This window comes from Sphaerodactylus townsendi, linkage group LG05, assembly GCF_021028975.2.
Source record: "Sphaerodactylus townsendi isolate TG3544 linkage group LG05, MPM_Stown_v2.3, whole genome shotgun sequence".
Classification (NCBI taxonomy): Eukaryota; Metazoa; Chordata; class Lepidosauria; order Squamata; family Sphaerodactylidae; genus Sphaerodactylus; species Sphaerodactylus townsendi.
Genome location: NC_059429.1, coordinates 64,921,417 through 65,209,774, shown reverse-complemented (window position 1 = coordinate 65,209,774; position 288,358 = coordinate 64,921,417). Strand labels below are relative to the sequence as shown.

Here is a 288,358-nt window from a genome sequence, read left to right as displayed (position 1 = left end):
TCTAAGGATGGTCTTTTCAAGAGTGGGTGGACCACCACCTCCTTCAACCCACCCGGAAATACCTCCTTGCTCAAGGGAGCAATTGATGATATTCAAAAGGTGGGGTCGTAGCTCCTCCCGACACGCTTTAATAAGCCAGGAGGGGCACAGATCCAGAGGACAGGTAGTAGGTCTAACAGCAGCCAGGACTCTGTCAACATCGGACCCAGCGAGCAGGGAAAACTGGTCCAAACATGGACCTGAAGACGGCCATGGAGCCTCCAGTTCACTAATTGTACTAACAGTGGATGGAAGGTCTTGGTGGAGCGACGCAACTTTATCCACAAAAAAGCTCATAAATGCCTCACAGCCAGTAGCCAATTGGGAATTTGTAGAACCCTCAGATAACGAGGTAAGAGACCGAATAATCCGAAATAATTGGGCCGGGCGTGAGCTAGCAATGAACATAGGTACAGGCATGGCATGTGGGCTATATTGGCATACACACGTAATTCCATATCCAAAGTAATGAATAATTTGTGTGAATGTTTGTCAGTCCTCCATATCCTACTTCGGGCTGCTCACGGGGACAGGGGTCAAATGACTCCAACCGCACTGGCTTTAGGCATGGGGGAGGCAGCTAAAGACAGAGCTGGCCTGCTGCCCTGGCACCAGTCCAAACCACCTCCTTCCCTTCCCAGGCCCTTGGGGGCAGGGCTCAGGGGCAGCTCAGATGGGTGGCAGGCCGGCTCCTGGGTTGCCCGCCACAGCACCCTGCCCCCGCCTCCCTGCAGGCCAGCTTCTGCACCTCAAGGCCTGGGGAAGGCAAGAGGCAGCCTGCAGGAAGGCGGAGGGAGGCGGCTTGGATGGGCGCCGTGGCATCAGGCTGACCCCGGAGCTGGCCTGCTGCTGCGGTGCCTGTCTGAGCTGCCCCCACTCCCCACCCCCCGAGCGTGGGGATACCCAGAGCAAATGTTGTCCCCAGGCGTCATTTCAGCTTAATATGCCTCTGGACGGCAGAATACTGACAAAATTCAGACACAGGGAAGGTTAATTTGATTTAATTGTGATTTTTTTTTTACTTCTCAGAAATCCCCCCTGCAATGCCTTTCTCCCATAGAAATTACTTTCTGGGAAGGAATCTCTGCAAATATAAGTAAGCAAGCAAGCAAGCAAGCAAGCAAGCAAGGTTATGTGCCATAAAGACATTGAAGCCAGCAGTACCGCAGTAATCTCTCTCACCTCAAGCTTATTTGCATCATTAAAACCTCCAGTCAACCCACAACTGCTGCACGCTTCATGTTGTTGCCTATTTTTGCTACTTCATATTCTTCCGTTTAAGCTCTAAACATTTCCAGTGTTCTATATCAGGGATCCCCAACCTTTCTGAGCCTGTGGGCACACTTGGGAGTTTGGGCATGACTTAGTGGGCACAGCAACAAAATGGCCGCAAAAAATAATTGCGGCAAGAGGTGAAGCCATTCACAAAATAATCCCCTTAGCTTCAGTAACACAGTCAGATCCTTGTGCTGTGGTGACAACTACAGCCAAAGCAACATTTAAATCTGAATAGCCAATCAAATCTCCAATTGTGAATCAGAAGACTTGGTGAACAATAGCCCTACCAGACTGCACCCACTTTCTAACAACACTTGGGGAGCACCAGAAAAGTTGTCAGCGGCCTCGTGGTCTGCACAGGCACCATACTGGGGACCCCTGCTCTATACAGAGTGTGCTCTGAGAAAAATTTTAAAAGTGCTTCATGTCTCAACAGTAACAAATATTTGAACCAAAATATCTGATTTAATTTAATGTGGTAATTGACCAGATTCTATCAAATACATACACTCAACATTCCAGCAAACCAAAGCACAATTTAATTAAGGAACATTTAAAAATATATATATCTATATTTGAACTGTGTGTTTTAGTTGAAACCTGAAAACTCTACCATACCCAAAGAAGACTGCATCATATTGCTGTCAACATGGTTGTCTCCTTATCTTTCAACAAAAAATACACGTATTCACACAATTCCTTGGAAAATCATTTCAACTTTGCAACTGTCAAATTTACCTAGTACTGTATTTACAGTGGCATTCAGTAATTTTATCAATAAATGCATGTGGAAAACATTTCCACTACAAATCTTTGCTACTTCCAAAAGTCATCTAACAATTATACCTTGTCTCAGCAAAAGATAAAAATGTGGCCATGATGGCATGGCAGGAGTTGACAACCATGCCTTTCCACTGTTTAAATAAGTCCCAATTCTATGGCAGGTTTTAAAAAGCTATTTTAAGAGCCACTTGTGCCAGAACCTTTATTCTGAGCACTCTTAAGTTTGTTACCTTGATATTTTTAGTGCCTCTAAAGACTATTAGTAGAACTTGCCTGTTGAACCTGCCATTTTGAGTCACAATCAGACTTTTGAGTCAATGGGGGTAAACTGGGTAGGCACTAGGACCACATAGAGCAAACCACTGCATGAAGATCCAGGCAGTGGCTGCAGATTTGTTCAGCACAGAGGTTCTTTTTTTTTTCAATGAGACAAGGTATAGAACATACTTCAAAATAAGCTACTCACAAATGCTGTGATTTTTACCCAGTACTACAGTACTGAAAGCATCAAGTGTTCTGCACCACTAAAATTATGGAGAAGTTCCTCTAATGTATCAGTAAATGAAATCGATAAATCACTCATTGAGGAAAGCCCGTATTTGAAGAAGTCCCAGAAAATGGGCAGTGATCTTTATGCATAATAAAAGACTGAATTGGATACAATCTTTACAGACACAACAACTTAAGTTAGCATTTACTTTGTAAATACTAAATGCTTCTTAAGAGTATATCTCCACTTTCTCATTCAGGAAGACTCTATTATTGTGCTTTCGCCTCAGCCTGCAGCCCTGTTCACATACAACCTGAATGTACATGTTCACATCAGTTTGTAAGATAGCCAATGTCAGTTCACCTTCAAAATGAAACCAGGGACCAATACCTGGATAAACTGGATTGTAGATTTGGCGAAGTTCTTAGTTCTGGCATTGTCAAAACTTCAGTCATTTTGATCTTGATTTTATTTTGGCTACCCCTATTTTATAATGTTAACCTATGCCTAATAAAGGTGATTGAATTGAATACCTGGATAAACACACAGTTTCAATCATGTGTTCAGATGTATATGTACCGAATGCAATATGAGAATTGTGTGTGTTTGTGCGCCTGCACCATCAAGTTTTATTCAACCTACAATGAAAAATCAAGTATACACTCTACATGGTTTGTGAATGAACTGTAATATGTGAACAGTGCTTGGGTCTATCTCTCTTGCTGCCAGTTTTCCCATTTCACTCTGCAAGTTGTGATGCAGCCACTGCTACAGTTTGTCTCAGTCAAATAGAAGGCTGTGCATGTGCATACTCTTTGAAATTTAAAACAACGGAAACACAGGCAGCCACTGCAGGACCTATTCCATTCTTTGATAAACAGCAGCAGCAGAAGTATACAGAAGCATGCATGGATAAGATGCAAAGTACCTGAGACACACCCTCCATTAATACACAGTATAGTTTGCTTCCAAAATAAGGTTAGCCGGACACTTAACAGTCGTGTCAGTGGCTTGTTGCTTCCTATATGTACTTCCATCCCTCCTCTGCCCTCTGGCTGCTAAACAGGTGCTTAATCTTAGATTCAGGATATATGCTCTTACTTTTATGTCACTGTGGAAGGTTTCAATACATTTTTCAAGACTTTTAATAGGAATCATCATGTCTTGAACCACATGATGCTGTTCATAGAGCTTTCTCATTGCTTCTCCTTGAGTCAGTTTTAAAAGAGAGATTTTAGGAGGTACCATCCAGCCAAATAAGTAGCGGAAAACAGAATTATTTCCAAAAGGAATTATGTCCTATTAAAAAGAAAAACAAGCAGTGAGCAAACTGAACATTATATAACTAGAATTTTAAAATGAACTGTACTCTGCCTTTGAAAAAAAGATTCTTCTGCAGGGCCAGATTTTTCAGGTGGTGATGATGGCAAAATAATCTGCCCCGTGATAGAAATGGAAATAGAGCCCGCACCCCTGGTAAAACAATGCCTCTCTTGCAACATTTTCTCCATTCACCTCCCCAAACCCAGGCAGCTATCTGGAGATGAGCAAACTGGTTATACAAAGACAGAATAAACCTCACCACCAATATTGCAGCCCTACCCTAAAAAGAGGATACTGGGCACAGTGAATGTTGCTCTCTTTTCTCCACAACCAACTTGCTCTCCTCCAGTCTCCTGCTCATCTTGCTCACTGTGTCTTGCAAAACACAAAGTGAAAAAGCAGAGAGGAAAAGTGATACAACCTTTCCTGATATAGGGCCTGCTCAGCCTGCTGGTTGGCTCTGAGTAGGATCCTGCAGTTGGGATTGCACACAGGCTTGCAACAAGCAAATAAATGAATTCATTTGTATGTCACCATAGGCCATTACAAAAGCAACGACAATTATAAAAAATATTATAAGTGCAAATAGTAAAATAGACATTAATTAAAATATAATAACCAATAAAATATAATAACCAATAAAATCAACTGTAAAAAATTGTTATCTTAGCAACTATATTGGACCTTATTTTCTTTGCTGCCAGGACATACAAAGACATTTTATAAGAAGTGCACTCACTGGAATCTGATAACAAAAATATTAATTTTCAGTGTCTGAACAGAGGTTTAGAGCAGAACACAGACTTGGAGAAAACTTTCTTGTCTCTTTTAACAGGTCTTAATACCACTTTCATCTGCAACAAATGAAGAAGAGTCTGAATTTATACCCCACCCTTTTCTCCTGTAAGGAGTCTCAAAATGGCTTATAAACTCCTTCCTTTCCTTTCTCCACAACAGACACCTTGTGAGGTAGGTGAGACAGAGTTCCAAAAAACTGTGATTAGACCCAGGTCACCCAGCAGGTTTCATGTGTAGAAGCAGGGAAGCAAACTCAGTTCACTGGGTTTAAGTCTGCCACTCACGTAGAGAAGTGGGGAATCAAACCTGGTTCTCCAGATTAGAGTCCACCTCTCTTTAACCACTACACCATAGTAGCTCTCAGCAGATGATGTGATTTAATTCCATACCCCATGAATAAATTCACATCTTTATTCCCATACATTACACGTCTATCAAAAGGACAGGATGGTTTTTTTTCTTTCTCCAGGCCAACTGAAACTACAATAGGAAGCCAAAATGCCTTGTACTTTCCTTGCTGCCTTTAAGATTAGCAGCGTTGACTTGGAACCCACCTTTGCGAAACTCTTGCAGTGGGGAAGTCTTAGTGCCACAATGGTTATAGATCAGGGGTAGGGAACCTTTAACACTCAAAGAGCCATTTGGACCCGTTTTCCACGGGAAAAGAAAACACTTGGAGCTGCAAATAATTTTTGACATTTAAAATAAAGATAACACTGTATATATTGGGCTTTTTTACCTTTTACTCCACTCATTCTGAGAAGCGCATGGATGCACCAGCCCTGCTGCCTGCAGGGCGGGCAAGGATGGGGCCAGCGGCTCGGCCTTGCTGGCCACCGGGAAAGCGCCTGCCCCGCTTGAACAAGGTGGGCGAAAGGGGAAGCCCACGGCGCAGCGCAGCCGGCTGTGGGCAATTGGTGCGCCCGCCCTGCTGCCTGCAGGGCGGGCAAGGATGAAGCCGGTGGCTCGGCTTGTGGAGCCGCAGTGCAAGGGCAGAAGAGCTGCATGTGGCTCTCGAGCCGCAGGTTCCCTACCCCTGTTATAGATCAATGTTACAGAGCTGCAGAGGTTCTGTGCTTGATGCTGGGCCAAAATATGGAGCTGAACGAAATGCTTTAGAGGGACAATCATGTATCAAACTAACAGCAAGGTAATTACAATACAATAAACAATTGTATTTCTAACACTAGAATCTCTATCTTTAATATTACTGTATGTCTGAGATTAGTGTGATAGGGTCTAGAGCATGTTATAGTCATGTAGCTCTTCTGATTGATGGGAAATGAAAATGTGGCTCTCCATAAGACATGGGAGTGAATGCCATTGTGAAACACTTTTGTCTATGAGCCAGCAGGAGATGTGAGATTGAGATTTGCCATCAATTTATGACCATCACTTTATATCTCAACAATACTGGAGGATGCTGTATATGCATAAAATGTTCTAGGATGGGTTGTATTGTCCAAGTGGGCACAAGGCATAGTTTAAGAAGAAATTTATTTGGCTGTGATTTCTGGGAAAATCCCATTCTTCGCACGGTGCCATTTATTTTGAGAGAATTAATGTGCTTTCACACAACTAGGTAGGTCATTACTCAAAAGAGGAATAAAACTAAGATGCCATCAAGTTAAAAGAGACAGGGGGTCTGAGTTCAGTTGCCAGCTGCTACATATGTGCACGATAATAAATCTACACAAATGAGATCCTACCTGGAGTTCCCAGAAAATGCTCCGTGTATGCCTGTGATAGTAATGTCTTGTTGGTATATACTCTATTCCTGTCTTGTTAGCCTTCAAATACTTCTCCACATGCTTATAGAACCACGGCTTATAGTAGTTTCCAATGCTATTAATCTTAATGTAAAAAACAGAAGTACAGTAAAAAAATAATGCTGATTTGCTTCATGATTTATTAGAACACTGCAATGTACTGTTTCATAAAGGCTGAAATTATCCATAACAGCAATTAACCAATGCCACTCACCTCAAATAATAGTGTGGCCATTAATTATTCCTCCAGAAATGACCCTACCACATAACTAGAGATAACTAAGGGGTTACAGTCAGTGGTGGCATTTAAATAATTTAACAACCAGTTCTGGTGGTGGGATTCAAATAATTTAACAACTGGTTGGTTCTGGTGGGTTTTCCGGGCTATGTGGCCATGGTCTGGTGGATCTTGTTCCTAACGTTTTGCCTGTATCTGTGACTGGCATCTTCAGTTGTGTATCACAGAGGGAAGTCTGTTACACTTTGCAGGCGAAATGTTAGGAACAAGATCCACCAGACCACAGCCACACAGGCCGGAAAACCCACCAGAACCAGTTGAATCCAGCCATGAAAGCCTTCGACAATAACAACTGGTTGTTTACAAGCACCATTTTAATAATCGGTTCGGCTGAAGTGGTGCAAACCTGCTGAATCCCACCACTGGTTACGGTACTCTCACTCCTCCCCCCCCCCCTTGTCAATGTGAATTAATTTTTACAAAGACATCAAACCTAAAAGATTACACCAAAGAACTAGATCCTTCTGCAGTTAAGCTTGAATCACATAATGGTAGACAAACATGCCACTGAGAGCAGACACAGCCATGAGACTCTTGACAGATCTCTGAAAACTATCTTCTTGTCAAAACAATGTGCAAGTTTCACTCACAGATTGAAGTTAGAAAAGTACTGCCTTGTTAAAAAACATTTATATCCTACCTTTTGCCATGGTTTGGGACAATCTACAATACATAATTGAAACCATAAAAGTCCAAATTCCTCCAACCTAATAAAATACCTATAGTCTACTACTATTAATTCCTTGCATCACCCCCTAAAAGTTTACAAGGACAACCATGTACATATAGCAAGAACAGCCGCCAAAGAGAAAGTATGAGCCCTTGCTGATGGCAAGCTATGACACAATTTTAAACTAGCTTCACTTCCCACTTCTGTCAACCATTCCCACTTAAGCAGTCATGGCAAGTACAGTATTATTCTGTGGGATGGTTAGGACAAGAGATGTACAATTTCTAGGAATGTTGAAGAAGTGAGGGAAAGTATTTTTTTCCAGGAAAATGTACAGAAACTTTGGATAAATTTTAAAGTATCTATAAATTTATATATATCTAAACCTATTTTGCAGATTTAATTATATAAAGTGCAGCAATTAGAACTCAGCAAACCGAACGGTATTTTCATTGATGGGATTGAAAACTATAATTGCCAGAGGCCCTTTCCATACCCGGTTTATGCCAAAAACCCTGGGATGCGCCAAAACGCCGTCCCAGGGGAGCCATTAAGCACGAGAGAGCGCGGCTGCTTCGCTGGCCAGCGCCGCCTTCAGCGATTGCCCGACCGGCGCAAAGCCGGCATTTCCCAACCTTGCTCGGGGAGTAAGGTTGTTGGGAAATGCCGGCTTGGAGACGCTGCCGTTCGCACGGCAGCGGCTCCAAGGCGCCCTCCCCCCACTCCCACCCGTCCCTTACACCTGGTCCCTGGCCCTCCGGCGTGTCGCGGGAATACAGGGGACAGCAGCTCCCCTACCCTCACGATGCTCAAGCGAGTAGCGCGGAGGGCTGGGGGGGGCTTGTCTGGAGCCACCGGCCGGCGTGCTGAAGAACCAGATGGTCAAGCTGAAGTGGGCCGGGTGACAGTGCTCCGCGGCGCCGTCGTCCCAGCCGGTTCTGGGACCGTCCATGTGGACGGTCCCAGCATCGTCGGGTCGGCGTGGATTACGCCGACCCAACCCCTTCCGCCTCCATGCAGAAGGGGCCTTAGTTTTCTACAAGAAGTTACAAATATAGAGAAAACTGCATTCTACACTAATCACATTTTAAAAGTGGGGAAGACATTTCACAGTCCTTTTTTTCAGTGATCCCTAAAAATCTCCATGACAAAAGATTTTTCCAATAAGACCTCAGACTTACATGTTATACATGCTAAGTAAAATCTTGTCTTAAAACAGGCACTACCCAAATTGCAAAGAAAAACTCTATTCACAGGAAGTTTTTTCCCCCTGGTGTATCCCAAAATTTCCCAGTTTTTTCTCAGGCAAACAAACACACAAGAAAACAACAAAACAGTACTTTTGCTTTTCCCCGCAGCTGTCGCTCTGACAGAATTCTCAAGAATTCTACCCTCTCAGAGTCCATGACAATTAAATTGGTACATAACTAAAACTCATCTATCTCACTGCACCCTCCACAAAAGGGAGGTTAATTTATCCCACCTTATTATGATCTTAACATAATTATGTTACCTTGCTCTGATCAGCGTCATCAGTCAGAATTCCTGTCATTATGACAGCTTCTTCAAACGAGTACACCAACCCCTCCACAAAATGGTTTTCTTTCTTTTCAGATTCTTCATTAAATCTTTTGCATATAGCTTTCAACCCTCTCACAGGTTCATAATGCAATTTTACATATTTTTTAACTGGGACAATATTTATTTCAGCTGAAACCAGAAATCCCAGGGTACCACAAGACCAAGGCACTGCGTAAAATAGGTCTGGGTTCTCATCCTGCCAAAAAAAAGTTACAATAAATCCTGCATTAATAGAGGCATAATAAGATACATAATTTATCAAATGTTTGAACAATAAGGATTTATTTACCATGTATATATTTCTATAAACATGTAAAGAAAAAGGCTAATGATGTGCAGGGAAGTCTTATTGAGAGCCAAACACAGAAACCAGATGTTCTGCAGGGTCTGCATCCTTCCTATATTGGAGGCAGTTGCTTATTAGTGCTTAAAGTTCAAATGATAAAGTTTCAACAATTTAACTGAATACTTTTTAAAATTTACATCCTTGGGCATAACATCATAAGTCTCTTACCGGTGTACATCTCACGAGGCTTCCATCAGCAAGTACGATTTCATAGGCCTTACAGGTGTGCTGAAATAGTCCATAGATATGTGAAGATGTCTCTATACCAGTTCCCATGATCAAGCCACCTGAGCAAAAGACCATGCACAGGAATCCGTTAAAGTGTACTTGGCTCTTAGTTGAAAGCTATTTACAAAACTTACTCTTACATACCTCTAAAAAGAACAAGCAACGTGAGCTCTGAAACTTTTTAGGAAAACGGTTGTTGTGGGTTTTCCAGGACCTGCCCTCTGTGATACACCTCTGAAGATGCCAGCCACAGATACAGGCGAAACATTAGGGACAAGATCTACCAGATTACGGCCACACAGCCCGGAAAACCCAGTTGAATCTGGCCATGAAAGCCTTCGACAATACATTTTAGGAAACACTCAACAAGAAATTTTTTTAATAGACTATTATCCTGTGATGTAAACTTGTAGAACTGCATCAAGTTACTTTATGCGCAGGAGTCCTGCTTTGTAAGTTCTCTCACCTACTGTAAGATCATCAAGCTCTGGTACCACTGGAATAGTCCAGCCCAAGGAGTTGAGATGTGCTGTTAACTGACCCATTGTAACCAAGGGTTCCACACGGACAACCTGAGATAGAACACATTTTACATGCCACAGTCTGAATACTGTTAGTCAGCGTAAACAAACATTTGAGTCTACCCAAATTTCAATCTATATCAGAGGTCCTGGGCCTTTTTTGGTGGTGGACTCTCCCCTGTATTCCATTGCTATTTGATACTCATCATTTCTGAATTTTAACCGCAAAGTAAAGATTTTTTGTTCTCTTAGGCATTTAGCAATTTGCATGTGGGAGTGAGTTTTACTGGGTGCAGTTTTGGAATCTTCTTTTCTTTAAACAAGAATGGAATAAACAGCTATGTGAGAATGGAGAATAGGCCTAAAATTGTATTTGATATTAAAGAATAAGGGATTTATATAACCAGAGATTCAGGAGGGTTTTCTCTCTAGGTCAACTGGTTATGCAGACAAGCAAAAGATTATACCACTAAGAAATATATTGTCACTAAGGAGTTTGTAACACTGCAGAACAGATTTAGAGATGTAAGAGAGAGAATATCTAATAGACCATTTAGGCCTACCCAAATAGATCAGATGGCCTACGTGAACAAACACAAAAATGAACAGATCAAAGGTAAAGAAGAGAGATGAATCTGATCAGATAATTGAAAATGTGTTTTTCTATATTTTAATGAACACTGAAATAATAATGATATATATATAAAACATGTATTCTACTAGAATCACATATTTTAATTGTCAAAATCATTTTTAACTTTTTAAAGTGAATAAGTTGTATGTGAAATCCTTACACCTTAAAGATGTATTTCTCTATGGGCAAACCCACCCTTAGGAATGCTGGGAACTGGCTATCTTGATTGAAAACCAGAATTCAGTTTATTGCTGCCCCTTGCAAATGGGCAGAAGGGGACATGGAGCTTTTGTGTAACAAGAAATAGACAGACAAGCCAATTTGATTTTAATGCTAAAGAAGAAAGCATATGAAGGAGAAATACGATTATATGGGCTATGTGTGCTGGTATGATTATAAAATATGACGTATGTATTCTTTGTATCTATAAAAGTTGAAGATCTTTGTCTGGTTAGGTGTGACTCTTATAGAAAGCACCCTGTCAGAGATCTAACTCTGCACAGTAAAAACAAATATTTCTGTTTAAAGCCTGATTCTTTGGTATTATTTCCTTATCAGTCTTTATAAACGTAATTGCGCAGGGCCAGATATGAGGTCTGGTCTGACAGTTATAACTTTTTTTAGTTTCTACAGCCACATTTTAATTATTGTTCATTATGCTTTTAACCATATTGCAGATTGTCCAAAGACCTATAAGTGATGAGTCAGTGTAAGTATTTAGTAAGTATTTAAGTATTTAGTAAGCACTGGCTGAAAGAATTGTAACTTCTATCTAGTTCTGCTAAGGAGGTATTATGCAATGTTTAGGAACATGCCAACATTTCAAAATTTACAAACAGTACACAAGGTCTAGGCATGGTTGGCCAGAAGGGAGATAAAAGAGGGAGTATGGTCACAATAGTAGTCAGTCAGAGTGAAAATGGCCATGGGGGAGCCGAAATGCACAAATGAATACATAAATACATCTGTATGGCTCATTTCTGACATAAATACATCTGTATGGCTCATTTCTGGCCTTCCAACTTGCACATTTTAAGAGCTATTTTGGGGTTGAGTGGGAGTAGTAGTTACTCATAAGAAAAGGCACTTTGCAGAATGAATAGGCACTGTCAGTTACTTCAAGCTCTTCAGTTGAGTACTGCACTGAAAATAGCTTAGGCTGGAGTTAAGAAGCCTTTCTTTAAATTAGCAGGGCAATCTATAAGGGAGATTGAAAATGCTGAGGTGGTATGAACTCATAAATGCCTTTTTTTGCTGGCATAAGAAGCACTTATGTTGGCACTGGGAAGTTGTGCAACTGCCCCACAAATGGTGCCAGAGGAGCCACAGTGGCAATATATGCCAGTGCATCTCCAGTGTAGAAGCTAGGGGGCAGAGTTGGCATTAGTCAGTTACTGAGTCCTTTCAGCATGGGAATGCCTACATTTGCCAGTGCAAACTTATGCTAGCATTCGGTTTGTGATTCCCTTGATGTACGGCAGAAATACCTTCTGCGTGGAGGGCTGTTCTTCCTCAGTTGTATATTTTCTCTCATTTTTATAAAATTCTGATTTTTTGTTTGTTTTTCAGATCACTATGACATCCAGAAACGGCAGTTTCTCCTCTTTTTCTTTCCCCATGATGAACTGACTGTTAGGGTAGTGATGTTAAAGTGGCCCAGAACTTTCATCAATTCCTCCTTGCTATGGGGCCAAACTTGTAAAAGTATCATCCACAAATTGGAACCATACTGTCAGATTTTGGGATGCCAATTCTATGGCATGTTTTTTAAAGTGTTTCATGAAAAAATTAGCTATAACAGGGCTGAGGGGGCTTCTTATGGTCACCTCATCCATCTGTTCATACAAGTCATCCCATTGAAAATAACAGGTTGTCAGCCAATGCTAAAATGAGGGCAAAAAACTAAGAGCTAAAACTACCAGACCACAGCCATATGGCCCAGAAAACCCACCACAGCAAGAATAAGAATTGCTCAAATTTTATTATGAAATTTTATTTTTCATTGTGAGATTCTGTTACACTCAAATAGATGTGTAAGTCTTGTTTTGATTGGTTTAGATATGCCTTAAGAGCCACAGATTACAAGCTTATGCAAATTAGTTTTTAATTGTCCATTAGTTGTTAGGTGGGCTAATACACCAGTGGGTGAAGACTTTCTAAATTGTGTCTTGTGTTCCATCAATGATCCTCCTTCCTGCCTAGTGTTTTAATATGCATTTTAGCTCTTTTTAAATCAGTTATATATTTTATTATGCTGTTTTAATTGTTAGATGCTTTGGTGGCCCTGACTGAGCAGAAAGGCAGTGTATGTATGTCTGTGTGTGGTTAATTACACTGAAAAATAAATAAATGTTGCAGGCCAGAGATTTTGGAGGTTGAATCTGCTTCCAAACAGGACTTTACCACCCCCCCCCCCCCGCCCACAAATGAAAGGAAGTTCCTGCCTTTACAGCAAATGTCCACATGAGGGCATGCTCATTTTGAGAATTACTATTCGGGAGGCGACGTGTCCCCTAGGATTACTGATGTAAATACTTCTTCCACCAGCGCAAGTGGCATTTACACCGGTGCTCGGGTCACATCACCTCTTTGGCAGTTGCCCCCTGCCCCAGATTGCACTGTAAGTTTTAATGAATAGTTTAAAATGAGACAGGACAGATATTAAGAGTAATAACACTGATGTAGAAAGGTTAGTACAGCACCAAAATGCAAATTGGTGAGGCAGCAATAGGAGGGAGTGAAAAGAGAATTCAGAACTGTAATGAAGGAACGGCCAATCTAACAGTTAATTTCCATACTGATTTAAAGTGGCATAAATGTTCTGTCGTTCAGGTGCCATATCTCAGGGAATATAGAAGTCAATGACAAGAGAAATCACTCTCACAGTAAACTGATTTTTCTAACACTATAAAAAATCCTTAATTACAACGAGACAGAAAATAAATTATAAATAAATGCAACTTCACTTTTTCTGCAAAGCATATGGAGGTTCAGATTTGTAAATAGTACAAGGAATACATTTTTGTCTGGGTATGCACAGCATGGTATAGTGTTTAGAATGCCAGACAAAGACAGCCTAGTTCCAATCCCCATTCTGCCATGGAAACTTGCTGGGTGATCAGAGGTTTCTGAGATGGAAAAAGAAATTAGAGAGGCCAACAAAAGCAAAAAATATACCATTGGTGTGGGCGACTTTTAACTATCCCCATATAAACTGGAAAAATGCGTATTTCCAGGTCATAGTAAGGAGAGAACATTCCCTGGATATGCTAAATGACTGTATTTAGAGCAGATGGTTGTAGAACCAACCAGGGGAGATGTGGATCCTAGATCTAATTCTATATGGGACCAGGGACCTGATGCGGGAAGTCCAGTGTTGTTGGAGTCGATAGGGAACAGCGACTCACAATGCTGTCAGATTCAGGTATCTCTGGCATGCAGTAACAAGTGACAACTACTAATGTAGTTACATTAGCCTTCAGAAAGGGAATTTCTCAAAGATGAGGGGGGATAGTGCACTTGGGAAGCTGAAAGGGAAAATCAAAGAGGAGTCAAAAATGTCCAAAGGTGCTTGGAGGGTTATTTAAAAACTACCCGTCTTAAAGCTCAGCTGGAATGTGTTCCATGAGTTAGGAGAAGGCAAGAAGCACAGTCCAAAGGAAAACCACCATGGTTAACAATAGGGAGGTTGAGGAAATTATTAGGAAAAAGATGTCTTTTAGAAAAATGGAAGTCCCAACTTAACTGATGAAGAATACCAGAGAGAACACAAATGGTGGCAAAAGAGAAGAAGCAAGTTAGCTGTAAAGGGAAGGGAGGCAAAAAAAAAGGATTATGAGGAGCGATGGGCTGCTAGAACATCAAGACTAGCAACAAACAGTTCTTCAAGTACATCAAAAGCAGGGATAGCCAATGAGGAAGCGGTAGGGCCCATTAGATGATGAAGGAACAAAAGGTTATTGCTAAAAGATGACAGGGGAGACTGCAGAGAAGCTGAATGAATTTCTTTGCATCTGTCTTCACCCAAGAGGAGGCGGTGAGAAAATTCCTGCACCTGAACCCAAGCTTCTTAGGAGGTGAGATCAGGAGGAACTAAGCCCGAAGATAGTGGTGGCAGACAAGGAAGAAGTCTCTGGCAGCCATGATGATAAACTAAATGCTACCAAATCCCCTAGCTCCAGATTGGGCATCTCATCCAAAGGGGTTCTTAAAGGCTCAAAACTTGTAGAAATTACTGATGTTCTCACTTTAATATGCAGCTTATCCCTGGACAATCAGGGGCTCCATCCCTGAAGACTGGAAGATGTGCCAATGTCACATAATCTTTAAGAAAGTCTAGGGGGACCAAGGAAATTAAGCAGGCCAGTCAGTTTTGACATCTGTTCCTGGTAAATTAGTAGGAATCTATCATTAAAGAAGCTAAAAATTGTAAACATGGTAGAACAGCAATACAGTGATGAGGAAGAGTCAGCATGTAGCTTTTGCAGAGGCAAAGTCCACAATCTTCTAAACTTACTAGAGTTCTTTTGAGGGTGTAAACAGACATGTGGATAAGGGGAACCAGTGGACATTGTCTACTTGGATTTCAAAAAGGCTTTTGACAAAGTTCCTCACCAGAGACTGTTGAGAAAACTCAGCAATGAAGGAATAAGAGGAAGTCCCTCCCTGGATTAAAAACTGGTTGAGGAACAGGAGACGAAAGGGTGAGTGTAAATGGGAAGTTCTCACAATGGAGAGATGTAGGGGGAGTGGTGTCCCCAAGGATCCCGTTTGGGACCAATTACGCTTTAACTTATTCATAAATGACCTGGAAGTAGGGGTGGGTAGTGTGGTGGCCAAGTTTGCAGATGATACCAAATTATGTAGGGTGGTAAGAACCACAAAGGATTGCTTGAAACTCCAAAGCGGACCTTGATAAATTAGGTGGAGTGGGCTAGGAAATGGCAAATGCAGTTCAACAATGTAGCTAAATGTAAAGTGATGCACATAGGGCAAAAAATCCAAAACTTCACATTATTGATGCTACAGGGGTCAGTGCTATCAGTCACAGACCAGGAAAGGGATTTAGGCGTCTTAGTGGATAGTTCCATGGGAATGTCAACTCAAATGGAATGGCAGCTGTGAAAAAGGCAAACTCTATACTGGGGATAATTACAGGAAAGGAGGTTGATAATAAAACTGCAAGGATTGGTTCTTGCCCTTATATAAAGCAGTGGTGCGAATCGCGACTTGGAGTACTGTGTTCAGTTCTAGTGCGCCACATCTCAAAAAAAAGGATATCGAGGAGATAGAAAAGTGCAGAGAGAAGGGCAACGGAGATGATTGAAGGATTGGAGCACCCTTCCTTATGAGGGAAGAGGCTGCAGCGTTTGGGACTCTTTAGTTTGGAGGAGGGAGGCGTCTGAGGGGGGGATATGATTGAAGTCTATAAAAAAATTATGCATGGGGTAGAGAACAAATGATGGACAGAGAGATTTTTCTCTCTTTCTCACAATACACTGTAGAACAGAGGGCATTCATTACTGAAATGCTGGGGAAAGAAGTGGGACTAATAAAAAAAGGAAACACCTTCTTCCATGAGCGTGTGATTGGTGTTTGGAACATGCTACCACAGGAGGTGGTGGATGGGCCACCTCAACCTGGATAGCTTTAAAAGGGCTTCTTGGACAGATTTACGGGAGGAGAAGTCAATCTATGGCTACCAATCTTAGTCCTGTAGATCTCCAGATTGCCAAATGCGCATATAGCAGACCAGGTGCTCAGGGGCAGCAGCAGCAGCAACAGGCCATTGCTTTCACCTCCTGCATGTGAGCTCCCAAAGGCACCTGGTGGGCCACTGCGAGTAGCAGAATGCTGGACTAGATGGACTCTGGTCTGATCCAGCAGGCTAGTTCTTATGTTCTTATGACCTTTGGCCTGTGATGCACTTCCAGTGTAACTTCCCTCAAATGGTTGTTGTAAGGATAAAAGAACAGAAAACTAGGCAAGCTATTTTAGGTTCCCACTGGGAGAAAAGATGGGGTATAAATGAAATATGTAAATCACTAAGCTACCAAATCCATAAGCATCCCAACAAATACACTCTTATTGGAAGGCCAGATAGACTTTGCATAAAATATACTGTTGGGCAAAGCCATGTTTGATGTTGCCTTAATTATTTCAGCCAACAGTCAATGCAGAAAGACATTTAGGAATTTGTACTTTTTTAAAGCAATTTTTTTACTTCAACTTTTTATGGCCACTCCAGTGTTAGGTTTCCATATTTTCATTTCAAAGCTGAAAGGACATGGTAATTTAAGATATGTGTTTAGTATAAAAAATGATTATAAGAAGTTAGTTTTAGATTAGAAGTCCTGTAAGGTTGGCATAACAAGAACCATTCTATTTACAGAACCTTGTTTAACATCTAATAAACAGTGGGTTTCAAGTCCCCAGTAAGTACTACTTTCATTGACATCTAAAAGTCACATGATCTGAAAAACCTGCATTTAAAAGAACCAAACTGCAAATTATCCCAGTATATCAAAGGGACAAGTGAACAATTAATTACTTTAGAAGTCCTGTGTCTAAGTGTAGTTTCTCCTAATGAGCTGAAACCAAATCAATTGGTTTAGGTATATTAAAGAATGGAAATCACAGTGTACAAGAACTGGTGGCTTCAATTATATGTAACTTAAGACCTGAATCCCTTAAAACAAAACTCCAATTTAAATGTAAAGGCAAGTTTCAAACCTACCTGTCTTTCAATATCAACCTCCAAAATATCCATCAAATTGATGGATATATTCTTATGAGTCTTCTTGTATTTTCCAACACGAAGAGATACTGTGAGCCAGCCAGGACGACCAGTGCACATGTATGTTTTTTGGCCTTCTTTTTTCCATTTCCGCACCTCCATGAGAAAAAAAGAGCAATCACACATAAAGATTCAAAGTGTTCTTCTGACTTGAAACTGTTTACAATAAAATTGATGCCGTTTAAACAGAACATAGCAAAATGCACAAGCAATTGTTCCTTATTTATAGATAGTCCTATATTAATGTATTGTCGAGAGAGGAGCTTTCCTGTAAGCCGGAATCCCCACTTGGGTGCTACTGTGTGTGTGGTTTCTGGGCTGTATGGCCGTGTTCTAGCAGCATTCTCTCTCTGGCGGATTGCATACCATCTGTGGCTGGCATCTTCAGAGGATCTAATGTTGGGAAAGCAAGTGGACACTCCAACAGATATATACTCCACTTGCTTTCCCAACATCAGATCCTCTGAAGATGCCAGCCACAAATGCAGGCGAAACGTCAGGAGAGAATGCTGCTAGAACACGGCCATACAGCCCGGAAACCACACAGCACCCAAGTCCTATATTACCTTGACTATCCTTAAAAATTACTGGATGTTGGTTCTCCCTCACATTTATTGAACGCTTTCTTTACAATTCCCCAGTTCTGCAAGATACCTAGAAGTTACATATGTTCAACAAATAAGTAATCCGATCAACACATGAAGTTGCAACACTACATCTGGGACAGGATTTTGCATCCTCCATCCCATTGTTTCTGTACAGGTCACAAGGAAAACACTGTGTTGTCTGAGCCCAATTTCTGGGGAGTTGGAAAATATAAGGCAACACATTATTAATAAACAAATACAACTCCTTTTTCAATGCCACTCTCAAATAGGTTTCATTTTTAGAGTTAGGGACACATGGGCTATCTCACCAGAACTAAACATACTTCCCCATTCTATATCAAAAGTGGTTTTTCCCTCGTTCCCACAACTCTCCAGTCTCACCTGTGCCTGGATGTGGTGAACCCGTTGGCTATGCTGCAAAGGAGCACTGTGAAGCTTCTGTACAGCCCAAGCGCGGAACTGATAGCAAATGTCAAAAAGGACTGAAAGGGGCATCAGGAAGAGGCACACAAAAATCCAACGATGATGGACCAGCACATACTCTATCCCCTTGTACCTAGCCCATAGCAGCAGCAGCAACAGCCCGATCCCTAGAGACAGCAGCGGCGCCATCCTGGGCCGGTCAGCGAATCACACCTTCACTAAAATCAGCCCTCTACTAAATCTGTAAATCTTCTCAACTCCGGATGGCCCTCAACTGCGGCAAACACCTGCCAACTGGGCGCCCCCCGACCGAAGCGAGACCCAACGCCTGTTCCAACAACGGGGGGGGGGGGGCGGGGGCGCAAAACGCACGGACCCCACTCCACTCTCCTGGCTGACGACCCCAACTCCCTCAACGCCCCTTCCCTTGCCACGCTTCAACGGCAGCGGACCCTGACCCAGCGCCTCGTCCCAGCTGCAGACACGCTCGCCCTCCAACGACACTCTACTTCGGAACCAGGGGAGGCAAGGAGGAAGAAGCCGCTTTATACAGATCAAAAGAACCGCGACCCCCTCCCTCCCTCCCTCCCTCCCTCCCTCCACGCAGACCCTTTCTGAACTCTCTGCCCCCTGACCAGAAGCCTGTGGATGTAACCGGCTCCAGGCCTCGCTGACTGAAGCGACGTCCCCAACTGCCCTCCTTTCTCCCCGCCGGTTCCCCTTCCTCTTATTCCTCAAAAGACACACAAGGCACCCAGGACCAGCCTCCCGTTCTAACTGCCGCTGCTCCGCCACGCAGCTCGAGCGCTTGCACGCTCCCCTCCTGATTGGTTGAACTGCTTCCTCAACAGTGTGGAGAGGGATGATGTCCAGCCACTAGAAAGGAGCCGTTGGGATCGGATGAGGCGCCGCGAGGGGCGATTGGCTGGATGGGACGAGGTGCTGATGTGGTGGCCGCCTCTCTTTTTGGGGACCGGCACGCTGCCGCCAACACCTGTAGAGACTCCCTCTGACAGAAACGCCACTCGTCCGTCTGAAAAAGTGCTCTGCCTCCCTGTGCGTTAGTACCTGAGAAGTAATTCATTGTGAAACGACCCTGAGGGTGTTTCCCTCTCTCGCCTAGTTCAGAACAATTCCTGTGTCAAGTCTGTTGTGACAAAAGAATTGTGTAGATAAGCACTAACTGGGGCTTTCTTGCCTCTAAAGGACAGGGCTCGTTTTTTAAAAAGTTTATGCAACAATAAAGTGAAGACACTGTTGTCCTTTCTCCCTACCCCCGCCCTGAATTATTTCATCCATACCCCATATTTACAGGTTTCCCTTTCATGCCCTGTGATGCCTCCATTTAGAAATTAAGCATTAGAAATAAACAATTGGGAAATAGACATTCTGGGACAAAGCAGCCGCTAAGCACTTGGCACAGAGCCAGGAGGGGTGATGGCTTGCAGCACATTTATTGGAACACTGCAATTCTCCTCCTCTCTTGTGACATGTTGTCACAGCATAAAGATGACTGAAGTGGGTCCCACTCAGAGTTCTCAGAGGAAGAATGAAATATAAGATACTAGCAGTAAAGCCTGTTGAACGAACAAATACAACAGGCCCGAGAAAACTGTTGGTAGCTTAATGGTGCCCACCAAGGGGGCCAATTCTTTCTGCGTTTCCTTCCCCCTTGGTCCCAAGTCATCAGCTCCCTCCCTGACCTCCTCCTTTTCCTGGACATCTGCACTGGTTAATCACTAAAGTATCACAAAGCTATTTTGATTTGTCTCAGGCTAGCCAGCTTTCCCCTAAAGAGTAGCTAGAGCAGGAGTAGGGAACCTGCGGCTCGAGAGCCGCATGCGGCTCTTCTGCCCTTGCACTGTGGCTCCACGAGCCGAGCCGCCAGCCCCATCCTTGCCCGCCCTGCAGGCAGCAGGGCGGGCACATCCATGCGCTTCTCAGAATGAGCGGAGTAAAAGGTAAAAAAACCCCTATATATATAGTGTTATCTTTATTTTAAATGTCAAAAATTATTTGCGGCTCCAAGTGTTTTCTTTTCCCGTGGAAAATGGGTCCAAATGGCTCTTTGAGTGTTAAAGGTTCCCTATCCCTGAGCTAGAGCAAGAGTCCCTGGAAAAGGCAATAGTGCTGTGTGTTAACTGTTAAGTCTTGTCAAGTCTCTTCTAGCTTATGGTGACCCTATGAATCAATGTCCTCCAAAACATCCTATCATTAGCAGGTCTTGCAGACTAAGGCTAATGCTAAGAAATGTTGAAAGCAGTAGGAAAAGAGGAAGCCCCAATATGATATAAATCATCTCAGTAAAGGAAGCCACAACCCCAAGTTTGCAAGAGCTGAGCAAGGCTGTTTACAATAGGATGTTCTAGAGATTATTAATTCAAAGGTCACAATAAGTCAGAAACAACTTGTCAGAACTCCCTTGAATAGACAATGAAACACTTAAAAGTTCAAGGGCTTTATTGCTTAAGACAGGTAGAAAGGAGAAGACTGTTCTGAACTCCCAAGCTCAGAACTTGGATAATATGTTGCAAGTCCCGCCCGCCCCCCCCCCCCCCATGTGAACCAAGGCAGTACATAATTCACTTGAACATTTCCCTCGTCCTCCAAGGTCAGACTCCACCGAGACTCCACTGAGATAAGGCACTGTGGAAGAAAAGCATAACAGCACAAAGCAAAGGCAACCTCCCAACACCCATGACACAGCATCTAACATCCAACCTCCCCTAAGACCCTCCGCCCGGGTTTGCTTGGGCAAGCCTGTTGAAATGCCTTGATGAGCTTTGGGGCCCTGACATCTTCAGCATACACCCTCTCATCATGCCGAGGTATTTGACTTCTTTCCAAGAAACCAAATATTGCAAGCGTTGTGAAAGTAGCGAGAGTCCAGAATCTCTTGAATGCTGATCTCCACCAATCATCTGAGGAGGAGGAGGAGGAGGAGGAGGAGAGAGCATAGGATGCCACACATCTGGAGCAGAGGCCTTTTTGAGGAGGCTGCAATGAAACACAGGATGAATTTTACGCAATGCTTTAGGCAGTTCAAGTTCAGCAGTAACAGCATTAATCATTCGAGTTATTTTGAAGGGTCCAATGTATTTATGGCCCAATTTGGTGTACTTATGGATATCTTTCAGACTCCACCGAGACTCCACCGAGATAAGGCAGCTGTGGAAGAAAAGCATAACAGCACAAAGCAAAGGCAGCATCCCAACCCCCATGACACAGAACCTGACACAACTGGTCTTGACCACCCTTAGCATACACACCTAGAGCAAAATATATTCCGCTGGAGAAGGATCTGCATAAATGACTGAATGCCTTTCCACTGGAGGAAAACAAACTTAAGTTGGAGGAAGGTTTCTCAGGTTTAGAGGGAGCTTCATGGAAATCACACCCCGTCCTCTGCAGAGCTCAGTGCTAGGCTACAGCTTGTTATGAGCTTGAAGTTAATCCCCCTTTCCTTGTTTGCATTTTCCAGTTCCTTATTTGTGAATCTATTTGAAAATATTGTCAGTACTTGCACAAACTGGAAACCAACTTTAGCCTCCTCAGCTTGTTATTGTTGTTAACTACCAGTCTACCATCCTTTCCCCAGCTGCACCCTTTGCCCAAGATTTTGGCCAGGCCTCCTTTGGGCTCTCCCCACTGAATCTTATCCTGGCTAGACCTTCCAGGCCACTGTGTTTCCTTGGCAACAGGAGAAGCCTGCAGGCTGTAACCTGTAACCACCACGTCCTTTGGAAGAGGTATAGAGGGTGGAAAAGGGGTCGCCATGGCAGGAGGGAAAGTGATTGCTGGGGCTGACAGGCTCTTTCCTCACTACAGTGAGCCTAGAGGCCCTGGCAGGTAAGTCTCCCCTCTCCTCTTTCCTTTCACTTACCGTGCTTCGTTTCTGAGTGAAAAGGTTCGGGGGTTCATGGCTTTGTGGAAGTTGCACCTGGTGCTCTGAAGTCTCAGCTGTGTAAAAGTCACCTGTGATTTTTTAGCAGTGAGAAACTGTTAAGAAAACTGCTTCATGTATGTTCAGAGGCACTCTTTCTCTACCTCAGTACTCCACTCTTGCAATTAACTTTTTAATTTATTTTACCGAAAAGAGATTTTAGAGTTTAAATGTAGACTACTGGACTCCCTTTCTTCTTTTAGCCCCAGTATTCTCTAAAAGAATGGTAGAATGGCACTTTCTCACCACCCTAGAGTTCAAAATGCCCCCCCCCCCAAGTTATACCTTGGGGTTACCTGGGGTGCCCTGACTGGTATGGTCCAAGCTAGCCCAGTCTCATTAGATCTCAGAAGCTAAGCAGTCTGCTGTGTGTAGAGCAAGTTACCACCAAATTCCAGAGTTTTGTTTGTGTTGGTTTTGACTGGTTCTGTGTAAGCCCCACCCTCACATCATGTGTGCATGGCAATTGCCTGGAAGTGAGTTGTGCACAGAGATTGGCTTGAAGTAAATCATCTCCACCTTCTAGGTTTACTCTTATATATACCAATAAGGACAGTTGAGGCAAGTCAGAGACCTGTGGGGTGGTAACCTCCTACCCCAAAGCCTCTCCTCACTGATCAACATCAAGGACTAGCCAGCCATTTTATGTAGGGACTTTCCTTAAAGATCTTTCTTGATTAATCAGCACCAAAAAGCCAGCCATTTGGGTGAAGTGTGTATGAATGTGAACATGTGAATGCAGGTCATGCTTGTCGTTATTCTGCAATCAATAAAGCCGCCACTGTGTTTTTGAGGCACTTGGGAATTCTGTCTCTTTCCTGATACCTGAGCTTGAAACAAATCCCAGCACAAATTGGTAGGCAGATGGGCAGAACCTCATGGCTTCTCCCCTGCCTACCAGCCTCTGTATAATTTATTTCTAACACTAGCAACGGCCAGAGGTTTGGGAATCAGGGTCATGAGGGATCATTGTCACATGTGTTGTGTCATGACTTTCAGGAAAAATTATAAGAGACACTAGCGAGGCCCGACCCCGCGTTGCTGTGGCAATTGTCCTTCTCATCACAGTCCGCAAGCCACACAGATGTCCATGCAGTTCCAATGATCCCCAGCATAGCCTTTTGGGGTGGTCAAATGGAATCCCTCTTTCCCTTTTCAATTCACATTGTTATATGGTGGTGTCTTGTTTTTTAGTATGAGGTAACCCTTTCCATTCCACAACGGAACTGTCCAGAGTGCGAATCCCGCTATCCATGAGGCTGGTTGACACGCACAGTCCTGGCATGGGTAAGGCAGAACTGGGGCAAGGAGGCTATCCCAGTCAGGCAGCAGAGGCAGGGTGGTGAGGTGTTCAGGTCGAGGCCAGCTCCCTGGGTTCTTAAAGGGCCATGTGCAAAAAAAGCGGAGCCAGTAGTGTTGGTTCGCCTCCACCCTGCGGATTTTCTTAGAAGGAAAAGGCAAACTCCAGCTCGCTTTTAGTAAAAGAAAGCTGTGGCGAATATGGGTGAGGAAGTGGGTAAGTGGTGGTTGGATGTGAGGGAGGGCAGAGTGAGGTGTGTGAGGATGAGCTGGATGTGTATTGTGTGGTAGCAGTGGGTGAGACACAGAGAGTGAAAGTTACCTGCGTGTGAGGGGGGGAACCCCACCTGACGTCTCACATGGCAAAGTGTGTATATGTTTCACTTCCACTCGTATTACATAACAGTATTACCTATTTACTGTTTTCACTGCTCATCTCTGCCCATCTGCACGAACATTCTAAGCCCTCATACCAAGCCCTCAGGCCACAGACATGCTGCACGAACATTCTAAGGGTGACAGTTAAACACAGCCAGCTTCATGGCCTGGTGCGCCAGGAAAAAGATGTTTTACCTGGCTCAGGTATGGACTTTTGGCGATTTGAAGGTCCGATGACCTGCCCAGAACAGGGAGGAACGTCATGTGAAAATTTGGGGGTGATCCGTCCAGCTGTTTCGGCGTTAGGGCATGACTAACGAAGTCACTGTTCGCTTTTTATATATATAGATTATATTACTCTAGGAATCTCAGAAAATTCTATGGTAAAATCCTACAGTTACTGGTAATTTCTAGAGTGACATGTCATCACTTCTGGATTTTTTCTGGAATTGATGATGCACTGTGTGCAACACTAACATTTAACTTTTTCTCCCATTGTCAATTATGAGTTGCAGTGGGCAACAAGGGCTGCCAATGGGAGATCTCCCATCACAGCAGGAAATACGACAACCCATTGTCAGGGCTTTGAATTAAAGAAATGTTGTTTAATTTAAATTGCCTTTCAGGTTCTGGAGAGTTTATAAAAGTGGTGCCCAATGTGGGATTTAGAAGGGAACTTGCAAACAGATTGCTGTGATGGATATGTGCAAAAAAGAAAAGAAAAGGGGGGGGGGGGTTATGTGTGAATTCCAGAGTCCCAGAACTTGAAGCTGCAGATCCCATATGATTTATAAGGCATTGAGGAGGAACATGAGATTTTAGCTCTTTGGTGTCTGGATCAGCACATGAATCAAGAAGCGATAAGATTTTTTGTAGTGCATGATTTAGTCCTTGGCGGAATCTCAAATGATGTACCTTTCAGAGAAAGAACTTGGTGAATTTCTCCTGCGGATTTTGAGATTTATGACTACATTTGTGGGAACTAGCTGCTTTAGGTATTATTGAAGAAACCAGTGGCTCACGTATGTCACCATTAACACTTGTGAGAAAGAAGACTTGAGCTCTTAGGATAGTAGTGAGTTACAGGAAACTAACAATGCAATCCAAAGGATGGGGCGACTGTGGCGTACCTTTACAAAATGGTGCCCAGGGCTTGCCCTAGACGCACCAGCACTAATGAGAGTATTTTGGGGTGCTCCTGGGGTTGGAGCCAACTTTAGGCAGCTTCCTGTGGACCTCTTGCCCAGGAACCCTCCCCCCCCCTTTTGCTGGCATGGATTTAAATTGGCAAAAAGGCAGGCTTGGCCTATTGGGTGCATAGGTTTTCAGGGGGACCAGAGATTTCTGTAATTTTTATTGCTTCCCTAAGTGCCTTCAAAGACTGTGCTGTGGCAATGCTATCCCTGGCTGCTGCAAAACAACCCTTCCTCAGTGAATTGGGCTGTAAAAGTTGTCCAAGGAAGATGCTTACTCTCTACCAAATGTAAAAAAAACCCACTTTTGCACTAGCTTACAAATTCTAAATAGTTTTCTGTTCTGTATCTAAAGAATGGGTACTATCAAGTACTAGTGGCACCAGCAGATAACCAAAAATATTGCAAATTAGTAAAATGAATAAACTATTACTACAAGAAAGCAGCTTCTGGGATTCTCTGATTTTTAATTCTGAATACCTCTGCCAAAAAATTTGCTACCTCCAGTGTGATCCTGAAGTTCTTGTCTTCTAACAGATGGTCAATGCAAGACTGTACTGAACTTCCTCTCAGATTTGTCACTAGGGTGAGAATCCTTTGTTGGTGCTCACAATGGTAAAACTTGCAAAATAAAAGAATTTGCTGCAGGGTTTTAGTTTCTTAGATATTATAGGGAGACAGTCTAAGAGCGTATGGTACACCTGTAAATCTACTACAAAGTGGTTTTTTTTAATGGGAATACATTTAAGCTTGCTTTTGTCATCAGCCTATGATAATGAAAAACAGTCAAGGTCTTCAGATGTTTTGCGCAGCAAAAGGGTGCCATGTAGTTTATTTGAAAAAAGGCCAGAGAGCAAACTGCGTGGGAGCAGGACCAAAGATCCTGCTGATGTAATATCCCATTGACTCTGCTCTGTTTATTTGAGTACTAAATTGTACCTCAGAAGGACAAAAAAACCAAGGGGAAAGCAATTGAGGCAGCTTTTTGTGAAGACATTTTCATCCAACTACTGGAGTAATCATCTTGGGCTAGACAATTAATAAACCTGGGACCTGTGAGTCAAAGGCTCAGTGCTGCAAACCACCCTCTGCTGGTCACCTGTTTCTAGTAAAAGGACTGCATTAGAGACACAATTAGATACTTTTAGGAACACCCTTTAAAAACTAGCCTGGAGTCTATCAAACACTAGTGGTGCTGCACTAATTCACACTGTTATAGCTTCTAACAATTGTGTTGCCACCTTTGTATTATTAAAGCAGGAGGAACATAATGTCCTCCCCAACAGAATAAAAGTGTAAGATGGAGAGTAGGCCAGAATTTGCTTTCTTCACGGCTAGTTGTCTATGAGTGGACCAGGACCCCGAATGACGGCAATTTAAGCCCAGATGAACTTCCTGACTTGCTCTAAAAAATGGCCATAAATGGGCCATTGGCAAGGTAATTTTTTTTTCTTTCAAATACCAGGACTTTATACGTCATGTAAATAATTCATAGGACATTTAAGTTGCAGTAAACAAGACATTTCCTCAGTAAATACAACAACTCTGGTCTAGAATGAGAAAGTATAACGAAATCATTGGTATATAGTAAAGTAGGAATCTCCCTATGGGCATGATGAAAAAGGTGACCATTGTCACCCAGCTGAATTGATTCAAGATTGGTTATAAATATAATAAACTAGCAGGCCCGGCCACGCGTTGCTGTGGCAATTGTCCTTCTCATCACAGTCCGCAACCCACACAGATGTCCATGCAGGTCCAATGATCCCCAGCATAGCCTTTTGGGATGGTCAAATGGAATCCCTCTTTCCCTTTTCAATGCACATCGTTATATGGTGCTGTCTTTTTTTTTTAGTATAAGGTAACCCTTCCCATTCCACAATGGAACTGTCCAGAGTGCGAATCCCGCTGTCCATGAGGCTGGTTGACACGCTGAGTCACGCAAGCTTGGGTAAAGAGGCAGAACTACGGGGCAAGCAGGCTATCTCGATCAGGCAGCAGAGGCAGAATTGGTGAGGTGCTCAGACCAGGGAGGCCAGCTCCCACTAAACTTGCAAAGGGAGCCATATGCAAAAAAAACAGAAGCGGTGGTGTTAGTTATTTACACCCTGGGATTTTCTTAGAAGAAAAAGGCAAGCTTCCATTTCATTTTGAAGTAAAAAAGAAAGCTGTGGCGAATATGGGTGAGGAAGTGGGTAAGTGGTGGTTGGATGTGAGGGAGGGCAGAGTGAGGTGTGTGAGGATGAGCTGAATGTGTATGAGAGTATGTGTGTTGTGTGGTGGTACATGTCACAACTGTGGCCGTTATTGTGAATCTGCCACTAGCTGACGAGATTGGAACCACGAAGTTCTGTTCCGCGAACAGCGCCATCTGCGCGCTGACAAAGCAACACCCTCATTACAAGGGAAGTAAACATGCCTTCTGTTTGAGACTATTCCAGACTATTTCAGCCTTTCGCCAACCAAAAAAGGACTTTCAAATCCCCACAGGCTAATACGGTATATAGCGTACGCCTGGAATGTGCATTAGTACGTGAGAGGAATTCCGCACCATGCAAAGAACTTGCAGCCATAGACCAAAGGTGTTCGCTACTTCCTCGCATCCACATCAGTCAAAAAATGAGAAATAGCCAGGACTGGGACTGAAATTGATTACCTTACCTACAGAAGAAATGGAAGAACGGTACATTGCCAGCCACACAAACAGCAGAGGAATTAAGAGGAGAAACTGCAAGAATATTGTGAAAAGCAAAACTTCCCTTTACTAATATTACATGAAAGGAAAGAAATGCTATTAAGAATCTCGGCTCAGATCCAGAAATCATCATCGGCTTCCAGCGAGACCAAAGGGAATTGCAACAGCAATCATGAAGACTGGACAATATAAAGAAAAAATCAGAGGGAACTCCTGGATCCCACAACATGCAAAAAAACTGAAGTAAAGACCCAGCAAAGAGAGCTCACTCCACCAAACTACATCGCACATTGATTAAGAGCTCACTCCATTCAGCCGGACACATGCGCGACTCTGCGATTCAGAAGCGCTTTACCCCGAACATATGGACTCCCCAAAATCCACAAAGAATCCATTACTCAGACCTGTGTGAGTGTAGTTGGTTCCCCGACGTATGAACTGGCAAAATTCTTGACTTCACAGTTACAAAGGCACATTGGACACTGGCGCATTATGTTAAAAGACTTAAAGCCCACTTCATGTCCGAAAAAATTAGCAATCTCCATCTCAACCCTGGCGACAGACTTATCGGCTTTAATGTTGTCTCACTGTTTCACCAAAGTTCCAGTGAAAGACACGCTTGCACTCATCGGCCAAATGTTTCCAGGGTGACATCCTGCTGCTACATTTTAACACTGCCTAACAACCAGCTACTTCCAAGGGGACAATGATTATTATGAGCAGACCGATGGAGTAATGGGAAGCCCTGTATAGCCCAGTGATAGCCAATTTTTTTACGTGGAACATTTTGAGAAAGAAGCCCCTCAACACAGCACCCAGGAAATCTGCAACTTGGTTCCAATTTGTGGATGACACTTTTACAATCTAGAGCCATGGTGGCGAGGAGGAACTGGGCTGAATTTTCTGAACCACCTTAACAGCATCCACCCAAACATACAATTTACCATAGAAACTGAAAAAGAAGGGAAACTGCCGCACTTTTAGATGTCTTAGTCTTTCGCCGAACCCAACCACCAACTGGACCACACAGTATACAGAAAACCGACACACAGAGACTGGTATCTACATAAAAGCAACCATCATCCACAACAGAAAAAGGGCATAATCAAAACTCTGACAGATTGTGCAAAACAAATCTGTGAACCTCATCTCCTCCCTGATGAAATCAACCATCTAGACTGGGCTCTGCAGGCTAATGGCTACTCCACAACAGAAATCAGAAGAGCTTTAAGACCAAGAGAAACCAAGAGGACTAAGGAGAAACAGTCTACCGCAGGAAAAATATTTCTACCATACATCAAGGGAATCACAGATCAAATAGGGAAAGTGATGAAAAAGCATTACCTACAAAACCTTGAAAACTGCTGCCATCTGGAGTGAAAGGGATGGGGCCCGCAATCTGGACATGGCCCACCCACCCTAGCGGAGGAAGGGGAAGGTGAGGGAGGGTCTGGGGATTTGCTGGACCAAACGCTCTGACAAAATGTAGCTCATGCCTCCCAGTGTGTTTTAAGTTAGGTAATTCGCCTGCAAGGGAAGGGAGTGAAAGGGACAGGGCCAGCTACCTAGACATGGCCCACCCACCCTAGCAGAGGAAGGGGAACGTTAGTATATATATATAGTATATATATATAAAAATCTATCAGTTCGTTTTTCTGCTGACAGGTAATCTCCCAAACTACTGGACCGATTACTTTGAAATTTTCACACAACGTCGCATTCACGTGCAGCCAGGTTTTCATTCTGTTTCCACACCTCCTGTTGTGTACATGTCACAACTGTGCCAGTTATTGTGTACATGCTACACCTGTGACAGTTGGAACCACAGTTCTGTTCCGCAACATCACCATCTGCTGGCCGTCAAAGCAACACCCTCTGATACCAGGGAAACAATCATGCCTTCCTTGAAAACCACTGCCATCTGGAGTAAAAGGGATGGGGTGGGCCACCTGCACATGGCCCACCCACCCTAGTGGAGGAAGGGGAAGGTGAGGGAGGGTCTGGGAGCTTGCTAGACCGAACGCTCTGAAATTTGAACACAACGTAGCTCATGCCTCCCAGCGTGTTTTACGCTAAATAATTTGCCTGCAAGGAAAGGGAGTGAAAGGGACAGGGCCAGCCTCCTGCACATGGCCAACCCACCCTAGCAGAGGAAAGGGAACGTTAGGGAGGGACTGGCCGGGTTGCCATGCAAGGGAACGGGAGAGAGGGAGGGGAGTGAGGGGCCCCTTGCCTCTCCCCTCCCTTGCAATCATTGTGTAATGACACATGTTCAAACCGATCGATTCCCCTTTTCTTCCTTTTCCACTTCACCAGACTCAGCCACAGCAACGCGTGGCCGGGCATGCTAGTAAGATATAGAAGTTTTTTGTCATTTAGGACTGCCTCTAGTTTCTTCCATAACTTGGCCCCAGAAATAGAATCCTTTAGATCAAAAAGCGGCAAATAATTTACTGTACATTGGCCTTGAATATTTCTCAGCCAAATGGGCAAGAATTAGGCACTGATCTATGGTGGCGTGATTTCTTCTAAAAGCAGCCTGGGAATTTGAGATGATCTGGTTTTCATTTAAATAAAGGGACAACCTGTTGGTAAGATAACGGGCATACACTTTGTTGAAGATGGACAGCAGACTAATTGGACTGTAATTGTCTGGACAAGAAATTGGGCCCTTCTTGTAAATATGTACTACTGTTTGTTTCCAACAAGCCAATTGCATTTACTGCTGTAAAAAGAGCAGCAATTAATGGAGCCCACCCGTGCTGGTTGGTCTTAAGTATCTTAAGTAATTCAGCTGGGACATAATTGACTTCTGGAGCCCTACCATGTTTTAATTGGGCAATTAACTCAGCAACTTCCTCTGCTGTGATGGAGTTCCACTGAGGAATTGTAGAAAGAGCATCTTTGATTTGAAATTTATCTTCTAGATCATAGCCATTATTTTCTGTAAACAAAACTTTGAAAACTCTGTCCCACACATCTGATGAATTGTGCAACTGGGAACATCGGTACCATGCTTTAAGGATCCATTTACTAGTAGTTGCCAAAAGATATTTGAATTGTTGTTTAGGAAAGCATTCAAAAGTATACACTGTCATCAGTTGCTGCTTGTTTTCCTTTTTGGGCCAGTAATTATTTATATATATTTTTCAGCTGAAGATAAGATATAAGAGGACTGTTCACCCTTGAATTTCTGAATTCTTGATACAAAGCCCTTAAAACCTTTTTAGAGGAGTGACATTCTTTGTCAAACCAAGGTGCTCCCTTCAGTCCTATATGGGGAGACATCAACCTACTAGGCTCAGTGGCATAGCGCCAATGGGGCAGGGGGCACATGATGCCCCGGTTTGTGCTGTGGCGGGGGTGTGGCTGGGGCATTCCAGGGGCAGGGCGGGGGCATTCTGGGGTGGGGCGGATGGCGCCATGGCAGGGGCACAGGGCAAGCACACACCCCAGGCGCAGTTTCCCCTTGCTCCGCCCATGACTAGGCTTGATGGATTCAGGCAGAGTATGCTGAATTAAACAAAAATAACTCTTCAAAGGCTTCAACTGAAAAACTTGGGTCTCAGTTGGAAACAATTTGGAATTTTAAATTAATGGCTTGTTCAGAATTTAATCTCAGCATAACTGATTTGCCCAGTTCAACGCCATCTATGTCCCTTTATATAAGGAACCAAACAAGGTTGATTTGAAGATGTCCTAAATTTGTTCCCCAAAATATCAATAGCTAAAACTAATGGGAGGTAATCATTCTCTATTCTAGAATCAATATGGAAAGAACAAACCGTTAAAGGTTACCAAGCCATAATCAATTGTACTAGAGCCACAAGCATTGGTAAAAGAAAATCCCCTGGCACTGCATCATTTGCAATAAACAAATCTAAATAAATCTAAATTGTGCCAAACAGTTCCCTGCATAATTTGATACCTGGTCTTTAAAATTTCTGGGTGGGAAAAAATCTGTCCTCCTTTAATTCCATAAACAATGGAAATTTATTTTCCAACTCAAGATCATTTGGACCAAATCTAGCATTTAGGTCCCCCCAAGTGAAAACATGGTAACTGTTATATTTAATGAGCAATTCATGAATAGAGCATTCAGATTTTTCCCAGGTATCTTCAAGTTGAGCCTTGGATTTTAAAGGAGGTAGACAAACAGATAACAGTATAATTTTATCAACATTTGACACTAAAGAAATACCAAAGGCCAGCTGGCCACATTTATCTATGGTGGAAATTTGGACTTTCAGAGATGATGAAATGAAAATAGCAAGACTGCCACTTAGACAGCCTTTGCTTTTGGAACGGACAGCATTTAACAAATATGTGGGAAAACCATTTAAGTCAATGTTCTCAGTAGCCCAAGTTTCCTGGAGTAGCATTACGTCAAAGGCTATGATACATTGCAGAAAATAGCTATCTGCTTCTTTGTTAGCTCAGATAGGAATGTTCCAAGATATTATTTTTAGTGGGTCATTTGCCGTAACGTGGAGCCTCAGTCTGCTAAACTAATCAGGTCCAGTGCACTGTCTTCATCTCTGAAAATACACGCATTATTATTGTTCATAAGCTGTCCAGCGTTTGATTGCTTTCACTTCTGTAACAAAATTATGTTTCAGAGCACTGGAAACATAATTTCCATTACTTGAGAGAAGCAGCGGATCTATTAAAAAAAACAACCCTGAAGTTGAAATGATGTAGGCCCAACAACAGTTCCCGGGTGACCAAAATAAGTTCCCTTGGAGAAAATGGCTGCTTTGGAAGGTGGACTTTACGGCATTATATCCTGCTAACCTAGGTCCCTCCTCACCCTGCCCAGGTTCCATCCCCAAATCTTTAGGTATTTCCCATCCTCAGTGAGTACAAACATAGCCAGCTTAAGGGTGTCTCGTTTTCCAAATACAACCATGAACATTCTCTTTTTGGAATCTAAATGCATATGACAACATTTGGTGTGTGTGAAAAAAAAATCACAAAACCTGAACATAAATTATGACTGAGAAACCAAAGAGAAAAATGTACAGTATTTGTGCCCCCATTCCATTTATCACTGAAAAACCAGAGATAATGCCTGTCACACAAAAGCCCTAAAATAGAGCTCTCTACGGCAAAGGAACTTAAGAGGGAGGATATGACTTTCAGTAGAGCCCTTGACCCTGGTCGTTACCCCACTCACCTGGGTGAGTGGTTGCTGCACGCTACTCCCAGCGCGCGTCATTTCTGACACGAGCCCGGGCTTCGCCACGACCCCGCACTCTGCATGGCGTCATCAATAGGCGCCGTTTCAAAAGGCGCCAGGAATGTCACGTGCTGAGGGGGTGCGACAGCGGCAGCGTCGGGGCGGCTGCGTTGTCGCCGCCCCTGTAATGGGGAGTGTCGGGGGACCTCGCGCTACTTGGGGAGAGTAGCGTGCAGCAGCAGGTAAGTGGGGAAATGCTCTCTGTTGAAACTTTCTTTGAAGTATAATTACAAACCTTTCTCTGCACTCCTACATGCCTGCTGGCACAGTTCTTCAGAACTCTCCACCTACCTCACAAGGTGTCTGTTGTGAGAAGAGGAAGAGAAAGGAGTTTGTAAGCCACCTTGAGTCTCCTTACAGAAGAGAAAGGTGGGGTGTAAATCCAAGCTCCTCCTCCTCCTCCTTCAGGTAGGGGGCAGGGCTGAAAAAGCCCTGGCCCTTGTGGAAGCCAGCCAGACCACCTTCGGGCCAGGATCTCCAGTAAATTTCCCTCTGATGAGTGAGGGATCTAAGGGGACAATACGGGGAGAAGCGGTCCCTTAGGTATGCAGGTCCAAGACTGCTCACAGCCTTAAAGGTTATCACCAAAACTTTGAATATGATCGGGTACTTGATTGGCAGCCAGTGAAGTTGGTATAAGACTATCAAGTCTCTGCTTGATGTTCCAGAAAGAAGCCTGACTGCCACATGTTGGACGCGTTTTAATTTCCAGGTCACAGACAAAGGAAGGCCAGCATATAGTAAGTTACAATAATCCAGTCTGGAGGTGACGGTTGCATGGATTACTGTGGCCAGGATTATTGTGGCCAGAGAGATATGGAGCCAGTTGCCGTGCCTGTCGCAGATGGTAAAAGGCCACTTGGGTGGTCTTGATTACCTGAGCCTCAAGCGACAAAGCTGAGTCCAAGGTCACCCCCAGGCTTCTGATAGATGAGGCGAACTGCAGGACCTTACTGTCCAACGTAGGCAGGCAAAAGTAAACTGGTCTCTCCCCCTGACCCACCCACAGAGCCTCTGTCTTCTGTGGATTCAGCTTCAGTTGGCTCGTTCTCAACCAGTGAGCCACGGCCTCTAAACAATGCTGGAAAGCCCCTGAGGCAGAGGTCAGGTGGCCTGCCATCATGAACACAAGCTGGGTGTCATCTGTATATTAGTGACACCTCAGCCCAAAACTCTGGCCCAGTCCAGCTAGGGGGCACATGTAGATGTTAAAAAGCATTGGAGAGAGGATCACCCCTTGCAGTATCCCACAAATCATGGGGTGATGCTTGAAGTTCTCACCCCCGATGTTACCTGCCAACCTCGATCTCAGAGAAACGAGGACAGCCAATTCAGGACTGTCGCATGAACCCCAATCTCGGCAAGGCAGCAGACCATAAGGTCGTGATCTACTGTATCAAACACTGTAGTGAGATCTAACAACTATAAATATGAAAACACCACCAGTCCTAATGCCACAACAATAGACACACATACAATATTTCTGTGTTTAAGCTACACTGTTTACTAAATGGAGGAAAAAATAATGATAAGAAGAATGCCCAATTATATAAGACAGTGTAAACATAACAACACCAGCAGCATTGAGCTGCCTCAATCTACCTGGTGCTGGAGTTTGTCCACGATGGCTACCAAAACTGTCTCTGTCCCATGGTCAGCATGGATGCCGAACTGGAAGGGATCGAAAGCCTCTGTATCATCCAAGAACTTCTGGAGCTGGTCTGCTACTGCTCGCTCAATTGCCTTATCCAGAAATGAAAGATTCGAAACTGGGCGGTAATTTTTTATTTATTTATTTATTTATTTATTTATTTATTTATTTATTTATTTACTTACTTATTTATTTATTTATTATTTCAATTTCTATGCCGCCCGATCCCCGAAGGGCTCCGGGCAGTGAACAACATAATATAAAACATTAAACAGGAGCAAATCCAATACAACACAATACATAGGCTCCATCAATAAAACATCTTAAATAAAACAGCAGCTAATAATTAACATTTAAACAAAAGGCGTCCAAGCCTCAATTTCAACCCACCCCAAATTGACTAGATCTAATTGATCAAATTGAGTTTTTTCAGTGGCAGGTGAACCACTGCCTCTTTAAGCTGACCAGGAAAACTCCTTGGTCAAGAGAGTTGTTGATAATCTTCAACAGGTGGCCCTGAAGCTCCTCCCTGCTGGCTTTCACCAACCAGGAAGGGCTCAGATTAAAGAACAGGTGGTAGCTGCCAGAGTCCTACCTACATCATCAGGGTCGAGTCAATTGAAGTGGTCTGAACAAGGGCCAGAAGATGGCCAAGGGGCCTCCACTTCCCTTATTGTATCAACTGTGGCCGGAATGGCTCGGCAGAGGGACAAGACTTTCTCTTGGCTTGCAAATGCCTCACAGCTAATTGTCAATTCCTCAGATTTTGGACCTATAGAAGAGGTCGTCAAAGTCCGAATTACCCTAAACAATTGTGCTGGGTGCGAGCTTGCAGTCGCAATGGAGGAAGTGAAACAAACTCTCTTGGCCTTATTCACTGCTTTCTCATAGGCCCTCATAAATGTCCTATATAAGCATTGTAGCCCTTAGTCAAAAACCCGCCACCACACTTGCTCAAGCTATCTCAGCTCCCGCTTCATCCTTCGCAGCTCCTCAGTATACCAAGGAGCTGAACTGGCATGGACACAAAGAGGACATCTTGGGACAGCAAGCTCGATGGCTTCAGAGAATCTGGTCTCCCAGCTGCCTACCAGCACATCAAGGGGGTTGCCAGTGGGTGGGGTCTCCCGCAGGATGTCCTGGAACCACTCAGTGTCCATTAGTCTATGCGGGCGGGCCCAAATATGCCAGTTGCCTAGACGGGGGGGGTGGGGGATGGCAGCATCAATTTGGACCTTTAGAATAGAGGATAAGACCACACGCACTCCTGCCATGAAAATCAGGTCCAGAGTGTAGTCTCCCTGATGGGTAGGATCTCCAGTGTCAACAAGTGAGAGATCTAGCATCGCCATGGATGACACTAGATCTGCGGCTACTGAAGAGGAAGCCAAATCGGTGTGGATGTTGAAATCACCCAATACAATCAAGTTTGGGTGCTGTAACGGCCACTCGGAAACGACCTCCAAGAGCCATGACAGGCTGTCTGCTGGTGTGCTAGGTGACTGGTACACTAGCAGCCGCTCAGGGTGATCCCAGTAAAAACCCAAACACTCTATGCCAATGATTTCCCTAAAGGGAATAGTATCATGAACGAGCATAGCCTCGCCATCCCCGGCCCTGTGTCTGAGACTGCTGGACTGCCATGGTACCTTCTGGGGTGAGATTATTGAGGGAAAACGTCTCCCCCTCACCCAGGTTTCTGTGACACATGCGAGGTTAATACCTTGCTCTCCGAGATAATCTTGGAGAGTGGCGTATTTGTTGTTAATAGATCTTGCAAACCCCTAACACACAACCTGCACCCCTCAGGATAGGCTGCAGGTCAGACAGAGAGCGAGCCTGTCCATATCTCGCTTTGTGTCTCGCATTCGGCCTGGGCCTACCGCTGTATCTCCCATGCCTCAAGAGCACTGTAATCCCCAACCCACCCAAGGCCTCCTCCTGGACACATGCAGTAAAGGTCACCCCTACCTAGGACTAATTACAGCTAATCCACTAATTAACCAGTACATAAAACATACATATGATAAGACCTAGCCTAGCAACTAATACATATACAATAAAATATTAAACTGGAATACTATACTAAGCTTGGATACTATACTAAACTGAACTGAGCCTAAAAACTCTACTGAGCTAGCACTAATACTTAATAACCTATTAAGTAACAGCCTTACAGCAAGCAACGTAACACGTGGGAAAATCAACTATACCTATCTTAATCTAATCTAACCTACATTAACCTAACCTAATTGAATCCTGACTTCCCCCATGATATAATCTAATCTAATCTTATCTAATCTAAAACATTTAAAACAATGCAGTAACTGAGACAAGGAAAACAGCGGAGAGCGAGTACTAGTTAATAAGATGACCCACATTTGTTAGTCTGTTAAGATCTTAACCCTTCGTGGTAATAGTAGCCACTATTACCCTTTTGTGGTAATAGTAGCCAAAAAAATTCTGCACTATGTCCACTGTGCTGGAAGACTTCCCCCAAGATCCTCATCCATGAGGGGATACATACCAGATCTCCTTCTGTCGGCCCATTGGTGCTCACACCACCTCATCACCATCTTTTCCACAGGCATTGCCACTGCCCCTGGGCAGTCATGACTCAGCTGCAAGCACCTGGGAGCTTTCAAGGGAGGCACCAGTCAGAAAGTCTGTCATTTGTCCCCCGCTGCCACCCAGTGGGCTCCAACCATGGCTGCCACTGAAAAATGATGTCATGGGCTGTTAGGCCCGCCCGACCCAACCCCAGTGCTCTCACTGCTTGCAGGTTGCCTTCATCTCCACCATCATTGCCACTTGGGAGCCTCCAGTAAAACCTGGGTGTGGATGACCTCGGTCAGTCGCCGCTCCTCTGCTAGATGCCGCTGGGGGGCCCCTACCACCAACTGCCTTCACTGATATTCCATGCAACGACACCCAAAGGGGTCGTTCCCCACTTCAGTCAGTCGCCGTTCTTCGGCCAGTTGACCAGTCGCCGCTTGGTGCCCCTTCCACCGGCCCCCTTTCATCAATATTTCATGTGTTGTTGCCTAGAGTGGTTGCCCCCTCAGTTGACCACAACGCAAGGCTGCTTCATTGTTCGACTGCTGAATAGTAAGTACCGGTAAGTACAGCTGCTGCTGCTGCCGCCGATTTTCAATCACCAATACCAGGAGGCTGGAAGTTAAATTAAAAGAAGTCCAACCACTCTAATCTGCCGCTCACAACTCAGTCCTAACAGTTCAATAAATAGTAAGGCTGTAAAAATAGTTAAAATAATAATAATATAAACCCCTTCCCTAGATGGTTAAAAACTTCACTGGAGCTCCACAGCTAGCAGGCAGCTCTGGGCACGCTCTTAGGTAATCAGTTTTTCCTTTTTAATGTTTTCGAGGGATGTCTGTAAAGTTATGATGTCATGATTCTGCAGTAGCCTAAATACTAAGAAATACACATGTTGCACTCTGGCTGTATCCAATCTTATATATTGATCTTACATCTGAACCGGTAAGTCTGCCCTGACCACTGTTTGCCTTAAATTTCTTGTTTGACGTAGACCTATTAGCGGGGGTAAATCACATCCGGGTAGATTTCTGGCCATGTGCCAATTCCTTAATATGCTGTTCCTTATCACTTCAGACATGGACGTATAGTCCACCGACCACACCAGTCTAGATTTTTGAGTCTGTGATTTTGGTCTTAGTAATATACCACCGTCTATTTCGGTTATCCTGTTCCATGCACTTTGTAACACTCGAGTGGGATATCCCCTATTATAAAAAATTGTAAGCTGGTGAGTTGCCTCTTCAAAAAACTCCCCATATTCTGTACAGTTCGGTTTTGCCCGTAAAAGGGCATTGAAAGGTAAATTCTTGTGTAGCCGTCGAGGATGGTAAGACCAGAAATGTAAGCTCTTATTGCAGTCAATAGGCTCGTGGTATTGTCTAAAAGCGATTTTTCTATCAGCAGCCACATATATGGTAGTGTCTAATTTTTTGTGGGTCTGCCTGCCCACTGAATTTTAAGTTGTCCTGTTGTACATTTAACCATGACAAAAATTCATCAAAATTAAATGGAGCTTCAAATATAAATATCAAATCGTCAATGTATCGTTTATAGAATTGCATGGTGCTGTAGAACGGATTCAATTGTGCATTTAAAATACATCTGTGATCAAACTTATGCATGTACAAATTTGCGGCTGACGGGGCAAAACTACTTCCCATCGCTAAGCCTGTCGTTTGTAGATAGTATTGGGACAGAAATCTGAAGTAATTATTCTCCAAAATTAATTCTATTAAGTTTATAAGAAAGTGTGTTGGTGGTAGACCATTACCTCTAACAGTATATCAAACAGTACTAGCCTGATCTCATGTGGAATTATGGTATATAAGGAAGTCACATCCAGTGTGACTAACGTAGTTACCACTGTGCAACAGAATCCTTCTAATTTCTGGATCAAATCCGCTGTGTCCCGTAAATATGCAGGCATTTGTTTCACATACGGTTGTAAGAACGTATCAATATACTGGGCCAGCGGTTCTGTTACTGAGCCCACCGCCAATACTATCGACCGTCCCGATGGGGGAATGCCCACCTTATGGATTTTGGGTAGGGTATAAAATACCGGGACCCTTGGGAATTTGTTAATTAAGTACCTTGCCACCTTCGTTGTTATCCAGCCTGCCAATTCAGCCTCTTGAACTGAAGTGGAAATCACTTTCATTACCCGTATTGTTGGATCCTCCTGCAATTTCAAATAATAATGTTCATCATTTAACTGGTGGTTTGCCTCTGAGACGTAATCTGCGCGGTCTTGCAGCACAATCGCCCCTACCTTTATCCGCCTCTTTAATTACAATTGTAGGGTCCGATCCCAGCTCTTGTAGAATGTGTAAATCTCTCTTCCTCACATTCATTACCGAACGTGTTGACTTTTTCAGTTTACTTTCTGCTATTTCAATATTTTGCATTATTATTGTTCAAAAGTACTAATAGAGGGATCAGATACTGGGGAAACGAATGAGGATTTCAACACTACTTGACCTGGTGTCTGCGTCTGCCGTGTTGATTCTTTATCCGCAAAAAACACATGTAATTTCAGTGTCCAAATCAATTTATATATATCTACTTTCGTAAAATAGGGGTCATAATTAGGAGTGAATACAAACCCCAAACCTAAATTTAATACTTTACTTTCAGCCGGGGTTAAGTTTCTGCTGGATAGATTCACTATTAAGTTTTCCTCCGCCCGTGCCATAGTGGGCGAAAAAAAGGTGTCGGGCGTCGATCTCAGGAGCCCCTTCTTCTCTCCCTTCTCTGCCTGGGTTCTTGGGCTTCCCCTCTGCCCTGCCTATCTTCATTCCCTGCCAAAGATACGGGTTTTTCTCGGTCCGTGGTGTCATAGTCCGAGGAGCTATACCCATCGAACCAATGGACCCTGCTGGATGAATGGGGCATGTATGCTGCAAAACAAGCCATCACCTGCGGGCAACTGAGCCCCCCCTCCTACCTTTTGCTACTGTCCCCTCTCTGCCCACCTCCTGGGGCACCTTGCCTCTCCTCACTCCCCTTGTCCATGCCTTTCAAAATCTGCTCCTCTAGCCTAGAGGCTCTAGGTTTCTGCAAGCTTGCACAAGCTTCAGCAGATAATTTCCCTTCCTTCCAGCCAATTCAGCTGCAATCTGCCCAATTCCCCTGCAGTACATTCAGTTCACATCAGGTCATTAGGGGGAAGGGTCTTTTTGTTCATATAATTTACAAAAATCAGATTTTTCCACATACAAGGCCAGGGGCAGTCCCTCCTCGAACTCACTCACACACCTTTGCCTGGAAAAGGTGCTGGATGCATTTGTGAAAACCATTATTTCCTCTTTTTAAGAGCTCTCCCTAGGCCATTAAAGGAACCAGAAAACAACCCAAAAACTGTAGCCAGTCCAGAATGCAGCAGCCCTAGGACTGCCAACTTCCAAGTGGGGGCTGGAGATCTTTTGGAATTACAACTAATCTCCAGATAGCACAGCTGCTTTTGAAGATGGACTGCATGGCATTATACCCTACCAATGTCCATCCACGTCCCAAATCTTACTCTCCAAGGCTCCACTCTCTGATTGTCAGGTATTTCAGAACCTGGGGTTGAAAACCCTACTGAGTATTGTCAGGGCTAACTGCCAGGAACATGCGTTGCTCATTTTGTACAACAGCTGCCAAAATATTTCCACGTCAGTTCAAGGTGTTTGTTTTGACCTTTAAAGACCTTCATGACCTATGACCTGCACCTTCTCTTTCCACATGTCTCCATATGCCAACTACAGTTGTCAAGCAGCCATCTGTTGATTGTCCCATCTCTTGGGGTCAGTGGTGTACCAAGAGGAAATGATGCTACTGAAATGCTGTACCCCCACGTGACCTAGACATGTGGTGTCTGGATTGTGAGACATACACCCCCGCAATCCCCCAAGATATGTCCCTGCTTAGGGTGCCCCCTCTGTCATTGACCAGAGCCTAGGCCTCTTTCGTTATGGCTCCAGCTCCGTGGAATGGACTCCCTGAAGAGCCAAAGGGCACCATCTCCTTGGAGATCTTCATGAGGGTCTGCAAGGCCTGCCAGTTTGCCAGGGCTATTAAGGGGGTCTGGCAGGCATCTTTCAAGGGGGATGCAGGGACAGATGTTTGTTATTTTAATTTTATTATTTTATTTTATTTGTTTGTTATTTTATTTGTTATTTTAATTTTGATTTTAAACTGAAAATGTTTTAACTGTTATTGTAAGCCACCTTGAACCATGAAGAAAGGCAGGATATGAATAAATAAATGTATGTCCAATGTATATTTTAAATTGCTTTGAGTTCTGGAAGACATTGGGGGGGGGGGAAATCCTGAAAAGGAGGAAGGTGAACTCCTGCAGACCACACAGTGGGGCATTCTCCCTCTTTGCGTTGCAGGTCAGGGGCAGGCCATATGGAGAATGAGCAGCAGAGTCTGAGCAGATTCAAAAAGGATGGTCAAGGTTGGAACTACCTGCTGCTAAGTGCTTCTGGCCTTAACTCGGTGTCTTGATCCACGAACCTCAGTATTTACTGAGGAGTAAATCCCACTAGAGACTTTGATCCTTTTATTTCTTACATACGTTTCTCTATATGGGACGGTACACGTACTGGACGTAAGAGGGCGCTGCTTAGTTATGCTTCATAGTCTGGGCTTCAGACGCTATTCAATCTAAAACAGTCTTACTTCAACTACAACCTTGCGCTTTTCCTTTTCCTCCCTGTTTGATGAGTGGGAGGAGTTTGCTATCTTGCAAGGGGAAAAAAAAGAAAAGAAAATTCTCATGCCGATGAAAACCATCATTTTAACCTGTTACTCTGGTGGGTTGCCCAGCCCCCTTCCCTCCACAGTCTCCGGCAGCATCTGAGGGAAAAACCCTTCAGTTCTCCGCTGGGGGGAGCTGCTACTGTTACCAAAGTTAGGTGCCTGGACTGGCTTTTCTAGCTGGGGCTTGTGGTTGCGAGTCTTGCATTCTTGGGAAGCTGTGCTTGCCCTATAGTTTGTCTTGCAGCTGGGGAAGTTTCGCTGCTGGCTTTTTCACGCATCCCCTTGTAAACTGGGTGCACTTGAAGCCGTGGAAGAACAAGTAAGTATCCCTGGATCTTTCAAATCTGAGGTTGTGTTGGCGGGGAGCGAAATGTGCAGCGTTGGGGGTGATTTTGCAGCATTGATGTGACGCTGAGGCGTGCCTGGGAGGCTTTTGATTAGTACCGGTGTGATGCTGCAGGACTGCATGCTGTCCCTTCAAGCTCTTGGAGGTTGCCCGAGCCATTTAAATATTACTGAAAGTTAAGCGTCGATTGTCATGCAACTACCAAATAGCTCAAGAAGGCACAGATCCAGTGGCCACTTTGGCAGATGTTGCTGCCTGGGATTGTTTTATCTGGATGCATTTGCTTTCAGGCGAAGCCGGTTGAGATAATAGCATGTGCCGAAGATTTTCATCTTAGAGTCAGTGCATTTACACAAAAAGCAAAACAGTTGGCCGGGGGCGGGGACGGGGAGATCTCATTTCCATCTAGGCTGGATCAGAAGCGAATTTCTCTGCCTTCTCAGCGATACATTTCAGTGGTTTCTAATAGCGTTGAGCAGAAAGAAGAATGATTGGCAGGGCAAGATGGCATTACACTTGGTTTCCGTGTGGGACGGAGATCCAAAAGTAATTTTCTTTGCTTATGTGTCTGGATTTTGTTCACTAAAGTGTGCAGTGCACAAACCTTTTAATTCGGATACTTTGGAGTAAAATCAGTTTAGACTCAAATGGATTTAATTGTAAGCACTCTGGTTTGTTTGCTGATGAGTCATGAAGATTAGGAGAGCCTTTCAGTCAGGTTTGAGGTAATTTTGTGCACCAGTTCTATTGTTTGGATGGCTTGTTTACATAGAGTAACCCCTCGGAAAATTGACACATGCTAGAAATAGAAAGTTGACAGACTTTAAGGTCTTTCAGGCGATTCTACCCTGGTGCTGATTCTGGATCTGCTATAGCCAGATGTTATTGGTAGATCAACCTCCATGATAAGAGGTAACTGTACAGTATAGCAACTTTTAGAACAGAGGGTGGTTAACTCATACCATGCAGGAGTGTGCTGAAGATTTAGAATTCATGCAAGTGATGAGTTTTACAATAACAGAGTGGGATTCACTCTGAAGTAATTCTTAACTTAGGATAGGATTGCTGGAAATCTAAAGCCGTCTCAGCCCTGCTGTTCACAGAGTATATAGCACACACAATACAAAGCATCTTTTTTGCTTCCCACTTCATTCAGGAAACAGCTTTCTTTTCTGAGGTCCAGGGTGTGTGCTCATTATGCAGATTGAGTAGATGACAAGCTGTCAAATGCCTCCATCCGACTAATGGCGTTTGAAGTAACTATCAACCAAATTCTTTAGAGGGGTTAATAATCAAAGGCTGGTGAGTAAGTAACAAAGATTACGGGAGACAGTAGATCATATTTAGAGACTTCCAATTATATCCTCCCAGCAACACCAAGAGCCAAACGACTGATGCCACCTCAAATTCAAACATATTAAATGGTTGTGTTCAAAATGTAACAATGGATATTGAAGAGCTAAATACTGATTATTGATATAATCACCCCACTCAAACAAGGTTTGTTTCTTAGAACTTTGCTGGGTGGGATAAAGGTAGGGGACTGGTCTTTTGTTACAGTAAATGTATATATACCCCCAATTCAGAAAAAGGTGAAATTGGGTAACATGTAGAGTAGGTTAATTTCTTACATGCAAAAATTAGAAAGTCAGTTTCCAACAATCGATATAATAATAGCAGGGGATACAAATGCCAGAATTGGCATAGATTTATCTCATCTCCTTGTGAAAGAAGGGTTTGATCAAGATGATATCCAGCTGCTATATACCCCTTATTTAAGAAATTCAAGAGATAAAATCACAAACACAGCAGGTATTCATTTGGCCAAACTGGGATTAGATTTAATAAATTTTGGCTAAATAGCTTAATACAATTCTCAAATGCAAGCAAATTTACGTTTGTTTCACAACATGGGAGAAGTGTAATTGACTATGTACTGCTTTCTCCAGATTTGTTTCATCTTGTGGAAGATTTTGCGATCAATAATTACTTTCTCAGTGATCACCTCCCTATTGTTATGACATTCAGCTATCAACTTCAATTTATTAAAAATAATATCCAAGATCAGAAACAGTTTAAGAGAATTAGGTGGACAACAGAATTAGAACAGGAAATGGCTGCATTTCTTAAGTCACCTACAGTTGAGGAAAACAAATTTAAGATCATGGTGGCAAATACTGCAAGGAAAGGAATCAATATGTATGAGGAATTACAACAGCTAATCACTAAACATTTAGCAGGCTCTGCAGTATCTGATGGAAAAAACTTCAACAAGCCCAAAATTTTGTTTGATATGAAATGTGTGGGTATTAACAAACAAATCAGAGTAATTTACAATCTATATCGACAGACTAAGGATACATACCTATTTGAATATCTAATAAACTTAAAAGCATATTTAAATCAGACCCTAAAACAAAAACTTCAAGATAAGGTCGAACATAAATAGCAATGGTTATTCCAGACTATTTGCTCCAAAAACCCTAAACAATTCTGGAACTGGGTTAACAGTTCGATTCGTCCAATACAACTTCCCCAACATCATATTACACCAGAAATGTGGAGCTCATATTTCAATTTTGTCTTGAATGATAATGATATCCAACATCTGAGTGAAGAGACAAGTTTAGAAAATATAGCACAGTGGCCCCCAGTCATGCCTCAAGAGACTGTATCTTTAATAACTGGTCTTAAACTAGGAAAGTCCTCTGGGCCTGACCTCATTGTTCCTGAGCTAATCAAATCTAATGTAGCTTGGTGGTCACAAATTTTGGCCATCATATTTACTCAGGTAAATTCAATAGGAAAAATCCCACAATTATGGCTAAAGGCGATAATAGTGCCAGTTTATAAGAAAGGTGAACATAATGACCCTGCCTTTTATTGGTTGTTGGGAAATTAAACGCCAAGTTCTAAAATTACTCAAATGTTCACAAGAAGTAGAGATCATAGGTCATGAGCAAATAGGATTTGCTAAAGGAAATTCTAGTGTTGACCATATAGTTATTCTGACACATCTGGCCCATAGACAAAACAACACTCTGCAAAATTGTCTTCCTAGATTTGAAAAGAGCCTTTGAATCAATCTCTAGATATTTACTATGGGAGAAACTCAAAAAGAAAAAATATTGATCACAGACTCCCCTTCCTGATTAGACGGCTGTATACAAACACGTCATGTCAAATAAAATACACACATGATGGTTTCCTTACTGGAAGTATTCCTAATAACTAAGAGGTAAAACAGGGCTGCATAGTTGCATTGACTCTGTTTAACATCGATATTAGTGATCTACCAATCTAATTAGCAAACATAGACAGACTCAGTCCAAAACTGAAAGATAAACATATACCTGCCCTGCTTTATGCAGATGATACAGTCCTAGTTTCACACACTAGAGTTGGCCTCACACGTTTACTATACAAATGCAATAATTACTGTAAATTAAATAAGTTAGAACTTAATTTTGATAAATCAAAGATCACGGTTTTTGCCAACTGATGGAAGAAATTAACCTGGAAAATTGCTGGACAACAAATTGAACAAGTGAAGTACTGTAAATATTTAGGAATCTTGTTTACTTATAATCTATCATGGTCAGCCCACTATAAAATGGTATCAGCGAAATCCTCTCTGAGTGCAAATGCAATAGCTAGATTTTAATCCGTATGTACCGGCTGCAATTACAGCCTTCAACTCAAAAGTGGGTCCACAATTAATGTTTGGTGTACCGGTATGGGCATTAACTTATGATGCGGTCCTAAACACTATACATTCTAAATTCTTGCATAAGATTATGGGCCTCCCAAATTGTGTTCCATATGCAGCATTATGCATTGGGTTGGGTTCAAATACTTTGACAAGTCTGGTCTGGATCAGAGCGTAAAAATATTGGTTAAAAATTCACTACTACTCTGAACCTGGAAGCTTCTCTAACTTGATGCTGTCTGAATTAAATTTGTCAATGTGGCATGGAAAGATTATTGGAAAAATCACCGAGATTGGAGTCTCTTTAGACAACCTACTTACGCTTACTTATTCAGAGGCCAATAGATTATTGAAAGATAGGCTGCTGGAATGGGATTATCAAAAAATCTCCAATGGCTGCAAATAAGACCTGCTTACAGTTGGAGGTAAAGAATGCTTTAGTTGGAGGTAAAGGATGCATGCCTCAATACCTTCGATATTTGATTGTCCCTAGATTGAGACTTGCCCTTACCATGGCAAGGTTTAATGTAGTCCCCTCTGCTTTACTAGCTGGCAGATACCAAAGAGTTCCCAAATCTGAAAAATTTTGTCGTTGTTGTACTGGGCAAGTAGAAACACTAGAACATACATTGTACTACTGCTCAAAAAATGAGCACGTAAGGGCAAAAGACTGGGCACAGCTTTTTTTGTGCAATGTGATTGATTAGTCGATGAACAGAAACTAAAATTTCTCCTGGACAATTCAGATGCACATTATTCTGAGTCAGTTGCAAAAATTTTATCTGAGATAATTGATGATTTTAAATAAGTTTATTAGTTGTTGTCTTATTGTATGTTGTGTTGTAATTTTATGATAAATGTATATGCCAATAAAGGCTATGTATGTATGTATTTCCTCCCAGGTCATCCTGACAGTAAACATCTTAAATTTACCTCAATTCATTGAGGGATGTGTGTGTGTGTGTGTGTGTGTAGAAGGTAGCTGGAATATTTTAATCAAAGGCATTAGTGCTTTTGTAAACATGACTAAGTGTTTCTCTGGGCGTTACCAGGTGTCCCTTATACTTAAAATATCCAGATGATCAAAAATGTTTGGTTTGGTCTAATTTATATCTCAGTTCAAACTATGGTCCTGGGTTCAAAAAACTTCACTTTGACCTTGGTCAGCTCATCCAGGTCCCTGTTGCCTACTATGACTGGCAGTCCTTCACCAGAGCCCCAGGTGGAAATCTGTCTCATTACCTGCCACCTGATCCTTTATTTTAATCTGGAGGTGCCAGAGATTGAATATGAAGCCTTCTGCATGCAAAGGAAATGATCTGCCGCTGAGCCACAGCCAGGCTCCAATGGGCTACAGTCATTGTTGTGGATGTTGGAAATGGTTTTTTATTACTTTTTAAATTGTATATCCTGCTTTTCTTCATGAACAGGGACCCGAAGCAGCTTTTCAAATTGCTTCCATCTTTTCCACTTGATTCTCACATCAACAACCCTGTGTGGGTTGGTCAGGAGAAGAGATTGTGGCTGGCCCAAGGTTACTCAGTGGGCTTCAATGTCAGAACAGGGGAATTGAACCTGGTCATTCCTAGGTCCTAGTCTGAAACTCTAACCACTATACTATGCCAACCCTCACAATGATTTCTGTACATGTATACCAGCTAAGCAGGAGGTCTTCACTGGCAACTTTGTCAGTTCCAGCCACCTATTGGAGGTGGAACAAGGTGGGGGCAGATATGAATTTTGTGAGAGCCAACTTGATGATTATTTGGCTCTCTATTAACAGTCACAACCAGCACCCAAGTAATAGGAACTGCAAACGTGACATCCTTTCATATGCAAATTGCAATGGACAAGTATGTGAGTAAATGGCAGAAATTTAATTTGAACTTGCAGCATGCGCAGGAACACAGTAGCCATCTTTGTGATCATATTTTGCACTCATGCTGGCTGTTGCTTTGCCACACAAACCACTTAATTGATACTACTCCACACCATTTTGTGTCCACATTCCTGTGAAGGTAAATCAGTAGAATGAAGAGGTCCATAGCCCTACTGAAAAAATAATTCTGTATTGTGAAGCACGGAGCTCTCACTGGTGACTCACGGGTGGAAACGTTTCAGGAATACTTGTGGGACAGCCCAGTTATGTTGATGATTTCAGTATACTGGACTGCCACTGTTTGCTGTGTTGCCAGTGAGTCATTCTGGTGATCACTGGGCACCCTGGACAAGCAGTAACTTTCTCAACCATTTCAGTGTTGAATCTCTGGGTGTGTATCCAACCCCGGGATCACTGGATTGTGGTTGCTGTGTACCTGACTGTGATGGTAGTCTTGCTGAAGTCAACATAAAATTAGCTTAAATCCAAATATGTATTGAAAATGGATCACCCTGTTGGAGGTAAGGGAAAGGATATTTGCATGTAACTGGAAACTGAAGCAGCTGCTGAGGGTCCTGGCATTGTGAAGAAGAGGCAAGCAGCCACATATATGGGCTCTTCTACCGTATGTCATGCCATGATCCAAAGAGCACTGAGTCCCATTCATGCACTGAAACTATACCCCTTTCAACAAAAAGAACTATGTGCTAGCAGCTAGACTGTCTTTGTTTGAGACGGTTCTGCTTGAGTCCTAGTGTCTATATAACAGAATTCTAAAACAGTCGGTCCAGGACACGATGGATAAAGTTACAATTTTACTTAGATATTTTTGTCACTAGACCTCATCCACCATAATACAGTTGGCAATTGTGAGGTCATGTTGATGGACTCATTAAACAGTTCATCTCTTGAATTCTGAGGCTCACATAATGATGTTTACAGCAGTTGAAACAAAATTACATATAATCTCAATGCAGCATTGAGATATTTTCAGGTAACATTTTGAAATTCCACATTGACAGCTACTTCGAAGGAGGGGGGTGGGAGAAAGTGCTGTCTTGCAGATGAGTTTTTGAAGCAATAATGTTGAAAAAATGTGTGTAAAGTGCCATCAGGTTGTTACCGCTGCTGCTCGGGTAACAATAAGTGATTTCAGCTCAGCAACTTAATGAGGTGCAGGAAGCCGATGATCTTCAAAGCAAAAGGATTTTATTTGGAGATGGTGGTCACAGCTCGGGCAGGAGAATCACCCTCTTGCAACCAAGTGCAAGGGCTTTTATTCCCAAACTTCAAAGGGGCAAAAGGGGCAGGTAGAAAGGGGAGGTGAGGGGGCAAATCCTTCACCAAACACCAATAAGAAAACAACAATACAAAAGCAAGATACAATTACAACTTTGAATGGGATCACGAAATCCCACTGTCAAACGTAGTCCCGAGAGATCTCGCAATGGTGCTGAAAGGAAAGTGGATAAGGTCCATTCAGGAAATCTAGGTGGGCTTGCTACCGCACCCAGCTATCTTCTTTATCAGATGGCTGTTTCCTTCAGTAATGCCCTGAGGCTCCCGCTCCTCATCTTTGCAACAAAGAAAAGTTCAAACTGTCCAGTGATGGTCCCTGCACATCTTCCAACGTCTGGGAACTCTGGGTTCTGCCATTAGATTTGATTTGCAAGTCCAAAGGGGGTCTTTGTCTTTGCTAAGGAGTCGGCTGGGTATTGGTCTAAGCTGCATTCCAAAGCCAACTTCCTTGTCCCTTAATATCAGTCTCTACAGGCTGCTGCTTTTACTGAAAAACACAAATCTTAAAATAACATTTTTAAATTAAACTTTAGGGAACACAGTACAATACAAACACATGAGAATCTCCTAAATTAACAATAACAAAACCTTAAGCTAACGGGGGAACCTAGTCAAACTAAAATCCTAAACAGTGGGCAAATCCTAAATCCAACTCTAAAGGGGCTTTTATTACATCCTATATGGGCATAAACAAGAGGGAAACCATATAACATTGGCACAATCATACATATACGCTCTTTGGGATCCTTGTGGAGGCTTCTGAACTACACCAGTCTCTGCATCTTGACATGGAACCAGTGTAGTCAGGCAATCTGACTCAGGAAAATATTTTGTTTATTTTCCTGGGTAGTAACAGTGTTGCAGCTGACTTATTGTGACCCCAACAAGGGGTTTTCAAGGCAAGGGAGAGCAGAGGTGATTTGCCATTGTCTTCATCTGTGAAGTCTTCTTTGATGATCCTCCTGTCTGGTACCACCCCTTGTTAGTTTCTGAGAGTTGATGAGATTGGGCTATGCCATGCCACCTTCTCTACACTAAGTAATTTACCAAAATCTATTTGCTTCATGTTTATTCCAAAACACTTAAAGCACGAATCCTAGATTCACAAGTCTGTGTGTCTTTGAATGCTTGCTCAGTCATGATTCTTGCTGGGTGATCTTTAGCCAGTGTCTTGCTCTCAGTATAACTTAGCTCACAGAATTGATGGCAGGGTAAAAGGGAATAGGCCACACGCATGCCACCGGAAGTTCCTTGGGAAAAAGGATTGAATACATATGTAATAAACAAAATGATTTGAACCATGGAATATTGAAAAATAAGAGTATTAGGAAAGCATAAATCTGAATTCCTGTCAGCCATGAGGGCCAAAGTGGGGTTGGAAAGGGGATGTATACTACAGCCATATTCCCTCATTCACTTCTGAAGTGAAAGTCAGGAATAGTTTTTTTAAAATAAAATGGAACATGCAGACAAGGATCACTAAAGCTGACCCCTTCCTGCAGCTTTTCTTGCTGTGTTGCTGTTGCAATTTCAAGCACTTCTTTTGTAGCCTTTCTCACTTCAGTTATTGAACTTGGGCTGGAAAGCAAGAGCTGAGAGCACCGGAGTGGCGTGAAGTAACTTGGGGGAGGGGCAGGGTTTAGCAAATGCCCTCACCTTATGGAAGAGTTGAGACAAGACCCTCAGTTTTCAGATTTTTATTTGGCAACCGTTAGTGTGGGGGATCCACTCCACCTGGCCCCCAGCTCTTTTCTTTTCCTGCTAGCGTGGGCTTGGGATGCTGGAAATGTCGTTGTTTCAGCTGCAGCTTTTATGCAGGGAAAGAAAAAGAAAGAGAACTTTATTCTGCAAAACTGTCAATCTCTCTTATTTTGTAAGCTATAAAAATTGTGTTAAGCTGTTAACTTCCCCCACAAAAATCATTCCAGAAGGCTGAACTGGAAGGTGTTTGCCAGGTTGCTTTAAATGCAAAAAAGAAAAGAAAAGAAAAGAAATTAGTAATCTTGTCTCAGCAGAATTACAATATATTCTCAGGGTCCAGCTTCTTGTATTTGGTTTAATTTTTCCAGTCCTCAGATTCACAAGGACAGGTTCCTATTTACCTCACTCATGACTTTGTGTTTACCAAGCGACTAAACCCACATTTCACCAATAAGGAACAAAGCTATATAGGCCTGTCTCGTGGATCCCAACATGTCAGCTGACATAATTGTTGTAGTTTCAGGAAGGCGTTAATTATATTTAGCACTTACATAGCACATTCAGAGTGCTTCACATTCACAATAAGTGGCCAGCCTGCATCATGAGTGGTACAAGTGACATGGGCTGGGAACAAAGACTTGTGACTCTCCTGGGGTTGGATGCAGCCTCCTTGCCTTTGTAATCAAAGCTCCCCCCACCCACCCCCGACCCTGGTCCTTTTTCACCAGCAGAAAAGTTGCTTGGGTCCAGTCTCTGGATTAGAGAAAAAGAATTTACCTTAGTGCAATCCTGTTCACCCTTCTGAGGGCTATTGAAGGTAATAATGTAACTCTGTTTAAGATTGCATTGCATGTCTTCGAGTCAAGCAGACCAGAACCTCCATTTGCATCTCCCATGCTACCCATGTGTGTTGCAGTGCCTTTAGATGGGATTACTGAAGTAATTTCCTTGATGTATGGCATAGGGGCCAAACAGGTTGGCCACTGCCAAATATTATGTCAGCAGCCTCCTTAATGATCTCATAATTTCTTCCCCAGATCTGCACCATAGGGTGGAATTGATATTGCAGATGGAAGACTCAAGACACCTAACATCAACTGTGGCTTAGCTGAGATTTGAACTGGGCCCTGGGGCCTTTCCAGTTTGCACTTTTAGGCACCTATCTCCATGGTTTTCATGGTGTGTAGGTAATAGTTTCAAAATATCTGCCTCTCTTCCCCTTTTCAAAATAACGATCAGCTACGATCCTACAATATACATGCAGTACTGATTGAAACATTATGTCGGGCTGCCAACTCTGGTTTGGGAATTTCTGGAGTTGTCAGGGTGGAGCTTAGGGAGGGCAGAGTTTGGGGAGGGGAGGGACCTCAGCAGGGCATAATTCCATACAATGCACAAACTGAGGCAGAGGAACTGATCTGTAAATCCAGATTTCCCAGGTCCAGCTGGAGACTGCCAACTCTAACATTATTTTGGGCCTTTGCCTAGGGGAGGAACCACTTGTGATTCTCCCTCCACCATGCTGTTGATGTAAAAGATGAGCTGGGAAGAAGGTCTCTGACCATGCTGATCCTGTGGGTTCTTCTGAAATTTTAAGAAGTAATCTGTGCCATCCCAGAAAGGCTGCCATAGACGGCTATTTCCTTCCCCCCCCCCTTCCACCGGGAGTCTTTTTTAAAACCAGAACTAGAATATTCTTTTATTAACATGCTAGTGTAAGAAGTGCAAACAGGTTCCTTGAATTCTCAGCTTTCATCTTTTAAAAAAAAGTCTTTAGCCCATCCCTTTGCAAAGGTACAAGGGAAGGCCTATCATTGAAACAGAAGAAGCTAGAAACTTATTTTAGAAAAAAAGAAAAGCGAGTAAGCCAGCTGGGAGTTCACAAAATCTGTTACACCTATTGTCGCAACAGTATATTGAATAGTATTCCAGTGCCAATTTAAAGCAATCCCCCAAAATGGTTGGTATGGGTTTTCTGGGCTGTGTGGCTGTGATCTTGTAGTTTTTGCTCCTAACATTTTGCCCATATCTATGACTGGCATCTTTAGAGGCATGTCACAGTAAGAGGTTACTGTAACATGACTCTGAAGATGCCATCCATAGATGCAGAAGAAGGAGCAAAATTACCAGACCAGAACCAGACGGCCTGGAAAACCGACAGCAGCCATTTGGTTCCAGCTGTGATGTCCTTTGACAAGTTGCAAAATCCTTGATGACCAAGGGATTGTCAGATCTGGCCTGGCAACATGCTTGAAAGGGCATTGATTTGGAGGCCCAGGATCTTACATTATATGATTTGTGCAGAATAGAGGGAGATAACTTGGGCCATTATGCCCTTATGGTCTCCCTTGCATTGAGTGTTCATTCCCTTCAGGTTGGATTCTCAAATACACATTTCACCCTCTCCTGAAAGTACTACACCTCAGATCAGAGAATCTCCATGCTTTCTGAAATCTCTGAAAATGCAACTCTTCCTTCTCCTTTGCAGGGAGAATGTAGGGAAACAGCCTGCTTTTTGCTTTTTTCAGGTGTTCTCGCTCCTCCCCACCTTTCCCTGCCTACACAACAACAGTTTCTCCTGCTCTTTCAGCCACCAATTCCAAAGGATCTAAAGGGCTATTTATTTTCATGACTAGGGTCTATCTCTGGATTGATAGACCCTGAAATTGACATAAAACTTTCATGGTCTAGTGAATTAATGCTAAAACACAGATAGCGCCCCCCCCCCCCCAAATGAGGAAGGCAGCCAGCATTCTTCCCAGACAGAGGTGGCATGAAGAGAACAAGGAAGCAGGTGGTGGGCTAAATGGTAGATTGGCTCAGCTAGGGACACTTCACAGCAGGAAAATTCCAGGTGTAAACAAAAACCCATGGGAAAAACCCATGATGAAGCATCAGCCCTGGGGTCAGTAGGGCATGCATAAAGGGCCACAGACTCCAGGTGGTATATAAGGAGGTCAGAATCCCTGGTGCCTATGATTTTCATTTGTGTTTTTGGACTCTTTTAATTAAAACTATTTTTTAAAGCCCAGAGTATAGCAAAACTGACAGTAATGAGACATTCATCAATATGCTTTTAAATTGGAAAAAATATTAGCAGGCTCTCTTTAGTGAAGAAAATTGTAGGGGAAGTAACAGTGAAGCTTTTTAATTATTACAATGATAGAGATGTTACTGTAAGCTTTGAAACTTCTTGGCAGAATCCTGGTATCTACAGATATTTAGAGGCTTTCTCTAAAGAGTCATTTATACAAAAAGTCTGAGCCTGTTACCCAGTTCTGCAAGCAAATTGTGTGGTTAATTAATTAGTATTTGTTGATACAGTATGTGTAATGGGACCTATGCAATATAGCTTTTGCAGTGGATTTCAAAAGGGTTGACACACCACAGCTCTTACGGATGTTCCTTTGAGGGAATAGAATATTGTAGGTATACATTTAAAGAGATACTTAATTAATAGAGACGGAAGCAGCATCCAGTAGAAGGAAAGAGCCAGAGATACTTTGAGTTGCTTTATATATTACTAATTTAAAAGGGTAGGGTTACATGGAATAAAACAAATAAATGCTGTACTGCTCTGTTGCATATTTACAGTTTTAACAGGTAGTGGATTCAGCCTATTCGCACCAATTCGGTAGAACCGGTAGCTAACTTTTTGTCTAGTTCAGAGAACTGGTTGTAATCCCACCACTGAGTCCTATCAGAACCAGTTGTTAAATTATTTGAATCCTGCTACTGGTATTAACTATATTTTTCTCTGTCCGTGTGCTCCTCTTTTGAAACAAAGAAACTGTTAGCTATAGCTTCTGATGTATGAGCTCACTAGCATGTAAGCAATGCCTATCAGACTGACCAATAGCCATTCAATAGGTTAGGTCATAAACGGTGACTTCAGCAACTTGTTTACGTACAAACAGTTAACCCTTTCATGACTGGCTGTGATGGACACTTGCAAATGCCAACAAATTAGCCTTGTTAGTTTGTTGGGTCTCCTTAAAGACTAACTGATTTATTGCAGCATAAGTGTCCATAGACTAGAGCCTGTTATCAAACAAACATGTTTTCTAGGAGCTAGATCAGGGGTAGGGAACCTTTAACACTCAAAGAGCCATTTGGACCCGTTTTCCACGGGAAAACACTTGGAGCCGCAAATAATTTTTGACATTTAAAATAAAGATAACACTATATATATAGGGTTTTTTTTTACCTTTTACTCCGCTCATTCTGAGAAGCGCATGGATGCGCCCGCCCTGCTGCCTGCAGGGTGGGCAAGGATGAAGCCGGCGGCTCGGCCTCGCCGGCCGCTGGGAAAGCGCCCGCCCTGCTCCAACGGGGCGAGCGAGAGAGGAAGCCCGCGGCGCGGCCCAGCTGACCATGGGCAATTGGTGCGCCCGCCCTGCTGCCTGTGGGGCGGGCAAGGATGGGGCCGGCGGCTCGGCTTGTGGAGCCGCAGTGCAAGGGCAGAAGAGCTGCATGCGGCTCTCGAGCCGCAGGTTCCCTACCCCTGAGCTAGATTAAAGGGAGAGATGGATTCCTGTTCTCACTGGCCCAGATTATGGTCTGAAGGCATATGATGCAGCAACCTTACTGACCTAGGTCTGGGTCTGGTCAGTGCCTGAATGGGAGACATTTGGGGAAACCTTAGAATATGAAGACAGTATATAGAAATGCCATGGAGAAGGAGAAAGCCTGATCTCTGCAATGACTGATTGCCAGACCAATAATGAGCATTTGTGTGTATTAACTGCTCTCCCAGAGGCTCCTCACTTGGCCATAAAACACAGTACAGAATCAGCTATGAAGTTGCCTCATGTTTACTTGAACCAAAACATCATTTGGACTCCATCAGCATGTTCATAGTGTGGGGCACTGCACTGGATTTGCTAACCGGCTTGTCTACAACTTTAATAAATCAGATTTTATCACATCTCTTCATTAAACATGGATAAGATCTTGCACGGCTTCTTTCATTGACAAATAATTTAACTTTCCATCCATCTGGCCTAACTGATAAATTGCTGCATAAGAAAAAACAGTGAGATAATTGTAAACTTTCTTTTAATGCATAATTATGTACTTATTCTTTAATAACAATTAAAAATTAAAATTAATTTTTTTTAAAAAAGATAAATTGCGGCATAAAATGTTCAGTTTCACTGGTCTGGAAGACTATACATTAATCCTGGATATTTTTGCTTTTATCATGCTGCATCAGATTTTTAATTATACAGTTTGGAATAAATGAAAACATATGACTATTTATTATTAAAAATTATAGTCTAATGGAATGTCAGTATCTCTCCCCCCCCGCCCCCCAAATTTTAATGCTGCATAAACCTTCAGGAAACACCAAGTTTCTTTTTATTAATTTTGTGTCACACCCGATTTTTGTAAGTGTAACTACAACAATGACAATTTTCAAATCCGAGATAGTAAAGGTTTTTTCCTCGGTAATGGAACATTTGCAGTTTGCAAAGAACTGCTAAATAATTCAGCATTTGGAATACTTTTCTTCTTTCATTTCCCTTCACCCTTTTATTTCACTTATGACCATGTGTATTGTGACGGACGTCTGATTCATATAAAATGTTTTTGTATGGCTATCAGTTCATCAATGCAATTACAGCCATCATATTATGCCAGAGATCTATGGGTACATCTTGTGCAGCTTCCATTTCAAAATCTAAACAATATTGCTAGCTTCAGTTCTCATGGGATTTCTAAGTCACAGCTTGTAAGGTGCTGCTCATCTTCACTACAACAGTTCTTTCCAGATCTTCAAAAGCTTGCACAGCCAATTTGTGGAGGTGGACCATGATTGCATCTCCTGCCCTTTCCCCAGAACATGTTACGTGGAGGGTCAGAATTGAGCCTATCCATGTACAAATATATTTATTCAGAGTATTTTGTTAACCTTCTTTTCTGAGGATCTGGTATTGAGGTAGATTATAATGATAGTAAAGTGACAAGAAAGTGGTATCAGAAGAATCAGGAAAAAAACAGGGGAGGTGGGGGGACAAAAAAACAGAAGTGAAAACTGGAAGCACTACAATACATGTAGAAGTGGGGGCTAAACAGAAGCAATATTGGAACAGAAATGACCAAAAGAATTGCAGAAAAGCCTCGTATAAAATCCAGAAATAAATCTACAAAAGTGAGCTTGGTATTGTAGTCTCTTCTTTGATTGCCAATCCAGTCCTTTGTCTCCATCAAATTCACGCACTAATCCTGGTGTGTGTGTTATACTATAATGATATTTGTAAGGCCACTTGAATGGTTTGAGATTTGGCACTGTAAGTAACTTTACTGTGTCACAAAATGAGATCTGAATCCACATGACCACTGCTGTCATCCTCAGGAGCTATTCTTTAGGTCCCGCTGCCTAGAAGGGTGGCAATGTGAGAAAGGACCTACTTGGTCGTAGCACCAAAATTATGGAACACTTTCCCTAAGAAGATCTGTCTGTGCCCCACTATCATTGTCTTGCACCTGTGGGTGGGTGGGTGGGTCTTAACTGTTCCACATGGCATTCCTTCACTGAGTCTCCTTCCTGTGTATGTGTTTAACTGTGTGTGTGTTTAACTGTGTACGTAGTGTGTGCCACTATTTTTATACTGTGTACTTTTAAAGCATATTTTAATGTTTCTGATCGTTTGCTAACTTGGAGCTCTTAAACTGGGTGCAAAGATGGCATAAAGCATTTAAATAAATGAATATATTTAAACTTTCATAAGCAAGAAGAGAACATGAATGTTTTAAAAGTCATGCAGTAAACCTTGATTAATTGTTCTTGAATTCATGAGAAGGGAGAGTAACCTGAGTGTTGATTGGATCACTTGTAATGATCTCTCTGTTTCTGTTTTGTTACAGCATGAGCCAGGAAATCGAAACTGGTTTCTTGTAAATTTTTTGATTATCTGGAGACCTCTGACTTTAAAATGGCTACTGCTTCTTTGCGTCATGGAGTAACTATTGCTGGCGCTATCTTGCTAGTGACAGGAACACTATGTTTCGCTTGGTGGAGTGATGGTGAGATGGTGGCCACATCAAGCAGTGATGTCATTCCTCGTGGAGAAGCTGAACCAGTGATAAGTTCTTCCTCTTCTAATGCAGTTCTCAGGTCCATCAGCTTCCTCTGCTGTGGGATTGGTGGGCTCCTCCTCCTTTTTGGTCTCCTCTGGTCAGCAAATGCTGGAATTGTCTCTCAACGCTACCAGTACCATTTTTCCAGAGACCTTCATTACTTCACTGTTGAACCCCTTGAAAAACAGATTTGCAGGTTAGCAAGATCTTTGCTACAGAGTTTGATAAGGATAGGTTAGAGTTATCCATTTAGCTAGCTAAGAATATTTGGCACAGAAAAGAAAATAATGGTCCAATATTTCAACTATTAGGTTATCAAAGAAAAAGAGACAACACTTAACTTGGAATAACTCTGCTTTAAATTACAGCTGTCATCCAGTGTGTCTCAGTAAGGGAAGGAGTAGACATTCTGAAGAGGGGTGCTTGCCTGCAAGGAAATCTGGGTGTCAGACATAGGATTCCCTCAATCTCCAACTGAGCTATACCTGTTTTATCTGTTTTTTGTATTAAGTTTTTATTTTATTTTATTTGCCCTTCTTGGAAGGAACTCTAGGCAGAATACATGGCCTTCCCTTCCTTCATGCATCAAGATCTATCTATCAGGTTCTATATCAAGAATTCATTTAGTGACTTGTTGCATTATAAAATCGAAAGACAATAGAATCGAAGACAATAGAACTGCTAGATTTTGATGCTGGTATTCTAGGAACTAGACACGTTCTATCTATTTGGGACTGACACCGCAAAATATGATGATAGCTCTCAAAATGTCTCTTGTACTCGAACGTAAACTGGTTTTTTTCTGGTCTCACTAATAGGGTTTCTAATATGTGTTTGTATGCATTATAGTTAAAAATATGCAACAGTATCTACAATGCAAAGATCAAATTGTTCATGACAACATCACTTTTCATTTGTTCCTTATACCGAGACTGATGTAATATCTGCTATGACTAGCCTTGTGGCAAGGTTTCAAGTTGTCTCCTTGAAAAAGAGGAAGTGAGATGATAAAAGGTTAAGTGAAGGGTTTATTTAAACACAAGCCATGTTTGCTCATCAAAGCTCAGTGGAAAAAGCAAAAGCAATATATGAATAGCGGCTGTGTAATTCATCATGACCAATGGGAATTTTCATTGTTGATGCCCCATACTGTGGTATAACATAAAAATACCTACTTTAGAGATACAAACCAAACTGCAGCCATAGTCAACGGTGGTAACATGTTCTTATGACATTTGCACAAATGATGCTTAAAACATTTTTGAATTTCCTACCTTTGAAGTTCAAATATAACACACTTATGGTGCATTCCTGAATTAAACCTTTTTAAGATCAGTGTGCTCAGAAGGGAATAACTTTGTTTAAGCTTCTGCTATTAGTAGACAGAATGTATATTACATGTAGAACTTGTTGCTTTTTACTTTCTGCCTTTTAACTATTTACACATGTGCTCAAAGAAGCTCAGAAATTATTTTAATGTCATATGTGAAAAAGTCCTTTGTGAACTTCTGAAAAGTGTTGATGTGCTTTTCTTCCTCTCTTTCAAGCCTGGGGAAGTGGTTTCAAAATTCTAATACAGCTAGCAAATCTTGGTGTGAATGCTTTTGTAAAAACTTCTAAATCAACAAAATACTTTTATAATTTTTTTTTTTTTTGCTATCGGTTATGTTTCAGCACCTGGGAAACCGGCAGTATTCCTACCTATGAAGAAGCCTTGAATTGCCAGCCTGCTGAAAATGCCCTAGACTGCACACAGTCTCACAGTATGAAAGAAAACAGGCCACCCTTGTATCAAGTGGCAGATGAGAATGACCTGCGACAAGGCAGTTGTAGACGCAGCTCTTCTGACAGTGCTTTGTTCCGGAATATTCTACCAAGGCTAGAGTCAGGATCTTGGGATGATGCGAGCACTGTCTGTGACACCCCACCTCCTAGCTATGAGAGTATCAGCTCATGCAACGGATGATCTAAGGATCGGGTTTATTGTTGATTGAGAATCTTTAGGTTGCTCTTCAGTGCATTTCACTGCCACCTATCTTGTTTCTTAAATGAATAAATTCTGGCTAACAGGCATGGAAAAAGTTAAATAGCTATAAAATATATATTTTGTAAGAGCTGCTTTATCTTTTGTAGGAGCTGCTGCCTTATGATCAGAGATCAGTCTCAGCATAGCTTTCTTTAGTGACTGATGTGTATACAGTAAGCCTCATGTATCTAAATGCCCTGGAGTCCATCCAAAGTGCATGGATAGTTAACAGCTATGTGGGACTTTTGTTGACATGCAGCTAAAGTGTTACAGACCGGCAAGGATAGAATACTGTGAATTTAAGTGACCAGGCTCTGTGTAAATGGCATGTGGAAATTAGAGAGTTCTAAAGTGTTTCTAGTAAATAAAATGTTTGTCAATTGGAAATTACATATACTTTGTATGCATTTTTGGTATAGTGGCAACATTTCTTGATTTCTTCTAAACGTCTTCCAATTTTATTAGAAATTGTCAGGAAATGAAATTATTCTGAACGTGGTTTAAACTGTATTCCACCTACAACACATCGATCTTGAGTATGAAATCTGTCCACCAAGGACCTTCAACATCCTTTAATGCAGCATTTCTCACAGTACCACAGATAGTCTCGGACTCCCTCACAGCTTACCATGCACAGCTTACCGCAGATTTCCCAGTGGTCAGACCTTGTGGCTTAGAAATGTTTTCTGTGAAATCACTCGGCATGCTTTCTTTCCCCGTTTTTTGGGTGGTGGGGGTGGTGATGGTTCCCCTTGTTTCTTCAGTTGCATTTATTCTACACAATACTGTTGAAAACATGTTATATCTGATGGTGGTGGGAAAAAGGAATCACCTTTTTTGTGTGTGCAGGCACTCTAGTGTAACTGTGCAGTTACATTTTGAAATGGCAATTCAAAAATGTCTCAGCCTCCAGTTCTTCAATTGAGAACTGCCAACTCAAAATGGGAACTTGTCCTAGACAGACCCTCACTCATCAGAGATGGAGGTAGCTCATAGCAGACTCAGTAGTTTAATGTAAGTGAAGTATCAAGTACAGAAGGGTCAAAGCCAATACCAAAGTCCAAACTAAGGTCAAATCAGAATTGCCATGACAAGAACACAGGCAGGGGTTTCCGAATTTTATTCAAGTACAGAGGGAGGTAGCAAGGCCAAGTCCAAAGTCTGAAGCAAAACCAAAACTGGATTCGAGTGACACGAGCACAAGCAGTGGCTTTCAAGGCAGAGCATAACGTTGCTGCCACAACGCAGCTTGGTTTCTAACTCCTTATATACTGAGTATCCCACCCACCAGTACATTACCTCATGCAGCTGTGTAGCTTCAGTCTGGCTCCTGCAAAGATTTCTCATTGAAACCAGCTCGCTCTGAGCTGGGGGCCTGTTGCTGTGTTTTCTTTCCTGTAAACTGGCATACAGCTTCCTCTATCATTGCTCCCGGAGCTCTGGAGACAAGGGGGGTGAGTGAGCTGGCAATGCCTCCTCTACTTTGGTGTCAGGAGAACTGGAGAATCTCAGGGCTGGGGCCTGGCTGTGGCTCCCAGTCTGCGCATTCTGTCTGAGTTTCTGGACTTGATCCTTCAAGGACTACTGAAGTTTCTGCCTGAGCCTCTGGACCAGGTCCTGCATGTATTACTGAAGGCTTAGGCTGTTTCCGCACGGCCCATTAATGGCGCCCTGGGGACGGGATAAACGCCGTCCCCAGGGAGCCATTCGCACAGGTGGCGCTGCTGCAACGCAGCAGAGCCGACCTGACTCCGCTCCCTCTCCCCCAGGGCGGCGTCAAGCCGCCCTGAAAAACAACCCTTTAAAGGGTTGTTTTTCCTTCAACAGCGTGTTCCCGGCGGCGTGGTGCGAACAGCACCGCCGGGAACACGCTGTTTCCCTTCCCCGTCCCACTCACCGTGTCCCTGTCGTCGGCCTGCTGGCCATCGAAGCCCCGCCCACGCTGTCCTCCAGGGGTCCATGCGAACGTCCTCCGCCTCCACGGCCGTGCGGAAACAGCCTTAGTCTCTAAGCTGGTAGGTTGTCTGGAATCCTGGGACCAAACCTGTGCCCTCTCCCACATCTGAATCCTCATCCAAGGAGTCCCCAGACATGTTGGATTGGGTCATAATGAAGCCCAAACAACTGAAACAGGGACCATTATCCGAAGAACAGAAATATGTAGCCCCCCACCAGAAAAGCACATTTTCCCACCAAATTTTATCTGCAGTAACCCATGATTATTACTGCCTCAGCTCCCAATTACATGCAGCAATTATTCCTAGTACTTTTAAAAATCGCCCAGGACCCCATCGTTCTATACCTGATGCAGTTCCCCCTTCAAAATTGCTGTCTGCCCTAGTGCTACATTGATAGTTTGATATAAAATTGGCAAAAACTGATCCAATCGCCCGTGCTTCTTCGCATCTGTGCCTGAATGTTAACATTGCACGTTCTGTGTTAAATTGGCAAAGCTGATCCAATCGCCCCTGCTTTTTTGCATCTTTGCTTCAATATTACATTGATAATTTGATATGACAGGAGAAAAGGGTTTTTTTAAATTCTTTTGAAAACACAGGTGGAGGGGCAGAGAAAATGGCTGAAGTGGAGGCTGGGCAACTACATGGGGAAAGGATAAGGGCCAGGTGTTTGGTGGGCTGAGAAATAAAGACTATTTCAACATGATCTCACACTCAATGGAAGCTGGCTTGGCAATGGATTAAAAAATTGGTAAAAGTACTTGGGAAAACAGCAGATGAAAAATGAAGGGAAAACGTTTACAGAAGCAAATGGAGGGAAAAACATGCAGAATTCAAAGAAAAAAATGGTAGCATTTAGCAACAATATATGTTGTAAACGATTTGTGAGGAAAAGGCTGGTGTTTGTAGGCCAGCAAGCCTAGCATTAAATGTTCCCTGTCCTTAATGTGTGAAAATGAACAATGAAACAGTTTTTCTCTGGACCTGTTGGCAACACTATTTGTTATTGTACTGAATATCAAAATCCACAATATAAATCTGTGATGAGATGCTTTCCAACTCATCAGTTACCAGGGAACAATATGTTAAAAAATATAATAAGGATCTAAAAATGAGAACTAAAACAGACACACATATATAAAAATGTAAAAATACCAATGAATAGAGAGACAACAATCTTCTATTAAGGACACTTAGAATAAGTCAGTAAAATCATAAAACCTTTAGGATAAAATATACATATGTATTTGGAGATATCTTCAACAACCTGAAAAAAAAACTTATCTGAAATTCAAAGGCATTGTGAACACAGTGGAATCTTCCGTCACATGTTCGATCAATTCTTCCTTCAAATGAAAGAATGGGTTGTGTGGGTGTTAGACAATGGATCTGGCAGCTTCAGGAATGCAATTAAGTCCCTGATATTTTTAGCAGGGTTGCACCCTTTTATAGGTTAAAGGGAAACATTCTGCTCAGAAATTAACTTTCCATCATATTAGATTATCTTAAAATGACTTCTTGTTTGAGTTTTCTTCATACTTCCTAACCAACAGTGCAAGCCTTGCTGAAAGTTAAGTCCTACTGAATAGACCTTCGTTGGATTCTTAGATCTGCTAAGGATTGCGTTCCAAATGTAGTTTATATTTATAAAACAAATCAAGCGCAGCCTCTCCCTCCAGTTCTCATGAAAAGTGAGTTGTCAGTAGTTGTTTTACTGGTCCTGATTCTATGCGTTTGACAGCTGCCAGATAGGACTGAAACAGGAAAGCTCCCCCCACCCTGCCCGCATCACTTCATCCCATAAGGGGGGTTAATTCTGGCATAATTAGCTTTCCTTTAAGAACACAGGAAAGGAGCAAGACCTAGTGACCATACAGCAATTAAAACCATTTTCTTTACCATCATAAATTCTACTGAAGAATTAACTCTCCTTTCTGCATTGAAATGTTATCAGTATCCCAAAGACTGAACAGTGTAAGAATTGACAAATGGTCTGGGTTGAAGTAATCTTTTCTTTTAAAAAACTGCTCTTGGGTGTTTGCTTGTGATTTTTTCAAAGGAAGCAAAATGACTTATGCTGTGATGAGTGCAACTTCTCAAGGGGCTTCCACACAACCTTAGTATAGCTTTTGTTGCAGTAACGCTTTACTCCTCAGTTATTGCAGTAATTACTGTTGAAAGCTGTCCCAACACTTTAGGATTTGTGATTCCTCAGTGGTACTGCAGTGTTACATCTGGCAAATTTATCCCTGGGAAATCCACAGGCTTTGTGAATTCACCAGAGGGAAACATGTGGAAGGGACCATGTGAATAGTTCTGAGAAGCTGAGTAATTACCAGTTTCTTCTAGGACAGAAATAGCTAGCTAGACCATCCTTATCAAAGACAACATTGTCCGTACTTCCTTATTGTCACCATTCTCAGCACAAGCTGTGAGAAGAGGAAATTAGTCCAGACGGGGAACGGTGACAGCACAAGAACTGAAGCAAACTGTTTTCTATGTCACTTTTTGTGCAAACAATGGCCTTTTCCGCTTTCACAGCTTACCACAATTTTTTCCAGTGGCCAGACCTTGTATCTTGGAAATGTTTTCTGTGAAATCATTCCACATACCTCCTTTCCCTGGTTTTATTTTGTGTGTGTGTGTGTGTGTGTGTGGGGGGGGGGGTCCCCTTGTCTTTTCAATTGCATTTATTCCACACTACTGCTGAAAACATATTACTTGTGAAGGTAGTGTCACCTGTGATGCAGAAGAAAAATCATCCCTCCTTTTTCTTTTGTACATTGCTGTAGTGTTACTGTGCAGCTACATTTTGAAGCAGCAATTTTAAAAAATGACTCAGCCTCTTGTTCTACTATTGAGAACTACCAACCCAAAATGTAAGCCAAAACAACTCTTGGAGCAGGTGCAATTAACTGAAAGAACAGAAATATGAAGCACCCCCCCGAACCACATTTTCCAAACAAATTTGATCTACAGTCAAAGATGTAGGTAAGTGTTTTTTCCCCTTGGGTTCAACCCCCCCCCCCCATTACATGTCCAAAGCTCCGTCCCCGTTTGTTTTTTTTTGTATTTTGTATTTTTTTGTTTTTGGCCTGCAGGGGGTGCAGCTTTTAGGCTACCAGCACCACAATTTCAGGGATTTGTTGGGAGACTCTCCTGATGATAACATCCAAGTTTGGTGAGGTTTGGTTCAGGGGGTCCAAAGTTATGGACTCCCAAAGGGAGTGCCCCATCCCCCATTGTTTCCAATGGGAGCTAATAGAAGATTGGGGCTACACCTTTGAGGGTCCATAACTTTGGACCCCCTGAACCAAACTTCACCAACCCTGGGTGGCATCACCAGAGAATCTCCTAAAGATACCCTGAAAGTTTGTTGCTGCTAGCTTAACAATTGCACCCCTGACAGCAGGCACCCTCCAAATTTCCCGATTCCCCTTTGGCATGGATTTAAAGGGAGAATCTGAGGTCCCCAGTTTAAACATTGAAAGTGATGCTGTTTCAGGGTGGGGGAGAGTCCACCCCAAGACAGCATAACTTTCGATGTTGTTTTAACTGGGGACCCCAGATTCTCCCTTTAAGGTGGATTTAAAAGGAGAATCTGGGCTCCCTAGTTTAAAAACCATTGATTGGGTGTGGATTCCAGCATCACAGCAGCCACCCACTGGAGGGTGTGCAAAACTCAGATTTTTCACCAGGCTCCATTTTCCCTAGCTATGCCTTTGCCCAGAGGGGAGGGCAGAAGGGACTGCCAGCTGCCGGCTGGGAGCCCAGCCAGTGGAGGCAGGCAGGGCAGAAGAGTCTGCCTTAGAGAGCTGCTTTTATAAGCACTGAGGCTGGGGGCGGGGTTTGGGGAGACATGGCCTCACCCCCAGGGGCAGGTGGGGGCATGGCCCCTCTGAACCCCCCCATAAAAATCTATACCTACGGCACTGCCTACAGTCTGTGGCTGTCAATTTCCTTCTGCAAAAAACAACTTTTCTTGTTAATTTCACTAGCTCCTACCTGCAGACACAGTTGAGATGAAATTGACAAAGATGACGCAATGGACCTGGATTGTAATTTACATCATAGCTTATCTTCCCAATCCACTTATCTCTGCCTGAATATTCCATTACAAGTTCTATATGAAGCTGACAAAACTGATCCAATCAACCATGCTTGTTAATGTCTTTACCTAATCACATTGATAATTTGATATGTTAAATTTTTTTTTAAATCCTTTGCAAACGGAAGAAGAGAGGGAGGAGAGAATGGCTGATGGAGAGGTTGGGCAACTACATGGGGCATAAATATGAGTCAGGTGCTTGGTGTGGTAGAAAAATAAAGACTGTTTCAAGGGAAGCTGGCACATAAGTGGACAAAGAACATTATGGCAGAGGTGTTCAGGAAAACAGTGGAAGAAAATTGAAAGGAAAACATTTCTTAAATGGTGGAAAAGAAGTATGGAATTTAAAAAGTAGCATTTGACAGCTGTAGTAAATAAGTTCTGGTAAATTACTTGTATGGGAAATGCCTGTGTCTTCACACTTGCCTAAACACTTGGGCTCATGAGTTGTCTATATTCCATTGGGTTGGGTTGCTCACATTTTTTTGAGAAAAATGAGAAGTTCCACTGTACTTTGATAAGGCTGTGCTTGCTTTTTAAAATAGGAGATGAACCTTGCAGGAAACATCAGACAATTACTTTCACGCCTTTATCAGCAAGTGACTCAGCAAGTTGGGAATAGATTTAAGATGAATTTATATATTTCTGGATCTTGCCAAGAGGGCATGTAGAAAAAACCCTGCATTTTGTTAAAAGTGTGGTTCTTCCCCATTTCAATACACCATTCTAAAGGGATCATCTTGGAGACATATGTAAGACACTGTGCCACAGAAAGGCAATACAGAAATAATTTCCAAGTACAAACACTTTGGCTTTCTGTATGTGCAACAAAACAACTGGAAAGAAGAAAATAAAAATGCTTCTCATGCTAGTATTAACAGTTGCTCACCACCCACTTAAACTGGATTCTTCTATTCAGAATATTAATGATGTGGTTTATCATCCCATTCACATTATTTTTTCTGTGTTGCTTTTGTGAGACTCTTTTATATGCAACATAGCTTTTCAGTGGAGCATTAGGTGGTGTTCGCCACATAATAATTAGGCCCAGAAAGGAATGAAAATAGGCTTGCCTGTGAGGCCCAGCCTTTCTGCCTTGGGCATGGAACAGAGGAGTCGTTCCAGGAGCATATGAGACACCCTTGACCCTCTGGCCAATGAAGCTGCACTGCAAAAGAGAAGGTGGCTAATCTGCTGAACATGGACTTCATTGCCCTGTAATTGTTTTCCAAAAAACTCTGCAGATATTCAGAAGCTAGGAGGTACTAGCGGTAGACTGGTGGGTAGCAGCCCTAGAGGGTTGATGGTGCTCAAAAATAAGCACAGTCAGACCTCAGTAGTTCCACCAGTGTACTATGTAGGGTTGCCAACCTCCAGGTGGTGGCTGGATATCTTTTGCTATTACAAGAGCCCCATCTTCTATAGTTCTCCTGATTTTTGGAAGAATTCACATGGCCCATAGGATCTGTAGAGCACAATGATCAAAGGACTTTATGTGACAGTAATTTAGGACTCACTTCCTTCTTTAAGAGACAAAGCTATTGCATTGACACAGGTTTTGTTTGTCTATATGTATTGTGGTATTTATGTGGGATTGTTGATCCTGTTGAATGTGGCTTTGCATACTGTGAATCTGGCTTTGATAATTTTTGTCATTGTATGCTTATTCACATAGATATATTGTTTTCAAACACTGTATTAAAATTTGACACTTCATTCTTTAATGCCAGTAGCAGTGGTGTAGTAAGTTTTTACTCTAGAGCTAAGACTGATCATTATAGATGCTGAAGGGTCTCAGTTGAATACCCAATGCAGTGCTGGTCAGATTGGCTAGATCCTGGGCCATTTTAACTTCCTAGTTTACGCAGGCAAGTACTGGAGTGGCTGATTCCTCTCTTTCTCACAGCTTCACCGCTCATCTGGGCTGGCTGTCCCTCAACATGTAATCTTGTTCAATAAATATTCTCATGAGGTAACAGGAATTAATGTAGTGGACTAAAAAAAACTGTCAGAAGATGGTTCTGGAAGGGTAGGAGTGGGAAGGGTCTATCTATTTCTGTACAAAGCATTTTTCTGCTTTAGTTGCAGGAAAAGCCCACTAGATGGCAAACTGCTACCAAGATTTTTACTTCTCTGAAAGTAGTGGTGGTGATAGTGGAGGAATATTAAGTAAGAGAAGGATCTAAAATCCGAGCAACCCAGAGGACAAATGAAGTATCAATACTTGGAAAAAAAACACCCATTTGTATATGTACATTTCTTATTGGTCTGTTTAGGGAGCATCTCATGCTTACTTACTTGGGATGTTGAAATCCCTGTCCAGTGGTACTGATTTCTGAATAAGCATGCATGGGTTTGGAGTCTGAGATATTTCCTGTCATCTGGGAAAGGGTTTTTAGAATGATAATAGTACATTATCCAAAACCTAAGAGGAAAGAAGAAAAGAAGAAAGAGCCTTAATTTTATGAATCTGAAGATTTTTTTTTTAAAGAATGGCTTGAGGATGAAAATCCTCTGGACTGAGGAAGGGAAAGTAATGGGAAGATTTAGAGCTGAGAGAATGTACTGGAACAACATAAAAGGTGGAGGGAAGACTCCAATCTATAACAGGCCATTCTTTAACAGACCATCAACACTATCTAAATGATGAACATTAAAATAATCCATAATGACTGACAATGTTTCTTGATAAGTGGTGATTATAATTTGCTAGGGCACATACATAACTCTAATGGGTTATATTTATTTTCTCCACAGAAGTCAAATAGAGATATTTGCTTCTCTGGAGGAAAACAAAGGATATGCAGCCCACCTGAGGTGCGGGCAAAACTTGCAGTAAGTGGCTGGAGTGACACATTTCAAATAAGTCATCTTGTGAGGTTTCCACCTGATCTACTTCTTTGTAGCAGCAATTCATTCTAGAAAACCTGGGGCACTGCCAACGTTATCAGTGCAAGGGCACACACAACACTGAAGACCTTATCATCCAGCAAGAGAGACAGAGTAATTTTCCAACCAAAGAACTGCGTTAAAGATTGTGGAAAGGACTGAAATGTGAAGCAGTCAGTACTTACCTGTTCTGCAGTGGGATCTTTATGTTATCTAATGTTCCATTCAGGCACTGAAACCTGAGAAAGGTCTATATGAGTAGAAGAATACTAGTATCTCCTTCCCCTGTCCACACCCCCTTGGCAAGGCATTCACAGCCTTTGCACAGCCCATGCCCAGAGGGAAGGTTATAATCAAGCAGATCTGGGCAGTGTTACTCAAGTGTGAATTTAGGGATCTTGTTTGCATTCATTACAAACCTATTAAAAACTGGCTGGCTCAGACCTGCACAAGACTAGTCTGAAGGCACAACAGACTCTCTCGTCTCTCTATTGCCTTTGGAACAGAGCACCTGAGAGTGGGGATCAGGGTGTGGGTCTGGGACAGGAGATGGATTGCCTGTATTTTTTTTTTAAATTAAAAACCTTTTCCCATGAACTAGATACCTAGATACCTGCCTTGGATTTTGATTTCCTTTCTGAGGTGTGTGGATTCAAATGGCTGAAGATAAAACCTTCCGCCATGGGCTCATCGTCCTGGGCTTCTTTCTGGTGATGATTGGCATGTTCATCATGAGTGTGGACAAGCCCCAGATCTACATCACCTTCTGTACTCTGGGGATCTTGGTCATAGCAGCAGGGATCACTTGGAGCATGTGCCAGTGCTACCCAAAGGTAGGGGCCTGTCTAAGTAATTTTGGTAAAACTGTGCTTTAAATCATCAGTATCTTTTAAGCTCCAAGCCCTTGGCAATTGCTGCAGGCACTTAACATTTCCATTCTGTACAGAGACTGTTTGCCTGCTGAGCAGTACACAAGAGCATTTATTTATAAAGCAGGAAATATGGGTTCCATTATCTGCATGACAGATTAATTATTTGATATGTCAGTTTCCATACAGTTACCACAAGGGTAATGATATTTTCAAGGACTTATGATCCCAGGTAGAAATTAGTAATAGCAAATAATTTGGTGGGAATTCTGGAAAGATCAATTTTTTTAAAAGACAGATGTGGAGATGTTTTGTTGTGTTCATTGAAAAGTCTACTGTTTAAACTAGCAACCCTGGATGCATTTTTAAAACAAAACACTTTCTCCAGGAAGTCCAAAGAGTGTTTGACCTGCTCAGATTTTTAGGGGTCTTCGACTGAAGAGAGTCACTTTGCCCAACCCCATCTGGAAGGCTGAGAGCAAAACTATAAGTAATGTGGGAGATCCATGAGAGGATTTCTCAACACTTTCTTTTTCAGGGAAATTCAGCTGCTGAGAGCTATCCTTTGAACTAGAGGGAAGGGGGCGAGAAAGAGTTGTTAAACTATTTTACTTCATGTTACTTTACAAATCACAATAATCTCCTCTTTTTTCTCCTCTTTTTTTGCCCTATGGAGAAAAAATATAGGTAATGAAAAAAGGCAAATTTGATCAGGAAAACTACTGGGGAGGCAAGGCTTTTAATTGATTTTATTTTTTATTAAGCTCTCTGATTGTGGTTTTTAGAATTCATTTTAGATTTTGAACAGTTTTATATCACATTATAGTCAATCATTTTTTGGAAATTCATTTCAGCTATAAAGCAAAAGTAGGATACAAATGCCTTTTATAGGTAAACAGATGAGGAGGAGGTTCAGTGTCCCTTTGGCTTTGCCACGCTCTGCCCAAAATGGATCATTCTCTTTGTGCATGCATTTCATTAAAAATGAAACATGAAGAGATCCAAGCATAGATCTCCCTTATAATATGTAGTTTAGTCTTGGATGGGTTCTGAATTTGGGTTTCCTCAATATTGCCAGCCCAATATTCTGGGCTTACCAGTAGAGTCTCAAGGCAAATTAGATGTGATGGAATCAGATATCTATGTTAGCATCAGAATACTACCAAATTCTGTAAAGTAAGAAAGGGAAGGTTTCATGGAGGCAGGACAGTAGTACCAAACTTCCCCACATCAATAGTTTCTCTCAAAATAGCTTATATCCACTCCTTTTTTTCCTGGTGTGGTTTTGAGACTGGCAGTAAGTTCTACGATGAAAAAAAACAGGTAGGGAGAGGCAGTTGGTGGGAGATTGCAGGTTTAAGATGGCTGTCACTTCCTCTTCCCATAGTGCCATGCTTTCATTTGTCCCCAAGCACTTTAAAGGAAGTTAGCATAAGCCACACATGAACTGTGCTGTTGGGCATTCAGAGGTTTAGTGGAGGATATAAGTTTCAAAGAAAGAAAAGTCCTTTCTTTGTGATTCCTTTTTTCCAAAATGTTCTTGTCTTACAACTTAGCGACAAAGAGCGATGAATAAGTTTGATTGGGGGAAATGTACAGTGGCGGAAATGTACAGTGATAGTCGAACATCTGTAAAATGAAAGCTTTAAAAAAAATTCTGCAGTATAATTTCTGTGGTGTCCTGAAAACCTATGCGTATTAGAGGCTATTTGCAATAGTTCATTCAAATATCTACACCTTGCTGGAAGACCATAGCTTCTCTCATCAACCTTTCACATTCACATTTTCAAGCACCACTTTGAGAAGAACCTTCCTCTGGTAAGCATTCTTAACCCTACCTTGTTCTTGTTAAAGTGGGCAAATAACTCAGCTCACCCAGCAAGTTCCCACAACATGGGCCCCTCAGATATTTGTCCAGCATTTGTGACCCCCACACCATGGGGGTATGTGAATGTGAAAAGTAAGAAGGCCTTAACTGTGTGATTTTGCTGAAGGCACAGAATAATTCTCAGGACCAAACCAGATGTGATATGTCCGCTTTCCTTCCACTTCCCCTTCTTGAGTAGAGGTGAGTTTGAATGGCAGGGGAACAGTGTAACTCTTTTATATTTCTACTCAAAATCACATCCTATCTACCTTTCTTCTTACAGAGAGAAATCAATGGTGGGGTGGGGGGAGCCTTTGAGTGGGAAAGAAGCTGCTTGCACTCTTTCAAGGTTGCATTTGATTTAAAAAATGAACAAACCATATGAAGGACTGTGCTTCACAACAAGTGTGGGATGAAGGCTTCCCAGTTCAGGACAATAAACTGCTGCACTTATATATTTGCCCCGGAAGTCAGTGTAGCACAGTGATTACACCAATGTTGCATGGTCCCTTTGCAGTACACACAGCTGATTAATGAGAAGACACTCTGGTAAAATGATTGTATCTAAAATGTCAAGTACAGATCACAAGTACTGGATCAAATGCTACTAACACTTGCCTTATGAGGAGATTCCCCTTGAGAAGCACCTTATACATGCACCAAATCCATGTTAAAGTGAATGCTTGCAGGAAAATGTTGTTAATGTGCATATTTGTGAGTCGTCCCAAATCTAAGGAAACAGGTAGAAAAAATGTCCTCTTGTTCCGTGAAGCCACCTCCCCTAACTTCCCCACTTTTCCCCTAGATCAAAGTTGTTTCGGTTGACACAGAGTCTGAACACTTCCTTGCAAAGAAATCTGCTGCTTCATCTGTTGAAAATGAGATTCCAGAAAAGAACAGGTATGTCTGAGGAACCAAGCCTATACACTTCAACTCAATGGTTTGTAATCTCATATTTAATTAAAACCCTAACTGGGCACACAGTGTAATCTGTGTCTCTCAGGAAACAAGGTCAATGTCTAGAAATACTGGCGAAAAATAATGAATTGCAAAAATATTTTATTTATTTCAAGCAAAAGAATCTGAAGAAAAAGAGCACCTTCAGAAAAATACAGGGCATGTCAAAAATCTTTGTTCCTTTAAAAAAGTGAAAGAGAATTGAAGAGAAGACCTGTGTGGACAACAGTGAAAGGCTGATGGGGCTGCAGCATCTGGTTTAGTGCCCATCTTTGATGTGTACAACTCACCCACAAAGTGTATGTGGATTTACGGCTCACCCTACACTGGTTCTAGCACTAGCTAGTCCTTTAGCCCGCCTGCAGTGTGCAAAAATCAGCCAGCAAGATACAATTATGATTATCAGGAAGCATCTTCTCTGTCACTCAGCTTCCTAACCATAATTGTAGCTCCCTTTCCTCCAAACAAGGCTAGCTGCCATTAAGGCACATTTTAATGAACATGGGCAAGCAGTTATTTCTAACATTAAGATCTGGACAGGAATATTGTGAATTAGCCCAGCTCCAGATATGAATATGTGTGAATCTATTACTGACACTATCCCTTTTTCTTTTCCATCAATCTTTCTTTCTTAATTACTCCTTCTCAATAGTGCAAGAGTGGGCCAGTTTCCCAGCTCTTACAGCTCAATCCTATGCATGCTCACTCTGGTTAAGTCCCACTGTGTTTAATGGGACTTATTCTAGGTAGGTGAAGATTGCAGTCAGTCACATACTGCCTCATCTGCCCTGCCAATTTTGAGCACTGTTGCCTTGGCTTGTACTGGCATTGGTCCTATGCTTTGGTTGGAAAGTACATAATAATCTAAATCGAAATAAATACAACAGTCTCGCTGAAGCAATTCTGAAAGGGATACCTCTTAGAAATTGTACAGATACTGCCTCGAGTACCATGGAAGAATGGTGGACTTTATGTGTAATTTAATAAATAGTATGCATGATGATGTAATATTATGGCTGGACATGGAATGATCTGGTGCTATACATGCAGCAGACAGCAGCAGCCATTGACTTTCTGGCTACTGTGTATTTGCCCAACCGCAAGTGCTCTAGGACTGTTGCCAGGCAGCTGTGACTAACTGTGCATATTGCAAGGTATGCAGGCGTCAATAGATGGTGCGGAGAAGGAAATGTTGAGGTTATTGGAGTGGACATTCCCAAGTCAAATAGCTATGGTGGATATTTTCTAGGTGTCAAGCTGTCAGATGGCTCCCTAAACCAAAGGGAAGTTGTGGCATCAAGACTAGGCAAAGCTAGGCATGGCCCTCAGTTCCACCTCCCTCCCCCATCCCCACTAGAGGCAACCTCAGGATATTTCACACTTGAACAGAGAAGTGGAAGTGTGTGTGTGGGGGGGGGAGAGAATCCATTCAACTGTTGCTACTCTGGCAACTTTCCTGCTAAAAAAATGGAGGCTTGAGTATTTTTCTCCCCATGGGAAGAAAAACAAAGCTACTTGTATCTTTTTCCCAGCAGGGAGAAAAGCAGCTGGGGTGTTTGATCTTTGTGTATTATGAAATGCATGAGCTTACAAACTTATCAAAATTATGAGTCACAATATAATTTGAGAAAAATAATATATTACATTTGAAAGAACAGATATATCACAACATTTTAATTTTGGGATAAGACATCATGTGCATGCACGGAAACAGGAGCAGCAACGTAAGGTACCAACATGATTTTATAGTAGGTTTCTTTGAAATAAACGGAAGATGAGACTCCAAATGCTTCTTTAAAAATACAGATCCAAATACCCAACAGTACTATGCTAGCCATTCTAACCGATTGTACTTTAAAGCTGTTCCTTTTTGATGATCCTCTATGACAGAAAGGAGAAAAAAAGAAAAACAGCAGACCTGAGGGAGAAAAGATTGTTAGATCTGCCACTGGTGATAAGCACACCTTGCAGCCTTAAGTTTGACTGTGGGGAAAGGGCAGGCTGGTGTGTGTGAGAGAGGGTCCAACCTAGTGGCTAGTCAACAAAAGTCTGTGCCTGAAAGCACTGTAGATAAATCTAACTACTGTCTGAAATTATAACCAGTTTAAATTTTTGTGCCTCAGCCAGGCTTTTACTTTATCTACCTGCAGACCTATGTTGCTGGTTTGTTCTTTTAAAATTAACCCAGAAACAAAATAAATCTTCTTAATTGTTTGCATAATAATCCAGCCTCAGTGATCTCCATAATCTCCTTGTGTACCGCAAAACTTACCTCACAGCAATGAACTCAAAGCCTATGGATTCATTACCTGTAGAGGAGTACTTAGGAACTGAGGGGAAGGTTTATAGTTCAAAATGAACTTAGATCCCAAAAATCTTAGGAGGTTGTGTGCATTCTCTTAGTAGAAAAAAAGAGACTTGTCACATCCTCCAGTATAAAAAACATACTGTTTCTCATATTTTTTAAAAATGTAATTCCTTACCTGAAAATATTGAAACTAAGGACATTTCTGCACTGGCCAAAATCACTGATTTCGGCCCAGTAAAACACTGTTTTTTGGGGGAACCTTTTCACAGGCTCCACCGCCAAATCGATGCAGTGTCACTCCAGGACGTTATTCTGGCCATGGGGGCGTGTCCCCTGGTCTCCACAGAGTGACGAAAGGCGGCAGGAAGTAGGAGACGTTTGGGAGTGGCATGGCCCATGCGAAGGTTGCGCCACTGGCTGCAGAACCAGCAGGGCCGTTCATGTGAATGGCCCCCGGGGGGTGCATCGGCATGAATTACTCCGATGTACCCTCGCTCAGCTGGCCATGTGGAAATGGCCTACATTATTTTTAGATCATTCAGTTTTTTTGAGGGAGGGGATTGTTTTAAGATATCTAATGATAAACACTGATACTGTTATTTTACATATAGAAATCAAGTGATCCTCCATGGACTTGTTCTCCAAACAGAGAACAAACTGATTATAAATAACGGAAGTTACAGCAGAAAAGCTTCTTATACCCGTCCAACCTACCAAAGTTGCATCAATTAAGATACTCCATTGTAAATTGGGGCATTATTTATTGTACTTGGAACAATACCAAGGTAAGTATTTATCCAGCAAAACTCAAGAGCCAACAAATTTCAAACTACTGCTCGTGCAATAGCAGATGGTCAGGCACAAGCCACCTGCCTCAGAGGGCTTTTGTAATACATCTGAAGAAGTTCTAGTTTTCTTATTAGCTTAGAGATAACTGGGTAATAATTCAACACGTTACAAGAAAAATAGGTACAGGAAGATTTTTAAATGGAAAAAAGAAAAAAAGGAAAGCTATTTATTTTAATTATTTAAATTCTATGTGATTTTGAACTGTAATGGCTGGAGAGCCCAATGGACCAGTCATTTCCTCTTGTTATTCTTTAGAGGATTTCTTTTAAATGCTGACAGATTATCATTTCTATTTGGATGTAGGTCTTTTCAGCCCTGAGGGTTCTGACATATGTATTCTGAGGTGTGAATATGTGTGTGTGTGTGACCCTTTTCAGACAAAATAGTGATTGTGTATATTGGGAGGAGCATATTGTGCTCGCCATACACACAGTCAAAAATAATGCCTGAAAATAAAGACCTACAATTAATCATGAAAAAGAGATTTTTAAGGGAGCTTCATAATAAAACCTTGGAAGAATAGAAGCAGTAGTTTATGTTATTCATGATTCAGAGTCTCAATTATTTCTAACTGGTGAGACACTGGAGGAATGATTCCAGTTCTAAGAGTTATGGAAGTTTCTTCATTCTTCTATAAAGACCCAAACAGCTGTAGTGCATTGGGAGCTTTCAAAAAGAACCCTTGGACAGCATAACATCTCCTCAGAACATTTACAGCCCCATCCAAGGAAGGGTGTCCCAAATTTGCTAATAAACGGCTTCTGTGGCCAGGGATGTAGGTATAGATTTTTATGGGGGGGGTGTAGTCATCCCCGCAGGGTCGTCGCTAAGGAATAGGCGAGACGCGGAGGAGGTTTCATCTGGTGGAGAGCGTCAGCAACAGGAAGCGCGGGATTTCGTGATCCTGACAACTCTCTCGCTGCGGTGCTGGTTCCTGCCACCTTTATTATGATTCTATCAGCGGCGCAGAAGGGAGGAACGTGGAGGGAGTTCCGAAGATGCCGGGAGGTTGGGAGATCATCGCGTGATGCATGATCTCACCTGGCATACGCGCAGAGAGGGAGCCGTAAGCCGCCTGGAGTCCTAATCCCTCACCTGGGGCAAGACCATTGTCCCTGCGCTCAGTGACTGAGCCAGACAGTTCAAGCGGACCCGTGACTCATAGGGGATGAGGAGGCGCGTAAAGGTATGCACCAGAAGGTCAGAGGAGCGTAGGGTGTTCCAGCCGACCACACGGTGCTGCTTAGTCAGCTGCGCATTACTACATCTCCTCCTTCTTTACATTTTAGAAGGGAGGCCAAATGCTGAGGCCGCATTTAGGGGACGCTTTGTCCCCTCCGCCACTGTTTGGCTCTGAGTTGACCGAGCTGCTTGTGTAACATTAGAACCATTGGTTAAGCAGGTAAGGGAAATCGAGGGAGCTTCTACACACGCTATACAGGCACATATTAGATACACATTGAATAAAACAAGATCCGGACGACGAGGCATACAATCAAAACCAATGCAGAGCTGTACAATAGTAATAATTTTAACCATCCCCTGTAGCCAGCCCCCAGAGGACTGACCCACCAATGGGGCAAATAATGCCATATTTCAGATTGATACAACTTTCTGCGTAACTCACGCGACTTTCATAATGAATCCAACTGGGAATTATCAGAGAGATTGTAAGGCAACACATGTTATGCCATTTTTCACAACCTTTGGTGATGCAATAATAGCAAGTGCAATCACATAGCGCACGATTATCTAGAGTCGCTGACGAAATTCCTGCTGCTCGGAGGCCAGGGTATCCAGAGCTGTGGAGGTGGGACAATTGATAGGATCTCAAGAAGGGCACAGGCCACGGCCGGCCAATAGTCTTAGCTGCTAGTAGAGGCGAGGTCCAGGACTCCCACCAGGGAAACTGCGAGCGAGACAAATTCCGCCTTGAGGGGCCGGCCATGTCGCTTCCAGCAAGCGGGATTCAAGGGGAGAGGAGCGACGGCGGCGCTTTGGGTCTGGTGGGTGGAGCCGTGGGGCAGATCAGATGCGGCAGGCGGCAGCAGAGAGTCCCCGCAGACGGATAGGGCGTGGGACGCAACAACAGCAAATAGTGTAATTTCTAAATTCACAAGGCATGCAACAATTTCTTAACAGTCAGTTGGGTCACAGTATTCAAACGAATCATATACATGAAGATGAGATGAACATTGATAAACAATACATAAGCTAGATGAATATAAGGATCGGGAGGCAGCCCATGGCTGCATAATTTGTTCAATGTGGCTCTTGCTGTTTGGACCACCAAAGCTACTAGTGGAGCAATGGCATGCTAGAAAGTCCATGGATGGATTTCTCAAGGGAATTGGGTAAGGAGAGCTACTGGATAGTCTCTTAGCATTTGTTAGTTCAGTGACACTCTCAATTTGTGCAGAGCTGTGAGAGAAGGCATGTTCCAACATCATCTCAAGCGGCTGAAAACAGCCCGGAGAGTCTCCAAGGGGTTCACCTTATCAGGAATGTCCCTGGCTGCAACTCCAAGCTTCAGCCAGGGGCATGGCAGAGAGGAGGAGAGAGAATAGCTGCATTGTAGATGAGGGAGCAGCAACACGCTGGGCATCAACCTCTGAGCCACAGCTGGCAAGCCCCAGGCTGCCGCTCCCAGGGGGGGGGACGCAGCTGGGCCGTGATCGCTTGTGGGAAGTTAATAGGTGTGCTTGCTCCAGAGAGATCCCTCCTGTCTCGCCCAGGCTGGGGAGCAATCGTGGCCCTTCCTCAATAGGGCCGGCTTTCCCGTTGTCCCAGGGATTTCGAGTTGGCCCCCATCGAAAGTTGGAAATCTGTGTGGGGAGAGAGGCAAAGACAAGCAGCGGCTTTTTTCCAGGGGGTTTGCAGCTGGCTGAGTTAGTTTTAGAGAGAATAGCATTGATATGATCTGCTGGATGAGACCTTGATTGGGTCGATAGATAGGAACCCACTCCTTCTTTCGCTTTGTTTTGGCCAAGCTCTTTGGGTGCAGTTGGCCCATTCCTCGACATCACTTGCAACATTCAAGGTAAGTTAAGAGACACAAGGCAGAGAATTGTTCAAGGCTTAGGAGAAGGAGAGGTCACATCCAGGTCGGATGTTTGTTTGTAAAACAATCCCAATCACCGTCTAAAGTGTGGGTTTTTTGCAAAGCAACTTAAACAATTCACAATTATAGTCAAGCATCAGAATATAGCATCCATAGGAAAGATGTAGAGAAGATGCAAAGAAAACAGTTCCTGGGCTTGAGGTTTGATCACACAGGAGCAAATTGAGAGGGGTTTGCAAAACCCTTTATCAGATCCTAGATCTAGAGGTGGGGTGCGCCAGCCCCATTAGAAAGAGGGAGGGTGTGCAGAAAGGAAGGCGGGGAAGTGGTTTGAAGTCAGCTCTCTACCTTCCCTCCTGTAAGGGACTTTGGCGGTTTGAGTCAGTTTCACCTTCTCTCACAGCGTGAGGCTGTGTAAGATAGGTGGCTGAGAGATCCTGGCACTGTGACTAGCCAGGGAGCTCAGCAGAGAATGTGGGAGCATGAAAATGATTTTGGGCTTCATATGTAAACTTCATGGCGCCACTTGGCGTGGCAGTGTAGGCTCAGATGGGATCTAAGGAAAAGGTGCTCTCAAGGAAAGGTTTGAAGAAGAGTTTTGAGGGTTTAAACTAAGATGGAGGCGCCTGAAGCAGGTCCCATCGGCCTCCTAGGGAGCATGCACGAAGCCGTCCTGTTTAAGGTTGATGCTGTAATGGGTGAAGCCTTTCAAGGCATTGGCACACATAATCAAAAGGAGAGACTTTAATTGAAGCATAAGAGCATGCAGCTTAGAAGCTAATGGACAAATCCCTCTGATGGAGGGAAAATTTTAGGGGTCTCTTGAAAGGGGGTAAGACATACAGAGCATATATAGGCATACAGAGCCGTGATAAAGTAATGAGGAGGATTGCAACTCTGATTTGAGATCTTGCTCTCTGGATCTTGCAGGGCGGTTCCTTTGCAGGCCGCGATCCTGCTCTCTCTGAGGTACTGACGATTTTGTCGCCACTGGAGCTTTGAGCTTAGGCTTTGCACAGGCTCAGAGGCTTCTAGATCTGATTTGATCCTTACAGCTGCTTGTAGTTCAGTGATTGTGGACTCTGCAGAGATTTTGAAATCGTGCCACTCTGTGGCAACTGGCGGAGGCATGGTGACTTTGGAAATAGAAGGGGCTAGGCAGAGCAGGAAGCAGGACGAGGGGGAGTCACGAAAGCAACGAGATTTAGATTAGCTGAACTTAGATTTAGACTCGAAAGTGAGCAGCAGAGGCAGGGTGTTCAGATGAACTTGGCAGTTTCTATGGATGTTTGTCCATACCTGGATGTGGATGGCTCCCCTGCATGTGGAGTCGATGACCCTGATGATGAACAACCCCTGTTCAGCCGGGCGAAGCTTTGGCAAGACCATCTCAGCACGGTCTCCTTCGTGGGATGGGATCACTATACTGAGCTGGAGCAGCCAAGATCTCGTGGGGAGCTCGGGGAAGGGTTTGAGGTGCGGGTTTGGTTCCTGCTGGGGAGATGCCCGGTGCGGGCCTTCCCAGCAGGCTTTGGGAGCACCCGTCTTAGACCTCCCTGGGAGTCTTCGCCCTCTGGGGAGACCTCCTGCTCGGGCTGTAGGCCCCCCACGGAGCAGTCTACAGTCCCACGGAGGTGTCCTGGCTTGTTGCAATTGAAACACTCGCCTCGGGCTGTCTCAGGGCAGCGGAGAGGGGCTGCAGCTAGAAGGCTGGCTTGATAGGCGAAAGACCCGATGTCCTGGCAAGCTTTGAGCATGTCGGCCAGTTCAGGGTTCCTACCTAAGCCTGTGACTGCTTTGGCGGCACTCCAGTGGGAGGCGTTCTCTTTGGCAGGCTATGAGTTCGCCTCTGGGCCTCCTCGTCAACCTGCCTTTGAGAGCTTCCTGGAGCCTGTTCACAAACTCGGCATAGGGCTCTTGGGGTTTTTGGCCGGATGGTGGAGAAACTCTGGGTTGGCTACCGGCATTGGGAACCTTGATAAACGCCTTTGTAGTATTTAATTCCAGAGGCTTAATCGTAAGGGCGGCCCCAGGCACAATCTGATCGCTGGGCAGGAAGGCATCGGTTTAAAGCTGCGCTGGGCGTGTAGGCGCCGCCAGAGGTGGCTGCCCTGTTGAAGCACTGCTGGCGGAACTTCGCTTTCCCAGATCACAAATTGTGCAGGAGCTCAGAGCATCAGCGAAGGTGGTCTTCCAGTCGTCCGAACCATTAGGTGATTCTCACGACACTTCCAGCATGCCTCTCACCAGGGGCTAGTGGCTCCCTACGCCCCGTGACGCTTTGCGGAGCCCAGTGAGGATGTTATGCTTAAGGGCTGCATCGACAACCCCGAACAATGCCATCCCCCCCCTCGGTATCGTGAAATGGACGGGGTAATACGCGCAGAATATCGGCATCGCCTTCCGTCAGGGTTTTCCCTTTGCAGATCGTGGCTAATACGCTCTGCGAGTTTTAAACCCGGCCATTACGCGGGGCGCTGACGGAGGTGCGGTGGCTTCGAAAATGAAGCGCGAGCAGGGGGGGGAGGGGCGGCGACAAGGAGAATTTGAAATGGGCGGAGGAGCAAGGGGCAGAAGGAGGACAGGCGTCCAATTTAGCGGATAGAGAAAATCTTCGGTTGAAATTGAAGGTGAAAGATCGAAGCGAGGGCTGCCTACAGCAAGGGAGCCATAGGTCTGCAGGCTGATGGCGACATAACATTGCTCCCCACGCCAGTAGCAGTGACATCGGCGCCAAGCATGTCGCCAAGAGTGCTACCGATGTTTTCCCAGTCCTTAAGATTCAATGTCCCCCCCTCTGGGTACCATGGACATTGAGCTTCAATCTCCTCAGTTAACCACCGGCGCAGCCTCTTTACGGACCCTGCCGCATTTCGCTAACGCCAGTTCGCTAACGCAGTTTGTCATAAGCCCTGCTTTTGCAAGCTCCCATACTCACCGGTGTTCCGGCCGGACCTGAGAGAGTGTCCTAGGACGCGAAGTCTCTGGATCGCCACGATCCAGAGGACAGGCGATACCGAAACGGTGGGTCCCTGGATGCGCCCGATCCAGCGGACTTCGGTACCGCTGCCTTTCCTGCCACGGTGAGCAGGGTGGGAGGTTCGAGGATTCCCGAGGGTTTCGCACCAGCTTGTAGTCATCCCCCGCAGGAGTCGCCGCTAAGGAATAGGCGAGACGCTGGAGGAGGTTTCATCTGGTGGAGAGCGCCAGCAACAGGAAGCGCTGGATTTCTCGCGGATCCTGACAACTTCCTCGTGGTGCTGGTCTCTACCACCTTATTATTATGATTCTATCGGGGCGTAGAAGGGAGGAACGGAGGGAGTTCCGAGAGGCCCGGAGGTTGGGAGATCATCATGTGATGCATGATCTCACCTGGCTACGTGCGGAGAGGAGCATAAGCGTCTGAGCCTAATCCTCACCTGGGGGCAAGACCATTGTCCCTGCGCCCGGTGACTGAGCCAGACAGTTCATGACCCGTGACTCATAGGGGGATGAGGAGTGGGGGTGCGGTGCGACCAGAAGGCCGTAGGAGCGTAGGTGTTCCAGCGCTCGACCACGGTGCTGCTGGGTCAGCGGTGCATTACTACAGGGGGGTCAGGGGCATGGCCACACCTCCACAAGCCCTGCCCCACCCCGCCCTGGTACTTATAAAAGCAGCTCTCCCCTGCACCGCCCTTTCCCCACCACCACCTGGGCTCCCAGCCAGCAGCCCCTTCTGCCCTCCCCTCTGGGCAGAGGTGTAGCTCGGGAAAATAGAGCCCAGTGCAAAATCTGAGTTTTGCGCACACCCCCCCCCCATGGGCAGCCTCTGTGATGCTGGAATCTACCCCCAAACATCATCACTTTCAATGGTGTTTAAACTAAAGAGCCCAAATTCTCCTTTTAAATCCACCTTAAAGGGAGAATCTGGGGTCCCCATTTAAAACAACATTGAAAGTAATGCTGTTTTGGGGTGGATTATCCACCACCCTGGAACAGCATCAGTTTCAATGTTTAAACTGGGGACCTCAGATTCTCCCTTTAAATCCATGCCGAAGGGGGTGGATTTAAAAGGCGAATCTTGAAGGGTGCCTGCTGTCAGGGGTGCAATTGTTAAGATAGCAGCACCAAACTTTCAGGGTATATTTAGGACACTCTCCTAATGATACCACCCAGGTTTGCTGAAGTTTGGTTCATGGGGTCCGGAGTTATGGACTCTCCAAGGTGTACCCCCCATCTTCTATTAGCTCCCATTGGAAACAATGGGGGATGGGGAACCCCTTTGGGAGTCCATAACTTTGGTCCCCCTGAACCAAACCTCACCAAACCTGGGTAGTATCATCAAGAGAGTCTCCAAAAACATCCCTGGAATTTTGGTGCTGCTAGCCTAAAAATTGTGCTCGCTGCAGGCCAAAAACCAAAAAACACTTTAAATATTTTAAAAACCACAAACAGGGGGTGGAGCTTTGGACATGTAATGGGGTTTTTTTTTGAACCCGAGAACCCCCCCTTACCTCCGTCCTTGTTTGTGGCCCTACCTGGTGGTGGGATGCAATGCCAGACATGGCATCAGCATCCCTGCACCCCTGTTGCTGCCAGCATAATGAGGCTGGTCCAGGGAGGAGCCAACGTTAGTTGGCTTCCTCCTAACCATTGTCCCCATCGTGTTCTCCTGACCATTGCCTTGTCGCACCAGCAGCTGGGGCTTCAGATGTACACTGCTGAAAAGGTGACGTAAGTCCATTAAGCCCAATGGAGATTCCCGGAGGTTTTTTTCTTTCATTATAAGCCACCTCATGCTGCTGGGAAACCTTCATGGGTACAGTCAGAAGGCCAACAAGGCTGCGGCACCACAGCCTGGCAACTGGTCCAATGGATGGAGCTATAGGTCTAGCTATTCCAGCTCTGCTTATCATGAACAGGCAGTGCTTCTGAAACTCAAGGAGAGTACCTCTGTTTCATGTTAGCTAGACTTGGGGCTAGCCCCAGCACTGTTTGTGGCTTCAGAAGATGTACCCAAGCTAAGAAAGGAGATAAAACCTGATTTTTAGGACTTCCATGTGGCTTTATGGAATTGGTCCCATGGTGAATTTGCTTGTCATCTTCTCCCTCCATTCACAGACCATATTCAGTGGAGCAATTTTCATAAAATAAGGGATCCTAACATTTTGGTGAAGCAAACATTTCAAATCCTTATCATCTCAGTTTAAATCTGAGAAAGACTCTCTATCTGAAACCTTGGATAACTGTTCCCAGTGAGAGCAAGCTGTACCAGGAGAGATGGACTATTGTCTGACTTGCAATAATAAGGCTGATTCATTTGAACTTTTTTCCCTATCTGATCATGTGGATTGAAAGGCATATAAGGAAGCTAGTTCTCTTGACAGCTCTACTTGCATGACTGCATAAACCTGCCTTATACTGAATCAGATAATCAATACATCGTGATCAGTATTGCCTCCTCAGACCGGCTGTCAGCAGCTCTCCAGGGTCTCAGACAGAGGCATTTCACATCACCTACTGCCTGATCCTTGTAACTGGAGGTGCCTGGGATTGAACCTGGGAACCTACCTCTGATTCATTGCCCCTCACCAAACCCCTGCAACAGATCATGTAAGCTAATTCAAGAGTCTAGCTGCAGAAGTCAAATTGATTAGAAAAGTGACAAGGTGCTCTGAAAATGCCTGGAGTTCTTATCCTAATCAGAAAATCCTTGTTAATGCAGAAAGATGAAATGAAATGGCATCCCACTTTCTTATGTCTTGGCACAGTTCCCAGACTGCTTACACGACCCAGAAAGAAGCTGAAATCTATGAAAAAAGCCTGCCGACTTATGAACAGGTCCAAATGAAAGGGACAGGTGCTTCAGAGTGCTTGGGAGTTCGGACTGCTTCAGACCTACTGGCCAGGGTCGGAGAAGGTACCCAGCTTATTGTACAGGCCAAAGCAGAAGTCCACATGGATTCAGAGAGCAATGGAGGTATTCACAGGGACCCAGAATCCCAGAGGAATCCCACAAGCTTGTATCAGTGAGTCAGTTTTATGATTTGTTCAGGGGCATTCCACCTAGCATCTTTTCATCGCTAGTCTACTACCTGTTCCTTCTGACTAATGTTACAGATTCATAGCCATAAGGACAGGAATACAGAATTAATTGGAAGCCAATTCACAAGACCACAGCTTGAGAAGCCAAATGCTTCTAACTGATCAGATAAAGACTCATCATTAATTCAGGATATCATTATTCTGTAAAATATGACAAGTCTTCCTTGTTTTACTGACTGTATCTTCATGTAACAATTAAAAACATGATTGACGTATATATTGCTTCAACCTAGATTTTAAGTGAGCACTATCAGTCCCCTCCTTTTATAGGAAGGTATTCTGGAAACTAAAGGTCATTTGCAGCCCAATCTTAAACAGATCGACACCCTTCTAAGCCCATTGATTTAGAAGGGTGTAATCATTTTTAGGATTGCACTGATAGTGGTTACTAAATTTTCAAAGACCTGAGTTGCTTTGCTGGAATGGAATGTTCATCCCCATTTTCATTACTCAGTGGAAATTAATAGTGACAAAGAGGATAGCTGCCTTGAGGGATAGGGTGGCTTGGAGTGGGGGAGGGTCAGAGGCGTATCAGGGGCAAATGGCTCCCGGGGACAAATTGTCTCCGGGCGCCCCCCCCCCAGCTGCCACTCACGTGACCAGGAAGACGGCAAGGCAGCAGGAAGTCCTGCTGCCTTGTCGTCTTTGGGCGCCCTCAACCCTGCCCATGTCATCACCACCATGGGCAGGGTCAAGGGCACCCCCCTTTCAACCCCCCTACTCCCCAGGGAGGCCAGAAGCGACTGTTGTCTCTTGGCCTCCAAAAGCTGCTTTTATAAGCACTGAGGCCATGCCCCCATGCCACCCCAAGCCTCATCTCCAGCCTCAGTGCTTATAAAAGCAGATCTTGGAGGGTGAGAGATGGCAGTTGTTTCTTGCCTCGCCAGAGGATAGGGCAGAAGAGACTGCTGGCTGCGGCTGGGAACCCAGTTGGAAACAAGGGGGCAGCAGTGGTGGAAGAGCAAGGGGATGGCAGCTGGGCGCCCTTGACCCTGGGCACCCTCAACCCTGCCCATGTCTATGACGACATGGACAGGGTCAAGGGTGCCCAAAGACGACAAGGCAGCAGGACATCACAACATTTCATTGCTTATTATGGGTTAGGATGGAATTAGAATATTGGCTTGAATCTTTACTTACAGCAGCAGGTCTCTAATTACTATTAGGTATCTCAAACAAGGTATGTAAACATAATTATCACAAATGCTTAAAATGTGGTCCTATTTTCCCATTTATTTCGGACCATATCCAAAAATTGGCCATTCAATGACTTTCTCATTGAAATGTGAAATGACACTTTCTCATTGAAATGTGAAATGGCACTGATTGCAAACTTTGTGAAGCAAGCAGAATCTGCATTCTTGTGGTTCTAAGCAAGCTGGTTCTGGCTACATGATGTTTGTGACTGACCTTTACCAGTTCTCATTGTAGGTGGGGTTTCGTATGAAAGTAATTCTATCCACACAGAGAGACTAGGCAGTCTAGCCAGTAGGAAGATGTGGTCTGGCTTAGCATCTATTTTAGCTTCTCCCCTAGACAACTTATTTATGCATGTAGGGGTTGGGGAAACATTCCATTCTGTGAACCCCTGCTTTTAGTATGAAATGCCCAGACACAACTTTGCTGCCCCAGTGGGAAATTGGCTACAAATTCACTGAAATTATATCTTTAATGGGACCAGCTACTAATTTTAAGATATGTAGAATTTGGCATTTGTTTGAACTCTTCCTTAGATAGAATGAGTTTTCATTCACAGAGTATAAAAATATGGGTAAGCTCACATGCCTATTCTCTTGATCAAGAATAGGTGGTTCTTGGTACAAAATTGAAATACTGCCTAAAATAATGCATTTAAATTCATACAACTGAGTAAGTTTCACAAAGGTAGGGCAGAGTGTCATTTGATTAAACAAATTATTATTAGTTGCACTCATATTAATGAAATCTTCAATAGGTTGTGGTGGTTTTTCTGGGCTGTGTGGCCGTGGTCTGGTGGATCTTGTTCCTAACGTCTTGCCTGCATCTGTGGCTGGCATCTTCAGAGGTGTATCACCTCTTCAATAAATTTGCAAGTAGATGAAATATTTCTGAAAATATATTAAAGTTTATGCATATGTGTCACATCAAGTTTCCCCTTAGAAAAGGCATTTCTTTTCCTTAGCAGAAAGAATATTTAATGCCTCTTCTAAAATTGTTCCTGCCAACTGCATTTCTTGGGTTAAAAACATTTTCTGTGTAAAATCTGCCTTCTTATCAATTAGGGCATCTTTTAAATTTATGGTCATTATTAATTGAATCTACTAAACTTTACAACTCTATCAGAAGGTGAATAAATTAAGGCTGCAATTTCATACACATTTTTCTGGAAGTAAGGCCATTATAGCGTAGTGGAACTTTCTTCTGAGTAGACATGCACAGGCTTGTGCTGTGAATGTCAGTTCTTTTTGCTTTCACATTCATCTGAGTTACATATATAGTGCATGCTAGCATTTAATCCATTATTGCTGTTGTTAAACCACCTGATTAATTCCACCTCTTATTGTTCTGTCCAAAGATCAGGATGTCGGTGTTCTTCTTTAGCCCTACTCAGGAGAAACAAAATTTTTTAAAAATCATCTTAAATCTGGGAGTAGGCTACTGAAAGTCTGGCATACACCCTACTTGATTTACTGTAAACTTGCTAGTTGAAACACAAAATAGTTCAAGAAGCAGCCTTGGAAACGATGTCCTTCAACGAACTTTTTTTTTTAAATCTTTCAGCCAACCTGAAGTGCTACACAGACAGGCGCCATTAGCTTCTCTCCAAGAGGACATGGACACGTCTTCAGTGGAATCAACTTCCAACAGCCCATTTCTACAAAGGTGCAAAGATACCCCAAACCTCTGCTCTTCACAGGAAAGTCAGCTCAGATTCAAACTTCCTTCCTATGAAGATTTTGCTTTGATTGATTCTCTCATGAGGGATGGTCAGGGCAATGAAAAGACAGCAGAACCAAATAAAAACCCTCAGTCTGATTCTGCCACAACAAGAGATGGGGCACTGCCTCTGAATTTGGGGGCTGGACTATTGGAATCCAGATTCATACCCAATGTGGAAGAGGGTGATTTGTATTATGGAATATATGAGGAATCAGAAGATATCCTTGTATCTGTCGGTGCGGTCTTTGAACCAAAAGACTTGCTAAGCACTATGACAGGGGAACGTGACAGCTAGAGGTAAGCCTGAAAATGTTCATAGGAGACAAAGGCCACTAAGGAAAAATCACAGCCAATCAGTTCAACAGGAGCTGATATTCATTTTTAAATGAACGAGGTGGCATTACATTTCTCCTGCTCTCTGGAGGTTTGATGGGGAATGTTGCTTGAGAACCAAAAAAGGATGGGGGCAATGTAGAAGAAAAAGTAGAAACAACGTACTCTATTGATAGTCAAAAGAAAAATGGTGGTGTGTGAACTCATGAAGCTGCATTATACTGAATCAGACAAGTGGGCCATCCAAGTTATTATTGCCTACTCAGACAGGCAGCACCTACCCAGGGTCTCAAGCAGAGGTCTTTCACATCACCTGCTGCCTGGTCCTTTTAACTGGAGATGCTGCGGACTGAACTTGGTATCTTCTGCTTTTCAAGCAGGTGCTCTATCACTTAGCCACAACCCATCTCCTGTGTATATAGATGTGGGGTGGGGTAAGACCCTTTCCACACAGGCCAATAAACACTGGTTAAAGGCAGGATAAAACCTGGGTTGGGGGAAAACTTTCCATGGATCCCACTCCTGAAGTGGGTCCACTCTGGGTTCCTACCTGGGTTTTACAAGAATTGTGATTTCTGAGATTCTTTTGTTTTAACGCACCTTGCAGTCATGGTTGAGCAAACAGCCACGACTGCAAGGTGCATCATGCGGCTGCCCCTTATTGTTTTCTCCCTTCAAATAATAAATTAAATCACTGGCAATTTGTCTGTGTAAGGATACCCAAGTCTTCTATCTTAGGAGCCTGCCTTTTGTCCATAAACACTGCAAGATCCTGTAGTTTGAGATGGTAAACAAACAACAGACATGCCTCCATGTGAAGGCGCATTGGCCAGCCATGTTGGCTCCAGGGTCACCTGCATGGAGGTGTGTGAATGGCCCAGGGCTGCTCCAAGCTCATGTACCCTGGCTGCACCCCACGTTTATTGGCCCATGCAGAAAGGGCCAAAGTGTGGTATGTATGTTTCTGTCCAAAGACACCCAGAATATTTAGAGGAAAAGAACCTTCATTCCTGTGACGTAGAATAAAATGCACCTCTAATAGCATACATGTTGTGTCATCTACCAAGTCAAACTTCCTGTTATTCTGTTAAAGCCTTTTTTAATGACACAATACGTTGCCACAGGGTGTAATCACTGGGTCACAAGTTATGGAGGTCTGATAATGCCAGATATACTTCACCTGGTTTAATTTTTTAAAATGTAGCAGAGATACCATCTGTTTGGCTGCATTCAGACATCACAAACAAAAATGTACCTGGTTTATTGTTGGGCTCACAACCTGCTTCAACCTCCTCTTACATGCTGCCCTAATAAGACAGGACTGTGGTTAGGAATCCCTGTGAATAGGAAAGAAACACACCTCAATGTGTTAAGTCATGTGTATTCAGATATCACGACTAATAGGAGTTAGTTGAAGACTTCCATCTTCAATCTTAGTGAGCCATGGGAGGGGGAGGAGGGCAAAGCATGTTTTTCTAACAATAAACAACGGACACATATAAGCAACCAGTCTCAAACAAATTCCTATTGTTTGTGGCATCTGAATAGGTCCTTTTTTGAATAATGGTCTAAGTGTTAGAGTTTGTCAAGGGACATGATGAATCCTCCCAGGAGAGTAAAATCAACTGGTTGCAATAGTTGATATGGTTACAAGTGATTATGATAGAAACTGCTGATTTTATACAAAAATCATCTTCATGCATAATTCCATACTCAGGAAAAACAAGCTCACATAAAATTGGCAGATGAATCTTAAAGAAGGGTTTTGTCTTTTTGGCTTATCATATTGCTTGAGGACAAAGGGGAAATTCTGCCTAGTGGAAGATCTGATTGGTGTGATGCATGTGATTATAGGTCATATTCACCATTACATTAATTGCTTTGTTGGGGACATTTTGAATAATGATGGATTCTGTTTCAGTTGAGAAGATTTGGATGCTGTTTGTTGTGGTTTTCCTGGGCTGTGTGTCTATTGTCACCATACAATAATTCCACACTGTGCTATGGAGAGAAACACATCTTACCATGACATTCCTCTGAAGATGCCAGTCACAAATGAAGGTGAAATGTTAGGAGAAAAACTACCAGACTATGGCCACACGGCCCTAAAACCCCACAACAGCCAGTTGATTCTAGCTGTGAAAGCCTTCAACAGTATACTGGATGGTACTTTTAAATGTCCTTCCAGGCTTACAATTTTATGATTTTTTTAAAATGTTCATGGTAATGGCACTGAAAGATTGTGTAAAAACCCATCTTCCAACTCACTGAATGAATGCATACACAGGTGCAGCCATGTCAATGAAAAGAACATTGTACACAGAAGCACAATATCTCTTTCCATATATCCTGCAATGTTTGGGGCCTTCTTATATTTCAGCACTCATAATTACAGGAATAATAATACTATTAAACCACTGATGTGTGAATATATTCTTACTATTTCCTAAATGGTGCTAAATCTCCAAACCCATGGCACCTCAATGTTATTTTAATGTCAACATTTTGTTATAGATTGAAAAGCACTTCTGGGTGGATGCTCAGCCACTTTATTGCCCATGCTTCACTGACCAGCCTGACCTCACTGAAGCAGCTGGCCTGTGTGAGCAGCAGCCCAACAGAAAGCTGATCATGTGCTCTCAGCACCTTTGCGTTGAGGCTCTGCTTGCTGCTCTGTTTCATGCCTCTGGGCCACTATAGGTCAGGTCATTGCAATGGAAAATCAGGAATGATTTATGTCAGTTTCCAAAGCCTACTAACTGCGGTGGCTTGTCAGTTTGCCACTTGTGTATATAGAGGACGCCAAGCTTATAAGCAGTCGTCAGTAAGGATCAGAATCCCACACTGTCATATAAGCAAGCACTGGAAGTAGAAGGGGAAAAATCCATTTTTATCATCTTTTATTCACCAAGATTGTTACAGTATGCCTCTCTGCATCATGAACTATCATGGCCATGAGCTACTCCACATGTCAATATTTTAGGAATGCAACTAGGTTGAAGAAATGTGGACATTTCCACAAGAGTCCATTTCCATAGAACACTTATTGTATCAGTCCTTGATTCATTATAAAACATATGAGGATTGAAGTTAAGGATATGAGTTTGCTTTTACTAATTAATATTGGTGTTGAACAAGTCTTAATTTGCATCATAATTCACATTACTCCAGAACTTGGGTTCAGAGCCACGGTTCAGGACACATTAAAGTAAAATAAAAGAGAATGTCTATGGAATGAAGCACAGTCTACTTGGATGATTGCTTAATTCATTCACAGTTTTAATATTTTTGTATGTTGCATTCTATATAGAAAGATAGTTAAGTTTTAATAAGTACTTAATAAGTTTTAATAAGTAGGGAACTCTTCCCAATATAATTTATTTTTGTTTATGTTTTAATAGATTTCAGGAGGTAAAAAACTATCTTGTTTGTACAATTGCTGAAAATAACATTTCTTATATTTTTCATCTCATAAATAGTTGAGACATAAACTGTAGGTGAAGACAAATAATAAAGTAGTCTGGGAAGGAAATACAGATAATGAGATAGTCTGGGAAGGAAATACAGATAACACTGTAAGTCTCATACTCAATGAGGTAAACTGGATTATCTCTGTAAGAATTAGATTCTTTCCTACGTAAGAAGAAGAAGAAGAGTTGGATTTCTATCCCCCCTTTCTCGCCTGTAAGAAGACTCAAAGTGGCTGACAATCTCCCCCCCCCCCCTCACAACAAGATAGGTAGGGCTGAGAATGCTCAGAAGAACTGTGACTAGCCCAAGGTCATTCAGCTGGCATGTGTTGGAGTGCACAGGCTAATTTGAATTCCCCTAGCATAATAATATCATACATTAGTGATAACAGTATGTCAAATGTGGAACCACAATGTGTGGTTTTTATGATTCACCAACTTCACACAGTAAGGAAGAAAGCTGGCCTATCATTTGGGGAAAGAATCTGTGAGGTACTGGGAAAAATGACCAGGAGCAGACAGCAGCAGGGTGTAAGAGCAAAGAAGAGAGAACAGCTAATCTTGAGTTTTTGAAATTTAAAATCTAGATCAGCGATTCCCAACCAGGGTTCCGTGGTACCCTGGGGTGCTGTGAGCATGTCCCAGGGGTACCGCGGCAATGTTACCAGCCCCCCTCACTTTTGTGGTGTCTCCCGCTGGCGCCAGCAAGGACATGGAGCTGGCCCAGGAGAGATATGAAGAGTGAGGTCAAGGGTACCGTGATGTCGAAAAGGTTGGGAAACACTGATCTAGATCTACATATCAAAAACACAAGCTTGTGACGTAATAGTCTGTTTCCCTGCTCTTCTTTACTAAAATGAGTTTAATGTACCCCACGACTTGAAACCAATATGCTCTACTATACCAGAAGCTGCTAATGATAGTTGGGCTGTGGCTCAGTGGTAGAACATGTGTTTTGCAAGGGGACCCAGATTTAATCCCTCTGTCTCCAATTAAACGGTCTCAGGCAGCAAGTGTTGGGAAATTCCTTTTCGGCATGTGGCCTTGGAGGATCGCTGCTGGTCACCGTGGACCATACTGAACTAGATTGACTTATGATCTGACTTGGCGTAAGGCAGATCAGAGGTGTAGCGTCAACGGGGCCAGGTGGGACGCAATGCCCCGGGTGCGTGGCATGGTGGGGGCATGGCCAGGGTGTTCCGGGGGTGTGGTGGGGCGTTCCGGGGCAGGTTGGGGCAGACGGCGTCACAGTAGGGGCGCAGGGTGTGCGCGCTCCCCGGGCGGAGTTGCCCCTTGCTCTGCCCCTGAGGCAGATTCATATGGTCCAAACAACTGCTACATGATGTTGAGTTGTAGTGGAGAAACACAGTGGTGTAATGATGTCAGAGGAGACCATTTCTCTGACAGATGTCCTGACTTATTCCACAACACTAGCTCTGCAGCTTTGCTAAAACATGTACTTGCTGTAAGTTGCATTGACAGAACTAATCCTACTTGAACACCATATAAACAACCACTTTAAATGTTTATACTAAATAAAAACTTCAGTTTATGACCGCAAAATGTCCTTCCAAGTTGTGTCTATAGCTCACAAAGTTTCAACCCCTCCTACATATGCAGAAGGTCCATCTGCTACCCACTATATCTACCTTCATGATTATTATAGGGAGAATGCCATACATCCAACTCTGAGCAATCTGAAGACTTTTGATCCACTTTTTACTTTCACAAAATTTTTAAATGATTACCGGTATGTCTCCATCACTGAGAGGCTGGGGCTCTTCTTGCATTCTCTGACTCCTCAAAACCCTACCTATTGTAACACTTTGACTTTTCTGTGTTGGCAGACGGAATATTATTATGCTTTTTATTCGGTGTTACCAGAGTCACTGACTAGTTGCCATTTGTAAAAACATTCAAAATAGCACTTGACCCATTACATCAAATTCACATCGATTGTACGTGTGGCAAATAAAGTTCAAATTATTCTGCAATTTGGATTCTTCTGTAGAAAGTTGAGCTACAGGTTAAATGAAACAAGATAAGATATGGTCATAAAATCAGCACTCTTTTCTATCTTCTCTCTTATTTATGTTTGTCTGATTTTTAACCTGACCTTCCAAAGTAGTACCAAATGCAAAAAATAATCGGATATCTAATTTTGCTCAAGACGCAAATATGGGAATTCTCTCTGTGTGTGTGTGTGTGTGTGTGTGTGTTTGATTTATCATTGCCTTACTCACTGACTGCTCCTTGCTTTTATTTTCTGCATTTCAGCGAGATTCCAAATGCAGAAAAATAGAACTATGCCATATTAGCAAATTTTCTGATTGTCTAGCACTGTATTGCATGCAAAATGTCTTCTACATAGAAACACTAGAAGGTGAACACAATGTCAAAGCCAGGTGGATTGTGTATACATTTTTGAGGGATACATGCTGGGTGTGGACAGAAGAAAAGTGTTTCCTAAACATTGCACACAGGGGATTAGCTCTGTAAAATGCAGAAAATGAATTCACCTGTTCAGACCTGCTTGCCCACTCCCAAGACAGGTGTTTTAATCTGTAAGGAATGTTATGGATCTCACCATATAAGATACGATATTACATGAACTCATTACTACTATTCATATTATAAACCATGAAGCTAAAAGATAATAAATCAAAAAGCATGGTTCACACATACCAATTTTACGTTAGGTACAAATAGTAGTATCTTACAGTCTCTTTCAGCGCAAGGACATTTCTACCAGTGTAAGGGAGGGAGATTTTTTATGGATTCCCCCCACGAAAACCCCTCATCACTCACAGAGCTGTTACCTGAAAAGTATGGAAAGCTTTGGGGGACCCAACAGAAGGGAAGAGGCAGGAAATTTATGGGGTTTTTTTTTGTGTGGAATTCTACGTGTGAATTAAAGAATCCAAGCATAACAATTTAGATTCTCAGGATTCCCAAATGAGTGTCATACACCAGATTCTGTACAGCAATAACATGGACTTGCAGAGAATGTAAACCCTAAAAATGTCATCTAACATGGTTCATCAACAATTACATACTAATATGACCTTCTGTTCCATTTAATTCTAGGACCTGGGGGACAGGGAGAATTATGGAAATATAAAGATAATGGTGGAATTTTAAATTTAATCAACTTAATTTGACCAGTTCATTAACAATACTGGTCCATAGCTTTAAACCCTGGGAAGCCAGGCTTTATTTATGAGAACTGCTTTATTTTTCAAGAGCCTTTAGAGCTCTTGAAGTCATAAAATGGCAGGTTGGTGGATGGAAGTAGTCACAAAATGGCAGCTTGCACAAAAATTACAATGTTTCAGAGAAGGTCTGCAGTCCTCCTGGGGATACTTTTACTCTGCTGCTCTCCTAAAGCATAACACTCCTTCTGGAAGTGTACCTTGCCATATTGGAGGGGAAATGTACAGGTTCTTCTTCTATGTTTTTCAGAAGAGGCTAATAGCAGCTTTGATGAAGGGGGAAAGAGTTAACGGCTCACTCTTTCCCCATACATTTGCATGTCTCCAAGATGATGAATATTACTTCTTCCATCATACTAACACTTCCATGATGGCATGTGCCTCCTGGACAAGGCTGTTTTTTACTAACAGAAGTTGGAGTTAAATATTGTAGGAAGGAACATTCCTGCATGAAGTTCTAAGAAACACAAAAAGAAATTCCGACATGCTGGCTGCCTATTTGCCAGAAAAGGTTGAGGCAGTAATCAGTAAATAACCTTGACATTGAATGCTGGAGCCAAAAGACTTCACAGCATTACCAGAAATAACTCACCTGAGAGGAAATGTTGAAAGACATTTAAAAAACAAGGACTGAGCTTCTCATGCAGTACATGAGGTTTCTGATGGAGATGACTGTGCCCTAGCAATAAGGACTCGTGTTGTCATGGACTGCCTCTGAACACTGAGGCATGATTGGGTCAGTGAATTAGGGGATTGGTTTCTTTCCAAATTAGCCAATTTCAGGGTTGCAAATTTCAGATTGGGAAATTCCTGAAGATTTCTGGGCTGGAGCCTGGGGAGGGTGGGGTTTGGGCACGGGAGGGACCTCAGCCCCCTGGTAACATACTGTAAGAGTTCACCCTCCAAAGCAGTTATTTTATCCAGGGCAGCTGATCACTGCAGTCTGGAGATCAGCTGTAAATTCCAGGCGATCTCCAGGCCCCACCTGATTGCTGGCAGGTAAGGCAAATAGCCACAGTCTTCATACTGGGGTACAAAAGAAGGCAGGAAAAGGATCATGATAGTGAGAGGTAAAATAAATAAAGTGAAAGGTTTGTGTCTGTTTGTAAGGTAGACTGTGACATTGTTAATGCATTAGGAAATTACATTAGGACTCGGATCTACTGAAGGATTTCCATGGACAGAAGGGGAACAATTTCCACCAATGTTCCTGTCCTGCTACAGATTTTCAACTCCTCCATGCTGTTTGTGGGAATCCTCTATCTTCCAGAAACAGCATTTGAGGGCAGTTTGCACTGAGAGGTAGAGGAGAGAATCTTTACCCCACTGCTAGATAGTTCTTCTATCAGTGGAAATTTCCAATGGATAACAGCCATGGAGAGGAAAGTTTGAAAGAAAAGATAAGTTCAGTCTTCGACATGGTGAGTTTGAAACAGTAATAAGAAAGGCAGAAATATCAAACAGTTAATTGGAAATGTGAGATAACTGAACGTAAAGATAAGGCCAGAATTAGAGATGTTGAACTGGAGGAGATGTACAATTGGCACTAAAAGTGTGGAACCTGAGGAAGTCACCCAGCAACAGCTTACAATGAGACAATTGATGAGGACCATGGATAGATTCTTAGGCAATTGGTAATGGAGACACAAAAAGCAGAGAAAATAATTCCTGTTACGGAAACAGTGAATAAACAACTAGGTCAAGCGACAAACAGTGGACTACTGGTTCACAGAAGCTGGAGGTGTGGAATGAATCAAGCAGGAAAAACAAGGCAATCTATCAAAGGCAGCAGAGACATTCAGGGAAGACTTGGCAGTGAGGAGATCCTCAGTGATATTTGGTAAGATCATATCAGCAGAAGAACTGTGCTGTGCCCTCCACCTTCCAGAGAGAAGAGCCTGCCCTAGTCCATGGATTATGTCATCACTTACCAGGGGCCAGAAGGGACTGCCATCCACACACCCATCATTACCCTATGTCTAATGTTGAATCTGGCCTTGAATCTGAGAATCAATAGGCCAAGAGAATGAGGCCGAATTCAGCTAGAGGTCTTTTTTTTCCCTGCAGAACTGGGGGACTACCCTGGATTTGCAGGAACATGTGAAAATATGGAGGGGTTTTTTAATCTCCCCAAGAGAGGAATGTTGTCTGCGTAAACTCAGTGTCCCATTTAGGGTGGTTAGGGATAGGCAGAGAAGTAGTAGCTAGTGGCACCTGAGCTATGCAAGTGAAAGACAGAGGCAAAGATGATACTGTATGTGCCAGGCAGGTGTGGAGGAAGAGTGGTGAGAAGCACAGGCAGCCAGTGGCATTGCAGATGGGTGAGAGAAAGGAGGAGGAGGAAGGAGATGTAGACAGGCAGCCCATTGGTGGCATTTTTGCAGTTAAACAAGCAGGTACATAGGCTGACTGACAAGTGGGTGGTCTGGTGAAAAGCGTGGTACAAAAAGGATGGGATTTCATGCATTCCCCTGCATGAGTCTTGGTAGTCTCTGCTTGTTATATTTAATTCTCAACAGGACCTGAGATTGGGATGCATAAATTCATAGATTAGTGCTATGAACAGATAAGACATATACTTTTACAAACCTGAAAAAATACAGGTTTGTAGTAACTGAACTCTTAAAAATACATTGGGAGTTAAACTGTAATAATAGTAGAAGCAGCACCTGTAGCTCTGTAGCTTTAAGAAATTAATGTCCTCTGAGCAGGAGCAGAGTAAGGGGGAACCGTGCCCAGTACATGCTTGCACCCTGCACCCCAGCCGCAGCCCCAGCCCCACCCTGCAATGCCCCCGGAACATCCTGCTACGCTCCGGAACACCCCCGCCACACTCCCACAGGGATACGCACCCAGTGCATTGCCCCCCTCTCCCTTGGTGCTACACCACTGCCTCTGAGCATTGCCTATAGGCATTTTATCAGTCGCTAGGTCACCAAGACAATATTGCCATTTTATCAGTCGCTAGGTCACCAATTAAGCCTAGGTTTCTATTAATAAAAGGCAAGGGTGAGAATGCAGGACCATCCAGGTAACCTCTAATCCTCTCCCCGCTAATCTGAAGCGAGGACTCACTGAGGTCATGTTCAGCTACAATCATTGGATGACTCACTACCATGTGATTTGCATAACTGACCCAGGCACAGCAGTGACCACCTGATGAAGAACTTTTATGTAACAGCTAAAAGGAAACTGGGCAGTAGCTGGAAAGGGAGGTGGGGTCAGAGGGCTTTTTGAGAATGGGGAAATGCAGACTAATGTAGAAGCTCTCAACTTCTCCTACCTATGGTGACCTTATCTACACTACTAAGAACATAAGAACATAAGAACAAGCCAGCTCCACCCCCCCCCCCCCCCAACAGTGGACCCCCCCCCCCCCCCCCGCCCACCCCCCCCCCCACCCCCCCCCCCCCCCCCCCCCCCCCCCCCCCACCCCCCCCCCCCCCCACCCCCCCCCCCCCCCACCCCCCCCCCCCCCCACCCCCCCCCCCCCCCACCCCCCCCCCCCCCCACCCCCCCCCCCCCCCACCCCCCCCCCCCCCCACCCCCCCCCCCCCCCACCCCCCCCCCCCCCCACCCCCCCCCCCCCCCACCCCCCCCCCCCCCCACCCCCCCCCCCCCCCACCCCCCCCCCCCCCCACCCCCCCCCCCCCCCACCCCCCCCCCCCCCCACCCCCCCCCCCCCCCACCCCCCCCCCCCCCCACCCCCCCCCCCCCCCACCCCCCCCCCCCCCCACCCCCCCCCCCCCCCACCCCCCCCCCCCCCCACCCCCCCCCCCCCCCACCCCCCCCCCCCCCCACCCCCCCCCCCCCCCACCCCCCCCCCCCCCCACCCCCCCCCCCCCCCACCCCCCCCCCCCCCCACCCCCCCCCCCCCCCACCCCCCCCCCCCCCCACCCCCCCCCCCCCCCACCCCCCCCCCCCCCCACCCCCCCCCCCCCCCACCCCCCCCCCCCCCCACCCCCCCCCCCCCCCACCCCCCCCCCCCCCCACCCCCCCCCCCCCCCACCCCCCCCCCCCCCCACCCCCCCCCCCCCCCACCCCCCCCCCCCCCCACCCCCCCCCCCCCCCACCCCCCCCCCCCCCCACCCCCCCCCCCCCCCACCCCCCCCCCCCCCCACCCCCCCCCCCCCCCACCCCCCCCCCCCCCCACCCCCCCCCCCCCCCACCCCCCCCCCCCCCCACCCCCCCCCCCCCCCACCCCCCCCCCCCCCCACCCCCCCCCCCCCCCACCCCCCCCCCCCCCCACCCCCCCCCCCCCCCACCCCCCCCCCCCCCCACCCCCCCCCCCCCCCACCCCCCCCCCCCCCCACCCCCCCCCCCCCCCACCCCCCCCCCCCCCCACCCCCCCCCCCCCCCACCCCCCCCCCCCCCCACCCCCCCCCCCCCCCACCCCCCCCCCCCCCCACCCCCCCCCCCCCCCACCCCCCCCCCCCCCCACCCCCCCCCCCCCCCACCCCCCCCCCCCCCCACCCCCCCCCCCCCCCACCCCCCCCCCCCCCCACCCCCCCCCCCCCCCACCCCCCCCCCCCCCCACCCCCCCCCCCCCCCACCCCCCCCCCCCCCCACCCCCCCCCCCCCCCACCCCCCCCCCCCCCCACCCCCCCCCCCCCCCACCCCCCCCCCCCCCCACCCCCCCCCCCCCCCACCCCCCCCCCCCCCCACCCCCCCCCCCCCCCACCCCCCCCCCCCCCCACCCCCCCCCCCCCCCACCCCCCCCCCCCCCCACCCCCCCCCCCCCCCACCCCCCCCCCCCCCCACCCCCCCCCCCCCCCACCCCCCCCCCCCCCCACCCCCCCCCCCCCCCACCCCCCCCCCCCCCCACCCCCCCCCCCCCCCACCCCCCCCCCCCCCCACCCCCCCCCCCCCCCACCCCCCCCCCCCCCCACCCCCCCCCCCCCCCACCCCCCCCCCCCCCCACCCCCCCCCCCCCCCACCCCCCCCCCCCCCCACCCCCCCCCCCCCCCACCCCCCCCCCCCCCCACCCCCCCCCCCCCCCACCCCCCCCCCCCCCCACCCCCCCCCCCCCCCACCCCCCCCCCCCCCCACCCCCCCCCCCCCCCACCCCCCCCCCCCCCCACCCCCCCCCCCCCCCACCCCCCCCCCCCCCCACCCCCCCCCCCCCCCACCCCCCCCCCCCCCCACCCCCCCCCCCCCCCACCCCCCCCCCCCCCCACCCCCCCCCCCCCCCACCCCCCCCCCCCCCCACCCCCCCCCCCCCCCACCCCCCCCCCCCCCCACCCCCCCCCCCCCCCACCCCCCCCCCCCCCCACCCCCCCCCCCCCCCACCCCCCCCCCCCCCCACCCCCCCCCCCCCCCACCCCCCCCCCCCCCCACCCCCCCCCCCCCCCACCCCCCCCCCCCCCCACCCCCCCCCCCCCCCACCCCCCCCCCCCCCCACCCCCCCCCCCCCCCACCCCCCCCCCCCCCCACCCCCCCCCCCCCCCACCCCCCCCCCCCCCCACCCCCCCCCCCCCCCACCCCCCCCCCCCCCCACCCCCCCCCCCCCCCACCCCCCCCCCCCCCCACCCCCCCCCCCCCCCACCCCCCCCCCCCCCCACCCCCCCCCCCCCCCACCCCCCCCCCCCCCCACCCCCCCCCCCCCCCACCCCCCCCCCCCCCCACCCCCCCCCCCCCCCACCCCCCCCCCCCCCCACCCCCCCCCCCCCCCACCCCCCCCCCCCCCCACCCCCCCCCCCCCCCACCCCCCCCCCCCCCCACCCCCCCCCCCCCCCACCCCCCCCCCCCCCCACCCCCCCCCCCCCCCACCCCCCCCCCCCCCCACCCCCCCCCCCCCCCACCCCCCCCCCCCCCCACCCCCCCCCCCCCCCACCCCCCCCCCCCCCCACCCCCCCCCCCCCCCACCCCCCCCCCCCCCCACCCCCCCCCCCCCCCACCCCCCCCCCCCCCCACCCCCCCCCCCCCCCACCCCCCCCCCCCCCCACCCCCCCCCCCCCCCACCCCCCCCCCCCCCCACCCCCCCCCCCCCCCACCCCCCCCCCCCCCCACCCCCCCCCCCCCCCACCCCCCCCCCCCCCCACCCCCCCCCCCCCCCACCCCCCCCCCCCCCCACCCCCCCCCCCCCCCACCCCCCCCCCCCCCCACCCCCCCCCCCCCCCACCCCCCCCCCCCCCCACCCCCCCCCCCCCCCACCCCCCCCCCCCCCCACCCCCCCCCCCCCCCACCCCCCCCCCCCCCCACCCCCCCCCCCCCCCACCCCCCCCCCCCCCCACCCCCCCCCCCCCCCACCCCCCCCCCCCCCCACCCCCCCCCCCCCCCACCCCCCCCCCCCCCCACCCCCCCCCCCCCCCACCCCCCCCCCCCCCCACCCCCCCCCCCCCCCACCCCCCCCCCCCCCCACCCCCCCCCCCCCCCACCCCCCCCCCCCCCCACCCCCCCCCCCCCCCACCCCCCCCCCCCCCCACCCCCCCCCCCCCCCACCCCCCCCCCCCCCCACCCCCCCCCCCCCCCACCCCCCCCCCCCCCCACCCCCCCCCCCCCCCACCCCCCCCCCCCCCCACCCCCCCCCCCCCCCACCCCCCCCCCCCCCCACCCCCCCCCCCCCCCACCCCCCCCCCCCCCCACCCCCCCCCCCCCCCACCCCCCCCCCCCCCCACCCCCCCCCCCCCCCACCCCCCCCCCCCCCCACCCCCCCCCCCCCCCACCCCCCCCCCCCCCCACCCCCCCCCCCCCCCACCCCCCCCCCCCCCCACCCCCCCCCCCCCCCACCCCCCCCCCCCCCCACCCCCCCCCCCCCCCACCCCCCCCCCCCCCCACCCCCCCCCCCCCCCACCCCCCCCCCCCCCCACCCCCCCCCCCCCCCACCCCCCCCCCCCCCCACCCCCCCCCCCCCCCACCCCCCCCCCCCCCCACCCCCCCCCCCCCCCACCCCCCCCCCCCCCCACCCCCCCCCCCCCCCACCCCCCCCCCCCCCCACCCCCCCCCCCCCCCACCCCCCCCCCCCCCCACCCCCCCCCCCCCCCACCCCCCCCCCCCCCCACCCCCCCCCCCCCCCACCCCCCCCCCCCCCCACCCCCCCCCCCCCCCACCCCCCCCCCCCCCCACCCCCCCCCCCCCCCACCCCCCCCCCCCCCCACCCCCCCCCCCCCCCACCCCCCCCCCCCCCCACCCCCCCCCCCCCCCACCCCCCCCCCCCCCCACCCCCCCCCCCCCCCACCCCCCCCCCCCCCCACCCCCCCCCCCCCCCACCCCCCCCCCCCCCCACCCCCCCCCCCCCCCACCCCCCCCCCCCCCCACCCCCCCCCCCCCCCACCCCCCCCCCCCCCCACCCCCCCCCCCCCCCACCCCCCCCCCCCCCCACCCCCCCCCCCCCCCACCCCCCCCCCCCCCCACCCCCCCCCCCCCCCACCCCCCCCCCCCCCCACCCCCCCCCCCCCCCACCCCCCCCCCCCCCCACCCCCCCCCCCCCCCACCCCCCCCCCCCCCCACCCCCCCCCCCCCCCACCCCCCCCCCCCCCCACCCCCCCCCCCCCCCACCCCCCCCCCCCCCCACCCCCCCCCCCCCCCACCCCCCCCCCCCCCCACCCCCCCCCCCCCCCACCCCCCCCCCCCCCCACCCCCCCCCCCCCCCACCCCCCCCCCCCCCCACCCCCCCCCCCCCCCACCCCCCCCCCCCCCCACCCCCCCCCCCCCCCACCCCCCCCCCCCCCCACCCCCCCCCCCCCCCACCCCCCCCCCCCCCCACCCCCCCCCCCCCCCACCCCCCCCCCCCCCCACCCCCCCCCCCCCCCACCCCCCCCCCCCCCCACCCCCCCCCCCCCCCACCCCCCCCCCCCCCCACCCCCCCCCCCCCCCACCCCCCCCCCCCCCCACCCCCCCCCCCCCCCACCCCCCCCCCCCCCCACCCCCCCCCCCCCCCACCCCCCCCCCCCCCCACCCCCCCCCCCCCCCACCCCCCCCCCCCCCCACCCCCCCCCCCCCCCACCCCCCCCCCCCCCCACCCCCCCCCCCCCCCACCCCCCCCCCCCCCCACCCCCCCCCCCCCCCACCCCCCCCCCCCCCCACCCCCCCCCCCCCCCACCCCCCCCCCCCCCCACCCCCCCCCCCCCCCACCCCCCCCCCCCCCCACCCCCCCCCCCCCCCACCCCCCCCCCCCCCCACCCCCCCCCCCCCCCACCCCCCCCCCCCCCCACCACCCCCCCCCCCCACCCCCCCCCCCCCCCACCCCCCCCCCCCCCCACCCCCCCCCCCCCCCACCCCCCCCCACCACACCCCCCCCCCCCCCCTCCCCCCCCCCCCCCACCCCCCCCCCCCTCCACCCCCCCCCCCCCCCCCCCCCCCCCCCCCCCACCCCCCCCCCCCCCCCCCCCCCCCCCCCCCCCCCCCACTCTCTCTCTCTCTCTCTCTCTCTCTCTCTCTCTCTCTCTCTCTCTCACACACACACACACACACACACACACACACACACACACACACACACACACACACACACACTCGAGTTTTAGTGTATATGAGCACCCTTGGTGTAGTGGTTAACAGCAGCTGACTCTAAATTGGAGAACCAGATTTGATTTCCCACTCCTCCACAGGAAGCCTGCTGGGTGACCTTGGGCCAGTCACAGTTCTCTCCCAGAGGTTGACTGGATACTTGTCTGCTATTAAAGTACTAGAGAAACATGTATGGTAGCTTAGAGTGCACGCCTCTTTATTGCAAGCCTTGCAGGAAATCCCCAAAAATCAGCCTCCTGTCACAGGCACCCATGGCCCTCGGCTTTCTCCTACATTGTTTGAGTTCTTTTTCTCTTTGAGACATACGTTCATGCATACGGTACGCCCATTTGCCTTGCCCAGGCTACGGAAGGGAATGCATTTGCAACATGACGCCAGAGAAGCAAAAAGGTGCAGAAACTTCATCCCAGCGGCTTATAAAAGCTCCAATTAACGTCTAACAAGATGGGATGGTTCGACGGGGCACCAGCGGCGCGCTCGGCCCATCCGCGCGCAACAGACTGTCAGAAGCACATGTGGAGATGGCGTGGGGATGGGGAGCGGGGGCCAGGAGGGTGCGCGCCTGCACGCCAGGGAGAGAGGGGATCATGCGCCTGCCAGTGGCGAATCCCGCGCTCTGTGCATTGCAGCCGCTGGAACCCCACTCGCCAGCCGGGTCGGCGCACAGGCTCCAGCCCCCGAAGGAGCGACCTCTGCCTCGGGTCCAGCCTCTGCCCGCTGCTTCTCCGGCCCCAGGCTCACACGGCGGCAGACCCCTCTGGGCCACGATGGGCAGCTGCCGCCGGTCCCGCGCTCCGCTGCTGCTCCTCGCCGCGCTGGCCGTCTTCGCTCCTGCAGCCGCCGGTCCTGGACAACCGGACGACCCGACCCGCTCCTTCGCCTCCCGGGAGGAGAATCAGACCCATTTCGGGACACGCAGAAGCCGCATTTCGGGATCAGCCGCCGCTTTCTACCGCAGCAACAAGGTGGGTGAGTGAGCGGCAGCCGGGCTCGCCGAGGCGTTTGCTCTGAGCGAGCGACGCCGCTTCTTAGCGGAAGGAGAACTAGACAGGCTGACAGGCGCTCGTGTGAACTCGCGGCGAACTCGTGTTGAAAGGAAACCCGTCTTCCGTTGCTTGGGAACGGCCTTAATAACGGGCAGGATAGGAGCGGCAGCGTCCACACTGCCCTCCGCGCACAAGTGTCCGGATTGGCCTTCGGCACTCGACCGGGGCAGTGCAAGGCGTAGCAGTCGCCTTGGCACGACAGTGACACGGCTCTGGGGACAGTGGCCGCTTCGCTACTTTGGCGACCGGGGGAGAGAGAAAGAGAGAGTTCCAGATGGGTAGCCCTTTTGGTCGGGAGCAGCAACACAATCAAACAGGAGTTCAGGGTCATTTTGACGACGAAGAAAACGTTTTCCAGCATCAATGCTCATGACCTGGAGCTGCTCTGGCTCAAGAAGGCTTATCCTGGAATACACTGGGTGGTAATCTTCAGGGTGCCCCTGGAGCCCTGTTTTATTAAGTGGGCCAGCGAGCCAGGGAGCGCCAGGGCCTGATGGCAAATCTCAAGCATGGCGCTGAGCTGTGGTCAATCGGCTGTGAGATTATCTCACAATGTGCTTGAGGTTAGGCACTGCTTTATCATCACTTCTGTTGTTCCGGCACAGGGCCACAGCCTTCCAAACTAGTGCCAGGGAGCAGCACTGACAAAAATTCAGCCACAATGGCAGTAGGGCTAGGGCCGTGGTGGCAAACCTGTGGCACTCCAGATGTTCGTGGACTACAATTCCCATCAGCCCTTGCCAGCATGGTGGCAGGGGCTGATGGGAATGGTAGTCCATGAACATCTGGAGTGCCATAGGTTCACCATTACTGGGCTAGGGCTTCACTGGGTTGCATACCCCCCTCTTTTTTTGGTAAAGAGTTTCCCATAAGGAAGGGTTGGTCATCCGTGGTTTGGAATTTCAACCACCACAGTTGAGTGCTGATGTGAAAAACATTGTAGTGGACCAGTAGTGGGTTGAGCCAAATGCCACTTCAGTGGTTAAGGACTTCTCATTATGGTGGTAACCATATGATAAAAACTATGCCTAGGCAAAGAGTTTTTTAATTGAAATTTGGTGCCAAATGATTCCCCCGCTCCTTTAAAGTCACTGTGGGTTTGTTCTGTCTGTTTTGATGAAACCGAAACATCCTGATATAAAGAATTTTCATTCTGTTTTGTACGTAATTGTAATGGTTTTAAAAGAAGTTGTGTTTTAAATATTTCTGTTAGAATATTTGGCCAGGCATCAGTCCAAGCATCAACAAGTAAACAAACCGTAAAAAATAATTATCAGATGTTTTTGCCACACCTGTACATCTGCACCAGTACCTTTAACTTGTTTCCTGGTGTGCTTGTGGCAATTCAGATTTTTAATGGGATGTGATCTTTAATGGGATGTGATCTGTTGGAACTGCTGACCACTTTTTTTTGGCATACGTGTCTGACATCCAGTGAACGCAGGAAGTTAGATATCCTGAATTTTCAGAAGGTAGGCTCTGTGCATTTTGTTTAATCTTTAGGCTGCTTTTAGGCCTTGCTTATTCTGTGAATTGGAAGCATTCATAGAGCACCTCTGCACATTACTTTCTCTAGATCAGGGGTAGGGAACCTGCGGCTCTCCAGATGTTCGTGGACTACAATTCCCATCAGCCCTTGCCAGCATGGCCAATTGGCCATGCTGAAAGGGACTTGATGATAAGAATTATGATTCCTAAACAATCTGGAGACATTCCCCTGCTCTAGATATTTAATATGCATGCTGATTCTTTGAAAACAAACCTAGCTCTTAACCTTCTAGCCTATTCATTTTGGCATATAAAAATAAAAAGGATGCAGGGAAAACTGGTTCTGGTGGGTTTGGTCTGGTGGATCTTGTTCCTAACATTTCACCTACATCTGTGGCTGGCATCTTCAGAGGTGTATCACAGAGAGAAGTCTGTTACACACTGTGTTCAGACTTCTCTTATAACAGCCTTCTTGCTGTGATACACCTCTGAAGATGCCAGCCACAGATGCAGGTGAAACGTTAGGAAGAAGATCCACCAGACCATGGCCACATAGCCCGGAAAACCCGCCAGAATCAGTTGAATCCAGCCGTGAAAGCCTTCAACAATACATTGAGATTGATGCAGGGAAAGTTCAAACATTAAACTTATTAGAAGCAAAGATGGACAGGAGCAAGTTTTTTGTGCAGGGGTAAGCAATTCCTAGCATGTGTGCTGAGCAATTGCACCCCACACCATTTCATTCAGAACACCGGACCAGTTCTCCACCCAAGCCATTTCAGCAAGGCCGTGACTATAGCAATGCTGTGGGGGACAGAGCAAGGCAGAAAGTAGCGTTATGCCTTCTTTCCATCACAGCTTCACAGATACGTGCAGTTGCCATCTGGTTCCAAGGAAAGCCCCTGAGGTGCTGACAACACTCTTAAGATATGGCTTGCTCCTAGTGTGTTTGGTCAAATAGAACTTTCTCTCTCCCCCCCCCCACCCTTTTTGTTTGCCTGTACAGTAATATCTTCAAGAACACAATATTGTGAACACAATAAAAATTATATTTAAAAAAGAGTAGATACGTTTATTTTCAATTGATAGGCCAAAGAACTTGCCTACCCCTACTCTACTGCCCCAAATGGACTAAGTTGGAATAAAAGAGGAAATCTGTTCATGTTGGGGTTTTACAGTATTTGTTTTTCAAAATTTGTTTTTCAAACATCTTTAAAAAAAAACTATCATGTACAAGTATCTTTATATGCACAAAGGTTTACAGTCTCAGAAGAATTAGCTATGCATTACATTTTCCCTAGGTTTGTACAATTAGATTGTGTCTGGAGTTCCATTTTGGGGACTCGATTGCCAGGCACACACAGGCCTAAACTGGAGACTGTGGAACTTGAAAAGAGGCTTCTCTCCCCGCTCCCCGCCCAGAGCTGTTTTCCTAATGTGAAAAAATCCTGAGGGTGTGACTGTTTGCCACACTAGGGGGTTCCGTGTGTACTGATGGAGTATACCTATGTTTTCTCAATATGCCAACAGTGGTTGTTTCCCCACTTACCTGGGTGAGTGGTTGCTGCGCGCTACTCCCAGTGTGCGTCATTTCTGATGCGCACCTGGGCTTCCCCACGACCCCGCACTCTGCGTGGGGTCATCAAAAGGCGCCGTTTCAAAAGGTGCCAGAAATGTCGTGCGCTGAGGGGGCGCGACAGCGGCAGCATCGGGGCAGCTGCGTTGTCGCCGCCCCTGTAATGGGGAGTGCTGGGGGACCCCGCGCTACTTGGGGAGAGTAGCGCGCAGCAGCAGGTAAGTGGGGAAACGCTCAGTGATTTCCCAAATTGTTCCAGGTCAGGAAAATGTTGTGGGGGTGTGCTGAAATCCCTTCTCTTGTGTACCATGATGCCTATCTGAAACGGGCCTATGTGTGCTTGGGATTGAGAATTGAGCTCCCAACACAAACTCACAATAGTTGTCTAATCATGCAAATCCAGGGAGGAGCAGGGGAAAACATAACATGCATTTAACCATTTAGTTCAGCCAGAACCCAAAACTATGGTTTAATTAAACTAACAATGGTTGTTATGATAGACCAAATATAAGGGCTGCAAAATTATGGTCTGATGTTCATTTGTTAACTGTAATTCTGTGATTATGGACAAAGGGCTTAATGGCTACTCCTCGCTTGTTACGTCTGAACCAAGCCACAGACACTCTCTAAGTATTTCCTGTGGAGAAAACTACCTGTTACATGCAGGAATGTGTAGTGAAGGACCAATTCACTACACATGCCTGCATGTGGAATCTAGATTTTGAGAGAAGAGATTTGGGGAATAGGAAAGAGGCATGCTTAATAGTTTCCTCACCAATCAAGTTTTCTACTCTCTGCCCCCTACCTTGCTGTTTTTCTCATGGGATTTCATATACATGCGCTTGTATCTGAAAGCCCCTAAACCTCCTGGGGGATATTTGTTTGAAAAATGGCAAGGAAGGGGAGGGAGAATAAATAAACCTTCTATGCACTACTATACCCTGGGGCTTTTTTATTTTTCTAAAACAGTAATTTACCATTTTGGTAGTTGATACACATCTGTATATAACATGGAACGTATCACTTTTGTAACATAGGTAATAAAGGTTAAATTAAAATACAGAAAATATGGTTTAAGATGAGGAAAATATTCTTGAGAAGCAAATTATGATAAAAACACTCATAAAGCTGACTGTGGCTTCTAGAAGTTCAACAACCCTGGAATATAGAAAATAATTACTCAGGAGAATAAAACAAAGACAAATGTTCACCTAACACAGAATGAAATTCTTAGCTAAGACAGGAAAAAATAGCTGAAGTTGAATAGAAATATTTGAGAAGGAAGTTGTGATGAGGAGAAAACCCACAGAGCTGATTCTGGTCAGAAAAGATGAAATGTGATCAGCTTTCCTTCAGGACATGTAGAGGAAGATAAAATCACCCTTGAGTTAAATGCTAGAATATTCCAAAGCTGCTTCTGTTCCAGAACAGAAGAAGAACATTTCTGTTCCTCTTCCAGTCTGGTGTTCATAAATGCCATGAAGGCCAGGGGTATACCACCACGGAGACATATGGGGGCAAATGTCCCCAGGTGGAGGCCATTTAGATATGGAGGTGGAAAATCGCCCCCATTACTCTCTTCCTTCCCTCCCTGAGCGGCTTCCCCTCGCCCATGGTGGCAGTAACCTGGCCAGGAGAGGCTCCCTGCCTGGCCTCTGCCTGGCGCGACCCAGACACCTCTGGGTGCACTGTTGCTGCTGCTTCGGATACCCTCCCCACCGACACACTCACCTCCTTGGCCCTTCTGTCTTGGGCCAGGACCTCTCCCAGCCACAGCTTGTTTGCTGTCCTGCTCAGTGGCACCAGATGTTTGGCCCATGGCTGCTCTGACCTGCCAACCCCCGCGTGCACCAGAACTAGTGGCGGCAGCTGCTCTCAGGGCGGAGAACTGCTGCCTGCCCACCAACCCCAGCAGCAATCCCTCCCTGACCCCGGGCTCAGTGGAGGGGTCCTTCGGGGGGAGGGGGCGGTGGCTGGGAAGGACTGCTTGCCCACCTGGCAAAAGGACTCCTGGCAAGCGCAGAGGCCGCACATTTTCCACATGAGCTGCAGGCAGCCCCGCTGCCCTCCTGGGCCTCCTGCCTAAGCGCTGCCGCCACTGACTGGGAAAGGGAGGGAAGACCCCTCAGAAGGGACCCTCCTCCCTTGGGCAACGTCCCAGGATGTGTGCCCTCTCACCCTGGGAATCCCAAGAGAAGGGTCAAGCCATGGGGGGAGCACAATTCCACTGCTTGCCTCAGGCACTATTTATTGAAGATACACTCCTGATGAAGGCAGAAGAAGAAGAAGAGTTTGGATTTATATCCCCCCTTTCTCTCCTGTAGGAGACTCAAAGGGGCTCACAATCTTCTTTCCCTTCCTCCCTTACAACAAACACCCAGTGAGGTAGGTGGGACGAGAGAGCTCTGAAGGTGACTAGCCCAAGGTCACCCAGCTGGCATCTGTTGGAGTGCAGAAGCTAATCTGGTTCACCAGATCAGCCTCCACAGCTCAAGTGGCAGAGTGGGGAATTAAACTTGGTTCTCCGGATCAGAGTGCACCTGCTGTTAACCACTATACCCGCTGGCAGCAGAGAAGATAGCATACAGCAAATATAGCATTCTGTGTATGGGTTGGAGAAAAATTTTGTTGCTTCCATAACTTAAGCATAGTGAAATGTCATCCAGGCTAGTGTGTCCTGTTGGTGGAGCATACACTGCTATACCAGCAGAGTTTCATTGTTCCTCCTGTCCTGCCTGTTTCTACATGTTTAAACACAGGATGCGTGGCGTTTGTCCGGGTGTTATATTGTGGTGCTTAAAGAAGAAGGCCTTAAATTTCAAACAGCACGAACTGTCAAGCGTCTGCAAGCCCGAGCAGCCAAGTATGGCTACTTAACCAAAATCCTACATATCTTTGAGGAGTTATTCCATGGCTTTGTTGTGAAGATGAGCAGTGATCTGCTTCACATGGTAAGTTACTTTTTCCACTAATGTAGCATTTATTATTTTTTCAGATGTCTAGGCTTCCTCTCAGTCAAAGCTTGAATAGCAAAACATATTGCATAAAATGCAAGAAAACAATAATAAACAAAGCAAAGAGTTAGCATCTTGGGAGAAAGATAAATCAATTAAGCTACAGCACTGACAGTTACTCCAGATTACCAAATTCAAGCCACAGATAAGAATTATGTACACACTTAGCTCATAGGTCTTATGGTTCCATATTTACTTCTTCAGATTGTAAACTTGTTCCTTGCTGGTACCATTTCAGACTGCAAGGGGCGGGGGGCAGGAGAAGGAATGACTGAATACTACTCCTTACATAAAAATTATTATTACGCAGGAAATTAGATATGAGGACATATCTCTCTATGAGGATGCAATTTTTTTTCAGGAAGAAAAACTCAGTCATTTGAGGTGCCACCTACTGTGTGAAATGGTAAAGCCCAGATAGAATTTTACCTCAGTAGTGAGAGCTAGGCCTAACACAGTGTTAACAGATCACAACATTTATGCAAAGAAAGACATGATGGTTAAATTAAGGATTCCCAGCTTGTAACATTCCTATTCAATTCAGAGCAAATTCACTGAATCAATCCAGTTACCACATTTGACACCCTTTCAGGAGTTTCTATATAGTTAAATAGTCTGTTGCAGTAAAAAAAGCCCAACATTTTTTAAACACAAGCTTTTGTGGGACAGAGCTCACATCATCAGATGCACCTGTGGGCTCTAGCACATGAAAACTTATGCTGAATAATTGTAATTGTCTAATCTGTAGGTTGGGCCTGTTGATTTCCCAGAATTACTACTAATCTGCAAATTACGAGATGAGTTCCCTAGAGAAAATTGCTGCTTTGGAGGGTGGACTCTGGATTAAACCCCCCAGAGGTTCCTCCCCTACCCCAAACCCCACCCTCCCCAGTTTCACCCCAAATCTCCTAGAGTTTCCTAGATCCTGATCATCAGGCTTCTTTTTGCTGTACATGATCTTATAATTGAGTAAACATCCTTGGTTTAATATAACAGCACTGTTATAACTAGGGCGATTAAAACGTTATATGTGTGGATCCCTCTCCCACAGGACACATAAGGCATGCTTATGGGTAAAATCTGCATTTTATTTTGCAAGAGCAATTGTGAATGTGAAACAGATGGTGATAGTTATTCTAGTAATAAATATACAGCAGATTTCAACTTGTGTTGAAGAAAATTTTCATATTTTGCTACACAAAAGATGGTCTCAGGAAAGTCATTTTTTGCAAAAGATCTTCTCTGGGGGAAAAATACACTCATAGGCAACTCCGCAAATTGCTGGAGTTTTGATAGAAAATACAGGAACTTCCTGTCCCAGTAGTACAGACTTGAGTAGTTGACTGGAAAATAATTGTATAGTAATCTCTGCCCTGAAAGCTAATTGTATAGCAGTCTTCAAAACATCTTATTTAGAAACAAGGTCCACTGAATGCAGTTATCTGCAATACTGGAAGATGACCGCCTATATAAATTCACACTAACATACAAATATGCTATATTTAAAAGCTCATTTAAATATGTACAGTCAGCAAACCATCAAAATGACAACTGGCTTTTATCATGTCGGCCTGTCTTCTGATTCATTAAAGGAAGTTATTGAACAATCAGCCTAACCATGACAGGCAGGAGTGAATAAAATGTATGCAAAGATTAACTAGGCCACAAAATGCCTTCAGATTATAGAAACACATTCTAGACACATCCCATTTTGGAGAAGGGGAATGTCAGCCCCTACTGTGGTCAGAGATATTAGTGCAGATGCACCAGAGAATTTTTAAACAGAAATGCTAATACTGGTTATGAACATTTTCCTTCATTGGGAATTAGTGTCAAGAAGTGGTATAATACTTGTGCAATTCCCTTACCATTTGTGCTATAACACTTCCTTATTTGTCATAGAAGTTGTAGCTAAATTAGGGCTTGGTCAAATATCCATTTTTAGGACAAGGTAACAACACAGAAAAATACTATTTCTAGTCATGTAATGCATTTATGAAATCAGAATCTGGGTCCAGAGTCTGGATGAAAGGATTTCCAGTTGCAGGGCTAGAGGTAACAGTTGCCTCAAAAGTAGACTGCACTGAGCTGGCTGAGCTGATGTTTTGACATGGAGTTGCGTCATTCATTACTTTATTTAAGTAGATTTATATTGTACATGCTCATTATATTAGTTCTAAAGCATGCATGATATGATTGTGTGTCATGGGTACTTGCAGTCATATCCATATGGCATTCCCATATCAGTAAATGTTTTCCTGGCGGAGGGTCTAAAATAGCCCTGGACCTCGAAGTGCTCCTAATATATCACTAATATTATCACTGTGCTAAAAACAATGATTGTGTTATGTGGTTGTACAACTAGGCATCTTTCAGACAGTAAGCCTTCCTCCTCTTGTTTCCTTTGCGCAGGCTTTGAGACTTCCACATGTGCAGTATGTAGAAGAAGACTCCTATGTATTTGCTCAAAGTGTTCCCTGGAACCTTGGCCGAATTATCCCAATGCAATACAAATCAAATGAGTACAATCCTCCCAGTAAGCATACTTTCCTTCCAAAATTATCCCATTAGTACACTAGGGGTGAAAGATTTTTTGAGCCAGGAACAAAATCTCATGCAAATATACTTGCAGAAAGCAGTTATTCACCTTTTTGCCTTGTGAAGAAATAGAGTTTTACCAGCAACAATAAGATATCAAGAGCTGAAAAACAGTAGATGTGAAAGCTTGAGTCAAGAGGAATCTCAATAAGTTTTGAGTTTACAGTGTTTTCTTCTGTGGGAATAGCTCAGTAGTTGAACAAGAAGCAGCAGCGTTCTGGTCTGATTTGCTGCTTATCAACAAACTGCTGTATCCAAGAATAGCTAGTAAAAAACATTCACCACTCCCCCACAGAAGCATTTTGTTTCTTTAACAGATGCACAAAACGTTGGCATTCTACACAAACAACTTTTTCCATTGTAGAGATACAGAGATGAGAACAGTGACATAGGAATGCCGCTGAAATAGGGACATACTAGTTGTAAGATACCCCCCCTTCCTTACCTGCAGGGAGACAAGAAGAGAGGTCAATTAGATGAAATTCAGCTACACCTTCCCTCCCCTTATTTTTCATTTTAAATGCTGTCACTCTAATCTCTGTGAACCACATTAAGCCCTGATTGGTTTGTGCTTACTGGGAGAGGGCAAGGAGGGAGAGGTGCCTGAGAGCAAGCCTTTGGGAGGAACCAACACCTCTTAGAATTGTTGATGGCCATAACCTTGAGAGAGAAGTGGGGGAGTGGAGGAAGAGGAGCTTTGTTGGGAGTGGCGTGGCAGGAGACCTGGGTTGACGGTGTAATGTCCTCTTTCCCTGAGGTGCAGAAAAGGGTTAGTAAAAGGGTGCTTGTAAGGCTTGTCTCACCACCCAGGCTTAATGCTGAGTTTAGAATGTATTAATGATATGAAAGGTTGCCATTATTTCTTTGAATGGAGAAAAAAGAGGAATTATAGTGTGTGCCAAATCTAGTAATCCTGTAAAGGGGTGTGGGGCCCCCCGCTTTTTAGTAAAAGTATTCTGATTACAAACATATTTCAAATTATTTACTTTCTATTCAAAGAAGAAATAGAATCACAACTTAGAATTCAACATAATCTTAGCATGCGCTCATGGATGAAGTTCAATATTCCTTTTTATTCATACCTGGTAGTTTGCTTGTAAAACTGGACCAGTTTCCTTTGTATGTTGCTCATTCAAGCTAAACATCCTCATCTCTTGGCAACAACTGAATAAGACCCACGTGTGCACTTTCTCTTGGCATTACTGACAGAATGTCTTTCTGCAGATAAGGGTGACCTGGTTAAGGTGTATTTGCTAGATACTGGTGTTCAGAGCAACCACCGGGAAATCAAGGGGAGGCTGATTGTGACTGACTTTGAGAATGTCCCAGAGGAAGATGGCACTCGTTTTCACCAGCGGGTATGTGGGGCTGCAAGTTCTGTTTCATTGTTCACAAATGTTGATGCCTTTGGTTAATCTGTCCCTATTCTATAGTTAATACTGTTGGAATTGTGTGTTAGAATGGTATACAAATACTTTTGGGCCAGGTCCTTCAGACAGATTTGTTTGAAGAAGCTTCAGTTTATGCCACATCACACCAATGTTTTTATGTTTCTCCAGGTACATTTATGTATTTATGTTTCTTCAGGGACATAATTATGTTTTTATGTTTCTTCAGGGACATTCCTTCAGTGGAATTATGCTAATGAAGCTGGGTGCACGTGCCCAGTGGCTTTTTAAAAGAAGTTTCTGATGCTCAGTATTGTGTTACTTTTATGAATCCTTATTTATCCATTAAAATTTATCCACTAAAATTATCCACAGGCTTGGCATTCTCTCACCCAAAATGTCGGAATCCTCGTTCTTTCTTCCAGTCAGCGTTGTCATCTGTACCATAACTTCCTGGCCTACTGTCTGCTTCAGTAATATACGGAAAGACCTCTGAGAGACATAGTGTGAAGTAGCCACATTGCACATCAATATACCAAAGGTTCTGTGCTGTGGTAGTACCAACTTGAATAAAATGAAACAATCACTGTGGAAATTCATGCATGTGCCTTTTCCCCTGGTGTCTACCTCCACAGGAGCTGGTGAATTACTAAGCTGGTATCCATGGGTTCTTCTGGCAGTTATTGTGGAATCTTTTTTTTTTCAGTATCATAATGCCAGAATAGGGTTGCTGTTAGTGGTGTGATGTGGCATAAACGTCCACACCAAGGCCACAGCTGGCCCAGCCATTATCATCGCCCGACTCCTTGGCTGGAAATATGGTAGCCCAAGAAGTCGAGCTTGGACTTGTGAAATTTGCATTTAGACAACTTTGCATACAATTCATTGCTTTTTAAACATTTCAACACCTCTCTGACTAAGCGTATATGTTCTTGCTCATTTACAGAATAAATTAACACATCATCAAGGTAAATCACCACCCCCTTATACAACAAATCACGCATAATTTCATTTATCAGTTTCATGAAAACCCCTGGTTCTCCACTAAGCCTGAAGGGCATGACAAGATACTCAAATTGTCCTAAAACTGTGTTAAAAGCCATGAGGTGCTCTTGGCCCTCTGCAACCTGGACCCTGAAGTAAGCTTCCCTAAGGTCCAGTTTTGTGAAAATCTTTCCCTTGAACAAACTACTTAGCAGATCTTTGATGAGAGGCAAGGGGTACTTGTTGCAAAGGGAAACCGCATTCAAGCCTCAATAGTCAGTACAGAATCTAAGGGAGCCGTCCTTCTTCCTGAAGAGGACCAGGGATCCCATGTGGGAAGCTGTTGATCGGATGAAGCCCTGCTCTAAGTTGTTGTCCAGGAATTCCCACAGGGCAGTCACCTCCTTGGGGCTCATGGAGTAGACTTTGCCCTTGGGTAACTTGGTCCCCAGGATGAGTTCAATTCTGCAGTCAGTTTGTCTATGAGGGGGTAATTTGTCATACTCTCTTTCCTCAAACATCTTACTCAAGTCTCGGTACGCCTTCAGGATTACCGGAGACTGCTCCCCTTGGGCTGCCAAGGGTTTGAGGGTGTGAATAAACTCAGAGGGCCCCGGCTTGAGGTGATCCCCACAAGGGAGCTCCGTAAAGCAGATCACCCTGTCCTTCCAGCGGATCTCTGGGTTATGCCTGGAGAGCCAAGACATTTCCAGGATCACTGGGTAGTGGCCCAGCTTGGCTGCAATGAACTAACTCCTTTCCCAGTGGGGACCACACTTGACTAAAACAGTTTCAGTTTTGTGGGTTGACTGGAACCCATCCCTGGGGCTCCTGTTCATCTGCTCAAATTTCATGGGACTTCTGAGTCTTTTGAGTCTGAACCCTTGTCCTTCTGCTACTGTGGAGTCCATCTCTGGCTCTCTGGCCTCTGGCATATACCTGTAAATTACAGTATGGTTCAACCCATAATCCCCCCACCCTCACATTACCATAACATCAGCATTATAAAGGATAGTGGGTTAACAGACGGTTCACTCCTTCGGAGGAAGGCAGATAAGAGTGAACGTTTAAGCTCTATTGACTAGTTACATGCAAGCAGGGGGAGGCCTCCTTTGCCTCTGGCGATAATGGCTGGGCCAGCTGTGGCCTTGGTGCAGACGTGCAAGCTGCCAGGCCGAGAATGGCGCAGGTCTGACAGTAGGGTGTAATAGATAACAGCAGACAGGAGTGCTCAGATTGTTGTTCAAGCTTCTCCCTTCGATTGTTCATCAAAGGATTTTATTATTAATAAGTGTGGTCTTAAATGTTTGGAACTGCTCTCATCAACTAATTTATATGTTTTACTCAGGACCAATTTCGATTAACTAAAGGTACTTTTACTTATCTGTCAATCTATTGGGCTAGTACAATTGATCACATTGCTATATCACCTGCCTTAATGCACATAGAGGTTAGGTCTGAGATTATTGATTGCTCTCTAAGTGATCACTGTCCACTGAGATTAATACTTAACACCAATACTGATATCTTACTGAAACCAGTCCAGGACTTTGCAGAAGATACAATATCCAACCTTAGGAGACTTAAATGGTCGGACCAATTACATAATAATTTATTGCAAATCTTTACAGACTCAGAATTGGGGTCTCAGAGGTTAGCTCTACTTCAACTTGACATAAAATCTTTCAAAACCATAATTAACTACCTCAAACCTATGTTTATTAACAACTGACCCATAAAATCCATATCTTATACAAATAATGGATGGTACAACTGTGAATGTTGAGAATGTAAAAAAGAGAAATAACCACGACCATGAAACATGATAATGATGGTATACTGATGTCTCCATCTTTTAAAACTCATGCCAAGGAATAAAACCTTAATCAACAGGAAAAAAATCTGACCATTCTAAATCTTTACAAAAAAATTAGAATGAGCAGAATTAGAATCAGAATTAGAAAAATAATTAGAATACTTGAGAATCACATACCTTGCCACAGAAATAAATATTATTTTATATCTATCATTTGTACTCCACTTCTACCATTTACCAGTGAAGTAAAATATACCAGAAAAAAATCCCTTTCTAAGGCCCTTTCTGCACGGGCCAAAAACAACGGCCTGGGGGCGGTAAAAACACTGTCCCCAGGCCGCCGTTCGCACAGGCAGCGCCGACCTGACTCCGCTCCCCCTCCCCTAGGGCGGCATCAGGCCGCCCTAAACAACAACCCTTTAAAGGGTTGTTGTTGAGGGGAAAGCGTCTTCCTGGCGGCGCAGTGCGAACCGCTACGCCGGGAACACGCTGTTTCCCCTTCCCTTTCCCATGTACCTCTCGTGTCGCCATCCTGCTGGCCTCCTAAGTCCCTCCCTCGCTGTCCTCCGACCCCTGGAGGTCGGAGGGCAGCGTGGGCGGGGCTGAGGAGGCCAGCAGGACGGGCACACGAGAGGTACATGGGAAAGGGAAGGGGGGAAGAGGCGGCTCCATGTGGAGCCGCCTGCCGCCTGCCGGCCTCTCCAGAGGCCATCCGCATGCCTGCATGCGAACGGCCTCCGCCTCCACGCCGGCGGAATTCCTGCCGGCGTGGAGGCGCCCTTACGGCCGTGCGGAAACTGCCTAACACGAAGTGTGAGATAAAATTAAGATGAGAGAAGCTATGTGAAGTGGCCCTGTGGTCCCAGATAGTAACATATTCTTTGGTGAAGAGCAATGGCCTTGAGTAGTCTTGGCAAAGCCAGTTTGAAACACTGGAATAACTTTTATGCCACACAGTCTCCTCTTGAGCCTTCTTATCCCAGTGGATTTTTTTCTTTGTTTCAGTCTCAGAAGGCAGCTTTTTGTAAACACATTCTTGTGCCTTTATTAAACAGCTGGAAATGACAGAATGTATGTTACAGTGACATGCCTAGTAGGCTGTTGGGCCTCAGGGCTGTTTGCAATTTAGAGGTAACCGCCAACACATTTCCTTGTTAAATGATTATATGCATCCTGAAGGATTCTGTAAAATATGGATCTGTACAGAAAAAATGTGCAGCTTAAGGGATAAGGCATTAATTATGCAGAAATAGCACATCAAATTAGTTAACAGGATATCCTGAAGGAAAGTAGTCCCAGATGACTGAACAATTTTTATTTTTCATTATTAACAGAAATACAAAAATAGTGACAATCATAGCTAAAGTTGTAGAAAGGATGTAAGGGGAATTTTGCTGCTTGTTTCACCATTCACAGTCTCTGGAAAAAATGAAATGCGCTTCTGTGAATTTGTGTCATGTGACTTAAACCATTCGTCTTGAAGCGTAACTCTCAGGTAAAGCATGTTTTTTTGTACTTCAGCAAGGTCTGTGGATCTTATTTCACTTCTCCTTCAACGGAAACAACACAGAGTCCTCTCTGACACTCATCAGATCTTCCGATTTGGATGCTAGTTTCAGAAACTGAAATTAGAGGTGTAATTGCTTCTCTGGCACCTGGAAAATCACCCAGGGAAGATATGATCCTCCCTGAATTATATAAAGCCTTTCTAAACTGGTGGTCTCCTGTGTTAGCTAAAGTCTTTACACAGATTAATGAAACAGATGTACTAACCCCAGTTGGAAACTAAGTATCATTGTCCCCATCCATAAGAAAGGTGACAAAATAGATCCACAGAATTACAGGTCAGTAAGCCTGTTGGATATTACAGCAAAGCTATATAGCTTTGTTTAGATGATAGAGAATCATATTTTATACCCACATCGAGCAAGATTCAGAAAGGAATTTTTTACAGTCGATCACTGATATATTCTGCACTATCTCACCTTTTCAGGCATAAATGACCATACAAAAATGTTATTTGTAGCATTTATAGACTTGACCACTGCATTTGACTTTCTTGGTAGAGGCCATCTTTGGTCAAAACTAGAAGAAAAAGACATTGATAAACAGCTACCCTCTCTGCTGAGTTGTATTTGGATATCCATGCTGAAATCAGGGGGAAAATATTTGGCTCCTTAACTAATAAAATTCCAATTTTAAGGGAATGAAGCAGGGATGCATATTGGCCTCCTTGCTATTTAATTTGTTTATAAATGATATTGTTGAGACACTTTCAGGTCCACAATTTGTTACACCTTTACTTGACCATCAAAAAGTTTTGATTCTGTTATATGCAGACAACATTCCCCTAATCTCTCTTACAAAATTGGTTTGAAAAGGCTGTTGCAGGAGCTGGGTTTACACTGTCAGGAAGAAGCTCTCAACATCAATTATGAGAAGACTAAAGTAATGGTCTTCAGGAAAAGGGCAAAAATTTAATCTTGGGGTATACTTGGGAACCCAGTTCAGCAGTGCGGCTCTTTTAAATAGCTTGGAGTTACATTTAACTCCAAGGAGTTAAAATGTTGCTTGTTAAATACCTTGGAGTTACCTTAAACTGGAATGTGCATTGGTGGGGTCTATTCTGTGTTTTTTTTTCTATATAAAGACCCTGTCTTAAAATTATATGTCATCCCTTACTTCCTATATGGAAAGAAGTGTAGGATGGAAAGAGGACATTTCAACTAAAGAAGTTATTCAAAACTATTTTTAAGGCATGTTCTAGTCTTCTTCAAGGGGACTCGGGCTGCCCTGATAAGAGCAGAAACTGGCCTCCCCTCTCTTAGGGTACGTGCCCAGCTGTTCTAAAATTATGGGGAAAAACAGAACAGTTTGACAAAATAATTTAGAAGCCAATAATTTAATCTTATGCAATCAAAATCCAACATGCCTTAATTTCCTCAATAATGTACTATCCCAATACTCAATCCCAGACAACCTTCTAGGGTTATCGTTTAGCTTATCAAGTCTCGGGAAACTCTTCAGAGGATCACCGTGCATAAGCTTTGACGTTTGATGGATAAATCGTAACTGAATCCCAAAATTGTTTACTTCTCCATGGTTTAAATTATTCAGAAATGACCATCTTAATGCTCCCTATCTAGTCAATATCTCAAGTCAAAACCTTGAAGTGGTCTTAATGTCTTCATGCTTTCAAACAATGCCAACTGCTATATTGGCTGGACTCTATAATCAAATGCCAAAAGAACAACACTTCTTCTCTGTAGATCTCTAACACTGGAGGACTTACCCAGTTTTATATTTGACTGTCTGCTGTATGTGGAACCCAGGGCTAAATACTCCGATGAGTACGTTTCTCACAAAATGTCTTTATATGCTTTGGCAGCAAAGAGAGCACTCTTTTACATTTTTGATGGGAAGCAGGACCTATAATCTGTTAAACAAGTTAAGTTACTTTTTATCTGTAATGGTGGTAAGTACTAAAATCTGGCCCCTTCCGCACATGCAAAATAATGCGTTTTCAAACCACTTTCACAACTGTTAGCAAGTGGATTTTGCTATTCCGTACAGCTTCAAAGAGCACTGAAAGCAGTTTGAAAGTGCATTATTCTGCGTGTGCGGAATGAGCCTCTGAGATGAAGAGAATCCTAGCATCTGTTTCAGTTTAGAAAATGAACATACTGTGTCTCCAGAGATCTGCTTGAGGTAGATCTATGGCGCCTTCTCTGCATGGCACAATCTGGATTCCTGCTGAAAGCTGTTAGGAGTTGTCTAAGTCTGGTGACTTCTGTTTTGATCCTACCAAATATTTTATGTATAACCAGGCACCTGTATATACAAGAGTAAGAGAATGTGAATGTGTAGTCAGCTTTTATAACATTAAAATGAAGAAAGTGGGATCTTTATCAGTAGAAAGGGTGAATTGTGGGGCCCTTGAACAACATTCAGAGATAAAATCTAGGTGGCATTGGTAGATTCAAGTAAAGAAACTGCTTGTGTGTGTTCTTTATAATAAGAGTATCTGTTCTTCTGATTGTAGCAGAATTTAATCCATTCTATAGTATTTTGCAGTGTAGAAAGTACATACCTCATTTATTTCACATTTGGTTTGCTTAACTTGTATTTTGCACACCCATATAAGTTAATGGAGCCAATCATTCCTTTTTACATGGACAACATGAAGAAGTAATAAGAGGTAGACATAGTGGCTTATGATTTAGTGCAAGTGGCAAATCAGTAGAGCCTGTTTGCACATGGTTATAGGCCTTTACAAAACATTATAAACTAATTTGACATGTGGCAAACAGTGAGAAATACTATTTTGCTTCCTAACAGGCTAGTTCTTGTATCAGCCACGGGACTCACTTAGCTGGAGTTGTAAGTGGAAGAGATGCTGGTGTGGCCAAAGGAGCCAGGGTTCATAGCCTCCGAGTGCTGAACTGCCAGGGGAAGGGGACTGTGAGAGGCTCTCTGATAGGTGAGTAGCCACAGCAATTCCATTGCTGAGCTAAACTATAAAATACAAGATGTAAAGCACCAGCAATGCTACTGGAAAAAAAAAATCTGCCAAGGACATTTATTACCTGCAATGAAATTAGATTAACTCCAGTTGTCATAAATGCAGATCCTGATTTTGCAGATACTATTGTATTGATGAGATATCCTGGTTGGTTCTCTCTTAAACAAGGAATGAATTTCTGTTTATTCTTTATCATATATCAGGCTTGCTCTGTTGTTGGTTTGCCTTTATACAACAGGTCTAGAGTTTATTAAAAGGAACTTGGCTGCCCAGCCCTACAGTCCTTTGATTGTGTTGCTTCCCTTGGCTGGGGGCTACAGTCACATCTTGAATGCAGCTTGTCGCCTGATGGTGCAGATGGGGGTGGTCATGATTGCTGCAGCAGGCAACTACAAAGAGGATGCTTGCCTATATTCACCAGCATCAGAACCAGAGGTATGTAGAGTGGTAAATGTTTCTCAGCTTGATCTGTGGCTTTCAGATTGTGGATCTCCAGGCCATGGTCTTGAACTCACCAGGTGGGACCATCAAGTGAATTACAGAGCTCCTCTTGCTGGGTGGTGAACCCCTACAGAACTGTAACTTTTTGCTACTCCCTTGGGAAAATATGTAGCACAGAATGCAAGTATGCCATGCCTTCAATCTAAAGGGGTTTCTTGGTACCCCCTTCTCTGCTCCAGGAATTCTTTGGTGAATATTAGTGCTGGGGCAATGGAGGCCAGGTGTGAGTGAGAGTTAACTAAAAGGACTGGCTTGGCTTCGAGGTTTCCACAGCACTTGTACTTACCAGAAGACTCTTGGAGTGGAGCCAACTTTAAAGGAGGCAGCAGTAAGCAAGGTTGCTGCAGCCAAGACAGGGTGGGGCTCTGCCTGCGCCTCCCCAAGGAGCACTTGGGGTTCAAGCTCCTCCTTACTATGCCTATACATTTCATGGAATTAAACAGTGGAATGGACCATAGTTGCTACTGTGTTTTAAATTTTCAGCTCCAGGAACTGAAGCCTGATTGATGGAAATAGATTCAGTGCCCACAGGAGATTGAGAAATCAGTACCCTAAAACTGCCTTTGTATTTTCAAAGCTATGTAATCCTTTCTGTGATTTTTTTTGTTATGTCTAAAATGAGGAGAGTGATAATCTGTTGCATAAGTAAAAATACAGAGTAATTTAATGTCCTCATGGCTAAAAAGTGTGTTTGAAGGTAAATATTAATTCTCAGACCACAAACAACATGCATGCAGCTGACTGCCAACCTCTGTGCAACCTTTATCCAGTCTGCCCTAACCTGGTGGACTCTGGATCATCTACCGCCAAGATCATAGACCACAACTCCACAACCTCAGAGCCTTTGCCGGATCTATCACCAACGGACTGCTCTAAACCCCTGTGTCTTCCAACGTCCACTTACCCTGTCCCGTCCACCCATATCATTCCTTCTCTCTCGTTAGAAAATGATCCCCATCAAACTCCATCTACTCACTGGGACTTCAAATTAGACCTTAGGTCTGCAAATGTTCTGAGCAGTGACAACCTTTCCAAAACCCCTGGGAAATCATGGTTCAAGGAACTTGAAGAACTGAGACTGACACAATTTCAAACAACAGATTTGCACTTTACTACACCCACAGCAATGGATGTTATGTCCTCACAGGTGTCAGATTGCCCCACAAGCACTAATGGACCCTTTGGCACCTCTACCCAAGTTCCGATTGAATTACATTTTCCCAGCAGCTCCTTGGATGATCCACCCCAGCCAAGCACTTCCGAAGATACTTCAACTGACTGTCCCTCTACAGCTCCAGAAATACATACTACATCGCCTATCCAGTCCAGGGTGCAGGGAAATGGATGTGTTCTACACGGCTCCCTTGAAATTTCAACCATGGACCATACCCAGTGACGTCAGGCTTCAACAAAACTCTCCATCCTATCATGGAACATCACAGGATGGGGAAATAAATCTCCAAACTCATATTTCAGTGACTTTCTTACGAAAGCTGATATAATCCTTCTACAGGAAACCTGGTCTATTCAAGCCATCCACATGAAGGGTTATGAATCCTACTGCCTACCAGCATCCAAAATATGTAGGGCTGGTCGCCCTTCCGGTGGTCTCTGCACACTGGTATCTACCGCACTTAGTGCCAGTGCACTCCGGTCCCTCCCCCAAGTAGCCCAGGCCATTACGATCCACTGGGAGACCAACCCACTGATTTTTGTCAATGTCTACATTCCTCCTGGTTTGCTAAAGAATCCCCTAGACAACATATGGGATAAACTATCCATTTTCCTTGAAGGTCTTGAGTCTGATTATCCCTCAAGTGAAATCCTACTGTTCGGAGATTTCAACGCCAGAGTGGGCACTGACCTACTAACTCTTCTAGCACACGAGGGGCTTGACGATGCCTACACCACCTCCCTCCTACTTCCCGCTGCTCGCAAGTCAAAGGACTCTTGCAAAGAATTCTCTGGGTTATCAAGAGAAAGCTTGGGAAATCCATATTCAGGGGCAAAAGAATGGAATATGTGTTTGTTTCAGGGGTGGAACGAGGGGAAACTGCACCCAGGGAACGTGCGTGCCCTGCACCCCTGCTGCAGTGCCATCCGCCCCGCCCTGCCCTGGAATGCCCCCGCCATGTCCCACCACATCCCCGCTGCAGCGCGAGCCCAGGGTGTCGTGCCCCCCGCCCTGTTGGTGCTATGCCACTGGTTTGTTTCAAACTTTATACATTGGATTTTCCATCAAGCCCCCATGCTTTGCTTGTGTTATTCAATTTAAAATTAGAGGCAGTCTGTTATTATTCTTTATGGGGCACAGGCTATGATAGCTTCTTTGTCTTTACAGATTATCACTGTTGGAGCCACCAATGCCCAGGACCAGCCTGCTTCCATGGGAACATTGGGAACAAACTTCGGCCGTTGTGTAGATGTATTTGCACCAGGAGATGATATAATTGGTGCCTCCAGTGACTGCAATACCTGCTTCACATCACAGAGTGGAACATCCCAAGCAGCTGCACATGTAGCAGGTAATATTTTATAAAACAATGTTAAAGAGTTCAGCTGTTTATATATTTTCCTGAAAAAAGTTTCTAGTGGGATGTGCCTCATTGAATAATATTTTTCCTTCTCAACAGAATTAACCCCTCAAATTTATAAAAATCAGATGTTGTCTGAACAGTTAACTAAACTCTCTCACATAAAAGAACCAATAATTTCAGAATGTACTCCATTTCAGATTTGTCAGCACTTCTGCATTTTCACACATCACTTGTAGTTCTTTTGAACAAGATGTCTACCATGTGGAGGCTACTGGATGTTGGTAATTCTCTTTGGTAAGAGATATTTTTGCATTACAAGTAGAATGCACTGAGGCAAAGCTCAGTAGAGCTTACCCAGAAATGCATGTGTGTCCCGGCAACAAAGAAAACGTGGAGCCAATTCGTAGTTTCTAACTAATAAAAACAGTCTTTATTAGTGTATTCTGGATAGAAAAGTGTAGCGATAGGTTCTCTATTCTAATTTATCTAGCTGGATGGTGAGAGATGCTGTCTGCATCTCCCTGCACACATGGTGTGAAATGGAAGGTGTGTGCAGGAATGATGGAGAGAGGAGGAGAAGCAGGAAGGACGGAAGCTCCCTGAGAGTAGCAATCTACACATCAAAAAAATAGAGCAGTACAGAAACTTGATCCTCCTTGATCTGAGATTGCAAATGCCTTAGCAGACCAGGTGCTCAGGAGCAGCAGCAGTAGCAGGCCATTGCTTTCACATCCTGCACGTGAGCTCCCAAAGGCACCTGGTGGGCCACTGCGAGTAGCAGAGTGCTGGACTAGATGGACTCTGGTCTGATCCAGCAGGCTCTTTCTTATGTTCTAAAGGTGCCCAGTGTCTTAATCCCCTCTAGCTGTCTAACTCACTGATAAGTCCTCCTCTGTTATTGAGGCAGGAAATAGCATAAAGTCCTTCACTTCCAACCGCGATGGATTTGCTTCACATGGGGAGCTGTTTAGAGGATCCGGTTGTGTGAAAACCTTCCATTATGTGGATTGACCTCTGAGGAGAATGGTTTTTGATCCCATAGCTACAACCCAATATGATGAGTATGGGATTTTATAGTCTACCTCTGCTATCTTCAAAATACTTTAGTGTATGCCCCCCCATTTACTCAGTGCAGTTTGCTTCATTTGTGGAACTTTTGCCTCCAGTGATGTGAATGGGGCATCTCTTGGGTGAGTAAAGCCCCCATACCTCTGCATGCATTTCAGAGTTCACGTCTGTGTATGTAAAGTGCCATCAAGTCACAGCTGACTTATGGCAACCCAGTAAAATCTCCTGGCAAGGGGCTGATTGAGGTCGTTTGCCATTGCCTGCATAGTGACCCTGCTATTCCTTGGTGGTCTCCCATCTGAGTACTAGCTAGGACCAACTCTGCTTAGTTTCTAAAATCTGATGTCTGAAATCAGGCTAGCTTGGGCCATCTAGGTCAGGGCTCAGAGGTCCTATGCCAACAGCACAAGAGTAAAGCGAAGCAGTATCTTTTATAGGGCAACTGAGTTGCCCTGAAAATATTGCTAGTCCAATCTTCTATGATGCTAAGAATTTCAGTGTCCGCAGGTGACAACTTGTTTATTTAGTTACTTGAAATACCCACCTATATCAGTTTGAATAGCCCTGACTAGCCTAATCTTGTCAGTTCTTGGAAGCTAAGCAGGTAAGCCATAGCTAATGTTTGGATGGGAGACCAGAAGAAAATTGTACAATCCTGGGGTTGCCATGAATTGGTTGCAACTTGACAGCACAGTCGTTATCCACCTCTAGCTTGCCTTTCTTCTGAAATGGGATCCAGAGCAGCTTAGAAAAAAAATAAACAGCAGATCATAATAAAACTGCACATCAGAAGAATGACTTCTAACAATAATAGGTAGACCACAAAGCTTAGATAAAAGCTGGACATGGGAACCACACTGTACACTCACAACTTGTTTGCTCCGAAAAGCCTTCTTAGCTCCATTTTTCAGAGTTTCCTGAAGTCCATGGGTACCTTTCTAACAAATTCAGGAACCAATTCCATACTAGAGGCTATCACAAAAAAAGCCTGTGATCAGAGTGAGACGTCAGCTCCCTACATGATGGAATGGTCAAGACCAGGGGTAGGGAACCTGCGGCTCTCCAGATGTTCAGGAACTACAATTCCCATCAGCCCCTACCAGCATGGCCAATTGGCCATGCTGACAGAGGCTGATGGGAATTGTAGTTCCTGAACATCTGGAGAGCCGCAGGTTCCCTACCCCTGGTCAAGACAAATCTGCATAGAAGTGCTGCATCATTCATGTAAGAAGAAACAAGCCTTCGAGAAAGAGCGGCACCGAATTAGCAGGGCCAGCCATTGCTGCCTGGGAAGGGTACTGTAAAGAGGCCCCGCTGTGCCTGTCCTTAGAAGGGCAGAAGGCAGACGGCGGCCATGCTCATTATGGGCAATTGCATCATGATGCCAACATGGTGTCATGACATCAGAGAGAGGGGCAGTCGGGAGCCTTTATAAGGCTTTGACCCGGCGCTTGGCCCCTCCTCTGGAACAGAGTGGCAGCAGGTTTCCCACCCACCTCTCCCTTTTGGACAATGTTAATGCATGTGTTTGCTGTCATAGCCAAGCTGGTGGTTGTTGCATGGGAATTGATCTGATGGTGAGGGGAGCAGTGGAGCTAACCCTCTTTGGCAGAACCTCCTTAAGAGGTTTGGGGTGGAGCAAGCCATGGGTCAGGATGCCCAGATGTGGGCTACTGTGGCTTGCGCCCTTAACGGTAAGATGGTTCTTCAAAAAGTGGTCTGTCTCCCAGGTGAGTTCCACTATCGCTGCGCTGTGCAAAAGGGAACTCCAGAAAGGGGCACTTCGCCCATGTATGCCCCTCCATTTAGTCTCCATGTATGCCCCTCCATTTAGCCTCCATTTACTCAGTCCGCAGTTACTGCGCAAGTTATTGGTTTCCTCCAACAGGTGGGTTGAAGGAAGGTTTCACTGGGGGACAGCACTCAGGCTGTCCAGTGTTCAGATCAGATCACATCCTGCGCCCCATGCTTCTTTTCATCATTTGTCAATAAAACTGTTTGGCTACGGCCAAAATTTAACCCCACAGATAAGAGTGTTGTGTCATTTATTTTGGTTGGGAACTCTGAGCAGTGCCAGTCCTGCCCTCAGGTGGCAATGTGGGTCCCAGGCTGTAAAGCGCTTTAAAGGTAATAATCAGCATCTTGATTTAAACATGTAGACTAACAGGCAACTAGTGTAAAGTGTTCAGTATGGGAGTATTGTGCACAAAATGGCTTCAAGGACAAAATCACCTTCAGGACATCCCCATGTAGTGTGTGGTATAATAATCTAGGATTAAGGCCACTGTGGCATGGAATGGAATGTTAGGTTGGCTAGAGCCCCAAAGGAAAAAATAGTCAGAATTGTAATAGTTTGTTACCTTAAAATAATTTATTTGAATCTGTTGACTAATAATTTTTTGTAATTAGAATTATTTAGTACATAAAGTATATATTTTTATTTTTAAATCTTTTCAAAACACTTGACTAGTCAATGAACCAAATCTGTTTTACCAAATGGACAGAACACTTATTCTGCTTGTTGAAGCAGCAGAACAAGCTGAGTAGCCATGCACTGGGAGACACAATCCAACCAAGTTGAATGATTTCAGCCCAGTAGATTTCCGTAGAAGACCTATCAGTATGTACTCTTCTGTTCCATCCTAAGCAAAGTTTTATTGTTCTAAGAGTATTGACTTCACTTGCCTTGAACAATATAATGCTGTTGAGGATTATACTGCAAATTTCCCATTGAAACTGGAATTATTTGTGTAAACTAAATTATATGTTTGACTGGATTTCAGTTTTCATCTGAACACGGATGTCTGATGGAGAAACTGCTGACTGAACAACCAGCTGGCCTGCTAGCAGATCAATTTATAAAATAAAATACTTTAATATTGTACATCATGAATCAAGTAGAATGGGTAGATGAGAGAATGAAGAGTGAGGCAGTGCAAGTATATAACAGCAAAGATTAACCAGGAGACTAGCACTTTGGTGCCCATATTCTGCTGAATAATACATTCTGGAATATTTTAGATTGATAACATTACACTGGAATACATTAATTAGAATTAAACCATAATTTTTTTTGTAAAATAAGATTATTGTTATTGTACTATGTAATTTAATTTTAGACTTGCAGCTGCCAATGTACCTATCACTGGCTTAATAAACAACCTGTATGTGCCAACCATCCCTGCTCCCCACTTGATAAAGAAGAAGGGGGTTTGAGCACCTAGGCTTTTGAAGGAATGCGAATAATCAGCTTTTTGGGATGGGAAATAAGAAGCTGGATGCAGGCCTCCCATCCATCACTACTCATCAGACGATCAGCATGAAGGGCTATGAGGTCACAGTTCTGGATGCTATGTTAACATACTGTTGGACTGAGCTCCATACTATTGTAATTTAATAGCACAACACAGTTGTAAGGTTTTTATAAAATGTTGGAGTATAAAGTATAAAAGGTATGCATGTTCTATAAATGATTTGTCCCTGCCAGATAATACAAGATTATGTGTTTTCATAGGTATTGCAGCCATGATCCTGAACACTAACCCTGCCCTATCTGTCTCTGAACTGAGACAGAGGCTGATCCATTTCTCTATCAAAAACCTTATCAATGAGGTCTGGTTTCCTGAAGACCAGAGGCTGATCACGCCCAACAGAGTGGCTGGCATTCCTTCCAAACTTGTAGCAGGTAATGACACTAAATTTACTAGAAGTACATGATTTATGGTTTGAGAGATCTTTTGATAGGCCTCCAGTTGGGTAAGCCCTGATCTGGATGACTCAGGTTAGGCTGATTTTGTAAGATCTTGGAAGCTAAGCACGGCCAGCTCTGGTTAGTACTTGGATGGGAAACCACAAAACAGGCCCAGGGCTGCTATGTAGAAACAGGCAATGGCAAACCACTTCTGAACGTTTCTTGCCTTGAAATCCCTTCAGGGTTGCCCATTAGTCAGCTGTGACAGCGGTTTCCACCATGACAATCAGTTAGGCAAAACGTATTACCCTCCTCCCAAAGAAAGACCTAAGAATGATACCACTGACAGCACACTTTTGTAAGTCAGCTTTCTTGTGGTTCTGAAATTGCTCTCTAGAATGGATCTTTTGAAGGCATGGACAGCATTTCAAGAGGTGCAGGGTGACAACGTTAGTCCCAGAGCATAGAGTACTGCTAGGTATAAATAACAACTATTGGCCACTCTCTTACAGATGAACTGCTTTACTGCCGCTCGGTGTGGTCATCCTTATCTGGTTCCACTCAGGCAGCAACAGCTATCGCTCACTGCAACAGCAATGAAGAATTGTTCAGCTGCTCAAGCTTGTCCAAAAATGGCAAGCGGCAAGGAGAACACATTGAGGTGATGTCCTGTGATGGCATGCTACTTGTTTTTGTTGTTTTCTGTGCAAGTTCGCATTTGAATGGCAGGTACTGACATTTTCAGACATCCTTATCTCACTGCTGTGCCTTCTAAAAAACAGGATTATGGAGGCAGAAAAGAGTGCGTGGCTCATAATAAGTTTGGAGGTCAAGGCATTCATGCTATAGCCCGGTGTTGCATTTGGCCCAAAGTTGGCTGCCAACTTAACACTTACACACAGACTGCAGAGGATACAGCAGGGACAAGTGCCAGCTGCACTGCGGATGGCCACGTTTTGACAGGTATGTGATGACTGCTCAGATGGCAGAAACTGAAAATGGGGTTCCTACTTGTGAGGCATCTTTTACAGATTATTTTCTAGAACTGAATATCACTGCCCTGTTTCAGCAAGGGAAATGTGTTTGTGTTAGGGAACTCCCATGAATGGATCAGTTTGCTGGATCAGGAACTGTGTGCATAATTATGGGCTGTATATATACATTTCCTGCCAGGATATATGTTTTAATGCCCAACCAATAGTTACCACAGGTGGGCTGTATGTCTGTAGCATATGAATCCAGCAAAATACTCTCCATCTGCAGTTCATCATATTGCTGGCAATTTGCCTTCCTTTTAAAGTAGAGATGCATATATAGGCTGCAGCCACACAGCATCGAATGTTGTGCTACAACAGTAATTTACAGCTGGATTTGCCTTCATAGACACACAATGATAATACAATATCCAATGAGTTGTGGCTGCAGAACAGGTTTTTTTAGTGCCCTTCCTTCCCAAACAGGTTAGGGAGCCTCTACAATATATTCTTTTGGTACCAACTAAATCTTTTTTTTAAAAAATAATGTCTTTTACAGCCCAAACCAGAGGGGGGGGGTGGGGGGGGGTGGAGGCTGAAAGGGCATAGGGAGTGGTGGAGGGCTGTGTCAACATGTTTGTCCCCTCTGCCAGTGTGAGGGGTGAAAGTGGAGGGAGGGGTGGGCTAGGGTGTTCCCAGGGATGGAGCCAAAAATAATTAGTTTCTACCAGCATTCCAGCCTAGGAATGCTGCCGTCAGAGTCAGAAGACTTACACTGCACTTTTTGTGAGGCATAGGCCTGTTGTGGCTATGAGTGATTCAGGCAGCAGAAGGGGTTTCGAATGACCCTCCTTTTCATGCTGCCCAAAGCCCGTGGCTGTCCTTGAGTCCTTCTCAGCAGCACTTCCCGACCCCATCTGGATTGCACTTTTGCAGACTCCTGATTTGGCTCCTTTTAATCAATGGCCATTCTTGACTCATATTTTAAAATTTGGAAGAGGGAGTAGATTCTGTGTTTTACATTTTTATTGTTAGCCACTTTGATGGTTTTATATCACAACACTGGATATAAATACTGAAATAAATGCATTTTCCCATCAATGGCCACATTAATTTATCTGCATCTATCTTTGGAATATGATTCACATAGATTGCAATAACTGATCACCTATACTAAAAAATGAGAAAACTTCCTTTTAAACATATATGGTTTCTAAATTCCTTAGTTAGTAAAATTATTGAAGATTATTATTTTTTAACTTGCAGTCCATGTAGGGGGCATATTCCAGATGTAAACAATTTTAGATAAAAGTGGATTTATTTATTATCGTTATAGATATGCCATAATGCTATCTAAATTGGCAGGTTGCAGCTCCTATTCTTTGGATCATGATTTCAGTGAAACTATCAGACCTGTATTAAGGACAGAGAGCAGCCAATGCATAGGGCACGCAGATGTGACCGTGCACGCCTTATGCTGCCATGCACCTAGCCTCGAGTGCAAAGTACAAGAATATTCTCCTGTGGATAACACAACTCAGGTATGTGGGGGTCAGTCCTTTTGGTAAGATTCCCATCCAGTTATGGTAACAATGCCTGGGGGAGGTGGTTTGAAACTCCTAATTGTATGAGCTTCTCATAAGAACATAAGAACAAAAGAACAAGCCAGCTGGATCAGACCAAAGTCCATCTAGTCCAGCTCTCTGCTACTCACAGTGACCCACCAGGTGCCTTTGGGAGCTCACATGTAGGATGTGAACGCAATGGCCCTCTTGTATGGCTAGTTGCTCCCGGATCACCTGGTCTTGGCTACAGGCATTTGGTAATCTCTCAGATCAAGGAGGATCAAGGATTGGTAGCCATAAATCGACTTCTCTCCTCCATAAATCTGTCCAAGCCCCTTTTAAAGCTATCCAGGGTTAGGTGGCCATCACCACCTCCTGTGGCAGCATATTCCAAACACCAATCACATAAGCCAAGTGAAGAAGTAAGTTTCCTTTATTAGTCCTAATTCTTCCCCCCAGCATTTTCATAATGAATGCCCCTGGTTCTAGTGTGTGTGCATTGTGGAGAAAGAGAGAAAAATTTCTCTCTCGTCAACATTTTCTACCCCATGCATAATTTTTTGTAGACTTCCCAATCATATCCCCCCTCAGCCTCCTCTCCAAACTAAAAGAGTCCCAAACGCTGCAGCCTCTCCTCATAGGAAGGTGCTCCAGTCCCTCAATCATCCTTTGTTGCCTCTTCTCTGCACCTCTTCTCTATCCCCTCAATATCCGTTTTGAGATGCAGCGACCAGAACTGGACACAGTCCTCCAAGTGTGGTTGCACCACTGCTTTATATAAGGGCATGACAATCTTGTGCAGGTTTCATATTTATCAATTCTCTTTCCCACTATCCCCAGCATAGTAGCTTTGCCTTTTTACAGCTGCCAGGCATTGAGTTGACATTCCCATGGTACTATCAACAAAGACGCCTAAACCCTTTTCCTGGTATGTGACTGATAGCACTGGACCCCTCAGTAGCTGTGTAGTGTGAAGTTTGGATTTTTTTTGCCCCTAAGTGTGCATCACTTCCCCTACATTTTGCTACATTGAACTGCATTTGCCATTTCTGGGCCCACTCACCTAATTTATCAAGGTCCGCTTTGGGAGCTCTTCTAGACTCCTTTGGTAGGTTCTTACCACCTCCTACATAATTTGGTATCATCTGCAAATCCTGGCCACCACGCTTACCCACCCCCCCCCTTACTTCCAGGTCATTTATGAATAGGCTTTCTGAAGAGCACTGGTCCCAAACGGATCCTTGGGGACACCCACTCCCTACATCTCTCCTTCCATTGTAGAGAACTTCCCCATTTACACCCACTCTTTGTTTCCCTTGTTTCCTCAACCACAGTTTTTAATCCATGGAGGACTTCTTATTCCTCTTTTCATTGCTGAGTTTTCTCAACAGTCTCTGGTGAGGAACTTTGTCAAAAAAGCCTTTTGGAAATCCAAGTAGACAATGTCCACTGGTTCCCCCCCTTATCCACATGTCTGTTTATACCCCTCAAAGAACTCTCTAGTAAGTTTGTAAGACAGGGATTTGTGCTCTCTGCAAAAAGCCATGCTGACTTCTTTTCTCAGCAGGTCTTGCTTTTCTACATGTTTTATAGATTCTTATCTTTAATGATAGATTCTCACTTAATTTACCAGGAACAGATGTCAAACTGACTGGCCTGTAATTTCCCGGGTCCCCCCTAGATCCTTTCTTAAAGATTGGTGTGACATTGGCCATCTTCCAGTCTCTCAGGGACGGAGCCTGGATTTTGTGGGATACAAGTTGTATATTAAAGTGAGAAGATCAGCACTTTTCTACGCTTGAGCTCTTTAAGAACTCTTGGGTGAATGCAATCTGGGCCAGGGGATTTGGTAACATTTAGTTTATCAGTGGCTGCCAGAACTTCTTCCTTGTCTACCACTATCTTCGCTAGTTCCTCGGATTCGCCTCCTAAGAAGCTTGGTTCAGGTGCAGGAATGTTCCTCACCTCTTCTTGGGTGAAGACAGATGCATATTTCTTAAAGATTGGTGTGACATTGGCCATCTTCCAGTCTTCAGGGATGGAGCCTGATTTCAGGGATAAGTTGCATATTAAAGTGAGAAGATCAGCAATTTCATGCTTGAGCTCTTTAAGAACTCTTGGGTGAATGCAATCTGGGCCAGGGGATTTGGTAACATTTAGTTTATCAGTGGCTGCCAGAACTTCTTCCTTGTCTACCACTATCTCGCTAGTTCCTCGGATTCGCCTCCTAAGAAGCTTGGTTCAGGTGCAGGAATGTTCCTCACCTCCTCTTGGGTGAAGACAGATGCAAAGAATTCATTCAGCTTCTCTGCAATCTCCCTGCCATCTTTAGCACGCCCTTTGTTCCTTTGTCATCTAACGGGCCTACCGCTTCCCTTGCTGGCTTCCTGCTTTTGATGTAATTTTGAAGAACTGTTTGTTGCTGGTCTTGATGTTCAGAAGCTACAAGTGCCTCCCTCTATAATCCCTTTTTTTTTGCCTCCCCTTTACAGCTAACTTGCTTCTCTTTTGCCACCATTTGTGTTCCCTCTCATATTCTTTCTATCAGCCACAAACTGACTTCCATTTTCTAAAAGACAATGTTCTTTTTTTCTGATAATTTCCTCAACCTCTTGTTAGCCACATGGTGGCTTTTTCTTTTGGACTGGGTGCTGCCTTTTCTAACTCCAAGTGGAACACATTCCCCCAGCTGAGCTTTTATTACTGTGTTTTTTTAAATAACCTCCAAGCATCCTGGACAGTTTTGACTCTCTTTTGGATTTCTCCTTTCAGCTTCCCCAAGGAGCACTATCCCTCATCTTGGAGAAATTTCCCTCTGGAAGGCTTAATGTAACTACATTAGTAGTTGCCACTTGTTCAAGCATGCAGAGATACTGGAATCTGGACAGCATTGTGCTCGTGCAGTTCCCTTACTCGGCTCAACAACACTGGACTTCCTGCACCAGGTCCTTGGGTCCCACATAGAATTAGATCTAGGATCACCTCTCCTCCCCCCTGGTTGGTTCCACAACCATCTGCTCTAAGCCACAGTCATTTAGCATATCCAGGGAATGCTCTCTCCTTACTATGACCTGAACATGCATTTTTCCAGTTTATATGGGGGGATAGTTAAAATCACCCATTACCACTCATACATTTTTTTTGTTTTTGTTGGCCTCTCTAATTTCTTTTTTTTTTTTTCCATCTCAGAATCCTCTTGTGCACTTTGGTCAGGGGACGCATAATATATTCCTAATATTAAACTGTCCTTCACACCTGGTGGCTGATATCCACAGTGATTCTTGTAGGGGAACCAGCTCCCTTGCATTGTCTATTTTAGGTAGATACCTATGCTCTCTTTGATGTAAAGGCAACTCCACCCCCAATGCGCCTCTGTCCTATCAGCTTCCCTATAGAGCCTGTAGCCTGGTATAACAGCATCCCACTGGTTCTCCCTATTCCACCACATGTCCCTGTAATGCCCACTACATATCAAAGTCCCTCCTTCAAAGAAACTCTGTACTCTAGCTCCCCCATTTTAGGGCTCTAATGCTTCTACTATTAGGCATAGAGACACCCACTGTATACCCCTGTCTCTGTGTGCGCTTAACGCTGGGATTTATGTGCTTTAACTCCTCAAAGTCTTTTTGTAAGACACTATCCCTTGTCACATGCATGCATTGTTATGTTCCTCGCTTGTATGTGGTTGGATTTAGAAAAAAAACTCTCCCTCTCTGTCTGCATCCCCATAGATACTGTATTTATCTCGAACCGAGAGTCACTCTCAGCTCCTGGGTCGGCTTTCTCTCCCAGGGATCAGTTTAAAAGCTGTTCTGCCACCTTTTTTAATCGTTGAGCCAGCAGCCTGGTTCCTCTTCTTGGTTAAGATGAAGCCAGAATCCTGACGTTTGTACAGGCCTGCCTTGTCCCAAAAGGTTCCCCAGTTTCCCTGGACAAATCTAGAAACCCTCTGCCTTACACCTCACCTTTTCTCTCATCCAACGCATTGAGACCCTGTATCTCCGCTTGCCTAGCCTTCGCGCCTCATGCATGGAAGCGGGTAGCATTTCTGAGAATGCCACCTTGGGAGGTCCTGGACTTCAACCTGTTTCCCCTAGCAGCCTAGAATTTAGCTTCCAGGAACCTCCCTTCCGGCTACATTTCCCAAGTAGTCGGCTGGTGCCACATATGGGACCACAGACTGGCTACGACTCCACCCCAGCACTGTCTAAAAGCCTATTCTAGACGAGAATTGGCGTGACATCCGCCGAACCTTTTGCACCAGGGCAGGCAAGTCACCAAGTGCTGGTCATCAAGCCTCTACCACAAACCCAACTCTCTACATTTCTAATGATCAGAATCACCCACTACTTTAGGAGCCTCCCCCCACCTCCCCGGAGGGGGTATCCCCTCTCTAGTCGCGTAGAAGGGATAGCTGATCACCAGGGGTTAAGGAAGGGGATCCCATCTAAGGGAAAGCATCTTCCACCACCTCGTAGACTGGCACCCTCCATCCCCAAGACTCTTCATTCTCCATGACATCTGGAAGAGATGTCACCTTAGGAAGTGGGACCCGGCTGTTAGGTCCCTGAAAGCCTCGCCTGTCACCCCTCTCTGCCTCTTTCAGCTTCTCCAGGTCTGCCACCTTGGTTTCCAAAGAGAACGCACACATTCCTTTGGAGTGCCAGGAGCTTTCATCGCAGCGAGGGCACACTCCAACGACTTCTGTCCTAGTGGCAGATAGTCATACATGTGACACTCAGTGCAAAACACTGGAAAGCCCCCATCCCCCCTGCTGGCTTCTCTCTTTCTTGCCTTCTCCTATATCTGGATTTGCTTTTAGATATTTAAATATTAAGCTTTTAGTCAGTGCCCCCCTGGAGCTATCTGCATGTACTATCTGTCAAATATGTCCTTATTAATTTAAAAAACAAAAAAATTAAAAAAATTAAATTAAAATTGCGCGCGCCGTTAGGCCCTCCAAAATGAACACCAGCAGGTCACTCCAAAATGAGCACCAGCAGGTCACTCTGCTCTTCCTGGCCAAGTCTTCTTCTGCTGCTACTCCTCTCTGCTGGTTCCAGAGACTGAACTAAAGCCCCACCTCTCAGGACAAAGAGGAACAAGAGATGAACTCTGTTAACCCCTGTTAAGCCCCACCGTCCAGATTCAGGAGCCTTAGCTCACAGGAGCCTTACAAGGAGAAAAAGAGATAATCCCTGTTAAAATACATTGTTTTAAAAGCTGTGGCTTTGAGAAAAGCCCTCCAAAATGAACACCAGCAGGTCACTCTGCTCTTCCTGGCCAAGTCTTCTTCTGCTGCTACTCCTCTCTGCTGGTTCCAGAGACTGAACTCATCTTTTGCTCAAACTTTCAATCACTTTTGGCCCTAGAGCAAGTCTCTGAGGCCAGCTCCTGAAATTAGCTTTTTGTTGGTGCTGAACTAGAATTAAAACTAAAGGTCAGTATCAGCTTTGTGTAGTATTGCCAGGAACTTTTATTTATTTATTTCTTCCATTTCTATACCGCCCGATCTCCGGAGGGGATCTAGCTTTGGAAGCTAGAGTAGTGTCTCACTCAATCACTTTCTTCTCTGGTCCTAAATTTTCACCTCACTGCAATTTCTTATTGTGTTCATATAGCACCATCAACATGCCAGGGGATTTGCCAAGTTTCATAGGCAAACTCTCTGCCCCAGGCATTTAAACCCTGCACTTGAGATCAATAGATGTGTGGGAGGAAGAATAGGTGCCACAAAAATGACAAAGGATAAGCAAAGAAATGCATGTGAATAAATGCTGCGACAAGTTCAACTTTTGTTGTAATTAGGGACAAAGATCTTGGTAGGTTCACAGAAAAGATGGGTTTGGGGGAAGAATTGGAAGGAAGATAAAAAGATGGTCTTGGCACCCATGGTGGTGGTACCACTGAGTGTAGGGGCAGCAGATGAAATGGTTAGGTATTTAAGGGAGTAGATCTTTGAGATTACCAAATACCATGCACTTGATCAATGTCTTCCCCTTATCTTCTTAGGTGATGGTGACTTGTGATGATGGCTGGACTCTGACAGGATGCAATGCATATTCTCACGGTCCCAATACATTTGGTGCCTATTCCACAGACGACACCTGCATTGTAATGAGAAGTTCACATGGCAAAGGAGCAGTGGCTGTTGGTATCTGCTGTAAGAGACGACACTAGAATAATGAGAACCAGAGTTCCAAGTATAAATTATACTTCTGTGACGTGTAGGGCCTGCTTCAAAGTTAGGACACTAAACTACAGAGAACCACCTCATAATGTCACCCTGGTGAGCTTTTCACCACACCCAATAATGCTGGAAGAAATTAATTTTCACAGGTGGAACTCCCAAGGCAGCTAGAAAGTGACTGTGTCACAAACTTTTATTGAGTACCATATTAACATAAAATGTAGACCCCAAATCCATTATGAAGTGATTGGTCTCAAAACACACACACACTTTAGACCATGAGCTTTTGTCAGTGCTAGTGTTATCTGTTGCACTGATACTAGCGTCTAGATTTTTAAAATGTATGATTTCACGGCAACTGTCACTCTTAATGTCTGTTTGATGTGTCAAAACCAGTAGGATATCAAACTGATAATGTTCATATACCCCTCAACTTCAATATGAACCATCTAAGTTGGCAGGCTGACCAAGGATGGTATGGATAGACTAGGTGAGTTTTGTGCTCAAAATAACAAAAACATATATTTAATTTTTCTGCTTTCAAAAAAATCCAACAACTTTTTATAAAGTATTTCACTGGGAACAGGGATAAAGACTAGAAATAAGATGTGATACTAACAGCAAAGATTTTTGCAAGAAACTGAAGACTGGCTAAAAAGAAGCCATTTTGTATTCAATTAAAGACCAGATCAGTAACATTCAAAATTCTATCCTCAGTACCATGTTCTGTGTTTTTGAAAGTCCATCATAGTTTGGAAATTAGCGTTTTTTAAAAGTTCTTTCCATTTTATGGTCAGTTCCTATGTTCAGCAGCAGCACATTAGGGCAATGCACCTCCAACTCAACCTAGCCTGTCATTTATTTTGTGAATATTAGAATTCACCACCTCACGTACAGGGAATTTGTCAAGGTTGGCCGCACAAACTAAACAATTCAAGAGATGCTGCTGCAGTTCTCAGCTAAAGAAATGACTGAATATTTTAAACATTTATTTGGATGCCAACATTCCTTTAAAGTACCATTAATAACTCAGTCTTCCTGTTACAGCCTGATTGTGTGTGTGCATCAAATGCAGATTTAAATGTCTTCGCTGCTTCCAAAGTGCCTTACAGAGCTCGTTCCAAGGAAGCTCATACCAAAATGCCTTCATTGTAAATTTAAGCCCTTCACTGCAAACTTAAGAATGAGCAATGGCTAAGTTGACGTTGGATGCTGCAATTGTAAGATAAGGTGGTGTGCTTATTCTGAGGAAGAGGAACCTGCTTCTTAGATTTTTGCAGGTGTGGAGACCAAATTCCATGGGCAATTCTTCCTAGAAATTCACACTATTAGAACAAGCAAGTTAAGCCAGGCCAATGTTACATAACTGAATTAACCCAAATAGTTTTCATATGCTATCTTGAGTGGGGCAGGCACTGCCGACATCAATGAAAGCGGACAGAGTTTCCACTGAACAGACAGAAGGAGCTTTTAAAGCCTGTGAAAAGAGTTGTATTGCTGAGCTCCAAGAATCCTACTGCCTGATGTGGGTCTAGTTTAAAATGGAAGGCTGAAAACATCCAAAGTTTTTAAAAGCCCTTCAGAGACTCAGGCGATCAAGTACGATTGATTGACCATTAGCTGCGCTTGTGATACTGCAAAGTAAAAGTTTAGATCAAACAACTTGGTTTGCTGATAGATCAATTACATTTGGTTTAAGATATTTTTAAAAAGGCAGATTAGTGTTGTGCACAAGTTTTCCCTTCCCCTTTACACTTTGGATTTTCCAGTTGCTTTTGTAATCAAATTTGTAGCTGTATGCTTACTACATTTAAATATTCTGACAGCCCAGTTCAGAGAAATGGTGTATGTGTGTATGTGAATCCTTCTCTATAGGTAGTGTGGTCCAGTGCCAGCAGAAATGCCCTTCCTGGGGCACTTACCCTGGTAAAGGGGCAAATCTGTTGGTGCTTGGCTTCTGTAGTGTCCTGGGGTGGCTGGCTGAGGTGCCTGGCCTTCCATCGGTGCTCCTGCGCCACCCCCAGCTGCACTTGTTTGGTGGGGACACAGCGAGGGTGTTCCCAGGGGGTGGAGCCAGCCTTGGTCTGCTTCCACCCCAGGTTTGGTGCCAGTCACACCGTGGTCTGGACCTGCACTTTTGCCACCCTTTGGGGTGATGAAAGTGCGTACAGCTCCATTGGCGGAATCCCGGCAGTGGGAGGGTTTTAAAGTTTCTCCTGTCTTTGCGCCGCTGAGGAATCTCACTGGAAATGGCACGGTGCTGCCTCTGGCACACCAGCCCCACTGTGGCAGCTGTCAAGCTTTCCATTCCCTTCAGGACAACAAGAGGGTCATGAATGACCAACAGTGTGTAATATTCTCTATGTTCTGTGTTTGGGGTTGCACATATGAACCTACCTACTGTAATTCTCAGCTGCGTAGTACAGTTTTCCTAATGTTATGGATTTTATTTTCGTATCTACAAACTGTTTATTCTTTTTATATGGTACATTTTGGAATACCTTAAATAGGGATGTATAATGGTAGCAGTCATTTAAGGCAACTTAACTATACCAAACATTGTGCTTTGTTAAAATTTCTTCAGAATATATTTATTTACAGCCAGGTCTAGTAAGCGCTGGAAAACTGTAGGATAACCAAATACCACATCAGTCTCCAATAAAAAGTCCAGTGTTTCCCAACTCTGGAATTCATTCATATTTATGATTCTCCCATTTCAAAATTATGTATGGCAAAAAAATTGATAATCTTTTTGGAGGAACTGTCCAGTGAAGCGTAAGGGATACAGGTACGTGGAACGTTAATTTTCAACATCTTGCCATTTTGAGCCCACCTCTCCTCTGACAGGTTCATGTAGGTTGCACAACTCTTCCCTCTTCCATTTTCTAAAATCTTCTGTGAAATAGGTTAGGCTGAGAGAATAAATGCTCCTAAATCACTCAGCAAACTCTATGGCTGAGTAGGGAGTCTTCCTACTCCTAGCCATATACACTAAATACTATATCACACTGTCTCTTCAGGAAGGTCACAGTTCAAGAGATCATGCAGGAGGAACAAGCTCTGCCCCATAACTAATGGAAGCAGCATTTGATTTATGGGCATCACTGCAAACAGTGCCCACCTATTTTCCAGCTTACCCCATTCTGTTTTGTATTCTCCCTTCCAGTGCTCAGGAGACCCCACTCAGCTGGAGACAGGGGAGAAGAACAGTTGTGTTTGTGGAATGGAGATGGCTGATGGCAGCCCCAGGCTGTGGGATCTGGAATCAGCTGTGGCAATCTTCTAAAGATGCCTTGTCCCTCAATTGGCCTCATTATGTGTTCAATTTCCATGAGATGAGGATAAATTATCACATATAAGCAGCAGTTTGAATAAGAAAACAGCTATTTGCAATTAAGAGGGCAAATTCTCAGTTTTTTCTAGCTACTTTCTAGTGCACCAAGGTGACAAATTTCTACAATCCTAAATTCTGCTTGATTACAGGGCAATTTAGTGGATAAAACAGTGTAAGAAAACAAAAATACCCTTATCTCTGCACAATCTAACAATCAGACTGGGTTCTGGTGAAAGGAATAAACTTTATTCCACTAACTAGGATTTTCCCATGAAAACTGCCTTTTCTTTTCCAGTACCAAGTGCCTTAAGGAATTCCTTGGACAAATCCACACAATGAGCACCTGCAGTTTTGTACCGAAGCTGCCCCTGCCACTACAGAACATTCTGTTAATATGTATAAAATCCATTTTTCATCCAAAACGACTGGCAGCAATAGTGATCACAACATAGAAACATGTCACAATTTACACAGCAAACTAGATTTGTTGCATTTAAAAAAAATAATCAGCAGGTTCAAATGATATCAGCTGGAAATGAAATAACCGACGAAGTACCTTACTAAAAAAAATATAATAATCAACTTTGTACAAGCAGGAAGAGAAGTAGGAAACAGACCACAATGGTTTTAGCACATATGATGGCAGAACAGGCCATTTTGTGATTTTGCAGGCAATTCAAAATCACATGCAATGCAAATATAGCTGCAACCTGTGGCAAGAAAACCAGCTTTTCCATAGGAAATAATGGAAACTTAGCTTGCATTGGATAAGAGTGATACAACCTTATAATAAGATCTCTGTATATACTTGCTTAGATTAGTTAAAGCACTAAGGATGGGAAACAGCATTAATATTTATTTAAAAATTTAAAATATCACAATTAAAATTTTCTAGAAACTTATTTGGAGGCATTTTATACAATGTTTAAATTCTCTCATATTTCAGTGAAGACACTGTTCTGACAGAAGAAACTGAAAAGGTGTAATCATTTTGTACATACAGCACTAACAAATACTCCTTTGATTTTATTATGTGGCAAAGAATTACAACTGAAAGGTGAAATGACTTCTTAAATTCACTACTAGTGTACAACAGTGAAGAAAGCTGTACGTCAAATCAGGTTTTGCAACAGTACACAAAGTAAAAAGAAAAAAGGCACTTTTTGGCTGGTTGTGCCTTGGACTTGGCAAATCTTTCCACAATGGCAGTAACCCAGGCACTCTTTACATTTTCCACTCAATTCATGCGCATGGTGCATTTTGTTCAAATTAAGGCAAAATCCATGAACAAAAGGCCAAAAGCAGTGCAGAAAACTGAAAATGAAACACAAAATTGGCACAACAAAAGCTAATATGCAGAGGTGATGGTTAGAAATCACTTAACTGCACTTTCCGAGGGAAAACAAAAAAGTTGCACTCATGTACTTCAACTGATTTCCAGTTATTAAACCTGTGGTATGTCTGATCCGCATAAACAATAACTATCCTTTTGCCTGTGTTAAAACTTTTTTTAAAAAAATTCACATGTCCCCAAGGAATCATATACAGCCAATTTGAACTCTCTGTTTCAAAAGCATAAACAAATGATTGCAGATCACAGCATTAAGACTACCATTTATTCAATATGTCTCCAAGTATTAGAGTGATGATTTAAGGGAGGCAAACAGCAATAAAATTCTCTCTTAAAGTGCTTTTTCAAACTTATTCATCAACAGTATTTCAAAGATCCATTGATGCCACAATACATATGTGTATTCTTGGAATAAACAAAGCTCTTTTATTGCTCTTACCCATTTACGTATGACATCAGAGAAATGTCACCAATTCCAGACTTCGTTGTACCAAAACCATTCCATAAGGAATAACCATCCTTACACAAAAGGGCTTTTAATGAACCCTTTCTGTAAAGCCCTATACAAATTACATGGGAGACATATTAAATACAAAGGTTCCTGTGTAAACTGATTCTTAACTAATATTTTACAATGCCAGAAGAAAATCATCACACATTTTTACATAATTTTGAATATTCCTATTCAATATTTTCAGAAAGATTAAAAATATGCCCTCCATACATAAAGGCAGTCTTCATTACTTTTTCTTCTGTATAAAAACCAAAAGTTTTTTTGCAGCATCACAGAAAAGCAATAGATATACATTCACTCATTAAAGGTTCACATAATAAAAATTTCAACTTGATTTTTTTCCCTTAAATGGGTAAAAATCTTTGACAGATCTCTACTTTTATCCAAGCCTGGACTAGCATCCCACAAGAACTGGCAAGGATGTCGGGAACCCCTCGCAGCCTTGTGCTTAAGTTTCTCAGCTGAAGAATACTTTTAACTCTTTAGAAAGAAGCATGGCCACCGATCCTTAGAAAGCCTTCAGGTTCCTTTCAAGATGCAAGCGATGGGATTCCAGCAGGATCAGAAAGGTGCCAGATGCTCAGTATTTAGGCTGAACGTTTGCTCTTCAGTTTGCAGCTACCCACTAAGGGTCCACATCATCAAGGTCACTTTTAGGTTCACCAATCATCATGGGTGACACCGAGCCCTTTCAAAACAAACAATTTAGAACAGGATGTATGTGACTCTTCAAGTAGTACATAATAAAGTTTTGGTGGTATGGTTAGAAATCATGAGTTATTAGGAATCATTTTGCCTAAAAATTATCAACAGCTTCGTTCACTAGAGGGAAAAGTGACAGTAACATACACTCTAACAGTGAGGCCCGTAGGGCAAAGCTTTTCAGTAGGTATAATTTCTCTAAGCTTTCACGATGCCACTGGCAGAATTAATTCTAGTGAATTAATTAGAATGAGAAAGTCTGACTGTAAACCAATTTTTCAAAGAGGTACAAAATGGACTAAAGAGGTACAAAATACAAAGATATTTTGTTTACCTGCTGGAGGTGTCTCCCACCATTCTCATTGGCAGGACTGCTCTCAGATCCATTACTGCTTCCTGACTGATCTTTTTCATTCAACAAGGCTGTGGCATATGCCAGTGTGTCCTAAGGAAGAGCAGAGATTTGAGACATGCTATTGTTTTTGTATGACCGTAGTGGTCTCCAGGAAAAGTAACAGCAATCTCTATGAATTGGTATTATTAGGATCGGTCAAAATGGTTCCTCCTTTAAACAGAAACTGAAGAAAGTGTTTGTGTGATGCTCCTCATACAGGAGTGGAACATCTATAAACAACATGTGGACTGAGGCAGATTATGTGAAGCACCAGCAGCTAACTAAGAAATGCAGTGTCAGCGTGGACTGGTTTCCTATGAATGGCTCCAGCCCATGAAACATCTTGTAGAAGTGTTAAATAATTCAAGCCTAATTAAAGGGGGATGCTGTACTACAAGGGAGAAAAAAAATTAAAATAGGAAGATAAAGTTGTAAAACAATTCAAGTCCAGATTCATTAAGCAAACAATGGACTTCTTCACAGTAGCCAAAATATATTTGAACTGAATATTCAAGGCAAACTACATGCCAGTAGTTTAAGGTATCTGAAATCGAATTGCTTTTGAAAAATAAAGAAAAAGTTATCGCCCATCAACTAGTGAGTACCGCTGGCTAGAAGTGTGCGTAAACAAGCTAAGTTTCTCGACACCAGTGAACATTTCACCTCTGCATACCAAGATAACTGCCATCCATCAGATGACATGAAGCTTTTTTTTTTTTTTTACAGACAGAGCCAAATATAGTCTTATACCTGTGCAGAAATAGTGCGCTGAAAGGTTTTGGCGGTTGAGGTTTCATTGGATACATTACTCTGTGGAGCCCAATAGTGTTCAGACATCTAAAGAAATGTAAACACATGTTAACACTGTAGTCACTTAGGTGAGAGGAAGGAATCCAGCTGCAATGCAGTCTCTATTACCAAGAGTCGTGAAACATTCCTCAGTCTTTGAGCAGGAACCAGACATTGAGATGACAAAATGAGAAGAAAACAGTCTTTTTAATTAGCCAGAGAGGGAGGTAATGATCTTTGTGTGACAGCTGCTTAGGGCCTGGAGCACTGGAAGCCCAACATGACCAGCTACTGACAACACAGTAGTGAAACAGAAGCACCACCATTACCTAGATGCAGCAAAGAAGTGTCAGGGTTTCTGCCCAGACAATGAATAGCACCCTGCCTGGAAAACCTACAGAAACCAGCAGAATATTGACTCCCAGAGTGACAGAATTACTCAGGACACAGCCTTTTATTCTCTTCCCAAAGCAATGCTTCAACATGAGCAGTATGCCAGGTAGGTACTGGAATCATACTCCAGTTTCTTATTTGTTATGTAATTATTATGTTTCAAACCTGAAGACAATTTTTTTTCATGCAGCACTTAATTATGGGCACTTTATACATAAATATTAACATTTGCAATACTTTGCAATGCAGTCATGTGAATGAATCTTTCAGTTTTGTAACAGTAGCAAAAGTGTCTTGAATGCAGTTAAGTTACCTTTATTTGAAGCCACTGAACAGCCCAACTCCAATGGTGTGAATTCTCTTTGAAATAATCTTTAGCAGCAGAGCACCTTTAAGAATAAAATAAACAAATAAATAAAAAGTACTGTCACGTGTTAACACTACCTGATATTCAAGAACTGCACTCCCCCCTTCACACGCTAATGACTACCATTAATACAATCCAGTGCACAGAACAAAACAGTATGGAGAAGGTTAAATATTTCAAATTTATTAAGGCTGTGTGTAACATGTAGTCACATTTTCACAAATAAAATTCTTCTCTGCCAGGTCATGCAGAAGTAACCTACTTGTCACAAGTAGCTAGGCTAGTGGCCTCTTAGACACCTATTTAGTGTAGCAATTTGTAGTTACAGAATACACACAGAATACCAGTTTCCAACCCTTGCAGAAAGTGTTAGCAGCTCCTCCACATTGTTCTTTCTGAGCTATTGGCACAGTGAGCATAACACGGTATTTTTGAATTCCCTAGTTCTATTTGCTAGTCTGTTAATGTGCAAAGAGTGACTAAACATAATATTTGTGAGTGACTGGCTAATATTATTTTTATGAGCTACTAACTTTAGTGGACTTATTTGCAAAACAGAAAGCTTTGACCACATGGTTTGAGCAATCAAAGTCCCTTTTCTCATCACGTGTTTTATAGACAGTAAATGTCTTGGTGATAAGCTGTGCTAGGGAGGATGTTAGGGCTTTTATGGATGTCGCTGTCTGCAGGACGTTTTTATTTTTTTTAATGTTTCTGTCAACTCCCTTTGGCCAATGATGTAAAAGCTGCCAAGAGGCACTAAAGTGGTGAGATAAAAATGCTTTAAAATGCAAATAAACACAATGCCTGTTTAATGGATTCCTACCATTCCATTTTGACCTATTCAAGCCTAAAGGTAAGCAGCAAAAACTCAATTAAGACTGTCTTTGAAAGAAATGTTTAGAAGCATATAACTGTTGACATAAACAGCGTTCACCAAACTTTCACTTCTGCTGGCTGTTACACTTACTTCTGAGCAAGAGTGACTAAGAATTTGACACACTGATAACAGCGGCTGCTGTCCACATGATTACTATGATGCATCAAAGCTGTTAAAGAAAAGAAAGGGTTTTAAGAAACAGGACTTTATAAAGTGGACTCTTTTAAGTTGCAAGAAAATTAGGTACTATAACTTATATCTTCTGCAACTTGGAAAAAACCCTATTCCTACTTCGACCTGAAAAGCTCACCTCTTTTAATAAAATAAAAATGGAACAAATGGTGAGATTACCACCTGGAATTAAAGAACCATTTAAAAATCACTATCTTGGTTAGTGATACAGCCTCATTATTATAGATGCTACAATATTTTTATCTTCTGATGCCGCTTTTGAAGGCACAATAGACAAAAGGATATAAAGCACTTCAGCTTCCAAGGGTATAATATTCTAAATAACAATATAAAATAAAGCTTGCTTAAGATGAAACTAGCTGAACTGTTCTTTGAATCCTGTGAACTACACACAGATTTCCTTACCAAGCAATCCATTTTCTGTTTCAAATGCAAACTTGACACGCTCTATTTGTAACGGATCTTCAATAACCTGTAAAAAGAAAAAAAAGTTTGGGAGATACTTGGCATTTATATCTCGATGAAAGAGTGTCTGGCACTTCAGATTTTGGTGACACATTATTCAGTTAGTAACAAAGGGATGTAAGTAACACTGACCATAATCATGTTTGTTTGGATATAGTACAACCCAATACTGTTGTTACAGTCATGTACATTGTCCACATTTCAGTTTGCTGGTGTGAAAAAACGAAGTACACTGACAGAACACTCTACATAGCACCTTGACTCTTATAGTTTATCCTGAAACAAATGGTATTTGTCAAACAGCAGGTTATAACTAAGCCAAAGTTAAACTGTACCTTAATAATTACATGGGTGCTTATGGAAGAATCAAAGCTTATCTTAGTCCCCTTCCACTGCAGTCCCTTTGAATTAAGTGTGAACAGCATGCACTGTTATGCCAACAAGACAAATAACACAAATATTCAAGTAACAGTACAGTACTGCTTGCAAAACTAGATCTATTAAGGAAATAATCAATGTGCTGGGACTATACCACTTCCCAGGACAGAGATGAGAAATGGCAAAATTGAATGCTCCCTCAAGGTCAAAACTCATGTAAAGAAAACTACAAAGTCAGGAAGAAGGCTGTAGAGGAGGAGACATCAGGAAAAATCACTCCCCTCCATCCTCTTCTGTAAGCAGAATGATAGCAGGATGCAACCCAGTCTCCGCACTTACCAAAATTTCATGAAGAAGCTGGAAGGTGTTTTTCAGTTCATGAGGTGGAGTAGTCTCCAACTGATTCTGTAAACCAAAGACATACAGACTCAGGCAGGTAGAAGAACATGTACATGAGTATTAGTATATTAAAAAAACCCTCTGCTTCACTTTAGCAGGCTACCTTGTCAGAAGCCCCTGCAATCACAAAAGCATTTTAAAGCAAGTTGTTTCACATCTCAGTGATTACTCGGTTTTTATTTGTGTATTCTTCCTGAAGATAATTGGCTCAGACTAGGGAGCTGCAGGAGTGGCAGAAAGAATAATGCATGCAAATAAGGAATGCCGGTACAAAGTTATATGAAGACATACAGTGCAGAGGTCCTGCTTCCTGATCCTCCATCCCAACCTTTCTGGCATCTCAACTTTTCTAATGAACTGCATGAGTTTCTAGTGGTCCTGAATCACGAAAAAACGACTATTAATACTAATAATCCAAGACACTCAGAATACGAAAACAAATGTGTGATGTATACCTCCCCCTCACATCTGTTAAGGCCATTCCTAATAGTTTTCCTTTTTCATATTTTATACAGCATACACTCAACTGTGAACCAGTTTTTAAATTCTGAACAGATGGCATTTAGAGACAGATGATTTCAAGATCAAATAAATATGTTGCATATTATTAAGTCAGCCATTCAAAAGCATGTACAACAGTAAGTTTCACAGAATCCAGACAAAAGCTTCTAGCACTGTGTAGAAACACTGAAACAGCTTTAAAAGTTGACTCTTGACTGGCCTCTCCTTACCTTAATTAAATGTAGCATGGTAAAGGAAAAGTGCTCATTACAAAAGCAGCAGTATACCACCATCTCAATGAGAATCATCAGCGATCCAGTCAGCTCCCTCAAAGCATGCATCACCTAATGATGAAAGAACAGTCAGAGAAGTAGACAGCTATGACTTCTAAAAAGTGATGGGTGGTTTTGTTCTGAAGATAAGATTGCCCTGCATTCCTTTGCCAACTCTATAGATAGCCATTGTATAATGTACTTGTTACCTCTTCACTTGGCTCCAGTGGCTTCAAAATGCATAATATTTTAAGAGCATTAAGAAGGATTGTTGGTTGTTTGCTTTACAGCTCTATTACATTAACAAAATAATCAAATAGCCATTTGCAGAGAAACTGTAGATCTAAAATAACTTACCTCCAATAAGTAAGGTTTCCCCTCGGATAGGAATAGCAAAGCTTCCACCTCTTCATGGAGGGCTAGCAGTGGCCCTGAGGTGGTAATGCCAAGAGGTGAACGCAAAGTGAACAGACCAGGAGCTGTAGAGAAAAATAAAACACATCATCACATGCATATAAGTCTTGAAGATGTTTGTTTCAGTAACAACTTTATACAACTTCACTATATGTAGTCTCTGAAAATCAACACTGAAAGTGTTAGTGGGTAAAGTGCTGCAGTTTAACTGCTTAATAAACAACCTGAACTGTATTACTGAAACGATCCATCAAGCTTGGAGTACCAAGGAATGTCCAACAGTACTTACCCACTTTCCTGTATGAAGAGACATCAGAGTGCAAAACGAGCAGTGCCACAGTATTATGGAGGAATCCAAACTCACGTGCTTGCGCTGAACTCCATCTGCGATTCTTTATTGGCAGAGAGGATTTCAAAAAGTAAAAGCAATTTAACAAATCATAGTTAAAAAGCACACAATAAAAAGCTCCCTTACATCTTTGATCCACCTCTGACTCACGAAAACTCATGTTGGAATAGATGTGCAAATGGATGTGTTCTTCCACATCCTGAGCCCAGCAGTTTAGGGATACACACACCAGTGGAATTCAGAAAGTGTGCTTTAGAGGGAACTTGGGGGGTAACACAGGCAGAGAAAATAGTGGAGAAGTTCCTTGCTTGCCCTAGGCAAGTAACCACTGTGCCTAAGTATAAAATTATGCTGTGTTATAAAGAGTCCATGTGTAGTGATCTCTTCTAGCCAGTGGCAAAACCACCAGGGGGCGGGGGGGAGTGCGCAACGCACTCCCCCCGCCCCCCTTCCGCAGCAATCCCCCGCCCCCCCAAGGCACACCCCCCATTTACCTTTAGGAATGAAACATCCCAGAGAAGAAGCCTGCCTGCATTGCCTGGGCCTGGTGGGAACTACATTTACCAGGGGCTCCTGGGAATGCAGTTCCTACCAGGCCCAGGCAACGCAGGCAGGCTTCTTCGGCCTGCTCCTTTCCTAAAAGTAAGCAGAATGAAGTGCCGTGGGGGGGGGGGGAAGGCTGCGGGGGGCAGGGGGGCGTGGGTGGCAGGGGGCGTCGCGGGGGAAAGCCAGTGTGTGCACCAGGCGCACTCTGGCCTAGCTACGTCTCTGCAAGATATGAGACCTGAAAAGTTCCAAGAGAGTGGCTAGCAGTGGCACTGATAACTCGAGGAAGCAGGTGGTTGCATGTTTTCTTTAAGCCTCAAAAGGAGAGCATTACTACTGACATACAAACTAGAAGGCAGCTGATAATTAGAATGTTTAACACATCTTGTTACCTGGTTGTTTTGTCGGTTGGGGCCAAGAAGAAAGTTGATCATATGCATCAGGGCAGAATGCCTCAGGAGGAGATCACAGGCTCTCAAACCCTGCTGTGAAGAGATAGGAAGAACAGAAAGTCGTATTTTCTTTACATGCTCTCTAAAAATGTTCTGTAGCTAAGTAATTTGCATATTTTAGATTAAGTCCTATTACTATTCTTTCAATATTTTGCCATGAAACGGGGTCTTAAATACATTTGATTAAATTCAGCTGTAGTAATTTGGAAGGCTTTGAATGGCTCTTTAAACACCAGACCTCCTTTTCAGCTTCTGTACCACATTTATACAAGGAAGAAGAATAAGTTCTCTTGATGTTCCCTGGTGATTTATTTATGCCACATGTACAATACATTTCGGAGCAACACCCAAAATTCAACCAAGTTATTTTTTTTTAATTCTTTCTAAAATTTTATGCACTTCAAGTTTTAAAAGATAACTCTGCAAGTTATGCAAGCATTTCTGTATGATGACAATGTATTCCACAACAGCTTATTTTGCCTTGAAACTTTTATAAAACAGAAATAATGGGAGGGTGATTATTTGGTTTACCTTTTGCACAAAGTTGTTGAACAGGAAGAAGTACTGGGCACAGTTTTTACAATTTTCAGGGACATCTTTGTCCAGTAGACCAAGAAGCACTTCCACTAACTGGTGCAGATTTTTTAACTGAAAGAGAAAACAACAAGACTTAAAAATGTGTGGGAATGGCAGTTTAAATTAAAGCATTTTCAGGCAATGAAAATAGGGCATACAGTAAGCTTAAGTTAGTATTACCTTGAGTAGTATTAGGCAGCTTATTAAAATGATAGCAAAGACTGAGTATTTTAGAAAGCTGGCTTGCAACAATAGGAGCTGGATAGTTGTGCTATAGCTGGTCATTTTGGACTGCTTCGTTAATACTTCACGGGACAATTTTTTAAAGAACACTTCCTGTAGTAATGCACTGCTGACCCAGCAGCACCGTAGTAGAACGCTAGACGCTAACGACTCTACGGCCTTCTGGTCGCGAATCCGCACTCCCCACTCCTCATCCCCATGAGTCACGGGTCGTGGAACTGTCTGGCTCAATCACCGGGCTTAGGGACAATGGTCTTGCCCCCAGGTGAGGATTAGGCTCAGACGTTTACGCTCCTCTCCGCACGTAGCCAGGTGAGATCATGCATCACATGATGATCTCCCGTCCTCCCGCCTCCCGTTCTCCCGGAACTCCCCCCGGTCCTCCCTCCTACACGCCCCCGATAGAATAACAATAAAAGGTGCCAGGAACCAGCACGCGGGAGACTCGCTAGGAACACGGACCTCCGGTCTCCCGCTGCTGGTGATCTCCACCAGATGTTATCTCCGCGTCTCGTCTCGTTCTTACGCTGACCGCGTGGGTCGACTACACTTCCAACATGACATTCACATTGGTTTCATACTCTACAAGGACTGGGAAACAGTTCAGTAAGTTAAATGCTTAATAGATAAACTTAGCAACATTTGCCCATAGCATAACAGAACACAAGGAGCTAGACATAAAATGCAAGTTTCCAACCACTGGCTTCTGAGATTCTAACAGGCAAGATATATACATTTTCAAGCACACCACTTAAGCCTCAAGGGCTAGAAACTTCCTTTGAAAAGTTAAAGCAGTTTCTCATTACACTGTATTCCACCCTTGCACACAAGTATATACAAAGGTCTCTGCAACCATGGCAGCAAACATTCGAAAGTAGTGGTGACAATAGCACAAGAAAAAGCAATGAGGAAAAGTACAATTAATGAAGGAACAGCTTATATCTGTGGTGACGAACCTTTGGCACTCCAGATGTTATGGACTACAATTCCCATCAGCCCCTGCCAGCATGGCCAATTGGCCATGCTGGCAGAGGCTGATGGGAATTATAGTCCATAACATCTGGAGTGCCAAAGGTTCGCCACCACTGGCTTATATTTTCCAGGTACAACCATCGGTTTCACAGTCTGTTAACCATTCAGCAAAATAACATTGTACTGACCTTATCTTGAAAAAACAAGGCACTGTCTAATGTTTTTTCAAGAATGGTGGCAACAGCAACTCGGACCTCTCTTACACTGCATTCCAGCAGAAAAGTTCTGGAAAGATATATATACAGACATGGAGTAAAACTGAAAAGAACATGACTGCTAAGGCACAACTCTCTTATCTGTGCACAAGTTAAAATGCTTTTTTACAAATTGCCCAATCCAATATATATATATATATATTCTTTAGGACTGTAGAACTGCGCAGACTGAATTTTAATAGCCAAAGTGAAGTTGCCTTCTGAAATGTAAATGATATCTACAGGACTGTGGCAGGAATTCTTCAAAATCAGCAGGATTAAACACCATAGCAAAATACTTAGATTAAGAGGAAGCAATAATTGACTGCCTGAAGCAATACAGATAGGCTTTCCATTTGGAAATCATTCACTGAGCCAGGGCTCATTTGAAGCAGGCATGTGTGTGCATATATAGTTGAATTAGCAGATCTGGCCAAAGATTTCATATTTATGTCATACATTATACTTAAGGGTGCCAATAACAAATTCAAGAAGCTTTCTATAAACAGAACTGTGTCTTCACCTTATAACAGAATTTCACTTACCTGTAACTGTTGTTTATCTGTGCAGGCACACATGGGAATGTGAAGGTGCAGGCCAGCTGAGGAGTAGACTCCCAAGCTTCTAAAAGCTTCAGTGTCTTTGGAGCACTCCCCCTCCTCTGCCTTGAGCAGGCCTTCGTTGCTGCCTAAATAATCACAAGAGAGAGGTAGGGAGAGCACTAATCCCTCAGTTCTCTCTTTGCTGCCATGAAACATTATGTGATACTGCTATAAGTCCACAGCAGGAGGGATGCATGCCTGCACAGAAGATACTCAGTGAACAACAGTGCAGCTCTGTTTTCATTGTCGCTTCTGTGCAGTCTTCTAAGGGAGAATAGGAAGCTCACTTACAAAGGGCTGCTCAATGGAAAAGAGATTGCAAAACTGCTCTTTCAACAGCTGCTTCACTTCTTCTCAATGGAGTAATGTCTCAGGAACATGGAAGGATTTGACCATGTTGCTGCTTTACAGATATCCTCCAATAATGATAGCACGTCAGACAAAGGTAACATTCTAAACTTTTGTATTCTCAGGTGCTTATTCATTCAAAATAGGTCTCTTACCACCATCTTCTTATTTATTAGGAAGTACTTGGAATAAAAAACATGTCTGAAATCAGTGTCAGGAGTTGTTTGATAGCACCTTTTTTCAGCAATGCAGAAATCTCTACAGTTATCCCAAATGGAGGGGAACGTGTGAGAGGGGGCAGTGCGAACAGGCTTTGATTTGAACTGTAAATGATAGCCAAACTTTATTATGGATAATTCGCATATGTCAAAGGTAACTGAAGACTACTGGGGGACAAAATACATTGTGAGGCAGCCTATCCAGACACTGCAAACCATCTCCTAGTTATACTACCAATTTACTCCTCCTCGTTTGATCTCTGGGAGATTGTGCACCTTGTTCACCTTTTTGCTTATGATGCAATCATTTCCCGTTGTTGATGGGTGCACACTGGAGGAAGCAGTGCTGGAACTGTTGATGGTGTTGGCAGTATTTATAAGACCTACCACATTGACAATGTTGCAAATGACCAAGAAAATACCTTTGTTTAAAAGTACCAGTGGATTAGGATGTAATCCGTAAGGATTTAGCCATTAATTTATTGTTCCTTTTTCTATCAACTACTGGATCAGTTGGGTTGTTAAAGATAGATTCTCTACCTTTGTGTCTGGTGGTAATGCCAATGCACTCAGCCATGCATGATTTCTAAATACCACACCTGAGGCCACTGCTCTATTAGTACATTCAGCCATAGGCCTATAGGCATTCAACTACTGTTTCTCAAGCTTTAAACCCTTTGCATATAAAACCTTGGGCAAGGTCCTTTTCTCCTCAGGCAGTGAGTCTATGCATTGGGACATATACTCCCAGAGAAACATTCTTCCTATCACCGTGGTGAATGACCTTTGGTTACTCACCCAAGAATAACCTTTTCCTCTGAGCGATGAGAGGACATCTTGTGGGGTGATTCCCACCATCCAATCAGGAAGGCAGGAAATACTTTTTGTTTTCCGGCTTGGTGGAATTGCCCCCTGGCCCTCAGTTCAGGTTTCTCCAAAGAGTATCTAACTAACATACATTTACAGAACTGCAAGAGAACCTTAGAGTGAGAAAAAACTGTGCAGTGCTGAGGGTGAAACTTGTGCAAGAGTTAACAGGAAAAAGAAAACCAAAACACACATAAAGGAGCACCATAATGAGAAACAGGTTGCCTAAATTATAAATGTCTGCTTATGAGGACGATGGCATGGCGAGGCCAAGATGCCCTTCACTGTTCAGAGGAAAAGGACCTCTCACAGGTGACTAACCAAAGGTTGTTTGCCCTCTGAACGGTGAGGACATCTTGTTAGATGTCACAGATCAGTACCTTTCCCTTTCTTGGGTGGGTCATCATCCTGGAAGGATTCCACATGCTGTAGAACTTTGAGTCCAAATACGGCATCTGCTGAGCTGTACAGATTGACTATGTAATGCCTAATGAAGGTTGAGATCATAGACCTGCAGAACTCATCCACTGAAACGTCCTGGGCAAGGGCTGCGTTTGATGCAGCTCCCCCGACCAAGTGGGCTGTGATGCCTGGAGGTTGTTCCATGTATTGAGCATGATATGCCTCAATGGTGCAGGACTTGAGGCATCTGCTAATCACTGTGCTAGATATTGCCCTGCCTAGGTTTGATGGAGATACAGTGATAAACATTGATTCTTCCTCCAAAATTGTCGAGTATGAATAATATATGCTTTAAGAGCTTGTCTCACGTCTAAGCAGTTCCAGATAATTTCCCCAGGATGCTTTGGCTGAGGAGCAAATGTACGAAGACATATTTCTTGAGATTGATAGAATCTGGACTCAATCTTGGAACAAAAGGCTGGATTTGGTTGTAGGACCACCTTCTTTTATGAAAGGTACACAGATTTGGATCAATGGATAGTACTGAGAGTTCTCAGAGTATTACCTCTAGAAAGATGGTTTTCATCCCCAGAAACTTGAATGGAATCTGGCTGATAGGCTCAAATGGAGGTTCTGTGAGACAGCTGAAAACCGTGTTCAACTTCCAGCCAGGGACATGGTGTAATTGCGGTTTGTTCTGAGTCTTGGCCCCCAGGAGAAATCTAGACAAATACGGATGCTTTGTGGTCTTCCACCCTTCTAGATGCAGGAACACCATGGCCAAAGCAGCTACCCATTGTCTCAAGATAGATGAGCAAAGACCTGAGTCCAAACCCTCCTTTAGGAAGCAAAAATAGAGCAAGCCTTTATTGGCATAGATCCTGTAGGAAGCCCAAGATAGATGAGAATCATGAAATCAGGGAGTCCACCTTTTTCTTTTTGGTCCACCTGATGAAGGCTTTCCATGACGTGTTGTACGTGCGGTTTGTGGACTGTCATCTAGAGGTCAGAATGGTCTGGACTACCTTTTCTGACAGTCCAACAGTTAGAAGTGTGTCCCTGTCCATCTCCATGTTGTCAGTTTCCATTTTCCTGGTTCTGGGTGGACACAACATGACCCTTCTGAGAGATAGTTCTAGTGGAGGTTGGACAACCAACTGATGGAGGGCGGAGAACCATGGGCATCTGGTACAAAAGGGTGCCACCACTATAATCTCTGATTGAAGTTCCCTAATCCTTCGGAGGAGTGAGGGGGGAACTGGAAGAGGTGGGAATGAATAGAGGAGGCAATGTGGCCAGAAGAGGTCAAATAATCTGTATCTTCTGCTGATGAGTGGAAGTATTTGGTGAAGAACCAAATAGTCTGCATGTTAGAAGGAGAGTGTTAAGCTAGCTCAAGATACATGTCCATGAGGCTTCCAGTCTCTGCCAACTGGAGTAACTCATTCACTGGTTTAATTTTGCTAACAGGCCTTTTGCACTTGGCCTGTTTTTGGTTTGGACACTCTTTTACACACACGGTTGCTGGAATTTGTCAGTACATGTTGCAGGAAAATCATATTAAATCCATATTTCAATAAGGCAGGGTATGAAGGTTAGGGCAATATAGCAGACTTCACAGTCATTTCCCTCCAAAGACTGTGGACAAGTGAGTCTCTTTATCATTGGTGATGTTGTTCTGGGATCCAATGATTAGATGAGTTTGACAGTCATCATTGAGGTGATATCATGCTATGACACTGATGAAATTGGGCCTTGATGCCAACTCAGAGCTGTGTCCCAAGGTTGGGTATCTGCTGGGCTTCAGTGCTGTGGAGGTGTTAGGATTCAGCACAAAAGAGTTGGCGAAGCATGAGGTTGAAATGGGAAGACTTGGAACTGTAGTGGAGTCAGCAATCAATGCCAAGGGGAGTTGGACTGCTGGTGTCAAGAAGAATTTGAAGACTGATGCCAGGACAAAGGTGCCTCTCAGTGTTGTGGTGACTTTGACCATTTAGGAATGTTTGTTGAAGCATGTACAGCTTTTTTCTTGGCTTTCTTATCAAGAGGCTCTGAGGCTGCCTTTTGTGCCACTGGCATTAAATGTACAGGGGGCTTAGAGAGTGCAGCTGGTACTGATACCACCAACAATGTGTGATACCTTTAGTGGTCCTTCTCAGAGGGTTCCTTGGTTGCCTTAAGATATTTCTCCCACAGGACTGCTTTAAGACATGATGACCTTTCGTGCCTGGCCTTAGGTGTGAACAGGTGTCACGCCTGGCAAGACTGTATAGTATGGCCTTTCCCCAAACAGTCACTGTTCATCATTTTGCACCAACTTTGTCTCACTCTGTAGCACTTCTTAATGATAGCACACACTTTTATAAGATTCCTCAAGATTTTTTCATGAAACTTTAGATGATGTTAAGCAGCTTTTGAAAAAAAAATGTCCTCTCCACAAGGAAAGAGAGAACTGAGGGAGGAGCGCTTTCCCCACCTCTGTCACTTGACCATTTGGGTGAGAAAGGAGCCTGACTCTCGGCTAGAGAAAGAGGGGAAGGGAAGTGTGCCAAAGATTCTGAAGCTTCTAGGAAGAATCTGTTCTCTGCAGCTGACCTATGCCATCCCATGCTGGACTGCATAGAAGACATAATGATGAACATAATGATGAACTCTGCATCAACTGCAACATACTTCTCAACCTAAACACTAGAGATCATCTTTTCTGAACATGTATTAAAATTACACTGGATACTGTAATATAGAACTATGGTCTGGGTTATACAAATGCAACCAGAAGGCATTCATCTCCAGACTATTCTTTCCCCCCGATTTTCCTCAAGACTTCTGAAAGGCTGATGCAGGAGACGAGGGCTGCAATGAAAAGGAAGAACTGGGCAGTCACCCATCCTCATCACACTGGTTCTACTGGCGAAAGGGGAAATGGAATTTCATCTGGTTTTCCCCTCCCATGATATTTTGTTAATGAAGTTCATGAGCAAGCTTTGTTTTCTGCTGCTCCAGAGATTAGGACACAGAGTAATGGATTCAAACTACGGGAAAAGAGATTCTATGTAAACATTAGGAAGAACTTCCTGGTGGTAAGGGTTGTTTCGACAGTGGAATATGTTGTCTTGGAGGGTGATGGAATCTCCTTTGGAGGTTTTAAAACAGAGGCTAGATGGCCATCTGTCGAGAATGCTTTGATTGGGTGTTCCTGCATGGCAAGGGGTTGGACTGGATGGCCCTTGTGGTCTTTTCCAACTCTGTGATTCTAGGAAAAAACCTGCGTCACCAGCCTTTTGTAGATCTCAGGATGCTGCTGGTGCAAAGGGGAGATGGAAAAGTTCTGTATCTGTGAGCAACTTCCACATATATTTACATACCAATGGATTTAACAATAAATACCAGAATGGTAGTATTTTCCTAATGTTAAAAAGAAGCAATCGCACTACTTAAAAGAAGATATAGTACAAGTTTTACACAGAAGCAAAACATTATACCTTACACATACAAAGCACTTTAGTTAATCTGCAGAAATTAAGAAACGAAAACCTAATACTGCATAGAACATTTAAACTATTTTTTATTACACAGAAATTTCTCCTAGTAAATCATTATTAAACAAGTGAAAACGTGGCATAAACCACCTGCATACACACCAAAGTAACCAATATCTATATGTAAAACAGGGTGTCTAAAGAACAAAATACTGAATGCAAAGCTGGAGGAGGAAAACAATTACTCTTTTAGGGTTACTTAACATAAAACATCTATTACGCAGAAATGTATTAGCCTGTATTGATACTTACTTTATGAGCTCTCGTCCTTCTGTCCCAACAAAATATTCAACCAACCACTGGCAAGCATCAAAACTTTTAGAGACCAAAGCGTCAATGGTTGCAATCCACTCTTCTGTGTCCACCCTTAAAAACAAACACAGCAACCTCAGCAAGGCAGTAATGTGTGATATATGCCTACCCCTTTCAGTAAGTACCTTTAAAAGAAGTACTACCTGAGTTTTTTCTTAGTTCGCAGATATGTCTGGAAGAGGAACTGGACTGCTAGTTGTAAACTCACTTTTGACATAGATGGGTAATGGGGGTGTTTTAATTTTGTCTGAGAAAGAGAGGGAATACACAATCACAACAATTGTTTCAGTTATATTCTTAAACACAATGATCAGACAGATAGGACCTTAAATATTACCATGATAGCCATTACAGGAGCAAGCAAAGATGAGGAAGATTCCCTGGAGTGGCCAGTCAATGTGGATAGGCAATTATCTCATTAAATTTCTTTTCTACAAACTCCATAGAGATCAGTAGGAAAAAAAGGACTAAATTAACTACTCACAGCATTTAATGAAGCCAGTGACAGGACAAAACTAAAATAGTCAGTGCTGTAGATATCTCTGTTCTTCATAAATTTCAGGTTTTCATCCCTCACCATCTGTAAGGATGCATATGATTGGTTTTATCAATGATATCCAAGGGTAAAGTTTACAGTTTCTAAAAACCCTCCACTGTTAGAGAAATATAGCTTTTCTTAGAAAAGCAACATGTACTAAGGAGGAGATTAGACACTACATGTCTGCATTAAGTACAGGCGGACTCTAATATGGCTGTCTTGGGGCCAGAAAAGAAAATTCACTGAAATAAGCTACACATTTGGGTTGGATCCGGTCTAAATTATGTGCACAAGCATGATTTCCCCACCTCCCCCTTCTGTGCAAAATGCCCTTCAAAATGCTGCTTTGGAGGGATAGAAAACTTCTGGGAATAGCATAAGGAGGAAGTAGAAGCAAATAGAGAAATAGGGAAAAATGCCCCCCTCCCCCCAATTCAAAGCTAGGAATTATTAGGAACAGAGACTGGCATCAATGTGGGAAAGAATACTGTATGCCCTTCTGGTTTAGCCATCTCAAAGTTCTGGTTGGACTGGAAAAAAGTACACAAAGGGGCAACTGAAATTATCAGAGTAAATGGCAGAACTATTAAGAGGTTCATTAAAATTTAATGCCACTAGGTTTGCAATGGACATCCTTCACAGAAAGTTGCCAACTTATGGAAAATCACTGCCACATCATTTTGAAGCCACCATTAATTAAAAAGCAGATCCATCAATCAAAGTTACAAGAAGAGATCTCAAATTCAAATCAGTATTTTCCTGATCACAAGGGGTGGTGAGCACAAACATCAGGTCATGTCCATCTTCCTGCAGCTATTTGTGTGAGCATTTGGTGCTGTACTGCTGAGGACCAGATGGACCTCGGCTTTAATCTAAAACGACCCATTGGATACTCACCGTGAAGGGGTCTTCTCTTGGGTGGTGGAAGCCATCTTGTGGGTCTTCTTTATCCTTCCGATTTTGGTAGGCAGGAAAAGATATTTGGTCACTTCCTGTTGGTCTGTTGCCGCCAATTTTCTCCAGTATCTGACCGGCCGAGTGATTCACACAAACAAGTAACAGACCAACCACATGAAACCAACAAAAGGTCCAAAAAGCCAACATAGAAGGGACCAAACATTAACATATAAACAATTGCCCAAGAACACATGGGCCAGTGGACAAACTCCTCAGTACTATGACTGGACACATTGTGAGAAAAGAACGAATAGGGAGGGCCAAGATGGCTTCCAAGAGAAGACCCCTTCACGGTGAGTATCCAATGGGTCGTTCTCTTGGATGGTTTCAGCCATCTTGTGGGTACTCCCCCAGCAGTGCCCCAAAAGGCATGTGGTTCAGTTAGTTTTCACCTAGCGTGTTCCAGGACTCAGGGCCTGGACAGCATCCAGAGAGGGATAGCCTGTAGGGTGCCTCTCACAAAGGAAGAGGGAGAGGCCCAAGTGGCCATTTCCCTACAAATCTGCTCTAGGGGAACGTGGCTTAACAAGGGCAGCTGTTGGCAGCCGCACTCCCTAAGTAGAATGAGCCGTAATCCCAGTGGGGATTGGAATCTGTTTCGCTTTGTGGGCCTCAATGATACACGCTTTGATGTTAGAACTGATGGAGGCGGTGGACATCGGTTCACCTACCCTGGGTGGAACTACATTCACAAACAGTGATTCTGATCTTCTCAGTTGTTCTGTGCGTATGATAAACGCCTTGAGAGACCGCCTCACATCCAGACAGTGCCAAAGCCTTTCCCGCAGATGGGTAGGTTTTGGGCAGAAATTTGACAGGATTATGTCCTGCGCTAGATGGAACCCTGAAGCTACTTTGGGTCGAAATGACGGGTTGGGCTTCAGGACCACCCTATCAGGGAAAAAAAGACACAAGTTAGGATTAACAGAGATAGCCCTGATTTCAGATATCCGTCTGGCCGAGGTGATGGCCACCAAAAACAGGAGCTTCATACGAAGCCAGCCGAAGGTGTATCGACTCGAACTGGCTCAAACGGGGAAGTTGTAAGAGCATCCCAGGGATTCGACATGTAGCCGCCAGGAAGGGAAACGGTGTGCTGCTACAGGGGGGCTGGGACTGCTGAACTCCCCTTCAAAAAAAATTTTTTGTATGTCGGGATGCCTGAGTGACCGAGGAAACCCTCCACTGGGGGGGGGCAGAAGCTGGGTGGCTATAACTGCCGCCAGTTGACGCATCGAAGCGTAGGAACTGCGTGAACCCCGAGACAAAACCTTCTTGCAAAAAAAGCGGCAGGATGAAGGGAAGGGAGAGGAGATTCAGGATCTACGTCATTCCTCCTGCACCATCTAGAGAAAGCCTTCCAGGACGCATTACTATAGATGGCAATAGTGGACCTACTGCGGTGCTGCTATCATGGTGAGAAATTAGCCGTTTACGACCGCCTGTCAGAAAAACTCCTTCAGCACTTTGCGGCAAGCCTCCTGGATCTTGAGGACCTTTGCTGGAGGTGGGACAAACAGTGTGCAAAGACCACGGTGTCTATTAGAGTTCCTAGAGTGCTCCATCCTTAGAGGGGAGGATCGAGCTCTTGTCCAGGCTCTGACCAGGGAAAACCATGGTCCGCCAGGGTCTCTCGCACTAGCAGGACATCGCTTCTCGATGCCTGGAGTTGGGACCTCGACTCTGATAAGCAGAGTCGCCGAGGTAGAGGTGGATATGCACCCCTTGCTGCGAAACTAAAGCAATTGCTGCCACCAACACTTTGGTGAAAAACTCTGGGGGCCGTGGCTAACCCGCAGGGGAGCGCCACATACTGGAAGCGCTGGTCCCCCATGAGCCAATCTCAAGAAACCTATGATGGGGAGGGATGGATAGGATGTGAAAGTAGGCTTCCCTTCAGGTACAGCTTAATGACGGGATTGAAGTCGCCCTGTTGAATTGCCGCCACAGTGGACCTCACAGATTCCATCCGGAATCTGAATTTCCGAAGATGACGGTTTAGATGGCGGAGGTTGAGGATAGCCCTGGTGTCCCTGTTCTTTTTGGGGACAGTAAAAAAGTGGGAGTACACTCCCATCCCTCTCTGCTCCGCCGGCACTGGCTCGATGGCTTTGATCAAATTCAGGTGTTCTATGGCCGCCAGCGAGCCTAGCTGATTTTTTCTGGATTTGTACCTATTGGGGAGGGAAGAAAATGATCTCTGGGCCAGGAAAGGAACTCTAAGGAGTAGCCTGAAGAAACTATCTCCTGGACCCAGCGGTCCGCAAACGGTGGGATCCAGCGGTGATGGAAAAACTGGAGGCGTCCGCCGACCAGAGCGTCCAGGCAGTCAGGCCTTGTTGTTATTGTTAAATTCGGCTCTAAAGGGCTTCCCTGACTTGCCCTGGCCCTTGGGCTCTCCTGACGCCACGGTAGCGGGAGCTCTGTCGCTTCGCCAACTTGGTCTCCTGGAGGTCCCTCTGTGCAGTTGGAAGGACGAACGAAAGGACCGAAGGAAGCTGGTCAGGCAGAGGAAATCTGGGCTTGTCCGCCTCTGACTGAGCGTGCAGCATGGTCTTTTTGTGATCCTTAGTCTCCACCAGGATCTTATCTAGCTCAGAGCCAAACAGAATCCCCCCCTCAAAGTCATAGCTGGAAACTACAGTTTTGGAGAGGTTGTCTGCCTGCCATGGCTTAAGCCACAGTATGCGGCGGGCTACAGATGCCGGGCTTGGCATACATGCGTGATGTGGTCAGGAGAGGCATCTAGCGAAGGCCGTCTGCCAAGAAAGACAATTGCCATCATGATTCTTTCTACTCCTTCCCTGACACAACACCCTATCACCCGGTGCGGAATGATAGCCAGCAAACGCTTGTAGCCAGACAATGGTGGCTCTAGAAACCGGTGGGCTGTGGGGGCTAAAACCCATGGCGACCCGCGGCCCGCTGCTTCATGGACTTTGCACATGCTGCTGTCTGCCCTCCTGGTCCATGGGGTCCCTTAACAATTACCCTCCCCATCTCTGGAGACTAAGCCCCGAAGGTGCAGGGCGGACACCGGGTCGACTAAGGGTTTTTTTGATTAGATTGTGCAAAATGGTCAGGGGCAAGATACAACTTTTTTTAAAGACTGAGGGGCAAACCCCTCTTTGTCAGCTGGATTAACCCACTCCCTCTTGAATTTTCTTTCAAAATGACCTCGGAGGTAGAGGGAAAAATTTTGCTTTATCTTCCTCAGCTGTGAAGATGGCACGAAGCCCTTTAGGGCAGCCTTTGATAGGCTTAGCTGGTTTCCTTTGTGGGATTGGGGTCTTCAGCTTCTGCTGAATCATGCAGTTCCAAACCTGCTATGGTTTTTTGATAACAATGTGGTAAGCTGTTCAATTTTGAACATGCGGTGGGACTTTCAGCTACTTCCAGGGGCTGCGTTTCGGGATCTGAAAAGTGGTCTGAATCAGACTGAAGATCCCCTTCACTGACCTCACTCAGGTCCAGGAGAATCAAAGCAGAGCACAAATCCCATGACGACATTGTCTCTGTGCCCAGGATCTAGGGGACCTTGAACGGAAATTTCTGCTCCTCTCCCCTGCCTGGCTCGGGACGGAGACTGCTGAGTTACCTCACCTCCCTTATGGAGGAGCCGTGGACATTAGTTTTAACTTAATTGATGAGGGGAGAAAAGCACTCCAGTCATTTGGAACGCCTCCCTCTCTGCTTGCCCCCCCCCGCCCGCAACGGTGGCAACCCTCTTGCCTGGTTGATGCTGCCGCTTCCCATCGTTGCAAGTTCGCGCCGCTTAGCGGGAAAAGACGCCATCCCGGCGCCCCGAGAGGTGGTTGCTGGCCTGCTCATCCCTCCGCCGGGCCTACGCTTCTCTCGTCTCCATGACTCCCGGCTGCGAAGCTTCGGCGACCAGCAGGCGGGTCGGGCGCTGAACTGGCGCGTCTCCCTCCGCAGTAGCCTGAAGGACGCGGCTGCCTTCCGCGCCGGTCGTTAGGCTCTGAGGCGGCTACAATCCCCTGTTCGTCAGCCCATCGGCTGCTCTGGGGGAGGGAGAGGAGTTTCGTCGACGCCCTGGTGTTTTCTGCGGCCGATCTGCTGAAAGTTTCCCTCTCAGGGGAAAAGGGCGCCGTCGCCATTACGCTTGTGAGGAAAAAATTCCTCTGCCGCCAAAACTACTGAGGGGAAGGTCTCCGGACCCAGTAGGGTGCAGGGAGAGACACAAGCCGCGAATTAGTGGGGTGGGAAACACACAAGCATGCCACAACACCAGGGAAACCAAAAAACTCACTGTACCACGATGAAAAAACACACAAGAAAAACTAGCAAGGAGCTTGTCGAAATTGCTGCACTACCAACGAGGCAGGAAAAGATACTGGAGAAAATTGGTGGCAACAGACCAACAGGAAGTGACCAAATATCTTTTCCTGCCTACCAAAATCGGAAGGATAAAGAAGACCCAAAAGATGGCTGAAACCATCCAAGAGAAATGACATTCTTATGTCCTATTTTTTTCTTTTCACTGTATTTCATTTGGGGGAGGGGTTGAACCATTACAGAAAAGACTGAACCTATTTTCTCTGAAGTGTTGTAATAAACGATAGATTTACACAGTTTTACACAGATTTACACAAAACTGACTAAATGTTAAGTAGATAACCATTAACAAATGTGGATGGTGTAATTATAAATGCTGGTTACAGGTTAAGGGAGTCCTGCACATTTCAAGATATTAGTAATATTAATATCAATAAAGTATTCATTTAGTGCCTTTAGGACAACTTTCAAAACACTTCACATACGTTACAGCAGTAATCCTTTAAAAGATCTTGAAAGAAAGGCTGGAAATTAAGAAAAGCTCTTCTGGAGAGCTCTCCTTTTTGCTAGTGCCATGTGTGAAAGAACTTCTGGGGAGCTCACAAAGCTGTTTGAGAGCTTTGCAGCATCCCTTGAAGCATGATACCAGTTGCCTGCTAGATGATTGGCTCAGCATCTTATGACTAGCAGCAGGCTAGGTGCCTTAAGTGCTAGATAGCTCTCCTATAAGATAAGCTTTGAGGTAGCAGAGTGGGCCGGATGGCTAGGGGGGACAAATTCCTCTTGAAGTGGGCAAGTATTAAGCAATAATTTTCGTAATAGCTCAGGTAAGGACAGACAAAAGGAAAGATAAAAGGAAGTTAGGAGACAGAAAAAGAAAATTCTAGAAGTTCTGAAGTGGGACAGACAAAGAATCTAGCTGCAGAGCAGACATAATTCGAACTGTGAAATCCTTCCTCCCTTTGCTGATATATACCAATCAGCTAATTTGTATGGTTCTGCCTACAGAAGAAGTGGGAGTAATCTGGCTTGGACTCCCCTTTCTGGAAACAGAGAGAAATTTGTAATACAATGTTCTGGTGTCATAATTCTTATAGTAGCTATGTCAATATTCATTTCTTCTTTTCTGGAATTTTTAAATAAAACATACATGTTGATACTCGCAGCTTTCTCTTTTATAAAGAGATTAAGTAAAGTAACCACTGCTGCTGATCTCTTTTGCTTTTGGGAGTTGGATCTTCTCCCAGAATAAATTCCTATTTATTGTCAAATGCTTGCATTCTTCCCTCAGAAAGAAAAGTACGATAGTCATGGAAACACACTATTTCAAAAGGAAAGCCTACCAAAATCCTTGAGGTATATCTATGTTCCATTAACTTTCAACCTATATTTCATTTTGTGAATTTGTGAAAACTGGAAGCTTCTAGAGTATATCCAATCATCTATACTATTTTTACCTGATATATCCGAACTGGCATTTTCTCTACAAACAAACCCTTTTTTTCTCCTTTTTTAACCAGCTTGGTCAAGATGGACAGGCGATCACTACTAGGTCTATGAGGTCGGGGTGATGATTGTGGCGAAATTTCTGGTGATGATGGTGCAGATCTGAGAAAAATGAATGTCAAAAAAATTTACAACAAGATCTCCAGGCTCCTTGACAGCATAACTTTCAACTGTTAAATAACATTCAAATGTTGACTTCATTCAGTAATACTTTCGACAGTACTTTACATTACTCCTATGTATATGAACGGCCTGAACAAAATAATCAATTAATTGTTTATCTGTTGGCCACAGCCACAGTAACATACAATCTGTGCAATCCATCAGTGTCTTAGAATGGTGTTATCCTATTTCAGGTTGAACTGTATGTATTTAAATAAAAATGCCAGTACAGCGCCTCTCCTATTAGGATGCTGTCTGCATTTTGTGCGCTTCAGTTATAGGGAATGTATTAGTCCTGGATTGCCCAGCTAGCTTGATCTTGATAGGTATCAGAAGTGGAGCAGGGTCAGTCCTGGTTAAATACTTGGATGGGAGACTTATCAAGGAAGTCCAGGGTTGCTACATAGTTGTGGGCAATGGCAAACCACCTCTGCTTGTCTCTTGCCTTAAATATTCTACAGCACATCATAAGTTGGCTGTGACTTGATGACACTTTCCACCACTTCTATGTCAATACTTGGCCCAAATGTCTTAATGGAGGCCTCTCTCTATATTATCTTAAAGCATTCAACAGACTTTGCTTCTCCTTGAAGAAGAACAGTGAGCAAGAGCCTGGGAAAGGGCATCACACTTTATTATTATTATTAAGAGGATATTCTCTGGGATGTAGGATTACATTTTACAAGTTCAATGAGTTAACTATTTAGTTATTATGATGGGGTATATATCCTGAAGGAGATGCTTTTGTATATTATATGTATCTTATCTAACTGTAACAACATGGCCATGAAAAAACTGAAATAAGACAGAGAGAAAGCCACTCTGACAACAACTATTCCGACCGTTAGGATAACATGGGGGTAATTCAGGTTTATTGAGGTAGTATTAAAATTAAGAAAGATTGTAGACATTTCAAGGTTGAGACTGAAAAAAAAATCAGTATGGCAACCATTTTATGTGTATAGCTGTCTCCTAAATCTATAACATTCTCCTGACCCATAAAACATCTTCTCAGAAGCCATTCTGAGCAAAATTTCTATAAACACTAGAAATTTTTTTACCAATTTCCCCATGGAACAAATAACCTTCAGATTATAAACTAAAATATTTTTAAGGCAGATGATTAGTGAAGAATGTGTTTATTCATTAAACAAATGGGTAAAGTCAGAGGCAAGCAAACTTACAAGGAGAGATCCTCTGCTTCCTGACGCACCACGCTGACTCGACTTTTCTTTGGCAGGACAGGAGAATTCTGATCAGAAACTCTCTGATAAACTAGCATGTAGGCATTCCAGTATCGACGCCGAACATCTGGATATGGGTTTGCTGTAAAGAAACTGAATTATTTCACTCCTGAATCAGGAATACAAGTTCAACTGTAATTTAATTGGCATATTTTATGACAGTCTTCCTTAAAGGAGCTCTGGGCTATGTACATGGTTCCTTCCTCTTTCTATTTATTCTCACAATCACTCTGTGAGGTAGCAGGCAACCTAATCCACAGGTCCAGGCGGGCGGGGACTGCAGTGCTGATGCACCACCATACTGCCTCCAGAGGGATTTTTGGCTGTGCAGGGAGGCAAAAAAAATTAAAATAACTCCCCACCCCCTGCTGGAAAGCCTTCCATAGGGCTTCATGAACCCAGTGTATCCAGAGGCAAAGCTGGGGTGTAAACTCCTGGCCACATCTCTGCTATGCCTGCGGCAAGGCTGATGGGGCACTCTTTGCTGTGTCTGGCGTGCTGGAAGGTTGTGGCAAATTCACTAGTGAATTCGCCCATTCACTGAGACAAGTGCTCCAGGGAGTGCAAATTTGTTGACATAAGCCTGCGCCGCCTCCAGAAATCCCTTCAGCCCTTTCCCCCCATTTCGGATTGGCCTGTTAGGATGTGATAGAGTGATTCACCCAAGATCACCAAGCAAAGGAGTATTCATTCAGCTTAAATCATATATTTTAATAGCTAAGCTAGCCATATCTGGGGATACTTAAATCCTGTGATTTGAGCTGTGAACAAACCTTCTACAACATTGCTCCAGGTTTGCAGAATAATCTAAAATCTAACATACATGCTGGTAGGTTTTTAAAAACCCAAAACAATAAAATGAACACCTGTAGCTTTAACAGTTTCCCTCAGTGGTTGTTGCTAAGCAACTACAGCATTTCAAGGCTTTGTTTCTGTGAGTAAAAAACAGGAGAGGGGAGCAGGGTCTTTTCCAGGGCTATTTTAGCCTTTGAGAGAAGACTCTTCAGAGCACAACCTGACAGCACCCCCTGGGTGACTTAATGCCATCTGAACTGCATGACTCAACTAGGCCTGGCTGCTTGCTGCTCTTCAACATCAGTCACCCTATGAAAGCCAGTATGGTGTAGAAGCTGGAGCTTCAGAGTAGGGACTGGGAGACCCAGGTTTGAAACCCCATCTTGCTGTGAAAGCTTACTGGGTGATTCTGGACCAGCCACATACTTTCAGCCTAACCTACTTCACAGGTTTGTTGTGAGGGAAAAAAGAAGAGAATAATGTTAGCTGCTTTGGTCCCCACTATGGAGAAATGTGAGGTATAAATGAATATAATAAATATGGTTGAATATGGGAGGCAATTAAAAGGTAGGTTGGTGAATGGCTGAGGAGAGAATGAGGCAGAGAAAAGGGAGAAGATATGAGGGTTTCCAAAAGAAGGGGAAAGGGAAATAATGTGAAAAGGGGGATAAAGGCGAAAGTAATTCCCCCTGACGAGTCCTTGAGGACTTGGGAATGGTCTAGTGGGTGCCACCACACAGCTGTCCTATAGTATTCCTAGGTAGGAGCTGCTGGGAAGTGGGGGAGAGAACACTGAAGACACAGGGACAGATAAAAGTAGGTTTACTGTTTGTGGGAAGGAAGGAAGCAAGAATTGGGAAAAGGCTATGGGGGCTTTCAGAGAAGGCAAAAAGGAAAAAAGTGGGGGAATGGGAAGATGCCCATTGCAAGTCCTTACAGGTTCCCACTTGTATATTCTACTCTCAGAGGCACAGACAATACTAGTAATTAAGTATCCCACAAGCAGTTCAGAGAAGGATATTACATACATGTGGTAAGTAATAACAATATGTAGCTTTCCAATTTCATGGGATAGACTTGTGACACTGAAATAGAACATATTTCAATGCAGAAGACAGTCCTTGGCATTTAATAGCAGGTGATGTGAAAGACCTCGCCCTGAGACTCTGGAGAGATGCTGCCAATCTGAGTAGACAATGGCCTGATTCAGTATAAGGCAGCTATATATGTACGTATGGAGAGTACATTTTTGACCCTTTCACACATTCTGTTTGTTGCCAAGGAAGTTGTGCTTATGTAACAAATAGTAACAAATAGTACACTGCATGTTTAGTTCAGTGTGCACATATTTTCCAAGTGGAAATGCTCTCTCTGGGCAGGAAAAATATGCACGAGTGTATATATATGTAGCAACATGTTGGTACGAACCCACTTTGCCCAACATTATGAGAATTATTTGCATTTTACATTTTTAGCCAGCACATAAAATAAAATTTCATTCTCTACAATCTTAGCTCTTCTTAATAAATGTTAAGATTTCCAGATCTGGCAGGCAGGCAGTGTTAATGCAGGTCTGCAAAGACACAGGAAGGGGTTTGGAAGCATATCCAGGGTGCAGGGCTTTACTGCCTTCTCTAAGTGGAACAGAAGAGGGGGCAAGGCCTGCCTTGGACCAACTAACGTTTGGCTTCATGCCATGTCAGAAATGTCTCCTGCAGCAGCTATCCCATCTGGTCATTACTGAAAAATGAAATACTTTGTCTAACTGCCTGAACCTTCTTATGCTCAGCTTTTGGCTTCCTGTCTCCTTTTCCTTGTGGGTTATATCATATTGATTTGTAAATTGCATTGAATAGATTGACAGTATATAAATGCATCAAACATATGTCATACCCTTTCAGAATAAAAGGCACCCTGGCACGGAATTGTAATAAATGTAATAATAATAAATCAGGAAATTAAAAAATTAGACCAAATTGAGATATACGAAAGGACAACAGAGCCCTTTGGGAATGGGGCGGTATATTACATAAATAAATAAATAAACATTTACATCACTTAGCTAAAGAGTAGGAGCATATCCTTAACATGCCTGACACTTTCTGAAGAGAGATAACAAACTATTTGGTAAACTTGTATTTACAAAGGTTGAGGAATACGAAACCCCACAGTTGTCTTTGAAAAATCTTGCTATATGCACTAAGAAATCAAAGATTCTTTTATATCCAAAGTTCTGTAAGATCCTGAATAATAAAAGCACATTAATGTTATTTATATCAGTTCTACCGTATGATTAACCAAACCCCAAGATAAAGAAGTTTTAAATGCAATTGAAAGCAACAAACTGAAAATTAATACTTACACTGATCATAAACTTTTGGTCTATATTCTCCACCAAAACATTCATATTCCAATGTTTCATCGTTCATCTCAAATTCTTCAACAACAGTATCATTAAATTTGTACCATTTTCCTTTTCCGGATCCCCTGCATAACATAAAAACAAGCAGTATTAGAACATAAAGAAAGTCATGATGGGTGGGCCGAGGCCCACCAAGTCCAGCAGCCTGTTCACACGTTGGCCAAGCAGGTGCCTCAATTTCGACTAGTAGCCATGGACAAGTCAACTTCCCTGTTAAAGCCTTCCAAGTTGGCAGGCATTACCACATCCTAGGGCAGAAAGCTCCACAATTTAACTATGGTGGGATAAGCGCCAGTCCCAAAACAGATCCCTGAGGGATCCCGCTGCTTACATCTCTCCACTGTGTGAACTGACCATTTATTTCTACCTTCTGCTGCCTATTTTTGAGCCAGCTTTCAATCCATAATTCATAAGAGGACTTGTCCTCTTATCCCATGACTATGAAGTTTGCTTAGCAGTCTTTGATGGGGGACCTTGTCACAAGCCTTTTGGAAATCCAAATGCACAATGTCCACAGGCTCATTCCGATCTACATGCTTACTGACACTTTCAAAAGACTCTAAAAGATTAGTGAGACAAGATCGACCTTTGCAGATGCAAGCCCTATTAGTTTTTACTCAGCAGGGCTTGTCCTTAGATATGATTGACAATTCTATCTTTAGTAAAGCTTTCCATCAATTTTCCTGCAATTGGCATTGAGCTAACTAACCTGTAATTTCCTGACAGCTCCTTGTTTTTGTAAATGGGTATTAAATTAGCCATTCTAAAGGCCTTCAGTACAGATGCTGATCTTAGGGACACATTACATATCATTTGAAATTCAGCCATTTCCCATTTGAGTTCTTAAAGAACTCTAGGATGAACACTATCCAGTCTCTGTGACCTACTAGTTTGCAATTTATCAAGAACTTCCTACCTTGTTACCACAGTTTGTCCCACCTTCTCATTCTCCCCTCCACAAAACATCTGTTCAGGAAAAGATACCTGCCCTATAACTTCAATTTGCGTTATCCTCCTTTATTCATCCTTTATTCCAATTGTCATCCAATGGTCCAAGGGCTTCCCTAGCTTGTTTCCTGCTGCTAGTGTACTTAAATAATTTTTTATTGTTGGCCTTGATAAGTTTAGCGGTATGTCCTTTAAAATTCTTTTTTAAAAAAACCTCTAATTGTTTGCTTGCATTCCTTTTGTACAGTTGCCGTTTGTTTTTGTTTGTCTCACTTGGGCAAAGTTTCTGAAGGAAGCTTTTTTCCTCTAATAGCTTCCTTCACCTTAACTGTTAGTTGTGAAATGTGAAGGCTTAAACATCTCCCACAAAATTCCTAATACTGTTCCAGTTCTCATGGTCAGCAACAAGATAATTTACAGTGAGAACACACATTGAAATATTAACATGAAATAAGCTCATGAATTCAAATTAATCAAAAGATTGCAACAAGGTAACAGATGGATTCAGAACGACATCCCAGTACTGAATTAATCTAGAGGCATGTTCTGGCTTCACGTCAGACGAATCAGCTGTGAGAGGGCTGTTTGGTCAACACTCTGGCGTACAACATCTGAATGTGGAGTTCTCTGCTCGGGAGTCAAGCGGGGTGGCTGGTGGCAGGAGCATCCCGGTTTGCTACCAGACTGTACCCCCCTGTACTATTACCCCCCAAGTGAGATTCATCTCCCCTTAATTGGGCCCCAGCCTATGTGAGGCAGCTGGCTTGAGTGGTGGGAGCCACTGTTTCATTGACTTGCCAGTGGACTATGTAATTACATCGTACACTTCTATAGGGGGCACAGAGAGCTGGTGGCAGCAGCTCCTTTTGTCATCTAGTGCCCTCTTCTGGCTCCTGGCCTATAATGGCCTAAAATTTCCACCAAACTCCTGATTGTGTTATAATGTCTATAGTCTAGATGAGTATAGTGAGAGAGTAGTATAGTGGGAGTGCTGTATTTTCTTACTTGTTATAGACTGTAAATATTGGTTGTATTTTAATATTGAATTAGGTAGACAAGCTATAGTTGGTTGCCCAGCCTGTCTAATAGTTTAAGATTTAGTTTAGGCTAGAACGCGTTCATTGGCAGAGAGCTGGGACCCACCTTTTTTGTGGGAAGTTTAGTCAGGCTCTGGGTGGAGGGAGGTTGAGTAGAGTCATGGGGGCACCAGAACTGGGGCTAGGGATCCCTGTGCAGTTGATGGGGCGGGGTGGATATGCGCGTAGGAAGGCGGCCATGTATTAGAGAGCGATGAGATACGGTTATGCTGGTTAAGCCTTCTGACCTCCTCGACCTTATCGAGCGGCCACGTATTGGTGAGGTCAGGATACTACTGCTTCGTCTTTGGTGTTATTTAACGTACCAGGTCCATTAATAATAAGACTTCAAAGTGCTCCAAGATTTTCTTGAGGCCAGCAGGAGGACCTTGGCTACGTGTATCAATGGGGTAAACCTGGAGTACTGTGAAGCGAGACTGTTGCCTTGTGCGGTGTATACCACCAGGTTTAGCGATGCCTTCACCGACATCCACTTCAACACAGGGCGAGAGTTGGAATTAGCTCTGCTCATCCATTGCAATCTATTCCCTTCCAGGGCAGTCCGTCGGAGATCCCACCCGGCATGGAATGCGTCGGCTTCGAAAGTGGTTGGCCCTGGAGAGGGTTAGCCATCCTCCTGGTGTACCCGATTAGCCTAAGCGCGCGAGGAGGCAACCTGCAGCTGACTGCTGGAAGTGAGTGTCAGACTAGGCTAAGTTGCGGTTCCCCAGACTTATTGTCAGCCGGTGACTTCAACGTCCATGCCTATCGGCTGACGCCTAGATGTCTGATAACTCTGGACCTAGTGTCATCCATGTTGGCGCTAGGCCTCTCATAGTAAATTCTGGCCCCACTCACGGCGCCGGGCATACGCTGGACTTGGTCTTGAATTCGCAAGGGTTAATTTGGTCAAATATCCTCTATTGATAGAGTGCCATGGTCCGACCATTATATGCCCTGAGGAGGTCCGGATGGACCTGCCACGCCAACACTCCTGCTCTAGAAGCGTGAGCTGATTTATGCCGCCAGCGGAGACTCTATGGATCCACTTGGTTTCCCTGAATGCTCCTACGGGACTTCTGCACTCCGGGCCGCATTGCCTTCGATGAGCAGGTGGAGGACTGGAAATTTCCCGGCTCTCGATGCCATCGAGGTTATTTGCCCCAGTCCTCTTCTAGCCAAGGCTCCCGTTCAGCTCCGTGGTAGTATATACGTGAGTTAGCCACATGAAAAGGCAAGCTTAGTGACGTCTAAAACGAGTGGGGAGTGAAATCTGCGTGGCGAGGCTGCTTGAACATCTTATGGGACGCGTTTATGAAGAAGCCCATGAGATGGCGGCATCGAAGGAAGCGAAGGGACCTTTTCTTTCTCCCTCCTCCCTCGCGCATCCGGCTAGCTCTGCGCCCGGCACAATTATTTACGTTATAGTGGGACCTTAACCTCTCTATCGGAGAGGTCTTCAAATTCTGAGTGAGTATCAGCTGTGGGGCCTTTGTATGAGCTTTTTGCGGATAAGTGCGATAAAACTCCGCCGGAATCTGTCCCCGCGTTACGCTACAATTAGCGAACTGGAGGCTCCCTTGCCATCCTCAGGCCCTTGTTTGGTCCCAGTTTTCCCTGCTCTCTAAAGCCGCTGTTGACAGGACCTTAGCTGCTGTTAGACCATCTACCTGTACTCTACAACCGTGCCCCCCCTGGCTTGTAAAAACCTGCAGGGAGGAACTCACGGTATCCTGTTGAGTATCAATGTGGCTCCCCTCGAGCAGAGTCTTCCCGGATGGGGCTTGAAGGAGGCAGTGGTCCACTTACTCTTGGGAAGACCATCGTTAGATCCGGGGATCTGGCCAATTACAGCCTGTTTGAATCTTTGGTTTCTGGGGAAGGTAATTGTGAGAGTGGTGTTGAGACAGCTTCAAAGGCTTTCTGGATGGCGCGCCGACTTTTGAAGCACCCTTTCCAGTCCGGCTTCCGGTGCTGGGCATGTGGGGCCGAGACTGTTCTCGTCGCCGTCCACAGATACACTCCGATGTTAGCTTCTTCTGACTTGGCGAGGCGGTCCGGCTGCTGGTATTGATAGATCTTACATGGCAGTTTGATGTAGTCGATGCATGACCTTTGACCCACCCGCTGGCTGCCTCCGAGTGCAATGGGCGCGGTCGCTTCAGTGGATTGCCTCGCTTCTCCGGGGTCCATTAGTCAGCAGAGGTGAGGGTCGAGTTTGGCCTCCCGGAAGTGCCCGGGCGGATTGCGCGTGTACCCAGAGGGGCTTTACCTATCCCCGCTGCTATTTAATATCTACCGCCACGGCCTTCTGCCCAACTGGTACGGAGTTTTGGGCTGACCACCACCAATGCGCTTCGATGACACGCAGCTCATTCTGTTGATGGAGGGAGCAGTAACGCTTCCCAAATGCTCTCCCTCCAGCACTGTTTGGAAGTTTGCTGGTTGCCGCGATGCGTAGGTTAAAACTGAACCCGCTCGAAGACGGAGATCCTCTGGGTTTGCAGCGGCGAGGAGAGTGGGTCTTTTCAGCCAGCCCGGTGTGGGAGAGCCATGTAGAAATGCCAACTCCTCTCCGATGCGGCAAGCATAACCTGGGGGTCCACGCACAGATTACGTCTCTTTCAATGGAGACCCAGATTGCCCATACAACCAGGTTGCTTTTTTCCACGCTTCGCCAGGCCCGGCCGGCTGGCCTTTTCTCTCCGAGCGGATCCTAGCCACTGCTTGATCCGCATAGCGGTCACCTCCAGGTTAGATCTATTGTAACTTCGCTTCCTGGCGGGCCTTCCTTCGCGTTTGCTCCAGGAGACTAAAGCTGGTTCAACGATGCAGCGTAGCTTACTACAGGCAAGCGCCATTTGCAACGATCATATTCAAGCCTGTGTTGCGCCAGCTGCACTTTGAAAGCCTCGGTGGGGATTCGGATCATCTTCAAGGTATTGGTGTTGACCTTCAAAGGCGCCGCCAGGACCCTCTCGATACCTTGAGACCCATCACCCCATATGTCCTCGACACGAGCCTCTTACGTTCTCAGCGGAGGCCAATTTATTAGTGGTCCCTGGCCCTCAATGATGTGTCGGCCCAGCCTCCCTGCAGACCAGAGCCTTCACGTAAGCTCTGGCCCCCCGACCTGGTGGAACACCCCTTCCTCCGGGTTGCTGTTAGACCCCTCGCAAGGGACCTTTAACGAAGTTCCGCAGGGCCTGTAAAAGCGAGTTGTTCCGCCCGAGACCTTGAGGAGGACCCAACCGCTGAATAAGGTGCCTCCAGTCGACCCCTAATCGGGCTTATACCTGGAGCCACCACCATCTGACACACGACTCTCCACCCCCCCCCCTCTCTTTTTCCCGAAGGGAGAATTTTTAAAGTGGGGTTGGCCGGGCCGCCTCTTTGTATTATTATCGCTGTTTTAAGGGGTTTAATAATGTGTTTATGTGTATTTATATTTTGTGTGTAATCACGGCAGAGGCCGGGGGGATGGAAGTGATTATAAAAAGTTTAAGTAATAAATAAATAAATAAATAAATAAATACATACATCTGATGTGCAAAAAGAGGCATGCGGAGGCAGTGTTTATTGTTTGATTATTGTGTTAGCACCATAACTCAGTGGGAAGTTCTGGATAGTCGTTACTAGCTGGTATTCCTAACTGTAAAATAAGAGTACTAATGAGCTAGACAGCGCTGGTTCAATAAAGTTGATAGAATGACTAAGCACAGTACAGCAGACAGAAGTGATCAGAAGGGGTAGTCTCCTGTCCTCAAGCATGTGCAGATAGCAACTAGAACAGACAGATCTTATTTATTATTTAGCCAAAAGGAGTAAAAATTCCAGCCTTGTAGAACATAAATTTAAAAAATTAACTGAGGCTCTTCTGTACCGCTCAAGCCTATGTAGTCTCATTACCTCCTATCCTTAATGAAGGAATAGTAGTGTCCTGCATGGGCCTGCCCACTGTGCACAACCACACCAACCAGTTCATAGTTTTCTGTAGGGGCAACTTTCTTCCGGGGAGATCCTGCACCTCCCTGATCTACATTTCGTCCACTGTCACCAACTTCTGAAGAAGAATCTTGGCGAGCCATTCCTGAAACAGTATAGGGTTCCATGTTCAGCATCCAGGGAAACTGTTTAAAGAAAATACTTCTGATTAAACTTGAATTCCATTTTGCATGTTAATAAATGCCCTCCAATAAATTAGCATTTAAATTTACAAGGGAAATATTTTATGGAGCAGAGGGAGTGGGCCAGCAAGTTTGCCAGATTTTCCAGAACCTAGCATAGAACTTCAAAATTGTTTCTGTGGACTTTCAACTCAATAAATAAGATATTTTGGAAATCTAGCAAACAGTCATCAGTTGATCCCACTTAAGGTTAAACTGCTGGAAAAGTACCTACTTGGCATAGGAGAAGAAATAAAGAGAGACTGCCCACAGAAAAATAAAGAGCACCTAAGCTTACTTTTATCTGTTCATCGTATTTAATGGAACGTCCACTTTCCCAGTCAAATCCAAATCTCATGAGGTGGATCACCAACACACTGGGCAGAGCTTTAATGCAGGTCCGTTTCACTGTAGTTCTCTTAAAAATAGAGAAGAGTCACCTACAGCTATATATTCACCTTAACACCTAGTATGACACTTCCTGTTCTGTGGAGATATTTTCACTTGTTTACATAATAAAATAGCCAGCAAGTCACTTCTAAATACCAATAAAGAATTCATTTAAGTAATTAGGCAAACATTTATTAATGCAAAAATTCTGGTCAAACAAGGCTTAAAACTGATAGATTTTTCTGCTCTTTTCCAAAACAATATTCCAAAGCTAAGCCACTTCATTCAAACTTCCCTTTGTCTCTGTTCACCAAAGCTAGATATTTATTTGCAATGAAATAAATATTACAATTTTGATATCAGATGCCATAATTTCTGAAGTTTTTTTTAAAATAAATTCACTATAAGCAGATTATTAGGCAATGAGCAAACTCCAACAGAAAGTACTCCAACTAAATACCTGCCCCCATCCCCATTATAATGCAATCATTACATAGCCTACTTCAGCCATGAAACTCAGAGTGGATTTGAAGAATTAACTGCAATGCACCCAGAGTTCAGAGGAGAACAAAATGTGAGAAATGCCCCTGAGGCAGTGGCATAGTGCCAACAGGATGGGGGGTGCGATGCTCTGGATGCGTGCCGTGGCATGGGTGTGGCAGGGCATTCCGGGACGGGCAGCACTGCGGCAAGGCGTGCGCATGCTCCGGGTGCAGTTCCCCCTTGCTCCGCCCCCACCCTGACGGTTGGGGCGGGGGAGGAAATCAATGTTTAAATTTAAGGTAAGAAAAAAGCAATACCTTTTCTTTACATTTCTCACAGTAGTAAGCATTACTTCCTTCTAGAACTTCTCCTCTAACAAACTGATCCAGTGAAATTTCCAGGCTTTGGCATGAAGTCACTCCTAAATTAAGAGCAACAAAGGCTTCCTCCCGTTCATACCTGCATTGAGAGGGTGAATAAGAATAAAAACTGGTGTGTAAATCTAAGTGTTCTCTGGTAATTCAGTTTAAGAGACATCTCTCATAAGCAGCATCTTCAGCAGTTATCTGCTGTGAACACATTGCTACCCACCTCTTCCCAAGATGGGCTATGAGCTCACATTCCTCTTCCCATGTGAATTCCCATTTCCCTTGTCAGCACTAACCATTTTGCAAAATTAGAAATATTTATCATAGTTAGCTCCTAACCAGTTTGAACTTCTGGTTAGCATCAGTCATGGTCAAAATCTTTGTAATTAAAACTACAGTAATTTCTGATAAGGCACATGGGATTCATGCAGGTGAAATGAAGAAATACAGCCAGAAGACTAAGAGGAATGCTTCTAGTGTAAACTAACAACGCTTTTTTACTTTTAAATAACTAACATTTTATTGTTCTAGAATCCTATGTCTGGTATAGTACTCTACAAGAGACAGAGTAAAGGGAAACACTAACTATTCAGGAGATGTACATTAAAATAGTTCCAAAAAAAGCAACCTTAGCAATTTACACTTCTTTTAGTATGCTTTTCTCCTGAAGGACACAAGATGGGCTACTAATGTTAAAATCAAGCAAACCTCACAATAAAATAGCATATATCAACAAAAACAACAAAACACAATATATACTATGATTACTGCTACATTATGTGTGTTAAGTTTCCATCAAGTTGCTTCCAATTCAAGATGACCCTATGAATTAATGTCCCCCCAAATTCCTATCATTAACAGGCTTGCTGAGGTCTTGCAAAATGAGGGCTGTGGCTTCCTTTATAGAGTCAGCCCTTCAACTTTCCCTAACATTACTGTCTTTTCCTGTGATTCTTGTCTTTTCATAATGGGACCGAAGTATGATAGCCTCAATAGAGTCATTTTAGCTTCTATGGGCAGTTCAGGCTTGATTTAATCTAGAATCCACTTATTTGTGTTTTTGGATAGATAGATCTGTAAAACTCTCCTCCAGAGGAATCTACTTTCTTCCTGTCAGCTTTCTTTTTTGTCCAACTTTTACACCCATACAAACTTTATATATTGTATTTATTGTTTTATAATTGTAGTCATGTAAATTAGTTGCTCTAAGCCTGCCTGGTGGGGAGAGTGGGATATCAAATTGAATTAATAATAATAATAATAAATTATAATATTAGGACAGCTAAAAACTGGTGGAATTACGACATTAGAAAAGCTAAAAACTGATGGGAACATTGTCCAGAGAAAGTCACAGAAAAGTAGAAGGTCAAGATCTTGCAGGAGTTTCAAATCCAAATAGACAAAACATTGGCACATAATACACTGGACACCACAGTGATTGAGGACAAGTAAGTGACTATCATTGACACAGCACTACTTGGTCACAGCAGGGTCATTGAAAAAGAATATAAGAAGGTCACTAAATACCATGATTTGAAAATTGAGATTCAGAGACTGTGGCACAAACCATCTGAGGTTGTCTCAATAGTAATTGACACCCTCAGTATCATTCTGAAAACACTAGGTGGTACTTGAAACATCTTCAAAGTAACAAAATCAACAACTGTGTAACACAAGACACAGTGTGCAACAGATTTCCCTCTGTGATACACCTCTGAAGATGCCAGCCACAGATGCAGGCGAAACGTTAGGAACAAGATCCACCAGACCACAGCCACACAGCCCAGAAAACCCACCACAACCAAAATCAACAACTGTAAGATTTAGAAGGCAGCCCTGCTGGGTTCTGCATGAATACTATGCTGATACATTACAAAGTCCTAGGCCTCTGGGTGAGACTCGACTTGTAATGGAAGGCCAACAACCAGCTAAAGACCTGGCAACCATGATATTAAACAAAATTAACTAACAACAATAATAATCTGTAATATGAATTATCTGGATCTTGATCACTAGTAACATATCCTTATACTTAAGGATCTTTTCTAGCTCCTTCAGGGTTGCCCTTTTCAATCTCAATGTCTTCTGATTTCTTGAAGTCTCCCTAGAAGCTATAATGACCAATTAGAGGGTATTGACTTTGGTCACATTATGAGATTACTAGATTCATTAGAAAAGACCATAATGTGAGGAAAAATTGAAGGCAGCAGGAAGAGAGGAAGACAAAACAACATGAGATGGATTGACTCAATCAAGGAAATCATGGCCCTCAATTTGCAAAATCTAAGCAAAGTTTTTAATGGGAGCATGTTCTGGAGGTCATTAATTCATAGAGTTGCCATAAGTTGGAAGCACCTTGGCAGCATTTAAAACACACTCACGCACTATGGTTTGCCACCTTCAATGACCATTTTCATTAAAAGGCTAATCTAAATAGTTCCATCTTTCAGATCATTGGCAAATGTAACAGTGTGAGGGCTCTCCCAACATTATATAGAAGTCTTCTGTAGCAAAAGGAAGCCATCACCATACGTTCTACTGTGAGTAGAAACTTTTGTCATCTGCCTACAAGTTGGAATTCTTATCAGATCTTATTTGGCCAGACAGAGTTATTGCAGTGACATATAATGGGACAGGTGGACCAGAAAATGTGAGTCCCAGGCCGTGAAGAAACTAACCAGGTGATTGCACTCTTTCCACTGACAGATAATATTTGATACACGGCTCTATATTTGAAAACAGACAGGTGTAGACAGCGCACAGTTTACTCACCTATGAGGGCAGTCCTTGCAGATCTTTTGATCAGAGTAGATTCCCTGGAAAGTGTTCTTAAATATTTGATCTCGCCCTATTTTCTGTAAGGTATTGAAAGTGCCAGCAAGAAGTTTATAAAATGCACATGAAGCTGTCGGTTAAAGAGAATCAGCATGCAATTATAACTCCATGGTAGCAAACATAAAAATAACCTTCAGGTATTCATCCATCTGATCTATAAGACTGGTGAAGAACTCATAAGCATCTTGCTGTTCACGTACATAAAGCTCCTTGTTCCACATCTTGAAGATCTACAAAATATAAGTGCATTTTATACAGTCATTGCTTCAGAGCCTTCTTCTATAAGACCTTGAAGTAATTCAACATTTAGCAGCGACTGAAACTCAGCAGTATGAAAATGGTTTTGGGCTTTCCACATATAATGCAAGTTTTCTGACATGTCTGGGCTGAAATCTACACGCTAAATCTTGGTGAAGGGGAAACAGGAGAGAGGGATCGATTGAATGAACCAATGAAAAGGGGAAAAAAGATTACCTTCCAGAAATTTTCAGGTACATAATATTGTAGCTTGCTTTCCATCAGATGACCAAAGAGAGATTGAACCTGATAGAATACGCTGTCATCAGGGTTGTCCATATCATCATCAATTGAAAGCAAAGCCTTTAGAAACAGATGTAATAAAGTTAGAAAAAAGGCATTACATTGAAGAACTAACAAACAGTTTTACTTTCCAACAGAATGTACCTCATCTGCACTTATATAGCTGCTAGGCAGAATGCTATGAACTGCCTGCTTACCTGTAACTGATGTTCTTTGCATGGTTACCTATGCAGCCACATCAAGTATGCACAGACTCAAACGAGAGAAAAATATCAGGACTAAACTTCAGGAGAGGGTTTTTTTAAGCATATTGAGAGAATACAGAGCTCAGATTTTTCTCAAACGCAGGAGACAAACAGGGAACACCTGCTGTGTGGAATGTGGGCAGATCCTGTAACTGCGAAGAGGACAACACAAAGAACATCAAGTGTGCCTTGAGCAAAAGGCTTAGATCTTGCTATGGCCCCAGAAGACTGGACATTGCTATTCTTGCAGGTGCCTAGCAGCAGACTGGAGCATGGACATGGAAAAAGCCAAGAGCTGCTCCCATCCTCTCATCAGAAGCCCTAAGTCCTCTCTCACAGGAGGCTGGTAGCAGACAGAAAACACCTGTGGCTTGCCAAGGCACCTGTGAAAGGGGCTGTGATGAGGGCCTGCATGGAGGAGTCTGACCTCTCCAGGCTCTGTGACAGAGAGCAGGAGACGAGGAAGCACCATCTGGCAGCAACCACTTTCCCACTCAGATCAGATGCCATTTGATTAGGGGCAATGAGGCAGCAAGGCACTGGAAAGACAGGCTGCAGGATAGCGCTGTGTTTCAAGTCATGCCCTGTTTTCTTAATTGTAATATGCAACTGTGCACACAATCCTGGTATCTAAAAGACACCCTAAAAACAGGTTACAAGAACAAAGAATATGCAGTACCTCAGGAAGTCCTGGCTGCATATAGAGCTGTTGGAAGACAGCGTTCATGTAACATGTGGCTCCACCATTCTTCAGTCCCACAAATCCTGAAACAGATCGACCATCTACTGGTGGGAGATACTGGAGGATGTGAACAAAAGGGAAAAGGAACTGTCTTCATGTACATCACAAAAGATTAAATACAAGGATAAGCTAATATAAAATTCTGTCACAAACTGAAATTTCTGATTTAGAGACTTAGAACTGTCACTCAACTGGACACATCCCCATGTTGCTGTATGTCTTTACTGCAAGCTAGTATGATGTTTGCCCTGTCATTCATAAATTATACAAACATCGTTTCAGTGAATTATTCCACTTACATCAAACTCTTTGGAAAGAGCTGGATCAAGCTGATGATGCATAGAAAGCAGTTCTTTTGTAATAAGCTGAAGATTAGAAGGTGAGCTATCAGCCAACATTACAAGAACTTCATATGCTGCTAATCGACTATTCACTGTGCTGCATCTACAAAGGGAAAAGCAAAATTAATCTGTGAAAATACTGTATTCATTTTTTTATTCCAGTAAATTATTAGTTACATCAAACAACCTATTTCTAGCAGTTACTGAAAAGAACAAACTGAAACAAAATCTAACACCTATCTATGTAGATCAACTTTAAAACCATTTATTCATTTTGCAATCTACAAGGGATCTTCCTATTTATCATCACATTAACTTTTTAGTAAATGAAAGTACAGATAAAAGATTAATAGGAAAAAGCATTCAGATTTTTAAAATAAATCCACAAAGTTCACAGAATGAAACAGTTTACTTAAATAGGTGTAATTTACATACAAAATTAAATAGCTTAATTTTGAATGCAGCACTCAAAAGAGGAAGGAAGGGGAACGGATGAACAGTGAGCAAAGACCTTTTATTGTAAAGGACCTCTTGTTATTGTGCTGTATGAACCCCTGACTTAGATTACTCTGTTACATTCATTGTGTTGTGGGAGCTGTGAACAAACTCCTCAGATATTCTTTGTGCTTCGTAGATGAACAAAGCATTGCTTTTGGATTCTGGGCTGAGATGTCTGGACTGTTTCCATATAGATAATGAACACCAGGCATGCCTTGTAAACACTGAAAAGGAGTTCATGACTGATTGTTTAATACCATCTAAATGACTGCTAAATGACTATTCAAATTTGAAAGTAACACTTCCTTGTAAAAGTTTAATAAAGGGCCTATGACTACAATATAGAATTATAAATTAAGTACACTTTCAATGTGTTCCTCAGTAGACTCTTCAGGAGCCAAACTAATTTCCTGCCATTTAATTTCCAATAGTCTCAGGAAACAGAGACAATATTTGAGTGCTCCTTTCTTCAGTTGATGAAACATTAGTAATATGTTTACAATTAAAAGGACACCTCAAATTACTTTTATAATTGTCAATAAGTTGAAAGTACATGCTTTTGAGTACAAGCTTTGAATGCAATTTCTTCCCACAAGTCTGTAATTCTTGTTTACTACCAACAATGCACAAATACACTCTTTACTTGGGGTGAAAATCTTGCTGGGTAACAGCAGCACTGCCAGCTTGAGAATGGCTGTTCAGGATAATCCGAGATGCTCGGAAGAGGAAGTCATCTAGTAACGGTTTGATTAAAGAAGAGCCTGTGAAAACAGCATACATAAAAAGCCATGAGATGTCCTGGGAGTGATCTTTGTTTGGTACCATAGCGTGTATGTGGCTTATGTAAGGTCCCAATCCAACCCTCTGGAACTTCCAGCTATAACAACCTCTAGAAGAACACCTAAGAAAGAAGCCTCCTTGGAGAACAAGGACTGCTAATTAGAAGAGACAGAACAGGACTACATGGAATGAAAAAAGAACACAGCCAACAGCATTCATTTGAAGGTGCTAATGTAGACGTATTTTAGGTTGTTCTATTCAAAACTAAACTACATGTTATCCTTCTCAGAAACTGTAAGTCAAAATGCAGAATAAAACTATTCAGTAAAATTATACTCATAGTATATTTTTACAGTCAGCCTTCTAAAACAAATAAAATAATCCCATGTCATTATTTGTAGGTAAGTAGTCTGGTTCAAAGGTTCTCCTCACCCAAATGTAACTCACAGCATTACAATGCACCATGCAATGTCTCTGAAGACAGCTTAAAAGTTTGATAGATCTTCCCCTTCCCATGAACAAAAACGTGAAACTTGTAGGAACACACCAAAGGAATTGATACCTACTGCTGTAAGGCAGCAATGTGGCAATGACCTAAAGATAAACCATGCTATGGTGAAACAAAGACTTTTTAGCCTGTCATGATCATTGATTTTTGAAGTATTCCTGAATGAACTGCTGTTGCTGGACCTTCAAGCTTCTGAAGCTGGGGATCATTAGAAAAGGAATTGATAATAAAGCTGCAAAGATTGTCATGCCCTTATATAAAGCAGTGGTGCGACCGCACTTGGAGTACTGTGTCCAGTTCTGGTCGCCGCATCTCAAAAAGGATATTGAGGAGATAGAAAAAGTGCAGAGAAGGGCAACAAGGATGATTGAGGGACTGGAGCACCTTCCCTAGGAGGAGAGGCTGCAGCGTTTGGGACTCTTTAGTTTGGAGAGGAGGCGGCTGAGGGGGGATATGATTGAAGTCTACAAAATTATGCATGGGGTAGAAAATGTTGACAGAGAGAAATTTTTCTCTCTTTCTCACAATACTAGAACCAGGGGGCAAACATTGAAAATGCTGGGGGGGAAGAATTAGAACTAATAAAAGGAAACACTTCTTCACGCAACATGTGATTGGTGTTTGGAATATGCTGCCACAGGAGGTGGTGATGGCCACTAACCTGGATAGCTTTAAAAGGGAGAAGAAGCCTTGGACAGATTTATGGAGGAGAAGTCGATTTACTTCGGCAAACACCAATCTTGATCCACTCCTTGATCTGAGATTTGCAAATGCCTTAACAGACCAGGTCATCGGGAGCAACAGCCGCAGAAGGCCATTGCGTTCACATCCTACATGTGAGCTCCCAAAGGCACCTGGTGGGCCACTGCGAGTAGCAGAGAGCTGGACTAGATGGACTTTGGTCTGATCCAGCTGGCTTGTTCTTATGTTCTTATGAAGTACCCAGCAGCGCTTTGTTCCAAAACATCCTGTTGAGAAGGTTGTAGCCTCCCTTTTGCTATCAACTTTTAAAATTTGCCTAGATGACGACCTATCCAAGCCTGCCTTTCATGAGCTGGGTTTTCAGTGATGCGCATTAGTGATCCAGAATAAACAGTTAAGACACTGAGAGTTTTTACAGCTAAGGTTATGTTGCTAAAATAGGTGTTTCATGTTATTAACAAATTCCCTGGAATTAATGAGCAACAAATGGAAATTGAACTAAAATAGTGCCAAAACACTGATAACCCTGAAGATGTACCATGGGTTGGCTGTCCACACGGTCAAACATATGCATCATGTTAATACTTATGCTTTGCTTCAGTTCTTTTTTTAGATATCTGGTTAGCTTTATACTTCCACAATCTAAATCCTACTGCATTGTTTACTGAATATCTCATCCTGTTGGCTGTACTGACTTACACTGTGTAATGTGCCAAGTCCCAGAGGGAAAGGCAGACTACAAACAGTGTAAAGAAATAAGGTTTTTTTGTTGCTCCACTACAAGATTCAAGGCATACTACTATTCCAAAACAGCGAGGAATGAAGGGCATAAAGCTTATTATGTTGTAGAAGTCCACAATTGAAAGATTTAGTTACCAAGCATTTCCTTCTCTGCACCACAAAGCGACAAAAGAGTCTTAATGAGCCTCAAGTGTCCAGCCAATAAAACATTGTCAGCTTCACTAGTTTCACATTCTGCTGTACGGGATGGTTCGAAGTTATCCAACCACGTGATCTCATCCTCTAACATGGCAGCTGGGCTAATCTTTAGCTGTTCCATTTCTGAAGCTAGGTTGTGAAAAAAAGAGGTATGAAATTCAATCCACAGATACTATTGAAGGCATCAGTTTATCTTCATTAAAACTAGGTTAATACTGTTTCATCTAACAAATATCTAGTTTAAGCTCTGTTGGGAACACTACAAAGATATAACACAGAACAATACCTGAAGTCCTTAATGTTAACACTATTGAGCATGGTAACTGAGATTAAGGATTCTAATGCAAAATCAAACATTCAAGACAGCTTCTCAAAAAGTAACGGAGTGCCTTAATGATAGCTCACTGTCCTACACATTTTCCCTTGCTGAAAAGAATACCATACAGCTATTTTGTCAGACTACTACAGCTCTATAAAGCAGCATGAAACAGGCAAGAGCATCCACAAGAGCAGTGCTTTAAATGGTTCCTGTGGACTGATGCTTGTAACTTAACAAATACATGTTTTCTCAGTTAGTAATCAATCTAGGCAAGTAACACAATAAGGTCAATTATGCATGAGGTGTTTGCTGTATGGTGGAGTTGAATGTCCACTGCTGCAAGATTTCTTGTACAGACATTATTTCCTTTAGCCCCGCTTTCACTTTCCACTCTCTCTGTGGCAAACAAATCCACTTATAGCATGATTTTAATTTTGCTTCACTGCTAGAAGGGGACAGCTTTGCCTGTGGGCACAGTTTTGTCACAGACCTCTTCCCTCTGCCCACAGCCGGCCCACTTAGTCTTTCCCCCCACTCCCTCAAGCTTTGCACGCTTCCCCCTTGCCCTCATTTCTATTGCCAACAACTTCCTGCTTCTTGTTCTGCCATATGATTTCTATTGCCTGTTGCCTCCCCACTCCTGCGTATCTTTAGATTAAAAATAATTAATTAACATATTGATAGATCAGTACTAATGCTAAATAAAGTAAAAATAATAAGACTAGTCAATCAGTCCAAACACCCAATTTGCTCCTACATTTGATCAACAAACTGGGGCATCTCCAGCTTCATAGTTTTATACACAAGCACTCAGTGATTCCAGAACATACTGGGAAAAGCCCATCAGTCGTGATGCTTGAGTCTACGGCACATCGGGAAATGGATGATTGTGAACTTGGGGAGCTTAGCGAATGGCAGTTCACACTGTCCCTTTGCTAATTTTGAAGTCTGCATGCCGCCGTTACTCTCCCACCCCTCCCCACTTCCCACCATAAAAGACTATCATAGTTTGGGCAAAGTGTACAGATGCCGCATTCAAGACTTCTCTTCAATAATTTGCCTTTTTTATGTTGATATATCAATCTATAAATAGATTGATAAATATATCAATCTACTGATACTGATCTATTGATTGATTGATATAGCAATCTATTGATAAGATTAAAGATAAAAATTAAAGCTTATATTAAAAATGAAAGAATGTGAAATAGAAAACCCACGAAACATTGCCCCACTCAGATGCAAGTAAAAAGCCAGCTGATGGATAATGCCTGCCCCACTGCAAACAGGGTAGTGGGTAATAATGTCAAACATGGCCCAAAACAAAGACACCCCCCCCGCCCAGCCAATTCTTTTTGAAATTGCGGGAACCTCACCATGCATAATGAGAGAACTGGGTTATTTCTGCATATGGATTATTTTCTTATATATCTTACTTACATGTGAGATCATCCAGTAATTGGCATCTAAGATCAAAATACTCTGTACACTGAGACAAGAGTCTAAAAAAAAAATCAGACCATTAATACTGAAAAGAGGATTTCCTGATAAAAGCACTAGAAATATTTTGCAGAAACATTTATTTTCATAATTCAGATCTAGCTATTAAAATACATGCATTTTTTGATGTGAACTAAAGATATGTCAGGAAAGCTGGTGTAGTAAAGTGGTTAAGGTCTCAGATAAGGAACTGGGAAACCCAAGGTCAAATTCCATTTGCACCATGGAAGCCTGCTAGTCACACACTCTCAGCCCCGACCCTGACTAGCATTTGAATAAGAGAACTTCAAGGATCATGACATGGAAACAGGTATTGGGGAACTACATCCAAAAGTCTCTTGCCTTGAAAACCCTATGGGGTCACCATAAGTCAGGTGTGACTTGATGGCAAAAAATTTTTTTGTCAAGGATCTTAGTATTTTTATTTCAAGCTTGCAATACTGCACTCAATACAATGATATTGAGCCACAGGTAATACACTGAAAAGCTTAAAATGCTTCCATAAAAGCATGCTGAAGATTTGCTACTTATATTTAATGCTTAACTTCTCAACTAAGAATCGCTAAACATTCAATTCTGTGAACCATTACTGCTTATTGAAATTCTGATGTAACAGAAAAACCGCTGAAATTTAGGGACTGGGCTGCAAGCTTTAAATAATGGAGAAGATAGTCAGCATTAATTATTCTTTTTGTTGATTTTCTATGATTTAATCCAGGAGCAAATGAGTCGAGAAGAGAACTTACCTCTAACATTTGGCTGTGCTAGACTGGGCACATCAACATTTATAACTTGCTATAATCTTCAGCAAACTCACTGATTTCTAATTATATGAAAACACCTCCAAGGGAGACCTGAACACTCCCTAATTCTCTTCTGTCACATCTTTTCATTTTCATAGTTTACTGCTCTTATCTTAAATAAGTATTTAAGACAAATGCTTGAAAAACATTCCTTCAACTTGCCTCTTGTTAATTCCTCTCATGATACTGGTCGGTGACCAAAGGGGCAGCTGAGCAGTAAGGATGACACTCAAGAGAAACTGGTTGGGTTTCTGTACATCTGGGTGAGCTGATGTATCTGTCTGGCTGAGAGTATACAACTGGTCACAGGCAACACGACGAATCTAGAACACAGCAGGAGCACCCATAAAAAACTGGAAACAGCTAACATCTTTTCCTTGTGTAAGTTGTCAACATGAAGGTTGTGAAGCATGAATGGAACACATGACTAATTCTGCCAGAAAACTCTTCTCAATATAAAGACAAATCACTCACTTCAGAACTTGGAGAGCCAAGCAAGATGTCTATTATGAAGTCAGCAACACAGGGAAGATTGTAGAAAGATCCTAAAAAAAAATCCTGGGTTGTTAATTTGTTGCACAACATAGGAGAATTTAATGTTGCTCAAGTTAATATACATTTTATTTAAAATGTATATACCAGTATTATTTAAAATGTATATACCAGTATTTTTATTTAAAATGTATATACCAGTATTTAACTGAATTATAGAAAATACAAAAAAAGAAATGCCTGCTTAAAAAGCAAGAAAAGAGTTGGATGGCCCATGGAAGAACTGGGTATTTGTAACAAACCAGAATGTGATGTATAATATTAAGATTTCTGTAAAGCACTGGAATTAACTAGTCCACCCCATGCTTACCCAGTTGCTGACTGCGAAGCTGCAGACATGTGACCAAGAGAGACAAGGCCTCGCCAGCTATCAGTGCATCTTTGGTGGCTACAGAATGTTGCCTCACACAGATCCCAGGATGCAGAGCAGTCGACTCTCCTTCACTGCCTGAACTGCAATTGCTTCCTATAAAGCAAGGGTAACTGGTAAGTGAATGGATTACAAATATTTTCTCAAAGTTGTTCAAGACTAACATTAATTTAGACCCCTCAAGTGAGAACTGGATAGCAACAGACATAAGGGAACTTTGAATACCACATTACTGAAGATGTCAGTGAACAAACCTCTATTCTTTTGATTCACTTAAGGATGTGGAGTACCTGAGCTGCTAAGCCGGTTGCGAATCCCAGCAGGGAACAGTATGTTACTTTCTTTTATAGGCTGGCTGCTTCCCACTAGGTCAAGCCGTCCTGCAGCAGCCGCCCACGAGAGACGCATGAAACAAGCCACTGTGGAAGTGAAGTCATTTGCTTCCATGGTCTGAAAGAAAAGGAAATTTCTTCCTAATTTAAATTGCTTAGCATAAAGAGGCGCTTGCAGCTTCCTCAAAGTCTAATGAGAATGGATAGATGAAGGAGAGTGGAATATTTATCATATTTTTATCCATATTTTCAACTTAAGGCTTGTGAGGTTTAAATTATCAGTATCTGTGTGTGTATATAACAACAACAACAACAACAACAACAACAACAACAACAACAACAACAACGAATTACTTTAAATTTGTAACCCGTCCTCCCCCAAAGGGCTCGGGCCGGTGCAAAACAATCAACATCAACATAATCACAGTCCAACCCATTTAAAACAGCTCAGTAAACAATAAATTAAGCAACTCAGAAAAAAACAGATGGCGACTGTAACAAACCCACACCCCCTCCCACTACACCCATAAGAGACGGAGGCATAGACAGAATACAGACAAGCACCCCGGCTGGCCAGATGAAAATGCTTGGGTGAGCAGAGCTGTTTTGCAGGCCCTGCGAAAACCTTGTAAGTCTTGCAGGGCCCTAACTTCCTTAGGAAGCCTGTTCCACTAAATGGGGGTCACGACTGTAAAAGTCCTAGCCCTCATGGAAGCCAGCAAGATGTCTTTTGGGCCAGCAACCTCCCACAGGTACTTTTTTTCCTAGAACTTTTTAGGACCTCTGCTTCTCACTTGCCTTGATAGCTCCTTGTTGAGTATGATTTGACAGCCCTCCCTCCCTCCCTCCCTCCCTTCCTTCCATTTATATACCGCCTGATCCCCGAAGGACGTCTGAGATAGAAATTTAAACCATCCATTTTGGCTCCAAGATGTTTTTGGCTAAATGGCAGCTTTGGGCGGGGGAGAGACTAAGGCAATTGGAAAAATAGATATAGGTTTCATCTGAGAGTTTTATATAAGAATCTCTGCAATTGTACTATCCACCTTACCACCTTGCTCAAAAAAGGGAGTATTTGAGACTAGCTGTAAGTTGCCCAAGCATCTAGATCCAGAGGAATTCTTAAGGAGTGCTGTTACAGTTATCTCAAAGGAACTGGGGCCACCAATCTCATAGATTCAACTGGTCACTCTGTCCTGGTCAAATAAAATAAAGAACAAGCATAAAAAAGATCCTACATAAGAAATGCAAGAGCTCTCTCCTTCCTGTTGTTGTCACACTGCGGCACTTACTTGTATGGCAACCCGTGCAGCAGGAATAATCTCCTCCACTCTGATAGAAGACCTGTCTGAAACAGACAGCTGCCGGTAGGAAGACTTCTCTGGGGTTCCACAAATTGACATCTGCCGTGTTGACTGTCGGCTTATATTTCGGAATGGGCGTGAAGACAGTGCGTCCATTCCATATTTAGCCAGATCCTCATCAAGTAAGGTAGGCATGGTTTGCCCAACAAGCAAAAACCTAAACATAAAAGCATGAAATGCTATTCTGAACAATGATAAACGATGAACAACATAATTGCTTATGGAACTCTAAAGCATCTAAATGTATTAGTATCACATGTACCTACATTTGACAAGTCTGTCACGTACCTTGCAAGTTGTAGACAGATGGAATAAACTCCCTGCCTGGTTTCATAGTCTACTTCTGAGGGGATGGAATCTCTTTGCATAACATTCACCACCAAGCTGGAAAACACACATTCAATTTTATCTAGAACTTTTTCAAGACAGACATTCCCCTCACATTTTGAAGTAGATCTAGCAGGGTAGCATCTATCAACTGAAGATTATTCCAAACAGCTAAAGATTAAAGTTTACTTGAAAGATGCTCTGCAAAAGATTCAAGACTCACACAGAGTTATTTTTATCAGTATAAAACAGTCACCTGTTTCACAACCTGAGACTGGATATTTCTATCTAAAGGTCAGTACAGATTTTGAGGGCAATGGAACAGTAGTATGTGTCTGGTTATTTAGATGGCTAAGTTTTAATGATTTACTCTTAGTTTTCTGTGAATTATGAAACATGGATACTTAGGGTTCTTAAATGGACCACTTAAGGCATTGGGTGGGGGTTGAAGATTAGAAGAAATCTTACAAAATTATCACTACCAGTAATTCTTATGGTTTCAAAAACTAGGAGACATGTCACATAATGGATTGTCTCAGGTAGCAAATGTGGGAGTGTTCTGATGTGATCAGCATAGTGGGTTCATATTCCAAACATTCTACTGTTGAATTCTATTTTTCTAAGCCAGTCAAAGATGCAACAAAGCAAATGGAGGCATTATCTCAATCCTTTAAAACATGTCATTTCCTGAAAAAAATCTTGGCAGATATTGGTAATGAACAGGTTCCTTATGCACTCCAAAAATCCTTCCTATAAAACATGATTAACGATATATGGGTATGTATCAGAAAACTGAAAAAAGCCATAGCTAGTCAGACACAAACTTAAAGAAGGAAGATTATCAAGTATGACTAAAGTAGATTTCAGCTGCCTGAATTATATTTGCAACAGCTCCTGTATTTCAGTACGACTAATTCACAGAATATAATTTCTTTTAAGCGGTGAATACTTAATTCTGCACTACTAGGAAATGTCAAAGGATTACTTAGTTGACAAATTTCTGAAGGACTAACCTCAGCCCGCCTGCTCTGAGAAAATTTTCACAAAAAGATCTGGCACAATTTCTTGCCATTTCATCATCTGCTGTAGGCATTAGCTTGGAACTCAGGACCTGAAACAAAAATCCGATATTTGAAAAGTTGCACTTTCCTTAGGTTGAGCAATCAACAATGCCTTTCTCTCACAGACTGAAGAGCACAGCATAGTTCTCTGTCAGGTATGCAACAATCAAGTGGGGAAGTCAGCCATATATTTGGATATTTAAATCTGGTGATTGGAACTGTGAATAGGTAAGACAACCTTTCAACAAACTTGAAAAATGTCCCAAGTTTACAGAAAAATGTGAACTCTAACCCCCCCACCCCCGCCAAACCCATCAGGGGTTTAAAAAAATCCATCAATGCTAAATGGAGCGCCTAAAGCATTAACAAATTGATTCCCTCAGTGGCTCTTGCTAGGCAACCATAGCATTCCAGGCTCCAGTTTTGGTGAGAGCAGGGAGGGACCTTTCCAGGACTATTTTGGCCTTTGGGAGCGGGACTCACTGGTGCCAGGCCTGGCTAGGTTTGCCAGCTCCTGGCTGGGAAATTCCTGGAAACACTGCAGTGGAGTCTTGAGAAGGATAGCGTCTGGGGAACAGTGAGGCCTCAGCCAAATATAGTACTATGGAGTCTACCTTGAAAGTAGCCATATTCTGGAGAATGTGGCTACTTTCAAGGTAGACTCCATAGATCTCTGTTGTGTGGATTTCAGCTATATTCTGGGAGACCAGCAGGTCCCACCTGGATGTTAGCAACTCTAAGTCTGGAAGCAATTTTTTAGTGACTTCATCCCATCTGACTTGCAGGACTCAACTAGGTTCTGGATGCTTGCTACTGTTCAACAGCAGCCACTTGATGAAAGTCAGGCCCCTTCTGCACATACAAAATAATGCGTTTTCAAACCACTTTCACAACTGTTTGCAAGTGGATTTTGCCATTCCGCACAGCTTCAAAGAGCACTGAAAGCAGTTTGAAAGTGCATTATTCTGCCTGTGCGGAATGAGCCTCAGTGTGGTGCAGCAATTACAGCTTCAGAGAAGGGTCTAGGAGACCTTGGTTCAAATTCTCATCTTGCTGTGGAAGAACTGGTGGATTTTGGACCAGTCACATACCTTTGGCCTAACCTACCTGACTGAGTTGCTATACAGATAAGAAGGAGCAGAAGAGACTAATGGAAGCTGCTTTGATCCCTGCTGTGGAGAAAGACAGTAGTTTTCCAATGTGGAGGCTGCCGAGTGGGGGATGTGGGTGGAAAGAGGTGGAAAAGTTAGGACATATAAAGGTAGGTTGAGTGTTGGGTGGGAAGGAGATAGGGTTGCCAACTCCAGGTTGGGAAATTCCTGGAGATGTAGGGAATGGCGTCTGGGGAGGGTCGGGTTTGAAGAGAGAAAGGACCTCAGAAGGGTATAATGCCATAGACTCCACCCTCCAAAGCAGCCATTTCCTGCAGAGGAACTAGGGTTGACAACCTCCAGGTAAGGGTTGGAGATCACCTGGAATTATAACTGCTCTCCAGATGACAGAGATCAGTTCCCTTAAAGAAAAGGGCAGCTTTGGAGGGTGGAGTCTATGGCATTATACCCTGTTGAGGTTGCTTCCTTCCTTACAACTCACCCTCCACCCCCAAATCTTCAGAAATTTCCAAACCTGGAGCTGGCAACCCTCAGGGAAACTGATCTCTGTAGTTGGGAGATCCGTTCTGATTCTGGGAGAGTAGCTGTCACCACTTTTGTTGTGTATACGTGTGTGAATGGAGAAGAAGGTAGGAGGCCAGAAAGGAGATGGAGGCAGGGGGCAGAAAGGGGATGGGGGCAGGGTGATGGGGGAGGGGCAGAAAAATGAGGGGGAATATGTGGTGGGGAAGAAAGAGATAGGCATGGAGGAGAGAGAAAAAAGGGGTGGCAGGAGGGAGAATGTGTGACAGACTGAGAGAAGTAGGGGGAGAGGGGAGGAAGCAAAGGTGGGGGAAATGGAACAGCTGACCTTGCAAGTCCCCACTTGTTTATACTACCTTCTAAGTGCATTCTTCAGTATTAACTGACTATACTATAGTACGTTTCCTTTTATTATATTAGTCATCAATTTCTTTACAAATATGCCTCTTAAAACACATTAATCAACACAAAAAGGAATCCTATGGCACTTAAAAGGCTCATAAAGCTCTTGCAAAAGTGTATTTTAAAGACCAGTAAACATCTCTTCCATTTTATGAGAGTAATTATAAGATATTTTACTACAAATAAAAAAGATTACTACAAGGGGCTTACGAGATGATGAGAGACTGAGGGCTGAGAAGATGAAAAAACAAATATTTCAGTGGGAAGGAGGAAAATATGTAGCTTAGGAAGGGATTAAAGAACAAGATAGCTACATGAAAGTCATGTGGGATTTTGAAACAGAATGCTAATAAATTTTTTTTCTCTTACTGGATTGACTTTTCCCTGCCTACATTACTGAACCTTGACCTTTACATACCAATTACATCTCAGATTATCGTAGGTTCGGCAAAAACAGCTGTTGCAAACTATTTCAATCTGGGTAAGAACAATGTACACATTTTCTTTTACTTGAAATGCACATACGCCTCTCACACAGATCTACTCTTACCTCCAGATTGTAGAGCACTCTGAAAGTAGACATTCCTGGAGCAAAAGACCTGAAGAGGCTTTCAAGTATTGAGCTAGCATTAGATTGGTGTTGATGCTTTGTAGACAGAGATGGGGATTTTGAAGACTGGGAATTTGATTCAGACAATAATGTTTTCTGAAAAGAGAATGCAGAGAGAACCATGGATGACAGGCATTTTCAAGGTATTGCCTTTTGTGGTCACTACAAGCATTAACAGGAGTCCTGAACTTCCCGTGCTATGAATTTCTCCTTTTGGACATTTTGCTAGTACCTCTAAAATACCACCAATCTTTTCCAAGCCCCAAACAGTTTAACAGAAATTCTTCTGTAACTCTTCATTTTAAAACTAAGTGTGGACCAACTGTATATGCTCCCTAACCCAAACTGATTTTATGCAGCTTGGAAGAACAGTGTTGCACTTACAGGTAATTGTTGTTCACCAAGTAGTCTTCTGTGCAGGCACACATAGGACTGAATAGGTGCAGGCCAGCCACAAAAAGACTTTCAAGCTTCTTTCCATGGAGATCTTCAAGTCTAGAGCCCCCCCCCCCCTTCAGTTATAGGCAGAAAAGTTCATGAGGTAGAAGAGGGAAGCGGAGTAACTGGAAGACTTGGTCAATACTCTGGATATGATAGTGTGAGATGGCAGGAACAGTCCACAAAAGGGCAGGAAGGAGGGTACATGTGCCTGAATAGAAGACCAGTCAATGAACAACAGTTACAGGTAAGTGCAACACAGTTCTTCATTTCTGTGTTCTTCTGTGCAGTTCCACATGGGAGAAATAGCAAGCTCGAGCTGAACAGGATGCAGGGTGTGGCTGTTACTACAGCAGATGAGGCCTGGACCTTCATGGAGTGTGTATGCACTTTATAGTGACACTCCACCTAAGCAGCAGCATAGTAACCCACTTGGATAAAGTCGGAGAGGACATTTTCTGATCTGCCTATATCTTGGCAATGACCCTGCCCACCCTGCAGCTGAGGAGGAGGGGAAGGGGCATTCTGATGAGCTAGAGCTGAAGATATCCACAGAAAAACGCTTGAAATCCTTTCTGTGGCTGGCCTGCCCAGCATTTTCAGGTACAACCCACTCATAACTGCAATTTTAACTAACTTTAACAACTACAACTAACCACAAAACCATCAAAGTATATCCGTATTCAAACAGGGCCAGCAGAAATTATTGGAATCATCAGCACTGTCTATATTTCAAAGAGTGTAAAAAAGAGGGCAATGGGGCTTTGTTTCCACGTACTTATTCTGTGGGTGAAGTGAATGAAAATCATCTTCTAGATTCCATTTAATCATGCAGATTAATTTTAAGAAACAGAACTGTGGGTTCAGCTGAGGCAACTAAAAAGGTCTCTTTCAGGTTTGCCAATACCTTTCACATAGAGTTAATCCAAATGCTCTATAAACATTGCTTGTACAAGATAATTGTAGGCAATAGTAATCTATGAATTATGCAGGATTCTCTCTGAACAGGGCTATGGACTTGCAGTGCAGCAAAGGGTTATATGAGCTTACGGCTTTAAAAGAACCCATTAAGGGGAACAGATTCTGCAACATCTTTTAAGCTACATGAGGCTTACGGTTGTGCTAACAGTGCAGTATTTTTTTGCCCTAGTAGTGATGGAGGTAAGAGGTAAGCACATTAGCCATGCTTTGCGGATCCCTAGAAGGAAAGAATGTGTGTGCTGAGCACAGCACTTTATATTTCCAAAGATTAATGTACAGCACTACTCTCAATACTAAAAATGATTTTAAGTTAGCAAGTGATTGTTTATATTTGACTCCGAAATATTATCAGTAGTTCTTTGCTTTGGTTAGATTATTCTCATTAGTAGTAATTCAAACCATCCAGGTCATTTAGGTAGGATATTAATTGACTCTGTCACTATAGCTTCCAATTCAAATGAAAAAAATATCAGTAGATGTAGACAATCCCGATTTTATATGGGCCCTCCGAAATAGTAGAAAAACAAGTACCTTTCGTCCTAAAGAATCTAGCTGATCAAGAGCTTCCTGAATAGCTGGATCAGTAGGAATCAACAAAAGAAGTCGTCTTACTCTCAAAGTTATCCTAGAGAGTGAGATACAAAAGGAGACAGAGCATACTTAGTTGCCACAGGAATGGAATCTGTACTCTTATAAAAACCTTAAAAGCATAAAACTAGTTAGATTCTGCAGTGCAACACATTGCTTACCTTGGCTCTTCAAGGTTAGCAAGCTGGTAAAGCATGTCAAATACATTACACACCAAAGCCATTACTACTCCAGGGAGGGATTTTTCCTGAGGATGAAGAACACACACAATTAGTTCCCCCCACCCCGAAACCTCTTATTTATACAGTTTTCAATTTTTATGCAAGCAACCTAAATTTAAAATCTGAACTAGGGATATTATCTGTTTCCAGTGCATGGCAGCAATTTTAATACTGGCTCTTGATTATCTCTTTCATGTGCATATCCAGCTCTGATAGATTCGATTTCAATTTCAAATACCTTTAATGGCATAGTTTAAGATTAACTTAGCAAGATAATAACAGCCTTTACAACTTCTGACGAGTTAAAATAACACCATTTAAAATTTTAGCCACCGCTTCCAACAGCTCGTAGTTGTGGCTGTTTAAAAGATATATAACCTTCTGTTTATCTGTAATGCCATGCAGGAAGGGGATTATGTGCTTCTTCCTACCTATCTCATAAAAAGGACAATTCAACAGCATATGAGATACTGTTTCCACAGAACCCATGCCACAGCTCTGATAGATTAATATCAAATTCTGCCAAAGTAGTTAAGACTTTTGCATTGTCAAATATATATTTTTTCATTTCAAAGCAAATGGCAGATTTTACCATTTTAGAGCAAATGCTTAGATTTTGGAAAGCCCCATTGCGTGATTAAACATGACTAAGAGAGCAATCCTAAGCAGGCCTACTCAGCAATCTACTTGGGCTTATTCAAAGGGGGTTACTCCCAGGAAAGTGTCCTTAGGATTGCACAGTAAGAAATAATTGCATATCAGCAGCCCCAACTCCAAATATGTCTCCCAAGATCAAGTTTGATAAGACAAGTGCAGTTTTGGCATTACTGTTTGCTTTTTAACCATATAAAACAATTAAAATATACTCATTTCTCAAAAGACTACTTGAGTCCTAGCTTAAGCAAACCAAAATGAAACCAAGGAACACATTTCTCGGTTTGCCATTCCTGCCCACTTTGCCAGAAATCTCAACTCAAAAGTGGGTGGAGTTTATAACAAACAACTGCCCACAGCATTATTTCACAATCCATCTTTCCATTTCATCTGCAAGCTTCAATCTCCTAATCTAAGTTTTTTTTAAAATCACAAATGGAGCACAATTCTACCATTTATAAATTCAATGCATTGAGAATCAGTCTTAGAAAACAATCACATAGTATGCTGCTTGGAAGGCCAGTAACAATCTTTTTTTGTGCACTCAAATAGAGCGGCTGGAAAGGATTCATACAGGGCAAGTAGAATAGAAACACTGAAAAACCTTTCAGTGAGAACAGAAACCAATTCTATTTTTTTTTAAATGTGAAAAACCCAACATTTCAACCTCTGGTTGTGGTGGGTTTTCCGGGCTGCGTGGCCGTGGTCTGATGGATCTTGTTCCTAACGTCTCACCTGCATCTGTGGCTGGCATCTTCAGAGATGTACCACAGAGGGGTATCACAGAGATGTATCACAGAGATGTTACACACTGCTCCACCAGACCACGGCCACACAGCCCAGAAAACCCACCACAACCAATTGAATCCGGCCGTGAAAGCCTTCGACAATACATTTCAGCCCCTCATTCTGTACCTGTTCCATTGCATAGGATGAGCTGAAGACACTGCTACTGTTACTGGAGTTTGTGGAGGAATCTGCAGAGCTCCCTGATGGGGTGCCACTTCCTGAAGTCTTCACAGTAAGGCCTTGCTCATCAGAAAAACCCAACTGGTGTAGTAGTTTTTGATCTTTATTCACTGTTAACTGAAATATAAATGTTTTTCTTAGCTTTAGCAAAACACACAGATTTAGAGTAGATAATATTTTTACTAACTTACCAGACTGTCATTTGCAAATATCTGAATGTTGTCCAAAGGAGAATTCAACAACTTTGCTATCTTCCACCTGACACTCCCTATGGTTTCATTGCTATGAGCCTGTAAAATAAAGTTAAGTCTGGTTCATTCAGGACTTCTGCTCTAAATTTCAGTTCAAAACCAGTGACACACAACAGCCCAGAGCATAAAACTGTTCCATGAATTACAACCCAAATATCATTCAGCGGCTTATCCCAATACTGTGACATGCTGTGCTCCACACCCAATTACTGAGAGATTTTGCATCCCTAAAAGTATGTGGGTTAAAAAAAAATAGCAAAATTGTGCAAGCATACCTCTACTGTAAAGGTATCTTTGGTAGACTCATATGTAATATTAAGTGTTAAAAGATGTCCATGAAAGGAGGCACCATGAGGTAGAATAGTTCGAGGAACAGAGTAAAGATCCTATGGAGAAAAAATAGTAAAAAGGATCGTTGGACTATGCTATTTAACAAATTGGAAGAAGAATTTAAATTCAAAATGAGCTTAAATGTAGTAACAACTATATTGAGACAATTACTAGAAACCTTCACTTCTATAGCTTTTTAAATAGGAGAGTGTTTTTAAAAATATGGCTATTTTTACTACCACTTTGTGAGGCAGATTTGTTTTTGACACTCAGGGGCCTGAAAGACATACAATGGTTATGACAGAGACCCTGTCCCCCTAGATCCAAAACCATCCCATATTACATACTTGATTGAATGAAAAGGGTATGGTACCAATGTAACTTCTTCTTACCTCTATAGTGATGACATAGCGTTCTGCCAACAGCAGCAGTCTCTCAATTATTATGAGTTTTGTTGACCTGCAGATTGCAGACAAAAAGATTACGTGGCAAAGGGATGAAGGAAATTTCAGTCCAGTTCTTAGAGACCAGCAGCCAACACAACACAAAAGGTAAACAGCCTTTAAATAACATTCCTCTTGAGCAGGTTTATCGTTTCAAATACCTTGGTATCACCTTTTCACACAATCTTTCCTGGATCTTGCATCAAAAGGCAGCTCTTACTCTGACCTCCCCTAGTATTTCTGGAATCCTCCGCTTTTTTTATAGCAGAGGGCATTCATTTATTCCGGCTGCATTAAGGATCTTTAATGCAAAGGTTGAATCCCAACTACTTTATGGGGTCCCAATCTGGATCCAAGCAGTGAACCATGCTCTGAACGTCCAAGTTTTTTCACCAAATAATGGGAGTCCCAAACTGTGTTCCTTACGCAGCTTTGTGCTTAGAACTGGGGCAAAACACCCTAGAACTCAAAGCAAGGCTTAGAGCCTTTAGATTCTGGCTCCGCCTTCATTACCTTCCATCCGAACACTCCCTTGTCACCTTGATACTTCAGGACATGCAGGCTAACCCCCGATTCTCTCTAATCAAGAGGAAAATAATATCCATTGGCCTGCCTCTCGAATCACTCTATTTAATGTCCTGTTCAGAAGCGTTCAATATGCTTAAAGACCAGCTTCTAGATCTGGAATTTGCAAATTTACATCTAGCAGCCAAACGAACCCGCTCCCCTACTCAGTTCTTAATTCCATTCGAGCAGAACCACATGGCCTATTACCTTTATGTTCTAACGAACCCCCGAGCAAGGAGAGCTCTCACCATTGCGCGATTCAATGTTATGCCCTCTGCCCTATTAAAGGGTAGGTTTAGTAACCTAGAAAAATCTGCAAGGTTATGCAGCTGCAAATCCAATGTGGTTGAAACCCTGGCCCACCAACTTTTGCACTGCACCAGATTTGTTAAAATCAGATCCAAATAAATCACTTTACATCCTTTTTTCCAGTCTGGGCTGCCAGATCTGATTAGGTTATCTTTATTGCTGAATAACTCTGACCCTGGTTTTTGTGAAGAGGTTGCCAATTTTATTATGGAGATAGCTGAGAGTATCTAATAGTATGTATCTGTTATGGTCCTTTTGGGGCTTTTTTTGCTTTTATTACTGATGTATTTACTTTGCTTTCTGATTATGCCAATAAAGGCTAATGTGTAACAGCTTTTAACCAGCAGGAGACACATAGACCAGCCATTCTAAATTTAATATAACCAAGGGGCTGTTTATTAAAGCATTTCTACTATGCAACATTGTGTGTTGAAACTTACAAGATAGCTTATAACTACAGCCTACTGGATCATTATATATATAAAACAAAAACAATTAAAGCTATAATCAAACAATAAAGTACACAACCTACAAAAATAAAATAAAATAAAACAAGAATGGAAGAGCAGTATAGAAACCTGGGGAAAGATACCAGGTGAAATATTGCCTAATACTAAAAGCAAACAGTTGTGCAGAAAAAGCTCTCTAAAGAAAGTGCCACTGTGGAACAGGTTCCCTATCTAGTACAAAAACAATAAACAGGGCAGGTTATAACACTACCAGGACAGTTAAAAACAGAAAGAGGCAAAACTTCAAAAGAGGTGTACAACAAGAAACATTTTGTGTGTTTTAATCCAAAAAAGATTTATACCAAATTATTCTCAAAACACCTTCAAAAACTGTTCTTTCAGAAGCTGAGAACACTGCTTTGGAACCTGGTTTGAGAAAGTCTTTGCCCTGGAATATTGAATACTGGAATCCCACAACACTTTAGAGTCTAACAAAATTTTATTGTGGCATAAACTATGGGGGAATAGAGGCTACTTCTTCAGCTATTATATTCACTTTATGATGGCAGTATGAGAAAAATAAAAAGCAAGATCAAAGGAGTAATGTAATGCAAGTAGTACAGGATGAAACATAATTACATGTATGCCCAAATAAGACAAATAACATATTCAGATATACCCGAATATTCGGGTATACCAGAAAAATTCGGGTCCATCTGATTTTTAAATTTTTGGGGGGTTTTGGGTTTTGGCCTGCAGGATGCGTATTTTTAAAGCTAGCGGCACCGAAATGTCCGAATATCATCCGGAGACTGTTCTGATGATACCACCTGAGTTTGGTGAAGTTTGGTTCAGGGGGCCAAAGTTATAGACCCATAAAGGGGGTGCCCCATTCCCCATTGTTCCCAATGGGAGCTAACAGGACATCCCTTTGAAGATCCATAACTTTTGGCCTCCCTGAACCAAACTTCACCAAACTGGGGTGGTATCATCAGGATGATACCCTGAAAGTTTGGTGCCATTAGCTTTAAAAATGCACCCTTTACAGGAACCCCAAGAAATGTGCCCAGATTCTCTGCTTTGCAGTGCCTTGGCTCCATTGTAGCCAATGGGGAATTTCTGAGTGTGTAAGCAAGCTGCACATTTTTGAAGATAGAGGCACCAGACTTTCAAGGTGGCTCCAGGAGGCCCCTCCTGTTAATAGAATCCAGGCTTGATGATCTTTGCTTCTGGGAGTTCAATTTTATGGGTCCCCAAAAGTTTCCTCACTCTTGCATGTGAAGCCTGCTGGGTGAAGTGGTTAAGACCCTGGCCTAGTCAAAGTTCTTTCAGAATTTTTTCAGCCCCACTTTACTTCACAGGGTGTCTGTTGTGGAGACAGGAAGGGAAGGAGATCATTTACAGGAGAGAAAAGTGTAAAGAGAAAAAAAGATATCTCTTTGCCCTATGGCACCACTTGTAACAGCCTAGGGCTGAAACAGCAGGCACACACCTAAGATTCTTCAGGAGATCCTGCCAGCCTTATTCCAACTGCCACCTCTTGGGTATATAGATAGCTCTGTGAGAGGATTGTACTTTCCCCTCCAAAACTGCCTGCTCTTATCAGACTGGCTTGGGCACTCTTAAATGACTCCTTGAAGCTTATTAGCAAACTAAGATGGAACATTTATTTATAGATTTACAAGAAAATAAGTTACAGAGATAATTAAACTTTTCTTTCTCTCTGGCAGGAATACCTTGATAAACTCTTTGGTTGTTTCAGACTGTTCTTTGACTCAGTTATAACAAAACTTCCTTCTACTAATCTTCATTAACAGGGAAAATCTTTCTTTCACAGATCTTGACAAATACTTAAATCTCCAACTCCTTTCACTAAAGAGAGGCACACTGGGCTTCACAGAGCAGGCTTTGGAGTATTCCACCTGGAAAGTCACTCCTGACTCTGCCAATTATATAACACACACCCTCAGAGACTTTATTGTTCCGTATCTAGGTGCTTTCCCTTTCAGAGACTTCATTGTTCCATATCTAGACCCGCACATGCAGAGTAATGTACTTTCAATGCACTTTACAGTTGTATTTTACTGTACGGAATAGCACAACCCACTTGCAAACAATTGTGGATTGAAAGCGCATTATTCTGAATGTGCGGAAAGGGCCTCTGTAGAGACCTATAAACAAGCCCTCCGCATGTTCCTGTGATTATGTTTCTCTAGTCTAAGACCTAGGCTTAGGTTTCATCACACAGCCTGGCATTTCCCAGTCCTTCACCAAAAACTGGCTATCCAGCCTCTTGGGAAGCAAAGCTCTCTTTTTCTCAGCTCTGAGAACACTCCTCTGCCTTTCTGCTTTTCTCCCTTTCTGCTTCTCTGGTCTCTCCTCACTCACCCTCTGGCCTTTTAGACAGCTGCAGTACCAGCCAGCCAATCAGGTGGAGTTCTGGGTTAACTCCTTACATTCCTTTTGCTCTGACAGAGCTGCACTTTAAAATTAACTCTTCTTCAGCAGTCTGTCACATGAAGTATAAATACCAACTCTTCTTTTCCTTCTGTTACAACTGACTTCGCTACAGCTTGTTATACATTTCTTCTACTCACATGGTGATTCAGCGCGCCCAAAATAAAACATAAGCTTACCTATAGGGAGACTGGACGGATGTTGCCACTGTAGGCATGGCAGTCGCTGTTAACATTTTAGTAGCTCTAGTAACAGCATGTGTCAGTGTTGGGCCACCAAGAGCTGAACTGGCTGCCTAGAATGGAAAAAAGACCTCAGATACTTTTGGAGCAAAGTGGTGACTAGCAAGGTGAGCAAGTTATTCAGCAGTGGGAATTTACAACAAACTGTATGACTGTGTCTAAATTTGATATGTTTGTTATTAGCAACAAACATAATCCCCAGTTGCAAGAGACAGGCACAGTTTAATAACTGGCCAGCATCTATAAACATAAAGTGTTTCATTCATGCAGGTGGCTTTTATGGAACACAAGGTGAAACATTTGGAATTTTCCTCACAATTATCTTTGAAAAATACGAAGTATACCAGCAAAAAATATTTAAGAAATAAAGCTTCCTCTTACTTCTAATCTTGTGTAACAATCAGCAATAAATTTCTTATGGAGCGATACAGAGTCCTGAAAAGAATAAAAGGTATTTAAAAACCTTTCACAATTTACAGGTCTAATCACACAAACTAGTCAATTTAAGCATGAGTGGGGCTGAGGCAGAAACAGCAAACTGGCTGTTCAACAAAAGTACTCCAACTCATTCTCTGGGATCAGCATCATTTACACACAGACATTCAGGGCTCTTACCTTTTTCAATCTAGGATTGAGATTAATATAACTATAGTTTATTATTAGCTGAATTGCTTCATTAGCTATTTCTTCATCAGGTGACTCCATTGCAATTTTCCAAATAAAGTCCATTCCGATTAATTCCAGTTTTTCTACATGCTGTATAAAAAGAAGGGAAAAAACACTGTGGATCAGTAACATATTAAAATGCAATATACCATTAAAATGTTTATTTTTAAGCCAGTTATTTCTAAGTCAGTTATTTCCAACAGTTACTAGTAGGCAGCTTTGGCTATTTAAGATCTGCCTCTCAGGCTCTGCTGCCTGGGCCCATGCCTTCAGAGGTGAGGTGGGTGGTGACAAGAAACAGGGCATTTCCTGTGGTAGCCTTTGGAACACTGAGGCCTACTTGACTTTCTTTTAGGCATCTGGCTAATGCACATCTTTTTACGCAGGCTTTTAATTGGGGTTTTTGTTTTATCAGCTTTTTAACAGTCTACTTCTGGGGCAGTTGGGGAAGATGGCGATGGCAACCGACATGCTGTAATCCATGAGCTTTTTATTTTCAAATATTGGTTTTAACTTTTTAAAAGCTTTTAATCTTTTAACTTTTCCCCCCCCCCCCCCCCAGTAAACTATATAGTCTGGCTAGATGTCTCTGGCCAAGTCCAGCATTATCCACTATATCTCAATAGCTTATATCTAATTATTTTCATTATTTTAAGATCATACTAGCACTAAGAAGAACAGAATGAATGCAAATTTAATGGTTGGAATGGTATGGCCAAAAGTTCCAAAAATGTTCGACCCCTCAAAACCCATGTAAACTTAGGACAGATTCATTTACTCAGACCTAAGAGATCTAACATTGAATACTGCCACACTCCATCTCTACTACTGTAACACAGACTAACTTCCTAAACAAAATTGTCATCTGAATTATGAATTGCAAGCTGGAACAAAGGAAAACAACTTACCAGTTGAGTTCCTTGGCGTTTCAGTCGGTGATCACAGAGGTTCACGTTTTCAAAAAAGGTCTTAAACAAACCAAAACCTGTTTTAAAAATTAAAAATTTAAAGGAAATCTGCTATTCTTATTTAACATCATCAAAATATGGTTCACAAAACAAATTCTTTCAGATCAATGGGAAGTGGACTCTGAAACAGGTAGTACTGAAAAACTGCGCCAGTTGTATTTCAGAAAAGCTGACAAACATAGATTGTTTTTCTTTTTGAACTCTGAGGCAACAATAATACTTACATACCATTCATAGTAATTTCATAGGATTCCAGTTTAAGAATTTTTTCTTTAAAAAGTTGCTGCTGCACATCGCTCTCAAGATCATGCTGTCCTTTTGTAAACCATTCAAAACACATCTGTGAATGAAATACTGAGCTCAGTTCACACTCTGTATTTTTATATATAACTTTAAATTAATAGCTGTAATAACCGATGCAATGTAGATTTGTTCAATGCATTTTTATCCCACCCTTCCTCTAAGATGTTCAGAATTACATACACGGTTCTCTCATTTTGTTCTCACCATTGTAAACAGTGACATTGCTTTTGTGAATGCTAATGATTCAAGGAACACTTATTACTACAATTGTCAGCACAATTACACCACAATCAATATTCACAGCAGCTGGAGGGGGGGGGGACAGCAGCTTTATTTTGCTATGAGTTCAATTGCATCATTTTCTTACTAACAAGTTCTGATATCAGCCTTCGACTACCTCAACAGAGAATCAATTTAAGATGTATAACAATCTGCCAAAATAGACTGAGGGATACTTTCCTCATGGGGGAAAAAAGCCTGAGTGAAACTGAACCAAAGAAACCTCATTATTGTGGTAATTAAGAATGCATTTCATGAGATCACTGAAAGTATACAGGTGCTATATTATTATAATAAAAACAGATGCTACATTACTAAAAGAAAAACTTACATAGGAAATTTATTCCCCACTCTATTTGCAAAAATCTCACCTCTCTGTCTAATTCACAAACATCCTGGCCAGTTACAAGACATTCCCAGATTTCCCGAGCACGATTCCATCCCAAGTAGAGAGTGGCTTCTTGAAGGAAAAATGCCAGAAATTTCAAGTGTGCTTCTAAATACTGAAAAAGAATGAAAGCAACTGATTTTAATTTAAGTCTCTCTCAAGAGGTGTTTTAAAATTCATAAAGTATTTTTCTACATATGACTTAACACCATCGGTTATGACATTGGTTTGGATTCATTAGTGATTTCTGTGAATGTAAGGTCTTTCCATCCCCAGACACCAACCTCCGCACCTTCCCCACTCCTGCTAAGGGTAAAACGGCAACTGAAATGTCGCCCCTAGGGAACAGTGGGGCATCAGAGGTCTGCCACAGGAGGGAATTGGCAGAAAATCCTCCATGAGATCAAACCCAATAAGTTGTATGTAGAGTTTTTCCAACTGTTCTGATTTTAATAGCACATTAGCACTTACCTCCCGATATGTATATCGTCCATCTACTAACGTTACTCCAGCCAGGCCCCCAGGACCTGCCACTGATGCAGCCAATCGGTGACACGCTATTAAACTTCCTGTTACCAGTTTTACTATCTCAAAGTTCTTCTTCAGATCCTGAATAATGCTCTTGACAAAAATGGAAAAGATGTATCAAAGGGAAAAATACAATTCGGGAGTTCAGAATCTGCATTGAAGTTTTTATCCCCTGCACGTACAGCCAATAAGAGCCTATTTTTTTCTGCTGTCCTCATTCTCCCATTCACTCCCTTCCTTTGCCTCCCTTTCCCCTCCCTTCCCTTCCCTCTAGTTGCTTTCCCATCCTTTTTCCTGTTGACTGCCTCCATCCCACTGGGGGGAAAATGATATCACTGTTGATTGTTGGCCCCATATTGCCATTCCTTGTCTCACCACTGCCACTTGAAATATCTTCCCTTAGGTGTAACAGGATAGTCAGTTGCCATCTATATAAAATGTGTGTTAATCTAGCCTGTGTGCTTTAATTATATTTAAAAACTGTATTGCATTTATTCTAATACCTATGTTGCTAGAAGCCCTGCATATGAATTAAATGTGAAAAAGGCAAACTCTATGCTGGGGATAATTAGGAAAGGAGTTGATAATAAAACTGCAAGGATTGTCATGCCCTTATATAAAGCCTGGAATACTGTGTTCAGTTCTGGTCGCCACATCTCAAAAAGGATACAGAAGACATAGAAAAAGTGCAGAGAAGGGCAACGAGGATGATTGAAGGATTGGAGCACCTTCCCTATGAGGAGAGGCTGCAGCGTTTGGGACTCTTTAGTTTGGAGAGGAGACGTGTGACGGGGGATATGATTGAAGTCTATAAAATTATGCATGGGGTAGAAAATGTTGACAGAGAGAAATTTTTCTCTCTTTCTCACAATACTAGAACCAGGGGGCATTCACTGAAAATGCTGGGGGGAAGAATTAGGACTAATAAAAGGAAACACTTCTTCACACAATGTGTGATTAGTGTTTGGAATATGCTGCCACAGGAGGTGGTGATGGCCACTAACCTGGATAGCTTTAAAAAGGGCTTGGGCAGATTTATGGAGAAGTCGATCTATGGCTACCAATCTTGATCCTCCTTGATCTCAGATTGCAAATGCCTTAACAGACCAGGTGCTCAGAAGCAGCAGCAGAAGGCCATTGCTTTCACATCCTGCATGTGAGCTCCCAAAGGCACCTGGTGGGCCACTGCGAGTAGCAGAGTGCTGGACTAGATGGACTCTGGTCTGATCCAGCAGGCTAGTTCTTATGTTCTTAAATAAAATAAACAATCTCGCCAGACTTCAACCACAAAGCACCAAGCTTGTCAAATAAAATGCAATACTTCACATCTAGTTAATACCTATCTTAAAGTGAAGACAAACCACTTTACTACTACAGAGATTTAAAATGCCAGAAAGTATATATTTTAAAAATTCTCCTTTCATTTGAAGATTGGGTCATTATCACTAACATCCATCCCTTCAATGCTCCCCAAATTTCTATTTTGACTTCTATATCTACTCTGTAGGCCACACAGCAGTGTCATGAAAATGCTTTTACCTTATCTTGTTTTTGGTAGGTTTGCTTAATAAAAGAACGTGTGATTTCATGGAGTTGACGTAAAGCTGGTACCACCCATACAAACTGAGGATTATTATGCTGGGATGACTGGCAAGAGAAATAGAAACTAGTCAAACATATATTCTCAGTAAAGAAATAAAAAGAAATGCTAGAAGTAAGCACTCTCATTTAGCAGACTTTAGCCAAAGGAATGATTTGTTTTGGGGAAGGTAGCAATGTACACCATCAATGAGAGCTAGGAATTTTGACTTCATTTTTTTCTTTCCTCACTGTTCTATTCATTTTTCTTGCTCCTCTCCGCTTGGAAGATGAATTGAACTGGAGAACACCAATGGGAAAGGACATGGAAAAATTCTGTGCCATTTCTAAAAGACAAATTTACGGTACTCATGCCCAAAGATACGTTACCTGAGAAACTTGTCATCAGTTTTCCTTTTTTAATTTTGAAGAGTTGAGGGAAACAGGATAGAATTCATTTCTCCCCCATGCCATTTTCTCTACAGAAGATGTCTTTCTCCTGGGCTGCTATGGTGAAAATGGTGCAGAAAAACTGATCCAACTAGAATCAGTTACACTTGCAACAATTTCTTGCCTATATTGTCTTGATGCTAACTCCTACACTTTTATAATTAGCTACAAGTAAAGAAGGGGGAAAATGAATTTATCTATACTGCGCCGTTCTTCCTACTGGGGGAAACCAAGGCTAAGTTGGGCTCTACAATCAGAAAACTGAAAAAATTCTCCTCCCCATGTCACAGCCCTTGATCAAAATTACATATATAACACCCCTTCCCCAGATGCATTCACACATCACCTCCCCAGCTGTAGTTAAAGAAAAAGGAAAAGTTGGTAACTAGTGATTCTCTGTTGAGGAGTATAAAAGGTCATGCATATTCTGAAGACAAACCAACCTTCTTAATATCTTCTATGCACTTGATGATGTAGGTTCTTTTTACTGCTTCCTTAACTGCATATGCATCACTAAGGATTGTCAAATGTTCCTCCAAAGCCTGTTGAATCAAACTGCTAGGTAATGTTGGAAGATGAGCCAAGTCCCAGAGAACCTCAAGAACCTAAAAAAATACATGCACAGTTACAATCATACATTGCTGAAGCTGGCATCTGTATTCTCTTGACAATGAAATGTATTACTCATGCCTTTGCAGTGGTTGCCTCTACACGTGCTTCTCGGCCAATACGTCCTATCAAGCTCAATAGTTTCTGTCTCACTCTATCACTCTCGCATTCCCAACTCTACAGGGAAAAAGAAAACACCAGAAAAATTATGAAACCATCATCAAAATACTTCATTTTAGTTTGCCTGTTATAACAGTTTAGCATCATTGAAACCTGGGTACATTTTAATAAAGAGACTGGAAATGGGTGTTCAGTAAGATTCACAGCTAATTCTACAATCCTTTTCTGCCAGCTTCTTGAGGAAGACCAGGCAGCAGAGCCAATGCCCAGCCCTTCCCTGCCTGATGACATACAGGTGAAAGAGCCTGCAGATCCTCCATTCTTTTATGGCACCCCTTAGAGAGGAGAGGTCCAGCTGCTTACAATATAACCACTTACATTTGATATAATGACACTAAACTAAGGTGGGTGTGGTTTCTCCATAGTTCCTACAAATGCTTCCCAACTTAGTGAACTGATTTAATCACAAATTGTTTGTAATGGTATTTGATCCTAAATTTGAAAATGGACTAGATCAGGAATAGGCTGCTCATAACTATAATTTTTAGAACCATCTGGCCTTGAAAAATGAATTTTTAAACCACAGTTTCAGATCTAGGCCAGTGCAAGTCTTACCTTCTGAATAAGGACAAAGAGATGATTGAGCTGGTCTGAACTGAACTTCACAGCAGCTGCTGCAATAATTGTATGGATGTTCTCTATCACAGTAGATGATTGTCCTGACTTTTCAAAGAGAAATAGAAAGAACATTAGTAACAGTTATCAGACAGAAAGATCAGAACAATACAGATTTACATTACAGATGAAAGGCTGGATCTATTCCACTTACTGGAACAGCATTTCCCAGTTGGGAGAGGCATGTTAGCAGGGTCACAGGATCCAACCCAGGTGTGACCGTATGCTTTTTTTTACATGGGAGTAAACCCTACTCAATACACAGGGGTCTGCAACCTGCGGCTCTCCAGATGTTCATGGACTACAATTCCCATTGGCCATGCTGGCAGGGGCTGAACATCTGGAGAGCTGCAGGTTGCAGACCCCTGATAGGAATTACTTTTCAGTACATATGCACACACATTCTTATATGACTGCTCCAAATGTCTCAAGGAGTACAAGCCTTGTGCCAGAAGAGAAACAAGTAATGCATGAGAAAACCACATTGTGACGAAGCAGAGTAAGATACCACTGTCAAGCTCCGCTGTACTATCTCTTAGTTATGAAACAGTACATTGTGAGCAGTGATGCACCAACTGCAAGTGTTAATGGCAAGTGCCTTTTGCTAGGCATGCCAGTTAATGGTTACTTAATCAGACATTCACATTTGCAATTGCATTCAAAGGCAACTGCAAATGAACTCCTCCCAGACACATAGTAATGTGGTCGCAAATGCAATTGCGAGTGCAGTTAAAAGTGTCAAAGGGGAGGGTGGTATAGAAATAAAATAAAATAAAAATAAATAATATGCAATTCAATTGCAATGCAGTTGTGAATGCTACTGCAAATGGAACAAAAAGCAACTGTAAACAGACATATGCAAATATGCCTCACCCCCACTGTAAGGTGAACCAAAATATATACTCTACCAAACATCTCTCCACCTTGCCACAGAGAGAAACACATCTCGCCGTGACATGCCTCTGAAGATGCCAGACATAGATGCAGGGGAAGCATTAGGAGCAAAAACTACCAGACCTTGGCCACACAGCCTGGAAAGCCCACAACAGCAAGTATAGGATGTGTTCTATCAAGTTATTAATCACAGTCTTGGTATTTCATATTAGAGAACAATTGTGAAGTGACCTTGTTCGTGTAAAAGCAGTGTGCAGCATCAATTGTTTCCAAGAAGATCTTAAGTTACCATTCAAAATTCTAAAGACATTAAGGCATTCCATTAAAAGATTACAGAAGAATTCTTAGTTTAAGACATTTTAAAACAAATCTATGATTATACTGGCTGACTCATGGAGGAGATGGAGTAGTTGCTCTTCCTTTTCTCTAGTCAGTTGAACCTGATTTCCTACTGCTCCTTCATTTTCTTTGGAGAATTTGCCAGAGACTGAATTTCTGCAGATTCATTTGAAAATTATGCTTCCCCTTACAACACCATACAAATTTAAACTGAGACAAACAACGCACAATCTCACCTGAATTCTCCAAATTTTTGTCAGCTCATCTAATGACAGTTTGCTTCCCAGCAGCTCAATTATTCCCTTTATACGATCGCAATATTGTGCCTGATCTATGTTACCTAGAAGAAGAAACACAGAACATAGTTTTGACATCAAGAATGCCTCACCAACTCTCAATCTGTAAGTAGCGCATATACAATTATTTTTCTAAAAGTAGAAATCCAGCAAAATAAACACCATTTTCTTTTTCAAGTTTTCACCCTTAATTTCACCACAGGAATCCTTACAACACAGGGTTTAAGCTAATGGCCCCCTTAAGCAATGGATAAAAGACAACTAAATACCCTTAAAAAGTCATCCTTCCATAGTCAAAATAATACAGTATAGAACACCTGGTAGGTGGACGATGCCACAATCATAAGTCAATCAGTAAGGGTAAAACGGTTTTGTTCCACCGGGCTTTTGGTGAGGCCAGCCGCGGACCCCCCGCTCCAGGATGCCCCCATGCTACGTGCCATCTTACCATCAGCACGTCTAATATAATATCTGACTGACACTGCTACCCCCGCCCGGCCTTGGGATCGGGCGCCACATACACACTTTTATAATCTTGCTGTTATGTATATTGTATTGATGCTGCTAGTTTTATGGATTTTTGTATATTGTTTTAACTTGTTTTAACTGATTTTTTGGTGTATGTTGTTTTGGCCATTGTATGTTTGGCCCATTGTACACTGCCCAGAGCCCTTCGGGGGTGGGCGGTTTATAAATTTGATATATAAATAAATAAATAAATTCACTAAAAAGTTTAGCAACAGCAGCTCAGAAGGTTCTTTTGTCTGATGGAGACTTACAAACAGTTAAAGCCAATGTTGTGTAGTGAGTCAAATGTCAGACCGAGATATGGGAGATGCAAGTTCAAGCTTTTACTACGCCAACAGTTTACTGGGGTGACTGTAGCCTAGTCTCACACACACTCAGCATAATTTACCTCACTGGCTTGTTAAGAAATCAGGATGGAGGACAGGAGAATGGAATAAGCCACTTTAAGTACACACTGAGGTGAAAGGCAGGGAGTAAATGAAGTAAATAAATGTCTTAAAGATTATAAATGGTATAAATATATACCTTAGTGATATAAACTTCCAAATATTTCCAGGTTTAGAATGGCAGATAGTTGAATTCCAACCAATTCAGCCAGGGATGCACAAAGGCTCAAAATAATCCCCCATGGACCCCTCTTAGGTCTATGTCAGGTATTCAAACAACTGTATTCACAACATAGAGATTAACAGAATGGAAATGGAACAATTCTATGACATCAAAGGAACTCAGGGAAAACTTTTGCTAAAACTACCTACTTCAAACATAGGATAGAATGTAAAATGGAACTATTTATCCACAGGCTTACCTTCCAAAGCAATTGACAAGACAGAGTTTTCCACTAGCCAGTTCAATAATCTATCTGTATCTATTGCATTCTTCACTGATTTGGATACAGTACTGTCTTCAATAAGCTTTGTTACCTAACAAAGATGGCAAACAATGCTTATGTAACTGCTAGCCCCATAAAAAGAGAGAAATGCAGTTACAAGAAGTGAAAAAAATCAAAGTACACACTGAAGCTTATGCAATGCCTGAAACAGTTACTACTAGAAGACATGGAAGTATGCAAGCAAAACAAACAAAACAAACAAAACAGCTGCATACACAACATTAAATATATCCAATTTTCTATTGAACAGAAAAATAATCTTCTACAGCAACAGTCACACTCCAGTCCTTGGCTAACTCTTAAACTACTGATAAATGACAAGAATTGTCAAGCTCACTAATATCAGATTGGATCTTATTAACTATGATCCTCTTGTGACCATTGGAGAGGTGATGCTCAGTATCAGGGAAGCTTAAGAAGGAACAGTTAGGCAAAATGGCCCCACCTCACTCTTCTTCCAACACCTCAGCTGGCAGATGAGGAAAAGGGAACACTGACTTACTATGAAGACTGCTTCTGCTGAGAAAAGGAGGCCATCTTAGCATGAGTGATTCCCACCAAGGAGGCAGGTCTTAAGTTCAAATTGTCACTGGAATCTGTGAGAGATCCATGGCACTGTTAGGGACAAGGACTCCATCACAACCTCCATCTTAGAAAAGGTAGGTTTGTTTGAGAGTGAGAGTCCACTGTTCCTTTGCCTTATTTTAAATTTGAAGGGGAATTTCACTTCGGTTTAGCCTTGGGACTACCCTCCAAGGTCAGATTAGTGTATTCAGCATATCTAGGGCATAAGAAGCCTCAGCTGAAGGCTCTGAATCATCATAATAAATGTTTGGTTACTCCAAATCCATTCTCTCTTCCATCAAGATCTGTCATTTCCCCTAAGGACCAGAAAAATGGAAGATCTGCTTTTGGCAATCATATCTCTCGTTGGAGGACTGTTGTCTCTGGCTGTATAGTAGCAATTGCTGGGGAAAGCCTGATGCCCTGTGCTTAATTTGGGTCTAGGGAGCCATTCTGCATATTTTCTGCCAGACAGTGTGTGCATGTATGTGGGGAAATAATATGTGGCAGGTGCACCTAGAAGATGCTGGCATTATGCCTTCCAGTAACAGCACAGATTCCTCTGAGCTGCTCTCTGGAGTCAACTGACTTCTAGCAGCTGGGGATAGCTGAAGTTTGAGCCTTTATTTTTATGGCAGCATGAAGTTTGAGCCTTCAGGCATGCTCCTTTGCTTCTCGAGGACATGCTGAGTGGGCCTATGAGAACAACAAGGGACAGCAGAACGGCACTTATGTTTGCTGTCTTTTGTTGCTGTTGTTCTACATATGCCAATAAAGGCTTTGCTTTGCTTTGCTTTGCGAATGGCACTACTGTCCCTTGTTGTAGGGTTTTTCCAGCCAGTCTTGGCCATTCTGACACTCCTACCCCACATTCCCCTAACCCCGTTTCCTTCCATACAACCATGGCAGCTGCGCTTGAGTGGAGGGACATTTCAGAGGGTTGCCATGTTGATCTGTAGTAGAACAACTAGATTTAAGCCCAGTAGCACCTTACTGACTAACAAGATTTCTGGGATATAAGCATCTAAGAGTCAATACTCTCTTTGTCAAATAAGGGGGGGCGGGGAGGAGGGACTGATACCAGTTTCCTACTTTGGGAAGCAAAGAGAATTTCTATCCTCCAAACAGGAGAGTGAGCCATCCACAGGTGTACACACCCTGTTGTTGCCTTTGCCCATGTTATGGCAGCACCAAGGCTGCTGCGCTCTTACTCTGACTTTCTCTCCCCTTCTCAATTGTAAGGAGAACACTGAGGTGATTGAAGAGACAGACTTAACGTTCAGGAGCAGAATTAGAAAGAAATAGTTATAAGTAGCAGATAGAGGGAGGCTTTTAACAGAGATCCTCTAAAAATATGCGTTCCTCTTCTAGACAGGAAATTATCTGAACAGTAGGGTAATCTCCAGCGCTGGAGAAAGAAAGGTGGAAGTTAAGACGTGCCCCCTGGACTGATTGGCAGAAGTCATCTATGCTAAGAATGCCCTCCTCCTCACAGTGGGGAATGGGAGCAATTTCATCCAAGATCTCCTCTTCACTCTGGGGTAGTACAGTTTCTTGTATTTCACATGATTGTTCACAAGGCTCCTTGGCCTCCAGCATCAGCTATTCATAGATCAGAAGAACCTCTAAGGGAAGGGAAAGCTGAGAGCCCTTATGGTCATGGTTCACAGGATCTAACCCATTAAGTTTTGTTTACAGACAGTATGTAGGCTAGCAGTATATTTGTCACATAGGTATACTTCAAACTGACTTATACTAATGCCCCATTATGCTTTGGTATTTTTCAAGAATTTGGTGACCAAACTACCATTAGACTACCGAGTTTAGTATGACCTATTAAGCCCCCCTCCACACAAAAATCATACTAGATCTATGTTTATAAAACTTTCTATGAACTGTGATGGTGGATAGATAGCATAACCTGAGGTGGGCTCTAGTAGGGCCCACTGCCACTGACCCTCAGCCCACATATCTTCTTCGCCAACTGGCTGCCTCTGTGCCCTTCCCTCACCCAACTGCTTAAAAGTGCTCTACCTGCTGTGCTTCTGGCTACCTGAGCTGCCCAATACTGGCAGGGAAGAGGATGTGGATGGTGCAAGCAGTGCATCTAATGGTCACAGCAGCAGCATTCCCAGCTGGGCACACCACACTGAGGAAAGGGAATGCGGGTGGCTGTTGCTGTGGGATTAATAGTGAGTGGTCAGGGGAAGGATGCACAGGCAGGTGGAAGATAGGGAACCTTCATGGATATGGATGGGGCAGGAAGGGAGATGTGAGCAGGAGTTTTGGTGGTAGGCAGAGGAGGGGGGAGGGGAATCCAGAGCATTCTCTGTTCAAGACTCCTCGAAACCTGGAACCTCTCATTTACAGTATGCATATATCAATCCCAATTAATGTAACAAATCTGGCTTCATTAACTTACTTCTTTGAGCGAATTCATTTTTGCACTGAAGTGTGGTGATTTCAACATACGCAATAAGATGTCTAACCGTAAGTCATCCACTACTGTTGCTAAGTCAGGCTGGAAACGCATACAAAGGAGCTTGATGGCAGATAAAAGTTCAGGGATACTGACCAGCCTCTGTGAAATATATAAATGAGGAATGCTTGGTAAAAGGACCAAAACACACATGGTACATGGCTACCAAAAACACACATGGAACATGGCTAAAGATGTTTCTGGAAGAGGTCAAATAATTACTTTCTCAGCAAGTATGAACAGTACTGACAATGTTTTATTTAAGTATTTATCTATAGCTGCTTAAAGAAATGTGCAATTTTGTATAGCCACTGGAAAAAACAAGCAAAGATCAAAGCAGACAAGAAATCAAACTGTTTTTCTTTGCTCTGTTTCTACAACCTGAACTGGTTCCAAGGAGATATTATTAGCCCCACTGGGGTAAAGATACAGCCAGCAGAGTTTTCATACATCTTATATTCAAATAGCAAAGTCAGTCAAATCTGAGGATACTTAAATCTGGTGACTGGCGCTGTATACAGACAAGACAGACCTTTCTACAAACCAGAAAAGGGCACCCAGTTTGCAGAAAAATATACATTGGGGAGGTTTAAAAAAGTCAAAAATGAAAAGAACAAGCACCTGAAGTTTTAAGCAATGGATTCCCTCAGTGGCTGCTGCTAAGCAACTACAGCATTCCAGATTTTGTTCTTTCAGTAAAAGGAAGGGCCCTTTACAGGTCTAATTTGGCCTTTGTGGGTGAACTTATTGGGATCAGAGGTGGCTTGGGTTCCCAGCTCCAGGTTGGGCAATTCCTGGAAATTTTGTAATTGAGTCTGAGGAAGATAGGATGGCCTTAGTCAAATATAATGCCATAGAGTCCACCCTCCAATGCAACCATTTTCCAATGCACCCTCCAATGCAACCACCCTCCAATGCAACCAGATGGATCTCTGGAGTTCAGTTGTAATTCTTAGAGATAACATCTGAAAGCTGGCAGTCCTAGGCCTGACAGCAACCTCTATGTGCCTAGATACCACCTGGCTTGCATGACTCAATTAATATGGCTGCTTGCTACTCTTCAATAGCAGCCACTCTGAAAGCCTGTGTGGTATAGCAGTTAAAGATTTAGAGAAGGGTCTGGGAGACCCAGGTTAGAATCTCCATTTTGCTGGGGAAGGTTGCTGGGAGATTTTGGACCAGTCGCACACTTTCAACCTACCCTACCTCATAAGGCTGCTATACAGATTAAAAGGAAGAAAGGAGAAAAATGTAAGCTGCTTTGGTCCCCACTATGGAGAAAGATGGCCTGCTAATGAAGTAAATAAATAATAAATGTAGCTGAAGATAGAAGGCAGATAAAAGGTAGGTTGATGAATGGTTAAGAATAAGGCAGGAGAGGATATGGGGGTTGCCAAGAGAAAGGAAAGAGGAAATAGTGTGGGGAGGGAGACACAGGGGAAAGTGCAGTTCCACCCCAAAAGCTCTCGAGGGTTTCCTTTGATGCAAGTGTGCCTGGTCCATTGGCTAGCACCATGGTGGCGAACCTTTGGCACTCCAGATGTTATGGACTACAACTCCCATCAACCCCTGCCAGCATGCCATGCTGGCAGGGGCTGATGGGAATTGTAGTCCATAACATCTGGAGTGCCAAAGGTTCGCCACCACTAGCACCATGCAACAGTCACAGTTTTCCTAGGTAGAGAGTCTGCTGGGGGTGGGGGCAGGAAAACTTAAGACAGAGGGGCAGATAAAGCAGGTTGGCTGTTGGGTGGGAGATAAGGTTGCCAACACCAGGTTAGGGAATTCCTAGAGATTTGGGGGAGTGAAGTATGGGGAGGGTGGGGTTTGAGGAGAGGAGGGACCTCAGAGGGGTACAATTTCATAAATGCCAGCCTCCAAAACTGCCATTTCCTCCAGGGAAACTAGAGTTATCAACCCCCAGGTGGGGGCTGCACATCATTCAGAATTATAACAGCTCTTCAGGTGACAGAGGTATGTTCCCCTGGAGAAAATGGCGGACTCTATGGCATTATACCCTGCTGAGGTTGCTCCTCCACCCCACCCACAAACCTCACCCTCCCAAGGCTCAACCCCAAATCTCCTGGAATTTTCCAATCTGGAGCTGGCAACTTCATGGAGGAACTGATCTCTGTAATTGGGAGATTTGTTGTAATTCTTGTTGTAATTGTTGTTGTAATACACTAGTAGATTTCTAGGCCTCACCTGGAGTTGGCAACAATAGAAGGGGAGAAGGAAACTGGAAAAGGCGAGTACCTACAGTGGCTTTCAGGAAAGGTAAGTAGGAAATAGTAAGGAAGAGGCAAATGAGATGCCTCTGGCAAGTCCTTGCCACTTCCTTGCCACTCTAGTGGGCAAACAGAAGAATCATAGGATTATCATGAGCGAGGAAAGAGCTAAAATGTTTTCCCATGTAATTCCAAAATTAGGTTCTTACAAAACTGGTAGGGGCTCCAAACTCAGAACTCCCAAAATGTCCAGCTTCACCCTATGTGACAATTCCAATTCCAACATATGTAGACCAATACAGTGACAAATATAAGATGTTGGAAGTCTAACTACCAATAAAATCTTTAGACAGCTTAAGCTATAAAATATTAGAATGTGGTGAAAGAAGAATGTAGGTGTTTAATTGCTGCAGATATAGACCAAATTGATGAAAAAAATGAAACAATGATCTACAGACACTGCACTTGATCTCATTAACAGGAAACCCTCCCGATATTAAGCATTTCATCTCTCATGAATACAAGCACTACACCACACATTAGTTCAGTGATAGAGTAAGTTGAGGCAAAATGGTACAAAAGCAAATGAAACCACAAAAGTATACTTAAATTGTACTGAAAGGTCTTGATTGTATTTTGTAAATTAAGTTCTACCTTGTCTTTCAGGTCCTTTTCCTCTACATTCTGTACATATTTAATCATGTTATGAATTACTGGATCCAGCATTGGCTGTCAAATGAGAAAACAATAATTCAATGTTACAGAGAAAACAGAATTACCCAAGATTTTTTTAAACCCATGGACTGTTTTTCAGTTTTGTAAACACAGAACATACTACCAGAAACTTGGGGCAAATCCAAACAGTTGAATATAGACTTTACAAAACTGCAACCCCACCCCCACGCTTCTAGAGGACTGGTAATATTACACAATCAACATGGCAAGAAGGCCTCCAATCAGAAATCAAAACCCATTAACTCCCCTTTTTCACTAACAGACATGTTTCCCACTTGTGCACAGAGCTGTTTGGATCGTGGCCTGAAGCTAACATTCAGTTACTTAAGACAAGCTATGTGCAACTTTAAACAGATGAAAATCAGCTTGTGGTAAGAACATCGGAAATATGTAAGCAACACACGTGATATAATACACGTAATTAAATAAATTAGGTCATAATGGTATGCCATTTTACCTGAAGTTATATCTATACAAACTGATTGGTGCTCTTCTTGTTAGCATAATTTTTAATATGAACTACACATGCAGCACAGTACCCCACTTGCAATTTTTATTTGTTTTTTTGCTGTCAAATCACATTTGACTTCTGGCAACGCCGGTGGGGTTTTCAAGGTTTATAAGATCTGACGAGATCAGCCTAGCCTGGGCTATCCAGGTTAAGGTCCTGTTTACAATAAGCCTTGTTAAAACAAGATTCTAAACTGTGGCTGCAGTTCTTAAAGAATCGAAGGATGACAACTGTTCATTACCTGTACTACTGAGGAATTGAGATACTCTGCACAAACCCCCAAAGGCTGAACCAGTGAAGAAACTGCCTGGAAAAGAAAAAGGAAGAGTAGGTATTTCAGAGTACACAAGATAGACATAAGGCCAATCTGACCTCTGAGGAACATACAGTATAGAAAAATGACATCTGCTAAAATTGGACTTATGACCATGGCCAGACAGTAGATGCAATTCATGGGTGAGGTTAGTGCGGAAACCTTTTCACAATGGCAACTGAGAGGTACATTTATAGTGATAGCAATGCTCTTTTTGGGAAACACACTGTTTCATCCAGTACCTGTCAGTGAGGACAGGGATACTACTTCAATACCAACTAGAAGAAGCACTGGACTACAACAAGGTTAATAAAACAGAGAAAGATAACTAGAAATTTAACTTACCCCAAGTTCAATATCTTCTGAATGTAATTTAGACTGAATTGCCAAAAACCCACCTAACTCTGCAAACTAAATAAACAAAATTAAATTATGAAAAAGTCTCTAAGTATACTGAAATATTCCAGCAAGCAACATATTATTTCTAGCTCATATGCCTAAAAGCAGTCTGAGAGGGACAATATGAATATATACATATTTAGTTCATACAGTCCATCATGGCAAAATTGATCACAAAGGCATGCTGAGTCTAACACCTTCACCACAGCAACAGGAAAAGAGAAAGTCAACTCATGCATAAGATGACAAAAAGAGACAGATGTATCTCTGAAATGTATTTATTAGCCATTTACATTTGAAATGCAACTATACTGTTGAAACAAACATCAAGCACCTTGGAAACTAAATATCACCAGGTTAAAGAGAGAGGTGAGAGGAAAGAATGGAGACGCTTGTACATATGAGAATGCTAAAATGTGCAGAACTTTATGATGGTTTTATCCAAATCCTACATTCAAGGTTTTAAATATACCAGCAAGAAGGAGCCAGTGTACAGAGGCAGTATCGAATTAAAATGGTTAAACAAATCTGAAAGGAGCCTTTATCTGAAGCAATTACCTTATCTCTATATATTTATCATTCTACAGCATGTTTGTTCCCCTGCTCTATAAGGATACCAAACAAATCATACAAAACTCAGACACAAAATGTGCATTTAAGCATATGGACACAGATTCAGGAATCTATGCACAGGATTCTACACAGTCATACAAGAATAGTAATGATAATTACCTCACTCCAGGGACAAAATCATTCATGTGCATAGGTGCTCAGACCATGAAACACCCTTCCCCAAATACATTTAATTAGCTTCCTATTATTTTATGTATATGGCACCAAGCTCTTTATTTTATTTAGTTAAAAGTATTTATAATCTGCTTTGTGAATCACAGGTCAGCTTTGAACCTTTTTTGCAGCTTAACCCTTCCTTGACTTTGGGCCCTCATTTTCTTCTATATTCCTTGAATGACCTCTTCAAACCCCTTGGCTACCCAAGCACCTCCTGTGCCAATCTGATACTTGTCATTGCTACTCCCCTGTATACTGTGCTAGAGAACTCTGAATCTTGTGTCTGACAGAGCCTTTGACTACTTAACCTTCATACCCAACTGAAACCTAGTTCTAACTTCATCAGCTAACATTTCATCCTCCTCTGTTTTCTTTACTTCACTATGCAAGTTCTTTGAGGGTAGAGGCTAGTCTGTCGTTGAAACTATGTAAAGTACCATGTGTAGCTGTTAGCTCAGCTTGAGGAAAACATTTTTACATCCACCTACCCTGTTCACCAAGTCCACTAGCCAGCCATGTGGTTCCTAGACAATTGAGAAGTTAATAAATTAATAACATTTTCTCAAGGTAACCCCATATGATACTGATATTTTAATCTATCTACATTTGTGCAATTTTAAATCTGGAATGTTACTGGTCAATCACCGTAAATAAATCTGTTGTTGATGTTTTAATCAGAAGCATTTCATTGAGGAAACTACACTACTTCATGCACAGCCTCTTGAAATCAAAGCCAAGTGTTCGCAGAATGTTCGGATGTTCCCATGAACACCATCTACTTACCATCACTACCAATCATCCATTATAATGTGTTATGGCAACATAATAAGGCTTTGAGTCTGCTGATTCAGAAGCAGATATATTTTAACAACCTAGCAGAAAAGAGGGCTGTTTTAACATTCTTTGCGCTGATAAAAAGAAGCAGTAGCTGGATATATGGAAACCAAAATGGTAAAGTTCTATGAAAAAAATGTAGTAACACAAAAAGTCAAGGAAATCATAGCACTTTCACTCTACCACTACTGAGATCTGAGTTAAACATTCTGTCAGGATGGCTTTGACATGCTGAGACCATTACTAACACATAACTGTAAGTCCTGGATTTTTGCTTACCTATTAGTTTAATTACAAAACTATCAGACATAATGTAGTAGCAAAGTCTATTAGTCAGAGGATGAACCAAAGGTGAAGATGAACCAACAACAGAATTGACCCATAGGCTGAACCAAAAACAAAAGATGAACCAACAACAGAATTGACCCATAGGCTCAATTCAGATATAACACAAGGCCATGACTGGTGCTAAAGACAGCACATCATAGACCAGTATCTAAGAACCAAATGTGCTACAGGCAAACCACGGTTTAGAGCTGTTTCCTGACCATCTCTCAGTCTCATACGTGCACTCCCATTTTCATGGCATAGCAGCTTTTGGAAGTGAAGCATTAACCGTAACGATGGTTTTATTTATATGGACTTCTTACAAACTCAAAGATAGCACAAACTGTGGTTTCTGATTTGCTGGCCAAATACAAATGAAGACTTGTCAATCTGAATATCACACAAACTCTCATAACTACAATCTGCCATTCTTCCTGAACCAAAGTAAAACTAATATCACTACACCAAGTCCAGGTGAGACACACACATTATACAGTTGCTTCAAAGCAACAGAAATTTCATATTACTTCATAGTAAGAGATACGAAGTATACAGACCTTTTGGAAAGTAGAAATGGGGGAGACAGCATACATGTTTCCTTCACCAAATACTTCTGCCCAGTTTCTTTGGCACACTTTCATTCGGTTTTTGAAATGATACTCATTGTCAGGATTAAGAGCCTGGAGTAAACAGGAACAAACACAAAGGAACAGAATTAGCATTGTAGAACATACCATTTTTGATAATGATTTATACTGTTCACCCTTCAAGGCAAAAATGAGAAATGATTAAAAGAGGACAGGGACATTTATTTATCTATTTATTGAATTTATAGCCCACCCCTTCCATCGTAGCTGGCCTCCCTCCTTCCCTCCCCTTTTACTTATTTGCCTATATTTTACCTTCTTTTTATTCCCATCCTTTGCCTTATTGAGGGTACCCTGTTGTTCCTCCATTCCCTTATTCCCTCTCTAACTGGTTATTGTTTAAGGGTGCCACTAGAATTTTGATACTGAATGATAAATGTAAAATCCTCAGAGCCAGTGTGGTATAGTGTTTAAGAGCAGGTGCACTCTAAACTGGGGAACTGGGTTTGATTCCCCGTTCTGCCACTTGAGCTGTGGAGGCTTATCTGGTGAATCAGATTAGCTTGTGCACTCCAGCTGGGTGACCTTGGGCTAGTCACAGTTCTTCAGAGCTCTCTCAGCCCCACCCAACTCACAGGGTGTTTGTTGTGGAGGGGGGAAGGGAAAGGGGATTGTAAGCCCCTTTGAGTCTTCTACAGAAGAGAAAGGGGGGGATATAAATCCAAACTCCTCTTCTTCTTCTAAATGAAGTGATATTGTTGTTGGAACTTGTTGTGAATTGCTCTGAGCCTGCCTTGGTCTGGAAAGGGCGGGATAGAAGTCAAAATAAATAAATAAATAAAATAATTCTTGTTTGTTACTTAGCTAATAAACAATGATTTCCAATTCTGACATCCCTTTATACCATAGTTAAGCTTGATGTCTAACTTGTGTACTCGTGTACAGAAGGCCATTGCGTTCACATCCTACATGTGAGCTCCCAAAGGCACCTGGTGGGCCACTGCGAGTAGCAGAGAGCTGGACTAGATGGACTTTGGTCTGATCCAGCTGGCTTGTTCTTATGTTCTTACTCTGGATATATTCCAGACACTTCATTCCCACAGGGTATCTAAGACAACTAAATATTAACTTCAACCACTGTCTTGACCTAAACAGTTTCAGGGGGACAAATTGAATAATTACTATACCATAGTAAGTACAGCAAGGAGACCAACAGGAATGGGGTCTTGCTTTATTCTCTCAGCAGCCAGATCTACCAGCAGCATCAACATGTTGTAGATTCCCTCATGAATTTCAGTACCCCATTTATGGACAGCACTTGATGTCAATAACTGCAAAGGAACACAGTATATTAAAATGACAAGGATCTACAGAAAAAAAAGGGTTGGCCTCAGTCATTCAATTATTTTTAGAGCTTTTCTAGCAACTCTAGCATTCAGGCCTGAAACTTATTAAAAGCAGCATTTCCTCCTCTTTTAAAGAATGTTTGTTTTTAGCCATAGGATACTCAGAAAAAGCAAAATCTCAATAAGCGAGGTATAAACCAGTAAGGTATGAGCCAGTGGTCCTGAAAAGAAAATCTTCACTCTGGATTTCACTTCCCCATCTCCTGTCCTTCTCTTTACAGGCTCAGAGAAGGACAGGAGAAATACTATTTTTGCCTTTCTGCTGTTGCAATAAATGATTACTACCCTGCAAGAAATAACAAAATGCCTGGGATATTCACCATGCAAAAGACGAAACAAATGTAGCTCTTACTGTGCAATTCTGAAGAGTAAGAAAAACAAAATAGGAGAATTTATCACATACATTAGTGCATCAGCAGAACTCAACAACTGTTTAACTCTTAAAAGCTAAATGAAGGATATTTAAGATCACTAATCTTCCTAATTATTATGTAAGCCATGGATAAGTTAATCATCATTCTTCATCTCCATCTGAACCCTCATCTCTACCTATTACAATGACTGAGACTTCTGTCAGAATGAGACATTTTATCAGCTGGACACTATCTGTTCTCCAAGTCAGACCAGTTTAAAATTGTACTTTTTCTTCAACCCACCTTTTTAAAAGCTTCAGGCATACATCTATCCATAAACCTCCTGCAGTTCTCATCAGAATCAGAAAGTCCTGATTTAAAAGTGAAAAGAAAAGTAAGAAATTAGGATGCTGACAAGCATTTTTTAAAAACAATGGGATAAAATTTCAGCACTTTTACCATTTGGAAGGCTACCCATGGCAGCCCCATTTAGCAAGATGCTTTGGTGGATATGGTTAGTAATAAGAGAAAAGAAATTCTAATAAGTGATGGGTTAGATCTGTGGTGACAAACCTATGGCACTCTAGATGTTCATGGACTACAATTTCCATCAGCCCCTGCCAGAATGGCCAATTGGCTGATGGGAATTGTAGTCCACGAACATCTGGAGTGCCACAAGTTTGCCAGCACAGGGTTAGATCCAGTCAACCTGTGCACTCAAACTCACCTAATTTCCCTTTTTACTACAGACACCATCCTACATGACTTTTGTCCAAGCAGATCCCATGATCAGTAGCATAGTCTTTTTAATTGTCAAAAGGGATCCCTTTCTCCACTTTTCACTAGTGGAAAAGCTGGTTGGAACAGACCATATATTTGTAATAAACAATGATGGGCATGTCTTTTAGAAAGGTGGTTTAAGCATTTTAATAAATGCATTTAGTAAATAAGACAGCAGCTGTGATTCTGCCTGGATATCCATGGGTACAAAGGAGAGAGGATTTGTCTGTGATGAAGTTGTCCAAAATGCCCCTGAAATTCTGCTTCTGGAGGCTGTGAGGGGAAATTAGAGGTCTCTTGGGGTGGGGGGGTTGCCTTCCCTTGCACGTGCATATTTTTAATGCTTTAACATTGAAGCAACATGTCTGCTAACTTTGCAAGGGGAAATAAATAAAACGGTCCATTGGTACTCACCCTGAAGGGGCCTTCTCCTGGATGGCGATGAGGGCATCTTGGATGGGTGATTTCCAACCTATACTCATGGAGGCACTATACTCAATGATGTCACTTCCTGTGATGGGTTGGACTCTCTCTCCTCGATCCCCAGAATCCGATTGGCTTAGCAGTAGAGTAAAGTAGAGATCTCGGATAACAGGATTAGTGACAACAACATAGAATTATAACACAGAACATGAATAATAAACCTATTTGAACTCCAAAGAAGACCCTAACTTTTTAACTATAATTCCTAACACTATAAATGATGCTGCAGCCTGCTTGGAGACTATGACCTCAGGGAGGGCCAAGATGCCCTCCATAAGCCATCCAGGAGAAGGCCCCTTCAGGGTGAGTACCAATGGACCGTTCTCCTGGAGGCTGATCTCCGGGCATCTTGGATGGGACCTCTCCGAGCAGTGTCCCCTTTACGGGTGGAGTGTCTAGTCTCCAAATATATGTTCCTAGCACTCTGGTGCCAAAAGGCTGTCTACGTTAGCTGACATGGTGTGTGTAATCTGTAGTGCCTAATAATAGAAGGACGTGACAGAGGACCATGTTGCTGCTCTACATATGTCTTCTAGGGGAATGAGACGCCTAAACGCAGCGTTGGCAGCTGCGGATCTTGTAGAATGATCTGTAATGCCGGGAGGGACCGGAATGTTGGAAGCCTTATACGCCTCGGAGATGCAGCTCTTTAAGGTGTATACAGCTTCAGAGGGCGCCTTGCTTAGACATTCTGGCTCCGGCGTTTGGAGAGAAATTAGATTGATGAAAAGGGACTCAGTCTTTCCACTGATAGAATTCACGATGCGGATAATATGAATGCCTTGAGAGCCCTCCTGATGTCAAGGTGATGCCAGAGTCTTTCCTTGGGATGTGAAGGAGAAGGGCAAAAGGTCGGGATAATGAGCTCCTGTTTGAGATGGAAGGTGGAGGCAACCTTCGGAATGAAGGTCGGGTCTAGACGCATGACCACTCTGTCCTTGTGGAAAATGCATAACTGAGAGTTGATTGAGAGAGCTTGAATTTCTGATATTTCTCCTGGCAGTGGTGATGGCGATGAGAAACAGTAGTTTCATCACGTAACCAAGCGGAGACTGATGGATTGGATGGGCTTTCGAGAAGGGTGAAAGCTTGGTAGAGCTGACAGAACGTGTTAAGCCTCCAGGCTGGGAACCTGTATGAGAACTACACGGAGGGTTGTTGCTGAGAGAGACACCTTTAAGAAATCTTAAAATGTCCGGGTGACTGGTGACTGGTATCTCATGAATTGTAGGCCATACGGTGGCTAGGCCTGCTAGATATCTACATAGCGTTGAGCTCCTGAGGCCCTTCTCGAAGCCGTGCTGAAGAAATAAAAGAATGTCCGAGATGGAAGGACTGAGGGGTTCTATCTTACTCTTTTTGGAGAGCCCCAAAGAAGGCGAACTCCTTTCCAAGAGGGAATTGTAACTATGCGGCGTGTAGTGGATACTCTTCTGGAATCACGATGATGAGGTATGTTCTATAACTGTGCGGGAATAGCACTTTACGCTAGTGCTTGGCGTTCAAAGCCGAGGCAGTCAGACATTAGAACCACCCTGGTTTGGGGTGGACGATGGGAACCTTAGCAATGATAACATGTCTGAGCGTGGGCAATCGAAGCCCCGGTGGAGAAATTGCCAGTTGTAGTATTGGCTGAGAACCACTTGGCCGTCCTGGGCCACCATGGTGCTACTTCAAAATGACTTCGGCTTTCTCTAGCCATATCTTCCTGAGGAGTCTTGGCAGCAGGGGCTGGAGGAATACGCATATAAGAGCTCGCCGGCCAGGGGTGGTTAAAGCGTCCGTTCCCTGGGCCTTTGGATGGAAAGTATCTGGTGAAGAAGCGAAGGCAGTTGGCGTTGGCTGGCTGGCGAACAAGTCAGAGATGGATTTCCCTAACTCTAGAGTCCAGTCTGTGGAAAATGTCGGAGTGTATGTTGCCACTCCGCCCCACCGACTACTGACTGTCGGCTCAGCCAGTGCTGCTTGAGTATTGAGAGTTTCCTTGTATGTGTTCCGCCGACAAGCGATAGGAGATGACTCTCCGCCCGGGGAACAGGATAGCCGTTGCTTCCCGATGAAGCCGGCGGGACCTGGTTACACCACCTGATTGTTGATGTGGGCCTTAAAGCCCGGCAATGTTGTCCGTCCTGACCAGGAAGGTGGCGGTCCTGGAGAAGGGGCTGGAAGTGTTGGAGGGATAGCAGAATGACTCTCATCTCTAGTACATTGATCGGTAGTTTGGCCTGGGTTGTTGACCCAGGCGCCCTGGGCAAAGGTTCTGATATGTAACGGCAGCTCCCCACCCACTGAGGCTGGCGATCGGTGAGAGATCTGCCAGTCTGTGTGGGTAGAGATAAACTTTTTTCCTGGCGAGAGATTCTGTTGATGAGACCACCACCCGAAGGCTGTTCGCGGAGCTCTGTGTGGGAGATCCGTAGGGAGGCGATCCCTCTTCTGCATAGATGTGATACTGATAAAGGTGAAGGAACAATTGTAATGTCCGGGCACTGAGAACCTGCCCCATTGCTTGAAACATCTGTCTACTTGACGAAATGAACAGTCCCATCGGTTTGGCAGAAGCTGCAGAAGAGACTCCTGTTGGCTGGGAAAGGAAGCTGGAAAGTACAAGCTTTTTTTGGATCTTGCGCGATCTTGGCTGGAAGGAATGAACAGAAGCTGATTGAGCAGTGATAATGTCTATTATGTGTACCTAGGTGTTCCATCCGTCTCGGCGGGTTGAGGGAGCTCTTCTGCAAGAAGTTTGCAAAAACCAAAAAGCCGTGTTGTGCGAAGTGTGGTCATGGCGATGTTCAGGTCCTGAAGTGCTTGTTCTCTTGAACTTCGAGCAGCACAAGGATACTCGTCCAGAATGCGGGTGGATGTGAATCCCCGTTCCGTAGAACCATGATGGGTGCTAGGAGTACCTTCGAGAAAACTTCAGGGGTCGCGGTATGGCAAGTCCAAAGCGGAAGGGATTTGTACTGGAAGTGGTCTGGTCCCCACCCGTGAACTGACGAAAGCGTCTGTGCAAAAGGGGTTGATCCGAATGCTGGAAGTGGAGGCCTCCGTGAAGATCAGTGATGTGAGGTAATCGTCTGGGTGAAGAGGCCTCCACGATGGATCGGAGGGTTTCCATCTTGAAGCGGCGCGAGGCGAGAATGTGTCTGTTCACATACTCGAAGATTTAAGATGAGCTCTCAATCTCCGTTCCAGCTTGGGAAGCGGTGAAGAAGTGTGAATAAACACCTCAGGAACGTTCCGAGGTGGGTACCAGCTCGATGGCCTGAATTTTGAGCAGGTGTTGCACTGCCTCTTCGGTTCTTTTTAGCTTGTCCAGATTGCATTGAGATGGGTAGACTTCGAAATCGGGACCTTGGGAGGCTGGAGAATTCTAGAAGGTAACCTGAGGTGACGACTTCCCTGGTCCACTGGTCGGCGTGGTCAGCTTCCTGTCCACTGGTGGTGAAAATGTTGAGAAGGCTGACCCCCGACTGGGATCCGGGCATAGTCCAGGGTCTGGAGAGTTCTATTGGGTTGAAACTGCTTAGCTCCTCTGCCCTGTTGGCGATTGTAGGGAGACGAAAAGGAACTGGAGAAAGGTGTTGTGTCTTAGCCGAATTGTTGTTGTTGGGAGACTGCGGCTGTTTAGTGGAAATAGCGTTTGCCGTCCCTATGGGTGCGATGGGAGGAGTCGCGTTGAGATCCCGGAAGGAAGGTAGATGCGGCTTGAAGGATGAAGCTTGATCAGATCTGACGAACTTAGGCATGGTCTTCTTGTTTCCTTTGGTCTCAACTAGGACGGCGTCTAGTTCTTTTCCGAAGAGTCTTGATCCGTGGTAATTGAATGTGGAAACAACCTGTTTGGAATGAAAGTCGGCTGACCATGCTCTCAAGCCCAAGCCTGTCTTCTAATCACAGTGCCAAGGGCCAGGGCCCGAGAGACTAGCGTGAGTGCATCAAATGTGGAGTCTGCCCAATAATATACTGCTGACAAAATCCTTTCTATTCCTTCGCGTAGGCCCTGGGCTTCTGGAGGGATCATGAGAAGTAGACGACGCAGCCACACGATGGTGGCTCTAGCCATGTAGTGGAAAGAGGGGCTAGAGGCTCCTGATGGATAAGGCTAATCTGTCGTGAATTCTTTTTAAAGAAGACCTCTGCTCCTGCGGTCCATAGGGTCCTTCAGGGTCCCTTCCTCCTAAGATCCTTGGTGACAAGGCCCCTGATTGAGAGCCACTACTGGGGCATCAACTGAAGTGGGGTCTTGATGATGTCATGGATGTGCTCTGGTAAAACATAGAGACTTTTAAAGATGAAGGGCAACCTTTTATTAAGGCATTTCTAGATTAAGCCATTCCCTTTTAATTCTTCTCTCAAAGAATTCAGGGAGAGGGAAGGCTGCGGCAGTGTCCTCTGACTGAGGAAACATTCCCTTCTTCCCCTTAGGGACCCCTTTAACTGTCTTTTTGGAAGTGGAGGGGCCCTCGGGGTCCTCTGCGTCTGGTGTATCTTGCAGTTCGAGGGCAGAGATTGCCTTTGCCATGAGCTGGGCAAAGGTCCTCTTTTTTGAAAACTTTATACACTGTTTGCTTATCCCTCCCTCCTGGAGGTTCCTCTGGAGTCAGAGAAATGGTCTGAAGTTTCCTCTATCTCCCTTACGCTGGCACCTTCCTCCTCAGGGAGGTTTAGGGGATCCCTATGACTGGTGTGGGGAGGACTTAGTGACCTAAAGGAGGAACTGGAGTGATGACTATGCCTATGTGACCTTTTGGATTGGGAAAGGCGCTTTTCCCTGCGTCTAGCTTTTTTATTTTTATCATGCTGGGCTATTTCTTCCCTCATGGTCTTTCTAAAGATGCCCATCAGAGCCTCTGGGGAAGTATTCGCCCAGGGAAGTGGTTCTGGGAGGCTAGAGGCAGAGGCAGACTGGGAAGGGCCCTCCCTCTCCTTTCCCCCACGATCTTGCCTGGTAATGGAGATGGGGGAGGAGCCCTCAGAAGCTGGAGCCAGCGCGTCGTCCTCGGCTGCACCATCATGGCGTCCCGCCCCCTCGGAGTCGGCCCGCTCTCCCCGCGCCTCGCCTGGCGCGCAAAACGGCTCCGGTCGTCGTTGCTCGTCGTGGGGACTTGTGGGAGCTCCACCAGCCACGTCCCGGAGAGGGACGCTGGTGCTCCGTTGCAGCCGACGTTGCTCCTCTGCGCTAGGCTCCCGGCGCGCTTTTTTCTCGGCCGGGGCTTTCGCGCCTTTTTTGCAGGCTGTTTTTGCCGCGTTTTTGGAGGGAGCCTTGGATTGTTCCTGGCTGGCTCCGGCGACGGCGGGCTCTTGCAAACCCCTGCGGGTTGCTGCCCTGGTGCCCTCCGCTGCTGACTTCCCAAAGGAGTCAGGGGGAGGGGGGAGAAGGAGCGGGCGTAGCTATGTTGCTCTGCCATTAGCCCTCAGGAGAGAGGCTTAAATACGGAGGCAGAGTCTGTAAAGCCGGGGGGGGGGGGAATTTAGCCAGGCAATAGCACACAGGGAGACAAAAACAGGGAAGACACAAAAAACTCACGAAGAGACAATGTGGAGAAGAAGAAGTGAATAAATGAAGGTCTAGGGCTTGGAGTCCTAACAAGCACTGCACTCCCTGCTCAGGCAGGAACGATTCTGGGGATCGAGGAGAGAGAGTCCAACCCATCACAGGAAGTGACATCATTTAGTCCTGCCTCCCTGAGTATAGGTTGGAAATCACCCATCCAAGATGCCCGAGATCGCCTCCAGGAGAACTGCAAGTAGCCGCACATCAAAGCCAGAATCTAAGGAATCATGACAATAGTTCCCAGAGAATAATACTGCTTCTCTTAACCATCATGAACTGAGCCATTTCAAAAATATTTTTGAGATACAGCACAGGGAGTCTGATGTTCAAAGAAAAAAAAGACACATTCCACAGGAGTACGGTAAGTCATGAAACATGCTGGAGAGCATAAATTCAGGGTTACCACCTTCGTCATCACCACAACAAAAAGCCAACACCCCCAATTTCCCATAATTCCATTATTGCTTTCAAAAGATTTAACTGATAATTTGAGCCAGTAATGAAAATAGCTGGTTAAGGATTTAATTCATCTATCACTACTGAATGGCGTATAATTAGTATGTAAACAAGCAATGGAGAGAACTCCACGCACAAGTGTTTTTATGTCATACAGCATAACATATTCTGATGTGAAATGATAAGTCTGTACCTCTTGTAATAATCATTGAAAGACACTACAATGAAATCACTACTGAAAATACTAGGTGTCATAATGAAATTTCTAGGAACCATGGGAATCTAGGATTTGACTACCCCTGACAGAGTGGTTGAACACCAAACCCTTGCGTCTCACTTCAGCAACGAAACTGTTCTTATAATGCAGCACTTCTCAAATTTTTCCACCTGAGCTACACCACTTTCTAAATGTATATCACATTTCAGGATATAGTTGCAACAGCAACATTTAAGGACTGGCTGATTAGCAATAAATTTGTATTTGCTGTAATATAATAAAGGGCCTCTATGTCCAGAGTTTTGCACCCTCAATCACTTGCAAGTTGCAACTGCAGTGTATCCCAGCAAAAACTCGAGAGTCCACACATTCCAAAGCACACGTATCTCACACGCACTAGACCAGTGGTTCTCAACCTTCCTAATGTCGTGACCCTTTAATACAGTTCCTCATGTTGTGGTGACCCCCAACCCTAACATTTATCCATTTTACAGATGGAGAACATTGATGCAAAGAGTCTTAGGCGACCCCTGTGAAAGGATTGTTCAACCCCAAAGGGGTCCCAACCCCCAGGTTGAGAACCACTGCACTAGACTTAAGTGCAAACCACACCCCACTGCAAGTACTCTCTACTGTCTACGGTTGGAACAGAGTGCACACCCCACTGCAAGTACTCTCTACTCTCTACGGTTGGAACAGAGTGCACGCACAACAATACAGAAGTTCAGCCATGATGTTTTCATCTCACTGGCATTCCAGCCAGCAGTGCAATAAGTTAAACTCACTTTTCTCACATGACAAGCCCTCTATAGGGAATGCCCCCCCTCACAATACTACCTGAAAGACTGTATCGACCTGTAAGATTACTTACTACCTGAGCAATTTGTGCTCAAGCCCATTAGGGCTGTTCCAGAATACACAACAAGCAATGTAGTAAATCAAACATGTTGAGAATATGTGGAATGCCTTTCCTTTGCTCTCCAGGAATTACAGCCTATCACTATATGTTTAATATATGTACTCAAGTACAGAAAGACCTCAGGGCAAACTGATTTCCATGTACATGATCCCCATCATCCTTGTCTGTATAAAAGCATAATCCATTTATCTTTTAACAACATAACAGACAGCTGGAGAACAGGCTGCTGCTCCCTGCCACATTAGCTTCTACTCTGCTTTCTCCCATCTAACCCTTCCCTCAACTTTCCTTGCCCATCCTGTATCAGAGTCAACCATTCTGCATACAATCCCCATTCACCCGCCTCCCCAGTGCTAACTCTTAACCTTTTCCTCCCAAATAAAAACAATTATCTACATACATGAGCATTTAGAAGTCTCAAGCATACAGTTGCAAGGTTGCAAACTGTCCATGAAAACTTACAAACAAAACTTTATCCACCTAATGCAAGTGCCATTATTTCCATTTCAAAGAAACACAACTGCAAGCCTTGCCTAAGTTACTCTAGTTTTTGCTGCAATAAAATGGCTACACTTCTAAATAGTCTCTAGCAGGCTTCCTGAACACAGACGTATCAAAATTGAAAAACAGACTGTTTCTTCCATAGTGCTGCTTTCTCAGGCCAGCCAGCTCATGTAATATTTTTCCTAAGGGCTAAATCTATGTCACTTTTCACAAATCCTAAACAGAACTATCCACTGACTTAAAATGAACTTTTTATAGGTCACTAAAAGAAAACAGAAGAATAGACAGAACAGAAAAAACAGTGCTGAAAACAAGACTTTCAAGTTGATGTTTACTAAAAAATAACAATTTCATTAAAAACCTGCTTGAAGCATTTATGACAGAAACAAGAAGCCAACTTTGTACTAGCCAAAGCAATTACTGTTCATTTCCCTTCAATATATGAAAGTGAATATCAAAAATTATAAAGCAAGAAATAAACATTTTCCATATGTTTCTGTTTACTTTAAAAGAGTTAACTTACCCAGCCTTGCTAGATAGGTAGATGCGATTAGACACTTGCCAAGGGACTCTTCCCTCTTATATGGGATGGACCAATGATCTGTTAATACTCTGCTTTCCAACTCATAAAGGTTTGTTGTGGGAAATTCAATACTGTCTCCTGAGCAATTCCCATTCTCATCACTTTTCTGTTAAAAAAAAGAAGTTACATATGAAAAAGTTACCTTTAGCAGTCTAGTTAACAACTATCAGAGGCATATTCATGCCTGAAAAGCAGCTATTTTTCGGGAAAATAGCTAATATACAGTCAGTATTCCAGTTTTCAAACCAAAACTTGTAACCTACAGTTTTTGCGCTTTCTTCACATTTCCACTGAGCAAAAAAATGAGAGGATACCGGGAAAATGCCTAGCACTGACACATTCCCTCCCATTCTGTTTTTTTATGTTGCTGAATTGGAAAATGTGACAAATGGTGGTGGGTTGAACAACTATTAATGTACCCCATAAATCTAACAATGGATACAGAATAGCATGATAATCCAGATTAGTGTCGCTAATCCCCAACAGCAGATACAGGTATGTAAAACAGCCTTGAAGAAAGTCAAAGGAAATAAGATGCCCACTGCTCTGCTTGATAAGTCAGATTCCCCCAGGATCCAACAGGCTAACTGTCCTTTTATCAGAAGGAAAAAGTAAGGCAAACAGATGTGAAATCCCGAAAAGAGCCAGAAGAATGTGGAAAGAAATATTTTTCTATTCCTCCCCACAAACGTTTTAAATTTTTCCCTTAAAAAATTGAAAAATCTAGGCAATACTGAAAAAAGTATTAATTTTTTTCTTTGAAATGAACAAAATATTTTACAGACATTTTAGTCAAAACATGAAAAATGAAGATTTTTTATATTAGTCTATAGCATTAAATAATGATACTCCTGTGTATACTGTGTATACTGTTCATCTGCTAAATGAGTATTTCCGCTACACTACGCATAAGAGTATCATATATGCATATAGACTGAGATATAGAAAATATCCAGCTTAACTATATTATTTAACATGATTATCCTTGAACCTATGAGTTCTATTAATCTATATGACAGAAGTACTTACTGCTTGGCGCAGTTGGTAAAAGCATAGAATTGAAATATTTATTTTCATAATACTGTCTTTGCAATAATCACATCTACAACCACAAGCCCACCGTGTCAGAAAGAAGTCCTGGCCTCAGTGATCCCACTGGAAAGTCTTAACATTTTATATGATACCTTCCACTGAACAGGACACCAGTGGCTGCTGCGATCAGGCTCTGGAAATTGTTGCAATAGAACCTAATGTACTTTGAAAACTTCTCTGCTGTTATATTTATATAAAGTTATTATCTAATGAAACCAAGGACGTAGGTAAGGGGGGGTTCACGGGTTCAACCTTTCCATTACATGTCTGGCTTGCTTGAGCCCTCTCTACCTGGAGACGGAGCTCTGCCCCCTGCTTCCACCCTGGCCCCCCACCCCACCTGGCTGACAGTCCTTTCTGCTCTCCCCTCCAGGGAGACCACAGGAGACTGCTGTCCCCGGCCTCGGACAGCTGTTTTTTAAGCACTGAGACCAGGGGGCGGGGTTCAATGGGTGGGGGCATGGCCCCTGGGGTGGGGCCATGCCTCCCCAAGCCCCACCCCCAGCCTCAGTGCTTATAAAAGGCTGGGACAGCAGTCTCTTCTGGCTTCCCCAGAGGGGAGGGCAGAAGGGACTGCTGACTACTGGCTGTGGGGGGGGGGCAGGGCAGAAGAGACTGCCATCCCCAGCCTTGGAGAGCTGTTTTTATAAGCATACGTGGGGCGTGGCTTGGAGAGGCATGGCCCCGCCCCCAGGGGTGAGGGGGCATGGCCCCGCCCTATAAGCCTTGCCCCCGAATCCACCCCATAAAATATATATATACCTACGTCACTGAGAAACTGTTGACTGTTAAATTACAAGCAAAGGAATTTCAATTATAGGCACAGATCTACCAGGCAGAAGTGGTACTTTACAGAGATGGCATAAGCAGTTGGGGAAGAAAATAGAATGTTATCCCATAACTCTCCACACGGCTCACTCCTCCCACTTATATTGAAGTATGATGATGCAATCAATCCCATGGAGTCATTTCATAAGTCGGAAAAAGTCAGAAATAAACTTGAGGATCAATTCCCCATGCTTTTTCTTTAATCTTCCTCCTTCTGCTATCCAAGTTATGTGCTATAGGGAGGGGGGAAGTGTTAAAAATGTCTCCCTGTTTTATACAAGATGGATGGTTAAAAGTTGCCCACTGTCCCAGTTTAAGATTTAGCCTTTTCAAAAAGTGCCAATAGGATGCAAACTGGTATCAGCTACATATTTAACAATAAAACCCCCACAGGCACATACCTACTATAAAAACACTGAAACCATGACTCACTGTACACGACTAGTCACCGGACAGTTTATTTTTTCATCAGTGTGTAGGAGGAGTCAAAATTCTGTGACTTAGCAGTCATGGGTTCCATTTCCCAGTACTAGCATACCAATTTCAATTATTGCGTCATTTCCTGATCTAATAACAACCATCACGGTAATAAAAACTTAACATTTATAAAATAATGCTTCCCATTTTTGTGACTGCACATTATAAACACAGAGACAGCAAACAATTATCTAGAAAAAACATCCAGAAGGAAGAAGCAGATGGAATATGAAATAATAGAATTTGATCATTTCAAGATAATACTAGAAACAAAACTGTCATTACAGAACTACATCTATGAGAGTGCCCAACAATGCAATATGAAAAGCTAGCAATTAAGGTCAATAACCTTAGTTGAGGTGCACCCTAGGTCACCAGAACCTTGTCCATATCGACAAAAGTTTCTTGTACTCCTAACTGGACGTTTGAGCCAGTTTTGGAACCCATATTTTTTCTGAGTCAAAATGGTGGTATCAAAAACAAATCCATATTCTCCTCCTCAGCTTTTGCCACCCTTCTCCCTATTAATTGAAGAAGTCGGAATGCATAATACAGCTTGCCTGTCCATTGCATTTGGAAAGCTATTGATCCTGGATCTAATGATTTTAGATCTATCTCTGCCATCGAACAAAACTGAAGTGCTTTGGCATTTTGCCTAGTGGCAAACAGGTCCACCTGTGGACTTCCCCATTTCTGAAAGAGTCTTTTCACAAAGAGCTCCCTGAGTTCCCACTTATGATTCACTGACAACACTCTGCTTAACTGATCTGCTCTGGGGTTCGTGTTCTTGCAATATGGATGGCCTGTAGATGTACCCCATTGCATATAGCCCATTCCCACACAGCAGCCTCTAATGTTAACATCTTGAAGCCTGTTCTCCCTGGAAGCCTGTTCTCCCCATGAATAAATATTTAGTAGCAGACCATTTAATCAGTGAACTACAAATCATCTGGGTGTAGTCAGCTTCTTAAAAGCTCAGTGAATGTTAAATTTAAAGACATTAAGGAACCAAAGATATAGTGTGTCATAAAAAGTCTGATGAATGGGCAAACCGCCATGGCCAAAGCCCAAAAGCCCAAAAGACACTGAATAGCCCTGTCTTCCTGATAACAGTGCCCCATAAATTTTTGTACCATCAAAATGATCCTATCTGCCCTCTCTTTTGGCAAAAATGCCTTGTGCAGAACAGCATTCAGTTCTTCCCCAATAAACTGCACCTGAGCTGAGTCCAGTTTGGACTTCTTCCAATTAATAAACAATCTCAACTGATCACACAGCTCCACTACAGGACAAATATCACTGTGCAGCTGCTCCTCTGAAGAGGCCACTAATGACCAGTCATTCAAATGTGGATACACTGTGCAGCCTTGCAGTCTTTAATAAGCTGTAACAGGAGTCAAACATTTAGTAAACATTTGTGGAGTAGCAGCTAAACCAAATGGTAACACTATACATTGATTTACTTTCCATCATATTTAAAACCTTGCCTGATCTGTGTGGATGAATACTCAACATGAAATCAATCACACCACACCACAAAGAACACCTTAATAATTACAACAAATTGCAAGGTAGTCAAACCATATGAAATTTTGATACAAATAAATATTTGTTTAACCCATGCAAATCTAAAATTGGATGGTTACCCCATCCTTTTTTTCAACCAGAAAGAATCTGGAAAAAAACACCCTTTGGGATCATCTGGAAAGGAGCCGCATCCAGAGTTCCCTTAACCAAAAGGGTCTGAACTTCTTCAGCTAGCTGAGGTAAATAATTATCAACAGCAGGGCTAATGCAGATGGCAACAATTTAAATTCTAACTTATAACCTACTCTAACAATTTGCAGAACCCAAGCATTTTGAGTGATTTCCTGCCAGGACTCACAATAAGTAGACAATCTCCCTGAAAAAAGAGGTTCTGTTCCTCCATGCTTGGTACTGACTTAGGCCTTTGACTCAATTGTTGTTGAAAAGCTGATGACATCAGAAATTGAAGCAAGTTTTGCAGCAATGCAGACAACATTGAGACAAATGGAGTCTTCCTTTCTCCGAACCTGGATGGTTCCATCTTTGGTTCCATCCTCGGTTCCACTTCACCTTCCAATAGCGATCACTGGCAAAGAGAGAACACTGATAGTGTTCAAGGCAACGAAAGCATTTCCTCAGGCTTCTCATCTGGGAATCTGAACTTGGTTGGCCAACTTCTCCCTATGTTTGATCTCTGGCATATCTGTCCAAACCACTACACAGAGCCGAAGGTGACCTAGGTCAGGTCTGAGTTTTCTCTGGATCCAACTTCGAACCTAATGGAACTGACTCTGCAGATCTCACTGACAGCAACCTCACTGACACTTTGCCTCTGAACTCTTTGAGGGGGCATTGACAGCTGACAAGGTCTTCTCCCATAACATGGCTTTCTACTTCGAAGTCCTATCAAAATAAATTGCTGGCAGGTCTTGCATGCTGCAACATTATGACCTTCTTCCAAACATAGTAGACAGAGAGAATGGTCATCCATCCAGGCCATCGTAGCCCATACTGTGTACACATCTTAAATAAACTCTGCTGAGCCATATTTGCCCCCTACTACCCACTGCCTCAGCTAAGGAGTGGAGAGGATTAGAATAAAGCAATTTTCTCAACAATAAACAGTACATTTGAAAAAATGAAGCTCAGTAAGACCTCTCCCCATAGTGCTGAAGAAGGAATTTTGGGGGGGGGGGGGTTCCATGAGCTCAATGGCTGTAAGAGCACTCTCTGATGCAAGAAGCTCAAAACTTCACTGTTGCTGGCCTGCATCTGAACAGTTCTGATGGGGGGATGCACAGAAGACTGATGATGAATATAGTTTCTGATCAATTTTATGGCAATTATTTAACGGAAAGTAAACCACACTGCTGTTTCTTAGGACTCTTATTTGTGGGAGAGGCACAACTGAAATATACAGAATACTTATCAAGTCTAAATTCATTTTGCTGCTCTAACATAAAAGTAATTATCTGTAACTTAGTCAAATATATACAATTGTATAATTTGTATATTTATGGAATTTAAAAATGATGCCTTACTTTTGTACAAGTAAGCTTGTGAACATATTCAATAATAGAGAGTGGATAAGGAAAAATGGGCCCTCCATCATCACATGCATTAATAAATGCAAGCAGCAGAAAGTCTATTGAAGAAAGAATACCTTGTGGAGCTGAGTGAAAACATTTCCTTTTCTGATCTGACCAAGCTATTGATAATTTGCAAAAAGCGTCTTTCCTCCCCACCCTCACCTCAAATACACAGATATAGGATGGGTGACACCTGGCTTGACAACACTACATGCAAAAGGGATCTGGGAGTCTCAGTAGGCCACAAACACAAAAGTCAGAAGTGTTATGTGGTGGCCAAGAAAACTAGTGTAATTCTGGGCTGTATCAATAGGAGTTTAGAGTCTAGATCGAGGGATGTAATTGTACCTCTCTATTCTGCACTGGTTAGACCTCATCTGGAATATTGGGTACAGTTCTGGGCACTGCAATTCAAGAAGGATATTGACAAGCTGGAACAGGTCCAGAGGAGGGTGACCAAAATGGTAAAAGGTCTGGAATCCATGCCCTACGAGGAGAGACTTAGGGAGCTGGGTATGTTTAATTTGATGAAGAGAAGGCTAAGAGGTGACATGATAGCCATGTTTAGGTATTTGAAGGGATGTCATGTTGATGAGGGAGCAAACTTGTTTTCTGCTGCTGCTCCAGTAGGACCAGGAGTAATGCATTCCAGGTGATGGAAAAGAGATTCCACCTAAACATCAGGATAAACTTCCTGACAGTAAGGAACGCACTACCTCGGAGTGTGGTGGAGTCTCCTTCTTTGGAGGTTTTTAAAGAGAGGCTGGATGGCCATCTGTCAGGAGTGCTTTGATTATGTGTTCCTGCATTGCAGGGGGCTGGACTTGATGGCCCTTGGGGTCTCTTCCAACTGTATGATTCTATGATTCTTCCTACAAACACTTTCATTATTTTCTTGGCTTGGTTTGTTTCCATGTTTTCTTCCTGGATTGGTACGATATAATCACAGAATGCATAACACAGTACACCTGCATGTTCTAGGATTGGCTGTCCTGACATATGTGCTTGTTCCTGCTATAAATATTATTGGGTGTGCACAGTTCATGAATACGATGTCATACACCATTATACACAATACGTTGAATCACATGATTTTGTTGGAGAAGCAACAGGCTATATTTCTCTAACTATATGAGATATATCAATATTTTATCGTAGAACTGTACAATCACAAAGATACCACTTTTCAGTGTCAACTAAATCCTACAGTATCAACTCAATACCTTTGCTTTGCCATCAAGCTGCAGCTGACTTGTGGCAACCCGGTAGAGTTTTCAAGGCAAGAGATGTTTAGAGGTGGCTTGCCTAGACTATCCATGTCAAATGATTATTGATAATGTTTTCCCATGATTTAAATGGAAGAAATGTCATGGTTTATTTCTACCAGGCAATAGTTTCTGTAAAGATACTGCCACAAAACTGAGTCCACTAAAATATCTGTACTCTTCATCCACAGAATTAATGTCCTGACACTCACAAGTACCTGACCTGACAGATTTATACATTGTTACAAAATTAAGTGTGGATACAGTTTAAATTACAACTTCTTATATTCCCTGAAGCATTTCTATCTTTGGACATTTCAAAATTTGAACATTCATCCAGTCAACTTTGGATACTGATAAAAAAAAGCAAGTAATCCATGATGAAACAGTAAAGTACAAGCTTCAATTGAACTTATTCGTACCAAAAATTCAGGACTTGAGGGGTGGGGGTGGCTGGGGGGGATGAATGTCTAAACCGTACAAATAAAAGCTACAAAAGGTTAGATCCTCCCAAGTCTTTTCTCACAAGAGGCTACTGTTCTTAATCGAAAGGCATTCCAAATGATTTGCTGGCAATTTCTGTTTAGCCCCATTTTCCCTGAGTATTTCACTTCCGTATTAAACAACTCTAATTGAATAGCACTTCTGACTGGGAAGATGACCAGAAGCCGCCTCTGCTGAATGTTATCTGAAAGACACTTCCTGCCCAGCTGAGACATTTGTTCCATGTACAAACTGCCTCCCACCTCCTTCAACGCTAAACATTTCGATACCATCAACTGTTAATTGTTATTTACAATTGTTATTTGCTTCAGTAAGCAGCAAACTATTTCTTGCTGGATTTGGAAATCCATAAAAACTGGAAATCAATATGACACTGTACCAAAGGGTGGAAGTATTATTAATTCTTTTCTTCAGTGCGATTTAAGAGTTTTCGGCAGTGAAAAAAAGTTAAATGCCATATCGTTCAAAAGCTCAGGTGAAAGACAAATGGTTAAGTTTCAGAAAGATCTCTTCTTTTATGGCAATAAATATAGATGATGGAAGTTAGGAAGCAATTAGAATACTAATTGTTAGTATTACTATCAGAATACATAGAATGGGGATCCTAATTACAGCTCATCCCCAAATATTTTACTGCAAAAAACTGTTTTATACTAAAGTTCCCAAAGGAAGCCATATTGTACAATTTCCACAGAAACTTCACCTGTCAGATACATCACTCCAATGGCCATTTTTTGCATTTTTTAAAAATTAAAGACCAATAGAAACTTGCCAAGATATTTTACTTTGGATTTAAGTGCTATTTGTTTCAACAGCTGAATTCAGAACATATTAATCATTCTCTTAATTAGAGTGTTTTAAAATAACATTATTGTTTTACTGATTATAGACTGCACCCAACTACTTTGATCAGTGTGGATCCTTCCTCAAGAGGAACAGGCTTTTTGTCCATTATCTGTAAGCTATCTGGAAAACCTTCTGGTGGAGAGTTAAGGTATAAAGAAATAAATTGGACCAAACTGTAAGTCATAATCTAAGGGGGAAAACTAAGCATAAAGGTCAGGAGTAAGTAGCAATAGGCACATAAACTTTAGGTTACATACCAGGGACTATATCAGGGACTCCAGCTGCATTCACTGATTGGCTGGTATCAAGACTGGTAGGCTCTTACAAATGATGTAGAGCCCTGAAATTTAGTACACATTATGTGCCCAGATCACAAGGAAACCTGAGAATGGGATATTTCTGCATCAAATCATTAAACACTGGGGCATAAAAAGGTCCTAGCACTCCAGCACAGAACAAGTCACACTATTTGCATCAAGGAGACTTAGGATTTAGCTCTCTTTAGGCTAAGGGGTACTTTACCTTGTCTCACAGAAAGAAAGAAAAGTGGTCCTGTGTTGTAAGGAAGAAGTGCTTCTGCAGTAGGGGGTATAGAAGTCCCTTGGTGTTCAGGGTGAAAAGAGTGTTGAAGGGGTCTTGGGAGGGCCTAGCTTTAAGAACATAAGAAAGAGCCTGCTGGATCAGACCAGAGTCCATCTAGTCCAGCACTCTGCTACTCGCAGTGGCCCACCAGATACCTTTGGGAGCTCTCATGCAGGATGTGAAAGCAGTGGCGAACTAGGCAAACTGGAGCCCTGGGCAAAACCTGAGTTTGATGCCCCCCCAGGCGCGTGCCCGGTGCAACGTGCACCCCGTCCCCTTGTAGCTACGCCAAGTGGCGTATCTAGGCAAACTGGAGTTTGGTGCCCCCCATGGGCAGCTGCCCTCCCCCACTGTGACCAAGCAATGATTTTTTACACCAGATCGTTTCAATGTCACCATCACATTATAGAACATGCCCCAACTCACAAATCTGAACACAGCAATGGGCCATGCCACTCAGCAGAAATAATTTTTTAAAAAACATTTTCAAAATGCTTTCAAAATGTTTTATTATTGCTATGAAAACATTTTATGGTGTTGCATCCAGTCCCCCCCAATTGGGGGAAACAGCATCACTTTCAATGTTATTTAAACTGGGAACCCCAGATTCTCCCATTAAGGTGGATTTAAAAGGAGAATCTGGGCTCCCTAGTTTAAACAAGTGATGCTGGAATACACTCCCAAACAGCATCATTTTCAATGGTGTTTAAACCAAGGAGCCCAGATTCTCCTTTTAAATCCACCTTAAAGGGAGAATTTGGGGTTCCCAGTTTAAACAACATTGAAAGTGATGCTATTTTGGGGTGGACTCTCCCCCACCCTGAAACAGCACCACTTTCAATGTTTAAACTGGGGACCTCACATTGTCCCTTTAAATCTATGCCAAAGGGGGGGATTTAAAAGAAAAATTTGGGGGGTGCCTGCTGTCAGGGGTGCAATTGTTAAGCTAGCAGAACCAAACTTTCAGGGTATCTCCAGGAGACTCTCCTAATGATACCACCCAGGTTTGGTGAAGTTTGATTCAGGAGGTCCAAAGTTATGGACCCTCAAAAGTGCAACCCCCATCTTCTGTTAGCTCCCATTGGAAACAATGGGTGGTGGGGCACCCCCTTTGGGAGTCCATAACTTTGGACTCCCTGGACCAAACCACACCAAACCTGGGTGATAGCATCAGGAGAGTCTCCCGAAACATCCCTGAAATTTTGGTGCTGCTAGCCTAAGAAACGCACCCTTTGCAGGCCAAAAACGGAAAAACACTGAAAATACAAAAAATCTCACAAATGAACCTGCAGTTTTTGCGCCCCCCACAAGGGGAGCCCCTGGGCAACTGCCCACTTTGCCCAATGGGAGGAACGCCTCTGTGTGAAAGCAATGGCCTGCTGCTGCTCCCGAGCACCTGGTCTGCTAAGGCTTTTGCAATCTCAGATCAAGGAGGATCAAGATTGGTAGCCATAAATTGATTTCTCCTCCATAAATCTGTCCAAGCCCTTTTTAAACCTATCCAGGTTAGTGGCCATCACTACCTCCTGTGGCAGCATATTCCAAACACCAATCACGCGTTGTGTGAAGAAATGTTTCCTAATTCTTCCCCCCAGCATTTTCAATGCATGCCCCCTGGTTTTAGTATTGTGAGAGAGAAAAATTTCTCTGTCAACATTTTCTAACCCATGCATAATTTTATAGACTTCAATCATATCCCCCCTCAGACGTCTCCTCTCCAAATCAAAGAGTCCCAAACGCTGCAGCCTCTCCTCATAAGGAAGGTGCTCCAATCCCTCAATCATCCTCATTGCCCTTCTCGGTACTTTTTCTATCTCTTCAATATCCTTTTTGAGATGTGGCAACCGGAACTGGACACAGTACGCCAAGTGTGGTCGCACCACTGCTTTATATAAGGGCATGACAATCTTTGCAGTTTTATTATCAATTCCTTTCCTAATTATCCCCAGCATAAAGTTTGCCTTTTTCACAGCTGCCATTCATTGAGTTGACATTCCCATGGAACTATCAACTAAGACGCCCAAATCCCTTTCCTGGTCTGTGACTGATAGCACTGACTCCTGTAGCATGTATGTGAAGTTTGGATTTTTCGCCCTTATGTATATCACTTTACATTTTGCTACACTGAACTGCATTTGCCATTTCTGAGCCCACTCACCTAATTTATAAAGGTCCACTTGGAGCTCTTTGCAATCCTTTGTGGTTCTCACCACCCTACAAGCTTTGTCTTTGGGGGTGGGGGGGAGGGAGGGCAGGTGGGGAGAATGAGGAGGCTTCTTCAAGGCCTGGTGGAGAAAGTTGCCCCCCAACCCCCCCCCCCCCCACCGCTGCTCCAGCATCCCATTTGAGGTGATGGGAAAGGAAACTCACTGCAGCTGCATGCAGGGCAGTGAAGAGCAATGTGACTCCAGAGCTCGGGTGATAACAGGGCACCCAGCCCGACCACAGCAGGAGAAGGCAGCCTCCTTTTGCCTCGAGGTTCCAGTGGTCAGGCGAAAACAGGGGCAGCCAAGGCCAGCGGAAGCAGAGAGAGCCAGGGTACACCCTTTGGCAGACACAGCTGCCGCATGGGGCCATTTCTCTCCCCCCCTCCCTGTGGGGATCGCTGGCAATCCTCAGCTGGTGGCTCAGGCCCTCCAGCCACCTCCTGCTCCTGAGGAGCCCCAAGTGCTTCCATTGGTGGTGACAGAGCTTGGCTGGTCACTTCTTTGCTCCTGCAACTGATTGTCAGGCTCCCCACATTCTGCTGAGACTCCGGGCTGCTAGCTCCTGCCAAAATTCTGGAGATGAGTGCTTCCCCTGGTCAAAAGGGTGATTTTGAGGCCCCAAGGGGTCAGTGGGGGGAGGAAGGCCCCTGCTGGACCAGCGAGGAACAGGGGGAAAGTTTTTTTTATTCTCCCTCCCATCTTCAGACTCCAAGCACTGCAATATGGGAGGAGGGGGTATACAACAAAGAAGGTCTGAAAGAAAGAGGTGGCATATTCATTCTCATTTGAGGTTCTTTCTTTCTGTAAGACAAGGTGTAGCCACCCACAAGGTTCTATAGCAATAAAGTGCATGATTCCTTTACCTTCATGCAAGAGAGGACTAGCAGCATCAAAATTACTACTATACTCTCCCACTCTCAAACATTACATACTAGTAGTAAAGGCCTTTGCAGGGGAAATGCAATGGGCTCTCAAAAAGATGGGGGCGAGTAAGCATTTCCTCCCACAATGGGCTGTACTGCTGCTTTGCTGCTGCTTTACCCACACCCACACACCCATTGCTGGCCCACTTTCTAAATACCTGTAGATGATCCTGTGGTCCCAGGACTCCAATAAGTGCAGAAGGCTGGTGGGAGGGGGGAATGGGGTTGTATGGGGTGGGGGGGGGAACCATGAGGCTTGTGGTGGGTCTGGTGGGGCCACGGGCAGCAAGACACCATAGCCCCACCGGCCTGGTATGGTTTTTGAGGGAAAACAGGGAGAACCAGAAAGGTGGTGACAGGGCTGGTTGGAACAGTGGGCACTAAGGTGCCACTGGCCTGCCATCCTCGCCTTGGTTTGGGGGTGGTGGTGAGAGGGCAGATGGGAACCAGGAGGGTGGTGGTGGGCCTGTTTTAGCAACAGGCACCAAAGTGCTGCTGCCCTGTCAGCCCAGCTTGGTTTTGGGGAGTGGTAGGAGGGCAGGGAAAACGGGGAGGTTGGTGATGGGCCCAGTGGAACAGTGGGCACTAAGGCACAGGCCTGGCAGGAGTGCAGCTTGGCACCACTTCCCTGCTTGACCTGGCTTGCCCTTCGAAGCAGGGGGAGCATGGAATGGGCGTACTGGAATGAGAGCATGGATGCACTTCCTGCTAATCGTTGGGCAGGACTCATTTCCACAGCTGAAAATGAGTTCTGCCACCATTTGGTGGGAAATTCATTGTCGCGACATTCCGTTCCTTAGGCGATTATGTTAAAGGATTGGCCAGTGTCACTCACTTTTCTTACTCTTTAACACAGCCCATGGGAAGTTGAATGCATTTGTTTGTAATTTGAACAGCCTTTCTCTTGCTCTCTACCCCATCTGTGTTATTAATGCACTCTGGGAACTTCACCCAGGAAAAGGAATTTCAAATGGATGCAAAAAGGCAGGGGATTAAAGGACATTTAATTCTTTGCCCTGCTAGGTTTTTTTAAATATATATATATATTCTAAATTTACACACTGGTGTGTGTAAAATTGTTCCCCTGCCCAATATGGTTTCATATATACACTGGAAAGAATAAACATGTATTTGGAAAGAAAAGCCTTGGAGTGACCATTAGGTAGCAGAAAAAGGACCTATAGTGCAGGTCCCAATTGCTGACAACTTTCTTGGTACACACTCAGTATTCTTAGAAAGCGGGTGGGGCCAAATGGTGTTTTTGCACAGAACAGTTTCTCATGGGCTGTCCATCGTTTTGTAAATGTTGCTTTGGCAGAAGCTGTATCCATATCACAAGGATCTTCACTGCGTGACTGAAGCTAAGCCTTGTGGCTGTTTTGTGGCCGTTCCTACCAGTTTGTGTCAGAATTACAAACGCATCTGTAGGCTCAACAAAGTTAGGAACTCCAGTCTACAGGAAAAGTATTAAGAACTCTCCATCCACTCAAAATTGCTTCTTTCAGTTCATTACATGCATATATGGCACATATACGTGTGTGTCTTTGAGACAATTATAAAGATGAACACTGCAACAGAAGCAAATTTATTTGCTCTGCTTTGCATCGCTATTGATTAATCCTGTGTAGACTGTAATTAGTAGAACAAAGGTATGTTGATGGTGTTTCCCATGATATAAACAGAAGAAACGTTTTACATTATTAAACAATGAGATCAATACTAGGATGAAACAATGATTTCTCCATTCAGCCCCAACATACAAAGTTTATTGGGATTATTTATGCACAGCTTGGAGGAAATGTCAATTCTCTTCTCAATGGTAATCTTTTTGTACAGCCTGATTTTCTTGCACAGATCCATTTCACATTGACTAAAGCATAATTTATTTAATATACTTTTATTTTATTCAATTTATACCTCAGTCTTCTTGGGCAAATAATGATTTTAGTAACTTCGGGTTGCTATATGTTAAGAATACTTCAGCATAAGTACTCAGACTACAACATGTTTACATAACAATCCACACATCTCCTTTTTGAGATGCAAGAAGCACACATGCTGCTGCACCATGATATACAGAATACTGCTAGAAGTGTGTGAACCAAACCCATGTATTCAATTTTATACTTTAGATTCTATCGTTAAAATTTGAGACTTCAGAAGACAGAATGTGCCAAACTAATGAATGAACCCCATATAAAGAACATTTAGAAGTCTGCACAAATATTAGATTGATAAATCCAACAGATTGCCACGTGTGTTTATTACACATTTATTCCATACTACAATTCCAAATAATGATTTTTATATTTCAGAAGTTAGCACTAAAGATGTGTCAACTAAAAACTGACAGTATTGTCTAGTAATAAATCAAACTATTACTGAAGGTTAATAATGAGGCTTGCCAGAGACAGCAAAGCCAAAAGCACAATTCAGTACCAATGTGTTGCATTGTATGTACTAGACTTTGATGTAAATGATAATGATGTTGCAACTATTTATTGGGCCAGTGATATTTAGAGACCTGGATCAAACATCTAAAGCTCTTCCGTTTCCAGAAAGGATAGTTGCTGCCTGTCTCACAGGAATGTTTTAAAGATGAATAAGGTAAGGAACGTTAAGAGTTCTCTGTTCTCTAAAATAATATTAATAATTAATTAATACTAATTGCACATTAATAATTAATTACTATGCAAGGATTAACCATGAAAAAGCAATTAAGAATTTCAGAGCATAAAGGATACAATCTGCCTCAGCAATGTTTCTTGCAGTAATTGCATATTTATGAATCCAAACAAAAGATACACATTTTTGGTAGGAAGAACTCTGAAGTGTTCCTTGCAAAAGCATTTCTGAAGTTGCTATATTATTGCTGAACTATCTCCAGTGAACTGAGATAAGAACGGAAGAGAAAGGACACAGATCATCAGTGTTCTCTTTCCTACTGCAGCAGCTGATCTGTGGGTGAAGAAAATGTGTAGTACACAAACCCTATTTTTGGAGTCTATGTCAAAAATCATTTTTTTTTGCCAATAAACAAAAACAGGTTTGTTCATAGCCTAGGGTACCACTGAATAAGGTGATTTGCAAGAAGCTGCTTAATTTCTTCCCTTATATTTCCCACTAAACAGAAGAATGAATTCCAAAGGTTGAGTTGGATTTACATGGCACTTTATATTATTGCATATCTGAACATACAAAAGTCATAACAACATACTACTAAAAAGAAATAAATATTTAACAGGAGGGAAATAAGGGGAAATGTAAGGAAGTTAAATTTATGGAGGCAATAGCAACACCTGAAATAGCAGCTACATTTCCAGATTAGTTTTTAAATGGAGTTATTGGGCAAGATGTCTGTTGCCTTTAAATGTAACTAGATCTACCTTCCATAGATTTGATAATGGAATTGATATTGTGAAGACAGCTATTATATTGCCACTTGATTGTTTGAGAATATGAAATATTGCTCTAAACTTCTTCCTTAACTGGACATGACCACTGATCCCTAGATTATCTTTCTAGACAAATACTGTAAGCATTTGTAGTGGAAGCATTATAACGTGTACTGTAAGAATTATAACTTGAGTGAATTTGGAAATACCCAACACCAGCAGGCTTACTGCCCAAGTTGACAGCACTATGCCAGACTGTCCAAGTCTCATATTTCCTGCACACAGCCTTGGGTCTCAGCTGGAACTTATATATCTGAAACAGAAAGCTAAAATGACTGGTATGTCAAATATTATTTCTAAATTCGAGTGAAAAGGAAATTATGTAGAGTGCAGAATGGTCTATTTAAAAATTGTATCTGCAGATGATACCAAATTTGGAGGGGTAGTTAATACCCTAGAAGACAGGGGCAGGATTCAAAATGATCTGGACAGTTTAGAGAGCTGGGCCAAAACTAACAAAATGAATTTCAACAGAGATAAATGTAAGATTCTACACTTAGGTAAAAAAAAATGAAATGCACAGATATAGGATGGGTGACACCTGGCTTGACAACACTATATGTGAAAGGGATCTGGGAGTCTTAGTGGACCACAAACTGAACACGAGTCAGCAGTGTGATATGGCAGCCAAGAAAGCCAACAGATCGAGGGAAGTAATTGTACCTCTCTATTCTGCATTGGTTAGACCTCACCTGAAATATTGAGTTCAGTTCTGGGCACGGCAATTTAAGAAGGATATTGACAATCTGGAACGTGTCCACAGGTAAAAGGTCTGTAATCCATGCCCTTCAAAGAGAGACTTAGGGAGCTAGGGATATTTAGTCTGAAAAAGCAAAGGTTTAGTGGGAGCATGATAGCTATGTTTAAATATTTGAAGGGATGTCATGTTGGTGAGGGAGCAAACTTGTTTTTTGCTGCCTCAGAGACTAGGACACGGAGTAATGGATTCAAGGTGCAGGAAAAGAGATACCACCTAAACATTAGGAAGAACTTTCTGACTGTCAGGGCTGTTCGACAGTGGAATTCACTGTCTCGAAGAGTGGTGGAGTCTCCTTCTTTGGAGGTTTTTAAACAGAGGCTGGATGAACATATGTCAGGAGTACTTTGATCATGTGTTCCTGCATGGCAGGGGGTTGGACCTGAAGACCCCTGTGATCTCTTCCAACTCTATGATTTTATGATTTAGTGCCAATCGCCATGTACTACTTCATGTGTTCAAGTTCAATTTTATTGCATGGGGTCAAAGGCCATTACAAAAATTAAGAATAAAAAACCCATAAAACTGGATTGCAGTCAAACATTGTTAAAAGTTACATCTTAGTAGAATTTAAATCTCAAGCTGTGCGTTTCTCTGACAGGATCTTGTCAGAATACTGGACTAATAAAAGAACTGCCGTTCTTTCACTTAAACTGACAGCTGCAAGAAGTTGACACAAACTGTGTTCATAGAAATAAGCCTGCCTACTCTTGTACAACTCTCTCTCTCACACACAAATCTAGTATCAAACATCTGTTATTCAGGTAAAGATAATGTGGTGCAGTGGAAGGAACACTGGTCTGGATGTAATAAATGCAAGTTCAAACTGATTTATTTATTTATTTATATTTTAATTTATATTCCTCCCTTCCCCAAAGGGCTCAGGATGATGAACAAAATGATAAAAAAATCATAACACTAATACAGTAAACAACAATATCATCATAGTACTAGTACAGTATAGTAAAAACAACAATAGCAGCAACAGATGGCTAAATCACCCCCTTTCCATACCCATGGGAGACCAGATGTAATATGAGACTCAAGTACAACAGTCAACCCGACGGGCCACATGGAAAAGTCTGGCGGAATAGCTCTGTCTTGCAGGCCCTGCAGAACCCTTGTAAATCCTGCAGGGCCCTGAACTCCCTAGGAAGCTTATTCCACCAGGTAGGGGCCATGGCCATAAAAGCCCTGGCCCTCATGGACCTTTTGGGCCAGGGATCTCCAGCTGGTTTTCCTCCGAGGATTGGAGGGACATAGTGGGGCAATATGGGGAGAGGCAGTCCTTCAGATATGCAGGTTTGAGACCACTCACAGCACTTTGAACATGATTCGGAACTCGGTCGGCAGCCAGTGAAGATAGTAACAGGACTGGTGTGATCCGGTCCTGTCTGGACACTCCAGTGAGGAGTCTGTCTGCTGCATGTTGGACAAGTTTATGTTTCCAGATCACAGACAAAGGCAGACCAGCATAGAGCGAGTTACAATAATCCAATCTGGAGGTGACTGTTGCATGGATCACTGTGACCAGGTCAGAACATGAGATGTACGGGGTCACTTGCAGTGCCTGCTGCAGATGGTAAAAAGCCACCTGGGTAGTCCGAGCAACCTGGGCCTCCAGTGAGAACACTGGGTCCAAGGTCACTCCCAATGTCTTGATGGACGTGGCCAGATATAAGGCCTCGCCGTTCAGTGTAGGCAAACAAAAGTCCACTGGCCTCTCTCCCCGACCCAACCAAAGAACCTCCCTCTTTGCTGGATTTAGCTTTAGCCAACTCGCTCTCAACCAACCAGATACAGTCTCCAGACAACGCTGGAGTTTTCTTTGTGAACATGAGCTGGGTCTTTCATTGTGAACATGAGCTGGGTCTCATCTGCATACTGGTGACATCGCAGCCTGAAACTCCGGACCAGGCTACCCAGGGCATGCATGTAGATGTTAAAAAGCATGGGGTGAGGATCATCTCCTGTGGCACCCCACAAACTATGGGATGGCACCTGGAGTTCTCTTCTTCCAATGCCACCTGCAGACCCCGGTCACGGAGAAACAAGGTCAGCTAACACAGGGCTGACTCACGTACCCCGATCTCAGTGAGGCGGCGGACCAAAAGGTCATGATATACCATATCAAATGCTGCGGTGAGATCTAACAACACCAGCAGCGCCAAACCGCCTCTGTCCAATCCAATTAAGTTCATTCATGTGTTAGTCTTGGATAAAATCATTGTATCGTGTAACTTAACTCACAGTATTACTAGAAAGATAAACATAAGGATTTGCAAGTATAATATTCTCAACAGAACTCTAAATACCATATGAAAATAGTATGAAGCATACAGGTGAGATCTCAAATGATTATACATCAGGTTTGTTAACATGGGCAGCCCAATCTTGAGTGGGAAGGTAGATATGTGATGGACAAGCATGGCACAGCTTCACTGCCTGCATCATACCCAGCAAGAAAAGAAGGAACCTCCCCTGAAGGCTGTGAGAAGTCCCTATGCGTAAGTCCATGCCAACAAAAGAGAGAATTCCCAGGCTGAAAGGGCTCAGGAAGCTACTAAAGTCAGCTCCTCCCCTGGAAATGCCACCATTAGAGTCAGCTGCCTTGGCACAGGGGTCATGACCCTGTCAGAGTCCTTTCACTCCCCTCCCCCTCACTCAGCATCACACAGTGATGTCTGCATGCTTGTTGTTGCCCCAGCTTCTAAAGAGGCATAAAACTCTTGGTGAGAGCAGTTCTACAAAAGGAGGAAGGGGTAAGAGAACTGAAGGAAGAAACAGGACCTCTGAAGCACATGAGTCTCTGAAGGAAAACAGCGGGAAAGATCTCACAGGCTGGGTCAGCGAGTGGTAAGTTAGAAGATATTCCTCACTGGGTTATATGACCCTTCAGCTTGCTTTCTCAATAAACCATCCTCCAGTTCTCTCAGTCTGTGCATTACTTTCACACACACAGCTCACCGGACTGTCACTAGTAGAGTAAGCCTGATTTCTACACACTGCCACTACTCACCATAGAGATGTTATGCTTTAAAACTCAGTTCAGGCATCATAGTTCAATAGCCTTATCAAATGTTCTGTTAATCACCACCCCTACTGCATCATCTAACCATTAGGCCAATCAGAGTGCAGGATGCCACAGCCAATCAGGTGGCTTCTCCTATTCTTAGGCCTTTATGCCTCACAGTGAATGTAAACAATGCTTTGCTTCACACAGACCTGCACTTTTAAAATTAACTTTTATTCGATAGCCTGTCAAAGATGCCAAAAATTTTTTGCTGGGTAACCTTTATGCAAGTTCCCCTGCCCCATAGCCAGCAGCCTACCTTTAGAAACCTAGTTTATTCACAAAATCTGGACAACAAATAGCTTTATATTAAAATACATCTTATACCCTAAGATCTTCATCTATAATTTTCTGCATCAATTAATTTTATTTATCAATGAAGTTTCTGCATCAATTAATTTTATTTACCTAACAGATGATGTAGATCAGATATGGATCATGTGGAAACTTGTCATGAGGCAATAGTGAAAACAGTACCAGTTTTAAAAGCAACAACTTTCCCTACTTCACTTAATTAAGGAAACAATAACAACAAACCCTCTCCCTTTTTGGTGGAGCCCACTCCACCTTCCTTGTTTCTCCACTTTTATTTAGCACATACTGTTCAGTACTAAGAAAGCAATTGATACAACAATTACGAGGCATTATAGAAAGTTCCTTAAAAACAGTAACACACTAGTTAGTAGTCTGCACCCATATGTTCTGTGGAGCAACACAGTAAACAAATATCACCTTACATTTCAGGCAAGGCCTAAGAACAACTTCCTACAGGTTTCTTAATATGAAAGATGGTACTAATTATTTATTTCTTTATTGTTCAAGTAAGAAGGGTCAAAGGGTCTGCAGATATTTTGTTGTTTAAAGATATAATTTCTGTCTCAAATAAAAAATGTTTTCAAACTTTTATTAACTTGCATCCAAGCGCTAAGAATGGCTCAATGTTCATGAGTGTAACTGACACCCTAACTAGAATCTTGAAAAGAACCTTGACTAGAAAAGCAGAAAACATTTTTCTGATGTAACAGTGATTTGAAAATATTGCATTTACAGAGCAATCTTATTTAGACTTCCTCCACTCTTTTTTTGTTGTTGTCAAGTCACACCTGACTTAGGCGACCCCCATATTCTCCACTCTAAGCCCACTGAAATCACACAAGAAAACATGTACTTGAAGGAGAAAGCTTTGCATGTAAGTTCAGAAAGTCTATGTGGGAACCACGAACAGACGAAGATGAACTAACAGAATCTGAGCACAAAAGAATCCCATATGCACCTGAGCTTTAGGTGTAGTGATTAAGAGGCGCTAGTAATTCTTCTGGCCACACTGGCAAAAACAAATATGGTTTCTAATACAGAACTGCAATGGAGACCATTATGTTAACCCTGGTTTCAAAAAGACACCTGCTCAAAACAAAGATTAAATTTAGTTCATAAATTCTTATGCTCCTCTTGTAATCCAAGAACCTCATTATTATAACATATACTAAAATTTGTGAGAGACACAATTTGCAGATGCAAAATTTATATTAAGCATAAAATATAACCAGCAGGTGAAAGGGGTCATCAAATGCACCAAATTGAGGGTGAAATATGTGTGTGAAATTCAGATGTAATCAAGAAAAGTACACAGAAAAATTGCAATAGCAGTCACTATACATCTCTAATTTTGTTACACTTGTTATAGTTGAGGCCTTCCCAAATCTCACCAAGAGTTAACACCTATACCTAAAACTTTAATAAAATTATTCCTTTCTGCCCATAGTTAATAAGAGCCCCCATGCTATATGAAAACCGGAGTTTAGTATCAGCATTGTGCAGTTACAAATGATTAAGGCATGCACCTGAGTGACAAAAAGAACATCTGGCTTATAACCTCTCATCACAACAGTGAAGGCATCAGCCAGTCCTTTCCTGGCTTGAAGTTGCATTCACCTTGCAGTGTCAAACCAGGACACACACATGGGATTATCAGTCAACTCTGATAAAATCAACAAGATTCATGATTCATGCCCCGCATTGGGGAACTCCAGGCAGGGAAAGGGGCAAGGGTACCGAATGTGCCAAAGGCCTTATTCAGCCTAGGAGGTTTAGGAGACCCCTGCCCGAAAAGAAATCTGGAGGCAAGGCTGTAGTGCGTGTGCAAAAGAGAGAATGGAAGACCTCCATTCTTGCTGCTCTGAAGGGAGTGCTCTTTAAGACCGAAGGCGGGAGTTTTGGGCAATTACCAAGGATTTCTTTCGGTCATGAGGCGGGAGTTTCCAATTTTTCAGAGCCACGGGAAATGTGAGAGAATAAATGTCGGGGCGAGAGAACAAATCGCACCTCTCACTGACAGGCGAGACAGCTCGTTCCGAGGGCGGGATGACGGGACGCTCGTGGCTGAAGAGCCACAATATCAGACACGGGCGCACAGACACGCGCCCGCTCATTCGTCCGCTTCCCTTCCCCCTCCAGCGACCGTTACCTCGTTCTCCACCACCTCATGATAAGCAGGAGGCGGGTCGAAGCCGCCGCCGCCGCCGCCACCCCCGGTGCCGTCGCCATCCCCTCCGCTGCGGGTTCCGCCGCTTTGCTGGTGCCCTCCCGGTCCGCTGCTGCCTCCTCCCTGGCCGCCTCCTCCGCCCCCGCTCTCCATGGGCTCATAGTGCAGGCCGGGCCGCTCGTTGGTGAGCAAAGCCACCGCCTCGTTGATGTCGTTCTTGGCCAGGCGGAGGGCCCTGCGGATGGCGGCCGGGTCCGAGAAGCCCATGCACAGCAGCGTCGTCGTGTGCTGCTCTTCCTCGCTCTCCATGGCGGCCCTCTCAGCTCCGGATCAAATGCTGCTCTCGCTAGCGGGGCTGTGTTCGCTGCCAGCCCTGCACGCCGCCATGTTGCCGGGAGCCTCCTTCTTCGCCGCTGCTGCTGCTATCACCACCTCAGGGCAGGACGACACACGGCCAAGCCCCACACCCACCCGGAAGCGGCGCACTCTGAAGCCCAGATACTAGTGCGAGGAGAACCGCCGTGGTCACGTGCCAGGGGAGGCGATGCAAGGCCGTAGCCCAAACATGAATGGAACGAGGGGAAGCTAAAGGGAGGGGGGACGTTGTCATGGCAACCCTGAAGACGGCGGGCAGTGGAATTCTACAGACAGCCTAAGCAGAAATACCCGTTACGCGTGTCGTATTCGAACTATAATATTCAGTTTGGTGCTTTTTTGTATGTATCTGCGTGACGGCTTTTGAAAATTTTCTGTGAACGAACAGGGCTACTTATAACCGTTAGACTTTTATAGCCAAGAACGTAGTAAATTCCATAAATAGAATAATAATAGTACTAAAGAGTAGCAAGCTGCTAATAGGCTTCGGTATTTTATAGTACTTATTTGTTAACAATATTCATATCCACCTGATCTCTTAGACTCAAAGTCAGGTAACAAAGTAAAACAACGGAGTTGCAAGTCCATCAACAAGATTAAAGTGCACAGACTGAAAACAGCCACATTGGTCATAACAGCGTGTCATAATACAGTCAGTGTGCTGTAGTGGTTAAGAGCCCTGGACTGTTATCTGGTGAACTAGATTTGTTTTCCTCTGCTCCACATGGAAGTCTGCTGGAATGCCTTGGGTTAGTCACAGTTCTTTCAAAACTTCTTCAGCCCCACCTACTTCACAAGGTGTCTGTTGTGGGGAGAGGAAGGAAAGGGGATCAGAAGTCACTTTGAGACTCCTTACAGTTGAGAATAGGTGAGTGTAAATCCAAACTCCTTTTCTTCCCCACCACCAAATGCCCTTTGAAATTATTAGAGTCCTTAATGTAATGAATGAAGCCACTCTCTGCACTCACTCAGGTAAGCCATTCTGGTGGACTGGACCTATTTTGTAAAAATCCCATGAGCGCAATGTTGTCATATTGGCATTCACAAGAGAGGGCACCACAGGGGGACAGTTGTCTGGAAAATGTAGCTGTGCAATGGGAATATACTCAGTTATATAATTAAATAAATATTAGGGCCTACACCACAGAGGCAATAATTGGCACTTTGAGTCTGGCCCAGAAGAAAGCAGATAACCAGTGCAGTTGGCCTAGCACTGGAGTTGAGCTGCTGACTCCAGAGAGAAGTCTCTCTGCATCATTTTGTGCCGTCTGAAGCTGCTACAACATCTTTAAAGGTAACCCCATGTAAAGCATGTTAACCGTAATCCAGTTTGTAGATTATGGAAATGTGGATCACTGTGACTAGGTTGGAAGCGTAAGTAAGAAGCCAGTTTATGAACAGGATATAATTGAAAGAGGGGCTCCTAGCAAGAGCACCAACCTGTTTGTCCATTGACAGGCTGGGCCAAGAGTACCTGTAAGCTCTTGACCTACTGAAAGAGCTTAACCCCATCTAATACTAATAAAGCAATATGAACCAAGCACTCTATGGTATCACCTCTGTCATAGCTGGATCAGCCTCCAATTTGTTTATGCTCATCCACAACTTCAAGACATATTTATTTCATACATTTATCTACTTCATAACTTCCTTTCTTTTCCATGTCCCCTACTTTTAAAAAGTATTATAGACCTCATGGCTGCTGAGGATGAATGAATGATTGAGGTGTATGTAAGGAGGTCTCAGAAACTAATTAGAAATCAGTTGTATTAAATTTAGGAGGACATGCATGTGCCTAGTAGGACAACTCATACTAAGTTGGACTGCTGCCTATCGAGGGCAGTGTTGTTTATGTTGGCCTCAACTTTTGACAGTCTCAGATCTTCATATCACTTACTATCTGATTCTTTTAACTGGTGATATCAGGAGTCATCCTAAGGACCTTCTGCCTGCATAGCAGACACACATTTACTGAGTGACGGCTCCTCCTCTCCTTCATAAACACAGATGAGATTGAGCTGAAAAGCTACAGTATTGTGCATAACTTAACTTGAATATGATTGCCACTGGAATTTTGATGGTAAACATAACTATATAGAATTATAAGAGCCTCATCTCCTCTCATGGCTCTCTATAAGTCCTTATCCTTTCCTGTCATATCTCTAGGGGGGGAAGCATTATTATCCATCTGGCTTTATTCATGATGCTTTTTGGAATGCTGCCAGAAGATACTTAAAGAAGAGCTCTTGAGGTATTTGTATACCTCTAATGCAAAAGGGCTGGATAAGTACGTAAACATCATGTAGCTTTGTGTTACTATACATCCCAGGGTGATCACAAGCAGGATAGCTGAATAGAGGTTCCAAGTTCAGAAGGAGCATACGTCTACATAATACAAGCCAGAAAAACAACTGGGAGGGTGTGACGGACAGCTAACTGCAGATGCCTTGTATTGGTCTTAGAACTCTGATTGACAGGGAAGTTGGGGTAAAAAGAATTCTATGGTTGACCTGAGACTGGGAGAGTGACAGTTGAGAGTGGCAGTGAGAGGTTTGGCAGCTAGAGAGTGAAGAAAGAGTAGTGTAGGATAGAGGAGGATCGTGAGAAAGGAAAGTAAAACTAGTATATCTTCCCTGAGGGAAATAGCTGCAAGGAAAAGGGGACAATCCCTACCAAGTATTAAAGGAGGAAAATTGGAACCTGTATGCAGTGGCGTATGGCCCATGGGGACATGTGGTCTCACACGTCCCTGGGTACATGCCATTTAGTCATGTGGGAAGGTGCAGGACAGCGTGCAATGCCGGCGTGAGCCGACGAAGGCCTGGCAGGGGACCAGGATTGAGGCCTGTGTGACAGCCCCTCCGGAGCCTGCCATGTCAGTCGGAGTGGCTGGTAAGACATGACATCCTTTCCAGAGCCTGCCTGCCTGGTCTGTCAGGGTGGTGGGCGAGTGCAGAGTGATGGCCCTTCTGGAGCCTGCCCACCCGCCCATCCCTTTCTCCTTTATCCCTGCTCTGGGCGGTGGCAGCTCTTTGCAAGGCCAGCAGGCTGGGGGTGGGTGGCAGCAACAGCAGCTTCCCCAATTGTGCAAGAGGTTGGCTTTCTGTTTCTCTTGCCCTCTTTTTCTGCCTTTCTCCCTCTTTTTCTGTCTCACTTTCTCCCCTTCTCTCTGTGCCTTTTTTCTGCATCTCTCTCCCCACTCTTTTTCTGACTCTGTTTCTCCCTCTTTTTCTGCCCCTCTTTCCCCTGCCTTTTCTGTTCTCCTCACCCCCTCTTTTTCTGTCTCTCTCCCTCTTTTTCTTCCTGTCTTTCTCCCCCTGTCTCTGTGCCTCTTTTTCTGTCCCAGAAGGGAGATCTCCAGCTGCTTCCAGGGGGCTGGCAACCCACTGCAGGGGTGGGTGGGCTCCCCCTAGGGCCCACAAGGAGAGTGGGGGGGAAGCGGGGCATACAAGGAGTGTGTGTGTGGAAAATCTAGGGGAAATGGAACGCAGGAGGGGGGGGGGCTCAGATTTTGCCCCAGGCTCCATTTCCACTAGATACGTCTCTGCCTGTATGTATGTTCTTGTCTCCACAAACGTTAGAAATTTTGTGTCAAATAAGCTTATGTCCATTTATCTAAGGAGTGACAGCCAAGTGATCTCTCTTAACAGTTAAAAACAGCTATCAGTAGAACAAAACATCAATGTTCTTGTGACAAACTATCATTTATCGTTATACAAAGTTTCCCTCATTCCTGCTGCCTTTTCATCTGCCAAATCTCAACCTGAAACCTCAGTCTGCTTTGACCATTTCCCCCTAAGGGTAAAATAAAATAGTTTATATAACGAGAATGCATATCAGTCTGTTATGCGCCATATTCAGACATATACTAATGAAGGGTTTTTCAGTTCCTCAGCTTCCTAGGCTTGATCAGAATATATCTATATACATTTTATACTGGTGTGTGTGTGTGTGTGTGTGTGTGTGTGTGTGTGTGGGTTTGAGGAACAGTTCTAGAGGGCTATTGCCTTCATGCCTTGTTTATGGAATTCTTGGAAGACTCTCAGTTCCACTGAGAATTACATCATTGTGAGGACAGTGACTTCAACTGACATAGAAAGTATAACTCTACTTAGGGTGGGGAAGGTATAATTCTACTCAGGGTGGTCAATAACTCTTGTCCTCTGACTTTTTGATATGTTGGATTTACCATTCCAAACTTTTCAGAGCATTCAATATTCTTTGTAGTATCTTAAAGACTAAAAGAATTATTGTCACGCAAGCTTTTGTGGATTTGAGCCAGTATGTAGCTCTAGTCTAGTAGATGAAAGCATATGCAGCAATAAATCTGCTCATTAGTGCTTTAAAGCTACTTTTTGTTTTTGCCGCAATGGTAACATAGCTACCAATATAACATTTGTTAACATGGTAAATGAACAGTTTGTATACAAGTAATTGGAACACTGATTTCAGTGGAGTTCTTGCTTTAAGAAATGGAGTGACAGTGCTTTTTAACATAGTAAATGTTTATTCATTTATTTATCTTTGTAGTTACTTCCTGCCCATCTCTGAAGTTCCTGGGTGAGGTACAATAATAACTCCCCATTTAAAGTACTCAATTACAATTTAACATACTCCCCATTTCAAACTTGTGTATGCTGCATTTCTACTTAATAGGGTCTCTAGGGTCTCCAGGGTAGTGAAAATAAAACATTACAACATTTCAACATAAACAGCATATAAAATAAAAAGTATATAAATATTGATGAAAGCTCATAAATGCACAACACCAAAACCAGAGAGGAGGGTCAATAACAGTTATTGGAGGTATGCCAAACAAAAAAAAGGTTTTCACTTTAGCAGAAACTAGCGACAGAGGGAGACAAACATATCTCTCTGGAGAGGACATTCCAAAGTTTGGACACCACAACTGAGAAGATCTCAGGTTGTCACCTGTCCAGCTGCAAATGATGGGCCTCTAAAGCAGGGCCTCTGAAGATGACCACAATGGTCAGATATGCTCATATGGAAGAAAGCAAGGCAGTACTTGAGGTAGGCATATGCCAGCACCTTGAATTGATCCCAGAATCATCGGTCAGTTACACATAGAACACTTACCATGAGGATCTTCAGGGGCTCTTCAGTGCACAGTTGGCTTGCAGTGGGGTCTCCTTGGGTTTTCCGTTTAAATGCAAGAAGGCAGTCCCTCCAAGCTGTGCATTTTTTCTGCAGAGAACTCTTCAGGCCTGGTTCTCTTAACTCCATCCATCAAGTGATTCTTAAAGGCACAGATCTCAGAGGCACTTATTTTTAAAAGATCTCACTACATCTGGTAGTCAAAATTGCTGGCTTAACCTTTAAACTACACTTTTATCCATATTACTGTTTCAAAAATAATTCCTCCCTCCAATGTAAGAGCAATTCCCTGAACCATACACTGTCAAAGAAGGAGACATTGCAAGCTCTGCTAGAGCTGATATTCTCTCCCTCCCCCCACACTTCCTGCTGCCTTTGCAGGGAGAACAGAGAGGCTTGTTATTTTCCAAGAGGTTGGTGTGTTTTGGCTAAGCCAGGGGTAGGGAACCTGCGGCTCTCCAGATGTTCAGGAACTACAATTCCCATCAGCCCCTACCAGCATGGCCAATTGGCCATCTGGAGAGCCGCAGGTTGCAGACCCTTGTGCTAGTCCAATTGGACCTCTTTACATTTGAAACAATATCAGTATCAAGTTATTCCAGTTGCATCAAGCAATAACTGTTCCAACTGTTGCATTAGGAAATTAATCCTCTTTTTACATGACAAGACAACCTTTAGCAGCATAGTTAAAATTATTACATTAGATATAATGCTTAGCCCATCGAAGTTTCTGTTAGACATTAATCATAGTCTTTTCTCAGCACTATTAGCAAGACTCGATAACTGTTGATCAGAGACCGTTTATTAAAAATTTGCCACTTCAAAAGTAACAGTTGAATTTCAGTCTATTAATAAGAATGGAAGAAGCTCAGGTTTATTTAGTCTTTGGTAAAATGGTGCTACAGTCCTAAATAACTTCTCCCTTAAGTCTTTATGCAATTGACAGTCCAACAGGATATAAGACAGGGAATCAGGGGACTCCTGCACCCTCCAAGGCAGAGTCTCTCTGAATATGGAATTTGCTGATATCTGCCAGCTAAGACTGCTGAGGGTAGACCTCTTTTTTACAAATCTTCTGTTAGTTTCAAAGTATTCCAGGTGAGATCTCTCAATCAAAACAGAGGCCAAAAAACGTGCTGCCAGAGCTGTTGTCTTTTCATTCTTATCAAACAGGAGAGTTTGGGCAAGTGATCTGTCTGAACTTTTCTTCCTTGTGATGATTAAAGGCTCAACTAGGCTGGCACAGGATTTGTTGTGGAATGAGCAGTTTAAAATAATGTGAAATATAGTGTCTGATGTCTCAGTGCTGCATGGGCATAGCTCTCCTGTAATGGGATATGATGAAATCTTCCTGTCATCACTGCTGAGGGAAAGACATTTAGCTTTGCTAAAGAGAAAGCTCTCAGTTGAAACCTTGTAGTGAATGAAGTCAGGTACGCTGCTGTCATCCCATGATGTACTGATATGCCTAGAGTGCCCAGTGAACAAATCCTTGGAGTGTATGGCAGCATCTCCTGCCTTTTGTGATCAGAAGTCTTTGTTTGATCACTTGGAGAATGGATGATTTGCCACTGGATTCCAGGTTGTTCAGGGCTATTCCTGGTCTGTCTATTTTGTTGCGGATTATTTCAGTCCATCCAGTGAATTTTGGGTCTTCTAGCATATATGCAATAATATTATCCTCGTTGGACCTACAGTGCTTTTTTAGCCAGTGATCCACCCTTTTGTCTCTAATAATTGTTTCCCAGATTCTGCACAAAGGGTCATATAGCTAACGCATTTGGGTACACCCATAGTTCATCTTGAAAAACTGGCCTGAACTTGTTCTAAGTCTCTGTAATGTGTTTACACCCAAACTGGGATGCCATAGAGTAGTTGAATGGCCTTGGCATTTACTTGTAGCACTGCTGGAATAAATTGTTTTCCTTTATAGAGAAAAAACGCACAATCGCTGCTACTGCATAATGGCATGTTAACAGTGAATGGTTCATTTGAGGTTAACTTAGAAGATTAACCCTAGATATTTAAAGGACTTAAATTATTCCAGAGGAGAGTTTCCGGTCTTCCAAGTAAATGTTCAACTTCATTTGGAAAACCTCATAACTTTTGATTTGTCAAAGTGGATTGATAAGCATTTACACTGACAGTACTCAAAGAAAGATCAGAGATAGAGGAGGAGGCCAGTTCTTGTATTAGATGGTATTGTAATCAGCATATAAAAGTAGAGGGGTAGGATGTTTCCCTAACATTGGTGGGTGTCAGAGGCGTAGCTCCAAGGGGAAGGGGTGTGTGTGACACATTGGACGAGTGCCCCTGTGGGGGTGTGGTGAGGGCGTTCCGGGGTGGGACAGGGGTGGAGGATGCACCAGTACACTGGGCACTTTCCCCCCTTGCTGTGCCTCTGGTGGGTGTCCATTAACTTTCCCCAAATATTGAGACAGATTTTTAGAAATAGGCTGAAAAGATATGGTGCTAATACACAACCTTGTTTCAACCTTTTGTGGTGTAGAGATTTTTGCTGTTAGGTTATCTTTTAAATTGGTTTTGATTTGACACCATGTTTTCCAGTAAAGCTGTTGGATTAAAAGAGTAGATGGGGGTCCATGTTCATTTGTAAAACTAGTCTAACACATTTAATTCCAGAAAGATAAATTTTATTGATAATGTTGCGCATTAAGAAAAAAGATAAAAACATAGAGGGAGGATAGAGATGTTTTAATAAACAAATAAAACAAATAGTGGCAATTTCACAAAGGGGAATAAATTATTTTATATTTTCTCTAAATTTATCAATCCAGCATTGTATCATCAAGAGTTGTAAGTGAACCCCACATTTAAACAATTAGTGATCTAAGAAGACAGTACATCTCAGTAGATTTCCCTTTCTAGGTGGGAAGGGTCTGGCAGCTTCCCCAGGGATAGGGAAGAGCTTGGACTTGAAAATGAGTCCAATCTAATCCTAGGAGTATTAGGCTTCATGTTAAATACTCATTTAAGATCAAGCAACATCATTAGGGTTCCCTTTGAGGAGAAAATACATACATGCTTAAACACATAATCCATGGTCATTCTTCTGATCCAGTAAATTTTGTCTCATCCAGTAAGTTGCAAGTGTGTGCCAGCATGAGTATGCAGGCACAAAAGCTGTAGATGAATTATGTTGATTTTACATGATGCATGACCTACCCATGGTGATCCACTGGCACACAAATTCCAAGCAAGCCAGTAATTGTGAACATGCATCAATAGTGGCTACCTGCTCAGCCACCATTTTGAATGCAGCCACAGTGCAGATTTAAAATTACTTGAAATGTTCATTTTCAATTATGATCAAATTAGTGAAGTATGTGACTCTACAAAAATCAAGGTACTTATTAATGTTGATCATCTTATTTAAAAACATTAAATCATTCATGATTTCAGCCTTTCCCAACCTGTAAAATGGAAGTTGTAATAATGATTTGCTTCCAGGTTTGGTGTAAAGATGTTGTGTTGGAAAGTAACATTTTTTCCACAAATCTCTGCTAATTACAATTGATAGTTTTGCTTCATTCCCATGCCTCACTTGGGAAAAAAGCAGCATAGAATAATTTTCAAATCAAGATACTGCCACAAGAAAAAGTAATTCATTCCTTCATACATCTAATGAGAGTGGAGGATGAAAAATGTGCATCACTGACATATCACTGCCCTCTTCTGGACTTTGAGAGATTGCTAGATTGTGCTGATATACAATTCCCAATCATTTAGACTTTTTAAAAAAGTGGTTGAACATTAACTAGTCAAATAAAGAATTCAAGTAATGATAAAGAATTTAGTTGAAATGAGAATTCCAGTGGAAACATTAAAAGATCTTTGAATAGATTATGGGAGCCCAGTTCCTGAGATTTGTGGATGACAAAGTTTGAAATTGGTTGTTGTGGATTTTCCAGGCTGTGTAGCAGTGGTCTGGTAGATCTCGTTCCTAACATTTTGCCTGCATCTGTGGCTGGCATCTTCAGAGGTGTCACAGAGAGAAGTCTGTTATACACTGTTATACACAGATACTGGACGCAGTGTATAACAGACTTCTCTCTGTGATACACCTCTGAAAATGCCAGCCACAGATGCAGGTGAAACGTTAGGAATGAGATCTACCAGACCACGGCTACACAGCCCAGAAAACCCACAACAACCAGTTGAATCTGGCCGTGAAAGCCTTCGACAATACAAAGACTGAAATGATAATCTGTTTTTTGACCTGTTTTTAAGATTGATACATCCCTGGTTTGCCTTTACAGCGCAAATGTAGAACATTTTTATAGGGTCTAATGCCTGAATGTTGTACCCCTGGCTAATTGTCTAACTGGCTGGGTCCAGAAGGTAATAAATTTATCATTGAGAAAGGAGTAGCCCTTGTTGTCCTAAAGGATGCAACTTGAAGACCACTCTTTAATAAAACCTGCCTGGACTCCAATAATGTTTTTACTTATAAACTAGTCATCAATACCACCTCTCTTCTGGGTAAAGGACTTGCTCTGGTAGATTAATTAGGAAACAAAAGGAAAGGGGAAATGGTACTGGTTCACTGGACCTCTCATTTTCCTTTCAAAAGCAATTACTATAGTTGCCTTCTGAATGACCTACTCAAGATGGGAGATGGAGGCAGCTTAGTTTGGTGGTTCTACCACTACCAGTCAGGTGGTACTAAGGGGCTACTGCTCTGTAAGACTTTATACTACCCCCGCCCTACAGTTTAATGCATATATGAATACTCCTCTAGTGGTAGCAGTACACCACTTCTAGCTTGGTGTTTTTTTCCCTGTGCATAGGGCTAGGCCATTGAGAGCACTCTTCACTGTCTGGATCCCCTGGGGCTGTCTGGACAAGGAGGGGCAACAGAGACTCTCCCCACTTGTCAACCCCTCTTCTCCTACTTCTCTGCCTCATACTCATTCTTTCTCCTGCCATCCCTTCTCTTACTCTGTCTCTCATTCCTGTTATACTCTCTTTGGCCATTTCCGCACAGGTGGAATATGGCGGCCTTGGGATGGCAAAAACGCCGTCCCCAGGCTTCTCAGCCATACGTCGCTTATTTAGAGGAGACTCAGCTGCTGTGCAGCCAGCTGCCACTGGCGCCGCCTCGACCCGGCACTTGAAGCAGCATTTTAACTCAACCTTTTGCCTTTCGGGGAAGGCGAGATTGTTGGGAAATGCCGGCTCCAAGGCGCCTTCCCCCCACACTCCCTCCCTTCACTTACCTGGTCTCCGGCCCTCCGGCGTGTCGCCGGGGCCTGGGGACACGCCCCCCTGCTCTGCAACGCTGAAGCAGGCGTGCAGGGCAGGGGAGGCGTGTCCCCAGGCCCCGGCGACGCGCTGGATGGCCGCAGGAACGGTAAGTCCACCGGGCGATGGCGCCCAGCGGCGCCGTCTTCCCGGTTCTTTCTGGGACCGTCCATGCGCGCGGAAGCGGCCGTTCTCTCTCTGGACCCATCACTCTCTCTTTCTGCCTGTACTCCAGCTTTCTCTATTTCTGTTTCCCACCCCAACCCCATGACTCCTTATCCTCTGCCCTGGTCACCCTCCATCTCTTCTGCTGGAGGACCTGATGTAGCTTCTTTCACACAATCACTGCTCTGAGCCACTTGCTTGGTATGTCTCCAGGTGGGCCCAATGAGGCTTCTCCCCCTACCATTGCCATTCTCAGCGGCTCACCCAGTGCAGTGCCAGGTGGGCCCACTGAGGCTTCCCCCTGCATTCTTGCTCTCAGTGGCTCACCCAGCACAGCTCCCAGCAGGCCCTCTGAAACTTCCCTACCACCATTGCCTCTCTCAGTGGCTCATTTAATGTGACTCTCAGCATACCTGCTGAGGCTTCTCTGACCACTGCTAGGCTTCTCCTACCCCCAATTAGGCCCATCAACAAAGCGGGAGGCGGTAAGAGCATTGTCTGTGCTTGCTGAGACAACACTTTTGTTTTTGGAGGGATTAAACCCTCCAATTTAATTTTTTGTTAAGTTTTAGATTTTTTTTTGCAAACCTGGGAGGTAGCATTTTTCCAAATTTTGCAGAAGCATCCATTTACTTTCTGTGTGGCTTTTTCCCACAGATTTAGATATCCGCAGATGGGGAAAGACATTTAGAAATATAATATATAAAGATGTATGAGAAATAGACAAGTGAATTAGAATAGTGATTTAATAATATGCATAAAGATTGTATACACTGATAAAATAACTTGAGAAACATGAGAAATATAGTAGCTTTACAGAACTGAAAATTAATAATACAGCCTAAACTCAGTCTGTACAATGCAATATCCAGAAACACCAGCACAACTATGGAATACTGCAGCATATTTGGAGATATGCTAGCATAGCACCGTGCTATATGTTGAGCTGGTATAACCAGTGGTGGGATCCAAAAATTTTAGTAACAGGTTCCCTCGCCAGCCCCCCCACAGCAATGGGGGCAGAGGCGTACCTAGGCAAACTTGAGCCCTGGGCAAAACCTGAGTTTGGTGCCCCTCCCCATTGGCGGCCACCCTCCCCCACCACAGCCAAACAATGATTTAATATATTGTCGAAGTCTTTCATGGCTGGAATCACTGCGGTGCTGTGTGGTTTCTGGGCTGTATGGCCGTGTTCTAGCAGCATTCTCTCCTGATGTTTCGCCTGCATCTGTGGCTGGCATCTTCAGAGGATCTGAAACGTCAGGAGAGAATGCTGCTAGAACACAGCCATACAGCCCGGAAACCACACAGCACCCCAAACAATGATTTTTCCACCAGGTCATTTCTAAATCATTATCACATTATAGAAAATGCCCCAACTCACAAATCGGAACACAGCAATAGTCCATGCCACTCAGCAGAAATCAAAAATTTTGACAACATTCTCAAAATGCTTTTAACATTTTTTTACTGTGAAAAGTGCTTTAGAAAATAACTTAACTCAGAAAACTTAGTCTTACAATAGCAATAACTTAGTCTTTAGAAATAACTTAATAACTTAGAAAACACCTGTATTAAACATTTGACAAACATGTCAGAAACGAAACCTGCTACATCAGGGGCACCTTCCTAGCCTTTGCCACTGCAAATGTGTTGATGAGGTCCTCAAAATTTATCTTCTCAGTCTCTTCTCTTTCCACACTTAGTACAGCAAGATCACTGAGTCTTTCTTGCCCCATGCGGGAAAGAGGAATGGTAACTTAAATGCTGAAAAGTTCAACTTCTAATCCCCCCCCCCCCATTTTCCCGCTGCTGCATTCTCATTTCCTGCAGTACAATTCTCAAGATGTCATCAGTGATCCTGCAAAAAGCCCTTCTTCTTGCTACCCTTCTGCAGGTTACTTGCAGGCAGTTTTACAGTTGATTCCTCCCTTGGATGAAAGGTGGGATAACATAATATAAACTGCAGGGTTCTGCCAGAGTTAAGTGCAAAAAAAACCTAAGCAGACTTCTTCTGATGTCTGGAACTTCTTACAGCTGTTTATTTTTTTTCCCCACTGAAGTAAAAAAAAAAAAAATGTTCTAGGAACTTGCAATATAAAGTGGAGGCAATATGGCCTTTCCAAAATAGGCATCGTCACAAGAAACCAAATGGTTCTGCAATCCTACCATTATTCTTGATTTATACTTACATGGGGTTGGATGCAAGGTGTATTTTGTGTGTATTCACCCCCCCCCCCTTTTATACTTTTCAAGGCTGGTCAGAGAATGAAGATGCTGCCCTCCACAATCTGGACTAAATTATATTCTGAAACTGCCCGTAGAAAGCTCCAATTCTGACTTAGCACACAATCCATGTGACAGGGTCACCTCAAAGTTTTACTCTTTTCTACAAAGCAGAACTTCATAGCCACATTACAATCAGCAGATCAGCATACACAAGTCTTAAAATGAAGAAGAGTTTGGATTTATAATCCACACCTTTCTCTCCTGTAAGGAGATTCAAAGGTGGTTTACAAAAGCTCCTTTCCCTTCCTCTCCCCACAACAAGACACCTTGTGAGGTAGGTGGGGCCTGAGAAGTTCCAAAGAGCAGGTGACTCAGCCCAAGGTCACCCCAGCAGAAGAGATGTAGGAGTGCTTGGAAAACACATCTACAGTTCACCAGAATAAGCCCTCTGCCACTCAGGTGAAGGAGTAGGGAATCAAACTCGGTTCTCTCCCAGGATTATAAAAATCCCACCTGCATACTTTAACCTATATACCACACTGGTATCCTCCATTTCTCCCACTGCAGCTGTTAACTGGAACAAAACAATTTTATATCAAATCCATTGGAAGCAACAGCTTCATTTCCAAGGTAATGTGGTAACAGTTATCCAGAGGAACACTAGATTGCTAAAACCAGACGAGGTACAATCCTGCAGCATTGCTGCAAAAGTATATAGACAAAATGAATGCATAGTACCCCTACCAAGACAACTATTAAAAGATAGTTTTTAAAGATAACTTTGCTAAAGACAAGTCTCTATATGCGTATAAGTCACCTGTGTGTATGGTACATTCATCCCTGCCCTTCATTGTGTAAAGGACAATCCAAAGGTAACTGCTAGTCATCATGCCACGAGAGAAAATGCCCAGCAAGAATGACATACTGGGGTGGATGGAAGAACACAACTTGATTAAGGTGCCAGGTTTATCACAAGCATCAACACAGACAGCTGTCAATAGATTGACTACCATTATAATTGATGAGGGGGGAACCACAGGGCTGTTCTAAAAGCCCATAAACACACCAAATGTTCAATAACTCTAGAACATGTTTCTGACCCTGCAATCTTTCTGCTTTTGGAAAAAAATTGTTCCATTCCGCACGTGAAATCTGGTGCATAGTCATGGCAAATCTCATCCCAGTCAGTCCCTAGCAGTGAAAAACTGACACAGTTACGGGACTCTGCCAACACCAGTTTGAGGCTCCTGTCCAAGAGCTAATGAGAACCAGAAAAAGTGAAAGGCAGTGCAATCCCAATCCCATGCATATTTGGAAATTATTCCACTTTAATTGTGCACGGCTTTCTTTCAAGTTAACTTCCTGGGACTAAACTGCAAGCAAGCTGCATAGCTACTGTATTGGCGGAGAGGCAGGGACGTAGGTATAGATTTTTTATGGGGGGATTTGGGGGCGGGGCACACCCCCACCCGCCCCTAGATCAGGGCCATGCCTCCCCAAGCCCTGCCCCTGGCCTAGCGCTTGTAAAAGCAGCTCTCCGAGGTCGGGGATGGCAGACTCCCCTGCCCTGCCCTCCCCTGCCCCTCCCCTCTGGGCAGAGGCATAGAGGGAAAATGGAGCCTGGTGCAAAATCTGAGTTTTGAGCCCCCCCGCCCCCCCCCAGGCAGCCGCTGTGATGCTGGAATCCACCCCCAAACAGCATCACTTTCAGTGGTGTTTAAACTAGAGAGCCCAAATTCTCCTTTTAAATCCACCTTAAATGGAGAATCTGGGGTCCCTAGTTTATCAACATTGAAAGTGATGCTGTTTTGGGGTGGATTATCCCTCACCCTGAAACAGCATCACTTTCAATGTGGTGTAGTGGTTAAGAGCAGGTGCATTCTAATCTGGAGGAACCGGGTTTGATTCCCTGCTCTGCCGCTTGAGCTGTGGAGGCTTATATGGGGAATTCAGATTAGCCTGTGCACTCCCCAGCTGGGTGACCTTGGGCTAGTCACAGCTTTTTGGAGCTCTCTCAGCCCCACCCACCTCACAGGGTGTTTGTTGTGAGGGAGCAAGGGCAAGGAAATTGTAAGCCTCTTTGAATCTCCTACAGGAGAGAAAGGGGGGATATAAATACAAACTCTTCTTCTTCTAAACTGAGGACTTCAGATTCTCCCTTTAAATCCATGCTGAAGGGGGTTGATTTAAAAGGAGAATCTGGGGAAATTTGGGGGGGTGCCTGCTGTCAGGGGTGCAATTGTTAAGCTAGAAGCACCAAACTTTCAGGGTATCTTTAGGAGTCTCTCCTAATGATACCACCCAGGTTTGGTGAAGTTTGGTTCAGGGGATCCAAAGTGATGGACCCTCAAAGGTGTAGCCCCATCTCCTATTACCTCCCATTGGAAACAATGGGGAATGGGGGCACCCCCTTTGGGAGTCCATAGCTTTGGACTCCCTGGACCAAACTTCACAAAACCTGGGTGGTATTAATAAGAGGCTCTCCTGATAGTACACCCCATGTTTGGTGAAGTTTGGTTCTGGATGTCCAAAGTTATGGACCCACAAAGATGTAGCCTTTATCTTCTATTAGCTCCCATTGAAAACAATGGAGGATGGGGCACTCCCTTTGGGAGTCCATAGCTTTGGACCCCCTGGACCAAACTTCACAAAACCTGGGTGGTATCAATAAGAGACTCTCCTGATAATACATCCCAGGTTTGGTGAAGTGTGGTTCAGGGAGTCCAAAGTTATGGACCCTCAAAGGCGTAGCCCCCATCTTCTATTAGCTCCCATTGGAAACAATGGAGGATGGGGGCACCCCCTTTGGGAGTCCATAACTTTGGATCCCCTGAACCAAACCTAATCAAATCCAGGTAGTATCATCAGGAGAGTCCCCCAAACAATCCCTGCTAACCCAAACAATGCACCCCCTGCAGGCCAAAAACCGAAAAAGCACTAAAATGTTTTAAAAACCCACAAACGGGTGGGCGGAGCTTCGGACATGAATGGGGGGTTCAAACGTGAGAACCCCCCTTACCTACGTCCATGCGGAGAGGGAAGAGAACGCGGGTGGATCAGGGCCAAAGAGAAGGTCATTCCCAAGCACAGTGACAGCAGTCTATGCGCACCCGAGAGAACTGGACAACTCTGCTAAGATTTCATTAAAAATACTGTACCCTCAATCTTGTCAATTCCATCCTCCGAATTAAATGGGAATGGTGCAATTAACACTAAAAGCAAGTGCCTGGGGTAATCCAGATCAAGTCTACCCCCACCGTATGGGGTGGTGGTGGGGAGATGAGTCACGCTTTGGGAAAAGACGAGTGCACAGACTGATGAGCCGGTTCCCCGTGTCCCCTAGATCCTTGGAAGCTGCCTTGGGACTGGCAGGGGGCGGGGCGGGGGTAAGGGCGAGCATGCTGGTGGCTTGATCTCTAAGAAGGCTTTCCCCCCAAAGTTGCCACTGTGCATGGTAGCTCTCTCAGAAGCCCGGACTACGTTCTGGGAGACTGGAACCTACACAGGGAGGGCACTCGAGCAAACCACGGGTCGGTCCCTCCTCTTGGCCCGGCAAAAGGGAAGGGAAAGGCGGGATTATGCACCCAGGCAGGGGCGTGACAAGGCAAGGAGCACGTGACTCCATCGCTCACATGCCCCCCCCATGTGACTCCCCTGATGCAAAAGTGATTGGGCAGGGAGGTTGCTTTAGTAACCCCTTCTCAGCACTCAGAGAAAAATAGTAACCACTTCTAGGGAAGTGGTGGGAACTGGCTGGATCCCACCTCTGGGTATAACCCTGGAGTTAGCACAACTGCAAGATGTAGAGGCCAGAAACATTACTCATCTTGGTGAGGGAGTTGGTCTCCTAAGCCCCACAGTGGTTTGCATGGTGGATTGCAATTAATATTCAGACTTTCTCCACTGTGAGTCACTGAAGGGAGGGAAGAAGGGGGGAATGACACTCTTGCAGGAGGCCATTGAGAACTGGTGAAGAAGGTGCTGCAAGTGCCATTGAAATAAATGGCTGTGAAAATCAAAGTCTTCTTGCCTGGCTTCCACCAGTCAGTGACAAAGGGAGGGGGAACTGCGCCCGGGGCATGAGCTGCCCGCATCCCCCTCCCTCCCCCTCCCACCCCCGAAGTGCCCATGCCACACCACACCCCCGAAACGCCCCGACACGTGACAGCAATGGCGGCGCCTGGGACAAGCTGCCCCGGATGTCCCCATTGCTGCTAGGCATCTGCCACCAGTCTGTCACATCCACAATGAAGCTCATGAGGACAGGTAAGGGAACTATTCTAAGCAAGACTACATAGAAGACTACTCAGGTGAGTTCAATGGGGTCTGTTCCCAGGTAAGTATTCTTATACCTGCACTGTTTTCACCAATCACCATTCTCCAATATATTACATAAACCCTAGCCAGACACCCATAGCTCAGATGATCTGTTTTGGGACCAGTGCTCTTTAACCTATTCATAAATGACCTGGAAGTAGGGGTGGGTAGCATGGTGGCCAAGTTTGCAGATGATACCAAATTATGTAGTGTGGTGAGAACCGCAAAGGATTGCGAAGAGCTCCAAGCGGACCTTGATAAATTAGGTGAGTGGGCTAAGAAATGGCAAATGCAGTTCAATGTAGCAAAATGTAAAGTGATGCACATAGGGGCAAAAAATCCAAACTTCACATACACACGCTTACAGGGGTCCAGTGCTATCAGTCACAGACCAGGAAAGGGATTTAGGCGTCTTAGTTGATAGTTCCATGGGAATGTCAACTCAATGCATGGCAGCTGTGAAAAGGCAAACTCTATGTTGGGGAGGCTAATTAGGAAAGGAATTGGTGAGAATAAAACTTTGCTAAAGATTGTCATGCCCTTATATAAAGCCGTCAGATGCGACCGCGCTTGGAGTACTGTGTTCAGTTCTGAGTAAGCCACATCACTCAAAAAGGATTATTGAAGAGATAGAAAAAGTGCGCAGGTACTGTGTTCAGATTCTAGGTTCAGCCAACATCTCAAAAAGAGATATTGAAGAGATAGAGAAAAGTGCAAGAGAAGTGCAACGAGGATGATTGTGAGGGACTGGAGCACCTTCCTATGAGGAAGAGGCTGCAGCGTTTTGGGACTCTTTGATTTGGAGGAGGAGACGTCTGAGGGGAGATATGATTGAAGTCTATAAAATTATGCATGGGGTAGAAAATGTTGACAGAGAGAAATTTTTCTCTCTTTCTCACAATACTAGAACCAGGGGGCATACATTGAAAATGTTGGGGGGAAGAATTAGGACTAATAAAAGGAAACACTTCTTCACGCAACGTGTGATTGGTGTTTGGAATATGCTACCACAGGAGGTGGTGATGGCCACTAACCTGGATAGCTTTAAAAGGGGGCTTGGACAGATTTATGGAGGAGAAGTCGATTTATGGCTACCAATCTTGATCCTCTTTGATCTGAGATTGCAAATGCCTTAGCAGACCAGGTGCTCGGGAGCAACAGCCGCAGAAGGCCATTGCTTTCACATCCTGCATGTGAGCTCCCAAAGGCACCTGGTGGGCCACTGCGAGTAGCAGAGAGCTGGTCTAGATGGACTCTGGTCTGATCCAGCTGGCTTGTTCTTATGTTCTTATGATAGGGTGTGCAGCATGGGGATACTGTCCTGCCCTCTGAATACACAGAGGACAGACATGGAAGGGGGGACTTTGGTAACAGGAATAGAGGAAGGCACTTTGCCCAGAAACAAAGCACTTTCCACAAATAGCTATGGTTGCACAAATGGCTGAGATGAATCATCGCTGCTGCATATTGCTAACATGGCTCTTTACAGGCCCCTCACAAGCATTCCATTTAAGGACACGAACACTAAGGGCCATTTCACACAATCACAGCCATCAGACATGTGATGGCATTTTGTGCCTCCCAGATGTATTTGGGCTTGATTTTGATTGCAACTACATAACATGGGGAGAAGGAACATCAGCCAACTCCATGCACTGCACTGTAGGCGTTGATATTTACTCTGTTGTAAAAATAAGAGCTGACATAGCTATATTTGCAACAGATCAAATTGTGAAGCCCTCCCCCACAATATTCTGGGAGCATATCACTGTGTTACTGGTGCGACATCATGCAAGTATAAACCTCCCCCCTCCCTCCCCCCCCCCCATGCAAGGGAACACAATAATGTCTGGACAACTACCAGCCACTGTAGAATCAGAACCATGTGGAGGAGTCTGGTCTGGACAGATAATTCAGATAGAGTTCCAATGCAGTTCAGCTTTTATTTATTTGGTTACCACATTTGATTTGAGTCTTTCTCTCCATTTAGGGACTCAAGAGGAATCATAGATGTTAAAAACTGTATAATTATGAACCTTTCAAAAAATGTTGAAGACCCAGTTAGTTAATGTTTTGATGTTTAAAATAATGGTCCACAGTGCTAACACTTTGATGCATGTCTGTGATTCACATTCCTTGACCCAAAGAAGGTTAATGATTGGAATGACTGAAATTTACTGCTTCGCATTGATATGAGGAAATGAGTAAGAAATCATTAATTAATGTGCAGTACCCATGACCATTCGCTTCCCTGAAACAGTTCATTCATAAAATGCTAAGCCATGTGTTTCACTTATCCTCTATGGAACAAATGTGGAGCCTTCTTATTTGTTGTCTTATTCCACCAGATGGCAATATTGGAAAACCTAAAAAGATTTCCTACAGAATGGCAACAATTGAAGTTACCTTTTTTGCTTAACAGACAACTTATGCCTTTGCTTCTCGTATTCAGTCGCTGTTAAACTTGATGCCCTTGTTACTATTTTCTTTTTCCACCGGAGATCACGTATTCTGTGTAGTATATCACCATTTCAAAGATATGTATATTGCATTTCAGCACTTGAAAGAAACATGTTTGCATTTAAAATTAATAGAGAAGACTGCCAGGTCGTAATTTCAGCTGCATTGGAAAGGAGAGTACATTTGGTCTGTGGTAATCCCAGGTGGATGTTACATTACTTCTTTAATATTGCAAGTATATGAGTGGTGATATTACTGCTAACTTTTTGGGAAATAGCTTTTAAAGCTATTGACTTCAGAACTCCATTCCTTTCAATCACAATTCCTGTATAACCTTGAAGATCTTGAACGATCTTATTATATGGACAAGTGTCAGTTTGTGGGTGAAGCTGTTTTGGGGCAAATGCTGAAGTCTCAGTATGAAGTGTCTGATTACATGGCTGATATCTAAACCTTGGGTAATGTTTTCTGTAGCAAGAAGCCAGAACTTAACAGCATCACCATTTCCTTCTGCAACAACAAGACCAGGATATATCATAGAGTACCATGATAAGACAGTTGGACAGAGAGTCTGCATGTGAGAACAGCAAAATCCAGGCAGGGATACTATGACTCACATATCCTCCCTGGCAAACATCCAGACTTTTCATTCTGGACTGTCACTGGAAGAGTTCAATCAAGCCTAGAGTTTGTGCTGGCTCGTATAGTAAAAGTAAGAAACAGTGGACCATGAATGGATGTGTGGAAACCTAAAGAGGCAGCTACTTTGAGTAGAGTTGCTCAGCATTAAGTAAAGTGTCTTGTTGTCTTGTAGCATTGTTTACACAAAGTTCCAAGCCTCAAATATTAAGACTTCTATGAACCAGTTAAGCTGACATCCTTGAACTTACTTCAGCACACTTGAGGGAATCAGAAGCTGAATTGGTGAGGATGCAGAAAGGCATCAGGAAGAGGGTTCAGATGACACCGCTGTTATGAATGAATTTGAACCTACTGGCCTGGGAGTCAACTACCATAAGAAAGTCGGCAATATCTACAATACTCATTAAATCATTCTCAGGACAATTGGATCACTCTACCTCTCCTAGCAAATTTTGCCTACAGTAAAATAAAACAGGACTTTACATGTTTGACTATATTCTTTTACAGCAATGAAATTCATCCATAGTTCCTTCCCTCAACACCCTCCCCAAGAAGTGTCCCTAAAATGGTCCAGAGTTTCTACAGTATGCCAAGACACTTGCGTGAAGCTCAAATGAATGACCATAAATGACATGCAGATCAGCAGCCACAAGAGCTTCCTACTGTCACAATCTTATACAAAACTTGATTTACTGCTAAACATCCATTAATGGCCCGACCAAACCACATACTAAACCATCAGTATTCCCGTCATTTTTACAATCCTCTGGAAAGTCAGTCCAGTAGCAACCCAACACTGATTTCCATCACTGAGAAAGCTGTATTCTGTTTCCCACATTTTCTTATTGAAACCCTTTCAGTTTGGCACTAGGGCTGCCAACTCTGGGTTGGGAAATGCCTGGATATTTGGGGGTGAAGCCTGAGAAGAGCAGGGTTTGGAGAGGTGAAGAATATCATAATGCCATAAAATCAACCCTCCAAAGCATCCATTTTCTCCAGAGGAACCAATCTCTGTAGTATAGCGATCAGTTGTGATTCCAGGAAATCTTCAGACCCCACCTGAAGGTTGGCAAACCTAGTTACCTACCCAGAATTTTTGGGCACCAGTGCAGGGAAGGCTCAAAGATTTTCCCAAATAGTAAGCTTGAGAGCCAGCGTGGTGTAGTGGTTAAGAGCAGGTGCACTCTAATCTGGAGAACCAGGTTTGATTTCCTGCTCTGCCACTTGAGCTGTGGAGGCTTATCTAGTGAACCAGATTTGCTTATGCACTCCAGCACATGCCAGCTGGGTGACCTTGGGCTAGTCACAGTTCTTCAGAGCTCTCTCACCCCACCCATCTCATAGGGTGTTTGTTATTGGGGGGTGGGGAAGGAGACTGTAAGTCCCTTTGAGTCTCCTTGCAGGAGAGAAAGTGGGGATATAAATCCAAACTCCTCTTCGGCATTTTCCACATGGTCCAAATATCCTGGGATGGGGGCAGTGAATTATCCCGGTTTGTGCAAGATTTTCGCACTGTTCCCAGTCCTAATTCTGGACTGCCCTGTGGCATTTCCTTTATCACGACATTTTCAAAAATCATCAGTAGAGTTCCGAATCGTCTTCAAGGTGTTGGTGCTGACCTTTAAGGCCTTTCGTGGCCTGGGACCCTCGTATCTTTGAGACTGCATCACCCCATATGTCTCTGCATGGCCTCTTCGTTCAGTTGAGGCCAATTTACTGGTGGTCCCTGGCCCCTCGATGATGTGGCTGGCCTCCACACGGGCCAGGGCCTTTACAGCTCTAATGGCCCCGACCTGGTCAGAGCAGCTCTTTCTCCAGAACTGGGCCCGAGACCCCTGGGTGGGATCTCTTGGAGCGACCTCACGCAGGGCTCCGTGGGAAGACAGAGCTGCCCCTGCCGGGCCTTTGGAGTTGAAGTTCGGATGGTGCCCCCCTCTGCTGGTGCTTTTTAACATCTGGGCCTCCCCTCACCTAATGGGACTTTTTGTCCCTCTCCCTCTTGGGGGGGGGTGGCAATTTAAAAATGGGTGGTCTGAATACAGCTCTATCTTTGTATTGGCGTACCAACTGGCTACTTTTTAGTTCTATTGGTTCTATCGCTGTTTTTATAGGTCTTAGCTGTTTTAAGATTATGCTGTGATTGTACTTTGCTTGAATGTTGTGCACTGCCTGGAGCCCTTCGGGGATATTGCGGTATAAAAGTCTAAAGCATAAACAAACAAACAAACAAATAAATAAAATCAGCAGTTCTTTTCAAATATCCAGCGCTGATCCTGTTGCCATGCAAACACCATGGAAGCTGGGCCGGTTTATTTTTCCAGTCTCACCATCTGCTCTCCCCGCCCCTGTGCCTGCCTCCCTAGCCTCTCCTTCTGATGTCACAATTCTCTCTTCGCGCACGGGTATCTTGATGTAAATATCCACAATCATATTCTTCAAAGTACACAAGACTGTTTCTTTGCTTTTACAACCTTGCCTGTCCACAATGTTGATGAGCTGCAGGGCTCGCTGGTCATCCAGGGTCTTGCCGCCACCCCCCGCTTTGCCGCTGCCCCCATTCCTCTCCACCTCAGTGAAAAGCGAGCTGGGCATCGTCCCATTGGAGAGGCAGGATAGTGCAATCCTCCTCTCCCTCCTGCACTTGGATCAGTGGCAGCGGCGGGGTGGGGTGGGGAGCCAAGCCACAAGGGAAGAAGCTGAGGTGGATGGCCAGGTGGTGGCAGCAGCAAAAGCAGCACCTGGTGGAGACCCCACTGACAGTTGTAAATACAAATAAACCAGGCTCGTGCAAAAGGAACTGGAACTTCATACCAGTTTTAACTCGATTCCTGGACAGCCATGTGAAGGGATAAACTGGGATAAAATCGATCTGGTATGTATGATCCCGGCACTACCCCAGTGTAATTATGCCATGCGGAAAACTCCTCCTCCTTCTAAATAAGTGGCACATGATTCTCAGTTGTATAAACCCACACATAGAACCTTTTGACTCACCTTTCTTTCACTTTAGGACCAGTGATTATGGAAACTACAGTGTGTGTGTGTGTGTGTGTGTGTGTGTGTGTGTGTGTGTGTGTGTGTGTGTGTGTGTGTGTTGGTGGGTGAATGTCACAATTCCATAGAGAATCCCAGTCCCAAATAGTTAGCAATATGCTATGGCTGAAAACCTTCGGACTTTTTTGTTTGTTAAATGGGGTTGATTATCTGAAAAGATGTGTTCTAAATGTTGACCGTGTAAACAAGCACTCAGAGTTTCATAACTGAAAATGTATCTGCCCATCTGCTCAGGAGTAGTAGGAACAGAAGGCATGTAAGAACAGCAAAATACAGACAGGGATATTATGACACATATATCATCTCTGGCATAGGCAGTGTGCTGCTGGCAGGCATCAGCTATGGTATGTCAGACAGACTGAGATCAAGGCAGGTAGCAGGCAAAGGCCTGGTCAGACAGTCCATGGTCAAGGCAGGCAAAGGCCTGGTCAGACAGTCCATGGTCAAGGCAGGCAAAGGCATGGTCAGACAACTCAGAATCAAGGCAGGTGGCAAGCAAATGTGTAGTCCAACAAGTCCAGGAGTTCAAGCAGGCAGGCAGACTAGGCACAGAGGTATGAGGTGTAGAGCAGGGAACCTGGTGAATGGAGCTTTCCAGTGAAACATACTTGCTGCATCTGGGCTGAGCCAAGCCCAAGACAGGGTTTATATATGACACCCTTGCTAATGAGGCGAGGGTTCAGTCCTCCTCTGATGTTGCTGATTGCAGCTCTCCGAGCCTTTTGCCATATCAAGCTGCAATGCAGGCACTTCACCTTTTATTACTGTGCAGCTGGCTCTGCCTTTGCCTTCTTTGTGCAGCTGGCTCATCACTTAGCTTGTCTGGGGCTGCTGAAAGCTCTCCCAGATGCACCACATCTGCCTCAGCCTGGCTAGCAGGGAAGATCTTGGCTGTGTTACTTGCATCTCCTCTTGAGGAGCCAGCTCCTGGTTTATGGTGTTGTCTGGCTCTGAATCGGATTCATCTCCCAGGGGCTGGCTCATGACAGGGAATGTTTGAATAATCCATATTAGATTTTTTTTAATTGCTATAAGTAGATTTCATGTTTTATGAAACATTGAGGGTGGAATGAAACCTTAAGCTTATCCCAGAGTGAGTGATGCAGATTTCATTGTTTCATTCTGTTTTTTGCAATTTTTTTTTCTGGTTAGAGATACTATTTTTCAGGTGGGACCTGGGGATCCTCCAGAATTACAATTAATCTACAGAACATACCTAGAAGTCAGTGCCCCTGGAGAAAATGGATGCTTTGGAGGTTGGACTGTATGTGGTTTCAGGGGGTAGGAACCTGCAGCTTCTCCAGATAGCCCAGGGTCCGCACTCTGGTTTACAGCCATTTCCAGCATGGCCAATTGGCCATGCTGGTAGGGGCTGATGGGAATTGTAGTTCCTGAACATCTGGAGAGCCGCAGGTTCCCTACCCCTGGTATGGCCTTTTACCCCAAGGGCCCTGTCCTCCCTAGGCTCCACCCCCCAATCTCCAGGAGTTTCCCAACTTGGATCTGGTAACCCAATTTCCCCCTCCCCCAATCCCTTGCCAGTGGCCAGGGGGACATGGCAACCCTATTTCAAGCTCAGTGTTTAATGAGGAAAAAGAGATTTCTGATGGAAGGAAACAGAGAGAATGTTAAGTGCTGGAGTGTATTTGTGTGGGTGAGCATGGGGGAGCTCATTGTGTTCTCTGCAAACCATCATCTAGATTTTTAAAAAAAGTAATCTGGCTTTGTGGGTTAGCATTTCATATGGCTGTGCTTTATTTTTCATGGTTTTTGAAAATTCCTGTCAAGTCTCTTAAATGCCATAAAGTCATGTTTTCCCCAGATTAAATATATTATTGTATTTTAATTGCAAATTGCCTTTAGGCAATATGAACGCTGCTGACAAACTCTGACTATTAAAAAAAGAGCTTGCTAAACTATAGAAAGTGCTGTGATATCAACAAAGCTATGCTAGACTATGTTACAAAGCTTACTAATTCTATTGATATAGCAGCAAATAAGCACAAATCCAACACACAAAGCCAACCTTTAGACACCCAATAAGATCATCTTGATCTTTTGTTTTAGAGTCCACATGGCAAAGCTCATATCAATGGAGTGGATAAGGTGGAATGTTAGACTGCCTCAGGGAACTTTGTGGATTTAGCTGTATGGCTTCTGAAACCTGATTTAAGAACTGCCTGGTATCATTCCTGTTATTTATTGTACTTTGTGAGGGAAGGAAAAAGCCCTAGTGAATGTATAGATAAATGAACTGGGTTGCTTCTCAAGTGCTTCTTGCTGACATCTACAGGTCAGGAAGCTATTGTTGGCTTGAAGCCAGGAAATGAGGTCATTTCATCCAATTGGAACCAAAATTGTAAAGCAATGTGAAGTCACTGTTGTCAATGAAACTTCTCACTCACAATCAAACTGTTCAGCTACAACTTGCTTGCTTACTGACTTCTTTATTTAGAATATGTCAAACCTGCAAAAAAGAGCTTGTAACAGATTTTAAAAACAGCATGATTACTTATTCTAACCAGCAGTCATTATTCTACAGCTGGATCAACTGCCGCAACCTCTCTCAAACAACATCATCCAGCCATCCTTCTGGAGTAATTCTGGCCCCTCAATAATGCAGCTGGCCTCTACCTGGGCCAGGGCTTTTTTGGCCCAGGCCCCTGCCTGGTGGAATGCTCTTCCTCCATCTGTTAGGGCCCTGCGGGACCTTGGTGAGTTCTGCAGGGCCTGTAAAACCAAACTGTTCCACTGGGCCTTTGGGGAGGCTAGCTGCGAATCCTCCTGTTGATGCCCATATACCATCTGTGTTACCATCTTCAGCAACTTGCCGGTCCCTTCCCGCTGAGAGTAAGAGAGTAGGGGAGTTGGGGTTCGAATGCCTCCCATAACAAAGGGTTATGTGGGTGATGGGGTTATTGCTGCTGTTTTAATAGGATTTTAACTTCTATTTATTGTATGGTTGGATTTGTTTTATTGTTCACCCAGAGCCCTCTGGGGATTGGGCGGTATACCAAATCCAAATCCAAATCCTAATAATAATAATAATAATAATAATAATAATAATAATAATAATAATAATAATAATAATAATAATAATAATAATAATAATAAAAAATTCAGCCTGGCAGAGCTTGCAAAAGACTAAAAAGTGCGGATGTCTCTAGGACAACCTGGAGAAGTACAAGACTGAGATGTTCAAAGAAGCTGGCAAGAGGGAACACTGAGCAGACATTGATTGGAGGAGCAGGCACATACTGGGAGAGTACTGGTCCTTCAAGTACATAGGCTATAACATGGCCTTTTAAGTAAGAACCAGCACAATAAGCTCAACTCGGAAACCAACAGCTATCCAAGGCAATGAGCTCAAAATAGGCTTGTATCTAGTGAGTTCAACTTAATACTTTAAAAATGTTTAATTTTCATTTTGAATTTCTGTTGAAATAATAAATTACAAACATTGGCTAGACACATAGCCATAAGACAATCCACTAGGAAATTTGTTGCCTTAGGTATTTGTTCAGTCAACAAGAGTAAACTTCACATTAGATGATTGATATGCACCTCCTAAGCAAGCATGAGACAGACTATGAATTATTAAAAAGAGCTAATACTGCAAATGCTGAATGCAGCTTTATCTTTGGGACAAAACCAAAAAAACGTAATGTGCTATCTGCAAACATTTTTAACACAACTGAAAAGTCTCTTTAGCAATCTGTTTTTGGTTGATTGTCTCAAAAAGGAAAGAAAATGTTTTATTAGTAAAAAACAAAACAATGCTTTCTGAATTGGCCTCATTTGTCCCAGTGACATCCCCAGTTAGTTGGTCTGGGACACTTCTATGTTGCGCAATCTGATCCAGTGTCACATGGCTAAATCTGATTAGCTACCATATAGCATGACATCATTCAATCTATCATGTGAGTCTTGATTAAATGACTAATAGAAGGTGATGGCGAACCTTTGGCACTCCAGATGTTATGGACTACAATTCCCATCAGCCAATTGACCATGCTGGCAGGGGCTGATGGGAATTGTAGTCCATAACATCTGGAGTGCCAAAGGTTCGCCACCACGGGAGAAGGAACAGATCATGCAGGAAAGAAAAGAAGAAAAAGGGCAGTAATGCAGCAGAAAGGGGGAGGAAAATAATGGCAATGAAGGTAAAAATCCTTAGAGTTTAGGTTTTTTCCCCAGGATGCACTGTAGTACATTCTGTAGTACACTGTAGTATATTCATCCAAATTCAAAATCAGAGAACACTCACTGCATCTCTGCTTATAAACTCCATTCTACCAGGCTATTGTAACTATGTCTACAAACACAGAGCCTGGGAGAGAAAATGCTTTGGTAATACATGAGGGCTCTCCTAGGGTCAGTGTGGTAAAGTTAAAAAAGAGTTGACATTGAACAAAGCAGAAAAAGCTGCTTAACCAAGAGAAACCAGTTTGTATTTAGAACTTTTTTAAAATCAAGGAATGTACAAGCTTCACAAATTCCTCACTATTATACAATTGATTTAAAGAGTGTTAAGAAGTCTGTCTTGCAAGGGAGTCTTACAGCTGATATCAGTGCTACAAACAAATCCAGATTCTAGCACTGCAAATCCTTGTTTCTAATGTAGTATCTGAAATTCAGGATGACCTCTAGAGAATTCTATACAGTTCACCATAATGAGATCTGTTAAGCCTCTTTTGCAGATATTACATTCAAAGTGAGGATTCAGAAGAATGAAGAATTTGTGCTGGAATCTCTCCTCTTTTGATTTTCCAAACTGATTCTAACTTGGCCTTGTCCGACAAATTACCAGAAGGATAAAACTGATGTTTTCTTCTCGGGAATTTCAAGCAAATTTACCCCAGATAGAGTGAACTTTTCATAGGAGATGAGTAGCTCAGTAGCTCTTCATAGGAGATGACTCAGTAGCTCTTCTCCCAGTCCATAAGGTATTCTCATCAGAATGAGTAAGCAGTGAAAGATACATGGTCCAGTGTGTGGCAGTGCAACTGCTTGCAGGTAGTTCGATATGAGCCCACATCTCTCCTGTGCTGTGCCACCTGCACTGGCTTCCAATGGAGCACCGGATTGTTTTCAAGGTGTTGGTATTAACCTTTAAGGCACTTGGCAGCCTGGGGCCCTCATACTTTAGAGACCGTCTGTCCCCCTATGTCCCCACTCGGCCTCGGCCAAGGCCTTCAGTGCCCTGGCCCCTGCCTGGTGGAACTCCTTGCCACTATCTGTCCATGCCCTATGGGACTTTGCACAGCTCCGCAGGGCTTGTAAGACAGAATTATTCTGCCGGGCCTTTTTTGCGGGGGGGGGGGGGGGTTAGCTGTTGAAGTGCCATCCCCTACATTCCATCCGGTGGTCGAATTCATAACATCTGATGTTGTTACCACCTTGTCTACACTCATTGACGCAAATAGGACTGCCATCTTGCCATTTAAAATTTTTATACTGATTATTATATCTGTTGATTTTAAGTGATTTTATATTGTATTGGGTTTTATTTTGCCATTTTCTATGTTGTAAACCGCCCAGAGCCCTTCAGGGTGGGCGGTATAGAAAGTTTAATAAATAAATAAGAAAATATTTTTGCACACAACTCATGAAGCCTTTATGAAGTCCAGAGACATGCTTTGTGTCCAGGGTCCAGGCCTCTGGATGCCTTAACTGCCCCAGTAACCCTGCCCCAAGCCCCTTTCCTGCAGGACTTGGCAAGCCGCAGCAGCCCAAGGAGGTGGGAGAGCCAGGCAGCAGCTATCCCAGGCCAGAGCCAGCAAAGGTAGGGCTTGTCTCAGAGCCTTGAGCCGCAAAAAGCCAGCCCAGCAGCAGGAGCCAAGGCTCTGGAAGAAAAAGGCTGTTCCTGCTGCTGGGCTGGCTTTTTGCGGCGCAAGGCTCTGAGAGGAAGAGGAAGAGCCAGCAGAAGAAGAGCCAGCAGAGTTTTAATGGCAGAGGCCCAGGAAGGGCCCAGCCAAAGGAGCTGGCTCAGGGGTGGGACTGGAGGGGAGAACGAAGTTATAAAAGCCTCAGAGAGGCAGAGGTCCAGGGAAAAGAAGGCTAGTTGGTGGCTGCCTGGTGTAAGGCCTGTCAACCACTAGCAGTGGCTCACTGGGGTGCGACTTGAGTTGAGAATATCTGAGGCATCACAAAATATGTGCACATATGTGCATAATATGTTTTCCTTCCTGTTAATTAAACTAGAGGTTGTCTTGTATGGCAAACCAAAGACAGGAGTGTCTCAGAACATTTATTATTTATTTACGAAGCAGGTTTAATGTGATGTGGAAGGGGGAATCAAACACTCAGAATGCTGAAGAATCTGTTTACTTTTGTCTATGTGCAGATTTTGGGCTTTTGTTTAGGTGCAGATTTTGTTTCTGAGAGATACCAAGCCACAAAGGCTAATGATGTGAAAAACACTGTCAGAAGCAATCAACATTCTTAAAGAGATAGGGCATTAGCCTACTGGAATCACTTGGGGCACATAATTGTTTCTGACACCTAAGCTGATCAGACCATAGGTATCTCTACATCCAGCAAATCACTCATGACAGTTTTGATAATTTGAATTTTTAGGCCCAAGTCAATGAATTCAAAATTGCTTCAAGAGCTTAGATGAATTTTTTTAAAAAGAGCTCTTACCTGGGTCAGGCTGTGAAAGTGTAGCCATGTGAGTGGGGTGACATACATTTCAGTTTGCACAGGGGGCCCTTCTGGGGGGCTAACAAGTCTCCTTACTTCCCTTAGGCTTAATTAAGAAACGAGGAGGTATAATGTGAAATTAAAAATGAAGAAGGAAGTTACTGCAAACATGACAAGGTTGGCATTGTAAAAAAAGCCCTTCTAGACTCACTGGGATGTTTAGAACTAATTAACATGCCAGCTGTGATGAACTCATGCATTATTTATATATACCCAACTGTCACGTCCTCCTGCAAGCATCAGCGTTTCAGTACATATATGCTTTCTTATTTAATTTATAAACACATGAAACATCAAAATTGATCTCTTTCTATAATGACCTTAAAGATGTAAGTTGTTTTCTTTTGCACAAGTTGTCACATCACTAACTGTGTACAATTTCAAGATATAGCAGAAAAGATTACTCCAGTGTTTACTGTGATGTCACAAAAGTCTAAAATAACCTGTCCCTGTTAGTTTAGACTTATCATGTTACATACACTATCCTTTCTGGACTTTCTTCTAAGGATTTGTATACACTGAGAATATCATTACTGTTGGGAGTAACCTTCTGTTTTTTATCT

At 43.8% G+C, this 288,358-nt stretch overlaps 5 protein-coding genes across 5 annotated transcripts in view; 3 read left to right on the top strand and 2 right to left on the bottom strand.

The window, feature by feature from the left end:
* Positions 1 to 19,357, bottom strand: part of DHCR24 (24-dehydrocholesterol reductase) — a 23,878-nt gene extending 4,521 nt beyond the window's left edge. Inside the window, exons 1-7 of the mRNA XM_048497992.1 lie at positions 18,544 to 19,357; positions 17,495 to 17,650; positions 10,070 to 10,175; positions 9,544 to 9,662; positions 8,962 to 9,225; positions 6,421 to 6,564; positions 3,692 to 3,889 (exon numbers count right to left, since the gene is read on the bottom strand). Coding sequence (XP_048353949.1) covers positions 3,692 to 3,889; positions 6,421 to 6,564; positions 8,962 to 9,225; positions 9,544 to 9,662; positions 10,070 to 10,175; positions 17,495 to 17,650; positions 18,544 to 18,774 — 1,218 coding nt within the window. The 5' untranslated portion in view covers positions 18,775 to 19,357. The remainder of the gene's footprint in view (positions 1 to 3,691; positions 3,890 to 6,420; positions 6,565 to 8,961; positions 9,226 to 9,543; positions 9,663 to 10,069; positions 10,176 to 17,494; positions 17,651 to 18,543) is intronic.
* A 22,919-nt stretch (positions 19,358 to 42,276) lies between these two features.
* TMEM61 (transmembrane protein 61) lies at positions 42,277 to 60,726 on the top strand. Its single transcript, XM_048495949.1, has 3 exons — positions 42,277 to 42,610; positions 58,096 to 58,504; positions 59,983 to 60,726. Exons 2-3 carry the CDS (start codon positions 58,164 to 58,166, stop codon positions 60,272 to 60,274), a joined length of 633 nt encoding a protein of 210 aa, XP_048351906.1. The 5' UTR covers positions 42,277 to 42,610; positions 58,096 to 58,163; the 3' UTR covers positions 60,275 to 60,726.
* A 9,219-nt stretch (positions 60,727 to 69,945) lies between these two features.
* On the top strand, positions 69,946 to 88,498 carry BSND (barttin CLCNK type accessory subunit beta). The gene is made up of 4 exons (XM_048497858.1): positions 69,946 to 70,122; positions 72,831 to 72,925; positions 84,951 to 85,208; positions 88,045 to 88,498. The coding sequence occupies exons 1-4, from the start codon at positions 69,946 to 69,948 to the stop codon at positions 88,496 to 88,498; spliced, it is 984 nt and encodes a 327-aa protein (XP_048353815.1).
* A 15,820-nt stretch (positions 88,499 to 104,318) lies between these two features.
* PCSK9 (proprotein convertase subtilisin/kexin type 9) lies at positions 104,319 to 142,700 on the top strand. Its single transcript, XM_048495841.1, has 12 exons — positions 104,319 to 104,652; positions 110,557 to 110,748; positions 113,224 to 113,347; positions 114,634 to 114,767; positions 121,936 to 122,077; positions 122,358 to 122,554; positions 124,962 to 125,145; positions 129,740 to 129,910; positions 130,429 to 130,577; positions 130,699 to 130,879; positions 132,256 to 132,431; positions 138,468 to 142,700. Exons 1-12 carry the CDS (start codon positions 104,455 to 104,457, stop codon positions 138,633 to 138,635), a joined length of 2,016 nt encoding a protein of 671 aa, XP_048351798.1. The 5' UTR covers positions 104,319 to 104,454; the 3' UTR covers positions 138,636 to 142,700.
* A 115-nt stretch (positions 142,701 to 142,815) lies between these two features.
* Positions 142,816 to 258,049, bottom strand: USP24 (ubiquitin specific peptidase 24). The gene is made up of 67 exons (XM_048495840.1): positions 257,451 to 258,049; positions 235,802 to 235,967; positions 226,666 to 226,733; positions 225,791 to 225,934; positions 224,574 to 224,696; positions 223,344 to 223,379; positions 222,013 to 222,078; positions 221,596 to 221,661; positions 220,763 to 220,837; positions 217,824 to 217,982; positions 214,754 to 214,868; positions 213,358 to 213,461; positions 211,829 to 211,936; positions 211,175 to 211,270; positions 210,928 to 211,089; positions 209,996 to 210,103; positions 208,400 to 208,549; positions 207,912 to 208,043; positions 207,187 to 207,298; positions 206,899 to 206,975; positions 205,940 to 206,080; positions 205,706 to 205,759; positions 205,262 to 205,377; positions 201,250 to 201,316; positions 200,803 to 200,913; positions 200,468 to 200,566; positions 200,223 to 200,393; positions 198,594 to 198,679; positions 198,376 to 198,469; positions 196,366 to 196,521; positions 193,732 to 193,829; positions 192,680 to 192,775; positions 192,320 to 192,548; positions 190,986 to 191,145; positions 190,636 to 190,791; positions 190,248 to 190,318; positions 189,936 to 190,096; positions 188,911 to 188,972; positions 187,089 to 187,280; positions 184,866 to 184,983; positions 183,683 to 183,827; positions 183,321 to 183,440; positions 182,331 to 182,456; positions 181,988 to 182,086; positions 181,794 to 181,876; positions 178,971 to 179,112; positions 178,079 to 178,198; positions 177,524 to 177,744; positions 171,531 to 171,655; positions 168,314 to 168,455; positions 166,919 to 167,069; positions 160,155 to 160,250; positions 159,814 to 159,917; positions 159,611 to 159,724; positions 153,317 to 153,413; positions 151,869 to 151,985; positions 151,278 to 151,370; positions 150,280 to 150,382; positions 149,934 to 150,055; positions 149,535 to 149,648; positions 148,744 to 148,809; positions 147,967 to 148,033; positions 147,460 to 147,538; positions 146,436 to 146,511; positions 145,691 to 145,777; positions 144,881 to 144,991; positions 142,816 to 144,532 (listed from the first exon to the last, which is right to left on the bottom strand). Exons 1-67 carry the CDS (start codon positions 257,775 to 257,777, stop codon positions 144,470 to 144,472), a joined length of 7,815 nt encoding a protein of 2,604 aa, XP_048351797.1. The 5' UTR covers positions 257,778 to 258,049; the 3' UTR covers positions 142,816 to 144,469.
* Positions 258,050 to 288,358: the final 30,309 nt, after the last annotated feature.

Coding starts and splice junctions, on each gene's coding strand:
- USP24 (XM_048495840.1), bottom strand. CDS start 257,777: ATGGAGAGCGAGGAAGAGCAGCACACGACGACGCTGCTGTGCATGGGC. Junction 178,199..178,970: donor GTGAGAAATGTAAAGAAAAG/GTATTGCTTTTT, acceptor TCTATTTTTAAG/AGAACTACAGTGAAACGGAC. Junction 148,810..149,534: donor CCATGCTACATTTAATTAAG/GTAAGGAGAGGC, acceptor TTTGGTTTACAG/AATCAGTTGGAGACTACTCC.
- TMEM61 (XM_048495949.1), top strand. CDS start 58,164: ATGGCTACTGCTTCTTTGCGTCATGGAGTAACTATTGCTGGCGCTATC. Junction 58,505..59,982: donor CTTGAAAAACAGATTTGCAG/GTTAGCAAGATC, acceptor GTTATGTTTCAG/CACCTGGGAAACCGGCAGTA.
- BSND (XM_048497858.1), top strand. CDS start 69,946: ATGGCTGAAGATAAAACCTTCCGCCATGGGCTCATCGTCCTGGGCTTC. Junction 72,926..84,950: donor GAGATTCCAGAAAAGAACAG/GTATGTCTGAGG, acceptor GTCTTGGCACAG/TTCCCAGACTGCTTACACGA. Junction 85,209..88,044: donor AATCCCACAAGCTTGTATCA/GTGAGTCAGTTT, acceptor TAAATCTTTCAG/CCAACCTGAAGTGCTACACA.
- PCSK9 (XM_048495841.1), top strand. CDS start 104,455: ATGGGCAGCTGCCGCCGGTCCCGCGCTCCGCTGCTGCTCCTCGCCGCG. Junction 104,653..110,556: donor CTTTCTACCGCAGCAACAAG/GTGGGTGAGTGA, acceptor GTTTAAACACAG/GATGCGTGGCGTTTGTCCGG. Junction 125,146..129,739: donor AGCAGCTGCACATGTAGCAG/GTAATATTTTAT, acceptor GTGTTTTCATAG/GTATTGCAGCCATGATCCTG.